We start from the raw sequence: 215,469 nt of genomic DNA on the forward strand, positions 1-215,469 counted from the left end.
TATATATATATATATATATATATATATATATATATATATATATATATATATATATATATATATATATATACATATATATATATATATATATATATATATATATATATATATATATATATATATATATATATATATATATATATATATATATATATATATATATATATTTATATATATATATAAAAAAATATATATATATAAAAAAAAAAATATATATATATATATATATATATATATATATATATATTTTTTTGTTTTTTTTTTTTTTTTTTTTTGTTTCAGGTGGAGGGGAAATTTGCATCCAAACCCCTGAGGTGACCAACCTCAGGGAGTGTGGGGTTGGTTTGAATCAGTGACCGGACCCACTAAAACCCCTCCAGTCTCCAGCCCATAATACTCCCCGGGACCACCGCTAGGTATTGCTTCGGGGAGCGGCTTTTGTGCTCTGTGCACCCTCTTGGTTCTATAGATCTCTTTGCTAACTTAGCTAACTAACCTGGAGACTGGCCGTTAGCTAACACTGGCGTGTCGGTGGTCAACCTGTCGCCTGTTTTGCAATTCTAAAACTATTTGAGAGGCGGCTGTACAAACCGCCCTCCAAATGTTTGGGTCTTTACACATCCTCCGAACTAGGTTGTCCGGAGTGGTGTCTGGCCCGCTCACTACCATCATGTCGCTCCGCGCATGCACAAAACGAGGGCACACGAAGAAGACAAGCTCAGCAGTTTCTTCCGCATCCGCGCACTCGGGACACATGGGGGACCCCGCATGCCCGAATCTGTGTAGATACTGCCTGAAGCAACCATGACCTGACAGAATCTGTGTCAAGTGGAAGTTAACTTCTCCATGGCGCCTCCCGACCCATCCGGATACGTTCGGAATAAGTCGATGCGTCCATCTACCCTTTGCGGAATTGGACCATTCCTGCTGCCATCTGATCATCGAGAATGACCTTCTGGTGCCTCGTATACCCCTTGTGTCACGTTGATCGAAGCATTCTACATCCTCCTTAATGGCTATGCTGATAGGCATCATGCCGGACAGGACGCAGATTGCGTCGTATGACACTGTACGGTACGCGCTCACAACCCTCAGGCACATGAGCCTGTAGGTACTTTCCAGTTTTCGACGATGACTGTTGGTACCTAACGCTTTGGACCACGCTGGCCCACCATACCTAAGTATGGACGAAACCACGCTGGCAAGAAGTTTACGCTTGCTGCCATATACCGCTGAGCTATTGGACATCATTCGAGATAGTCCTGCAGCGGCCGTTGAAGCCCTCTTACAGGCATAGTCGACGTGACTCTTAAATGTGAGCTTATCGTCAACCATAACCCCCAAGAGCTTCAAGGAACGCCTTGAGGTAATGGTGCAGTCACCGACTCTGACCACCGCCTGTTGCTCTAATTTGCGGTTGTTCACAACCGTAACCTCCGTTTTATGGTGCGCTAACTCCAGTTTCCTAGAGTGCATCCAGTCTTCGACCTTGCGTATGCAGTGCGCGGCCGTCAACTCGACCTCTTCGATCGACTCGCCGTAGACCTCTAGCGTGATGTCGTCTGCGAAACCGACGATCACAACCCCTACAGGGAACTTTAGTTTCAACACCCCGTCATACATGACATTCCACAACACCGGGCCCAGGATGGAACCTTGCGGTACCCCTGCGGTGATTGGGACGCACTTCTGACCCTCCTCCGTGTTGTAAACTAGTACCCGATTCTGGAAATAATTTTCCAAAATCTTGTACAACGACACCGGTACGTGGATGCTCCTAAGCGCGAGCGCTATGGAGTCCCAACTGGCGCTATTGAATGCATTCTTCACGTCAAGCGTGACGATTGCGCAATAGCGAATGCCCCAACTCTTACGCTGGAGTGCTACCTCTGCCGTCTTGGTGACAGAGAGAATAGCATCCAGCGTGGATCTACCTTTCCGGAAGCCGAACTGGTTACTTGCCAGACCGTTTACACCCTCTGTGTACTTCACCAGTCTGTTGAGGATAATCCTCTCAAGCACCTTGCCCGTAGTGTCCAGCAGACAGATAGGTCTGTATGCCGATGGGTCCCCTGGCGGTTTCCCAGCCTTCGGCAACAGCACCAATCTCTGTCGCTTCCACCTGTCCGGAAAGAGGCAGTCATCCAGGCACTTCTGCATGACTGCTCGAAATAGATCGGGGGCCACTTTCATGGCCGTCCTGATGGCCAAGTTCGGGATTCCATCCGGTCCCGGTGCCTTGCTCACCTTTAGGGAGTTGGCGATCACGACGAGTTCCTCATTCGTAACCCTTACCTCCTCCACAACCTCTGCACGGCTGCCGTCTCTCACGGATTGGATGCCCGGCAGGTTGGCCGACCATCCCTGGTCTGTGTCAGCAACCGGAGGCCAAGGATTTGGCTCGTGTCTGGGAAAGAGTCCCTCGATGATACGCTCCAGCATCGCTGGTGATCGCTCTGCAGGCGCCAACACGCCTTTGGTCTTCGCCATTACGACTCTGTAGGCGTTGCCCCACGGATTCGTATTGGCACTCGCGCATAGCCTATCGAAGCAGGCCCTTTTGCTCGCCTTTATCGCACTTTTAAGCGCCGATCTTGCAGATCCGAATACTACACGACGCTCTACCCTCTGTGCATCGGTACGTGCACGTTGCAACATCCGTCTTGCACGGAGGCACGCGCTACGGAGGTCCGCTATCGCGTCGGTCCACCAGTATACCGGTGACTTACCATTCCTAGGTTGGCGGGTCCTAGGCATGGTGGCGTCGCACGCCCGCGATAATGTGGCAACTAATTGGTCAGCACTCGGGCGGAGCCAACTGCCCCCCTCGCGCTCTCTTCTCATTGCTTCTGCAAATACCTCGGCATCGAAATGCGATGTCTTCCACCCGCGGACGGTCGGAGTATTGGCTCTACCCGTCGCCTGCCGCCTCACGTTCTGGACTACGCTATAGCAGACCGACTGGTGGTCACTATAGGTGTAGCCATCGTCTACCCTCCAGTTCACGATCAGTCCTGGGCTGGAGAACGTCACGTCGATGATCGACTCCGCACCATTTCTGCTGAAAGTACACTTGGTTCCAACGTTGGCCAGATCTAGGTTGAGCTTTGCCAAAGCTTCCAACAAGATCTGACCCCTCCGGTTCGTGCGGCGGCTTCCCCACTCAACAGCCCAAGCGTTGAAGTCGCCCGCCACTACTAAGGGTGTTAGTCCCGTCAGCTCCATAGATAACAAATCGACCATCTGGGTGAACCTTTCGATAGACCAACGCGGCGGAGCATAACAACTGCAGTAGAACACTCCGTCCACCTTGGCAACCGCGTATCCTTCATTTGAGGTTGACACAACCTCCTGAACCGGGAACTTGCTGGTCGTGCATATGGCCGCCGTACTGGACTTATCTGCAACCCAATTACCGTTTCCGGGAGAGGAATGCAGTAGGGGTCCGATACGATTGCGATGTCCGACCGCGACTCAGACGCTGCTTGGTATAGCAGCTGCTGTGCCGCATAGCAATGGTTCAGGTTCAATTGTGTCACCCTCACGCCCGTGGTTTCGTGGCCGCCTTACCGGCTGGGCACCGTGGGCCTCCCATAAAGTGCTTGGCGTCCCGTTTTCCAGTACATACCAAGCACCTGGGAGGCTCCCCGCAGTCTTTAGCTTTATGGCCAGCACCACCACAACGCCTACATAACTGGCTCCTATCGGGCCCCTTGCAGGTCCAGGACTTGTGTCCTCCCTCGAAACACCTGAAGCAAACGTCCGGTTGCTGGAGTATGCTCAGGGGACATACTGACCAGCCAACCTTAAGTTTGGCTGTCTTCAGGGCCAGAGTTGCATCGGCCGATGCAAGCCGGAAAGTGGCCACCTGGGTCCCCGCTGGACCCTTTCGGAGGCGAATTACCCCAGTGGCTACTTCCACTCCGCACTTCTCCTTGAGGGCCTGTGCAATATCGCACCTCTCGGTGATTTCATCCAGGTTTTTGAGCTGGAGAGTCACCTCTGAGGTGAGTGCCCGAATTTGCACATCTTTCCCGAGGACCTGCTCGGCTACCGTCTTGTAGGCAGCGCCCTTGTTTTTAGCATCCTTACGGAGCTCAAGGATCATCTCGCCGGTGCGAGAACGACGGATGGTCCGCACATCCGCTCCCAGATCCTTGAGCTGGGTTACGCCTCTCATTTTCTTCAAGACTTCGGAGTACTTGGACCCCTCCGTCTTGAGTATGAGGGCGTCGCCCCTGCTTCGCGCCTTCTTTCCCATTTTTGGGCGATTTGTCGCCTTCTCGTCGTTGCGCTTGCTGTCTTTTTGGCGCTTCCTTCCTCCCACGGTAACCCAAGGGTTTCCCGTAGCTGCCACTTCGGCAGACTTTTCGGCGGACTTGGAGGCCGTTGGTGTGCTATCTCGCGGGCTTAGCACAACCAACCGTTTCTTGCTGTTCTCGGGGGCTTCCCCCGGAGACTGCCTTGCTCTTTTTGCGGCTGACCCGGAGGCGCAAACCGCTGCAAACATGCAGGTGTCCGTTTGGACCGACTTCGTCGCCCTTCCGGTCACCTCCGTTGCATTCTTCTCTGCAGCCACCGCTCTTGCCTTGAGCTCGGCGTGCTCCTTCTTCGCAGCATCGACGGAGGACCGAAGCATGTAGAGAGCCTGCTTCAGGTACTTCGTCGTGTTGGTGCGACTTTTCGCAAACTCGATTATGGCATCGAGCTGCTCCGACAGCGCTACTACCTTCGGTAGCGTGTCTCGCTGTCTTCCGACCGCCTTTATCAACAGTGGACCAGCCACTGCGATGTCTTGCGTCGATCCGGTAGGCGTACTGCCTTTGCCGTCTTCGCAGGCGTCCTTTACTGCATCCATCTCCGCCTTTCTTGGCGGAGACCTCTGGGTGCCTCCTCGTGCAAACGGGTTTTTCAACCCATCTGCGCCCAATTGTTGATCTTCATTATGTTCATTATTCATTTTTGTTAAGTGGGTCCCCCTTCCAGCCGCTATCCTTATCCATACTGGAGTGGTCGCCTATCTGGTCCCATGGTAGTCTATGCCGAAGCAGTGAGGCCATGGCTAGGGGCGGCTGCCATAGCGCCTTATGAGCAACTATGACACCCCCGACCGGCGCAAGTCAGGAAAGGACATCTGATCCCACTCCTGCCCGGTTCCCACCGGGCAATGAATTTGGAACGTACTGGAAGGCCTGCCAGGTTTTACGGGACGGAGACCCCTGCACCGGTTGTTGTCTCGCCGTTTCAAGCCGTTGTCACACGACCTTACTAAGAGAGCTCGGCGCAGGTGCCAGCCCAGAATCGTGGTACGAAAACGAAATCCGACTCTTATCATATGGCGTTGCGACCAGTTACCGTAATTGGGAACTTACTGGCATCAATCCCAATGGGCGAATTAGTGCATTTGGGTGGTGGGAGCGGCACTATTCGCTCCGTCAGAGCTGCTTCCGGATAATGTGGCTTTTGTGAGAATTCGGCGGCCCAATGCCTGAGTCTCACCACAACCTAGGCTAGCTCTCGCTGATGGTCCGGGACTGCGTTCTTGCAGTTAGCACTTCCGTGGCCTACGGTAATCGCCAAATACCGACCCGTGGTGGCATACAGCTCTGCCAAATATATATATATATATATATATATATATATATATATATATATATATATATATATATATATATATATATATATATATATATATATATATATATATATATATATATATATATATATATATATATACATATATATATATATATATATATATATATATATATATATATATATATATATATATATATATATATATGTATATATATATATATATATATATATATATATATATATATATATATATATATATATATATATATATATATATATATATATATATATATATATACTATATATATATATATATATATATATATATATATATATATATATATATATATATATATATATATATATATATATATATATATATACATTTACACATTTGCCTAAAAAAACGAAAGCCAATGTACGAGCATATTTTCCTCAACAACAGAAACCGAGAAGAAAAGTATTATAGTCCTTATATTGCCTAGGTGAATGGCCCGAATCGGTCAACCGGTTCCGGAGATAATACACGCCCAAATTCTTCATCATGCCAAAAACTAATATATTTTTTTTACTTTTTAAGCGGTCCGTGACGACCCCAGCTCAAGATATGGCCACCAATGAACTAGGTTTATAATTTCAAATCAGTCGTTATAGGTGTCGCATAATGGGCTTTGGCACAACAACCCCGAGTATTCGGAACACAACCGGAACAGGTCCGCACTTTACATTTTACAATGAGAGGCATGGTAGGATTTTAAGCACTTCTAAGCACTGCTTTGATCATCGTTACCATGTCACTGAAACATATTCCGACCATATATCCGAAACCAGTCAATTAACTCCGGCCATCCTCTTCGTTAATAGAAAATATGAATGAAAACTAGGAGAAAAGCAAAACCGTTCCGAACCGAAATTGAACAGTTTCAAAGTTTAACCGTGCCAAAATTTAACAGGATCTGTATATAAATATACATACCCATACATATTTAAAAGTTTTCTGTTTTGCCACCCGCGATTCATTTTTTGCCGCGAACTAACACTGTTTTTAGTTTAAGCTACAACAAGCACGATAATCAAGAGTCAAATTCATAAACTCATGCTGTCAAAGAGCAAATAAAAATGCAATATTTTTTTTCAGATATGAGATCATTTGAAAAAAATAATAGAATTTTTTTATTACAATTGGTGTTATGAAAAAGCATATTCTCTACTGAGAATAAAAATGAATGATCATACAGATTCAAAATGTACCAAAACTTAAATACGCTCAGTTACAAAACGAAGTAAAGGCCTGAATACACACACGGCGTGACAACGCCTTCCTGACGAAAATTGCCAGTACCTTCTTAAAACCTTTTAATGTGCCTTATAGCATCTGCCACCTTCCACTCGTCTACACTGAAGAAGCAATCACGCCGTCTCGAACTCCGCCGTGTGCTAACCTTCTTGTCGTCATGCCACCTAATTCATGTTTGTTTATGTTTGTTGGAAGAAAAAATAAGGCAACACACTTCTAGAATCACCAGCAGGCGGAAAATGATACAACACGGCGTGCCACCGCCTTCGCCAAAAGAAGGCGACACAAGACCGTGTGGAAGGCACGATGCGTCTACACGGAAGGCAGTCAAGTGCGCAGCCGAAGGCGGCGAACGACTACTTTCTTCACAAGAAGGCAAAGCTAGAAGGTTCTGGTTGAAAGGCGTCCCAACGGAAGGCGCGTTTACGCCTTTTAATTCGTATGGAGAAGGCGTCATTACGCCGTGTGTGTATTCGAGTCTTAATAGTTGTTTATTGACAATGCTTTTAGTCGGCGTACTATGAAGAAGCATATTCTCTACTGAGAATAAAAATGAACGATCATACAGATTCAAAATGTACCAAACTAAAATACGCTCAGTTACAAAACGAAGTAATAGTTGTTTATTGACAATGCTCTTAGTCGGCGTGCAGCCAAACCGAACCAAGCGTCGAAAAACATTAACCGCCGCAATTGCTGTGTAGTCAAGCTGCTACAAAGAATTTTTGTTATAATATCGTTATCAAATGCTCAAACGATTTCGTTACTTCATAATAGATAGATTATTACTTCTCATATCCACTGGGTGTCAATAACTCAATCTGAGAAAACGGTGCTTAGTTCAGTGTGATCGCACGCCGACCATATATCAATATCATACATATCAATTGAAGAAAAATCATTGATTTTATGTTTGCTATCCTCATAACATCATGCTGTCAAAATGAACTTGATATTTCTGCTGGTTCAATCTCAGTACAGCCATACCCGAATGATGGAGAAAGATAGCAAGAAAAAAATGAGAGTGAGAGTTGACGCTACCAGAATCATCGAAACAACGCAAACTCTTTTGTAATGAACCATGCATCGTAGTTGGCTGATTCTGGTGTTGCATCATTTTGGCGTAATGTCAGTAGTATGATATTGACTTTCCGCAGCTCTGGTGCGAATAGAATAGCAATTCGAGCACTATTTATTAGGTAGAAACTGAGAAACTAAGAAAAAACCTAACCTCGAAGTTGTATGGAAAAAGCCACCGTTCAGGTTCACCTTAATAAATCAGTAACCTTAGGGCTGCGAGCTTTCCTACTTACTCTCAACAAATCTAACTGACTATAGAGTTAGCTAATTGTTGTAATTGAACATTGTAAGGATTTTTATCGCAATTTATTCATTATTTGTTTGACGTATTTTTAAATGCTTCCACATTAGTTTGTTAAGTCATAACTAAGTTACAGGGAAAATACTAGGTTTTATTTCACTCGCATTGATGTTTTTAATCGGAATGATGTTTTAACCCTCTAGTGCCCAATGCCGCCATTTGGCGGGCTTCAGTCGAAGTTTCGAAAAGCTTCAATAAATACTTAAAAAGTGTTTATAATAGTTTATAGTGATTTTATCGAAGTCCGTTTAGAAATTAATTTGGGCACTAGAGGGTTAAATCGGATTGATAAGTTGAAGTTGTAAATACATTACGAATTGCTGTAAAAACTGATTTATAACATGTTTATGACTAGCTTTTGTCTTGAGAATGTAAGAGAGACAACAGTGGTAAATATGTGTTTGACAGCAAAACGAATAATGGAGACAAAATTGAAAAATGGCCGCAAAAGTTGTAGTTCAGTTTTAAATCAGTTGTTAATGTGATTTTAAGGTGTGAACTATTTCTTCCTCATCAAATACAGTGCAGATCAAAAATACTGTTATAATATTCGAAATTATTACAAAATATTTAAACACCTAGAGAATGGAAACAGCAAAATCGTTCGATCTGATCAGCCATGATTTGTTTAATTTTTTTTTTGCCCAACTGAAAGGTTTTATTATTATTATTTTGATCATCGTTAATAACCTCAGATCAACGTTTAAAAATTTCTATTTTACTTAAATTTCAAAATATATTACTCAATGTTTGGAGAATTTTTATATTATTTTCTCTACTCAATTATCATGATGGTGACGGCGATTTTTTAATAGATTGTAGTAGCTTTATATAGCCTTGCTTAATTGGTTTCACGATTTCATCTCTAAATTGTGGCAGAATGTAGTCCTCGTTTTGTTCGCCTAAAGAGTAAGAAAGTTCAAACAAATAGTAAACAGTGCCTGACTTCTTAATTCACCTTTTACTTGTATGGGTGATGTTTCAATGTACATTTTTTTTTCAATTTTTTTTGCGATATTTTTTTTCGAAATAAACTAGTGGTTATCTAACGGACAAAATCTTTTGGCAATTGGTGTACCCTTTCAGCGAATGCTAATAATCCACATGGCTGCCTCGTTAGCGCAAGCAGAGTGCTAAAATAATATTCAACACCATTTTTCTGTGCTAAAGGCACGTTTCATAATATAATCCTATCGAAAATATGTACCTAGGGATCATTCCTCTGGAGTCCTGTATTTTTTCCTTTATTTTAATTTTTTTTTTCAAAAAGTTTGATATTGATTACTATCATATTGTGGTATTTTCGAAGCGCGTAAATTTTAACGAAGTACACAGCAAATATTCACGAAAAATCTAAAATCGCACGTGAATTTATTGTATTTATTCACTGTACCAACACCCTATTCTATCAATGAATTGTCTTGATAATTTCTCAAATGAAGAGCCATGATTATTTTCGTGGGTCATCTGTTTTGTATGTACTAAAAACAGTCACCAGCGAGTGAAATTTCAACTCATTTGTGCAATTTATTTGTGACTTATTAATAACAGGCCACCATTTGTTGGCACTGGAAATGTAAGAGTGGTGGTTATAGTCGTTATAAAGTTGTTTTATATAAGTCGTGTGAACAATTCATTTAAAGTTGAATATATGTGTTATATTGGCTCCTCCCCTTGCGCTTTTTGAGTTGATAACAAGTTGTATATCAGTTTATACGTTATTGTACCAGTGACGAGATTTGTTATATTTCAATTACCTAAACTTATTAAAGGCAAACCGTGTTACTTGGGTTATTCATGCTAAACCAAAAAGGACGCTTCAAAATCATTTTTGAAAGTCGATTCTAAATACTTTGAGGCATGTTCCTACAACAACTTATATATTTATTGCACTTTGATTGGATATTCTCGGAGTGCTCCTTGAAAGTAATATGTTTACCATATATTAGCTTTAAGTATTTAGCTTGATCATTAGGGTGGGACAAAAAATAAGTACTAGCTCCAATGCACTTTTCGTGTTCCTTATGGGTCCTGTAACAACTGTGTAACTTTTCAGATCGATCGGTGGAACCCCTGATTTGCGCCCGATTTTTAAAGTTTCCATACGATTTTATATGGGAAAATCCACTTTTTCAAAACTTATCCTCTAGAAATTTACAGTTGGCTCCTGAAAATATACCAATACATGATATTTGTAGGAAATTTTCCTGGGAATAATTCTTCTGAAGACTGTAAGGCGCTACAAAATTTGTAGAAAAAGTGATTCACCTTAAACTGATCGAATGTCTGACGAACGGCTCAACATTGAATTTTTCCAGCAACACTGCTGCAGCATGCTGCTGTTGCAAACTCAATAACGTGATGAGAAACAGTTTCGCGTAGAATTAAGCTTGAAAGCGTGATTTTTTGCTCATAGTATCTTCTGAGAAAATGCTTAGAATATCAATCCCTATATTTTGATAGTATTCGTTGTGTGATTCATACCCCTAAAAGTGAGAAATCAGCTTTCTAAACACCCCTACGTAGTAAAAAACATTTTCGTGTGGGATTAAGCTTGAAGGTATGATATTTTGCTCACGTTATCTTCATTATCGGAGAGCTTGCTTAAAATATTAATTATTAGGTTTTAATGTAGATTGATTACTCCCCCTAAAAGAGGGAAGTAAACTTTCTAAACACCCACCTCGTGTGACAACTTGGGTTCTGGTGCCAATTCAATAGATCATACCCTGGTGTCTTTCAGAAAGGAGTTTGGTAGATACATAGCTACAATTTGCGCAGATACATGGCCAGCAGGTCACTACGAACCAATGAGGTATACACATGTGAGGAAGAAGAAGACATTCGTCTGTTCAGTAAACAGAAGCAAAAAAAAACTTAAGAAGGCAAAACAACTTGAGAATGCTAAAGTCTTAGTAAAGGCTGATAACATTCAGAAAAACTCTACACTTTCTAACTTTGTTACAAAGGCAACGAAACGATTTTTCGAAATCATGAAAATCTCAACGGACTTTCTTAAAGAAAAACCTGAAAAATGGCAATCAAATAAACAATATCTGGAAGCACAAGAACGCGTGAAGGCAATTGCAGTAGTGAATGATTTTGCAGAAAGGGCCGTGAAGCTTGTCAGCGACTACAACAACAAAATAACAAAAGATCCCGATCAACAGAATTATTTGCTACAAGTTGTCGAGTCCCACAGACAACAAAAGCCTCTGAAATATTAAAAGGTGATAACTATTTTTGTTGAATTTTTGTATTTGTTTTAATCAATATAAATTGCAATAATTATCAGTAATAAAAAATTAAGTTGGAGCCAAAGATGTTTCCATTTTCAACAGACAGCGGTTTGCAATCAACACGGGGAGCTAAAGAAAAACTTTGAAAACCTACCCTTTTCCAGTTGTTTTGGATCTTTCAGCGGCCCACCTTGGTGCCCGCTCAACCAACATCCCACCCAAAGATCAATACTCTCTTTTTCTCTTTTTCAATAGACTTCATTTACCGTGGTTCGTAGTGACCTGCTAGCCATGTATCTGCACAAATTGTAGCTATGTATCTACCAAACTCTTTTCTGAAAGACACCAGAGTCACACGACGTGGGTGTTTAGAAAGTTTACTTCCCTCTTTTAGGGGGAGTAATAATGAAGATAACGTGAGCAAAATATCATACCTTTAAGCTTAATCCCACACGAAAATGTTTTTCACTACGTAGGGGTGTTTAGAAAGCTAATTTCTCACTTTTAGGGGTATGAATCACACAACGAATACTATCAAAATATAGGGATTGATATTCTAAGCATTTTCTCAGAAGATACTATGAGCAAAAAATCACGCTTTCAAGCTTAATTCTACGCGAAACTGTTTCTCATATCGTTGTTGAGTTTGCAACAGCAGCATGCTGCAGCAGTGTTGCTGGAAAAATTCAATGTTGAGCTGTTCGTCAGACATTCGATCAGTTTAAGGTAAATAACTTTTTCTACAAATTTTGTAGCGCTTTACAGTCTTCAGAAGAATTATTTCCAAGAAAAATTCCTACAAATATCATGTATTGGTATATTTTCAGGAGCCAACTGTAAATTTCTAGAGGATAAGTTTTGAAAAAGTGGATTTTCCCATATAAAATCGTATGGAAACTTTAAAAATCGGGCGCAAATCAGGGGTTCCACCGATCGATCTGAAAAGTTACACAGTTGTCACAGGACCCATAAGGAACACGAAAAGTGCATTGGAGCGAAAAAATTACACCAACGCTTTTTTCCCATACAACTGTGTCCCAGTCTATTGATCATACTGTTGATGAGTTTGAGTAATGAAACTTTTGGCTTATGAGGAAAAATAATTACTTTTGATTTTTGTTTTGTTTCTGGCACCGTAAACCTAGTGGTGTTGTGCCATGTCAAATAAACGAGTGGTTGAAAAAAAATGAACCCAAGATACTTCCTTGAGGTACACCAGCTCTAGCAGGCAATCTATAGCTACACAAAACGATTGTTGAAAGCTGTGATCTTGCGCGTTTGCGACAGTAGAAGGAAATAGAACGATCGCGCGGTATTTGAAAATAGCCTTTTCTAAAAAAAATTACAGCTTAATTTTGTTTAATTTACATGTTTGCATTTTTTGAGTTTTTGTGATTTGAATGCAAAGAACTGCCAGTTTTATACTCAATAGCTGTCTTAGGTTCAGTGCTGAAAAATTTCAGCGCCTTTGCATGAAAGTGAAAAATAGTCACCATCAACGTCAGTGCTTTTATCTACCATCACAAGGAAATATTTCGCTTTCATGCGATCTTCATTCTCTCTTCCTCCGTTTTTTTCCATATTCCTAAAAAAATAGAAGCCAAGTCATCCCATTTTTTCGAAAGTGAATTTTTTGCATAAGTCGCATCTACTCAAAAAGACTGAGCTTAGAGAATTTAAAATATTTCAAAAAAATCAAACTTAAAAGTAGATTTATACCATGCTCAATTTTTTCGTTCTAAACAGAATGAGAAAGTCAACAACATTGTGCTCTATTAAAAAAAACGAACACACTTGTGCGCGGCCCAACTGCATTCTTACTGTTCGTTGGTCTTAACTGACACCAAATATAAATAAGCTAATTGTGTTAATTAGAATAGAGAATAAACCAGAAATAGTAAAATAAAGACAGATGAAAAATATATGTATGATCGCATCACTTATCAAGATGAATCCTTCCCTACTGACGAGAATCTCCTTCCTGTGACCTCAGTGGAGATGCAGAATGTCACATTTACATCTCGTTCCTTGTTTCTATCTGATTACAAGGGCATGACCGGCGCCATTATCGATCCATAAAAAAGTGTTCAGTACCTAAAACTCATACAATGAGAATGGTCGGTCACTTCCAGCCCTACTCAGTTGATTCATTGTGAAATTTTACTGATTCACGGAGTAGCAACCATTGATATGTGCAGTCAGTAAAGCCAAGCTATGCTTCAACTTCTCCCATAAAATTTTCATTCCGCAGGAGAGTGAATCTATGTTTAACTTCTTTTTGTGAAATTTTAAAAATAACTTTCAAGGCAGGATCACGAGATCTTTGGAGTTGACGCCACCGTATGTTCTTCAAACGTTTAAGAAGTTGAAGTTCATTGTCAATTATTGGAGGGCTAAATTTCCCTCGTGCCTTAGGAGCCGTGTAGCAATTACGTAAGCAAATAGGGGAGAGGGGGTGTGTGTAATTTTCTCACGTTATGTTACAAGGAAAAAATTGAAAAAAATGAAAAAATATGCTCACATAATTATTGAACGGCCGCTTACGAACTGTTAAGTTCCGGGCATTGAGAGTTAAACTGCTCAAATATTCTAATGCTCTGTCAATGTCAGCACTATTTTGTAAAATAATATCATAACACAAGTGTTCCGGTGTTCCGCAGGCCAGAATCCAAGTTGGCGGTACTAGAAGTGAACAGAAGCGATAAAGCTGAGGCAAATACCCATCTTTATGGAGCGGGGGATGTTACCACTGGCAACTCTCCCCATGGTACACCAACCTGAGGGATACTGTGGTAAAATTAACCGTCAAGCTACTTTAGACGTCAGATAATTTAGATAGAATATTAGAAAAATAAGAATTCTTAGAAGAAAAAGGAACTAAGAGATAAAATTCATTTTTTGGTGGTAGGAGCATTTTGCAACGTGTTGGCGAAATTAATTACAAAATTCCATGTATTATACTTAATCTTTGTTCCCTACTAGATAAAGGGTAAAACTTTATAAAATTATAATATCTAGTAATTAAAAAATATACTATACTTACAGAACTTATCTTACACTAGGAGGTAATCGCTGAAATTAACCTAAAGTTAACCTTGTTCGTGGGATATGGAGCTCATGGAGCGCTACGATCCTACTGACACTAACAGTGTCTCCCGAACCAAGACTCGAACCTACGACAACTGCCTTGTTAGGTCAGCATCGTACCTCGAGACTAGCTGGGAGGCTTGATCGTGGATCGGTATCTATCTCAATTAGTCTTGTGATTATTCAACATAGAACTAGTGCAATTTGAAACAGTTTCACAAAATATGAAAAATGTCTAAATCATTCAATGCATCACAGCATGAAGTAAGTACCAAATCAATTGTAGATGGATTCCGAACAGAAGAAAACATTGTAAGACCATTCTGGAAAAAAACTGGATAAAACCCAGCCGAACAAGCTTTGAGCATTATTCCACGATCGATGTTTAACATTAATAAAAAAGATTTATTTATCGTAATTTTTTGTAAATCACCCTTACAATGATTATTCTGCTCACCAAAAAAAGGCACTAAAAAGCTAAATACACTGCGGCTATAAATGAAATGTCAATATCTGTTTCAATTTCAGTTCCCAAATTTTCATTACTTTCACAACTTTCATTCGCTTCAAGAAGGGAAAATACACAATGTTTTATTCGCCGATGGATAATTATTGGATAACCAGCAATATCGAAACTGCCAAACCTATGAACCATATGATTTGAGTTGATAATTTCACTTTAAAAGCGTTCCAGTCACAACTCACAACTGCAATATGAACGCCATTCACTTTTAAACAATTTGAATTTCGCCTTTAAAAAGCGAGCATTCCAGTTTAAGAAATTTACAGCATTATTAAAATCATTGCTTCAATTTCATAACAATTTCAGTTGTAAAATTCATACCTATTTCAACAGCCTCGTACATCGAGATACAGTTAAACAAAGCCAACATTAACTGCAGTATGGATTGTTGTAGGTAGTCCATCTTCTAAGAAGTGGGACTGCCCAAATCACAACTTTTCTGAACCAAACACGAAAAGCTTGTTGCTGTTCGAATTTTAAATACTACCAGGAACGACAACAGCCTGGATAGAATTGATTATCTTGTATTTGTTGTTTTTTGAAATATTACCTGCAAACACCCTAGCTATTCCAAAAGACTGGGGCTGAACAGTACTAAAAGTCTCCAAAGTAAATTTTCTGGTGTATGTTTCAATAATTTTCGCATTCGCCCTATATTTTGTTAACATTTCTTGGTTGAGGGTAGAACTAAGTAATTCTGTTGAACAATCTTTTTTTTATATAGGGGGGGGGGGGGAGTTTGTAATGATTTATTTATGTACTAAAATATCTATTCAGAATTAGTATTGTGTGTTCTGCCACAAATGGTGACATTTGAACACTATTATATATATATATTTGTACGCTTTTTAGTATTATTGAATGTTATTAGCTTTCGCAGTTAAGATAATGTAATTGTAGGAAAATTATTAAACCTACTTGTCAAGAAAAAAAAAGGAATAAAAGGAATAAAACGAAACTTAAAATAAACTTAAAACTATCTTACTGACTATAAAGTGAGCTAATCGTTGCAATTGAGGATTGCAACGATTTTTGTCGGAATTTGTTGATAATTTGGCTTGACATATTTTCTAATGTTTCTACATTAGTGAGCATATGTAGCTCGTTCGTGCTAAACCAGGGAGGACGCTTCAAAATCATTTTCAAAAGTTTATTCTGAATCCTTTGAAGTGTCTTCTTCCTTGTTGCACAACAACTTGTCCAGATGGGAACTGCATATAACATTGCTGGTCTAAATATTTGTTTGTAAATTAACAGTTTATTCTTGAGACAAAGTCTAGAATTCCTGTTGATAAGAGGATATAAACATTTGATATACTTATTGCACTTTGACTGGATAATTTTAAATGTGCTCCTTGAAAGTAAGATTCTTATCATAAATTAGCCCTAAGTATTTAACTTGATCAGACCAATTTAAGACCACACCGTTCATCTTATTAACGTGGTTATGGGTGGGTTTGAGAAATGAAACTCTTGGCTTATGAGGAAAAATAATTAACTGTGTTTTTGAAGCATTAGGGGAAATCTTCCATTTTTGTTAATATGAAGAAAATATATCTAAACTTTTTTGAAGCCGACTGCATATAACACGAAGGCTTTTTCCTTTTGCGGAAATGGTTGTATCGTCACAAAACAGAGATTTCTCACAACCTGGTGGTAAATTAGGAAGATCAGAAGTAAAAATGTTATATAAGATTAGGCCCAAGATACTCCCCTGAGGCACACCAGCTCTAACAGGCAATCTATTAGATTTACCATTTAGATAGTTAACCTGGAGAGTGCGGTCAGTTAAATAACTTTGTATCATTTTTGTGAGGTAAAGCGGAAAACTGAAATTTGACATTTTAGCTATTAAACCTTTATGCCAAACACTGTCGAATGCCTTTTCTATATCTAGAAGAGCAGCTCCAGTCGAATAGCCTTCAGATTTATTAGTTCGAATCATATTTGTTACTCTAAGTAACTGATGAGTAGTGGAATGCCCATGGCGAAAACCAAACTGCTCATTTGCAAAAATTGAGTTCTCATTAATATGTGTTATCATTCTATTAAGAATTATTGTTTCAAAAAGTTTGCTAATAGAGGAAAGTAAACTAATTGGTCGATAACTTGATGCCTCAGCTGGATTCTTTTCAGGTTTTAAAATTGGAGTGACTTTGGCATTTTTCCATTTCGTAGGAAAATGTGCTAGTGCAAAGCATCTGTTAAAAATTTTTACCAAGAAATTTAAAGAGTTTTCGGGAAGTCTTTTGATGAGGATATAGAAAATCCCATCATCTCCTGGTGCTTTCATGTTTTTGAATTTTTTGAGAATGGTTCGCACCTCATTCAAGTTTGTCTCCAATACCTCTTCGGAAAGAAATTCTTGGGAAAGAAATTCTTGGCAAGTTTTTGAGATTTTTGTTCATTCGTTAGAAAAATGCAATCACCATCTTTAAGGACTGGATTGGGCTTCGAGGGTTTCTTAAGAACCTTCGAAAGCTTCCAGAAAGGTTTTGAATAAGGTTTTAGTTGTTCAACTTCTCTCATGAAATTCTCATTTCGCAAGAGAGTGAGTCTATGTTTAATTTCCTTTTGTAATTCTTGAAAAATAATTTTCAAAGCAGGATCACGAGATCTTTAGTATTGACGTCTCCGTATGTTCTTCAAACGTATAAGAAGTTGAAGTTCACTGTCAATAATTGGTGCATTAAATTTCACTCTTGCCTTAGGAACTGATAAATTCCGGGCATTGAGTATTAAGCTGCTAAAATTTTCTAATGCTCTGTCAATGTCAGCACTATTTTGTGAAATAATATCATCATTCAAATTTTCCTCGATCGTGGAACGATATCTATCCCAATTAGTCTTGTGATAATTTAACACAGATCTAGTGGGATTTCAAATAGTTTCATGGGAAATAGAAAATGTTATGGGAAGATGATCAGAATCAAAGTCAGCATGAGTTAATAAATCACTGCATGAATGGCTTTGTTTTGTTAGTACCAAATCAATTGTAGATGGATTCCTAATAGAAGACAAACATGTAGGACCATTTGGAAATAAAACTGAATAAAATCCAGCCGAGCAATCATTAAACAATATTTTTCCATTGGAATTGCTTTGAGCATTATTCCAAGATCGATGTTTCGCATTAAAATCACCGATGATTAAAAATTTAGATTTATTGCTTGTGAGTTTCTCCTGTGAGCAAATCTCCCTTGAAATAATTTTTTCGCTCACCAGTGCATTGAAAAGGCAAATACACTGCGGCTATAAATAAAATGCCAATGCTTGTTTCAATTTCAATTCCCAAACTCTCGATAACTTTGGTTTCAAGATGGGGTAAAACACGATATTCGACGGTGGATAACTATTGCAACTCCACCACCGGCAATCATTGCTGAATTTCAATTTCATAACAATATTAGTTGTAAATTTTATACCTTCTTGAACAGCCTCGTACATCGAGTTACAGTTCAACAAAACGGACATTAGCTGCAGCATGGATTGTTGTAGGTATTCAATCTTTTCGGGAGTTGGATTACCTAAATCAATACTGGCTGACTTTTCAGCACCAAACACGAATGGATTGTTACTGTTTGAATTTGAAATATTATCTGAAAGGACACTGGCATATGAACAGCCTGGTGTTGCCTGAACAGGATTATTTTTCTGAAATTTGTTATCTGAATTTAAATTATTACCTACAGACACACCTGCTAATGAAAGTGCTGGTGATGCCTGAACAGTACTGAAAGTCTTTTGATTACCCACATTGACAACAGGTTGTTTAGAATTCCTACGTTGTCTAGAAGCAATAATTTTTGACCTTACAGGACAATTAAAGAAATTATATTTGTGATTTCCCCCACAATTTACACATTTGAAACTATTAGTGATCTCTTTCACGGGGCAAATATCTTTCGTGTGACTAGTGTCACCACAAATCATACATTTTGCAGCCATATGGCAGTTTCGAGTTCCATGACCATAGGCTTGACAATTCCGACATTGCGTAAGATCATGGATTCCTCCATGTCTCTTGAAATTTTCCCACTTTATTCGCACGTTGAATAAAACACGTGCTTTTTCTAAACATTTTAAATTATGTACTTTGGTACGATCAAAATGTACTAAGTAATTTTCCTGGTGTATTCCAGTTTGAAAAATTTTGGCATTTGCCTTTCGTTTCATCAAAATTACTTGGTTGGGGGCAAAACCAAGTGATTCTGACAAACAATCTTTGATTTCATCAATACTTTGATCATTTGAGAGACCTTTCAACACAGCCTTAAACGGTCTCTCGTTTTTGGCATCAAAAGAGTAAAATTTATACATCTTTTCAGTCAAATACTGTGAAAGATGTTTATGGCCATCAAAAGATTCGGCCAAAATACGAATTTCGCCTTGGCGACCAATTTGAAAATTAACTTTCACATTCGATAGAAATGATGAAAGTTCTGATCGAAATGCTTTAAAGTTTGCTACAAATTCCACAATAGGTGGAATTTTAACCTTCTTCATAACGGCTTCATGCTCAGTATGAGAAGTTTGGAATTCTAGATCCCCAACAGAAGAAAGAATATCATACCTGTTTTGTTTTTTCCGGGCATAACTGGACAACTTCACTACACTTTCACTTCACTATAGAATTTAAGTAGAAATATCTCAAACCAAATTAATTCACTAAACACTCGTTAACTTTAAAAACAAATTTATTACTTTGCCTTTCAACAGGTAGTCTTTTAAAAAGATTGCCTGTTGAAGGCGAAAAACAAAATTTTAGTATCTCTCGGTAGTCTAAGACTTAGCCTCGAGCTGTTGGTAAAATGCGACCGTACTGTAGGACAGTTCAAGTCGATCTGGAGTTAAACAATTTTAATTTCATCAACAACGGTCTGATCATTTGATGGACTTTCCAGAACAACCTTAAACGGCCTCTCGTTTTTTGTATCATTTTATTCAAATAAATAAATTTCGCCTCGGCGGCCATTTAACTTTTACATCTCGCAGAAATGATGAAATGTATGAAGGAGAAAGTTTCGAAATTTACAACGGTTACCACAATGGGTGGAACTTTAGTTTTCTTCATAACGGCGTTAGCCATTAGCTGATCTCGAGGTACGATGCTGGCTAGCAAGTCAGTCGTTGTATAATTGAATCCCGGATCGGGAGAGACTGTTAGTATCAGTAGCGTCAGCCTTCCAATTGCTCTGTATACTAATAGTTCGCTGCAAAGTCTGTGTCCAATAAACAGAGAGATCAAGTCTCGACAGCGAGTGTTAGTACCTAAGCTTTGCTTTGCTTTGCATAATGGCATTATGCTTAGAATAAGAAGCTTCAAACTATTGATTGGCTATGGAATGGAAAATATCATAGGGGAGGGAAGGAGGGATGGCCTCACGTTGTGATAGAAAAAATATTGTCATCATTTTAAGCAGTTTTTCAATTTTCTGTATCGTTTTCGTTTGAATCTCTGTAGAGGCTATGTCACAGTCATCCATCTGATTTGCTTGACAATCATCAACCGTACAATTAAAACTTATAATTGTAGGAAAACGGTAGGACAAAACAAACCCTTGTCTTGTTTTTCCTATACGGTAAATTATGAAAACAGCTCAATTATGAAAACAGCTGCAAAGCAACTAAGTTCGCATGAATGATGAGCATTCGAGTGAAAATATGGTTAAATTTGACCTGATGTAACCCCGCCTCATGTGAAAGGCAGCGCACGATTATTGCATACTTCAGTGTCCAACCGACTGTGTACTTGCTAAAACAGTTGGGGCTGACACTTAAACTGGGGCCCTTTGCGATCGGAGCGATTGGAGCAGATGGCTGCCCAGTCGCATTCCTACGTGTCGTCATAGGTACGACATATCTGCAATCCGTGATTGTGCCTGGCATATTTCCACGAATAACTTACCGGCCACCGTGGATTGTAACTACGTCGTGTACAACGTCAAGCTCATTTTGCCACTGCAATATTGAATGGCTTAATAAACAGGCCACAAACAATAATAGTTGCAGACCGCCTCCGGGTCGAACTAACTGTCGGTGGTGTTCCCTTATGCAGCCGGTAACTGGTTGGAAAATGCATCATTTCAATTGGCCCCGAAGGCAGATTTTTAGTGGTATTAGGGCATAGGTAGCAATTCACTTGCTTTCTACTAGTACTAAGTAGGTTTATTATAGTGACTTTTAGTGCAATCGTCAGATGTTTTTGTAATTCAATATGTTCAATACGATTTAGAGTGTCGATCTTTCCAAGTCACGATTTAAAAATGAAATATGGGTTGTGAACCGTGAAATTCGTATCCGAAATAAATTACATCTTTAAATCTAATTTAGCGAAGTAAATTCGCCACCAAGCCTCGCTGGAGTTTCGCTGGCTCGTGCTGCAGCCCAGCCACGGTCGGTCGCTGGACTGTACAAGGGAAACGGACTCTAGCCAGGTTGGCGTACGCTGACAGGTGACGCCGATTCCAGGGTGTGTTGGCGTATACATCACCTTTGGCTATACGGAAAAACGGCCATTATGAAAAATTGATTGCCATATTCCAGGCAGGCTGAAAAAAGTACCGGATCTAATGGAATTTCGTGTTTTTTTTTTTGGGCTGAGCCAGATGTGCGATCAAGCTTGAAATCCGCTTCGTGAAATGCACGTCAGTCGGCGATGTTTAAACGTTTGACGATGGATGTTTGCCAGAGAACTTCTTTTCATTGCTTTCTAGATGGTTTGTTTTCGGCAACTCTGAAGCCGATAGAAAGGTGCCAAAATATCGAGAAAGTATATAGGTACGGCTGCAAACATCGTTTCGTCTAGAAACGGTGGTCTCAGACGAACCATAACAGTTTCCCTGTATCGCGATGGTGTCTGGGTTGTGAGGCTTGTTCTTGAACAGTGCCAAAATGTAATCGATCTATTTTCAAGAGCTTCATATTTGAACTTTAAACAGAGTTTGGATACGCGCATTGCACGTTGGATCATTTTCTACACATATTTCAACTTTCCATTCCCACCAGGCAACATTGACAGCAAAAAATGGCCTGTGAAAGATAATAGCAAGGGCGAAAGATGCCTTCATAACGCTTGATTCGATCTTTAATTTGTAATAGAGTTGGTTTAAACTGGGTTAATTGTTGAATGTGCTACGAGCCTCCGATGGCATTGTGCTGAAGCCTCACAGTGCCTGGCCTTTGATGCGAAAGCAATTTAAATTACATTTTGATTATTTTCTACCTTTTTTCAGAGTTTGTAGTAGATATCCCACTCGAAAAGGGCCTTTTCGCTTTTCATTCATTTTGTATCCTCGTATGAGTGTGAAGGAGATTATGCAAGTAATAAAGAGCGCCCAGCTGGAATTTTGATTACATTACAAATTGAATTTTGTCAACCGAACATTTTTGACATTGGATTTTTTGTTATTTTTGAAATTTTTGTCACTTTGATATGTTTGACGCAATTCCAATTCAATGTTTTATTTTACATTAACAAACTCCCTTCTTATGTTTCACTCGGTCATTGAAAGCTGCCGTACACTAAAACATGAAATGCTAATAAGACAAATAGAGCTGTTTTTATTACCCATCCTTCCGAGGCATAAAGTGACCCAGCCGGAGGCTGGCAACTCATCATCATTGTCAATTAGACGATCGGACCCAGCGATGGACAACGCAACTACACAGCTGGGGCCTAAATCGCTCCAACAGCCGCGGGTCGGCAAATGAAAGGAAACGAGTCGACCGCACTCTCACTCGCATCGATCATGTTGAGCTAGAAATTTAAAGACACGCTATTTATAATGTGTGTTTTGCACTTTGGTATATAGACAGACATGTAGAAATAAAGCAGCAGCAAAGCTCTTGATGTGATCAACATCAACAAGCAGTGTAACCTAATTTCGAAAATTTGCTGCTAGCAGCGACTGAACTGACTGATCGATGAACGCTGTTCTGTCTTTCTAGTTTAGGAAAAGCTTTAATTTCACTCCGGAGCTAAAATTTTGTTTCTGTGTCTCCCTTGCACTTGCTTGAATTGGAATAGAGCTTGACGTAAAACTGTACCAATCATTCACTACTAAGTGGATTCAGATCAAATTTTATTTATCTTCTTGCTTCTACCGGTAGCCCTGAAAGTGAGAGGAGTTCTCGATCGGTGATCTGCTTTCGGTTGTTTTTTTTTACTATTGTGTTCCTCTTTTTGTCGGTAAACTGGGCCATCGATCGTCACCACGGTGCAACGGGTCAAAACAATCCGTCTGTCGTCGTTTTCGCCAACACGGATTCGACTATCCTACTTACAGTAGGTGTTTATTTTTTAATTATCTTAATTCTTCCAAAATTGCGATAGCGTTTGCTGCATATTCATCAACTGAACAAAAGCTTCCGACAAATGGTGGTAAAATTTACGAGCGGTTGACCAGTTTGGGCATCCGATAGCCGATACGAATTGGTCGTTTTTTTTTTTGAGTACTGACAGTGTGGTTGTCATTAGCGCCGACGCACCATGTCTATGGCTTCAGACGTAGGCGACTTTTGTGACAGGCTAGGCCTGGATAGTTTACAAACAAGTTCATACCTTCGATAGACCCGTCTGAAACTACTTCAGCTCGGCAATTCCGATAATTCCAAAGCATCAATTTTTATATTCAAATAAACTACAAAAGTGTAATAACAAACACGGTATAAGAAACCCACCTCCCAACGCAAAGTTTTTTTCTACTCGGGTCGGCCAACCCACGGGTTCGTCCGACCGGATCATATGTTTAATAGAACAGTGCAGCTTAGGACCACTCCAAAAACGGACTTCCAAGAAGCATATATCTTCTCCGCTTATTAACTGACATATAAACCGTCCAACGCACACTTTCGGTTATGGCGGTCTTAAGTGTAAAGCACTAGTTTTAGCATGTTACGAGACGGCATCAGTTCACAGCAGCCGCATAAAGAAGGGAACGAAGAAAAAAGCGAAGCAAAGATGTGTTAATTTATTAAAATTAAGTGGACTGGGTGCTGTCAAGATTATTGCGCCAGGGGTTTGCTGCTCTCGCGTTATACCTCCGCAAAATAAAAGCCTCTTCGTTAGAGATTCAGATAATTGGACCCCGATTTGGACGGCAGAAAAAGAAAATATACTACCCTGGGCACGGGCACAAAGAGGTAAATGAGGACTGTGGTTAAGTTTAAGGGCTCCACCACAGTCAGAATGATGCAAAGCCCAAGCGACCCACCAAATGAAGGTGCTTGAATAAATCACTTCGCTTTTTCAGATGATAATTTCCACAGCCACCAGGTCATCCGTTGTCAGGTGGAAAATAACCTTTGTGGCCATTACATAGATAGCCGAAGAGGTCGCCAGTTTGCCACCCCCGCCGAGAATGGTACAGCGATTGTTGGAGCCATCAAGCTAACTTTCCGACTGCTATCAGATGCGGTATGGGAAAATGAAAAACTTTTCTGTTTCGATTAAACTTTCTGTTAGTGGACTGCACATGAGGCTGTGTATTTTACAGCACCGATGCTTTATTCCGACCCGGGATAGTTTTCATCTAATGTGAGTGATATCGGTTGTTCTCGGCAGCCAGTGCAATTAATGTAGTAATTTTGCTGGAAAGAACAAAATTATATTTCATACCCGCTATCAAAGGATATCATTATTAGTTTTAGCGAGTAACTTTGGTGTAGTTATAATGGAACTAGAACAGTTTAAAACAGCGATGACTCGTGGTAAAATTCAATTTGTTCAGGTTGACAAATGTGAAACTGGGTGCGCCTGGTGAAACACAATGTTCAATGTATAATTCAAAAAGTCATGCATTTGAACCAAAGAAAAAGATTAAATAATTGTGGAATACAAATTTACCGAAAATGATAATCAAATGATTATCTTAAATGTTATAATCTAAACATTACTCTAACGCAATCAACACATTCATTAATCAATCAAACAAGAAACTGAACTGAAGTTAATAAAATATTGTGGAAATTTGAGAAATTTCAAAACAATTTACATATATATTTTTTAATTTTAAAAGAAAATTTAAACAAAATATGAATCTTGCACAAAGACTCAACTCTTGAAAATTGAACCATTAAATGAAAAAAGAATATCTATATTGGTTGAAAACTCGGAAAGTCTATCAAATTAAAAAGTATATCAATGAGCTTCGAAAAAATAAAAATAAAAAGACATTTTAAAATCTATTGAAAGTACACACAGTGGTCATAAAACTAATAAACGAGCTGGAAAAAATTTAGAAAAATCAACAAGGAAAAAAACAAAGACGAATCAGGGAAAAATATAAACGTAAAAATTTAAAATTTGTACATCAAAGAACAAAAACCCTTAGAAAATAGATCAATCAATCACAATCAAACTAATTACAACAAAAATGTACAAAACAGGGGGAAATTCGAATCGAATCCACTCAAAAAGACTGATGGGTATACAGAATATTTAGAATAGGGATCTAATCCAAATTTAAAGACGACTGTAACATGAAATTTCAAGGCAAATACGGCTTTTTCAGTCTTAGGGATGTATCAAAACGCTACTAGGTTTTATGTCCGACGTTTCGGCCTTTGAACTTGGCCTTCCACAGGGGATATAAAGTTGTACCGTGTATAAAGTATAAAGTTGTACGCTGAACGAAAAACGGTACAACTTTATATCCCCTGAGGAAGGCCAAAGGCCGAAACGTCGGACATAAAATCTAGTAGCGTTTTGATACACCCCTAAGACTGAAAAAGCCGTATTTGCCTTGAAATAGGGATCTTATTTTTGAAAGAGCTGAATAATAAATGGACTAGATGAAAATAACAAAAAAGGTCAATGAATAGCAATAATTGACATGCAAAAAAAATCAGAAGAAGAGGAAAATAACAAAGCTTGAAGAACATATTCGAGGATCTCATTCAAGGAAGATTGGTCTTGTGATCGCCATGGAATGGCTGACGAATAATTAATTTGTATGGCACAATCTCACCCCGGCTTACAGTATACTAGATAAACCGAAAACTTCGAGAGCGTCATAAAAATTGTCCACTTTCAAATATTTGAAACTCAACCTTTCCCTCTCAAACGGATTTCTTTCATTCTTACAGCAGTCGATTGGAAAATTAGATATGCGTCCACTCAAATGCGGAAAGTTTTGATTTTGTAATGCTAACTATTGTACTATTGAAAAACATAGAGCCTTGCTGAATGCATATTTCGACCAAACAGACCTGGAACAAGGTCAAACATGAAGCGAAACTTTTAGTCTCAAGTTAACTCAAATTAAACAACCAATCACTGCCTTACTTCCCCAACACAGACGACCTTAAATTATACTACTGATTTGACTATTTTCTATGCCATTTCCTAATCGACGAAGCTCCTTCTCCACTGATATTTTCCCTCGAAAACCTGGTAAATAAGGTTACATACAAAAAGTTCACTTTCAGTTCTAATCTAAGACGGTACCATACGGATGGTAAAGTATGGTCGCAGTAAAAAAGTGAAGCGCAAAATCTCCCGGCCGGTCAAATTCATCGTCTTCAGGACAAAGGAAATGCGTGAAGCATCCGTCTTCTAGGTTATGAAACACTTAGTAGCTCTTTCAATGCTGTGACATACCAATTGCACTTTTTAGCGCCCCAAAATCATTGAACTGAAGAAGTTGTTATTTTTTCTGCCACCCGCCAAAACGTAGCAAATAATGATAAAAAGAGCTATTTTTGAAATAATCCCGTTTTTAAAATGTGTGAAATTACATGCAGGACTGCATGTCGTTCCATGAAAAGAGAACTATTCTGAGCACGCAGTCGCTAATGCAACCGTTTATCCGTGATGGAATATTTGGTTACTGTAGACCCAAAATATTCCACATCATCCATAACCCAAGTAACACACGTTGGTATAGAATAGTTGACGTTACCTATTCCTTGACATCAATATCACCAGAAAAGCGCAAAACATGAAGGCTAGTAGAACAAGTACTGATAACTGCATGAAAGCAAGCCAACTTGAAATAATTAAGTGGCAAAATACATCTCGAGTACTAATACGGCAATGCGCAAATCTGTTGCTATGACAACTGTTAACCAGCGCATGCGCAAATGTGTTGTGTCTGCGCAGTGCAACGAGATCGACAATTGCTTTTATCAGTGGCAGTTTTAATTCATTATAAAATTATGACAAAAAATAATATTCAACCTTTCAAAAAGAGTTTTTTTTTCCCTTGAATATTGAAATTGTTTTCGTTTAGTTTCAACGTTATCTGGATATAAAATCTAACAAAACTAGAAAACGTTGTTAGATATACAATAACAAAAAACTGAAGTGATATTGGTTACACTGCAAGCGTTTTGTTTATCTTTTGATGGCGCGTTTTGACCCGCTTCGAATAAATATAGAAATCGTTCATATAATTTAAATATTAATTTGATCAAGAAATTTTAAGTTGGGTGTTGAATGCTACGACTATTGTACTAAGGAAAAGCATTTTGCAGGTACGTAGTGTAGTTATTAGACGGTGTAATGTCTTACGCAAAGATCAAGTGATAGTGATTGTCATTCTTGAACTCATATTATTCAAAACATCTCCAAAACCAGAAAAAACGAGCTTGTTTTCGAAATGCGGTTGTATTACTGATGGAAAACAACTTCAAACACAATATAATAACACATGTTTTCAATTGCGCTTGTAGTACACCTATATGACTACTTTCGTTGTGACTTATTTTCTAACATGTTTTGTGTGTTACTTGGGAACTAGCCATCTACCAAGTGGAAGCGCTAATATGAATAGGAACCTAATAATTTTATCCATTTATTCAATAAACATTTTTGGACTTTCGCTTCGAGATGGTAGAGAAAACAAATCGCTACAACTCCGTCTGTTAATTTTTACTTTATAAAACCATCGTAGTTCTACGTCAACCACGAGAAAGTTTGTTGTATACCACCATCCAACTATTTACGATGTAGGGGTGTTTTACCGATGAAGTGGTGCTCTACCGACAATTGTGTTCCAGCGACCTTCATCATTACTTTCGAATGACTTCCAATAGTTTAAAAAGGGAGCGAGTTGGAAAAGTATCATTACTGAAATTTACCACTTATTAATCTCAAACCTACTGCAAGAAAAAAAAAATAGTACAAAACAGGCTGTCGTGATTCTACGTTAATCTTGCGATCGTGACTCATACACTAGCTCTTCAACAATTTCTTTCAGCACTTTACACTCTGAAAAATAGGCACGTAAATCCACCTGAAAAAACACGTAAGCGACTGACCTTAAGAAAATCTGCTATTTTACTTGGCATTAGTAACTTTCACCTAAACTTCACGTACAATTGACTGTCAATACACGTAAATCAGTCAAACTATAACTTAAATAGTTTAAGCGCATTGGTATTTGGGTGTTTTGACTTTGTTAGTACGGCTGTGTTGTGACGTTTATGACAACGGTATTTACGTGAATTTTTAGTATGCAAACAATTCAATACCAGAATAATATTTAGATTAACAAAAGAAACATATAAATCTTTCGAATTTTCAATTGGTGAATTCTTTCCGGAACGATTAATCATTTATTATTATTCGAAAATAAATTATATTTTTTATATGCGCTGTGTATAATATTTACATAAAATTCACGTAGATTCCATCTGAATAACATGTAAAAAGTACGTGAAAATCATGTGGGGCTTATGCGTTCTATTTATGACAACAACAATATCGCACGCTAACCTGGGGGCTAATGCGGTCTCGATCAACTAGATTAGTTGAGAGAATTCGTTATCGATATTGTTTTCGGCACATTTTGCATGTTGTAGGATAAGTACAACGATACACCGTGCCCCACTCCTGAGTCGAGAAAATTTCCAGCTCGAAAAGCTCCTCGACCTGATCGGGAATCGAACCCGATATCACAACCGTGTGGGAGAGCTAGCCGGCCGACATCGCTAACCACAGAACCACAAGGACCACCGGGGTCCTATTTATGGTTTCACCTAAATATCACGTAAAAAGGTACGTGAAAATCAGGTTATTATTACCTGACCAGCACGTAGATGATTGATAGTGAAGTTGACACTAACACACTGACACATGATCGGCTTTCGAGGAATCGGCAAAAGTTACGTGAAAAGAAGATGGATGAGTATCAGCCACTTTTCCCGGTAAATTTCACGTGCATTCAGAGTGTAGATTAGACTCTTCGCTATAGATTACCTATAAAAATCAATTGTTTTCAATCTAACTTTTTATACAGATTTTCTACCATTTTTCAGTGTTCTACAATATTATTTGCTATAATGAATCAAACAATATTATTTGCTATAATGAATCAAACAATCTTCGAAGAAAGTTTATTTTTATCTCACATATTTTTTTGATCATTGACGAGTTTTATTAAAATAGTGCACTAATTTATACTAATTACTTTCTGCTTTAAAAAATGATTTTGAAGCCGTAGTGTTTTCAGCAAAGTTATTTTATTAATTATTCTCCATTTTATAGAAGCTGGGATTTTGTGATTAATCTACCTATAAGTGAGAAACGAATTTAATTTTTTTCATTTTTGCATATAAATATCCACTTTGTTCGGCATAGTTGTAGCACATTTCATAAGAAACAACTTTTCCGAAGACATTATACTTCTATTTGCCAATGTAAATGAACTATTGTGGAGTTTTTCCAAAAATGCTCCTTAAATTTTTTTTTCAGAATGTATAACATTTAATAGCGATTTTTTTTTAATTTTCAATGTTCTACAATTCTGTTTACTATAATAAAACACAAGTTCACCGGAGATTTTTTTTTTAGATGGAGAATAATTTGCTGCACTATGGCACTACGGCTCTAAAATGATATTTTTGGGGTCAAAATAATTTACGTTTTTGAAGCTTTGGAAACAGTGGGCACCGGTTCGTTCATCAACGGGTTGGAAGTTAGGATTCTGGGTTGGAGTCGCCTTCCCGGGCGTCGGTGATTGGCATAACAACAGTGAGGAAACTAGACCGACGAAAAATTAGCATAGTTTTCTACCCCTGGAAGTCACCCTGCTTACGATTCCAATATTTATGCGTTTTTAGCTTTCTCAAACAGGAAGTCGTCATCTGTCCTTCAAAATAGCATTGAATACCAGGTGTCATATCATTCCTGGATATATTACGCCATGAAGAGTTTTGAAATATTTTCATCAGCTTTTCACAACAAACGAAAGATGACGATTTGTCTCGGAAATAACAATATTGGGGAGTAACGAGTGGCAACACTTGGAATTTTTTTTAAGCATTTCCCTTGATTTTCAGATAACGGAAATCTCTATTTTGGATAAAAAATTATGTCATTCATCGATATCCGATCTCTAGACGTCAACCCGTGTCAAGAAATGGCCAGTAATGGGAAATATATGAACGATTACTTAACAGGAAATAGTCACATTGAATTCCAGAATATTGTCGGACATCGATTCCTGATTGCTGGATGATATTCTGTTTCCGAAAATACCAGGATTTTATAACGGTTCTCCTGAAACCGAAAGTAACCATCTATAATTTAAATTTGGAATACAAAAATATCAATATTGCGAGTAGATTTCGAAAAACCGGAAATCGCGTTGATTTTCATGATGTCCAATTTCCGCATGCTAAGCGTCATCCCGGATCCAAAAATGCTACTTCTTTCCACAGGTTATACAGCTTTCGTACAGTCGAATTTCATATCAAATTTCCTGAGGAATCAAAAAAAACAACGTTTAACAACGTAAAAAAATACGTTTCTACCGCGCTGCATGGTTCATCTGTATCTACAAACTTACTGGAGTTTACTTCATTTTATCTTCGCGGCATTGATTGAGTTATGTTATAAACTCGGAACCACAACTTGGATGGTTGAATGGTTAGATTCATATCTAAGTAATCGTAAGATCGCAGTGCAGTTGGGCACATCGCATTTAGTAACAATTCCGGTGTTCCTCAAGGCAGTATACTTGAGCAGTTGCTTTTTTCGTTGTTTATCAGTGATTTTACTAAAGTTTTACCCCCTGACTGGTATATTAGCTGGTATCGCACCTCTTGAACAGCGCCGCAAGGACATCATGGCTAGAACAGCACGCAAAATCCTGACTAGCAGGTATGATTGCCCAGCTATTCAGCTGTATTTCCCTCTCCGCTCATAACGCAATCAGCGACTACTGCAATTGAATATAATAGCTATTGAAGGTACAATTTGATATTTTTCCCTGAAGGGTCCATTAATAATACGCTGACCAGATTTTCTCGGGATAAAAACGGGACAAATGGGTTCAAAAAACGGGACACATGATTTTTGAAAATTTTTACCAACTAAAGCATACAAACAATTATTCATTATTCATTTTGATGAACTTGTCCGATCCTGGAGAGTGTGATTTTTTTGAGTTCCTGAAATTTGTCACATGATGATCAAGATTTTGACTAACAATTATCATGCTCTCAACTTTGAATCGCGACTTTTTCATCAATTCACGATAGGGGATGTCCTTCTAGTGGTGCGGTACTGCCAGGAAGGCACAAAACGTACTCAGTAATATTATAAAATCCTGACTGCTTGGAAACTTATTTTCCATTTAGGAAAATTTCAATGCATAACTTTATTTGAGATTTTTTCAAGGAGTGTCCGAAAACGGTTATATGATTTGAAAAAAAAAACAAATTGGAATAGATTATTTTTGCGTGGAATTGTTGTATAAATAATTGCAAAAAATCAAATAATGTAGAAATCAAAGTTCAAAGTTCTCCAAAATATGAAAACATGACAATGTAATGAAAAACCTGAATAATATATATTCAAAAAATTTAAAAAGTGTAATGCAATTATCAAGTACAACTGACAAAAACAAATTTCTGATCTAGATGAACACAGGCGAATTGCTATGCGTCCAAAATCAAATCAATCCTTTTAGCAAAATCCAATTTTGCATAGAATACAATGTAACAAAAAATCGATGCTCCATTCCGGATGCATTTACCAGATCAAATCATCATACTAGTTGATGTGCATTCCAATCCCCCGGGAGCAAAAGCGACAACCGTCCTTAGCTCATCCGAAAATACATTTCCATAACTGCTCATAGCATCGTGCTCGAACGGACGCGACAAAGGCGCAACCGTTTGCAAATTATAACTACAAAATTTTCCAGCGAATGTAAGCGGTGTAATGATTTGTAATTTTCGCATTACCTGGGTGTTCATTGCATTACGAGATGGGGCACGTTTTGAGAAATGTTGCACAGCTCACACCGAACAGCTGCCACAGCTGCCAGGTTGAGACAAATTGATTTCGACCTGCTGCTGGAAACGACAACGAAGACGGGAAGTAAAAATTAACTCTTCGGAGCTTCTATGGCAGCAACGACGGAAGACACATGTAAGAAGAAGGGCCGGAAAACTCTCTGATGAGGTGGTTTATGTTTCTTTCTTTGTTCGACTTGCTACTGTAGGAAGCGAGTGGTATGTACATATAACTTTCACCTCTTTCTCACTGAAAAACTGAACTCGAGAGACCTCTCCGCTGGCAGATAAATGACGATGGTGAACGTGAAAGGACTATTCATATATAAATTCTTTCAAGCGAAAGAATTGCATGAAATTGAGAGGAAATCAACCAGTAAAAGCACGGTAAATCCTTGTTTCGTCGCAGATGTTCCACAAGGTTTTGGTTCTCTTATGTTGATACATTAGCACGTGAATCGCAACGATGCTTTGAATGAAATCAAAAATATTTTCTTCGTCGCAAACGACAATCAATTTCCCGACGACAAAGGCGACGTTTTATTCTCTGTTAGCAGCTTAACCGAGACTAGGATTTCTAGAACGAAATCAAGTGCAAATGAAATTTTGGCTTATATTCAACTGCCCCCCCATTACTCACACTCGATTAAAGGCGACCATTCATATATCACTGCGAGAGAAAGACTGCTTTCAATGAATCGGTCGTCTTCTTCTGAATGTGGCGACAAAATTGAAAGCGAAACCTTGAATTTCGACAAAGGCAAAATGCCATTCATACTTTAATAGTCTACACAGCGGAAGTTGTTAAGCCAATTTAGCACGGCCTCAAAGTGTAGCTTTGAAGCCGGCTATGCGGTCGCTCATTTGGTTTGCCTCAGCATGTACTGCGGTTAGATAATTAGAACTGATTTCCCTTTCCACTCGCTTGAATGATCAACAACTGCGAGCTGGAAATCATTACACAGAGATATTCGTCGCTAAAACTCTCGAAAAATCGAACATCACTCGAAAACAACGCACACCACAGCCATTAGACAGATCCTCTCGAAAGAATGCTGACGACCGTCGATGATGACGATGACGACAACGCGCTCGTGTGATACTGCCGCGGGAGGCAAACCGCGTCATCCCGGCGCGGTGCGCATAGTTTGTCATTGAAATTGACAGCAAGAATAGGATGAACCGAACCGAGCGTCGCGACGACGACGGTTCGCGGTAGCGCACCGGGAACGGTTTCCGCCCGAATGTGCCGTACGTACCCCTCCGATATGTAAATGCGCTGTTATGCTAACAGTCAGCGTTTCTCTTCGACGGATGTCGGCCCGTGATTGGAGGTGATCTCTGTGTGCCTTTGCAAATGCACCGTGCAGCGGTGCGCTGCTGGTAATCGATCTTCTAGTTACGGACCAAACTAAAAACAGTATTTAACGTGTCATAGTAAAATATTTGTAACGACTCCAGATTACAAAAGTTTACAGATTTTTGGATTCTGATAGTCACAAACTTTAAATTCATGATATTAAAACTTGTTCTGAGCGGGATGAGCCTGTTCAGACCCCACCATTAAAAACGTGGATTAAACTCACCCATTTTTACAGTGAATCAAATTCGAATTTCAATAAGCTCCCTCAACCAGCATCATCGTCACATGCAAGCCAGAGCTCTGTTGGATCTCTGCATCCACAACAGATTTTCGGTTCCCGTCGTAACTGCGCAACCAGACGCCAGAAGTCTGCTGTGCCTAACCCCAAGGAACTAGAGACACCGGGGATTGCTTCATATCAAATAGGTACTGCCTGCGCTGACGGGAGAATTTATTAAGCGCTAACAAAAACAGAAATAGGCATTCAATCTCATTCAAACATATGCGCATAGACGGGAGCTTCGTGGTAATGGAATGACAGAAGTTGCTGTAATGCTATGCGACAAAGAAAGATAGAAGAAAGACAAGTTTTCACGGAACGGTGTAAACACTCGGTTTGAATGTTGTTGTCATCGGAAGTAACATGGTTGTGATAATTGATGCTATTATGCTACTGCAGACTGGTGGGGTAATGTGTCAAATAGTAGCACGTTGCAACTGCTCCGTGCAAAAGAAATAATCAAAGGACTATGCAAAAGTATATTTCCAGCACCAACTCTATGAAAAGCTCGCTTGATGAACGTTAAAGAAATGGCTCTTCAACATCATCTAACTTTGCATTGATACAGTAAACGCTCTATCGATTGACTACTCCTTTCAACATTCATTGATTCGAGTACTACTTAGTTCTGCATGAAGGCAATCACCGGCTCAACTTCGAACGGATGGATCGTCGGCGACGGATGCTGACCATGAAACGGAATTGGTTACGAAAGATTATTGGCTTATTTCGACTACTTGACCGTTCATGAGAGAGGAGGAACTTTTCCTGTTTTGAAGAGAAGTTCTCCGCCGACTGCAGGTTAAATCACGGCGATTCGCAAACAACAAGCTTCATCGACCGAACCGCCTTGACACGTCCTTTCTTTCGATGACATCTTTTGTTACATATGGTTTCGCTAGGGTGAATGCTTTTTTTTTATCTCACCTTTAAGTAGCGTCTTTAAACAAAACAAAAATCTACCCACCCTAGCGCCTCGTTATCCAAGGTCAACACGGTGGTGGCATCTTCGTCAGCAAACCGACAGCTGATGCATACAACAGCGTTGTTGGCGTCATAACAGAACCAAGAAAAATCATCGAACAAACTGCACTATCGTCACACCATCCGGGAAAGCCGAAGATGGAAAGCAAACGTGCGCGTGCTGTTTTGACAATGGGCGGAACGACGCAAACCTCCCAAGACGCGCCCCGTCAGTCGTTTCCCCCCCGGTTTGACTTTGACTGTGATACCGGAAATATGCTTTCAGTGATGAAGTTTAATTTTCGAAAAAGCTTCAAGTCAGACAAACCACAGACGCAGTATAGACCATCGATCAATCCAGCAAACAAATAGAAAACGGCTCCCCCATCAGCAGAAGAACTTCCTCTGCTGACGTCGTTGGTGCTGTTTTGCTCGACGATTCCCTGTGGGTAGGAAGGAGACAGCAACAACAGCGTTCTTTTCGGGGAGCCACTAGACAGTTTAGAAATAGATACGGTTTGTCGTTTCGATCGACGCTGCACGTAAATTAGGAAGGAGGCAAACGAAAGATAGATTAAACTTTTAGAGAGAACAGAAAAAAGACCAAGCTAACGGAAGAAAGAACGATATTTTTACTGGTTCGTGGGTCCACCCAAATCGACAATCTCGACTATTCCGTAGCTTAGGCCAGCTTTGGTTGCAGTATCGACGACGACAAATGGTTAAGGGGGAACCGAAGCATCGAACTCGTAAAGATGAACCCCGTGAATGGCTGCCGGAACGCGCACGAACGAAGGGAACAGAAATCATTTAACGAGCTTGTGACCAAAAGTCGTGGTTTTCATATCGATATTAGAGGAGGAAGAGCCATTGTAAAAACCAAAAACTGTATCAATGCGGGTGTCTTATGGTGGTACTTATAGACAAGGGAAAAGTTTTTTAATATGAATTGAAAATGGTACCGTCAGTCAGAGTGGAAAATGTGCTGATTGAGCATTCAGTGCTCGAAAAAAAAAAATCCGAAAATTTTTGTGTGGACCCCACTGCGACCAGTAGTTGTTTGATCTATTGTGGCATTGTCCGGACGTTTTTGCTGTTTGCACATTTCTGTTTTTTTACCATTTTGCATTGCTACTTATTGAGAAGTAACCTGCTCCGTGTTATAGTGCTTTTTGTCTTCTCCTTCAGACTTAGTAACCTACTACCTTCCTTATCGACCTTATCATATCCTCCTGCAGGCTATCGCTCTAAAAGCATATAACGTACTATAGTCTATGATATTATCGAAGCTTTAGATAAGTGGTTATTAAGTCTGTAGGGAAGTTATAGTACTTTTTTTTCTTCTCATTCAGATTTAGTAACCTACTTTCTTTCTTATTAATTCTATCATATCCTCCTGCAAGCTACCACTCTAACAGCGTAGACGTGCTATAGTTTATGATATTATCGAAGCTTTAGACGAGAGGTTATTAAATCTGGAGAGAAGATTTTGTGTGGAAGAGCCTGAGAATAAACCCATACTTAAAGTCCTTTTTGTGAACGAATGGTTTGGTACTACTAAGATTCGAACCTATCACCATTCGCTTGTCAAAGCGGACTCTGTAACCTTGCGGCTACGAAGCTCGACTTACTGGCTTACTGGGCAAACTTCGCCCCGCCCATTTTTTTTTTATTTTTCCATCTATTTTGACCTCTTGGCATCATTCTGATACCGAAAATTTCGACCCCTTGGCATCATTCTAATTCTGAAAATACATATATTGGGATGAATTCTGCCATTTTGGGCTGTTTTCCAAACACCAGAAGTTGCCATTTTGGACTTAAAATTGGCATCTGGGATAAATTTTTGGTTTTTTATGCATCATCTTACAGTGGTACGAGAGCTCTAATTCGTGATCGTTTCTCATTTGTTCTCCAAATATTGGTTGATACACCATCTCTGGAAGATATTTAGTGTATAAAATATTTCAAAAAATGACAAGTTTTAGTTGGAACTCCGCAAAATATAACTTTTCAATCTTACACTTTAGAGTTATAGATAATGTTAACACCCAAAAATATTCCGAAGACATTTTCCTTCTTTTTCCTCTGGTTTAGGAGCTACGCTACGGGTCGGACCCGATTAGCCGAGTTTTTGATTACCTGGGTTTTCTGACTCGATTTTACGGAGTATTTTTCATGTAGTCAATTTCCGGCATATTTATTTTCATTTCTGTCCCATTCGGCTTGTTAGGGACATGTTCGAGTTAAGTAAAACCAATCAATGTCTACAGGGTGCGGCAGGAAAAACGCGAATATGTTTGAACTTTAATATTGGGTTAATTTGTGTAATTAATGACTTATTTTTGTTAACAGTGTATTTGATTACGTTTACTTTGAAGTACATCGGAATTTTCTCAGTTTTTAATTTGTGATAGTGTATGCCAAAGAAGGCATTACGAGTTTGCTACCCTCCCAGAATCGCCGAAAGAGGTTTCCAGGGTGGTAGGGTGGTAGAACTGTACCAAAAAAGTTCTACAGGGTAATCCTAAGCAGCGGATCAAATTGTTCCGCGCAAAGACTCCTCGCAGCCCGGTAAGATCCATTAAGCAACTTGCCAATGCCAACATTTCTGTTAAATCGGTGCGAAGAATCAGCACCACGTACGGCATCTAATAACCCCTAATCGATTCGTGATAAAGAACATTTTTAAACACGCTATCTCTCATCAAGCCTCCCCAGCTGGTCTCGAGGTACGATGCTGGCCTAAAAGCCAGTCGTCGTAGGTTCAAGTCTTGACTCGGGAGATAATGTTAGTGTCAGTAGTATTGTAGCGCTAGCCCCGCAATTGTCCTGTACACTTAACGGTTGGCTGCGAAGTCTGTGTATAGTAAACAGAAGGTCAAGTTCCGATTCGGAATGTAGCACCAAGGCTTTGCTTTTATCTCTCATCAACAAACTCGATGCACCATCCCAATGCACATTAAAGACAATGCCAGCGAAGTTCGAGAGCACGATTTGCCGATTAATGTAGAATCAAACACGATTCGTAAGTAAATAGCGACATATGGAGAAGTTGTATCTACCACAAGCAAAAGTTCAAGCTTTAATCATCCAATGTGTTCTTTCAATTCGCACAGAATTTGCTCTGACTTCGCACAACCAATGCGTGTTACGCATAACGCAAAAGTTGTACAAGGAATACATTGACAGAGATCAAAATCAGAATATGTATCATATACACAAAAATCGTAATGTCTCGGTTAACTTCGGCTTCGGGCGAACAAGCAGTTTCGAGGTGCTCAAAAAACCGGTGTTTACTTTCGCGAGCCGGTGCGTATCAACGGTTCGTGCATCCCTAAAAATCGTCAGCAACCGAAACAGCCAATAGCGAGCCTTGTTGCCGCGGAAGTTATTGACGCTGGTGCCAGTAACGCAGAACCGAATGCATGTGAATGAAACCAGAGTCATAATTAAATGCAAAATGTTTTGGACTAATCTCATGTTTTTGTTTATTGTTAATGATTGAATGATGTTTTCAAATGACCTGATTCATGAAAGTGAATCGATCAGACAATAATTTCTTCAATGGAGTCAGTACCCAACTTATCAGTATTGATTGCTGGTTGCACTGTTTTACCGATGCCAACCTTCTGAACATCGGCTGATGCTTTATAAGTGTAGTGGTTTGGAGCTGCGCAATACATTTAAATACGCTAGAGCATCAAATGCGTTATGCCCAACGCACATGCGTTGTACTGGTTACAACTTTTATCAGTAAATGCGCTAATTTCGCTCATAAATGATCTGGTTACGCACACTCCAACTTTTGCGTGCAGATCCGACAAGTGGAAGAACTTTTCTGGTGTTTACAGCGGTTTACGCATTTCACGAATGCGCTTACACCAAACAATTTCGAGCTATGTTGGCTTTGTATTAAATGATTTCTCGTAGCCATTTCTGAGTCGGGTTTCCTATGAAAACCAAATAGCGACTTGTCAATATTGCACTAAGAAGGTGCATTTTGGAAAATCCTGCACTGAAGCAGTGAAAGGCAACTTATCACTACTATTAGAGATGGCATTGAACACCACTTCAACCGCCCCCACTCAACTGGCCGGTATCAACAGCGGAGCCAAGATTCCAACCCCGAAATCATCAGCAAAGACACCAACACTAGCGGAGACACGAAAGTAGCAGAAGCAGCAGTTGGAGCGAACCCGTCAGCTGTCCGACAAATTTACTACCATGAACAAGAAAAATATCAGACGAAATAAGACATGAGAACAAGGGCAGAAACCACCGCAGACCGTATCGGAGAGCAGTAAAGATGAAAGCATGAACTCGGATATTTTCCTGAGAGGGTAAGGGCAGAGGCTGCCTCAACCTCGGAAAAATTTTTTACCCGATCTAATAAACAATAACAGTGATAATTATGTATTGTGCATTTAAATAAAAATTATCAAAATGTCGCTGATAAACTGGCAGTCAGGCTCACTTCCGATGTTTATTTTTGGTGTTCTCGCAACACTGCAAGCATCTCAGCCGCCACTGCGCTGTCAGTCCGGTTTATAAAAACAAATACATTGAAATCATTCCGCAGTTCATGTTGTGTGTTGTTCTATGTGTTTGTAAAGTCGGAAGAAAGTTCGTAAGTCGGAAGTCTGACTTCCGAACTTTAATTAAGTGCTGGCGCCACAATATCTAACATCGTAAAGTCGAGTTACATTGTGACGTGTCAAATAAACATAGGACGAAACACCAATTCATTACGGACCAGGTACGCGAGTTTTGAAAAGGATTGCTTTTTTGTTGAAAAAAAAAACTTTAACTTTAAACAGTTGTTCCTTTTCGATAAAAAGGTCATTTTATGATATGAATTCTGTATATAGACTCGCGACTGCTGTTTCAGAAGGGCCTATCCAAAATGGTGACTGGTGGATAAAAATTCCAATTTCAGAAAAACGGCTTGTATGATTGGAATATTGTCTTTAGCAAAGTTGCAGGTAATAAAATTGCGCTTCTAAGAAAATACATACACTGTGATTTTTTTCTAAATTGTCACAAAATACTAAATATCACAAAATGTACCATTTTTGAAGGTTATTTTTACACATTGAAGATGACTGAATATATGTCTATAAGATGACTACTATATGTCAAAATTTGGTGATGGTAAAATGAAAAACAAAAAAAATATTGAGGTCGGTTTAGTTTGGTCGATAAATATCGTTATTCATCTAACGGCTACGTAGTATATACATTCGCTTGCCTTCGTAATGAGTTAACTTCGCGCGCATCGTTGTTCAATTCGTAACTTACCACGGTGACCACACCCTACCTTTCCATCGCAGTCGTGGAGATGCAGAGGTAAACTCGGTCTCCAACAACAACGACTGTAACACCTCCTTCCTTACAATCACCTCCTTTACCCCAACGATCGTATAGGCGTGCCTGGCGCCATTATGGATCTTTATAAAGCGGAAGCTACTGAATTATTGTATATTGAAGATAGTAAACTAATCCCAAGTTGCCATATAAGTGGTTCCCTGTGCAACTTCCCTAGCTCAGATCCATCACAGAGGAGCAACTACGAAATATACGGTTATCAAGCTCAAGCTCATGATCGATCATTTGAATTTTGGCCCTGTTGAAACTCACCGGCGAACCCTGTTATCAGAAGTTTGTTAAAATAAGACGAACACACAAGGTAACCATTTAAACATTAAGTATATCAAGTAAATCCTGATTAAGAGAACCGGAAGCTGAGAGATTGAGTAGAGACAGGTTACGCTATTAAACTTGAACCTGTGGCAGTCCACGGTACTTCGAAATCAATGCTGATTGGTCATTTCCGATTTTGGTGAATCATTATTGAGTTGTTCCTTTTTGATAAAAAGGTTATTTTATGTAATCAGTTCCTCATGTAGACTTGCGACTGCTGTTTCAAAAGGGCCTATCCAATATCCATAAGCCATATCCAATGTGACTGATGAGTAAATTAATTTTTCTTGCGCCGAACGTCTAATAAAGATTAAAAATGTTTCTAGTGTCCAACCGATTTGTTTGATCGGTCTAGTTTCTTCGGAAAAGTTGTAGATAATAATTTCATCCTTCCAAAAAAAATTCACTGTAAAACAAATTTTAAAAATAAATTGTTTTATTAGCATCAAAAATCGAGAGCATTTTGAAGACAACAATATTCAACATTTAAAAGACACAGAAAAAAGATAGATTCTACAAATATCGAGTCAAAAAAAAAAATTGTTCATCCCCACATCACAGTTAGGCAAAAACTGGCAGACAAAACCAGCAGAGAATTAAGAGCCAGTTCGCGAGAGGCGCAACCGCATGTTGTTTTGATGTTCTCCGATTGGGCTGAAATTTTCAGCATTTGTTTGTCTATTCAAGGTAGGAAGTTTTGCAAAATTTCAATTTTTTTCATTGAGGTTAAGTGGGGTAAAACGGCCATTGAAAATGATATGTCCAAAAACGTCCAAATTCTAAAAAGTGCAATATCTCCTGCTAGACTTGATGGATTTTTCCAAAAATTTGTGGTATTATTCTACACTAGAGTACTTCAAAGCGCATGGTAACAATATAGGGTAAAGAGGTAAATTGACGAAAAAAACGCATTTTTCTTTTAAAAATTGTCAATTTTCAGGGTCATCCTACTCTTTTCAACATCGCTAGAAAAAATATCTGAATATGGCGTTTTATAGAGCAACTCAAGAGATTTGATGTCACGTATAAGCCAAGTGTGCCAAATGGGGTAAAACGGCCCTAGGAGGTTTTTTTCAAAAACTGTCAAAATCACTAGAATCACTTTAGTTCCTGCTAGACTTAAAAGATTTAACTTGAAATTTGGGTTATCACTGTACCTCACTGCAATAACACGGGTTAGACTGCAATAACACGGGTTAGACTTGATAAATTTACTGAAATTTCAGTGACAAATAGATTTACATGACGAAAAAAAAATATTTTTCTTGGAAAATACTTGGCAAATTTCAGGGTGCTATTTCCTCAACAAAAAACAGTCCAAAACCCGAAGTTAGCATTTTATAGAACAACTAAAAAGCTTTTATTTGATATCAATTCCAGATGCATCATTTGGAAACTGACTAAAAAGGACTGAACTTTTTCTTGACTTTTTCACTAGGTTTCAAGAAAAGCATCAAACCCTGTAAAAGACAATATCGATGGGACGGTTGCTGAAAGACTGCAATATTTCGAGTTTTGTTAAAGCAAATGAAGTAAGTTATGGTTTGAGTTTCATGTTCATCTTTTTAATTTGATTGTTTTTAAATTTAATTTAAATCTTTTTAATTTGATTATTTTTAATTTAATTGTCATCGGTCTCATTCTTCGCTTTTTCCTGAGTGTTGGCCAAAAAAATCATGTTACTCTGGTTGCTGTTGTATCAACAAAAATGAACGATCATTTTGAAAAATCACGACTTCGAACATTAATGCTTAACAATTTTTACTCATGATGTTCTTCAACGTTCATCAAAGCACCATCTTCCTTCACGCTAAGTTTTGCATACATAACAATTGCAGAGTATCGTGCAAATAACGATTTTATTTGCTCCACGGATAAGTAGGTACTCGGTTGGAATTATTTATTTTCGCGACCATCATGTCGATAATATCTTTTACCTTGTTTGAAGCTTTTCGTGAAGTCAAGGAAAACTTTAGTCCTTTTTAGTCACTTCCCAAAAGATGCATCTGGATATTATGCCAAAAAAAGCTTTGTAGTTGTTTATAAAATGCTAACTTCTGGTTCTGAACCTTTTCTGTGGAGAAAATAGCACCCCGAAAATCACTAAGTATTTCTCAAGAAAAATATTTATTTTCGTTATGTTAATCTATTTGTCATTTTTGTCATCTTGCTTAAGTTCGTATTATTTTAGAGTAATTTTCTAAATTTTCAGTAAATCTATCAAGTCTAACCCGAGTTCTTGCAGTATTGGTGATTTTGACGGCGTTTTCCGAAAAAAAAATCTTCAAGGAACGTTTTACCCCAAATTGCCTATTTTCTGATAGAGTAGGTAGCTCTGGTAAGGTACAGTGATAATCCAAATTTTTAGTAAAATATTTTAAGTCTAGCAGAAACTACAGTGATTTTAGTGATTTTGACGGTTTTTTGAAAAAATACCTTCTAGGGCCGGCTTACCCCATTTGGCACACTTGGCTTATACATGACATTAAAGCTCTTGAGTTGCTCTACAAAACGCTATATTCAGATATTTTTTCTAGCGATGTTGAAAAGAGTAGGATGACCCTGAAAATTGACAATTTTTAAAAGAAAAATGCGTTTTTTCGTCAATTTACCTCTTTACCCTATATTATTACCATGCGTTTTGAAGTACTCTTAGTGTAGAATAATACCACAAATTTTTGGAAAAATCCATCAAGTCTAGCAGGAGTTACTGCACTTTTTAGTATTTGGACGTTTTTGGACATAAAGTTTTCAAGGGCCGTTTTACCCCACTTAACCTCAAAGAAAAAAATTGAAATTTTGCAAAACTTTCTACCTTGAATAGACAAACAAACGCTGAAAATTTCAGCCCAATCGGAAAACATGAAAACAAAGTCCTTCAGAAAGGCGGTTGCGGCTCTCGCGAACTGGCTCTTAATTATTATCATAATCACTCTATGAAATTGATTGAAACGATTGCCCCTTCCAGTATTTCTATCGCCTAAATTTTGTTTAAAAAAACACCTAATTTAACTTTTTCGATGACAACACACGTCACACAAAGAAACCGATCATGCTTTGTCTATCACGTTTCGCTTCGTCGTCGCCTACTAGACAGTATTGGGATATTGGGGTCAAAAACCAAAAGAATCGATTCTTTTCTTTTGAGAATCGAGTGGATTGAACTTTATGTTCTGATTTTTGGGACTCCGGAAGACAATGAATAATGTAATTTTTCGACACTTTAGCATAAATTATGTTTTGTTTGTAACTTTTGAAAGAATCGATTTTTTGTCATATCAATTATTCACTCGTAAGCTGAAGTGATCGAAGCATAAACTGTCATTAAACAACTTTTTTCCATTTTATGGCAATAACTCGGTCTGTGCTTTTATGCAGACTAGTCCTCTATTTTTTGTGTTTTCTTTAGAGTTGTGTGTTTGGATAATATACATTTTTAAGACAAAATTTTTTTTCCAAAAACGAGTTTTGCGAAAATACAGTACTTGCAGAACAAATGCAAGCTGACCTACCATTAATCAATTGCGGCATCCTGTGAGAACAAATTATTTCAATTAATTTCCGATCAATAACGCTAGTTGATACTTTCGAAGATTTTCTCTTCTGCTGGTTTGTACTGGATCGTACAGTCACTTGGGTTATACTGAAATTTAATTACGAAAACACAATGATTATTGGTACTGAGTTCACTGAAATCAATTTAGTATATTGAATATGTTTTCATCTCACGTGGCAGTAAACACTAAAACCCCTACTTATGAAATCAACACAGAACAATTATTTGAAAATCTAACCAAATATGAACACAAAAGCCACACACTGATTCCGTTCAGTGATAAGTAACGGTAAACTTTCGATTCTTCGGAATCAACACAAAAATATACCTTCTGAAGTCGAAGTAGAAAGTCCATCGAGAAGCTAAATTAGTCATTGGAGAAAAGCTCATTTGACTAAGTGGGAGGTAGGCGCATCGATTCGCAGCTGTTGGATCAGCATCATCTCGAATAGCAAGCAAAAACTGTGTGCAAACCGCAAACCGATGTCTGACACATGCTGAAAGGCAAAACTATCGCATTAATAACGTCTTACTTCCGTCATCTTCGACTTTTATAATTTGAAAAAAAAAAGACACCGTTCTAGTTAGGAGGTTAGATACGCTCAGCAGTTACGTTGAATTCTGCCGAATCGCTCTAAAACTACGACCTTGCACTCACCCAAATTGATACAAATCAGTGGAAACCAATTAGCACACCCTGCTATGATCTCATTAGGTTGCCCCAGACCCGCTAACACAGCCCTGACAGCCCCAAATAAACTCGTTAGTCATAACTAATGCCTATATATTTCTCTAAGTAAACAACTTCTCACCGAACGTGGCAGAAACAAGTTTAATTGATTAATTAACACGAGCCGAACCTCATCCAGTACCAGTTATTCTTGCGCTTCGGGATCCGGTTCTGCGGGGCAACGTCAGACTATGCTGCTACTGCTGTTGTTACTGGTGGTGTGTAGTTCGACAGCCGCTGCCTTTTCATTTGCCATCGCGGAACGGTGCTGTTTATAGTTGCTCTATTAGCAGTTCAGTCGACCAATTTTGAGGTTCATGAAGAAGTTTTATGAAACGAAACGAAACTGAAATCGACACACGGATGGCGCGCGGGTGGAATTAACTATTGTTTCATGTTTAATTATAGATGTCCTCCACTGAAGCATGAAATGTTTTAATTAAAAAATTAGTCGCTCCGTTAGTAAGTTATTCGTCTCACCTAATCAATCATGAGATGTTTTTGTAAACAATTTGAGTAATTATTATATAAAAAATCATATCTTCAATCGTTCTGATATATCACCCGACAAAATTCATTCGTAACTGGTTTCGCGACAGCCGGTGTCGTCCCTATTTGTGGGTACATACCACGCTCCGTGAGCCGCAGCAAAAATTTCCCTCGATCTTACCCCCGCCTGTCGGATTATCCGCATTATCCGTTATGAATTCACATCGCGAGAACCGAGATGTTCTTTTCACACCCGCGCGCGATGCTCCCCAAACAAACACGCGCTCTACCGCGGTTGCTACTACCCCGGGAATCATCCTCGAGGCACATAAAAAAAAACATCCGCCAAGCCTCAAACAGAAAAGTTATTGGCGCTCTGATTTCGGTGTTTGGTATTTATTCGCATATTTCTTTCGCGCTTCACTAGTTTTCCGTTTTCTCGCCAGATTGCATACCATCTGTGTGATCACCCAGTTTTTCCCCCTCTTGGTTGAGCTGTGCTGCTCGTGTACTTCTAGACAAAACAACACACGGTTTGGAATGGTACACCCCGGCCGAAACTGTCGTAAAATTGACCGTTCGTTCAATTGGTGCATAGTTGCGCTGCTTATACTCTTTTGTATGCGATTTTGCCTGTTACACGGGAACCTAATATTGTAACATTCTGTTGCACATCAACGAACCCCTCGACTAATGGTTATAGCGTCCGTGTATGATTTTATGGAATAGGAATATTGTGTGGGAGATCAAATATAAGTTATTGATAAATTTGCCATAAGTGTCGGAGTTGACTCTTCTCTTTAAGAAGGAAATTTAAATTGGCTCGGTTCTCCACGTGTAGTGCATTAGTATCATTGAAGGCGCTCTAAAGGCAATAATGTTGACCATCGCTCGCGTGGATGAAAGCCGAAAAGCTTCGAAGACGCTGAGTCCATGCCAAACGCAGGAACAGCTTGCTTTGGTATTAGGAGTTACTTGCCGAGCTTTCTCAAAGGGATTATTTGCTGAATCGTCCAATTGGTTTCGAGATACGATGCTGGTCTAACAAGCCGTCATAGGTTCGATTCTCGACTCGTGAGAGACTGTTAGTGTCAGTAGAATCGTAGCGCTAGCCCCGCGATTGTCCTGTACACTAAAACAGTTGGCTGCAAAGTCTGTGTATAATAAACAGAAAGCACCAAGGTTTTGCTGTATTTGCTTTGGGTTGTTTGTGAATCGAAGCCAAGGAACCTTGAGCGTCTTTTTTCCGCCTTTCAGCAACTACTCCGGCGGTAAAAAGGAAAGGTTTTCTTCTTCGCATCGTGACGGGTGATAACAAATAATATAATGAATCTATATCAAAGTCATGGAGACTACCTAGTCATATACACGCTGCGAAGGTTCTGCTGTGTATTGTATGGGACCAGGTCGGTGTTATTTATTGTTGGCTATTGATAGCGAACAAAACCATCACTGGGGGACGGAATCAGCTTTAATCGATGCGATTAAGCAAAGCATGATACGGCCACAATACGGACAAACACACACAAAGACAACACTCGGCCTTATACTGCCAAAGTTTTTAGAAACGCTCAAACGGGAACCCTAACGCATCATACTCCCCAAATATGACGCCGGCCAATTATTACTTGGTATTCGAGCTCTGCCAGAAAGGGACAAGTTTGTAATTGGCTATAGGTAATACATACCTTAAATGAATCCTTTTTTTGTGCAAAAACAAAAAGAACTTAGTTGCGCACCTAATAAGAAAATCAAAAACATACGAGAACTCCAAAAAAGCATAAATGTGGAAACCGTCGAAGGGTAAAAACGGTAAGAAACACCAAAAATATCCATGTCACTCAAAAAAAAAAGAAATGAAATTTTTATTAACTTTTAGGAGCTCAAAATTTATAACGAGAACAAAAATGCTCGAAAATATTTATGATGAGGATGAATGTGAAAGACAGCTGAAAATATAAAAATATAAAAATTTCCGAAAATTACTGAAAGAGCTAAAACGTGTTCAAAACGATAAAAGTTGTTGAGGGCGCAAAAATGTGTTGCATACATACAGAAAAATATTCAGAAACAAACAACTAGATAATAACTTATCTTGAAAAAAAAAATTTAATTTAAAAAACCCGCAAAATTCTGATATGAAAATGGAACAATATCTAAAAATGACAAAATCTAGTAATAATCGAAACGAATTTTTCCACCTAATTCAAGAGTGCAGTACGCTTCTGTCCATCGTGTATTTAAAAAAAAAGCGAAACTTCCAGTAATTTCAATTATGCAATTTTACGACTATTGCAAAAAACCTCCGGCGATTTACATAAATCGCAAACACAAGAAGCTGAGTAGGAAAAACAAATGCATAAATGAATGAAGCATATTTACGCAGTGTAAACAAATCGTGCGAGCGTTCTTTGCCCAGGGGCGAACCGGCAGAAAATGAGTCTCATTCACTTGTTTACAGCAGTCGTTTTAATTTGTTTGCCTTTGGTGTTGGGTGTTGTACAACAATAAGAAACTCTTTGGCTTTGGCTGAAACTTAGAATTCCATATTTTGTTGACACATAACCGCTACCTTCATTTGCCTCATTGATCACTTTGAATAAGGTTGATACGTTTATTGCGCACAGGTCCTCCAAGTGACTTTTAAATACGATTTTCGACAATTAAAGTCATGTCACAATTGCAGGGTGATAAAATTTTATGCTACAATCGTAAACGTTACCTTTCTTTCTTCTGCTCACTCTACGTCGACGGTAAGGGAACACACCACCTTGTCCCCAGTTCAGCGAATGTGGAAAAAACTCACTCGGATAGAAAGTTGCGCACTGCAAGGGTTTACCGTGTATACAAACAGGAAATTGCGCTAGTCTGCGCACCACACCGCACCTTCGGACCGTCCGATTGCTGAACGGGTTAGTGTGTATCGCTCATTTAATATTCAAAAAACGCAGTCCCATCACACGGCGCTGCTGGAAACGCGACAATATTCACGGTTTTCTCCGTTCCGTTCGAACACTTTGCATTGGCAAGCACGCAGTTTCTAATTTTACACAATTTTTTTTTTCTCTACATGACAGCTTATTACAACACTCTGCTCTAGGCGGACGCGCCTTCTTTGATTCGAGCAAAACTTTTGACAGCCCACGGAAAGCGGCTGTCTGCTCTCTGATGACGGTATCACCAAATGCACGACACTGCTTGAAGTGCAGATTCTTGTCTTCCAAAACGGTGGAATTTGATGTTTCCTCTAGCACTGTAGTAACCCCTACGCGCGCGAGTTCCAATGATCACACTTTATTGGTTCCATCGGGACACATACAATATGTGGCTATATGAAATATACACATATACCTATATGCACAGCGCTCAGCGCAAGAACAAAATAACAAGATCCGCTGCCACCCCCGCGTGTGCTGTACAACTGCTTATACGAACACAAACACACACCCACACATGAACATTCACAAACCCTCCATTCGATTCGCTGTGATTCCCACAGTCAGTCGTCTCTAAAGCCACAGTTCGGTACGATACGAAGAATTAAACAATATAGTCACCGATTCACGACCGCTGTCGCTTTAGCACTGATTATTGACCACGGTACGGCGCGAGTATGAGCTGATGATCTCCAGTCCAGCCCAGCAGCCATCGAAACGAAAAGCGATCGATCCCGCTCAGCTGGAATCCGGCCGCGCGCTCTAAAATAGCAATAATAGTGAGCACAATCCCACACCAGAGAGGAACTTTGATTTGTCGGCACACTCTCACGCAAGAGAGCGTCTCTCTTGCAACATGTTTATGTTTCTCCGATCGGCTTATGTTGGCTGTACGGAACACATCCAGCTTTACAGTTTTCATAACGTTTTCCTGTATCGCGGTGCTACCGAGGGACCATAAATCCCTCTGTCCTCCGTATACGAGGCTTGAAACATGCTGAACGCCATCGCGAGGGATCGGGCGAGATTATTGCCGTAAGTTAATGAACAGCTCTACTTACGACTGTTCATTAACTTACGGCAAGAATCTCGCCCGATCGCTCGCGTTGGCGTTCAGCATGTTTCAGGCCTATGAGTGTGCTCTGAGTCGCGCCGCGCCCTGCGATCTGTGTGCGCGTTCAGAGCAGCCAAGGCCATCATACGACGACGACGACGCGACGGCCAACAGCGTAATAAACATACAATGATGCTGGGTAACTTGTAGGGATCGGTACGGATTATGTCTAGAATTATGGGAAAATGCATTTGAATAAATTTTACAGGCAGTCAGCTGTCAGGCTGGCATTTTCTTTGTTTCTTTTTGAACTCTGTTATTTATGACAGTTATTATAGTTCAAAGGAACAACTTTGTTTCCCTATTCGATTCCATAATTTGTTATTGCTCCATCTTATTATTAGGTGTTTCACAAAAATGACAAATTGGAAGAAGCAGTTTTTGACCCTTCAAGCGGTAGCTCAAGGTTTCTTACTATGCTATTTTAATATATATGGAAACAACAGCCGTGTGCAAGATGCACGTTTGAGAGAAGAGGAAGGTGTTAGTATATTAATTTGCTGTGAGCAATACACAGCATTTTTATATACTAACTTTGTTTTTACAATGCACTGTTCATGAGCTGTGAATTTTTAAAGCAGAAGGGAAATTGGCTAAAAATCATTCGAATTTTTCTGGAAAAATGATTTTCTAGTGGTTACTTTCTAGTTTCTAGTGAATTTCTAAGAGTAAAGTTCAAGTAAACATCCCCAAATTTACTTCCTTCTCACTTCAAACGTATTTCAATAAGGGAAAAAAGTTTAGGATTTCCTAAACTTTTTTTCAATTTCCTAAAAATCAAAATAAATTTCGACGCAGAGTTACATCTTATTTGTAAAGGCAGCATGCAAATAGGTGAATCGAAGACGGAGTGAAACGGCAGAACGAAAAATTTCAAATGCTTATAAATTTGTTTCTACTGAACGGATTTTGGCCACATATATCTCATTGGATTGGAGAACAAATCACTCACTAGTTTATGAAATCATTCTTTGAAACATTTTTCCATAGTAGAATGGTTGAAATTCGAAGCAAATTTATCAACCGCGTGTCTGCAATGCTGCAATCCAAACAAACGCGACGCAAGACGATATAATTTTGTGGAAGCCAACTCTCGGAAGGGGAGGAATCCCACAGACGACAGATGGGACGAGAAAACGAAATATTTTTTTTTTGCCGTTTTATATCAATATCATAGCAATGTTGAAGCAAGTGGTAACATTAACTACTTCAAATAAATTATTTCGGAGCGCTAAGAAGAGCCATTGGTGTGATCACAATAGTGACACCCGGCAAATCTCTTAATTTTCTGGTCATTGCGAATTGCCATTTTTTGTTTATTTCTAGCAGTATGTTTCTATTAATTTAATTGTCAAACGAATTTCCCGAGCTGTGTGGTTGCACCAATCTTGCAGTTTAATCTGTGTTTACATTTCTAAACGATTTGAAATAAGTTCAAGTGTGTTTTCCAAACCTCAATTAATTAAACCAGATAAAAATTTTGCTTTTGGATGTATACTAGGTGCTAGGCTAGGTGCTAGGGCAAAGTGATCGATTTTCCAGAACAAAATTTTTGGTTCCTTCTGAGGCCCCAAACAATCCTAAATTCATCGGAATTCGATTGGTTTTGTCTCCGCTTAACGCATTGCATTTAAAATTTGTATGAGAAAATCTACTTTTTTACATTTTCCTTTCTAGAGAGTTTAGTTATGCATTTATGCATTGCATTTATAGTATTTTAGATGCTTAACAACTTTCCTAAAGACGCTGAAGACCTAGGATGACCCCCCAAAAATTCTATAACTGCTCAAAGTTGAGTCGAATTTAATACTGAAAATCATTGTTTCAGCCAACACTACCAGTATACCAGCGCCAGATGGATTTCTATAGAATGAAAAATGCCAAAAAGTAGGTTTGCCCATACATATTAAAATTGCAATGCTCAAAGCGGAGAGAAAACCAATCGACTTCCGATTAATATAGGATTGTTTGGGGTCTCGAATAGAAGAAAAAAAGCTTGGTTCTGGCTTTGTGCTATCAAGTTTCATTTCGACGTGGGACACGTCTTTGTTTACTATACTGGGCTGCATTCTGTAAAATTGGAAATGAAACGGGCAAATGTTGCGTCAGATTTCAAACGCTAATAACAGCATAACCACATGATGGATAACAATAACCAATATGTTGTTGGATAGATAAAATGTATAACAATTTTGTAATGTGTTAATTATCACTCTAATTTCATTGCTAAGCGGTAAAATTGATAATAATTTCAATAACAAATTTACGCGAATAATGCACCAATTACATGCGAGCATTCCTAGCACAGACGACGTGAATGGACACCATCCGTTCCCTGTATCAATTTCGAAATTAAAATTGACAGAGTCTCCCCGTCCCAATAGGTCAATTTATTTTTGCTTCCATGAGCTTAGACTAATATGATGTCTCGAAGGTAAAAGTTTTCCTAAAAGTTTGAAACAATACCCATCCTTGAACAATCTCTAAACCTGCGTGTTAGGTACTGTAGAACCTAATAAAAACTGATGTCTTGAAAGAAAACATGCCAGTAAAAGCAAAAGTACCAGTGGAGTATAGAACCGCAGGTCTCTCGTCGTCTATGATTGCATTGGTACTCTTCTATTCGTATTGCAGCAGTACTATTCGTATTGCAGTGGTACACTTTTGTTCGTACATTTATATTCGTATGCAATTGAGGAAAAACTAAAATGCTGCTGTTGATGGTGATTGAAAGTTTATTTCATAAATATGATTGCCACGAATTACTCAACAAGAATTGTAAATTTTTGCAACGGATATTTTTTAAATTTTATCTTCGATATTCACTAAATAATCGTGACCGGATAGTATCGAAAGAGTAAATTCCTAGATATATATACATTTATAGAAGAGTAAGAACCTGCGAATGCTTGTGATTTTTTAGTTTATTTAGTAAGATTCGTACAGAATCTCTTTTTATATTTCAAAATTGTTAGATGATATATTATTATTCTAAGCTTTACCATAATAAACCTATATTTCCAGTCTTCGTAATATAGCGAATGTAGTTGCAGGCAAATGAAAAAATTGTCAAGCAAAAAATGAAAATGTAATTGTGGATTTCTACGATTTTTTGCTGGAACTTGTAAGGAATTTTGTTCAAAATATTTTATTATGTTTTCCAATTGATGAACCTTTGTAAGTGCTTCCATATTATTTTGAAAGTAATATCCATACTATAGATTTGATTTAGTTAGAGTTAAACAAGACAAAACCATTCATTATGATAACGTAAGCATTATTGGATTTGGTTTTTGAGGATATAGAGATAATTCTGACTTTGACGCATTATGAGAAATTCTTGGTGCTTCTTCAACAAGCACGATATGCTTGTGCCTTGTTAACTACATATTTTTTTGCACAAAAAAAAATACTAAAGGCATAATATCGCCAAATATAAATGATATTTCTTCGAGTGTTGTTGAATATATTCCAAAAATTGATTTCCATGGGAGGCTGAAAATAAACACATTGATTCTGTCTGCAGACTCTGTATATTTTGTAACAAAAAATCCCCTAATTACAGTGTTTAGTCCCACGTCACCATTTCATACAACCCTAGGGCTGTATACCTTGTAGTATTTTCCATATAACGACGCCCCATTCTGATGTATACATACATATAAGCATGATAGAAAACTGGATAAAAATAGGACTAAATTAACACTTCAATTGATTATAATCATAATTATAATTGATTGGTGGCTCTGCTATGGGTCATTTGCAACGTAGCATTGCGTCTAACGGCAGCACTCTGACAGAGAGTATAAATTTAAAGTCTAAACAAAAAAATTGTTCAATTTCAAATGTTTCAAACTCAGTCAGTTTTCGACGTGAGTAAAACCTTAAAAAGTCTCCTTTTTTCTACTGACTGAAAATTAATTATAATACCGCCTGACATCCTATTCTAACGGACTCACCTTCACTAACCGAAGTTCAGAGATACAGCAACGGGATTTTCCCTAATCCTAAAATAGCAGACAGCCCTTTTGCCTAAAAAATCTCTGCAAACCTAAATTTCCTCAGATATCAATTTCCCTGTTGAAACAAGCAATCAATTCGCAATCTTTGCAAATTTGAAATAAGCACCGCAGGCCACCGTCAACTTCTGCAGGCCGGTCGGATTGTTTTTGTTTTTCTTTTCGTTTTCTTTTTTTTGTGTAGATTCCTACCACTTCAGTGTGCTCCGATACTGTTGTTGACGGACTGCTAAACCAGAAACCACAACTCAAACACATGTAGACTCCGCACCTAACCTGCCGGCCTGCTGCGTGCAAACCGATCTCTTTCTCTCGAGCTAAATTTAGAACTTTTCAGCAAATATTTGCGTGTTTGTCTCTCTCTCTCTCTTTCTCGTTCTCCTCTGGTAAACCAGTGACTTTTTTGGCAAATTCATGTTTCAAAATGCGAAAGGTAGTTTATGCAGTTGTTGATTAAAATGGTACCAACCAATATTAGACTATTTTTTAAATTTGTAAACCAATTTTATTCTATCCTACAAAATAAGTTTTATGACTGTCAGAATGGGTCAAAACTCCGCTTCCCTGTATTCCCGACATTGGTCAACATTACATCCCGTTACCGAGGCACGGCGACAAAATCAGTGAAGCGAAAAACACACTCCGTGTACGAGATTGCCTTTGCGTTCCGGGTGAGCTAAGAAGCTGTACGTTTGTCGCACACCGAAACGTCCATATGGGTAACGCAAGTGAACCCAAAAATGTTTGCACGCTGTTGAATGTTCCATAAATCATGTGTGCTGCATTAAACAGGCGATGAATTCGGCTTGGTTCGAGCCGAAATTACGAAAAAAAGCTACGGGAGATCTCCACACAATGGGGTAAGGCAATCTGGTTACCATACAGAAAATCGTTTAGAAAATTCAGTGTCACCAAAATGTATTGCAAAAAAAAAAAACTTAGAGTATCATTTCACGATTTGCATCATGACTGTCAACTAATAGAGTAATTATTGATGGTTTACCCCATAGTATTCACAGTATGGGAAAATTTTATAAATCGGAGTGCTATATTTATAGTTTTTCTGGAATTATGATTCGCCCAGCACGAGCGGCGCTTTGGAAAAGTACGTTATTAAATGTAATTAAAACGTGTGTCACGAGCAATAACATCTCATTTGAAAATAACATTCTTGTAGGGATTTTTGTTTCAACAAATTGTTGGATTAACGTGAAGTCTCTCTAATTTGTTTGATACTATGTGGTTTTCTCTTGAAAACTGCTTGTCATCAATGCCAACGCAGCTAGAATATGCGTAACAACAACGAACAGCTAATTAAAGCATCTTATCGACGATCTCCAATCGCTTCACACCAGCAATTTAGGAAATTGAAAAACTGGCCTCTTCCATCCTGTTGTAATGATACCGTTAGTTCGGTAAACATCTACCGCACCATCGTTGAAACAATTTGAAAATGAAATTAGTATCCTAGTGTTGTGAACAGCTTTTCGTGGAACCGAAGGATAACCTCGTGTTCGGCGTTCTCCACAGAAAGCCGGCAATTTTCAATAAATCTAATTGAAGGGATTTAGCCCTGTTCCGACCAAGCCCAGCAGAGAAAATTGATAGCCCTCAATCGACATGCTTTCGCTGTCCGGTTTCCTTCAGGCTGTCCTAGTTTCGCTGATTCACCGCCTCCGTGTGATGCAATTCGCAAGAAGTAACTTTTTACTCGAATAGCTGACGCTCAGCAAAAAAAATCACTTTTCGACCAACGTCAGTCGAGTATACCGTATTCCGTAAGTATCGAACGTCAATGACATGCAAATGACACACACCCAGGGAAAGGAAAAGTGGCAAAAATTCGAAAACCAGGCAGCCACTTTTCACCCCGGAAAAACTGGGCCGCATATGTGTTCGGTGTGCTGTAATCGTGTGAAAATCCGATCCAACCTAATGAGCCGAAGGAACCCATCGCTTGCTCATTACATCAGATGCCTCCTATTGCATCCATTAACAAGCGGTACCATCAATCAGGTAGTGAAAGGGGAGGGACCAAAGAAGCGATGCGGGAGCACTATTATCGCATTATGATTATTATCACCGTTTCGCGGTTGAGGTGCGTTGAGGAACGACCTCGGATTGTTGGGTGCGGAATTAGGTTGACACGGTGCAATAGATCGTTATTTACAAACAAGATTATGTTTTGTTTAACCAAATTTACATTTATCAGAAATTAGCGTTATTTTCAGGAAAATTTGCTCAAAGTTTTTCAAATAAAAACTTCTGCATCTGCACGAGTAGCACAGGAAGCAATTGTGCTGATATGATCTGGGTAACCAACAACCATGAGACAAAGCCGAGTAATAAACTATTTTATTGTAATTAAATTGACGTCTCTTAACACCTTGAAATGATGAAACGACCATGAAACGACGAAAGGAACTAAAGTGCTACAGTCAACAACTCAAAACTTCATGCGCATGAACGAGGTAATTTCTTTTTTTTTAAATGAACTACATCTAATTTTTATGAAAGGCTGGGTTCTCGGGAGGAAATGATGAAAAAAAAATTGTGTTCGCGAGGAAATAATTGTTCATTAGACGCGACCGCCAGGTTAACGTAGAATTACGACAGCCTGTCTTATGTCAATGTATTTCTTGCTATGGGTTTCGGAATACACTCGATTAGGGTTAATCAATTCAATGGTGTGAAAAGCTAAATTTCAGTTATAATTCTCCTTAAAATTTATTATTTAATAAATGAATGGTAGCTTATGTTAAAGGTTGCTTCACCTCCTTTTTGAATTTGTGAGAAGGAGCACTCGTAGTACTTGGAATTTGTTTCGATCTGCACAGATTGTGTTGAAAAATGTCTATTTTACTACTATTGATGCCTTTCATGCTTTGAGTGTTTTTACGCTAATATATAAATCGAAAAAGAAGTAGATTTTCAGCGGTTTCTATTGCATGCATCGGTTCAGCCAGATATAAAACAACAAGCTGCGATACGTAAAGTTTTTAAAATATGCTTTCATTAAGTCCTTAGTATGAATAATTAATGATATAACGCTTTTCGTTATTGCTTCTGCATATTTTTTCTTCAAAAGCTAGTTCAAGTCTCAATAGGCTCAACAGCATTTTTCATGGTTTCTTCATAACAGTAACCCACGACGTCACCTACTATGCAACGTTAGACTACAAAGCAATCCGTGAATTATCTTTCCATCTGTCAGCCAACGATTTTCTTTGTTTGTTTTCTTGAGCAGTTTCTCGTGAGTGAATAAAAAAACATTTTAAACGTTCTAATTGTGCTGAAGATGCCTCGAAATTGAAGTTGCAAGAGAGTATGCACAGTACACATCCGAAACTGTGGCGAAAGCTATCGCTGCTATAAGAGGAAAACAGTTTTCGCTTCTCGAGGCAACTCGGTTCTGCAATATACTCTACGGAACATTGTATAACAAATTACACAAGCTACCCGGAGAACCTACAGTCATGACTAGCTCTCAGGAAGCAGAGTTTGGTAAAACCATCAGGATTGCCGGGGTTATCCCCGAACTTGAGCATCAATCCAGAAGCTTGTCAAGGGCTATCTTAATCGCGGCAGACATCGTACTCGGTCATGTTCACTGGATTCGCCAACGGGAATAATTCACCAGCTTACGTAGTTTCTGCTTCGCTTCATCTATATCCGACATAGGCGGTGATCCTAAGAAATGCCGGTATAACCGGACTAAGATAGATATTGAAGATATTGAAAACATGTTTGTTTAGGATGGTTCGATGTTGTCGTCTTCGAAAATTCTTCTCTGTTGCTGTCCCTTACCTTCAAAGATTGGAGAATAGGAAACCCAGAGTCTTTATCGGCGACAATGTGGCCTGTCGTCTATCATATAGGTACAGTGATTAAGACATGCCACCCACCTTTGTCAGCCTTTGGATGTCGGTTACTTACGATCATTAAAAAAGAGCTTGGAAAACCACATTGGAGGCTCGGAAAAAGGACAATAAAAGTTGCGTTCCAAAGCACGTTTTCCTCTATTGCAAAAACGAACCTTGGACAAAATCGAAACAGTGCTAACAACATGAAATCCACATAGGTGAAAAAAAAACATGAAATTCACAAGCCGGCATTCATCCGCTGAATAGATTTTCAGTTCTGACCCGACCCGATCACTAAGAATCTACGATCCTAATAGAAGCAGCAAGCCAGAAGATTGCGATTGAACAAAATTTTTCATCCATGGACGACAATCATGACTTGAAATGATAATGACCCCCAAATTACTTCTCATTTTTATTAAGTCATTTAGGATGTTTTGGTTCGTTTAATTTTGGGAAAACTTCATATTTCACTTTAAATTCATCAAACCAATAAAGTTATCAACTCCGGATTAAAAATTTATGTAAGAATGTTTGAATTATGTAAAAAATGGGAAAATTATAAAATTCTTGACGTAATGAGTGGATCTGCTGAGTGCTCATTTTAAAATTATCAGAACTTGTTTTTTCACTATATTATCAACATATTCAGGAAACGTTCGAAAAAGTGATCAAAATCACCCCGGTTTACGGTATCACTTCTCCACCAAAACAAAACAGTGAGGGTGGAACTCAATCCCGCTCGATGAAAAGGTTATGTCAAATTTCAAATTTTAATTAAAAGTAAAATTCATTCGTACTGCCTCAATTGAAATTTTGTGGTCACCCTTAAAAGAACAGTTGATTTTAGATTTAACAAAGCAGGGAAGTAATCGAACTATGCATTCTTTTCAGTTTTTTCGATAGTAACAGCGTATATGTCCCACAGAACACCTTCCTGGGTAATAGTTACGTTGCATAAAATCTTGTTCAATTTTTCGTCATCTCAAATTGCCAACTGCAGATGACGTGGGATGATTCTTGTTTTAATATTACCTCTAGCAACTCGAACACTTCTGCAGCAAGACACTTCATTGCAGTTACCAGATCGACAGGTTCTCCAGCACTAAGGCACATAATTTCTATTATGAAGCAAAAGATGAACGACAATAATAAACCGGACTTTGTCTTTCCCTTAACTTTTCCTACCTAACTACGACCAGACAATGTAACATGCAAATTCGATTGAACGAAATAACGATGTGCCGTGTAACAAAACTGCTACCGGTATGATGAAAACCCTCGTGTGGTTATTATAAATACCTACAGAGAGGATTAGCGCAACAAGTAGGCGACGCGGTGTAGGTGATAGAATGGGAAAATTCGAAAAAGAGGTCGGATTGCGCCACGCACTGTTTCTAGGCATACAAACGAACGTTGTGCACGATTTACATTGGTTTTTGTCAACTGTGAAAGCGAACATGTGTAGTACCGAAGACAAGCGGTAAAGCAGCCAAGTCCAGATTTCCGTATGTTTGCTGTTCCCAGAAGAGCTAGCCAAGCACAAAAGCGGTTACGGAATACATTAGCTCGAAATAAATGGTTTCATTTCTCCTGTTAAGTACAGATTATGATCGGCCCGTCTCATTCTTGCCATTCTTGAAGTAATGTTGAATTTTCTAGCCATGCAAATTATAAAATGTGTAAGTGCAGTTCCACAGTTATTCCAAGCGAATAAAAAGTGACGCTAAATTCCTTGAAATATAATTATTTCTCACTATGGCAACGGCACCAATTGCACTTCTTAGTGCCCCGAAATCATTTATTTAAGGTTGCAAAACAACGTGGGTCGAACTGAATTCTGCCTTGAGAATGGAAAATGTTTTCAAAACAACTCTTTTGGCGAGTGACAGTTAAATAATAACTACTTCAATTGAATAATTTTGAATTCGACTGAGACTAAGAGTTTCGCCTGATATTTGGCCTTGTTTGCGTTTAACAAGGCTCTACATTTTTCAATAGTACAATAGTTAACGTCACAAAATCACAATATTCCGCATTTTGGTGGAGCCTCAGTTAGTATTCCCATCAATTGCAGTAAGAATGAAGGAAATCCACTGAAAACTGACTGGGTTTTAATTACACTAAATTATAAGCTAACTTTGGGTCTCATTACGTGTTTCAATAAATTTTATTACTTTATATTCAACATTGGCAAAGTTCATCGTGTTACGTAAACAATCTTGCAATTATTTCGTTGAATTTATTCGTTAACAAACACCCATTTGCTGTAGTTAGCTCATACCAAATTTCAGTATGAACAAAGAAAAAAATTCAAGCAATGGTTCAGTGGCGAATCCACTGGCAAAAAAAGATTAAGTTAATATTTGCTCAAACTAGTTTCAATATCTCGAAGAATTAAATTAGAAATAAGTTTAAGAAATAAGGTATTAATGAATGAAAAAAAGTAGGAGGGTGGTATTCAAGACACGACCGCATGACGTTGGACTACGGTATTCTTATTTTCCATTAAAACAAATAATAGAGAGAATTGCAACTCTAGTATTTGCTGCAATTTTATCTAACAGTGCATTTCTGGATGCTGAGACGTTAAAACGTTATGAATAATAATATATACTAAAAGAATGGATATCTTTTATTTAATCGCTGTCATTTCATACATATTCGAATCAACCCTTTGTTTGCTGCACTACCAAGACAATCATTTAATTGAGCGAATTGGTAAAATTTTCCTATCTAAGCAAAAAGCAAACTTTACGAAACTATCTGAAATTGGAGCCCAGAACGATTCAACCGAAAATTTTAAATTTAAAATTGTTTGACATTTAATCGATAAAACTCATGCTAGGTTAGTTCCAGCCCAGCATATAACTTCATGTATTTGAAAAAAAAAAACGTTTGGTTAAATAACTCAATATAGCAAGAGCTCAATCACACGTTTTTCGGTAGTTGTTATCAAGGTTTGGGCGAGTGACAGGAAAATATCTTAACTTCTTCAGTTGTGATGTAGAGCATTTCTAATTGTTTTGTTATTTTTCACGATAGCGACAAGTTTGTTTCTTTCTCTGTGTGCGAGAAACAAAATCAAAACCGCGCACCGAGAAACAAAAACGAAAATTTAATGAATGCTCATTGAGAAAACTTGCAACTCTTTTTACCAATAACTTATGATACTCAAAAGAACCCGTTTTGATCTAAATCAAATTTCTAGTAAATAAGTGTTGATCATTCATAGGTAGTAATTTTTCCTTGATGAATAAAGACTGGCTGAAGAAGTTAAAATCGCTGCTGTAAAATCAAATTCACAACTGTGTTCGTTAAGACGTTTTAATATTTTCAATGACAATAATAATCTTCGATAAACTCCCGCTATAGTTATTCACACACATGCTATAACTATCTAAACACGCGTTAAAACTATTCATACACACGCTGTAGCTATAGCTATCCATACACACGCTATTCCTTTCCATACATCCGATACAACTATCTATACACACGCATAAGCTATCCAACCGTGTGCTATTACTATCCATACATACGCTATAACTAATCATTACACACGCAGCAGCTATCCACACACAAGCTATAACTATCCGTACACACGCTGAAGATATACACGCAAAAGCTATAATATGCTACACATGCTAGTGTCTTACACACGATATAGCTAGCCATACACACGCAACAGCGCCATCCCTATCATCGCAAATGTCATAGCAATACAGATGCACATACGCTATATGTGCACACTGCACACACACTAAATGGCGGTAGTTTTCCTAGTGGCGGTGCTGGCTCGTGCAGTTTCTGGCTGTTTACACCCAACTCAGATCGAAGGAGAACCGAACTGAATGAAGAAATGCAGCTTCCCACTACCTCCACCGCTGCTGCCTGATACCACCGCTCTGGTTCTGCTGCAGCTCAGTTTGGCCGCTGGAATCAGCCGAATCAGCCACCGCTGCTGATTATACAAGACCGGCCTGGTGGCCTTTCACTTGTTAACTGATGACTGCTATGAGACGACACAGGCTATTATATAGCCCAAAGCAAAAATCCATCCGCGAGCTAACAAGAAGCGAGCTTGTGATTGGTTGAATGTGCACGACTTTTAACACAACTTTTAACTAGTTTAGTATCGAAAACATATTTAAATTATTATATGACAATCTTGCGCAATATTTCCCCTATCAATCAAGCCATTGGTGTTTAGAATCTGTTCAGAGGTAATGATAAAAGAAGCATTTTAAAACGGTGTTGAAACACCTGTTGCAGCTACCGAAAGCGAGCTCGTTATTGGTTGAAAGCTGTGAGACTGTTTACAAAGTCAGATCGGTTGTATCCGTTAGTGTCGACTGTGCTTGTGAAGAGAGGTGGTGATTGGTTGCTCGGTATGATTTAGACAATCGATGTGATTTATCAATTTTTCAATAGTGTATCTCGAACAATAGGTTATTTTTGTTACATAAATTCAACCGTAAAAGAATTTCTGATCGGTTGATGCCAAAACCTCGAAATTCTGAAAAGAAATGACTGATGTATAAGCGCTCAAAACCTGACCACTTTTTCCTGGTTTTCCCCGGTTGAATTACTAGATTTTAAAATTCAGGTGCCTAACTTCGATATAGACGTTAGTCCAACGTCAAAACCAAGAACAAATTATCAATGATGAATATCAAACATAGTCAGGATGAATCAGTACGACTGTGAACAAAAATAAGAGGAAACACAGTTTACAGGAAATTAAATCGTTGCCTTCTTTCGTCCCTGAAAGTTTTCCTATACCTTCTGAACATGACAAAAAAGCACTCATGTGTTAATTAAACTTAAAATAATTTTAATATGCGAAAACAATTAAATAATCAAAATAAATTTTCTTCGCCGTACATAAACACTGTTCATTTCCGTCCATTTTATATACCAATTTTTTCATGGCCTGCTTGAACTTTCACGCAACACAGCACCGCCACGAACTTTCTCGATCTGTCTCTCCATAAGATCTCTACCCTGCAATAATAATTTCACCAATCCCACAAACAGATTTTAGAACGGGTCAAACGGGATCGCAAATTTTATCGCTCAGTTTTATGAAGTTGCTAACAGATTTGTTTTCCTATTGAACAGCTCTTGCCGGATTTAGGTTAAAAATAACTTACTTTTTCCTTTAACAGACGACGACTGCTATTGCTGGTCTACCCATGGCTGCCGACACTCTCGCTCGGACTTCTTGTTACATCCAACGTCTGGCTGGAAACATTCTACTCCTGGTTGCGTCCATTTGTCTGGAAATCGTCTCCGGAAATGCGGCACACTTGATTCACTACTGTTCAGCAGGTTTCATTTGCAATAGAACAACAATGTTCGGCGTTTTTCGCACAGGACTGTTTTTTTCTCACGGTCTCAATTACGGAATATCGATTACCCTAGTCGTGCATTTCTATGGCGATTGTTAACCTATTTTCCGCTGGTTTGTACACTTCAGTACTCAACTTCTACAGCATTCACCGTCGTTTTCCTCTACTGTTCGCAAATCAAACCTAAAAACTGCACAAATGGTCAAAAAACTGGAAAAATTTTCCGCCGTAGCCGAGGTCCAGAGAAAAATTGAACCGTCTTCGAAAAATCGCAAGGCGATACACACTTTAAGCTGCGACGACTTCTGCTGCTGCACCTTTGCCTTTTGCACCGCTGGATTGGTTGGAATTGGCTGACGAGCCGAACGGGCCCGACACGAGAGCGTGAAAATGAGCAGAAATTTTCCTGCCCGAGGCATTTTCCCCCTGTGTGTTGTCTGCTGCACGCACACAGGAGGCGCCGGATACCGGACGGGACGGACAGACGACACACAGACAAACGAATGGATAACCCACCCGATGTGACTGCTTGTGTGTGTACGTTCGTAGGAGGTCGGGTTCATCGGGATACGAAACATGGGAGAATGGATCTGCTTCCTGATTGTACGTAATTACGGTAGACGGAATTATCAAAAGAAAAGTTGTCACGATTTTTTCTGATTATCTGTGAAGAACACAATGGTTAATCAAAATTCGAGCAAATAGAAAGGGGTCTTGAAAATACTACAATATTTCCTGAATGCAGTCAAAGTTTGGTACAAAACCATAATTCAATTATGTTTAGATACGAAGACATTTTCTTGAAAAAAAAATGACAAACTCAACGTTTGAAAGGAAACGCAAAGTTTTTAAAGTAAAATCCATAACTTGTGCATCGCCGCAGAGGCATGGATTTTCCTTGCTAAATAACAGAATATGAAAACAACAAACACGTAGCCCACCGCAATTGCTGTATTGGTAAGTTTTCCTCCCACACTGTCGTAACAAGACCGCGGCCGCGGTTCTAGGTAAACTACGGAAGAAAAATGCACACAGAGTGCAACGGGACGTACATAATCCGCCTCCAGAGTCAGGCCTGCTTTCACCCTACTGCGTATGTTAACTTCGCTGACCTAACCACCAAAGGCGGAAATCTCGATATCTCCTGTGGTGTACAAGACTCCGGAAATTTCATCGAGAGAGAGGCCAAAGGACGAGAAAAAATATAGTATTATGAAAGAGAGCATAGCAAAGTGACTCTACCAATACAAAGCCAAACTTGATTTGACTTTTCCTTAGCGAAGGTGCGTCCCGGTGAATTTTTAACACAAGTTGCCCACTGTTGCTGTCAGACGGACGGTCGACGGTAGCCGCTGTGGCAAGTGGCAGTGAATTAGTAGTTTGTAGAATAAGTAGTTTCTTAAATGTCATTCCAGTTACTAACGTTTCAATTTCTCGCAACGAAAAAGTGTGTGATTTAGATTGTAAACAAACAAATCGAAAGCAAAATCAATTGAAGTATTTATCCGGAATTTTAAACCACCACCACCATTTTTACATACCGTGGTGAATATAGGGGAAAACGTCAAAACTCGACTCGTTCATCATATCACGATGAACATAAACAAACAAGGGTTGAAACTACAGTCGGCACTTGTTATAGAAGCATTTTAACCGAAGTTACGATGCCGAGAATTTTGAAATGGGTACCAATCTACGTCCGAAATCACTACCCACCTTTGATTCATTGATACGAGTAAGTAGGAGGTTGGTTTTTCTTCGGAATGCAATGAATTTCCTTACACCCATTGCAGTCGGGTTTGCTGGTGCTTCTTTCGAGCTGCTGTTATCTTCCCTACCGCACGGGAACATTCGTGTTTGACGACAGCGTTGCGATAGTTAAGAACAAGGATGTTCTCAACAGTGACACGCCTCTACGGGAGCTATTCCGGCACGACTTCTGGGGTACCAATCTGACGGATGCAAGCAGCCACAAATCATACCGGCCACTAACCGTGCTAAGCTTCCAGCAGGAGGTGAAACGGTACGGACTGGATGCAACCCACATGAAAACGACCAATTGGTTGCTTCACACGATTATTGGACTGCTGCTGCCGAAGTGCTTCAGGGCTGTTAGTGGAAGCCGGCGAAGTCAACCGTATGGCTTTGAATACTGGGCTGCTGTTCTGTTCGTTGTGCATCCTATTCATACAGAGGCCGTTTCCGGAATAGTCGGACGGGCCGAGCTGTTGGCCTCGTTTTGGTTTATTTTTGGTGTGATAATTTATAGTTGTTTGTTAAAAGGTAAGCGAATAGTAACCTTAACTTAGTTTTATTACAATTGCAATTTAAAGATATTTTAAAATAGTATTTATGATAAATGTGAAGACACTTAACTTACCAACCTCAGCACGTTCTCATTAAACGATTGTTGTAGTCAGAATCGGATAAAATCTGTGTAGTCGCGTATTGTAGTTTGATGGTTGATCTGAAATTATTCGAAAGTATAATCAAATTAGCTTTTTGTTTTAGATGGACACAGTTCGATACGGAGTCAGGTAACCATCATTCTAGCAGTGTTTATCTGCACCATCATATCAATACTTTGTAAAGAGACTGGTATTACTATATTGGTAACTAATGTTGTGATTTATAACTACTGTTCAGAGACTAAAACTGGTCGACTTTTTTTCCAGGCCACCTGCGCTGCACTCGACATTCTAAAACACCTCAATACTCATAGCTCTATAAGATCAATTCTCAAAAACAACTTCCTCATGGCCCGAGTCATAACAATGTTCCTTATGACCTGCGTCCTCATCTACTGCCGGCTGTGGGTTCAGAATTTTACCGGGCCACAGTTTCGAGACAAGGACAACCAGGTTGCGATCAGCCAAGGTCTGACCAAAATCCTATCACAAAACTACCTGTACAGTCTGAATCTATGGCTCCTGATCTGCCCAGATTGGCTGAGCTTCGATTGGGCACTGGATTCTATTCCCTTGGTCAGTTCACTCTTCGACTACAGACTAATGTTTGTGATAATATTTTACACCTTTGTGATAAGTATACTCCTGCGCACGAAAGCTCGAACGCACGTCCTTCGGGGCCTAGCCCTGATGGTCATCCCGTTTCTTCCGGCATGCGGCTTAATCCGTGTTGGATTCGTGATAGCAGAACGCGTTCTGTATATTCCTTCCCTAGGATTTTGCTTCCTGGTAGCATTCGGATTTAAGCACCTCTACAATAAAGCAAAAGTACGTTGGATTCGCAGGCTGATCGGATTAGGATTCGGTTTTCTTTGCCTGCTGTTTGTTCTCAGAACCATACAACGCTCCGCGCACTGGACCACGGAACACCTTCTATTTCGATCGGCACTACGAATAGTTCCAAACAACGCAAAAGTACACTACAACATTGCACGATTAGCGACGGATCACGGAGATCGGGAAACGGCTTTTGCCTTTTACAAACAAGCAATTAAACTATACCCGGAGTACGAAGCAGCGCATATGAATTTGGGAAACTTGTACCGAGATATTCAGGATTATGACCGAGCGCTGGTGCATCTGAAAAAAGCTATTGAATTCCACGAAGACTTCCACACAGCGTGGATGAACCTAGGAATCGTGCATGCAGCAATGAAGAATTACGATGCGGCTTTGGCTTGCTACCAGCGTGCAATGCTCAAGCAGAAGCATTATCCCAACTGCATGTTCAACCTGGGAAATTTGGTGAGATTTTTCATCTTATTTTTAATTTCTCTTGTTCCAATTCTTAATTTCTCCAGTACAACGACATGGGCAAACAAAGACTTGCTTTAGCTACCTGGAATGAAACCGTTCATCAGGACCCACATCACATTAAGGCATGGAACAATATGGTCAATGTGTACGACAATGCCAACATGCAGCAGCAAGTTCTCGCCGTCACCGACCGAGCCCTTAAGCATCTACCGGGAAACCCGACTCTGCTAGCATCAAAAGCAACAGCTCTAGCAAAAATGGGACAATTCCACCAGGCAGAACGAATCTACGCCGATCTCATAGCAGCTAACCCGCAGGTGGAAAAATACCACCAAAATATGGGAGTGCTGTACCACCGATGGGGCAAGCTAGACCAGGCCGAACATCTCTACAGGGAGGCACTCAAACTGAACCCACGTTCCGAGATGGCCAAAACTAACCTCGCCAAACTGCTAGCCACGAGCGCCAAACGACGGGGCAAATTTTAAACTCTTCCAATAAACAGCAACAGTTTTTAATCTTTAAAAGAGTCAGGATTTCTTTGAGTCGTTCTACCCACAATCGATTTCATGTTGGAAAGAAAGTCTTTGCAGACCTCTCTATTCGAATCACCCCTTTTCCACTTACCCGTTCACGATCCGTATGCTGCCGTAGTCCCCATCGACCAGGCCGGCCACCTGGTTGGCCGTCAGTACGGTCACCACGTTCAGCAGGGGATCGTCATCCTCCCCGATGGCATCCGACCCGGCGGCGCCAACATCCTCCTCATCGTCGGCCATTATAGCGCCAATCGAAGCCGTTTCGCTACAGCCTTTGGCGGAAATCATGTAGTCACTTATGTTCACAAGCTGCCCGAACGGACTACCATCCGTACTGTTTGTTGGATCATCCAAACCAAATTCGGCACTTCGGTGTTCTATTCGTTGGTTGCTGTTAGAGTGCTGCTGCTCTGTTTGGTCCAGCTTATTCAACATTCCGTCCTCTACTTTGGAGACGTTTTTCGTAACGTGAGCAGCAGGTTTTCTATTACCTTTGCTTTCCGTTCTCAGACTACTTTTACTAACACTGCTACTGCTGCCAGTCGCAACAGGCCTAACGTGCGTGTTCAAATGCGCCTTCAGATGATGTGATTTAGTGAATCGTTTTCCACAATTTGGACAGCTGTAAATTAACGTTGAAGAGTGGGTATTTACAACGGAGCTAGACCGATTAAGATTGTTCAACTTACGAGTATTTTTTGACGCCGGTGTGGATTAACATGTGACTGTTGAGGACGTGGGAATAGGTGAAACTTTTGTCACAAACATCACAGGTGTATGGTCTGCAAATGAGAAACTCGAAAAAACAAAACTAAAAAAAAATATCTAAGACACCAACCTTTCTCCCGTGTGTGTTCGTTCGTGTTTGATTTTACTGCCAAAATCGGAAAATTGTCGCTCACAGTATTTACACTTGTACGGTTTAGCGCCTGAAGGAAATAGAAAAAACTATTTTTATCAACCATGGTTCCTAACTTACTCCTAGTGCCCCGTACATACCCGTATGTGTCCGCATGTGTCGCCGCAACTCGAACGGCACAACGAAAGCCTTGTCGCAGTCCGTACACTTGTACGGTTTATCCCCCCGGTGTCTTCGCAGATGAGTCTCCAAGGCGTGCTTGTATTTATACGATCGCTGGCACAGCTTACACACATGCCGCTGCTTGGGGGTTTTCAAGTTCCGCTTCACCCGAATAACCGTCTCCAGCGATCCATCGGGACCCGGTTTTGTGATGATATTCTCAATCGTAGGTTTCTCCTCGTTCGGAACGTTTGCCTTCCGGATTGTTTGTATAGTTTTGATCAAATTCGACTGAACTTGCATCGAACCCAACCTGCCTGTAGTTAGAGTTTTAGTTGCTCTCACTTGTGGAAACTTTCTGAAGTATCCCTTGCTGTCTTCTTCGTCACACTAAAATCGCAAAACAAAAATTAGAGCTAAAGTTAACGAACACAATGAAAACTCACTAGAACTTCCCAATCCTCTTCGTCTTGCTCGCGTTTGATGCTCGCCAGCTCGTCCAACAGATCATCTTCCTTATCGACGTCAACCAGTTCCGTTACAAAGAACATATCGACACTGCTGTCGTCAGGTGTTTTTCCACTATCGACAGTGTGAGTATGCTCTTCGACCCCCAGTTCATTAATCAACTCTGACCGCACAACGGTCCCTTCGTCCGTGCCCGGTTGCACTTCGTCAGCGCTTTCCATCCGGAACGATAAAGGCGGCAAAGCATCGTCATACGTTATCAACGAATCCACATCGTCGTCATCCGGCGGCGGCGGCGGTGATTCTGGTTCGTCTGCAGTGGAAGATTCGTCACAATCAACTCTCTCAACCCCAACCGGTATTAATTCCGCTCGGGGGCGTCCATAAATGATTGTCTCCCCATTGTTCTCCCGAAGTATCGCTTGCCCCCGGGACACCAACTTAACGTTCAATCCCGAAGGTGGTTTATAGCTGTACATCACATCCGAACTGATCGGAATCTGTATCTCCGACGAGCAGTTCGAATTCTCGTCCATTTCGATCTCACTTATTTTGTCGTCGACCGTAGCCTCCCGGTACGATTGCAAAATCGCATCGGAACTTTCGCAGTTGATTCGAAACCGATAGGCCACATCCAGCTCTCGAATGCACATGGTGCAGATTATCTCCGGTAGAGAATCATTCTGCCGAATCACGACACTGCTGCACTGCATCACCTTAGCGCAGTAGCTCAGCTTCGATTCCGGGCAAATTTCGAACAGCGATCGGAATTCACCCTCGCGAAGGCAAATCCGGCACGTAAAATTCCATTCTGGATTCAGTGACATTTGAGTAGTGATCGGATAATTCGAGGATTATCTCACCGGTTTTGATAGAGCCTAGAGGCTACATTAAAAATCGTTTAATTTAACTACAGCAGAAAACAGGAGTTTATAAACACTCGAGCGTTGTTTATTTACGTTTCGAAATCCTCTTCAATCTTATTACTGTCATTTGACAACTTAGCGCGGTGGGGTGTAAAGGGTAAAATGGAGAACGAGTTTTCAGGAATGAGCAAAAAATGTAACCGGGACTCTCCCAGAGTAATTCCGGACTACTTCGTGATTAGGGCGAAATTTACAATGACATCAAAACTCAAAAGAGGTAAACAAAGTTTTCACTCACAAATTTAAATCCTAATTAACGATTGAACAATATACAGTCGTCGTTCGATAACTGCAACATGTTTACATTGCAGTTATCGAATGCCGTTCCATAACTGCAAGTGCAACACTTCACACATGCCAAAATTTAGAGGAGTCCGTCACTTCCATTTTTGCTTTCAATGATGTCGAGATGTATTTTTTAATGGAATAGTCGCAAAAAATAGCAGAAAACTAAAAAAGGTAAGGTTTTCGATTAATCAATCTGATATTCATATTTCCGCATCATAATTATTGCATTTTAGTAACTACTTTACATAATCAACATATAGGCGGAGATAAGGTTATTCACTACAATAGACCATTTACGAGACGTTTCTAAACTCAATTCATGAATGGAATTTTAACAGAAAGCTCGGAGCCGCTGACATAACGCAAGTAAAAGCAACATCAATGTCAGCAGGATCGTTAACGCTAGGTCACAAAATATTGTTTGTGATCTACTATGCACTGCCTCGCTGAGTAGTGAAAGCTAGCCAAACAGTGCACAAGGGATATTTTTTTACTTATCATAATTACGGAAAGTGAACCACATAACATGGTGATTTTGCTTCATTGACTAATAGTGGAGATCTATAATCTCTCATCTAGAATGAAGAGACAACAAGTAAACGAAATCGAAAAAAGAAATCGAGAGAAATGAAAGAATCCTTTAGAAATGTTTCTAGAGATTTAACAATTTTCATTTTCGAATGCATTTAGGATCCCCCCGCGAGATCTGTCACTTCAATGTTTAAAAGCGTTGCAGTTAAAAGTCTTGCAGTTATCGAACGGCGACTGCATTATTCATCCAAATATGCTAATAGAAGCAAATTTGCTCTAACTTCGTTCATGTTACACATAAAACTTGAATTTCAGTCGCTTTACATTGTATTTTCGAAAATTTGTTGTTTCGCCCTTTACTATGCGCCTTTTTAAATCTGCTCGACAGTATCGCTTTTTACTTTGCGCCTTATTTTGATCTGCTCAACAGTATCGCCATTAACTATGCGCCTTTTTTTGATTTACTCGACAGTATCGCCCTTTACTATGGGCCTTGTTTTAATCTGCTCGACAGTATCGCCCTTTACCATACGCCGTGTTTACGTTATTGTATCGGAATACACCCTTTGCTTTTAATGTTTATTTTGTTGACAACTTTGATTTCGCCCATTCATCAAGATGAAGTCAAGTTTCGCCTTTCACTAACGTAAACAACAAGAAGGGCGTTTTCCTCAATCTATTTTGTTTCGATATAAAGTAGATTTCGCCCTTAACAAACATCGAACTTTTTAATAGTAAAGAAAAGAGATACAGTATTTTCTCGAAGTTTGAAGGTAGGTAGTAGCTCACTTCATACGTTTCCGGTATAATCTCTATTTATTTACAGTTTGTTAGAATTGCCCTTATCACGAAGTATTCCGGAATTATATATTATCGGAACAATTTATAATTGACAAAAATTAATTATCTCCCAGATGGTCTCGAGGTACGATGCAGGCCTAACAAGCCAATCATCGTAGGTTTGAGTTTCGGCTCGGGAGAGACTGTTAGTGTCAGAAGGATCGTAGCGCTAGCCCCGCAATTGTCCTGTACACTGAACAGTCGGCTGCGAAGTCTGTGTATAAATAAACAGAAGGTAAAGTTTTGAATCGGAATGTAGCACCAAGGCTTTGCTTTTCTAAATTAAAATTTCAATTTACCAAAATTTCTAATTCTAGCAAGAGAAAAATGTTTACAAGTGATTGTTGAAGTGTTCTTAATCTCGTTTGAAAAAAATCAGACGTCTGCATATCAAGTACTTCGACGTTCTTCGTGGCTCTGGCAACTGCAGATATAAAATCGTCGAAGGTGACCACACGTTCATGCCGCATCGACTTTTCCACCGCAGCATGGAAGCTGTCGGGGGCCATTAGCGTGTGTCCTGGCTCAAAAAACTTCAAAACGATTTGTTTTAGAACAGTGTTGGTCTTGTTCAGCAGTAGGACAACATGTTGGAAGAATCCCCAATTTTTGTTTTGGGCTGAACAATTGTCCAGCCACAAAGTTATTTGTTCGAGGTGTCCATAGTGCTGGAAGACTCTGTGGAAGCAACTCAGCACATCGTTACTACTACGCCCAGCGATTTGCTCCGACCACAGGCATGCAACGACAGGGAACGAACGGGTGTACCTTCCAACGGGCGCAAATGTTTCATTGTATGCCAAAATTCTTTGAGAGAAGACAACTGTCTTTAAACCATCCATTCGAGGCAGTTGTATCACCTAAAATTAAAAAATGAAACCTATTAAAAATACAAAAACAAATTCTAAATATATAACAACTACTTTTTGCAGATTCACTGCCATAACAAGCTGATTGGCAACAGCTTTTTCGCCATCTGCGTTGTATTCTGCTCGGGCTTGTTTTGCGTAGTCCAGATGTTTGGCTTGAGTAGTGCATACAGTACATTCAGAATTTCCAACATCATGTCCCGAAATCTTCTGGTGCTCTTCTGAAGCGACACACAACTCGCACTCTTTGTGTCCCAATTTCACAGAAGAAATGTTCATTTTTTTAGGACTGTTTTATACAGAGAATAGGACACTGTGGTATCATGTGTAGCTTGGTAATCATCGTGCATGGCTCTTTGTGTCAAATCTGATGGCAGGTATAAGCGATTGGGCGCATGCTCCCTTCTGTAGTGCGATACCGTTGGGGAGTCTTCACGGGAGTCTTTGCTCCTCAAATACTTTCCACGCTTAGTGCGCCACGGAACACCCTCGTCATTTCCAGTAATACTCCGATATATTATGTTCCTAAAATTAATAGTTATTTATAAAACTAACATTGTTTTTATACCTTGCGAATCTCACCCGCATTGTTTGCTGAAGCCAATCGTATTCAAAAAGAATGTTCGACACACGGTCACTGGAACATCGCTGGCTGTAGGAAGACTGCATATGTATGATCGTTTCTTTCGCAACTCTTTAGCAGAATCTCGGGTTTTGCTCCGGTCTGTCACACTGGCAATACTCACATAATTTTGTATGAAATTGCGCTGACCATCTGCATTCAGGCTCCAGTAGTTGTTGTTGACCTTCTCTCTGTCATCGTGGGACAAATGGTCCGCACACTTTTTGCGGCAACCACAATCTTCCATGATAATGGAATGTGCCACTTTCCGTTTCTTAGCGGAATCCTCTCTCTGCATTTCTTTTTTGGTCTTTTTTCTCGCCTTTTGACCACTTGGAGTTCCGAAAAAGCTTCCGTCAGAATCGTCGCTTCTTTCTGCAGGTTGCTCTGGAAAGCTTCTCTTATCCGGCTCGACACTTTTTCTTGAGCTACAAAATCGCTCACCTGATCCGCCGATGAGATCAAACCCGAAAAATTCATAATCACTGTCATCACTTCCGTATGCTTGCAACATGGCCAATGCATTCATTTTCGGTTCTGAACAAAACTTCCGAAAAACGAAACAAGTCGACCCACACAACACACGATGTAAACAAAACAAACAAACTAAAGCGTCATTTGCACGAGTTAGGTGGTGCGATGCGAAATTCACAGTGGGACTGTTATGCGTGGAATTTGCCAATTCATTTTATAATTCCAGGCATAAACAATTTTTCTGTTAACGACCGTAAATTAAATCCTCAAATGAAGTATTTGATAATTTTCATTGGATATGTTTGTCTTTAACGCAATCTCAATCACAACACTGTTTTTTGATACGCCATTTTGCCTCATATGGCAAATAATGTTCAAATGTTTAATCGCATTTTTCTCAGTTGTCCATTTTGGAACATGGGACAGTTATGCTTGGAACGGCAGTCTACAGGAAACTAAATTTTGAAACATGGTGTATACTGCCTATAATCGCATACCAGTCCCATATGGATTTTCATCGTTTTTGAGTTAAATATCAGATTCCATCTATTTCTTGCTCTACTATCGATTAAGGAAACAAAACAGATGATTTATTTGAAAAAGTCATAAAAAAATGTGAGGTCAAATTGTCCCATCTTAAAAATAATCGCATATCAGTCCCACCAACTGTTTTTCCTGAGTATGGCCATATTTTTTTCTCCAATCCATATAATAAATACTTGGTGCTGTTTTTCAAGCTTTTTACTGTTAAAATATCATCAAATGATTAATAATTGCAAGGTTATTTCAGATAAATTCCACACAAAAGATAATCTTAAGTAGACACTTAAACTGCAACTTTTTCTGAAAGTTCGTTCCCGATAGGTTATTGGTTTCGTCAATCAGAGGAATAATAGCTTTGAGCAATGCTGTTTTCTGCAAGGGGTTTATTCCCTGCGGATGATCTGCTCACTTCAAATAATTATTCAAGTTGAAATTGTCAGAACTCAAAAGTTTTTAGTTGCTTAGCTAAAACCAGCTTGTACCTCTTTTCATCGCCGTCGTTTACCGTCAAATCACTAATGAAATTGGAAACTTCCCTTTCTCAATACCATTTTTACAATATGTTAAATGCACGGGCTAATGCGGAATAATTTTATTCAGTAAGTATTGCGAAACACTAAAGACATAAGAAAGAATATTATTCAGTAGCATATCCAAGACTTCAACCTTTTATTTAGCTTTTTTAACGACGACCCTAAAGTCGGGGTAAGTAATGGGTGAATGTCTCCGCCATTCTCAATGCAGAATATTTAGAAACTGTCTGCGGCCATAAACGTCTGCCCCTAAGACAAGACGTGACAGCTGGCTTCTTATTTTTCTTTTCGTAACGGCCGTCATCCCCGTCGAAATTTTTTTGAACGTTCCATACCGTTGATGCCAGAATGATTATTTTTAACAACTTCTGCAGGTCAATGAAAATAAAACACATTAAAATTGCAATATATAGGCGAATAATACTCAATTCTTATTCATTATTTTATGTTCAATAAAGCATACTTCTATCATCAAATTTTTTCTTCCTAAGTTTCTTGGTACCCAAATTTTTTCTTTCTAAGTTTCTTGGACTTCAACCGAAATAGTAATAAACGATTAATCAATGCATTTTTAAAGTTATAACAGTGAAATACATTACTCGGTAATATCATGTACCTTGCATACTTTTGCATCATTATTTATGAACAATTATAATAGCTAAATTTTGACTCTCCAGCATCACTGCTTTACAGTGAAAAGTAACCTCGTTGTATTTTCTACGTGACGATTGCGTTATCGAATTCAGCCAATCAGCAGCCGGTTCAAATTGGTTGAATGTAACGGTGACCAGCTGTCACGTCTTGTCTTAGGTCTGCCCATATTCAAAATACTTGAGAAAAATATGACTACTCCTACACCGAATGGTTGAAAGCGAGACTGGTATGCGATTATTTTGCTACTCGATGGCCTAAATAATCGCATATTAGTCTCTTCCTTATTTTTCATTGTAATTTTCACGACAAAGACAATTCTTCAATGAATAAGTTATGATTGAGGTCTATTTCATTACATCATGACGGAAAAATTAGAATAACCCACCCCAAACAGGAGAAATACTCAAAACAAGAAAAATATCCTCAAGCGCTGTTTTCTCAACTTGATGATTTTCCAGATGGGACTGATATGCGATTATAGGCAGTATAATTGTTAATTTCAGGCTCGATTAATTCATTATACCATTTCGTTCCTTGACGATTGACGTGACTTAAGCAATAAAAGTCATGTTTTTTTTCAATTTCAATGTAGTTTTGTGAGTACAATTTTTAGTAATCAAAAAACGTTCATTTCTCCTCAAACGTGTCCGTTGGACACCAACAAACATTTTCTTGTAAAAAGCCACATGACTTGAGGTTTCACCGGTAATTTTTACAGGCGCGTTCAATATTTTTTCTTTTTTTATGTGCATTTTTACAGTTTCTTTCAGCGAATTTAACGGGTTACTCGGTTTGAAACATTACCAAAACGCTGTGTGTCGGTGGTTTTGCAAGCTGTTCGGTCATTTTCGGAAATACCAAAGATATCACCGAACGTTTCAGGTGTTAAAATTCCGGTAAAATTCTGCCGAATTCGGTGGTTTTTTAGCGTATCAGCCAGAATAATTAGACTTTCATTATAAAGTATTCAATGAATTAGGTTTGAGACTATTGCCTTCCTTTTTAAAAATACAAAGATTTAGAAAGTGTAGTAGCATTTCTCCTTTTCAACAGTGATTTTTTGCAAATTGATACAAGAATACAGCAATCACAGCAATGCAAAGCAGAAAGCGTAACGTCAAAAGAAACGGTTGTTACTTTTCCCGGGAATGCAACGGCTCAATAAACTGTCAATTGACGGTAACGTGTTTCATGGTGTTTGTGTCAATTGCGTGCTTCGCTTCGCACTTGCTGATGCGATGATGATGGAAGCAGAAAAAAAACGTCAAACAAGCAACTTTCCTCGCCACTACAGTCGTACGCAAGCAAGGCGAGAAGAAAAGAATTCGGTTCGCGTTTTGTGTGTGGCACAGGCCCAGTAGTGACTCTAGATCTATCGCGCACGTCGTAGTCCTCTTGGTGTCGTTGTCTCGCGCGTCCAATTAAACAATAATCATAGGTAAAAATGACGGGGGTCAAAAGTGCATTCGTTGGGTTTATTTCTTCCAAATTTCCCATCGATTACAAGTGCTCCACAGGAGAACATCCGTGACGTTCGATGTATAATGAAGGAAGAGTCAACATTTTGTAAACTAAAACGACTAAAACAGATCGGTATCTGTGTTTTGTACGACTGAAAAGAAAACGGGAGTTTACTCCTCTCGGCGCCCTCCCGTTTCGAACCCACGTCCTGCACTAGTTTTTGATATTCATTCTTATTTTTTCGGATGGGGTGCGGTCCCAAAATAAAGATTTCCCGTTTTTGATACGGAGGTGCTGCAGTCAGCAGCAGCCCTCAACGCGACAACGGGATACGCAGAAAAGAAAGTCGACCACTAGTCCAGGAACAATCGTCCGCGGAGGAATGAAAAAAAAAAACATGCCGAATCTATTTATTCTGGTTGTACTGCACAAAGGCAGGGATATTTTCCTTGTTTTGAGAGTGTTTGATGTGAGCTCAAGTGTTATCAGGGTGAAGAAGATTACAAGAAGTTCCTCCTTCTTCTGGAACCAGCAACGAAAGATTATGAAAGTGAAATAGTCAAAGGAGCAGTGAATTAAAAAATGGTGGACAGTGGTTGACATTTTTGGCTCGTACACTTTTCATCCTGTCGCTTGTATGATATTTCATAAATGTCGGGTGTTTGCCTCATATTTTAAACGCGAAACAAATAAATGTGTTCCCGATGGGTTTCTAGGCCAAGTCATAGTCGAAAATTTTCGAATTTCTAATTCCTTTCTTCCATTAGGATTGGCTTAGATCTGCGTCGGGAACGATGTGTACTTCGTGTGCTGTGTAGTTGCCTCGATCAGCATACAAAAATAGTGATTAGTGTGTTAGGTCAACATTCAGACGCTGGCTGGAGTGATAGAGAAGAAACAGTCAGTCGATTTGAGAAGAAACAGTCGATTGCAGATGCCACAGGAAGGAACAGCAGAGGGAGCGTAAAAAGTATTATTTATTAGAGCATTCATCGTCGTCATCTTCGGTGTAACCGGAGCAGCAGGCGTCGCAACGGTGTGAGACGGGACCGGGAAGTGCCCCCCGTCCCGTGTTGCACGTGTGCAGGCAGGAACTGCGGCAGACAGACCACACCGCACCGAAGAAGCTAAGCTGGAATCGAAAGTAGCCCCGAAAATGTCACGGCTAGCCGATTACTTTGTAATAGTGGGATACGATCACGAAAAAGAGCGTAAGTTTTTTTTTTCTAAAAATCCTGAACACCTCGACAGCGGGCTTCATTCATATTCATGGGTTCAATTATTGCTATTAGCGTTGTTCGAATGAAATGATGGCGTTAATTTGCAGAGAATAGTTTATGGTCCAATTATATCGCAATAAGTGAAACTGTAGAGAATTTCTTCTAGTGAGCAGTTTCAGTCAGAGTCATCTGAAAGTACGATAAATTTCAATCGATCTTCTTGATTTGAATAAAATTTTGTATACGAATTTGGAGCAGAAAATGGAGTTTTTTTTTTGTTTTCTAGGTCAAGATTATGTAAGAAACTAATATAAAAAAATATAATCTCGTTCAAAGGCAGTGTTTTCAGGTCATCCTGGCAGAAATCACAAGAACGAATTTAAATTCTTATCATTTTAATTAGCGATGTTAATCACGCGTTCTAAAATTTGGCGATTTACAATACGTCCGAATTATTCTAACCTGACACCTGCACAATCCATCAAGCATTCCGCTGTTTGTTTGGTGATAATCTCGAACACGCATCTTGTCAGCAAACATATTTGCCGTGTATATCACTGTGCCACGAAATAATTGCATAAACAAAACCAACATTAAATCCGCCAGGTCAACGAAATTACGTATACTACAGAGATGATTCTATCGAATGACTCATGTACGGTTTGATCACTGCTGCTCATATTTTTAAAAGGAATATAAGATGTGGGCACAGCAAAAATTCTTGTAGGAAAGTCGGAATATATATAGTTTGCTTGTCTCGCGCACGACAAGCGAAAGTTACTCAAATTGCCTTTTTCCCAAGCAAACTCTGAAGCTGAGGTACACTAAAGTTTGTTATTTTTTTGTGGGTAGCAACGCAAACACTCCTGTTCTAACTACAAGTTACCTTTGCTTTTAGTCCTCCACTCACCTCCTCTCGCCTGGTATGGAGCCAGTCGTAAGGAAATCAAAGCTAACTGCGTCTTAACGAATATTCGGCACACGTGTTAAATTAGCACATGGCTATAGGTTCTGATGCAGGTGCATCGACAAAAACCGCCAAAAACGTAATAAAGGGCGGAAGGCAATATTAGGATGTAAGAAAGACATAGTATCAAAGATATCAAGCATGTAGATGAAATCTAAAGTTAGCCAAACCACTGTCGGTTAATTATTGCCCTTTGCATGACTATTTTGACTTCTGTGATAATCATTCATTGCCCAATTTCTTATTTCGCTCTATCAAATTGACACCTCAGTAGCGCAGTGGCAGTTTTTTTGGGTTCATTGTTTGTTTTGTTTTCCGTTTGCAACATTAAGTATATATTTTTGGGCAGCTTTAGTTGAAAAGTAGGTTGAATATTAAAACAAAACTAAGTGATTGATTGGGTGATACTGAGTATCGATACTTTCTCAATTGTCTTTGTATCGATACCAGACCTCACGGTTTCAAGTATACTTTATTAATATATATAGGTATCAAGCACTGACCATTGCTGGAGTGATTTTTTATTAACCTACCAAGGTAGTAGTCATGATAGAGATTTTTTTTGTCTATATAATAAAATATTTCTGTCAACCGTTTCGATGACGCTAGTATCGATACCCATCATCCAAACTGCGAAATCGTGTGCGAGATTCGATTGTGATAATCGTGTATTTCGGGGTAGTCTAATTTGGCGTAAAAGTCGCAATATGAACGTTATTTTTTAGTTACATGCCCAATAAGTTCTGTAATGTCATGGCATTACCATCAAAATTGGGTTGTCAAGTTATGGAATAAGGCAGTACCTGTTGTAATTTATTGAGGATAGACTATGAAAAAGTCAATAACATGATGGGGATTATAAACCTTTTGCTCGAAAAAATAAGCAGTTTGGATTTTTTCAAGTGTGAAGTGTAAGTGTATTCATAAAAATTGAAGCAAACCGGATGTAACTCGGCAATGCTATTTTATGCAAAACACCATATCGAGTTTCAAGTTAAGCTTATTGCGCGTGACAAGCCGCACTTGAAATCTATCCAACTGTCTTTCTCAAAGCTCTAACAAAATTTACAAAAATGTTCCCAAGAAGTTTTAAACAAAGATAGAGCAATATGATTTTTTTTTTTTCATATTTTTAAAAATAGGAAAGACATTTAACCTACACAAGGCATACTGCACATATTGTACCCCAAACTAGTTTTTTAAGTATACTTCGATGTTCAAGATGTACGGAGTAAGGGATAATTTATTTGCTGATACGTCAAAATTTTAGCTGTTACAAAAAAAATTAGAGTACAAGATAAACCCATTCCCGACGGGTGACATTCAAACTTTGATTCAAGTTCAATAATTATACTAGAAAATTTTTACGATGAAATTATTCAGTAAGGTTAGAGAACAGATTGATATTCAATATCAAATGGAGTTTGTGTTAATTGTGTATAGAGTTGATAAGTAATAAGAGTTTGAAGTAAATTTCTTGAGGTGAAAACTGATTTCTCTCCGCCGGAATCAGGTTAAGCTATTGGTCATTATTTGTAAACATTATTTACTATTCTGATTTAGGATATTTTTGAATATCGACATGAAATTTTCAAAGTTTTAAAAATTAAACATAGGTTTATCTACTATCCTGCAAATGCGCTACAGTAAGCCAATTTTTTTTTTTTTTATCAAATAATATTTGTTTGTTTATGTAGAAAATGACGAAAACAAAGAAGTAGACAAAGGTGATGGTAATGGGATGAGGATTGTTATGTTGTTACGCAACACTAGAAAAGGTTTCTGTGATGTAACGCAGATGACAGATGTTTCATGCGCGTCATTTATCATGTGTGAAGTTATATCGGGGTATTAGAGAGGGTTTTGAACTACCCATCAATGACAGTACTTCGTTATTCCAAGCTTTGCTATTGCTAATAACAAATTGCAGAGACAAACTTTTGCAAGTGTGAATATTTTTTTGAGCGATCCAGTATTTTCTCATGAGCAATGTTTTTTTTTTCAATCACATTCATTTTTAGTTATTTTGTAAGTTTAATTTGAATATAACATATGTAACATCAAACAATTGAGAAAATCAACTATTATTCAAGTTATGAAATAAGAAAAAAAATCGTTAGAAAACAGTTTTTCGAAAATAATCAAGAAAAAGAGAAAAAGTCTTTAGATATTGGAGAAAACAGCTGTTACTCGTTTTCGAGTAAGCAACTAAGCACGCGTTTTCATGATCTACTGACCGAAGGATTTATCGCAATTTAGGTAATTAATTGAGTTTCAAACCAGCGCTGGCCATCTGTATCGAATTGTCGATAGTATCATAGTTACATCTTGATCTTCAACTCAATATTTCAAAAAAATGATTTATCATGTTAGATTAAACACCAACTTTTAATAGTCCAAAATGCATTTGAAGGTGGCTAGCCACTACGGGCCAACTAGTTTGGTAATAAAAGCACAGTGATCTTGGAAGTTTAAAAAACGTTTGCTTCAATTAAAGTTCTTAGAACGTGGCAGAGATGTAACTTGATATTCGGGGAACTTTTCCACGTGACGTAGCGACAAAATGCCTTTTTACTTTAAATTTGGTTGAATCTGGTATCGTAATATTTTTTTCTTTTTTTTTAACTTAAAACTACTTAAAAACGACTTGATCTGTGTTGTACAAATTGCTATGGATGAACGTTGAGTTTATTTTCCAAACAAAACAATATACCTAGTAGGCAGTGAGATTATCAAATATCATTCGACACATGTTCTGTCGATCAGAGAAAAATGCGGTTTTGCGCTATTTATCATGATAACCGGGATTTATATAACATAGGTAGGCAATGGAAATTGTTTATACCTCAACGCTCTGATGAATTTCAAATATTTGTGGTTTTAGCGAATCGTCAATTCAGTGACGCAGCATTCTTGAGCGGCTTTTTTACCGCTACAGGTTTATTTTGAGCCACAGATTGTTTTTGTAATTGTGTTGGCACTCTACCAAGTTTAGATTATTTTTGGTTTGGAAATTTATTTTACGAATAACACTGATCATCAGCTCCCTTCCTATTGAATTTATGAAATGCGCTGCTAATATCGTTTATACTGGTTTATATTGGGTTCCGCAGCTATTTTTTTATGTAGAATTACATCTTACAGCAACTATAAGGGTGCAAATTGTAAGTAAGTAAATTGTTAGTACAAGCTACGACCAAAAGGTTTTGTAATCTAGATTTTGATTCGAATATTTGCCAAGTAGAAGCGTTTATATGAATAGAAACCCAATACCTAACAATTCCATGCATTTATTTGAAAAACATTTTTGTAACTTTCGTTTCGAGATTGCAGAGAAAATAAATCGCCACAATTCCGTCTGCCAATTTTTCTGATAAAGTATAAAACTCTCGTAGTCCTACGTCAACCACACGGTCGTGTTTATGGATACTACCCTCCTACTATTTACGTGGTAGAGATGCTTTATTTTTTGACGGTGAGGCGGAGCTGCTCTAACTGTGTTCCAGCAACCTGCAACCATTTTTCGAATGACTTCAAACCAATTAAACAACTCTCCTCCTCAAGGTTATCAATAATTTTGAAAGAGAGAGCTTAAAGAAAACTGTACTGAAGTTTTACGTGGGGGATGCGTTCCAAATTTGTATGGGATTGCGGTAATAAATAGACTTTATTGAGTTTAAAATATAACAAAGAAAACCGTCCTACAATGTTTGAACCTTGTTTCAGGATGGCGAAAATCTAAAAAATCAGGGAATGTCAAATCCGGAACCGCTACCGTTTGGTTTCATATCTGATCGAATACTTTTTCCACCGAGATTTTGAAGTTGCATTCATATACGTCAACGGTTCTCAACCTGGGGTACGCGTACCCCCGGGGGTACTCGAAAGCTTTCAGGGGGTACGCGAAAGAAAAATCAGTAATGGCGGACAAAGCAATTTTTCTTTGTAATACTTCATTTGTTGTTCAATCATGCTTTTAAAACATGACTGTAGAAATCAAACAAACTATAGTTCAATATGAAACCTGAAATAGAAAACCACAACATGACCTACCACTACCCTCTCGCACTCTGCGAAAACATTCCAAGCCAGGGGGTTCAATCGATATGAGAAATTTCGCCAAGGGGTACGCGGACAAAAAAGGTTGAGAGCCGCTGATATACGTTACACGTTTTTGTGCCGAGTACTGGAAAATATCAGGGAAATTAATGTTATATTTGGTCGGCATGACGTCAAATCGAACCAAGCGTCAAAAACATTATTTCGAGTGATCGACGTTTAAAGTTTAACCACTCCGTAAGTTTACTGCAAGCTGCTACGCACAATTTTCGTTATAATATCATTATGAACTGTTCAAATGATTTCGTTTTATCACGAAGGATAGATTATTAGTTTTCACATCCACTGGTGGTTATAATTCACTTTTTCAAGAAATGAAGAAATGGTCTGGTCGCATGACGACCAATTGAGAGAATAGAGGTCGGACTCGATTATAGTCTCCGACTATATATAATTGAATTTTATATAAAATCGAATCAGAGAGAAAAAATGGCTATTTATTTATTTTATAAAGATGTTGTTTGCTGTTTCGAATAAAAGAAGTATTTTATTTCATCCCCCTTAAAGTCAGAAAACATATTTCTTGCAAAAAGATATATCTTGTAGTTATTCCTGATGTAATTGCAGTCAAATGTGAAGAAAAATTTTGATCAGTGTTTATTGATTTGTTAACACGTTTGTATTTAATTTCTCAAATTTTCTCGTCTCGTCGGATGTGGTCATTTGTCATATACCGCAAAAGAACAGTCGGACAAATAAAAAAACCAAATATAAAAAGACGCACAAAGACAGGTTTGACTGTAGTTCTAATCAATTGAAAAATAACTTTTAGGCTTCTGTACATCATCTCGATTCGGGAAATACTCTTGTTGGGCGGTATTCGTTAAATTCCAGCTGTTTTCCAGGAATCCGCAATCGTCATTTTGAATTTTGAAATAACATGTGGAGTCAATTTCTGGCGTCTCTATCCTAATTCCGGAAAGAATGATATCGGGTGGTACTGGGCCATTCTCAGCTATTTTTCAAAAACCGGAAGTTTCTATCTTTGATTCAAAAATAGCGCCTGTAATCGATATTTGCCTGCTGTACATCATCCCGATCATTCTGAAATTGGTTAAAATATCTTTTATAGACCCCCTCTACTTCAAACTATGGTGGGTTGTCAAGCCTTCATAGAAACAATTTTTGCCCTCAAAAATTTCCGCATATCAAATTTGGTTCCATTTGTTTCATTAGTTCCCGAATTTCGCAGGAATTAGTGTTTGATTTGTATAGGAGCCCTCCATTCCAGAAAAGGAAAAAATATCGAACCTCCATGAGAATAATCATTGCTCCCAAAACCTTTACAAAAACTACCCAAAACTACACCAAAAGTAATTTTTGCTCCCAAAAAGATCCCCACGCCAAATTCGATTTCATTTGTTTGATTAGATCTCGAGTTATGTAGAAATTTATGTTTCATTTGTATGAGAGCCCTTCCTTTCAGGGAAGAGAAGGGAGTCGAACCACCAGTTAATTACCGTCAAAAACATCCGCATGCTAAATTTGGTTTCATTTGCTCAATTGGTTCTTGAGTTGTGCAGAAATTTATTTTTCATTTGTATGGGACCCCTCCCTTCCAGAGGAGGAAGGGGTCTCAAACCATCATAGGAATCTTTCCCGGTCCCAAAAAACCGCCACATATAAATTTTCACGTCGCAACTCGACCTAAAAAAATAGATTTTTGAGCCATAGTGCCTTCAGGAAAGTTGTTCCAATAATTATTCTCCATTTTATAGAAGTTTCATTTTTGTGAATAATAATGATGTTTGATGATTTTGGGCGATTTCAATTTGCCCGGCATTATTTGGCGAGAAAGAGGTAATGGCTTCATGTACGTCGATCCCGGCTCGTCTACGTTGTCACCAACCTCCAGCGAACTGCTAGATTGCTACAGCACTGCCCCTCCCAACAGTGCAATAAAATAACCAATGAAAACGGACGTTTTTTGGATCTCTGTTTCGCTACTGTACGCTGCCAAGCCCCAGAAGTGACGCTGGCTCCTTGTCCACTCGTTAAACACGTTCATCACCCGGCCCTGCTTATGGCAGTCCATCAGAGAGTCTCTCACAACATGATTTCGGCACCGACAACCGTTTACTACGATTTTGTCCGCGCCGACTTTGATAATATTAACGTATTACTAGCTGGAATCGATTGGGGTGCTGTTTTGGACACGAACGACGTAGATACTGCCGCCTCAACTCTCTCCCACATTTTGAATTACGCCATAATTCGACACGTCCCAAAAAGGACCATCTCCGTCCAACAGAAATTGCCCTGGTTGAACCCCACATTACGACGCCTTAAATCGGAGAGAAAAGCAGCCCTGAGAAGGTTCTCTAGATACAGAACACTACCTGTACGGAACCACTACTTATCGATTAATACCCGCTACAAACAATTAAGTCGCTACTGTTTTCGAAGCTTCCTTCGTAATGTCGAGCTTAGGCTCAAACGTAACCCCAAATCGTTTTGGAAATATGTTAGCGAACAGCGTAAAGATGATGCCTTCCTTCGAGTATGCACTTAAACGGTGTCACTGCGAACTCTGTCGAGCAAATCTGCCATTTGTTTTCGCGAAAACTTTCCAGAGTATTTGTGAACGAACGGTTAACGACGGATGAAATTAGGACCTGTACAGAACGTGTCCCCTTTCTTGGCCGTGCACTGACTAACCTCTCCATTGACGATAGCGCGGTAACATTTGCCGCCTCGAAACTCAAGTGTTCCATGTCTGCTGGACAAGACGGCATTCCATCCGTTTTCCTTAAAAAATGCATTGGTAGTCTGACTTCCCCGATGAGTCGTCTATTCGCTCAATCAATTCGCACTGGCGTCTTTCCCTCGGTCTGGAAATCGGCGTACATGTTTCCAGTGCACAAGAAAGGCCATAAAAGTAACATCGACAACTACCGTGGAATCTCCGCTCTTTGCTCCATATCGAAACTCTTCGAGCTCGTTGTGTTTGAACCTACTTTCTCGTTCTTCAAGCAGTACATCGTCGACGAACCACACCGGTTCATGCCTAAGCGATCAACGGCCACAAATCTCCTGACGCTCACATCCTACGTAATGGACAGCTTTGACGACCGGTCTCAGACGGACGTCATTTACACGGACCTATCTGCCGCTTTCGATAAACTGAACTACCGAATTGCCGTGGCTCAACTCGCAAAGCTTGGCATCGGAGGCCCACTGCTTCACTGGTTTCAGTCGTATTTGTCTGACCGGCGCTTAGTTGTGAACATTATTGGAGTTTTCTCGACATCTTTTTCCGCTCACTCAGGCATTCCGCAAGGCAGTCATCTCGGGCCTTTGATATTCCTGATTTACTTAAACGACGTCAATTTTCGACTTCAAGGCCCTCGGCTGTCATTCGCTGACGACCTTAAACTGTTTGCCAAGGTAAAAACTCCGTCAGATGCCGCAGCGCTCCAGAACCAGTTAAGGGTTTTTGCAGAATGGTGCGCGGACAACCGCATGCAATTGAACGCTGACAAATGCGAGATAATAACATTCTCCAGAAAGCGTAGTCCAATGAATTTCAACTACAATTTGTCAAATACACCTCTGCGACGCACAAACTGTGTGAAGGATTTGGGAGTATTGCTTGACTCAAAGCTAAGCTTCAAACAACATATGACATTCATCATTGACAAGGCTAGCAGGAACTTGGGATTTATCATGCGTATCGCCAAAAACTTCAACGACATCTATTGCCTGAAGGCACTGTATTGCGCTTTGGTGCGCTCCAACTTGGAATACTGCGCTTCTGTGTGGAATCCCTACTACCTGAATGGAGCAAACAGAATCGAGTCAGTGCAACGAAGATTTGTTCGCTTTGCTCTCAGAAGACTTCCGTGGAACGACCCTTTTCGATTACCTAGCTACGAACAGCGATGCAGACTCATCGACTTGGATACACTGCAAATCCGTCGGGACATATCCAGGGCAATATTTGTCGCGGACGTGCTTACCTCACGAATAGTGCGAAATAGCCTCTTCCTTCACGTTCAGAATAGGCGAAGGAACTACAGCAGCTTCAGCACGATAACCGGTCTCCAGCGCCATTTCAATCGTTTCGCTACAAGCTTCTATTCCGACACCAGCCGCGAGATGCTGAAGACCCGCTTTCTGACTTTAGCACGTGATTTTTAGCATAGTACAATCATTTGGGCCACAAGGCCTGTTGATGTAATTTTTACAAATAAACAAATTAATTCACTTAACAGTGAGAAGCGAATTTTACTTTTTTCATTTTTGTATATAAAAATTCATTTTGTTCGGCGAAGTTGTTGCACATTTCATGAGAAACAACTTTGTCAAAGGCACCATACTTCTATCTGCCTTTTTAAATGGACTTTTGCGGAGTTATCTACAGATTGCCACTAAAAATCATTTTTTTCAATACAGGTCGGACTCGATTATCCGGAGTTTCGAAAAACATTTCGCTCCGGATAATCGAGCCATTTTTTTCAAGTTTTTAATATCTCTCATCTAAAACAGTGAGTTTTCTATTATAATATATTGTACACAATATATGTGCCGACGAAAAAAATTGTCTTTAGACTGTTGGCGGCGTTTGTTACTCATATATACGTAATAATAAATTATGTCATACACTGGGGTCGCTTTTCACGTGGTTGGTTATACCGCATTTTAAAGATTAGATTAGATATATTCATACTAAACTTTTTTGATACCGCGTACAAACCATCTTCCGAATCGAGTAAAAATAATCCGCGTTATTGTAGAAATATCCCGTTCAAAAAAACGCACGATAACCACCCGCGTAAAAAGCGACCCTAGTGTATTGATTATCTCGAAGATTAAGAAAACGGAATAAAACCATAAATTCAATAAACAAAGTCAATCATAATGAGATGAATGGACCATTAGAAAGACAGTTTTTGCTTCGAAAGAGATTAGACGAAATATTTTCTAGAAAAAATGGAATAAAAAATGATATTATTTGTGTATTTATCTGTTTTTATCTTAAATATTAAGAAGAATTGAGGTGTTACATATACAGACCCTGTTCGATTTTTACAACACTTATGATTTGTTTGAGTGACCCATAATGACCTAGACGCTTCATATGGTTACTAATAGGCTACTTTGCGGATTTCAAGTCGTTAGTGTTTGCGCTTGATAAGTTTTGGTTCAATAATCTGAGAGTATCCGGAACACAACCGGAACAGACCTGCTTGTGGTTCTAAGTACTGCATTGATTATGGCCATTATATTACAGGATTATCCGGTCGACCAATAGTGGTTGTCCTTATCGGCAACAAAAATCCATAATACAGTCAGGTTTTTTTTTAAGGTGGGAGATAAGTACCTCGTAAAAAAACCGCGTTAATTCAAAAATCCGCGTAAAAAAACGCGTTACTTCAAAAATCCGCATAAAAAAAACACGTTTTTTTTTTAATCCGCGTGAAGTAGTCCAGCAAGAAGGACTTTAGAAAAAAATAGTAGGAGGGTGGTATCTGGGATACGACCGCATAGTTGACGTAGGACTACAATAGTTTAAAATTTCCCTTTGAGGCTCTGTTTGATTTGAGCTCGTTTTACTTTTGTCACGGTTCGATTTTGGCACAGATGTGCAAAAAAACGAGCGATTATGTCTAAACACATTTCTTAGTCTTCTTGTTTATTTCAACCAATTTAAGCTCAACATCCTCCAAAAGAAATGTATTTTGGTTCTTTATGTTGCCGAAGCGAATGACCGAAATCGGTAAAACGGTTCCTGGAACATGACCGGAACTTGTACCGGTGATATGTATAATGATCATGATCTAAGCTGTACTAAGCCTCTAATTACTCGGGTAGTAATATCAAGTATCTAGGTCATCAGCCTCAATTCATCAAGCGACACCTCAAACGACTTGGAACTAAAACTAGTTCATTGGTGAAAATATCTATGAAAAAACGTCATGAAAACCGTTCATTTTTGGCAAATTCTGCCATGTCGTGTTTGGCAAAATCGAACGGGGTCTGTATTTTGATTATTTATTTGCAGCACTCTATTCTAGAAGAAAAAATATTCTCTTCAGCATTGATGAATACCTTTCATTCTAATACAGTCAATTTTCTTCAATACGCGAAAGGGCAAGCTTCTGCACAGACCTAAATTGAGTACGATTTAGTAGAAATTAAACAATATTTATTTGTCTTGTGAAGGATGGCTCACTCTCCGATCACCAAGCGGCAAAGATAATATAAAATTTTCCTGCAGTTACAAGTTCGTGGAAAAAATAACGATAAAAAACAAAAATGTATATTCACAGAAAATTCAAAATGGACATGAGAAAAACAGAGTGTAGAGTTCAAAAATAAACAACACATTTTATCTGTTATTTATATAATAGAGGCAGATAGCAGGGTATATAATTTATATACCCTGCTATCTGCCTCTACCGACACGTACAGAATTTCGTTGTTCCCGGTAGCGCAGTGTATTTTGCGGCACCCGAATAATCATATTGAATTCTGATATTTGCTACTACATATACGAAACAAGAAGAAGAAGAAGACAATTCAAACGGCAATTCGATTGTGTTCCAGATTGCAAAACGATACCTACGCGTTAACCCAACACGCCCCACTATGCGTCGACAACGGCAATGTAGTCTTCACTTGGCTTGGTTGCACACAATTGAATATCGAATTCTACTGCACTGATAGACGACGAGTGACCAGTATTCATACATTGCTCGGTGCAGTACTGTTGCTTGTGCCAGCATGTTTTCCATCAAGACATCAGTTTTGATAACATTCTAAGAGCAGAACGTAAAACTGTCTGATAGTGGAGGTGGTTACGAACTTTCCGAAAAAGCTTCACCTTCAAGACATCAATATAGTCTAGGCTCATAGAAGCAAACGTTAGTTGACCTATTGGGACGGGGAGATTCTGTCAAATTTTTTTTGCCACTGCTATACAGGATATCACAGCAGACAATTGGTGTCTATTCATGAAGTCTGTGCCAGGGGTGCCCGCATGTGATTGGTACATTGTTCGTGAAAATTCGACCATGAAACTTTTATTCAATTCTCACTGTTAAACAATGAAATGATAATGATAACTGAGAAATCACAAAATTGTCCATAATTTTATCAATCCAACCACATATTGATTATTGTAATCCATCATGTGGTTACATCAGCATTACCGTTTGAAATCTTTCATTCCAACGTTACACCTTGGTTTTAGTTTCCGCAGAATGTATCTCGATATAGTGCGGTTAGACGTAGTCCTACGTCAAAAACCCTAGACGCTCTAGAACCAGTATCCAAAATCGTCCTCTTTGACGGTCATTCCGGATCTTTCGGTGGGCGGAGAGTATTTTTTGGACTAAGTCTTTTACTAGATAACCACTTAAACGTTTCTGATTCCAAACCCACGTCAATTCAGAAATTCGTGAAAATTTTTCTGAATTAGCGCAGTATCGCGTAAAAAAACCGGTTTTTTTACGCGATATCGCGCTAATTCAAAAAAATTTTAACGAATTTATGAATTAACGTGGGTTTGGAATCAGAAACGTTAAAGTGTTTATCTAGTAAAAGACTTAGTCCAAAAAATATTCTCCGCCCACCGAAAGATCCGGACTGACCGTCAAAGAGGACAATTTTGACTACTGGTTCTAGAGCGTCTCGGGTATCCGCGTATAAAAAACCGCGTAAAAAAACCTGACTGTACCTTGCTTTTGGAGATTGTTGAGTAAGAATTGGTTGAAGGAACGACGAGAAAACTGGCAAAAATTAACCGCCTACATTGAACGAGGCTTGTAACGTTACAATTTCGAACAACCGTGAACCTCCCGATGACCCGGAAGCCAAAAGTACGTTATAGAAATACAGAAAGAAAAATATTCCGGATAATCGAACCATTTTCTCCGGATAATCGAGTCCGACCTGTATAACATTTAGAGTGAGAGAGAGAGACACACACGAACGCATACAAAGTTTCTAGTTTTAATAATTGGAAAAGAGTAATTTTTTTTTTGCCATGGTAAAATCACTGTACAGTGGGTAAGAAATTGTGAAGCAACTCTGTCCACATCACCCCAAACACTGTCCATATTACCCCAATAGCTGTCCCAAACGATTTTTTTATGTCCGAAAATCATTATTTTTAATTTCGTTATATTTTTGTTCTTTCGACCTCAATACAGTTTTTAAGGGGCCCAAATTACCCTATAATAGCTACAAGCACCACAAACAGCCAACGCCAATAGCGACCAGCAGCGTCAACAACAACAACTTTGTGAACAATAAAGTGCGAATTGTTGTACATATACTAGTAATTATGACCACGACAATTACATTTCCAACTGCTATAAGTCCACCATCATTTTCTCTCATAAAAGCACTAAGGATAGGAATTTTGATTCAATACTGCTATGCATAATTGAGTACTTGAAATGTTGTTTATTTAATGCAAGTACAGTTAATTTTGGCTGTCCAGTTGCTATAAGACCATTCAATAATTCAGTCAAAATTATTGACTAGAAGCAACCAAATCATCCGAATACCGAAATTAGTAATCAGTTACCTTACCACCGCGGGTAATAACCTGAAAAATGCGATTTGGCATACTGTTAACCAAATTTTGAAGCACAGATTTCTCGATATTTTCCTGCGCCTTTAGAATTGCTGCTTTTAGCTCATCTACAGAAGAATACTGCTTACCCTCAGCGTAAATCCTGCGAACCAGGATTCCCCAGATATTTTCGACAGGGTTTAAATCTGGAGAGCGAGCGGGCCAGTCTAACAAATCAATTTTCTGATCCTAGAACCACTGCTTGGTTTCTTTGCTGGTGTGAAAAGCAGCGTTATCCTGTTGAAATGTAAACTTTTTGCGACGGTTTTTGCGTGAAAATGGTAGCAGGGAGCCTTCTAGATCCTGGATGTAGTCCCTGCTATTCATTTTACAGGATGTAAAAGCAATTTTGAGCTTTCTGGTTGCGCAAAACCCTAACCAAACCATACAGGAACCTCCACCAAAGTTACGAGTAGAAAAATGTTGCTCTTCCTTCCTCAAATAACGCCAGTATTTATTGAATCCATCCGGACCACCTAAGTTGAACTTTTTTTTCATCACTAAAAATAACCTAGATGAGTCAAAAGTACTAATAAATATTTTTTTTATTGAAGAATTTGGACAGCGACCATTTTCACTATATCTCCTACTCCTTATTTAGTTTCACCTAGGTGACCGTCTGAAACATGAGATAAAATCAACTTATATAAACATCATTGCATTCGACCTTAACTTACCTCACACCACCAATTTTGCAGAACAAATTTACCAGCACACCTCAGTACCGCCTGCTTGGTCTATAAAAAAAAACACAAGTTCTATGATACTATAGTTGATGCGGGTGTTTGGTTGTCTCAGTTCATGCTATATAAGTGTCGTTTGTACTTGGTTTCTCGATAGCAAGTAGTATCGATATCGAATTCGAATTGATATTTAATAATATTCAAATAAATATGGAAAGTTATGTTCTGTGAAAGAAACATTATTTCAAATAACGATGTTTGTGTTTTTCTAAGTGCTTTGCGCGGTCAAACAATTTGACCTTGTGGTCATCTTATCCGATCTTGTAAGCAAAAATGTTTTCGAAAATATAAGGAATTTCAAACTTTTAAAAAAAAATATAAGGAATTTCAAACTGTTAAAAAATGCTAGTTGTAAAAAAGTGAGCAGTTGTAGAGTGGTTCCGTTTTTTATGAAAATGTGTTAAATCTTTGTCTTTTCGAAGTCATTTTCGCGAGCGTGTGTGTAAAAATGTATACAACAATGGGTTTTTTACTCTAATGGTGTTTACATCAGAATGGAGAGTGAAAACGAAAATTTAATTGCGCTAGTTTTTGCAAGAAAACCGTTATGGGACAAAACTCTCAAGCAGTTCAGGAATCGCATAATGGTGGAGAAACTTTGGAGGCAAGTGGCCAATGAACTAGGAGGTGATCTAACAAGTAAGTTGAAAAACAAAATATACAGAGTGTTTGATACATCAATTTATTCTCTGGTTTTAGCGGATGCAGTTCGTAAAAAGTGGAAATCGCTTCGCGACACATTCGCAAAAGAGCTCAAAAAGGTTCGGATAGGAAGATCGGGCGATCCGGGGCCATCTAACTATGAAGTGTATTCGTCTTGGCCTTATTTCCAAACAATGCTATTTATCAAAGATCAGGTGAAGCCTCGTAAAGCAGGTGGAAACCTGATGGTCAACGATACTGATATTATGGAGTTTGCTGAAGATTCTCAGCCTGTTGGCTGTTGGCCCTGAGTCGAATGAGGAAGTTCTCGTCGAGGATATCAATATGAGCAACATGGAAGTTCCCGACATGTCGTCAAAACAGAAAAACCAGAAAAAAGGAGTACAACAACAGCTGATAGACATCGAGGCGCAGAAGCTAAAGCTACTAGAAAAAAAAATCACCAAAAATCACCATTGCTGTGACGATGAAGATGAAGCATTTTTTAAAAGTCTCCTACCTCATGTTCGAAAATTGAGAGCGGAAGAAAAATTCGACCTTCGCATGGATTTAGAGAAGGTGGTCCAAGACCATGTCTATAAGAGAAACAGATTTCTGAATGATACTAATATCATTGATTTGAACCATCATTCTACGCCTACACGTCCTGCAGAAGATTCTTTTCTCGAGGTACCAGGAACACTTCAGCCATGTAATATCAGCTATCAACATTCCGACGAACCAAACGTTTTTACTGTGCAATATAACAATGATGAGGAGAGTAGCATTTCAAAGCGACAATATTATTCCGTGATAACATCTCCCACCTCTAGTGTTCGATAAATTCAAGTACTTTCTAATTTTAATAACGTTTTATTTAAAGTAATCATCAACGCAAAACTAAATAAATCCTGTTTTCTAAAATTAATTTAGTTTATTTTTGTTCACAAACCCATCAAAATAGTTTCGCACGAAACGTCCAGTTTTAGTACAAATTTTATTGGATCCGCAACCTTGATTTTTTTTACCCTGCACTCTATTTATGTCAACATTTTCGTCCAGAATGGAATCAAGTCCTTCATGATCTAATATGACGTTATGTAGTACACATATAGCTTTCACGATCTCATCCGCGAATTCTATTCCCACCTCAATTGGTTTCCAAAGGAGTCTCCACTTTGCAGTCATAATGCCGAATGCACATTCCACACACTTTCTGGCCCTGGACAACCGTGAATTGAAGTACTCCTTTTCCGAACCGAGTAGTGAACGGGGATATGGGCGGAGCAAGTTTCTAATTAAAGGATATGCTTCATCTCCGACGAAAACGTGCGGCATATCCAAGCTGAACTCTTCATCTGGTAATGGGGTGTCCGGAGGGATGTTTAATTGGCCATTTTCCAGTAGTTTGTACAAATCGGAACTACTAAAAGTTCCTCCTTCACTCTGTTTTCCATATCCTCCCACTTCTATCACCAAAAATTTTGCATTGGCATCTGCTACTGCTTGTAGAACTATTGAATGGAAACCTTTGTAGTTATAGCATAACGATCCAGTTCCTTTTGGGCATTTTATTCGTATGTGTTTCCCATCAATAGCTCCAATCAGAGCTGCGGAAAGTCAATATCATACTACTGACATTACGCCAAATTGATGCAACACCAGAATCAGCCAACTACGATGCATGGTTCATTACAAAAGAGTTTGCGATGTTACAATGATTCTCTTAGCGTCAACTCTCACTCTCATTTTTTTCTTGCTATCTTTCTCGATCATTCATGTATGATTGTACTGAGATTGAACCAGCAGAAATATCAAGTTCATTTTGACAGCATGATGTTATGAGGATAGCAAACATAAAATCAATGATTTTTCTTCAATTGATATGTATGATATTAATATATGGTCGGCATGCGATCAGACCGAACTAAGCGCCGTTTTCTCAGATTGAGTTATTGACACCCAGTGGATATGAGAAGTAATAATCTATCTATTATGAAGTAACGAAATCGTTTGAGCATTTGATAACGATATTATAACAAAAATTCTTTGTAACAGCTTGTACACAGCAATTGCGGCGGTAAATGTTTTTCGACGCTTGGTTCGGTTTGGCTGCACACCGACTAAAAGCACTGTCAATAAACAACAATTACTTCGTTTTGTAACTGAGCGTATTTTAGTTTGGTACATTTTGAATCTGTATGATCATTCATTTTTATTCTCAGTAGAAAATATGCTTCTTCATAACACCAATTGTAATAAAAAGAATTCTATTAATATCTTTCAAATGATCTCATATCTGAAAAATAAAATAAAATAAAAATGCAATTTATTTGTTTTTTGACAGCATGAGTTTATTAATTTGATTCTTGAATATTGTGCTTGTTGTAGGTTAAACTAAAGACAGTGTTAGTTCGCGGCAAAAAATGAATCGCGGGTGGCAAAACAGAAAACTTTTAAATATGTATGGGTATGTATATTTATATACAGATCCTGTTAAATGTTGGCACGGTTCAACTTTGAAACTGTTCAATTTTGGTTCGGAACGGTTTTGCTTTTCTCCTAGTTTTCATTCATATTTTCTTTTAACGAAGAGGATGGCCGGAGTTAATCGACTGGTTTCGGATATATGACCGGAATATGTTTCAGTAACATGGTAACGATGATCAAAGCAGTGCTTAGAAGTGCTTAAAATCCTACCATGCCTCTCATTGAAAAATGTAAAAATGCGGACCTGTTCCGGTTGTGTTCCGAATACTCGGAGTTGTTGTGCCAGCCCATCAAGCGACACCTATAACCACTGGTTTGAAATTATAAACCTAGTTCATTGGTTGCCATATCTTGAGTTGGGATCGTCACAGACCGCGAAGCAGATCAATATAAAAAAATCCTGATAGCAACAAACTTCAAGCTAGCACTGACAAAATCACGCTACTGAAACGATTTTTGATATTCCAAAAATCACCTCGATTTGCATTGCACTGATATTTCCGAGTGAACTCTGTATATTCACGACGATTGACAATGAGAAGCCGAAAATGGCAACAAAAGAGACAAGATATTGAATCACTTGTCGGAACCTCACGCTTACTGTGATGGTTGCTGGCTATTTATGAGAGAAAGAAACGAGTGCGATGATATTTTCTCTCTCGTCATAGTCAGCATGTTGCTTGGATTAATCGCAGCTCTGGCTCCAATACAATTTGGAAAATTCCATTTTAGCCAGTATTCTTCGGCTACAGCTCTATACATTTGTTCCGTTGGTGCAGGCATATAAATAGGCTGTAGAATTTCCCACAAAGCATTACACGTTTCTAGCACTATTTGTGCTACCGTAGAGCGGCCCATACGGAAAGAAAAGCTGAGTGTTGTGAACGATGAGCCCGTTGCAAGATACCTGTGAAAAAGATCGCTCAGGTAAATATTGTACAGGTCAGAAAAGATTGTCAAATTTTCGGTACAGCATGCAAATCGTACTAACAGTATATCATGGTGACTCCAAAAACATTCATTTTTGCTACACCATGATTCCGAAATATTTGTATAAAACCAATTTAATATGAATCAAAAATTAATGTTTTCAAATATGTGTAGGTAATTATGAATTTTGTAGTCTATCGTGGAACGTATGTAAGTGAAAATGTCGAGTTTCTCGATCACTTTAATGTTGAACTCAAATAAATAAATGCCTGGTTCAATTTACAATAAAATTTAAATATTCAATCATATATTACCTTAGAGAAATTACTAATCGTTCACAAGGAAAAATTGGTTCACTATTGCAATTTGTCCAGTTTTTTGTTAGTCTATTCTGCACCAAATTTAATACCGTATCGAAAGTTTCCATGGTCATCCTAGTGTATGAACGAAACTTGTCCGGATATTTTCGGAGCTCTTCATAAATTCGGTGGTGTTCTCCATCATTCCTTCTGTTTCGGTTTATTGGGTGTACCGAAAAATTTTTTGTTTGCCAAAAACGAAATTTATCGTGCTTGAAGAAGCAAAAAATTCTTCATCGGACGAATCCATATTTACTTCATACGAAACCGCTACTAAATATCAACGATAATGACAGCACAACAAATCTGCGAACGCGCGTAACGACGCTCCAGTATGTCATAGGAAGCTTTACCCAACGCTTCTATTTATTTCGCTTCTTATACACTCGACGCTTCGCTTAATTTGACGCTCCAGTATGTCAGTAGCCTAACACTCTGCAGTATGATTCGAAAGCAGGGCTTTTCTTTGTAGCGCGGGACTAGTAAAATAGCACCTGGTCTTAAAGAAACTGGACGGAATGTATACCATCGTTGTCCGAGTCATTTGAAAAAAAAACATGTTTAAAGATGGCTCGACTCAGTTTTTTGGAAATTTTTACTTAATCACAAATTACCACAAATTGGATTTCGAACTCACGAATTTATCACTAAATATTGGCGATGAAAGAATTACAAAAAATATTTTGTCAGGCCTCTTGATATATGCGTTCGGACCGGCTTAAAATAGTTGCTCTAGAAAGATTATAGCTTTTCAACCATTCCTGTGAATTTTTCAGCCCCTAGTGTATGCAAAAGTGCGTCAGAGTATCGAATAGTAATTGCTTGCCGGGTGCGTCGCTTTAACGTTATGTTCACGTGTAAACTTATTCAAGTCTCCGAAAAAGTTATCTGTTCTAGGGGTACCAAAATTCACAGGAATGGTTAAAAAGCTATGATCTTTCTTTTTTTTTTCAGTTTGAACTTTAGGGCCACCTGTATTTACCAGTGTAATCTAACAACTAACTTGATTGTTCACAACTCTATTGTCAATTTCACGTTGCTTCAAAAACCTCAAAAATAGAGCTTTTTTCTAGATTTTCATGCCAACCCGCAAATGATTGATTTGCCTATGAATATGTAGCACATTGGAAAAAAGTTGTTCAATTATGATACCTGATACCACATATACCAGAGTTTTCCTGCCTTTCAAGCACCGTTACGTAGATACAGAAGCAATAAAAGGCATGGACGAACAATACTTTAGTATCATGCATATCGAACAGTATAGGCAGTGATGTGTTAATTGATATTAAATAATGGATTTCTTCAGATCTTAGCGGCGGAAATTTTACGTGTGAATTTGGATAAATGACCGAAGATAAAATCGGAAAACCACTGTATATTTAAACTCAATATTGTTTGATATAAACATTCATGTGAAACGAATAACTCTTACTGTTTTTATTTTTAATATTTTGATTTTCACTCGGAGAAGTTCGGTTTTCAAATCTATCATCTTGTTTACCTTTCATTGTTACAACATTGCATCGATTTCTTTGTTGTTGTCCAACTTTCTGGCAAAATTGGCTATCCCAATTGTTCATTGAAGCATCCAAGCTCGTAAGTCGGTAAACGGTCATGCCACGAAAACTGGGCAATTCACGCAGGTGTCATAAAGTGCATGACCCAATCAGGCAGGCGAAAGCCTAGGGCCCTAGGGCTGAGGGGCACCGGGTCAATTAACGTTGACCATCGTGCGAGTGTGTGTAAGGCTTTAGGAACTGTTCAAGTCAGAATAGTGCATGTTATTAATTCTCCCCTTGAATCATGTTTCGCGGAATGAAAACCAGAAATGAAGGATGAACGTAATGAAAAGCATACCCGAACGACATAAGTAGGTATCGAATGGTTCGAACATAGTGCCTACATAGTACGCAGAACAACAGACGCGGGTTGTGGTGGTGGTGGTGATGGACAAATCGGACTCTGTTTGCTATTGATTACCGCAATTTCACAGGGGGGTGGGGGTTGACGTAAGCTATCGTGGAGTTCGTGGAATGTCTTGACGCTCACAAGGAAGTTCATTGATGGTGAAATTGTGAACCTGTGAAATGTTATACACGGAAATACTATTGTCACAAAAGATCAAAAAATTGGTCGCAGTGATAAAATACCCAACACGGAAAAAAAATACTGTTGGAACAAGTTCGCACTTGAGCGACATCGGTACACACAGCGGAGAGGTTGTTGTGAGAGCATCGTTGAGGTTCAGTTGCTGTATTGATTACCCGCTTCTCGAACTCGAACTCTCCGGGTGAAGCTCCGTTTTGAGGGCTGACGCGAACGACGCTGCTGTGGCGGCGGCCAGCCGTTTGCCGGAATGGCAAATATGTGTATCAATTCCCCGTGTGGTTTGATTTGGCGCAACATCATCGGTGCCGACCATTCCGCAAAGCGGAGGTTAGTGGCAGAGGAAAAATAGATGGACCATCATGACTGGCATCCTCCACATAGCAGCGAAAGTGAAATAAACATTTCGCGCCGCGCGTAAACCACAATCAAAGCCGAAAATTGTGGGTCGAGGGGAGGGACGGTGGACACGGATGAAAAGTGTGCGCTAAAACAGATTCGATGGCTCCAGCGGTTCGCATGTTTTAACGGTTAGACGGCACGGTTTGCGATGGTCTATTAGTAGTGGCCGGTTGGCGGGGGTGAAAAATGTGAAGGTAATAAATTTCTAAGCGAAAAGCAGTAGTAATCCGTGAAACATTTGATTTTTATGTAATTTTCCTCGCCATTCGCTTTCAATTAAACCGGGGATGACGAAAGGAAAAACGCCGCATGCGGCCGTTCGATGCCGCTGCGGACGGCCACGAAGCCGAGCATCATCAACGCGTGCCGGTTTCGTCTCGCGATTTTCCTACCCATTTTTTTAATGGTTGGCCTTAAATCAACCGGTCGGAAGATTTACCGCATTCAGTGTGACACTGAAGACGAGACGACCAATGGCGGAACCAGGGAAAGCGTATCGACGGTTGACTGCTGTGTTCTGTCAAGGTCGATTTTTCTGCTCGGGAAATTCCCTAACATGTGAGTCATATGTAGACTAGCTCCATAATTCTTAGTCAAATTTACTCAACTTATATTTCAAAAATCTTGTGTCACCTTAATTTACCGTTTCGTTTTCTGCCAGAGATTTGGAGGTAGCAGCTTGGATTACGATCGGTTATACAACTATTTCAATCTTCGCAGTGCTGATACGGTTGCTCTTTTTTCGGTTTCCTCAACGTAAACAATTATACTATAGTGGCTGACGGCCTCCACAATTCTTTGCTTATACAATCGAACCTGCTACTTGGTGGTATCGATTTATTTTGTAAACATTTTACCCAAACCAAACGGTATATTGGTATATTTTATTATTGTACCAAATGGTATAATGGATTTTAAAGTTTATCGACCTATGAGCGAAATAAAATTGAAACGAATTCAGGGTCTTCAATATTCCGGAGAAAACCTAAAAAAAAACAGAAGAGGTGTATAGATACGAGGCCACGTTCGTGAGGTTGATGTAGAACTACATGTAGCTGTGCTACTACATCACTCGCATTGTTGCATTCGAGAATGATAGCCATTGATGAGTTCAAAGCAAACATCTCTTTTTACGTAAGACTCTGTTTTACTTACTAGGGTGGCATACTGTGGAAATTAGAACGTGCCCTCTAAGTGGTTTTCAAACGCCAAAGTTATTGGTTGCCCCTAACTTTTGGTATAACATTTGTCATATCTTTACAATAGCAAATTTATGAAAAACAATCATCGTTTAATCAAAAATCAATCACTCTTGATTCAGTTTCACATTCAACCAATATTGGTATGTGTAGATCGTACGTGCCGTGTACTGTTTTGAATGCATGCCTAGTTACTCGAACTCTTAATCAATAGGCGAAGTTTCCTCAAACTTTTGGTAAAGTAATTAGCAATCTTAAATTTGCAACGAAAAAAATAATTAAAAATCAATAGAAAAAAGTTGAGTTTCTGTTTATTGCGCTGTTGCGTGTTGCGTATTGCAGCTGTGCGGTTAGGAGACAACCAATTTCTGTTCGTGCTGACTGGTGACGGACATGGGGAGTTCGAAATGTTGCTATAAAGTCGAATTTTCTGTCTCTGTTAGGGTCTTCCAACATTTTGAATAAATTTTCTGAAACGACACCCCTGGAATAATTTGATTATATTAGTTTACTCGGTAACAAAAGAGTTACAGAGGTTGTGTATGAGACACGACCAGAAGATTAGCATATCAGTTGGGGTTATCGATTCGAATGGCTTAAGCGGTAAATTTCAGTTATAGTTCTCTGTCAGGTCTCTTTTTTCCATTTAGATTGGTATCTCTAAGGAAGAGCGTTGTTTAGTTGGTTTGATGTAAGGTAGTGCGAAAATTAGTGAAATTTCGAGTTTCTCGAAATTTGATAAAATTCATCGAAATTGTGCACACATTTTTTTTAATGAATAGTAACAACATAAGTTGTTTTTATTTGGAACATTTGAAAATTTGAAGTTTACGACATTTTTCTTAATTTCCGATAATTTCGTACAACTAAAAAAATAGGTTTCATACACTCTAGTAATTTTATGAAGAATTTCGAGAAAAACTTCGTTCAGTTTCGGAAACATCGAAATTCCGCATAGCCTTAGTTTTAAGTCGTTCGAATGATCGCAAGTGATGAGCACGAAACAAACTTCTTCTTTTCAATGGTTCTGCGAATGAGGCTAACACTACAATAGATTATCTTGTTTGTTTATGTTAAAAGATGTTATCCAACACTAATAAGAAAAACTCTTTAAAAATAATGTCGCGGCCTTGAAAAGATACGTCTCTCAGGAAGTTCATCTACATACTCGGGTATGATGATGACCTTTTTGTGAGACGACGGGGGTGAAATCTTGCAAAAATCTGTCTCATTTTCAAATATCTGGCAGATTCTGAGGTTAATCTGTCTGTCTGGCGCGCAAACAAAAATCTGGCATAATCCAGATTTATCTGGCATACTGTAAACCAGGGGCGACTCGTCCATTGGTGCAACCTGTGCAATGCACCTGGGGACGTCAGGCAAAAAATGAATCAAATCCAAATTCATGCTCTTATTTTCTTATTTTTTAGTTTTATTTTTAAATAGTAACAAAGGGAATTACTTGCTTTTATTCGCGGATAAAATTGTAGTTACTTCCCCAAACTCAGATTTTCAGAGTTTCTAGTTGAACAGGTAGGTTCAACAGCCACGAGTCGCCCCTGCTGGCAATGTTGGCTACAATAGTGGTAGGGCCAGCTAATGCAGCGGCACTTTCTTTAGTGAAATGCTGCCTTTGTGCGGTAGTGGGCAGCATCAGTAGTAGATACATCAGCCTCCAATAAAAAGTTGACTCATTTTGACAAGACACCAACGTTTTGGAAAGCTGACAAAATAGATGAGCCGGCAAGTTTTCAGTGTTAAAACAGCTTTTCACAGCTCACATCTTTTACAATAAATACCTTATTCGCGCTGTCAGTGTTGACATAACATTTACAGCTATACTATTGAAAATAGTCAATCCTTGTTGAAACGCAAATTTCAAAAGATCTGATTGATCATTATATGATTGCTTTTCCAAGCACGGTCGACAGAATTAGAGACCTAGTAATTCGGAATGTACTATTTTGGCCTATATAAGAGCCTCTTTTAGCCGAAACTGCTCATATTAGTTCTAGACAGTGACTGCAACAGTCCTTACTTAGCTGTAGCAGCAACAGAGGTATCAGCAGCGATATTGGTAGGGCCAGCTAGTGCAACGGCATGGTTAATGCAGCCTTTGTGCAGTAGTAAGCTGCATCAGTAGAAGGTCTTCCTAGTCGGCACTTCCTCTAATGAAAAGTTGCGTATTAGAACAACACACATACATTTTGGAATGCTGGCATTCAAAATATATGGGCCGTCAAATTTTCAGTGTAAAAACAGCTTTCAACTGTGTTATCAGAAAAATGCCTTATATCTCCTGTGTCGGGATAGCACACAGATGCGATCAACATTATATCCGATATGGAATTAAACAACAATCGTCCTTATAAGGACAACAAACAAATTATTGAAGATTTAATATTTTCTCGTTTTGGTCTAGAATAAAAAGTAAAATGTTATTTTATTCTGGCTGCACTCTTACTGTTGAAACTTGTTTGCGTTGTATAGTGTTTGTTCCATTCCTGTTCAGTGATGTATGTTCAAATTCAAATTCGGTAGAGCACTTTAACTCCTCTTTCGCACTAAATTTTAAACATATTCAATACAAGTAATGTAACAAACAACCTTGGGAAGTTCTACGTCAACCTTGCGGTCGTGGCTAAGCATACAACCCTTGTGATTCTCCGAGTTTTTTCAATGTTTTATTTATTAATTCCTCCTCATTTTCACGTCAAAATTTTTGGAGGAGATCTTATGCTTCACGGTAGCCCAGAAATCTTCGGTGGGACGCAGCTGGGGGACGTTGGGCAGGTTCGCCGACTTGGGTACCACACCGATATTCAGCCACCCCATCTCCTCCAACGATCTCCACGAGTAATGGGCCGACGCCAAACTCAGCAAAAACACCGTGTCTTCGCCCTTATTTCATTTCTTGATTAAGGACGCAACTTCCGGCAGGCACTTGGTAGCTCATTTCAAGATGGCTTGACAAAGTTTTTTTTTTAATTCTAGCACCAATATTTAGTGGTTAATTCGTGGTTTCGAAATCCAATTTGTGGTAATTTGTGGTTGAGTAATTTCTGAGAAATTTTCAAAAAACTGAGTCAAGCCATCTCTGAAAATGATTTCGCTTCATATGAATCGGACAACGATGATATATACATCAATCGAAAGCTCTTAATTTGTGGTTCACGAAAATGTAGTTTTTGTAGGCATAGTTCATATTAAAATAATTAAAAAAACTATTATTTAAACTTTTGAACATTGTTTACCTCTTGTTGTCAACACCGACCGTACGCGGCGTTGGATGAGCATAGTACAGGCACCTGCCGATGTTGGTGCTAGTGGGTCATCTAGAACATATCGACAGTCGTTCATATACACTAAGGTCGTTTTTACGCGGGGGATGCGTTCCAAATTTGTATGGGCCCGCGTAAAAAACGACTTTTTTGAGTTGCAAATATAACAAAGAAAACCGTCCTAAAACGTTAAAACCTCGTTTGAATATGATAGTGGCCAATCTAGAGACCAAAATTCAATATTTGAAATTTTGAGTATTTACACCAAAAATTGTGATTTTTTTTACAAACTGATATATGATCACTCGTGGCCTAAAACGGAAAACGTGATTGAAATGAGGTCGATATCTTGTACTGTTTTTGAGTAATGGAGGAAAGCAACCCGCGTAAAAAAAACGCGTAAAAAGCGACCTTACTGTATACGACATACAGTTGTCGCTGCCGTTGAAAGCTTTTTCGTTTTATATATCAGGGGGTAGTTGTAGTAGCATATTCCTGAGACGAGAAAATATCGAATTTTAATTCTAGTCAGGACTCACAGCTTTGGGCATTTACCATGCGTTTTAACCGTTCTCCACAGTTCTAAGGCCAATTCCCAACCTTCAGGCATCATTCCGGTTTCTGAAATACCCAATAGTCAAATACAGTTGCGTAGTTGGTTACCAAAATATTATTATATTTATCGAAACAAAAAACTGTTCTTTATTATTATCAGGCTGTAATTTATTCCAAGAGTTAAAATGTATGTGCTAATAGATTTTAACATATAATAGATTTTGTATGAGAAAGACCAGATCACACCCCTAGGTGTATTAATTTAGGTTTTTTTTTAAACAATCGGTAAACGGCAAAACTACATTTCCGGAAATGATTCGACCGAAGATCGAGAAAATTACGCTCGCATGTCTACGTAAAACTTCACTTATTTTGAGGAAATTTACGTAAAACACACGGAGGCTTGTCAACTACAAATATCTGCTAATTGATCAACATTTGCATTTCGCAGCAAATCTGCACATATAGTATCCCTGCTGTTTACATACTGTTTCACCACCTAAATACTCAGAGGAAGAGATTCGCGGTGAAAAAAAATCGCCAATTCGGCAACTGGGTTTCATATGTCAGAGGTGCCAGATCTCTTCTCAAAGCGCAATGTTGACTAACATTCGACTTGTATAATCGGTGGTGACGGTGAAAGTCCTTAAGAATTGTGAAGTGCTTCGCAAAAAGGTTAAGGGGATATATTTCATGTTTATGTTTAATGTTATACACCTTCACTTATTTTGTTACCTATACACAAGGTTTGTTGAAATCCGGGTAAAAATCACTCACAGCATTCTTAATTCATTCATTGGCAATAGGACAAAAAATCGTATAGAAATAAACACGTTCTTTTTTGTACCTGATTGCAATACCTCTCAATGTGGTGTTACCTTTCTTGTTCGTTTGGCTCCAATTTTGACGGTTCGTTTGGCTCACCGCATATCTCTCCCTCTGAGTATCTCTAGTTTGACCATACTCATCGCTACACGAAAGCTTTCTGAGAAAAAATCATCTTGATGGTCTACCAGCGCCGCGTACGGTCGGTGTTAACAAGAGGTATACAATGTTCAAAAATTTAAATAATAGTTTTTTAATTATTTTATTATGAAGTATGCCTACAAAAACTACATTTTCGTGAACCACAAATTAAGAGCTTTCGATTGATGTATATATCATCGTTGTCCGATTCATTTGAAGCGAAATCATTTTCAGAGATGGCTTGACTCAGTTTTCTGAAAATTTCTCAGAAACTACTCAACCACAAATTACCACAAATTGGATTTCGAAACCACAAATTAACCACTAAATATTGGTGCTAAAAGATGTAAAAAAATATACTTTGTCAAGCCATCTTGAAATGAGCCACTTCGTACTATAAATTTTCTCGTTCTCGGCTAGTCCGGAGTAAAAGAGGAGCGGCTTTGACATCCCGTTCTCGCTGACTGTCAGCCACGGCAGTACCTTCTTTGGAAACTTTGTGTAGAAATGAGCTTCACCTCGGAGCAAATTCCTTCACATCCTTCGTGGGGGAAGTGAAATACGAAGCTTCCTGCCATCCAGGGTGAGATAGGCCTCGTCGTCCACCGCACATCGTTATTCGCAAGTAAAAGCGACTTGACCAACTTATTCAACCGCTACCGCTGCGTCATTGCATGCAGCTCTCAATACCACTGGACGGGATTGTCGCTTCCTGACATGTATGTTCATGTTCGTCAGGTACTTTTTCACTGGTTGGCCGCTTGCACCGACTTCCCGGCCAAGCGCAGACAACGATGTTGCCTCTTATCCCTTGGTCTTCCTATTCAGCATCCTTTGGAGCTGCTTGTCGCTTAGAGTCGTCGGACGTCCGGAACCGGGCTTTCTTTCGATGTTTTGATTGTTGTTCCACAGGTGGGGTACTGTTCACGGGTAGAGTTCTACTGACAATTTTTTTCTGCCGACTCATGGATTACTATGATTTATGCTGTATTGCTAGAAAAATTCAATGGTGAGCCATTCTTTAGATCTTCAATCAGCTTGAGAGAAATCTTTTTCTGCAAGCATCGTAGCGCCTTTTCCACAAAAACAATTTCACGGGGCGGAAAATTTAAAAGAAGTTTAGATAAGATATGTACACGCAAAAGTTGAAGTCTTGTACAATCATTGTGTCTTCCCGATTCGCACAAATGTTGCACAGAAATCGCACAATAAATGTGTGGTAGCATATGTCTCGTCCTCAAGCAGAAAGGAGGAGAATGGTTTTGCTTCTCGCTCGCTTTGCAATGCTGCTTGATACCAGTTGAAACTGTTTAGGTGTAGTAGTTTGGAGCTGCCAAATACATTGGAGAAACGCTAGAGCATTAATTGCGTTATGCCCAACACGCAATCATTGTACTGGTTCCGAATTACATCAACAATTGCGCTAAAAACGCACAATTTTGTACTGGTTTCGCACCATCCAACTTTTGCGTGTAGAGTTTAAGATACTTTCTTATATTTTTTTCTGCGAGTTGTCGGGCTTCAACATATTGCTAATTGGATCTCGGCTCGGCTCGCGAGCGAGAGTTTGAGATACTTTCTTATATTATATTTATACTGTAAACAATGAATATTCAAAATTGTTCGTTACGAGGGATTTGTTATTGTAATTTCATCCCGAAAGAGACGCATCCAAAATTTCAATATAAAAATGCAAGTATTCATTAAAAAGTACACTTATAATAATAATCATTACTATTAAACGACTTAGTTTGCAGAAGTGAGAACATATTCTTTGTTCAAAAGTAGAACACGATTCAACACAATGATTAAACGATTAATCGGCGTCAATTAGAGCGGCATCCGTGGTTTGTCATCAGCGTTTAGTGCATTCTTTGTGACTTTAGCACAATCACTACTATTCATTAATGTCACACACACGAGATCTGCTTAGGTATCGAAATTAAAACGCAGATTTCTTGGAGTGAGATTTGTTTGGATTGTTCCTCTTGATGGAGGTGTTACAGGAAAACTAATTTATAGACGATTTGTCCATCGAGTAAAACGATTTTTTTTATTCATTTTTTTCAGGAACCGGCACACGTAATGGCAAAATCATACAACGCTTCCCAGAGAAAGACTGGCCCGATACGCCATTTATCGCTGGCATTGAATGGGTAATTTTGTTCAAATATTAGCCTGAAAACAAATTCCCTCATATTCGCTCTTTGCTTTCTAGTTTTGTCAACCCCAAGGCTGGTCACTATCAACGGTTCGCCAAGAGCCACAGTTCTTCGTATCCGTGCTTACGGATATCGATGCAAACCGGCACTACTGCGCCTGCCTCTGCTTCAACGAGACAATCGCGATCACCCCCAGTAAGCCGATCGACGAAGAGGAAGAGGACGACAGTCTGTCCGCCACTAGCAGAGCTTTGCTGGCCGCTAGCAGCGGCCCTCCCTCGATCACCCATCACAGTATAATGTACGCCCCGAAGTGTTTGGTGATCGTATCACGGCTGGATTACATCGAAACCTTCCGGAACTGCCTCGGCACGATCTACACCGTGTACCTCGAGAGTCTCAAATTTCACCTGCATCATCTCATCGGAAGCATACTGGGATGCATTCAGGTGCCACCGCCCGGGGGACCGCAGGTCCGTTTTTCAATCGGTGCCGGTGACAAACAAGTCTTGCAGCCACCGCTTTCCCACACACTACCAGTGACAGGATCCTGTGTTAGTTTGCTGTTCCAGCAGCTGGGTACGAAAAATGTGATGCTCCTGTTTTGCGCGGTTATGACCGAGCATAAAATACTCTTCCACTCGACTAGTTACTCACGGCTGACGGACAGCTGCCGAGCACTGACTGCATTGATGTATCCATTCCGCTACAGTCACGTTTACATTCCGATTCTGCCGGCCTCGCTGGTGGAAGTCCTTTCCACACCGACACCGTTTATCATGGGTATTCACAGTGCGATGCAGTCAGATGTGACGGAAGTACTCGATGTGATAGTGGCCGATTTGGATGGAGGATCGATTCATATACCGGAATCGTTAGTGCCACCTGTGGCAAAACTGCCACGGGCTTTGTGGGAAGCAACGGAAAACGCATTGCAGCTAGTTCTTCATCCCGAGCTGGCACTGGCGGATCTGGCCTTTCCACCAAATAACAATAATAATAACAACAACGGCGCAGGATACGGGTTTCGAACGGAGCACAAGACGGATGCCATGCTGGACAAGGAGATACGAGCAGTCTTCATGCGGTTATTTGCCCAACTGTTGCAAGGCTACCGATCCTGTTTGACACTGATCAGAATCAATCCGAAACCGATAATTCAATTTCATCGGGCAGGGTTTCTGGGAGCACGTGACTTGGTGGACTGCAATTTCCTGTCGCGAGTGTTGGACAGTATGTTCTTCACCGGATTTGTCACGGAACGAGGGCCTCCATGGCGGCCTTGCGATGCATGGGATGAGCTCTACAGTTCAATGAATGATTTGCTCAAACAGGAGGCGCACGATCCTAGCCTAGTGCTGGTGCACATCCAGGAGCTGGCGAAGCAGTTGTACAATAACGAAAATCCAAATCCCCAACCGTATCAGCAAAAGATCTTACGACCACCGGAGGGAGCATTCGAAAGAATTCATCAACCGCCAATGCCATTGATTGACGCTCAGGAGGTTCAGAATGTGATAAACAACGGGCTGGCGGCGAACGATTTGCAAGCTAGATTGCAAACTATTCGACCTACGCCAAGGATTGTTCCGATGGGACCCTATCTGAAGGCAGCCCCCGAGTTGCGGCCGATCGTAAACAACAGTGCAAGAAAGCTAGAAGTTCTGAAAACCTGCATTAGCTGTATTTTCGATAATAAAATTACGGAAGCTAGAAAGAGTTTTCCCGCGGTTCTTCGAATATTGAAGCAACGGGATGCCAGATCAACCCTGTGCCGCGAGTTAGCTAAGATTTCACACGGAAACAAACAGTTGGATCATCAGCAGTTTGACCTTGTAGTGAAGCTAATGAATCGCGCCTTGCAGGATGATTCATCTAAGGATGAATATGGGGTGGCCGCCGCTTTATTGCCCCTTTCAACAACTTTCTGCCGAAAGTTGTGCACAGGAGTGATTCAATTTGCCTACACCTGTATTCAGGATCATCCAGTTTGGAAAAATCAGCAATTCTGGGAGGACGCCTTCTACCATGATGTGCAAAATTTTATCAAAGAGCTTTACCTACCACGACATAGTATAGTGGAAAAATCGGCCTACAGCAGCTGGTCTACGGTGGATAATGGGTTAACGCATTCAACGTCACGCGATAAAATGGACCGAGCTACGCTGCTTTCCAGGGTACAGGAACCTTCAGCACTGGAAATCGCAGCCGATCAGATGCGTATTTGGCCGTCGGTTGATGCCGAGAAACAATTGGAACTAATCAGTTCCGAGGAGAAAACCCTGTACAGTCAGGCTATTCATTACGCTAATCGGATGGTATTTCTGCTGATCCCTCAGGATGTAAACACTGGCGGTAGAGTTCAAAAGATGGATTCCCACGCAGATGATGATGCGAGTGTTTCGAATAGCGTCATCGAGTCGCACAGCCACAGCGATCACAGTGACGAAGGCTTTGAGGATAACGATCCCGGTGAGGTAGGCTCCCAGGTGGCCAAGATGGTGTGTAAATTTATCGATCGGGTGTGCAATGAGGGGAACGTTACCGCGGAACATTTGCGAAATCTGCACCAGATGGTGCCCGGTGTAATACAGATGCATATCGAAACGCTGGAGTCGGTCAATCGGGAAGCCAAACGAATTCCTCCCATTCAGAAGCCTAAGCTGCAGTATCCATCCTTGCTGCTGGGTGAGGAAATCATTGGAGAGCCCATGCGAGTGTATCTGCTAGCGGACGGCCGAGAGGAGAAGGAAGTGGGAAATTCTAACCTACTGCCAGCAGAAGGAGCCCTATTTCTAACAAACTACCGTATCGTGTTCAAGGGATGGCCTTGCGATCCGTACTGCTGTGAGCAGAGTATCGTCAGAGCTTTCCCAATCTCATCGCTAACCAAAGAGAAACGTCTTACAGTGATCTATTTGCAGCACTTGGAGCAAGTGTTGCAGGAAGGAATGCAATTACGATCCTGCACGTTCCAACTGATCAAGGTCGCGTTCGACGAGGAAGTGATGCAGGAAGCGATTGAAGCATTCCGAAAGACTGTACATAAAGTGCGCCATCCAGAGGATGAATTTTCGCATTTTGCGTTTGCCACAACGCACGGCATTGCGAATTCGACTCCACTACATAAGGTAAAGGAAAAGAATGCCACTCTTAAAGATTTCGCTAAAAAGACACTGCTTCGAACGGCAAAGAAAGCAGGATTCAAGCAGAAGGGGGCTACGAAGCGGAAGTACATCCTTCCGGGGGCTGATTTTGAAGAGACCTATGGAAGCAGCGCAACGGGAATCAACGAGAATCCAGAGGACGAGGACGGCTCCGATGAGGGAGCAGACACCATGCCACGCGTAACGGTTAAAGATGTGGAACGGCTGAAAGAACGAAGCTACGTAAAAGATTGGCTCCGAGTAGGACTGGGTGATGTACAAACTGGATACCGAATAAGCTCGCTTAATTGCAATTATAGTCTGTGTAGAACCTATCCCGCAATGCTGGTATGTCCCAAAGATGTTAGCGACGATGCCCTTCGGAACCTTTCTCGATGCTACAAACATCATCGGATACCGACAGCCACCTGGAGACACAAAAATGGAGCAACATTGCTACGAGGTGCGGTTCCGTTGGCCAAGGGTGTTATGGGAATGCTCAAGGGACACCCCGGATCTTCCAATACCTCAGCAGACTCGGCCAGCTTTCAAGAGCAAGATCGTTATTTTGTATCGGTAATTAAAACCACACCTCATACTCGAACAATCCGACACAATTGGGGTATGTCCGATTCAAACAGCTCGCTTGATTCCCTAACGCAAGCGGCAAATCTTATGACCCGCTCCGATATGTCAACCCTAACACCGGACGTTGGCCGTAAAAGCAACAAAAGCAATGGGCTGTATTCGATAAACAATTCATCGTTTTCCAGCTTCGGAGCAATCCGACCAAACACCAAAACCAACAAATGGGGCTCTCTAAAACCCAACAGTGGTCAGGCATCGCGTGACATTCGAGATCACTGGGACCAACAGTCTGCACAGAACTACACTTTCCAACGTGTGCCATTATACTTCCTCGGTGAAAAGTCGCAGTCCAAGTCAGCCAAGCTGTCCGAGATGTGGGCCGAGTTCATACCCGTAGATTATACTGACGTGCGGCACTCGCGAAACGCTTTCAAAAAACTTATGCGAGCCTGTTTACCATCCTGCGTTAGTACCGAGCCCGATCAGACTTTCTCACGGCTGCTGGAGCAATCGGAATGGCTCCAGCAGATACGTGGTCTCCTGCAACTGTCAGGTGCCGTAGTAGATCTGATGGATCTCCAGGAATCCAGTGTCACCCTAGCGCTTGAAGATGGTTGGGATGTGACGGCGCAGATTTCCAGCTTGGCTCAACTTTGTTTAGATCCGTACTATCGTACCATTGAGGGTTTCCGCGTGTTGATCGAGAAAGAATGGCTTGCGTTCGGCCATCGTTTCGGTCATCGAAGCAATCTCAAACCGAACAGCAGCTCTGGCTCTCCGTTTGCGCCGACGTTTCTGCAATTTTTGGATGCAGTTCACCAGGTCCAATCCCAGTTTCCGCTCGCCTTTGAGTTCAATGAATTTTACCTACGATTCCTAGCCTATCACCATGTGAGCTGTCGTTTCCGAACGTTTTTGTTCGATTGTGAACTAGACCGGGTCGAAGCTGGCATTACCGCAATAGACGACAAACGCGGATCTCTTAACTCTCACCACAAACATGTGGTGGAAACGTTGACCGTTTCGGATGATGACAATATCTACCCGGGAGGGGTTGGTGGTGGAGTTGGTCGCGGCAATCATGCATCCAACACGCAAAAGTTTGGTCTCTCACTGTTCGATTATATCGAGCGACAGCATGCCAAGAATCCAATCTTTTACAACTTCATGTACACCCCGGATCCGGACCGAACAGTACTTCGACCGCAGAGTTCCATCTCGGTACTGGAGGTGTGGTCCTACTATCTAGACGAAGAGCTAGCTCAAGGTCCACCGTACGATCCGGAGCTGGTCTGCAGTGACAATCTAGAGGAGGATAGCGATTATGTCGGTAGTGGAAGTCTAGTCAATCGGCAGCCCCGTCGGAAGGTGGTATCCGTCGGCTACGACAGTCTGAACAAATACGACGCGGATGTTTTCTCGCGCCTGCTGGAGGAGTTGAAGAATGCCGAAGCCGAACGGGGCCTGTTACCGCAAAAGTGGCGCCAAGTGTGGGACAAACTAGAACTTCCCCACTCGGACTCGCTGACCAGGCATGCTTCGTTCAGTAGCGCCCTGGTTAGGTGTCACGGTCGGCTGTTGCATAAGAGGTCACATTTTACATTGATTCATTTATCGGGTTTAGTCAACTAAGATTATGTTTTATTTTAGATCAACTTTGGAAATTATCATGCGCGGTCGCCAAGTCGGTTATCATCAGGAGAACTTCCTGCATCCACATCGATTCGAGAAGCATGCCTACTCGGCTCCGATCAACTGTAACCACTGCGGCAACGTTCTTTGGGGACCTTTGCTTAACGGATTACGGTAAGCTTTCGCTTTGCGGATGCCCTAGGCTTACAGTTTAATAATTCTTTCTATATGACAACTACTAGGTGTGTCGACTGTGGTAACACCTACCACGAAAAGTGCGCCGAATCAGTACCGAAAAACTGCACCAAGTACAAGGCAGTCGAGGGCAACCCGCCAACGTTAGCCCGCAATCAGAGCGACAACTGTAGTGTCTCATCCAGTGTAAATACGACCAACCCCACCAACCAGCACTATTACGACCAGTACAGCAGCAATGTACCGGACGATAGAACTCATGAAGGGTAAATAGTTTTTGCGATTGCTGTATGGCTACTATTATCCCTACTATTATTTTCTCTCGTCAGATATTTGTACAAACGAGGTGCGATACTGAAGAACTGGAAACAGCGGTGGTTCGTGCTGGATTCTCACAAGCATCAGCTGCGATATTACGATGCTATGGAGGATTGTAACTGTAAAGGGTTTATAGGTGGGTAATTCGTTATTTTGTAGCCTGCTCGTAATCAAAGCATTTTTTTTCCCTATCTCATGGTAGATCTGGCTGAAGTGCAGTCCGTAGCACAGGCACCTATGCAGGCGGCACCGGTACCCTCTAAGAAGATTGACGAGAAGGCATTCTTTGATGTGAGTATAAAATGAAATTTATGAAATTTTTATTTACAATGGTCTAGCCTACGGGAAAAAATATGCTGTCTGGCGGTCATTTCGTGGTGTGAAAGGTTAATTTTTCGGATAAAAGTCTTGAGGTACGCAAAATTTGAGGTGACAAAATTGCAAAATTTCGCGCCAAAATTGAAGTGATGACCTTTTTACGGAACAGAGAAAATAAAATCTGGATAAAATCTGGATCATCCATGAAAAATCTGGATAATTGGACATCAAAGATGTCTACCTGGATACATGTTCAAAAATCTGGATAATCCAGCTAAATCTGGATACCTGGCTGCTTATGAAAATATACTCGCGACCAGAGATGCCAGATGTTTTTGAAAAATGTCTGCAACTGCTCGAAAAACCGGAAAAATCTGCTTGAAATCTGAAAAAAAATCTATTCTTGATTCGAAAAAATTTCGCTCGCGCTAGTAAAAGTCTGTAAAAATCTGCACACATTTTGAGAAAAACTGCGCAAATATAAGGAGACTCTGACAAAAATCTGCAACTATGGAAAATCTGTGAATATCTGCAAATCAATAAAAATCTGCACACGAACTCTAAAAATCTGCGTTTTGCAGACAAATCTACACATCTGGTATCCCTGCTCGCGACAGACGCGTTAATTTGCTATCACTGTTTTTCAAATTCAGTAATACGTAAGTAAACGTTTACTGCTTCTGGTGTTTTTTTTTTTTTTGAAAGTTTTTTTTTCTAATTCTAAAAAAGTAACGTTCCTGAACCAGGGGTGTCATTGCGCATTTCGTTTCGAGCAACTCGAACAAAACTAAATAGCGAATTTCTCTATTCCACCAGCTCACCTCGTTTTGACCTGGAAGCGCACTAACTGCTGTCAAAACCCTTCTTTATTCGCTCGATATTGACCCAGTTTTGACTACACTGTAAATAAAAATCACGTCGAAGTAAAGTGATTTGCTGTTGAATTCGCACTACTTGCCTAACATTTCAGAGTTGAATGGAAATCTTTCGAAATATATTAATGCAAAGAACGATGAAATCAACAGCAAATCACTTTATTTTCTGTTGTTATGTTCATCTTTGTTGATATGCTTATGTTTGAGATACGGGATGTCGGTCAATCGGATAGTTATATAAATTCACAATAAATTCAAGAGACTTCTTTTTATTTTAGATTTTTCAGTTTTTATTTTATTTTAGATTTTTATAATAATAAGATAATCCCTGTCACTGTATGGATGCAATCGCTTTCAGGATCTGTTAAAGAGTCGTTTTATTGTTATTTTATTTCCAAAGATTCAATAAAACTTACGCTCAAATAAATTTTTGATCTCTGGCTAAATATGCTGCTTGCGCTGTTCGCCATTGTCACTATTTTTGTTTCGCCTCATGGTTTTGACGTTTGTCAATTGGCATTGCAGCTGTAATTCAATTGATTTAAACAGTGGGGATAATACAAGAGATATTCATTATAATACGATGGTGATTTCCATTAACCAGTTTTCAACGCAAGATCATTTCATTGGAAAGTGGTAATCATCGAGAAATCAACACTAAATCACTTCAACTTGCAGTTCGATGTGACAAATTGAGTCGAGTGCAAAAACACTTAAAGTAATCGTGACATTTTTTCTAAGTGTAGAGATCCTCAGAGGGAGAGATAAGCGATGAAAATACTACAAGGTATACAGCCCTAGGGTTGTATGAAATGATGACGTGGGACTAAACACTGTAATTAGGGGATTTTTTGTTACAAAATATACAGAGTCTGCAGACAGAATCAATGTGTTTATTTTCAGCCTCCCCTGGAAATCAATTTTTGGAATATAATCAACACTCGAAGAAATATCATTTATATTTGGCGATATTATGCCTTTAGTATTTTTTTTTGTGCAAAAAAATATGTATTTAACAAGGCACAAGCATATCGTGCTTGTTGAAGAAGCACCAAGAATTTCTCATAATGCGTCAAAGTCAGAATTATCTCTATATCCTCAAAAACCAAATCCAATAATGCTTACGTTATCATAATGAATGGTTTTGTCTTATTTAACTCTAACTAAATCAAATCTACAGTATGGATATTACTTTCAAAATAATATGGAAGCCCTTACAAAGGTTCATCAATTGGAAAACATAAGAAAATATTTTGAACAAAATTCCTAACAAGTTCCAGCAAAAAATCGTAGAAATCCACAATTACATTTTTATTTTTTGCTTGACAATTTTTTCATTTGCCTGCAACTACATTCGCTGTATTACGAAGACAGGAAATATACGTTTATTATGGTAAAGCTTAGAATAATAATATATCATCTAACAATTTTGAAATATAAAAAGAGATTCTGTACGAATCTTACTAAATAAACTAAAAAAATCACAAGCATTCGCAGGTTCTTACTCTTCTATAAATGTATATATTTAGGAATTTACTCTTTCGATACTATCCGGTCACGATTATTTAGTGAATATCGAAGATAAAATTTAAAAAATATCCGTTGCAAAAATTAACAATTCTTGTTGAGTAATCCATGGCAATCATATTTATGAAATAAACTTTCAATCACCATCAACAGCAGTACTGCTGCAGTACGAATAGAAGAGTACCAATGCAATTATAGACGACGAGAGACCTGCGGTTCTTTTCTCCACTGGTACTGTTGCTTTTACTGGCATGTTTTCTTTCAAGACATCAGTTTTTATTAGGTTCTACAGTACCTAACACGCAGGTTTAGAGATTGTTCAAGGATGGATATTGTTTCAAACTTTTAGGAAAACATTTACCTTCGAGACATCATATTAGTCTAAGCTCATGGAAGCAAAAATAAATTGACCTATTGGGACGGGGAGACTCTGTCAATTTTTATTTTGAAATTGATACAGGGAATATCACAGGGAACGGATGGTGTCCATTCACGTCGTCTGTGCTAGGAATGCTCGCATGTAATTGGTTCATTATTCGCGTAAATTTGTTATTGAAATTATTATCAATTTTACCGCTTAGCAATGAAATTAGAGTGATAATTAACACATTACAAAATTGTTATACATTTTATCTATCCAACAACATATTGGTTATTGTTATCCATCATGTGGTTATGCTGTTATTAGCGTTTGAAAGCTGACGCAACATTTGCCCGTTTCACTTCCAATTTTACAGAATGCATCCCAGTATAGTAAACAAAGACGTGTCCCACGTCAAAAAACCGCTGATTTGGCAACTAGGTTTCACATATCAGAGGTGCCAGATCTCTTCTCAAAGCGCAATGTTGACTAACTTTTTAATTCGTCTCGAATAGCTGATGGTGACGGTGGAAGTCCTGGGGAATAATAAAGTGCATCACAAAAACCGTGAAGGTGTTAAATTTTATGTTTATGTTTAATTTTATATACTTTCATCATTATTCTGTAGACCATACAAAGGGTTTGTGAACCACCAGTTAAAAATCACTGTGATGAAGCAACTTTGGAGCATTCTCAATTCATGTTTCAGCAATAGAACATCAAAAACGTGTAAATATAAATATATTGTTTATAGAACCTTGTTGCAATACCTTTCAATGTGTTTAAAATTCTTTGGCTCGAATTTTGACATGTTCGTTTGGCTCACAACACTCTCTTCGCATATCTCTCCTTCTGAGTATTGCTAGTTTTGACCAGGGCTTTGAAAAATCCTTTTCTATAAAGACGCTTGAACGTTTTCTCGGTCAGTTACAAGCTTTCCTTTTTGTGCGATCCTTCGCTCAATTTCAACTTGTACCTACTTGTACTTCTGTCGGCAGTCACGTACCATTTTTCGTTTGCGTTCATGATCGACCGAAAAAACAGTCAATCAGTTTGAAGCATTCTTACATTTGAGGCTCATGTGCTGGTGGTATACTGTTGCACCTACAGTGCCAATTTTAACTAACCGGGACCTCATTCGTAATGAATTAACCAACGCTTACCTCAATCATCTGCGTCGAATATCGCTTAGCAATAGAGTTTGTGAGTGATATTCAATATAGTCATCGTTCAAGCCACGTGGTAATGGCTTTATGAGTAAGATAGTTTTTCTCACAACATCGGCGGGGAAGAAGATAGGGTAGAACAGGGCTAGTTGGTTACGGGGTTAGTTGGTCAATGAGGATTACATCAAACCAACGCATCGAAAAAACTGTGTTTTATTTTCACATATCATTTATATAAAAAAATTGTGTTATATGGGTGATATAATCAGATAAGCAAAGAAACTAAATGACAAAACAAAGTGCAGCTGTGCAAATTGTGATTTAAAAAAATGTTTATCGTTGTCCGTCGGTTTTTAAATAAAGAATAATAAACACCCGTTTCAAATGACAATTCGCTCATTAACAGATTTTGAGCAGGTTTGAGCAAGAACTAAATTAAAAATACGAAGGACAACGATAAAAATTTCTCAAAAACCACGTTTTGCTCAGAAAATTACTTTCTTTCAGCAGATCTATAACAATCAGAAAACCATAAAAACTTCAAAATTGCGGAATTTGGTTCGAGTTCAATTTACCACGTTTTTTTTTTTTTTTTTTTTTTTTTTTTTAAGGGGGGATTTGTTAGTAGCTTAAGTATTTATGATAAATATTAGTAAATAATGAGTATGTGTGTCCAATCACAAATGGTGACTTCTCAACACTGTTAGAAATTTGTAATTTTAATTGTTAGGATTTGTTTGCTTTCGCAATTAGGACTTATCATTCGTAGGGATTTAAACCTACTTGTCAGAAAAGGAGAAGTAAACTTACAACTAACTTAATTGCTAACTTATTGGCTATAAAGAGAGCTTATCGTAGCAATTGAGGATTGCAACGATTTTTGTCGAAAATTGTTAATAATTTTATTTGACATAGCTTCTAATGGTTCAACACCAGTAAGTCTATGTAATTCGAGTGTACCAAACCAAGGAGGACGCTTCAAAATCATTTTCAGAATTTTATTCTGAATCCTTTGAAGCGTTTTCTTCCTTGTTGAACAGCAACTTGACCAGATCGGTACAGCATAAAGCATTGCTGGTCTAAAAATTTGTTTGTAAATCAAAAGTTTGTTCTTTAAACAAAGTTTAGAATTCCTGTTAATGAGAGGATATAAACATCTCGTATATTTGATGCACTTGGCTTGTATACTCTCAATGTGCTCTTTGAAAATAAGTTTTTTATCATAAATTAGTCCCAAGTACTTAACCTTGTCGGACCAACTTAAAATAACCCCATTCATCTTGACAACGTGATTATTGTTTGGCTTGAGGAAAGAAGCCCTAGGCTTATGCGGAAAAATTATCATTTGAGTTTTAGAAGCATTGGGAGAGATTTTCCACTTTTTCAAGTAGGAAGAAAAAATATCTAAACTTTTCTGCAATCGACTGCATATGACACGAAGACTTTTTCCTTTTACGGAAATGCTTGTGTCATCGCAGAACAATGACTTTGTGCATCCTGGAGGCAAATCAGGAAGATCTGAAGTGAATATGTTGTACAGGACTGGACCCAAGACTGAACCTTGAGGCACACCTGCTCTGACAGGAAATCTATCAGATTTTGAATTCTGATAGACAACCTGCAGAGTTCGATCAGTAAGATAATTTTTTAAAATTTTGATTAGGAAAATTGGAAAATTAAAAGTTTGCAATTTCGCAATCAAACCTTTATGCCAAACACTGTCGAATGCTTTTTCTATGTCTAAAAGAGCAGCTCCAGTGGAATAACCTTCAGATTTGTTAGCTCGTATCATATTAGTAACTCTGAGCAATTGATGAGTTGTGGAATGCCCATGGCGAAATCCAAACTGTTCATTTGCAAAAATTGAATTTTCGTTGATGTGTGACATCATTCTGTTAAGAATAATTCTCTCAAACAGTTTACTTATTGAAGAAAGCAAACTGATTGGTCGATAACTTGAAACTTCAGCTGGGTTCTTATCCGGTTTTAAAATGGGAGTAATTTTTGCATTTTTCCATAATTTGGGAAAATATGCAATTTTGAAGCAGCAATTGAAAATTTTTACTAAAAATTCCATTGTGCTCTCAGGGAGATGTTTGATTAGTATATTAAAGATTCCATCGTCACCAGGTGCTTTCATATTTTTGAAATTTTTAATAATTGATTTAATCTCATTCAAGTTAGTTTCAATTATTTCTGCAGGTAAAAAATTCTGGGAAGAAATTAAATCAAATTGACGTGTGACTTCATTTTCAATTGGACTCACAAAATTCAAATTTGAGTTATGAACACTCTCAAACTGCTGAGCAAGTCTTTGAGCCTTTTGTTCATTGGATACAAGAAAACGTTCACCATCTTTTAAAACTGGAATAGGCTTTGAAGGTTTCTTAAGAATCTTCGACAGCTTCCAAAATGGTTTTGAATATGGTTTCAATTTTTCAACTTTAGTCTCAAAATTTTGATTTCTCAGAAGGGTAAATCTATGTTTAATCTCTTTCTGTAAATCTTTATAAATAGTTTTAAAAGCTGGGTCACGAGAACGTTGATATTGACGTCTGCGGAAATTTTTCAAACGAATTAGAAGTTGAAGATTTTCGTCAATTATTGGTGAATCAAATTTCACTTGAGCCTTTGGAACAGAATAATTCCTGGCATCAACAATTGCACATTTTAATGCTTCCAAAGCGGAATCAATATTCACTTCGTTTTGCAAATCAAGCTCATTATTGAAATTTCTCTCAATATGAGTTTTGTATCTTTCCCAATTAGCCTTGTTATAATTAAAAACAGAGCTCATAGGGTTTAAAACTGATTCATGTGATAAGGAAAAAGTTATTGGAAGATGGTCAGAATCAAAGTCAGCATGTGTGATCAAATCACTACATACATGACTTTGATCTGTAAGCACCAAATCAATTGTTGAAGGGTTTCTTACAGAAGAAAAGCATGTAGGACTATTCGGAGACAAAATAGAATAGTATCCTGAAGAACAATCGTTGAATAAAATTTTGCCATTGGAATTACTTTGAGAATTATTCCATGAACGATGTTTAGCGTTAAAATCGCCGATTATGAAAAATTTCGAACGATTTCTGGTGAGTTTTTGTAAATCACCTTTAAAATAATTTTTGAGCTCGCGTGTGCATTGAAATGGTAAATATGCTGCGGCAATAAATAAATTCCCAAGTTCAGTTTGAACTTCAATTCCCAAAGTTTCAATAACTTTCGTCTCAAGATGGGGAAGAGCACGATGTTTGATTCGGCGATGAATAACAATTGCAACTCCACCGCCGGAACCCTGAATCCTATCATATCTATGAACCACGTAATTGGGATCATATTTTAATTTTATGTTAGGTTTCAAAAATGTTTCAGTAATAATTGCAATATGCACATTATTTACTGTTAAAAAGTTAAAAAGCTCATTCTCATTGGCCTTCAATGAGCGAGCATTCCAATTTAATATTTTAATTGTTTTATTTAAAATCATTGCTAAATTTTAAATTAGAAACAATTTTAATAGTAAAATTTGTGCCTATTTGAATGGCTTCAAACATTGATTTTGCCTGCAACATGGCGTTCATAAGATCGAACATTGCCTGTTGCAAAAAAGAAAGTTTACCTGCCGTAATAGGCCCCAGGCAGTTGACATTAGAAAAAATATTTTCGGCAGCAATATTAGCTGGAGTGATAGGTGTACAATTATTTTCTAGCCTGTTTTGCTTACCCATATTAACGGTCATTTTCGAACTACCAACACTAGGCGGTATAATGTTCGAACTACCTGTAACCTGTGCATAAGTTAAACGGGTATGCAAAGGAGTAGGTAAACTATGCGTCACTGGTACGCTTGGAGAATTTTGTTTTGAAGTTGGTTTTAATTGAGAAATTGAATTTTGTTTACCTTGCCTTGCCTTAACAATTGCTAAACGGACTGGGCATTGATAAAAATTTGACATATGGTTGCCGTTACAATTCGCACAGCGAAAATTTTTACTCTCTTTCACAGGACATGTGTCCTTTTTGTGAGAAGAGTCTCCACAATTAAGACATTTTTGGTCCATGTTACAGAATTTGGAACCATGGCCATAACGTTGGCAAGTACGGCATTGGGTGATATGCTTTTCACCTCCGCCATACTTCCTATAAATTTCCCACTTTACACGCACATTATACAAAGCATGTGCTTTTTCAAAAAATTTTAAGTTGTTAACCTCATTGCGGTTAAAATGAATTAAATAATTAACAAGGGAAATTCCAGTTCTCTGACTGTTTTCGCCTCGTGATTTTTGTTTCATTAGAATTACTTGGGTAGGGGCTATGCCAAGTAATTCTGTTAAAGTAAGTTTGATCTCATCAACGGTTTGATCGTTGGTGAGACCTTTCAAGACAACCTTGAACGGCTTGGCGTTCTTGGTGTCATATGTAAAAAATTTGTACATCTTGTCAGTTAAATACTGAACAAGACGATCACGACCCTTTACTGAGTCGGCTAATAAGCGGCATTCACCTCTACGGCCAATTTGATAGGTAACTTTAACGTCAGAAACAAACGTTGAAAGTTCCTTTTTGAATATATTAAATTCAGAAGAAATAGTTACCACAATAGGTGGAACTTTCTCCTTTTTTAAAGATTTTATATTTTGTATAGTTTCGTTATTAATAACTTCCATTTCACCAGCTTCTTGCTCAGGCAAAATATCAAAAGGATTGTCACTACAGACACTCGATGTGTCAGAAAGAGATGCCTCTCTTTTCCTCCCCGCAGCGATGCGAGGTTTCTTTTTTCGTCCAGCCATTTCAGGTGATACGAAAAAAGTTAAAATAAATGTTAAATTCAAAAGTAGGTAGTCTTGAGAAAGACTGATGGGAAATAACTTTCAGGTAATCTTTAAAAGACACACTGACAAAACACAAACTTTGAAGCTATAGGCAGTCAAAGACCAGTCCACAAGCAACCGAAAAAACGTCTGATCTGTAGGACAGTTCAAGACGCACTGGTCCTCAATTTACCACGTGTTTCCTTTGATCAAGTGTCCATTTAAACCATGAATGTAATTTCAACGTATACACCTAAGTCGCTTTTTACGCGGGGGATACGTGCCGCGTAAAAAGAAACCGCGTAAATTCCTGAATCTACGTGAAAAAACGCGTAAATTCCGGATTCCGAAAAGAAAAAAAAAGGAATCCGCGTAAGAAAAAAACACCGCGTAAATTCTGGAATCTGCGTAAAAAACCGCGTAATTTCCGGAATCCGCGTAAAAATGACCACATAAAAAAACCTGCGTAAAAAACTGTAAAAAAAAAGGCGACCTTAGTGAACTTTTCGTCAAGCAAGGGAGAGTAACACTTTTTCAGCTTTTGCGAACGTCTAAGCGAAAAACTGAAAACGATTTGACTTCCGCATAAATACTACAGACTGCCGTTAATGCATTGGTGGAGGAAAACTGAATTGTCCTTTCGAAATAAAAGTTGTCACTTCACCCCACTCGCTGATCAACTTCTACCCTACCTGAGGAGCTAATTGGCCAATCTGTCAACCGCTCAAAAAAGATAAAAAAGATTAACGCGTGTTACGGAATTTACGCAGATTTCAGAACTTACGCTGTTTTTTATGCAAATTTCAGAATTTACGCGTTTTTAACGCGGATTTCGGAATTTACACGTTTTTTTTACCCCAATTTACGATTTCAGAATTTTCACGGTTTTTTTACCCGAATTTCGGTAATAATCCACGGGGTTTTTTACTTGGATTTCGGAATTTACGCGGTTTTCGGAAATTTCTCGTTTTTTACGCGAATTTCGGAAATCACCAGTTTATTTACTCAGACTTCGGAATTCACTTGAAGTTTTACGCAGATCTTACAATTAACGCCATTTTTTACCCGGATTTTGGAACTTACATGTTTTTCACGCGGATTTTCTCCGCGCTACGTGTCTCCTCGTAAAAAAAAAACTTTAGTGTATCCGCAAAATTGCGAGCTGTAGTTCATATTTTCGCATAATACAGCCATACCTCGGTAGAAGGCAACCTCGATTCAACGTAACTCGGTATAACGTAACTTTTACCTCGATATAACGTAACTTTTTAAGATGTATTGATATTGAATATAAATGATATAGCAACTGTTTTTGGAGTACAAATTGCTTCGAAAATATGTAGTAAGTTTTGAAACCAATGAAACCAATGCGAAAGTCCCAAATGGGCATAAGAAAGGTTTTGAAATACTAATGGGTGATGGGATTAGGTTTCCACGCATCCTTCAGTAGCAATTCACAGTCTTGCATCAACTATTTTTCTTTGTTTGTTGAAATTTTCTCTAAAGAAAAGCATAAGGAAGGTTTCAAATTACTGGTAGGTGATGGGAAATAGGTTTCCGCGCATTTTTGCATTTCAACAGTCTTGCATCAATTAAAAAACTTTTCTTTTGCTTGTTGAAAAATTGTCCTCAATGGGCTTAAGAATGGTTTAAAATTACTGATAGGTGATGGAAAATAGGTTTTCGCGCATCTTTGAGTAATCATTAACATTCTTGCATGAATTTAAAAAAAAATTACTTCGATATAACGTAGCGGTAATGAAAATAAAGTTGCCTCTTATCGAGGTACGAGTGATGCCACATTCTCGTCTGTATTTCGGAGCTCAAAAAATCTTGGCACCTTGGTTAAATTTTAAAAAATCTGTATGAAAATCTGCATATGTACTGGACATATCCTTCTCGAAAAAAAAAACGCATTATAGCTTGTTTAACATTTATCCCGTGTCTCATTCATGCACACGTTTAAGCGTAGCTTATGAATATAGTAAAACCTCCAACACTTTGAACCGCATTTGAGTTAACTTTTGTTTTTCAACTATATCAAGAAGTTTAATTTACGACCCCATGAAAACCAAAAAAATCTGTATAAATCTGTATGATTTCCAGAAAATCTGCAATCTGTATGTGCAGATATCTGTATGAAAAATACGCAAAAAATCTGTATAAACGCAGATAAATCTGTATATGTGGCATCACTGGGTATGACTGTATTACCGGTATAAAGTAATGGAACACTTTTACCAAAAATGACCAACTTTTCCCGCTCTACCCTAAGTACCGATTTATGCATTAGTCATATGTTACACAAATTTCAAAGTTCTATTCCAATCCAATCCGACATACAAAAACAAATACGAAAACAAACGCAAAACGAAACAGTAAGAATGATACCAACCGCCCTCATTCACTTCGTGTCTTGCACGTACACATAATCGGAGAGTGAACGTAATTAACGAGCGCTGCCATAGCGAATGACCGCCACCTAGAAACTAAAAAAACGATCAACTTTACTTTGACTGTTTTTTCTCTGGGCGATCGCTTGACTATAACGAGCAGTCAAGTTGACTGCGGAAGGCGTTCGCATTCGTGTTTTAACAGTCAACTTGCGATCCTTTGAAAAGCACTGGTTTTGACCTGGAAGCGCCTGCAAAACAGACAGGTTCGCACTGTGATTTTTGTCAGTTTTGCGAGTGGGTTCACCAATACTATTACATCGTATCTGTCAAAACGGTCAAAACACGCGCGTGATGCTGAAAACAAAAGAAAAATGTGTTGTCGTCTGTGCAGTGAAATCATGGAACGCAGAGAAGAAATAATTGCTGCAGCAAAGGTATTGGCGGGATGCAGCAGAGATGGCGGAATGGAAAAAAGTATTTTGACAGCATAAGGCAGTCCACGGGTGGCTTAACAATGCTTGGACGTTTATTATTGTTGTTGTTTTTCAAGCTGCAAAACCAAAACACGATCAAAACAGAAATCTTTTAATGTCGGCAATAATATCAAAAATGATTTGTTATTGTTGTATTTAGGATTGGCATCCGCAATACAAAAGCTACCGATCGGATAACATTTGTTTTTCACGCGACCGATCGAATATACGTAAAGCTGTCATAAGTTGTCAAAGTTGAAAATAGACTGAAATCAGCTGATCGCAACTGTCTTGTGGATTGCCTTATTTATGTTTACATTGCACATGGTCTCACGCACACCAACGCAAGGCTTTAGATCGTAGATCGAGATCGTTTTTTTATTCCACCCGAAAGTTGGCACTAACCCCGTGGAATAAATAAATTCGCTATAAATGATCGTTGGGGGGCGTTATGTTTCGTTTTTCGTATTTTTTTCGACTTTGCGGGTTAGATGAGCCACAGGACAAATGACAATGACAGCTCCTTTTGAGCTTAGAGCATAACTGGCAGTATGTGACCTACTCGAAAATAGCGAAAATCGTTCGAATCGAGATGCGCAATGCCACCCCAGGTCTAAAAAGATACATGACCTACAAAGTTAAATATCGCTGTAAAGAGCGATGAAAAGGTATCACGGATAATTTTAGTAGGAAAATTAAACACACAATAGAAAAATGGAATGACTGAAGTAACTGGCAAATGTACTCGCTATATAGAAACAAATTTCGAAATCTTTATTTAACCCTCTCTCTACCAAGTTTTGATACGAAGTCTTTCGAAATATTTACCAATACTACTCAGAATGCATAAATATATTCTTGAACAATATACTGATTGTTCAAGAACATATTTATGCGTTTTGAGTCGGATTGGCAAATATTTCTAAAGGCCAAACCTGTGGTGCTCTAGAGTACCATGGTGATGAAGAGAGGGTTAAGAGATAAAGTTGTCTGGTGATCTACTTGAGAACAAAAATCTTTCAAGAAAATTTCGCGGAGCGAAGCCGAAGTTAGCGAACAGTTACTGATCAATAAGAAATCGTAAAGTAAAATATGCCCAAAAATCGTGTCTGAAAGTTAGAAAAGGTAACGAAAAGAAGGATCCTGTGTTCTTCTGAAGGCTAAAGACAGAAAATTATCTCAAATCAAGCTCAGAATAGCGAAAATATTCTGAAGGCCAATAAATAAAATTAAACCTTGCTACTCATAATGACTGACAATGGTTTAAAAAACGAAAACGGAAATCATCACAGCTTGAGCTCAGGAAAGAGTTTGCATCACGCATTCTATCGCAGTAAGCATGGAGATTCGAGCCGTAACTCAATGTCTGGTCTATCGTGTTTTAGTTATTTGGTTTTCATTCTCAACGGTCGTATTGCAGTGAATTAGTTAAAACGGGAAATATTTAGATTTATTTCAATTTCTGCTTTATTTGTTACGTCAAGATATGACTAGCAGAGATTTTGAACGCAGCGGCAGGAAGCGGTCCTTGCATGATATTGCATCATTTTTCGTTTCATTAATGTATCGTTTTTCGTTTGATTAACCCTTTATAAGGCCGTGAAAACTACACAAGGAATCTACATAAACTTCAATAAAACGTATTCCTTACAGAAGAAACAACACAAATGTACCTTTGTTAAAAAATTAACTATTGAATCAATTGAAAAAATTGGTGGCAATATAATTGCCACTGCCCGTTAACCCCAAAAACATTGGTGGCATAAAGTTGCCACTGCCCGTTAACGCCACGATGTTGGTGGCAATATAGTTGCCACTGCCCGTTAACCGCACAAACGTTGGTGGCAATATAGTTGCCACTGTCCGTTAACCCCAAAAACGATGGAAGCATTTTTTTTGCATCTGCATTGTAAGCTTGATTTTTTGTAATTATAAAAAATGAAAAATCATAGTAAATCGAATGTAACAGTAGGACTTCATTTATTTTGCATGGAAAAGATCGAAGTAAACGGTTTTTTGAGTGGTATCCAGAAAAAAAATTTAGGAAAATTTTGAATTTGTCGTCCAATACACCATGTATTTTAACGAAAAAAATCACAAGAAGGTTGTATGCAAAGCCACGACCGCAAGGTTGAAGTAGAATACTTTTACAAGAAAGATAACCCGGCTGCTTGCGTGTCAGTCATTTTTTCTAGTAAATAAGCGTTGACCGTTCATTGGCAGTATTGTTATTTCTTTTTGTCTGATATTTTGAATGAAGTTCATTGAATATTTTGAAATTTTGTGCAAATGAGACGTTGAAGTGCTGCCGAATTGTAATATGCACATTTAATACGACATCATTAAACGGGAACGGAACAAAGGCGACGGTTATGGAGAACGCGGATGCCGGCGCGATGCGATTCGCCTTACCGTGGTGAAATGTACAGCTCTTTTTAAGGCGAAGTAGAGCTATACATTTCAACAGATTTCGTCTTGCCGAATCGCATCGCGCCGTTATTTGCGTTCTGCATGACCGTAGCCAAACACTAAGCGACGCAAACACGTAATAATAGTCAGAGTATGCATGTAGATGAAGATAATTAACTTTGGATTATAGCGCAAAACGAGAAAATATTAACTCTTCAAATAATCATTTGTGTTCTTCAAATTTCAGTTGTTCAATTTAATATCCGATGAAATGTTTGTTTATTATCTGATGAAGCTCTTATATAGGCCAAATGATGCATTCCCAATTTACTAGGTCCATAACTCTGCCGACCGTGCTTAAGGCTTAAGCTTAAGAGTTTTCAATAGTACAATAGTTCGAATGATAAAATTGCAATTTCATGCATTTGGTAGGAATCTATGAAGATTTTCTAATTTTGCTGCAAAAACGAAGGAAATCCATCGAAAACTAACCGATTTATTAGCATTTGAAATTTTTCTTACTTTTTTCAGTTTTAGATTTTCATTTCACATCCCTATGTAGCCGAACTTCCTGAGAGAAGTATTTTAATTCAAAATTAAATCTTCATTAATTCATTTGTTGTCCTTATAAGGAAAATTGTTCAATTTATCATAGGATGTAGTGTTTATCTTACATCTCTGTGTTACCTTGATAGTGAGGACTAAGGCGCACGGTCAACACAATGAGAAAGGTGTTTTCACATTGAAAACTAGACACGGCTTTACTGGAGGAAGTGTTGGCAAATGCATCTACCGCTAATACCACTGCTATCATACGAAAGCGCGTCGTTTCATGTGGGGAATATCAACAACGAAAAATGACGCGCGTCTAAGCATAACCCAAACTGTTTCGCCGTGCTGCTCCCATTTACCTTTACATCGGCCTCAGGGAAGTACCGGCTGCATCTGCATCTACCGCTGAGGCTGTCACTATACTGCTATTGGTACCAAAAGCTATTAACTCTTCAAATAAGTGTTTTATTTGTTCTCAAAAGAACAATTGTTCAATTCAAAATCGGATTTACGCAAACGCAGCTCTGTAATATTACCGACAGTAATATTCTTCAGAACAAAATGATACAACTTTCCCATTAGGCCTCTGCCATAATAGACGCGAAAAGCGACGCGAACCGATTCGCTCGGCTGTAGGTTAATGTACAGCCATCAGTAGAGCTGTGCATTAACCTACGGCCGAGCGTATCGGTTCGCGTTACTTTTCGCGTCTACTATGGCAGAGGCCTTAGAGAAAGTTGCTGGCTGATGAATTCACTTCATGCAAGCCTGCTGCTGGTGCTTCCCGCTACCACGCTGAAACAGCATTTTAGTGAAGGGAGTGTCGTTGCATCAGCTGACTCTGCTACTATCGATGCTGATATACCCGCTGCAACAGCTACGCTATACATAGCCATGCCACAGTTGTGGCCGCTATACGCTGGCCCAACTGCTGAGCAACTGCAACGCTATCCGCAGCCATGCCACAGTTGTGGCCGCTATCCGCTATCGATGGTACCCACCGCTCGCTCCCGCTGCTGCTAAGGGAGGACTGCTGTCGTCGCTGTTCAGAACTATTATGAGCGGCTTTGACTAAAACAGGCTTTTATATAGGGATGAAAATAGGAATGAATTATTTTACGTACGTGGTGGAATGACATAACTTGAAAAATATGTGTGACTTCATTCCGGCTCAGAGCGATCATTTGATAAGCTCCACCTCTTTTTTCAGTTTCTAAAGTTTTTCCTCAGTTTCGTAGCACGGATGCACAAAAATGATTTCTTGTCGAGCCGGACCGATAGCACTCTCAGCGAAGCAACAAAATAACATGTTTTGTGTCGTGTTGTGCAGCTTGATTGAAGAAAATGTTCCCGTCCCCGTGTCGCATGTAAGCAGATTATTGCGTTCAGTAGACAGTAGATAGTGTATCCAGCGAATAAACACCGATGGTGCTCTCACACACGCAACGGTTTTAACCCGTATCTTATTGCGGTTTGTAACATCAAGCGATTTCGTTTGCTCGCTGTTGCGTGTTGCATCATGTTGCAACTTGGCAGCTGGGAGACGACGAAATTCTGTTTATGCTGATTGATTGAATCGACTTCATATTAGCTCCGCATAGTCGAACTAACTGCTTTTGTGAATGCGTACTAACAGGGCAGTTAATTATTCAATGTCGGTTATGCTGATCGCAGCCTATGCGCTGCCCCTACAGTGGGGGGTTTAGTAAATAAAGTGAAAGTAAAAATTAGACAACTACAACAGAATTTGATTGCATCCCGCACAGAATGTCTGCTTTTGTTGATGCCAGAAAATTATAACCCTTCAATTATTTTTTATTTGACTTGAAAAAAGCATGTTGCGGTTCAAAATCGGTTGCTAATAACAACCTTTGAGCTGCCCTAACATTGGGGGAATTAAGATACACGGACAACATGCACTGTGGAAGCTATTTCACATTCAGTAAATTAGACGGGTGCGACAAATTTGAATTGCTAGGAGGCAACACAGAATGCTTGCTTGCGTTGACAAAAATTATTAACTTTCAATGACTTGTTTATTTGCCTTAAAAAAGGCATTTTGATTTCCGAAATTGGATTTCCTGATGGCAATCATCATGCTGCCCCAACACGGGGGGAATAATGGCTGTCTGGCGACACACGCTGAGAAAAACCGCGCTGCTTCTGAGACGTGGTGACCAACCACAGGGCTAGTGCTGCTGCTAAGGAAGGACGACTGCTGTTGTCGCTGCCTAGAACTATTATGAGCGGCTCCGGCTGAAACAGGCTCTTATATAGGCCAAATAGCATGTTTTCAATTGCAAGGTATATGATCCTGTCGACCGTGCTGGGGAAGCAGGCATATAACGACCAATCAGAGGTCGAATTTTTCGTTTTGACAATGCTTGACTATTTTCAATAGTACAATAGTGTGAATAATAAAATTACAATTATCTTATTTTGGGAAGAATCTTAGAAGATTTTTCAATCTATTGCTGCAGAAACGAAGGAAATCCATCGAATACTAACCGATTTATTAGCATTTGAAATTGGACATATTTTTAACTTTTTTCGGTTTTAGATTTTCATTTCACATCCCTATGTAGCCGAACTTCCTGAGAGAAGTATTCTACTTCAAAACTGCATAGTCTAACACAGTAGATCCTGAATAGAAAGTTCCTGGTGAAAAACTTACCAATTTGTTGGATTTTCACCAAAATAAAAATGAATTTCCTGAAGACGGTCTGAAATAGCGGTTTGTTCACATAAAAATGATCCCAAAATCAATATTGTACACTTCTAGCAGTTCTAGAAAAAACTGAACTGTTCTAAGACACCTGTAGAAGTCTTTGGTTAAGTCAAATTTAAAAACAATATTCTGAGTGCAGCGAAACAAATAAATTTTGTTGGTGGCAATATAGTTGCCACTGCCTTATAAAGGGTTAATGTCGAACAAAGCAGTGACTGCATTGAGACACGATACGCCAACAATCGAGCTCAAAGTAACGGAAAAACGCTTCTAAAAAGCCAACACCAGATCCATAACTTAATCAGAAGAAACCTGCATGCTAATTTTTATAACCTCAGTCTTTTCAACCGCCGTTTCAACGAATGATCGACAGTCTAATCGCGAACATTTCTGGAGTTCGTCCGTTTATCGACAACATTATGAAATGTAAATTTTTCGAAACCGAAGTTCGGTATCTAGGTTATATCATCGACCGAAACTGCATTCAATCTGATCCGGAGAAGGTGGAAACCATCACAAACATTACTGCACCGATGAACGTGTCCGGAGTATGATCATTGCTTGGCGCCAGGACCACCCAGAAATGGTACGCATGAAGACAAATGCTCGTAATTACGTGTTCTAGCAAGTAATGGATGGCGAAATCGTGACTTTGTTCGACATTGCAATTATGGTGATAAATTTTCCATGGAAGGTTATCATATTAGCTTACTTCAAAGATGACTAGAACAAGAACCTGACTTCCAGTTTTTTAATACATTTTGCCCACGACACCTTTACAACGGTTAGTGCTGCTATCTGATGACTTAAATGCGCATCAAACTGGTTATTAGCAAAATCGATTTATCGTGCATTAACCGCCAGATGAAAATGAAAACTAGATGGCAGCACCGTATAAGGATATTGAAAATTAGATGTCGGGACCATACAAGGATGTTGAAAAAAAAATGCTTCACCTTTCGCCACCTTGCCGTTATCATCAAAATGCTAGTATACAAATTAGTTCGACTTTCGCTCAGGTGCAGCGGCATACTGCAATAGTCTTCTAGTCATCTTTGCTTACTTACAATAAAATTCTACGCCCTTGCGAGCGGCCTTTCTTGTTTTCTTAATCAATTCCACCTCAGTTTCTACGACAAAGTTGACAAAGTAAGCTTCAGGTTTGCCCAGAAATTCTCGATGGGACGCAACTGGGGGACGTTGGGCGGGTTCACCGACTTGGGTATCACATCAATATTCAGCCACTCCATTTCCTCCAACGATCGCTTCGAATAGTGGGAGTAGATCCGGCCTGAACTGAACACTGCGTCCTCGCCCTTATGGTTTTTGATGAACAATGCAACTTCTGGCAGGTACTTTGTACTAAAAATTTCCCCGTTCACGGCCAGTCTGGAACGGAAAAAGCGGCTTTGACATCCCCTTTTCACTGTCCGCCACTGTAGCACCTTCTTGGGGAGCTTGGTGTGTGAAATGAACTTCACATCGGAGCTCACTTTCCTCATGAGGAAGTAAAATACGAAGAGCCCTGCCAGTCGTTGCCGTCCAAAGTAAGATAGGTCTCGTCGCCCATCACCACCGCTACGTCGCGATTTGCCGGGAAAATCGAATTGACCGTTATCGCTGCGCCATTGCTTGCAACTCCGAGCGAACGGGACTACTGCTTCCTAACATGTATGTCCATGTTTCCGACCAAGCGATGCAGCCACTTTTTCCTTGATCTTCCCCTTCAGCATCCTTTAGAGCTTCTTGTCGCTAAGGGTCGTCGGCCGTTCGGAACCGGGCTTTCTTTCGATGTTCTGATTGTTGTCCAATAGTTCCAAGATGCTACAGGTGCCGGAACGTGCGTATCCGGCCTCTACAAAGTGCCGCACGATGCAGTTCGACGCGGTGGGTTACCGTTCTTGGAACAGAGTAGCTCCACTGTTTTCGCTAATACTGTTAGAGTTGGACTGATTAAGATTTTAATTTTTTCTGCTGACTCAAGGGTTACTATGATTGTTGCATTGGTAGTTTCGTCAATGCGTGTGAAGGTAAACCCATAAGTTCTTTAGTAAAAATCCTCGAGTTTTCTTAAACCTTTTGGAAATATCAAGGAAAGACTTTACCAGCTTTTTAGAAGACTACTTACTCTCGATAAAATCTTGATCAACATGGACTACAGGAACGTAGACCACACAGAGCGTTCTATTGACAACTCGAAGAAGGGCTTACCACCATTCTAATAGAATCGCTTAGCTGATGAATTATCTGTTTTTTTTTCTGCGTTGAATTTGTTAAGATTTCCAACCATCTTTTAATTTTTTGGAAATGTTTGTAGAGTAACTTTATGATTCACAGTTTTTCACAATTTCATATGTATCAAACCTAAATTTCAGCTGAAGACGAGTCGACGCACGTACAACTTCTACGCGGCGGATGCATCCAGCGCCCAGGGTTGGATCGAGAAGATACAGGCCTGCCTGCAGTAGGGTCCACAGTCTCACTGTCTCGAAAATACAAACAACACATTCACATTCAGCATCAGCAAGATAACTTTGAATTTCCCAACGGATTTCGATCGACACATACTCATCGATAGTACATGTACGTCTAGGTAGGTACGCAGTAGTAGTTAAATATGCATTCAACCAGCAGCAGCAAAAGCAGTAGATAATCGACTTTCAATTGCTTTGCTTAAGGGGGGACCCTACTCTAGAAGGTCGAAAAATCATGAATTTTCATATTTTTTTTTTGGCTGTCTAGAGTAAAGTGAAGTGTTTGGATATTTTGGCTATTGATTAAGGTATATTTGAAGATGTATTTTCCATGTCGTGAATGTAAATATAGTGAGTATTACACTGTTGGCAGCTGGGAACGTGGATGCTCTCTCTAAATCAGTACCTAACTGGTGGTAAATTTTTCTCAGCTTCTAGTAAACCGGTTGGGCTGAAATTTTTTTTCAGTATATAGAAACATATTATCTATCTTGTTACGTAGCCGTTTTTGAAAATTCCTAAAATTGCCAAAATGGCGGCCATTTTAGTAAAAAAATTGTTTTTTTTTCATGAAAAATCACTATTTAAAAAATCATAAAACATTGAAAAACTCAGATATCAAAAAACGGCTACGTAATAAGTTAGATAATCCATTTTACATGTTAAAAAAAAATCAGCAAAATCGGTTCAGTAGATGCTGAGAAAAACTTACCACCAGTTGAAAAAACATGGTTCCGAGAAAAACACTGCCAATAGCGTAATACTCACTATATTTGCACCCACGGTACATAAAATACATCTTCAAATATACCTTAATCCATAGCCAAAATGCCCAAACACCTCACCTTTCTCTAAACATCCGAAAAAAATATCACGAAAATTCATTATTTTTCAACTTTCCAGAGTAGGGTCCCCCCTTAATTCGGAGAAATGCGCGTGCAATTGGATTAGGAGTGGAGATGAAATTTCATATCAGTGCATGAACGCCGTGCACGCGGAAAGACGGGCTTTAGTTGTTATAGCAAGTAGGATAACGCAAACTCGAATGGAAAAACCACGATCAGCAAACGATGGTTAGAAAATCAAAACGAAAAATGCAAGTATTCATCCGTGCACACGTGTCATTCTATTGTTTCGCATTTTTCTTGTGTATATTCTTCGGTACAATGCTGGTAGGTATCAAACATGTAAACATATACATATAAGGACGATGAAAAAAATGTGTCATAAGAAAAAAACAGAGATAATGTTACTAGATTCATTCATGCGGTTTCCCTTTATTTTCCGCGGGAAATCATCTACACCAAAAGATTGTTGTTTTCATCTTCATTATCGTGCATTTATTTCTAATCGAGCGATTGCAGAGCATTCTTTCAAAAAGAAAACTGCTGCCACCGTTCATATATCATACTATATATCATCAAAGCTGCAACTTGTATTATATGAATATTTTACTCTCTATTCGTTTCTAAGTGTTGAATCGTTTCAAGTTCGGTTAGACGTTAGGGTTAACAGAAACAGCTCAAATATATTAAAACACCTGAACGTGAGGCACCCTCTCGGCATTGCAAGAATTTCAACCATCGCGTTTAAATAGAATAACCAAACTTCATACTGCTAACTAGGTGCCTGAAGTTTCGATTTCCTCCGTTCGGCTTCCAACCGGAAAACCTCCATGTGATATGCTGCTTTATATTGTTTAGCTTTTACTTTATGCTAGTTTAAAAAGAAAACCGTACGATATAATGAAAATAGCTGGTCGCAGTGCCGTGTTAGTTTGCTTCTTATCTCTTTTTTGTTCAACCATACGTTGAAGACACCAGTTGAGAACCACTCACCTCCAGCTTATCAGTGAAGCAAGGGACCATTCCTGTGTAAGCACACTAACTGTTTCGTTTCCAGTAACTGTCTTCCCAGCGTTTTACTCAATTTTCTTCCAGTGTGTACTGTTATAGTATTTCAGTAGATTTCACTCAACGTCTCTGTGAGTAGAGCTCTGAGATATACCCGCGTTGAACTCAACTGTACTGTAACATAAAACTAGCGTCGAGCGAAAGCAAACAACCTCCAAAACTGGTAGGGTCGTAGAAAAAAATCAACCGATACTTCGGAAACGTAGCAAAAAATAAAAAACTAAACACTATTCGATATTATCAGTGGATATTATCTCAGCATCCTGTACAAATTTTCAAACCACTAGATCTTAATAGGTATGTCATTATAATCCAGCGATTAAGAGGTAAAACGCATGGAACAAACGTGAATGAAAAGCATAAGTGTCTATAGGTCAATACTATTACTATTGTGACTATTATATATGAAATTCTATATACAGCAAAGGTGGTGCGTGATCCTTTTTTATGCCGAAACAATCAACCGAACGATATATAATCCTTGGAACCTGTCCGAAAACCGCCTTTTCTCGGTGACAACTTCAGGTATCGTTTGCAAAAAGCCATCACTTCAGCATGAGTTTGAGATCACTTTGCTTTTCTAAGAGGTACCTGACCAAAGTCAAAAGTTCTCCAGAACCTTTTCAAACAACGTCATATAACGACTGGTTTTTGTTAGACCAACATCTCACCCCAAAACCAAGCGTAAGGTAGAAAAATTGGCATGATCTAATTTTAAGCTCTTAAATCCTATGCTACAAGGACTAGTCTTATTAAACTGGCAAAAAATAAAACACATATTGTTGATTCAAAGTGTGATGCATTACTTTATTTAAGGGAAATCAAAAGGAATCCCTTTACCAATCGATAAGATATTCTGACGATAGAGATTGTGGAAATGTTCAACAAACGTTTTAACCCTCTCGAGCTTTCCCCTCCTTATTTCAGCAATTTCAGCAGAGCTCTCTTGGCTCTCAGCCTCAGCTCCATCGTTTGCCCCGGTACCAACTTGCCAGCGGCAACGTTGATAGTAGAACACGGCCCCAAATAGGTGCCATATATTGAAATCGGGCCATAAAGTTTTGGTAAAGTAAATTACTGTCGAGCTGGTTTGCCAGAGGAGAAAATCACTTAATCGTACTTCCCCGGAGGTTCGTACCAGCAGATCCGGCTTAGAGCACTCACTGCTGTACATGCACTGCCCGAGCAGCTGTTCGTCGATATCATCCTCCTGTAGTCTACCTTCGGAAACTCCTTCCGCAACTGCTCTAATGGAATGTGTCATCTCGTCCCGCGAGGTGTAAGCGAAGGCAACATTCAAAAATGCCTTGCTGTTATTTTCGGTTTCCAAAATCGCCGATCGTATGCTTTCCTGTATACTAAAAGGTAATAAACCTATATTACCAATCACTCGAATACGAATGCCACGCTCCCGCAGCTTATCAGTCTCCTGGCGCAGGCGATCGAACTTTTCTTTTGCTAGATTCAGTAGACCATCCACTTCATCCTGACTACGTTTGAAGTTCTCTATACTAAAAGCATACACTGTGACCTCTTGGATGCCAATATCAAGACACCACTGTAGCGTTTCTGATAGCTTATCAAAACCCTTCGAATGACCCTCGGTCTTTTCGATGTTCTCCTTCCGGGCGAAGCGTCTGTTCCCGTCCATAATGAAGGCGACGTGTCGCGGAATAGGGCCCGCTTTCAGAACCTTGATAATGGCTCGCTGATACCAGGGCAAATGGCTCTCTCGAACCCATGCCGTAGTGGTAACCTTTGGAATCGGGTACAAAATGAATTGAGTGAATTAGGACGTTTTTTTTTTTTTTCAAATAACATACTTACATTTGTATTTAAAGGCTTATTCATTCCGGTTAGAGCGAAAAATTCGAGAAAATAAAAATTTAAACCGAGCACGGGTTGAGAAAGCTCTGACTGAGCTGGATCGTGTCGATTTGGAAGTCGCTTGTCTGTTTTCGATTTAACTCACATGACAGTTTGTTGTTCTTATCAACTGCTCGATAATCATGACAATGCCAGTATATCGGTAAAGCAGATTCCAGTGCCACTAGGGATGGCTTTTGCGTTTTGTTGATTCGAGCATGATAACCAAGTTCTTGATAGTTTTTCCAACATTTTAACAGCATGTTAACGTTCGTATTCGGCTGGTTCTGATAAGATAAGAAACAAATTGTTTGTTTTAGTAGAGTATCTAATTTTCAAATTTACTAAATCCCGAACTAGCTGACACATATTTGAACGACACCTGTGTGAATGTATGTTGTTACACGAAATCGCTTAACTTTCATACCAAACAGAGGTTTCAATTGAATTTACGAAACTAACTTTGTTTCGTTTTAAGTCCCTGAAACTCTTTTCAATTTCTTCTTGCACTTGTCTTTTGAAACTGAAAAAGAGGTTCAATTTCGGTTCGTAAAACACGATTGTCCATGTATTTGATACAATCATCATCTTTCATTTCGTTCAGTCCTCGTTTATCAGTAAATTGAACTAAAGTGTTGAAATAAAAATCACAGGAAGGTTGTATGCAAAGCCACGACCGCAAGGTTGAAGTAGAATACTTTTACAAGAAAGATAACCCGGCTGCTTGCGTGTCAGTCATTTTTTCTAGTAAATAAACGTTGACCGTTCATTGGCAGTATTGTAATATCTTTTTGTTTGAATTTTGAATATTTTTAAATTTTGTGCAAATGAGAAGTTGAAGTGCTGCCGAATTGTAATATGCACATTTAATACGACATCGTTAAACGGGAACGGAACAAAGGCTACGGTTATGCAGAACGCGAATGCCGGCGCGATGCGATTCGCCTTACCGCGGTGAAATGTACAGCTCTTCTTGAGGCGAAGTAGAGCTATACATTTCAACACATTTTGTCTTGCCGAATCGCATCGCGCCGTTATTTGCGTTCTGCATGACCATAGCCAAACACTAAGCGACGCAAACACATAATAATAGTCAGAGTATGCATGTAGATGAAGATAACTAACGTTGGATTATAGCGCAAAACGAGAAAATATTAACTCTTCAAATAACAATTTGTGTTCTTCAAATTTCAGTTGTTCCATTTAATATCCGATGAAATGTCTATTCATTATCTGATGAAGCTCTTATATAGGCCAAATGATGCATTCCCAATTTACTAGGTCCGTAACTCTGCCGACCGTGCTTGAAAAAGCGCGGTATAACGACCAATCAGAGGTCGAATTTTGTGCTTTGACAAGGCTTAAGAATTTTCAATAGTACAATAGTTCGAATGATAAAATTGCAATTTCATGCATTTGGTAGGAATCTTAGAAGATTTTCTAATCGATTGCTGCAAAAACGAAGGAAATCCATCGAAAACTAACCGATTTATTAGCATTTGAAATTGGACATATTTCTCACTTTTTTCAGTTTTTAATTTTCATTTCACATCCCTATGTAGCCGAACTTTCTGAGAGAAGTATTCTACTTCAAAATCGAGTAAAATAAATCATGTTAGTCGAACTCATACTGTTTCCGCCTTGCTACGCACGGCCACAATCGGCGTTTATTTATCTAGCTCGACTCAGCCCAACTGCTCGAACGCGTTGGACGTATGACGACGAGACGAACGAACACATACACACTCGCACTATTTCTTTATTTCATTTCGAATGAAAACCATCGTCGGTGCGGTTGTCTAGTCGCGTGTGCTCCGCAAAAATTCACCTTTTTCGTTGTGAAATTCGGTTAAAGGTGTAGCAAACATGGGTGCAAACGTGACATGAAGATTACTGTATACGGAAGAGAAAGTTTATTCTGTGAATTGCTGTGAAAACAAAGCTGAACTTTAACGTTTTTTTCTTGGTAGCACAAAACTGTGCTGAAAACAGTGAAGATTTCTGTTGTGAAGTTCGTCTGCTGGAGCTCACGGAGGAAAACGCGCTAGTGTGAGTGCGCGAGGTGCCGCTTTACGTCTTTCGTCAGTATTCCGATTCGCATACAAACGTACGACGTGTTTAACGTATAAACTGGTTGCTCGTCCGTCGGGTGCGGAGGGTTTTTAATCGTTCATCGCTCGCTCATACGAGCAGCAGAAGTTGAGTAATGGCGGATGTGTTTAGTGGTTAGTGCTGAAAAATGACATTTTTGGAAGGATTTCGCTAGTGAAACAAGTTTGTGTTGCTACAGAATGGATGAACAAAGTGCACAGAACAGGAATATACTTATTCCAGGTGAGTACAGGTTCTTTACGGGGGTGAAATTTGACTTCGAAATCAGACATTTCCATCGTCGATTTGCCTATCTACAGTAAAATTGGTCGTTCTCGGGTCGGGTTTCTTGTACAAAGAGCTGTTGTGAATGCGTCAGCGCTGCCAGATTGAAGAATGTATGACTCAAAACTGCTTCGTGTTGAGCAACAGTCCGAATTGGTTGGCTCAATATATTTTTACTATGTGGTAAAGCAAAATTCACTATGTGATAATTCTGATTTATTTTTTCTAATGTTATTTCAAATTGATTTAAACATGTTAAGATGATATGAACTGTGAGAGACAGTTCGAATTGGTTGGCTCAATATATTGTTACTATGTGGAAAAGCAAAATTCACTATGTAATAATTCTGATTTATTTCTTCTAATGTTATTTCAAATTGATTCGAACATGATAAGATGAGAGCGAGTGAGGAAAATAGTTATGAATCTTGTCGCAAAACACTTCTGTTTGTGTTAATCATAATTAGTCGGAGAATTGTTATTACTCACGATAACGCTAAAATTCTCAAATTTTTTTAACCAAAAACCTAAAACGGTTTTATAAAATGGATGGATAAAAAAAACCATAAATTAATTAGTTAAATTTAGTTATTTTGGGGATTGTCTTAGAATATCAGAAAATCTAATCTTAATAACTCACTACCCTGAGTTACACTTAACTTACTTTCTTAAATTACGGTTATTTTATTTTGGTGAAACTTTTCTCAGGTGATGTTTATTCAGCATTAAATACTATCTTCCAACTAAGCTTTTGTTATATAATGATATTTAAGTTTGTTTTTGTTTAGTAGTTAAATTGCACGTCTGTTCATGTATTAATGTCATACTTGATAGCATGCACGTTCTTTGATTGATTGATTTGTAAAATCGAGATCCAATAAAACAAAACATGAATACAAACTGTACGGATTGGCTGCTGACAACATTAATTGAGCGTGCTTAACCCAGCACAATTGTTGTCTGGTTAGGCCATATTTACATACAAACTTAACAAAACTGATCTATACAGTTCATTTCTAGGCTTGAAGGTTGTAGCGCGCGTGCAGCCCAGAACATCTAAGGGCAGGCTTGAAGGTTTTAGAACTACATTTTCCAAATGAAAATGTAAGCTGCATTTTTTTCAATGTGATTTTTATTCTCGCCTGTGGGTATCCTAAAAGATTAATTGAAACTAAAGATAATAAAGTTTGATTTATCCATCGTTTAACGTGAATTGCTCATTCCGCTAACAAAGGTATTTAGATGACTCCGGTAATAGAAAGTAACCTTCCATTGGAAAATAAACTGTTTCAAAATTTAGGGATCATTTGTTTTTGTATATGACTGGCTGAAAAGGAAGATTTGTTCCCACTGACTTCAAAACCGCTAACCGAGGATGAAAAACATCACTCTTCCATTAATTTACTTATATCAACAATTATGCAACTGTTTAGGTACAGCTACGAAAAAGATATTTGCAACAAATTGAATGCAAAAAACTAGCCTTCTCAAAAACGCCATGGATTTATCTTTAATTTTCTCCAAATTATATACAGTCCATTTTTGGCTTCTGTGCATCATTTCAATCATTTGAAGCTGTTCACGGCAAATTTTGGGTATGAATGTGTGTTTCTTTTTTGTAGGATGCGGTGATAAACCATCTCAAATCCTCGCATTCCAAATTTGGTTCCATTTCCCTGATTGGTTTTAAAGCGATGTAGAAACTTAAAAACGTGTTTGATCAATATAGGAGCCCTTCTTTACTGAGAAGGGAGGGATACCAACTACCATAAAACATGCATTATCCTATTCCTTGATTGGTTCTCGAATTATATAGAAATTCGTGTTTTATTTGTATGGATGCCCTCCCCTTCCAGAGGAAGGAGAGGACTTGGACTTTCATATAAATGTTCTCGCTCGAAAAAACCTCTTCATGTTAAATTTGGTCGTTTGCTTGATTAGCTCTCGAGTTATGCAGAAACTTTTGTATGTATTTGTATGTTACCCCTCCCTTTTATAGAAGGAAGGGGTGTCGTTCCATTATAGAAATAAGTCTTACTTTCAAAAAAATCTTGCAAAGGTTGGTTCCATTTGCTTGATTAATTTTCGAGATATTCAGATATTTTGTTTCATTTGTTTGTCTCTGGAAGGGAGGGGTGTCGATCAACCATAGAAATATATTTTTTGCTTCCAAAAACCTCTACAAGCCAATTTTGGTTCCATTTGCTTGATTAGTTCTTGAGTTATGCGGAAATTTCTGTTTCATTTGTATGGGAGTCCTCCCTTCCCGAGGAGGGAGGGGTCTCGAATCGGCATAATACCATTTCCCGGCCCCAAAAACTCCTACGTACAAATTTTCGAGCCGTTTCGCTGATTCGTTTTTTGAGTTAAATCGTGACTTTTGGACTCCAACTTATTTTACTATATAAATTAGGTCGAAGAGATGATGCACAATTTATAGATTGATTTCATGATGATTTTGGGCTATTTGTAAAATTTTTCAAGTCCCAAGGGATTCATCAATCCCCTTATAACAAATACAGATGTTTTTGATGAATGAGGGAATCCATCTTGTTTTTACGTAGAAACTGAACCGCATTTTTCTTCGGCTTGACTTGGCGAGGCGATAAGTCTTGTCGTACCAGTGATTCCATGATGCCCTGGAAGCTATTTTAAAGTCATACATTATTTGAGGCCTCCTGTACTCTACGAAGAATGTCAAATTGATCTCAATCGGTCCATTGTGTATTTCTTGGCTAATTTTTTAAGAGTATCCGCCAATGCGAATTTCGTGTACTTCAAGGTTGACATGCTTTTGGAGAAACTGCGACGCCCCGGTCTTGTATAGATTTCCCGTTTATTTGAAGGCCAACACCCCGTAGAACGTCGCTCCTTAATTCTTGCTTCTTTCTTTCGAAAAAAATCACAGGAGGGTTGTGTGCAAAGCCACGACCGCAAGGATGAAGTAGAATACTTTATTTAACCCCTAACCGTATTGCGGCTTGTAACATCAAGCGATTTCGTTTGCTCGCTGCTGCGTGTTGCATCATGTTGCAACTTAGCAGCTGGGAGACGACGAAATTTTGTTCATGCTGATTGATTGAATCGACTTCACATTAGCTCTGCATAGTCGAACTAACTGCTTTTGTGAGGGTGTTCTAATAGGGCAGTTTGTTATTCAAAATCGCTTATGCTGATCACAGCCTTTGAGCTGCCCTTACAGTGGGGGGTTACCTCAATAAAGTTGAAATTATACAACTGCAACAGAATTTGATTGCATCCCGCACGGAATGTCTGCTTGTGTTGATACCAGAAAATTATTAACCTTCAATTACTTGTTTATTTGTCTTCAAAAAGGCATTTTGCGGTTCAAAATCGGTTGCTGATCGCAGCCTTTGAGCTGCCCTAACAATGGGGGAATTAAGATACACGGACAACATGCACTGTGGAAGCTATTTCACATTCAGTGAATTAGACGGGCGCGACAGATTTAAATTGCTAGGATCCAACACAGAACGCTTGCTTGTGTTGTCGTAAATTCAATTCAATGCAATCTTCATGCTGCCCCAACACAGGGGGAATAATGGCAGTCTGGCGACACACGCTGAGAAAAACCGCGCTGCTCCTGAGACGTGGTGACCAACCACAGAGCTAGTGCTGCTGCTAAGAAGGGACGGCTGCTGTTGTCGCTGTCTAGAACTATTATGAGCGGCTTCGGCTGAAACTGAGGCTCTTATATAGGCCAAATAGCATGTTTTCAGTTGCAAGGTATATGATTCTGTCGACCGTGCTTGGGAAGCAATCATATAACTACCAATCAGAGGTCGAATTTTTCGTTTTAACAAGGCTTGACTATTTTCAATAGTACAATAGTGTGAATAATAGAATTACAATTATCTTATTTTGGGATGAATCTTAGAAGATTTTCCAATCTATTGCTGCAAGAACGAAGAAAATCCATCGAATACTAACCGATTTATTAGCATTTGAAATTGGACATATTTTTCACTTTCTTCGGTTTTAGATTTTCATTTCACATCCCTATGTAGCCGAACTTCCTGAAAGAAGTATTCTACTTCAAAAGAAGGTGTACATATGTATGTGAAAATGTTTGCTATCTGCTTCAATATGTACCTAATTTTTACATCGCTAGATTTTGATGATCCCAAATCTATGTCATGAGAACATAGTGATGTTTTCCGATTTTTGCACAATTTCGGTTATTAGAATAGTGAAAATTTTAAACTGTATCCATTAATTTGCTGCATCTTTACTGTGATTTTTTTATCTGGCAGCACTGCTATCATTCGGGACCGATTGGTTGCTTCAACTTCGGGTTCTCTCGATGGTGTGCGGTTTTGATCGGATGTACGTATGTGTGGGTGCGACTCGGTTGTTTGTGGGTTATTTTTCTTTTGCGGTTCCTTCCGTCCGTGCTGCGCTGCAACCTAGCTCTGGGCCGAGGCTGAACACAGCACAGCGTCAACGATGAAAAATAACGAGAGTGCAAATGGCTCAAAAACTGATGTTTATTTCTTGCCCATTTCAGAATTATATTTCTTGATTTGCAAGTTTTTGGACGATGGGCCCTTGCGGGAAACGGCCAAGGTAGGTAGAAAAAAGTCCTACGGGATACGAGCGAGGCCATGGCAGCATCAGCTGAGTAATTTTTATTCCGTTTGTTCCAGGTATTGGCCCGTGAATTGGAGCATTTAAATGTAAGTTGATTGTATACAAACTGCACACTTCACCCGCGCGCGTCTGTTTGGCTGGCTGGCTGCCTCGGTTCAAAATATTTTGCTTAGAGGATCGCACGTGCTTGCCTTGCCCGAGCTGTCAAATCACTCGCGTAGAGTGTCGGAGGTAACTTGGACCGTTGATGACACGACGTTGGACTTTGCCGAGGAGGGAAAAAAAGATGAGGAAGAAAATTACACCGAAACGTCATCATACCGGTAGTCGGTGTAGAGGAGTACTATGTGTAACCTTGACCTTGTCCTAGTCAGCCAACCAGACGTGCCTCCAAACAAAAGCAAGCACCGTTCTGTCTGGGACGATAGTTCATTGACTTTCACGATTTTTGTTTTGATCTTGTTTTTCTCCTATTTCTCGGTGGCGATGATGATGGCCGTATTGTAGATTTTACCGCGGCGCCTGGATTGGACCGGACAGGAGCATCACCAATCGTTGGAGGAGTTGGTAAGTAAGGTTTTAGTTTTTTTTTATGAAAATGTTCAGAATTTGATTTTAATCTAAGCATTTACGCCCGCTTTGGTGAGTCATAGCGAAACCACTTTCGCTTTCCCGTTTTCGGCCACATTCGCACACAGACACAGGCCGCGAGCGCTTGAGCGTGTGTACGGGTCGGTCGCTCGGCTCTGTGCTTTGCTGCTGCCGTGGCGCTTTGTCTTTGTTCGTTGATGCTGAAGGGCGTCCGGGCAATACGATTCGAATTCCGGGCCGGATTTAAATCCGACCGGGTCCGAAGTGGATTCCGGGGACTTTATTTATACGGTGAGAACATCGATATTAGGTTTTAACAACTCTTTTCGCATATAAATGTCTTAAATTAATAAAAGTTACGAAATGCTTATTTTGAACATCCAGAACCAGGAACTAACCCGGAACATACGGTAAAACTTGTTTTTCAATATTATGTAACGATTGCGTAAAATTTAACATAACACAATCGTAATAGTCGAATATAAATGCAACCCAGTCTAAGTAATCCCAAAATGTCCATTTTGTGGCCAAAACATCCACCGCGGCCCGGAATTTTCGATTTTCCTCCTGCGAACACACACGCGCCGCTATTGCGGTATTGATTTTTCGAGCAGCAGTGCCTGCCGCCATCTTGAATCGCTCAGCAAAGCCAAAGTGGGGCTGCTTGGGAACTATAAAAGCGACCAAAAGTTTTGTTTGTCGAAGACCTGGACCACGGTCCGATGTTACCGAGCGGAGATCCGCTGTATCTACTGTTCCTTTTATTGCATTGATGAGCGATTTTTGTTTTTCCTTGTGTACTGAAACAGCTGTGTAAGGTGCTATTTGCGGTGGCTTTGCTCTGTAGCCGCGATAGTGAAGCGATTATTTTTCGGAGGATGAACTTTTTTTAAATGTATATCTGTTTTTTTGATTTTATAGTAAACTTTTATAATAGTTGGGAATCAGAGTATGTATCGATAATACAGTTCTCAAATGATTTTATTATATTAAATCATAGTAGGCCTTTCTGAATAGCGTGATTATCTTGACGCTCTCTGTGAGGCCGTATTTCTAAACGTTCATGAATTAATGGTATAACTTGGAACAGATTTCTGTTACTTACTTTGATGGTACGACGCCATTTTACCAGAAACGTATTTTTCTGCCCTCGCTCCTTGTGCTGTATTTTTCATCGTCGTCATTCACTACGACAGGCGCTGCTGAAGCACAACGACGGGGTTTTCACACCAGCAAAGCAGCCTCTTGTTGCCTGTGTGTAGAGAGGGCGATCGATGAATGATAGTGGAACGCTCCCCGCTCGCTCTTTGGTTACCTAAGCTGGTAGGAGATGTTCGTTGGCCTGACTGAAGTCAGCCACTTGAGCATTGCTGCTGCATTGTACGCGTGATGCGGATAAATTGAATCCTTCGGAAAGGACCTCAATTTGAAGGTCAATTTTGATGGTTTGTTTACTAACAGGTGGCAAACAGTTTCGCTAATACGTCATTAAATTTTCAACCAAATCGAAGCACATTTTTGGTCCCCGTGACAAAAATACAATTTTTCACTTTTCCACTTGTGGTTCATGTATGGAATGTGAAAAGCCAAAAATTTTGAAAAAATCTCAAATTTGTCAAGATTCCCCTAGGCGAATGGTATTTCATCATCGCAGTAGACGGGTGAGCTGAGCGTCGCCATATTTGAATTTACGTTTGCTTTGCTAGCTAACCCCGACGACGGGTCCGTTGCCTGCTCTGCTCGTAAAAAGCAAGCAGCCGTACGTACCACATACATAAAAAGCAAGCAGAATCGCGATAACCGTCGTCAGCGCTCTATTTGCTGTGGTATTTTGCGAGAGAGACCAAGAGTGTGCGTAACTGTGCTCTCCCCAGTATGAGTGTTGGTACAGTGTTGATCAAAATAATGTAGAGTGCTCGATGGGAAAATTTGTTATTTACACTGCATTAAAGCAGGGTAATTTCTAGTCAATTTTTGTTCTATAATAAAATAATATAAAACGTTTGATTTTAGAAACGTAAAATGGATTTTGTTTCCCTTGGAATGAACTTTTCGTTTATCAAACTTCAGCGTATTTTCAAACTTTGTTCAAATCAAAAATCAATACCGCACTCTGTCCTTGCCCTAAATATACAATCACATTATCCTAGAAATATTAAAAGATTTTTGAGGTGCACTGTAATGAAACGATTGCGATAGTTTCCGCTTACACTCAAATCGAAAAATGATTTTTTTTTGTAGCTTTGCATAAGAATCTAAGTCCAATCGAATTGAAAACATAAAACATGAAAAAAAAATCAAAACGTCTCGAATATACGAGACCGTCCACATTCGTGATTTTAGACCCCGTGGACAAAATCCCTTCCTCCCTTTCTTGCCTACGTAAACATTTTCTTGTGGTTTATTTAGTGTCAGCAAAAATGTCAGCAAAACAACAACAATACACTGGGGTCTTTTTTTACGCGGTTGGTTGTACCGCGTTGAAAAAATGCGCGTATAAAAAAAACCGCGTTATTTTAAAAAATCGCCTAGAAAAACTTCATTCAATAATAAGATCCGATTAAAAATAATGGCACGTAAATATAAACTTGAAAAATAATATAAAAATGAAGAACATGACAATAACTTTTTTATGATAATTTTGCCACATGTTTAAGCTTTCGTTCCTTTATCGGAAGCTAATCGCAACGACTCTGACTCGTATCGTTATACAGTTATTAATGTAGTTTTGTTCCTTCTTCCCGAATCAACGGAAATTGCCTATTTTTTGATAATAACAGCAAATATATTAAAAATATGCATTATTTAGATTAATAAAACAAAATACCTTATTGTCATGAACCATACGATTGATTTTTACTTTTTTGGATTTACTTATACTAAACATATTTAATACCGCGTAAAAATAATCTTCCAAATCGCGTAAAAATAACCCGTATGATTTAAAAAAACCGCGTAAAAATAATCCGCGTTATTGTAAAAAATCGCGTATAAAAAACCGCATAAAAATAACCCGCGTAAAAAAAGACCCCAGTGTACATGCAGATTAAGCCCAAAACAATATAGACTAGAAAAGCTCAGGAAAGGGTAATGTAGAAATTGATTCCAAATTTTGCTGTACACTAAAGTCGCTTTTTACGCGGGGGATACGTGCCGCGTAAATTCCGAAATCCGCGTAAAAAACCGCGTAAATTCCGGAATCCGCGTAAAAAAGCCGCGTAAAAAGAAACCCGCGTAAAAAAAAACTGCGTTAAAAGCTTCCTTAGTGTAAATGATCCCGAAGTTAGAAGAGACTTCGAACAAAAATGTTTTCGAACGTTGCAGGAAATTTCGAGCGTCAGGAAAAGGCCGAAAGCTACAATGAAAGCTTTATCTCAAAACGCCAGAATTTTCATACATAAAACGAAACAATATCGCATGCTTTGCCTTGGGGCTAATAGCGGTCTCGATCAACTAGATTAGTTGAGAGAATTCGTTATCGATATTTTTTGTCTGCAGCGTTTACGAAAAATATAAGTGCATGATTTCAAGTTTTACGTTCAAAAGAACAGGCAATTCCAATTTACTGAAAGCGCTCCTAAAAGCTAGAAAACCCGAAAGCTAAAAAATGAAAAATGCAACCTGAAGTAACGGGGAACTCTTTAAAAGCTTACGCAAGCAAAAAAAAAACAGCGAAAAGGCCACAATAATAAGTTTCAAATTGGAAAAGAAAACGATTCGATGCAGCAGAAAAACTTTTAAACCAAAAAACAAAACATCTAAAAAATTGATCAAACGCAACGATAAACCGAAAAAATACCAAAATCAAGGAAAAAACTAAATTCAATTTAATTTAGAATGCCGATGTAACTTAAAAGGCCCGAAAATACTTAGAAAGTTTTGAAAGAATAAAATAAGGATTAATTCCGAATTCACCTCAGAATAATTGTGAAATTTCTCTGAAGCTAGGAATCGTTTTAATAAGACCGAAGAAAATGAAATAAAATATGATCAATTCCGAATTGACTAGGAATGCTTGAAAACGATTCTCCAGAAAAAAATATTATGTACTCGGCTACCCGGGTACCTTTTCAGACTTTATTGCTTTTAAAAAACAAGGATACCTCAACTGAGCCAACTGTAACTTTTGGAGTGTTAACTATTGGAAATAATCCATTTTCCAACATCAAACTGTGTATAGTTACCGGAGGGGTCGAAGAGGGAGGGGGGGGGGTTTCGATTTTTTGACGTAGAACTACGTTTTTCTTTAGCCTACCACATAGGGATGTAAATTGGAAAACTATTAACGAAAAAGGGACGAAATATGTCCCTTTTTAAATGCTTATAAATCGGTTTGTTTTCAACCGATTTCCTTCATTTTTGCAGCAATTGTTTGGAAAATTATTCACGCATCCACCCAAATGTAGAAAATTGTTGATTGATTATGCAAACTATTGTACTATTGATAATTGTCAAACCTTGTTCAAACAAAAATTACGTCCTCTGATTGGTCGTTATATGATTGCTTCTCAAGCACGATCGACGGAATCACATACCTTGCAATTGAAAACATGCTATTTGGCCTATATAAGAGCCTGTTTCTGCCGAAGCCGCTCATAATAGTTCTAGACAGCGACAACAGCAGTCATCCTCCCGCAGCAGCAGCACTAGCCCTCTGGTTGGTCACCACGTCTCAGGAGCAGCGCGGTTCTTCTCAGCGTGCCTCGCCAGACTGCCATTATTCCCCCGTGTTAGGGCAGCATAAAGATCGTCATCACCAAATCCCATTTGAACAGCAAAATGCCTTTTTTCAAGGCAAATAAACAAGTCATTGAAAGTTGATAATTTTTTGACAACGCAAGCAAGCATTCTGTGTGTATTCTAGCAGTTACATCTGTCGCGGCCGTCTAATTTACAGAAGGTAAAATAGCTTCCACAGTGCATGTTATCCGTGTATCTTAACTCCCCCACTGTTGGGGCAGCACAAAGGTTGCGATCAGCAACCGATTTTGAACAGCAAAATGCCTTTTTTCAAGGCAAATAAACAAGTAATTGAAGGGTGAAAATATCCTAGCATCAACAAAAGCAAACATTCTTCGTGGGATCCTAGCAATCAAATTCTGTTGTAGTTTATTTAGTTAATACCCCCACTGTTGGGACAGCACAAAGGCTGCGATCAACATAACCGATTTTGAATAACAAACTGCCCTGTTAGAACTCATTCACAAAGGCAGTTAATTCGAATATGCAGAGCTAATATGAAGTCGATTCAATCAATCAGCATTAACAGAATTTCGTCGTCTCCCAGCTGCCAAGTTGCAACATGATGCAACACGCAACAACGAGCAAACGAAATCGCTTGATGTTACAAACCACAACAAGATACGGGTTAGAACCGTTGCGTGTGTGAGAGCACCATCGGTGTTTATTCGCTGGAAACAAATATCGAATGCGAATTGTGGAATAATTCGTCTAAAGAATATTAGAGAATTAGACAACTGAACAGAAAGGCGTGGCCTATTACGTAGCACCCTTCGGCTATAAAAGAGTGTTTCTGGGAAAACTAGCTACATTCATTAGTCGGAAGGCGAGCTGGATGGACCACAACGTTGACAGCAGTAGAAGCAGATACAGCACTCAGAAGTAACAGCGGGTTGCGCCTGTGGCTGCCTTCAAATTAAATAAACCACTTGCGCTGTGGTTGGTCATCACGTCTCAGTAGCAGCGCGGTTCTTCTCAGCGTGCCTCGCCAGACTGCCATAATTCCCCCACTGTTGGGGCAGCATAAAGATCGTCATCACCAAATCCAATTTTGAACAGCAAAATGCCTTTTTTCAAGGCAAATAAACAAGTCATTGAAAGGTAATAATTTTTGACAACGTAAGCAAGCATTCTGTGCGGATTCTAGCAGTTACATCTGTCGCTGCCGTCTAATTTACAGAAGGTGAATTCCACAGTGCATTATGTCCGTGTATCTTAACTCCCCCACTGTTGGGGCAGCACAAAGGTTGCGATCAGCAACCGATTTTGAACAACAAAATGCCTTTTTGGCGTAGAACTATGTTTTACTTTAGCATACAAATGCTTATAGGTCGGTTGGTTTTCAACCGATTTTCTTCATTCTTGCAGCAATCGATTGGAAAATTATACACGCATCTGCCCAAATGCAGGAATCTACGAACTATTGCACTATTGAAAATTGTCAAGCCTTGTTGAAATAAAATTGATAAAGGTCCATATTGGCAACTGCGACTCAATCCTCTTGCTGATATGGTAAAACGTGTAGAAAATACAATAAAAGAATGCAAACCCGTTTTGGGTAATGCGTTACAAAATCTTCGTGTTTCAAATCCAGTTCTTCCAAGAATAAAGGGTTTCCCCAAAATTCACAAACCTGGAAATGAAATGAGAGAAATTATCTCAGCGGTAGGGGCTCCCACAGAAAAATTGGCTAAATGGCTGGTAAAAGAATTTCAAGCCATGCCCCATAAATTTCCAAGTCGATCAGTAAAGAGCACCGGAGATTTCGTTGAAAATTTAAAATCCTCGGGTAACATCCAATCTGATGAGATAATGGTTTCATTTGACGTTACGGCCTTATTTCCTAGCGTTCCTGTAAATGAAACCTTAAACCTTTTAGAGGACTGGCTTCTTTCCCAATATTTTGATAATACTTGGAAAAAGAAAGTTGACAGTTTGTTGAAACTTTCACGCCTTTGCATGAAAGAAAACTACTTCACATTTCGTGGTAAATTTTACAAACAGACTAAAGGGGCACCAATGGGGAATCCTCTTTCTCCCTTTCTATGTGAGCTCTTCATGGCAAATATATAAAGTACATTAGAGAAGAGGAACATCTTACCGATTCGATGGTGGAGGTATGTGGATGATATTTTTTGTATTTTGAAAAGGGCGGATCTTGAAACTTTTTTCATATCCCTTAATAATACCCATAAAAATATAAACTTCACAATTGAAAAAGAACTTAACAACAGACTCCCTTTCTTGGACGTCGTTGTAGTCAGAAAGTCTACGGACTTGGAATTTGAAATTTATCGGAAACCCACGAATACAAAACGGGTAATACCTAACACTTCAAACCATCCCTTCCAGCATAAAATGGCATCCTTCCATCATATGATCCATCGCATGGAAACTTTACCTCTAAGTGAAGTAGCCAAGCAAAAGGAACTGGGATATATTTTCGAAATTGCTAAACTTAATGGCTACAATGAAAGTATCATTCAAGCCATTGTTGATAAAAAGAATCGTGCTCAAATTCGGAAATCTTTTACAACACTCACCCCAATAACAGAAGATCTGAAAAGGGTAGCCGTTGAATATGACATTAACTTGACACGCCCACTTCGTTCAAAATTTAGAAAATTTGGGATGGATATTGTCTACACTAGTAGAAATACCCAACTCAAAACAAAATTAGGGTCTACCAAAGACCCTATTGATACCCTGAACAAAGCTGGAATTTATAAAATTGCATGCAGTCACTGTGACATGGTTTACATTGGACAAACTAAACGTAACCTAGGGATACGATTCAAAGAACATTTCGCAGAAGTGTCCAAAGCAAGTAAAGTTTCAACAAATGCCCCACCACACCATTCCAAATCAAAAGTGGCTGAACATATTTTTAACGAGAAACATCCACTAACTTCGGATAACATTCACCTCCTCCGCCCCGTTAATAATTTATGGAAATTAGACGTAGCTGAAAGTTTAGAAATTTATAAACAACACTCATGCACGCTTCTCAATAAAGACGCAGGTAATCACCCCTCATGGCTATTCAATCTGCTTCCCAAAAAACCCCAGACATGGTACGGTAAACAATCGACCGCATAATTCCCTACCTAACTCCAATTAAGGGTGCTAAATTTTCAATTTTACCTACTACAAATAAAAAAACACGATTTACGCTTTGCTCTTTACCAGTCCACATAAGCACTGAGGAAGACTGTACGTCACAGTCGAAATATATATTTGCGGACTGAATTTCAATATTTATTTCCAAAAAATTTAGTAGAGTATAACGGAAACCGATAACTATTTCTTTGATTGATCTCAATCACTCTGCTAAGACGCTCGTTATAGATTTTCTAGATTTATAAGTACTTGGCAGGGAATATTGATGTACATATTGCTAGGGGTTCTATCCAATCGTGTTGGTGGCCATATAGGGTCCCACGGGAATCTGCTCCGGTTCAACTATTTTGGGGACAACTCATTAGTTGAACTCGAAATGAATGTTAATCAATTTCTGAAGTGATTGCATGAATTTTGATATACATATTCCTTAGGATTTAATAAAACATGCTTGTGGCCATATAGTGCTCCACGGGAACCTGCTCCAGAGTGGCCATTTCAAAGACAACTAGGCAGATGGACTCAGAGAATATAAAAGACAACTCCTGGAGTGATTTCATGAATTTCGATATGGTTTTATTGCCAATTGTTAGAACTTGCCTTGGATCTTGAAGTTGGCCCCGGAGATCCGGATTCACAGAAAGCATATGGGAACGAATGGCTCTTTAGGTCACATACTGAAAATAGACAAAGTTTCCAATCTTTTGACGGGTCAAGATCGAAACTCAATCCAAATTTAGCTCACAGCTTATTTGAAAGTGCCTCAAGAGTTACAACAAATTTTATGACAAATGATTTCAAATTATCCTAAAAAAACTAAAAGTACTAACCAAAGAAAACAAAAACATGAAATATATCCTATTTTACTTGAATTTCTTGAAAGGTTCTCAACATGTCTGAAGAACCTTTTAAAAGCGAAGAGGTTACAAATAAAATTATTCTAAATTTACTCAAAATAGCACTACCTAAAACAATAGCTGACAACGGCTATAAAACCAAAATATCAGGATTAAAGTAATCAATTAAAAATGATAAGATTTGTTCTCCGATATATTTGACCTTCTAAATGAACCTTTAATCTAATTGCAAGCAATAGAAAAAATGCAACCTAGATTATTTTAAAATAATTTTGTCATAATTTTTTGGGTATTTTAGTTGAACGAAAATTCACCTACAAATCCTATCGCAAAAGATTAATTCTATGTTAAATATTGTTGGAAATTATCCGTTGAAGCGGCTTTTCCGTTGAAGCGGTTGCATGGATATAAGAGACTAAGCTTTAAAGAAAAGGTTGATTTTTTTGATGTTTATGGAAATTGAATAATGGTTCCAACCCATTATATGCGCCGAAAACAAGTATGTATACAAATTTCGCGTATCGCGGGTGTTTTATTTTGAACGCCACTGTATGCATTTACATCGACCAGGAAAGACTTTACGGCGAAGCTAACAACATGTAGCAACACACGGAGAGCTGAAAACTTTTCCACTCTGCCGTCTCCGGGACACACGCGATGCGGTGTATCATCAAAGAAAGTCACGACGGGGCTCAGCACAGTTCATGCATATTTCGAAATGATGAGAGGTCAATTTATTACAGGTGCCTACGACTCATTTTCGAACTCTTAGAGAGAAGCCTAATTTGATATGTTTGAAACAATATTGATAAGGTCCGTCAAATGAGCTATTTTTACAATATCAGATCATTGAGTTGTTTGCTAGTGAAGCCGAGATTTTCATTTTTAATTAGATGGATTCTATCTTATCTCATAAAAAACGCAACAAGCGATTTTCAAATTCGATTACTTGTCCACCTCTGAGGTTCTTTCTATTAATCACCTCTTTCTATTTCCACACTATTTTTGCAGAAGAGAAAATATCCCCACGTAGGCCCGCAACATCTACTGGAACTATGCTCCCGCATTGGACCAATCCTGGACAAGGAGCTGGCGCCGGCCGTCCCAGGTGTCCTATCGCTGCTGGGTGCCGGACGTCAAAGTGTACTCCGGACAAAGGAAAGCGTAACCCGTCCGCTCCAGCTGGTGGATTACTGCACGCGGCTCCACCATATGCCACTGGCGGATGCGATCCACCGGAACAATACCCACAACATCGTGAAGGTATTGTATGGGCGACAAAGCGCTGGGCCCATAGTACGCAGCTTGGCCATACCTACCTCATTCTACTCGAAGCAGACTTTGCAGCGGCAGACGCTGGGTCATCTGTCGGCCGTGTATTGTGTGCTGTTCGATCGAACCGGCAAGTACATCATCACGGGAGCCGATGATCTGCTGGTGAAACTGTGGAGTGCAATCGATGGCAGACTGCTGGCAACGTTCCGGGGAGCGTCTGCCGAAATTACTGACATTGCAATCAATTTAGATAACACGATGCTGGCAGCGGGATCACTGGATCGAATACTGCGTGTGTGGGATCTGCAACATGGTGGTCCGATTGCGGTTTTATCTGGACACACGGGAATGATTACGTCGGTAAACTTCTGCCCTTCACCCAAAGCGGATTTGCGCTACTTGGTGACTACCAGTACGGATGGATCTGTAGCATTTTGGGAGTACAGCACCCGCAGCGGAAAAGCTTCGTTCAATGCTAAACCCGTTATGTATCATGAAAAATTACGACCAGGCCAGGCGCAGATGATCTGCGCCTCATTCTCTCCCGGAGGTATCTTTCTAGCAGCTGGATCGGCAGATCATCACGTTCGGGTGTATTTGATGGGAGAGGATGGACCCAAGCGCATTCTTGAAACCGAATCCCACTCGGATACGGTTGATTCAATACAGTGGGCCCACAATGGGTTGAAGTTTATTTCCGGCAGTAAGGACGGAACGGCATTGATCTGGCACTTCGAGACACAACAATGGAAATCGACACGGTTGGTAATGACGGAGCGACTGCCGAGCTGTCCGGCGCCTTCGCCGGAGGAAAACGGCAAACCAAAAGTTACAATGGTTTCGTGGGATAATACGGACGATTGGGTGATTACGGCGGTGAATGATTTCACCATCAAGATTTGGAATGCTCGTTCGGGCAAATTGCACAAAGTGCTTCGTGGGCATACGAATGAAATTTACGTTCTGGAATCACACCAGAAAGATTCAGGCGTACTGCTGTCGGCTGGTCACGATGGACAGCTCTTCATATGGGACATTGTTCAAGGCGTATCGCTTGCTAATTTCCTTAATCACATCGAGGGTCAAGGTGATGGGGGAATTTTCGATGCCAAGTGGTCACCGGATGGAAACATGATCGCTGCCACTGACTCGCATGGTCACATTCTGATGTTCGGCTATGGTTCTGGACACGAGCGTTTAAAGCAACTACCCAAGGAGCTATTTTTCCACACCGATTATCGGCCATTGATTCGCGATGTGTCCCACCACGTGATGGACGAACAAACTCAAACTATGCCCCATCTGATGCCGCCTCCGTTTTTGGTTGATATCGATGGTAATCCCTATCCACCGGCAATGCAGCGGTTAGTTCCGGGACGAGAAAACTGCCCTACAGATCAGTTAATTCCAAACATCGGGGTTGGAGCCGAACCGGAAGTAGCTCAAGAAGGCGCCTATTCAAACATTGATCGAATGATTGAAGCGTTGGCCAATCGACAAGCACCAGCCGATGATGCTAATCAAGCTCCAGACTCGAACAATGATCGGGACAATCGTAATCGCAACGGACTGCAAGAAGGTCAATTCAATGATCCTAACCGGCCGATCGGTCTTTCACAGCAAGGTTTCCAGCGCTTCAGCGCAGGCAATTGGCATCGAGAAGGGGGTTACAAGTTCCATCGACGTCAATACGTGCGTCCCATGAATCATTCCAATCTGCAATATCTCAAGCAGAAGATTTATGCTGCTGGACTTCAGGAACACGAACAGTACCGTCGAGAGATGAGACGCCGCCCGCTGATGATTAATACCTCGAACAATAGCAGTACAAGTGGAACCCAATCCAGTAGACGACCCGGGGGTCGTAATAATCCAAGCCAACAAGCATCCCGATCTGCTCATCCGAACGGAGAAGCTAATGGAAGAGCTCAATCAGCGTATCGAACACGGGCAGTTCGTGAGAATATATCCGAGCCAGAAGCACCCGAGCAACCGGAATCTTCCTCGTCCGAATCGAGCAACAGTGACGATTCAACTGCCATTGAGGAAGAACTGGATCTGTCCGCATCGTCCAGCTCAGATTCGGAAAGCTCTGACTATTCCGACTGGGTATCACACGAACCGGGACGTAACCTGGAACCACCGAAGCGTTCGAAGAGAAAGCACGTACAACGTAGAGCGTATTCGCCGCCTGAGGTCGAACAACCTGGACCCAGTACGAGCACTACCAGAAGACCCAAAATTCGCAAAATCCCAATCACACGGGATGGAGAAATCCCGGAACAGTTCCGTCCACCGGAATGGTTAAGCGAGGTGATTCCTCGCAAAGCACCCTACTATCCTCAGATGGGTGATGAGGTTGTCTATCTCCGGCAGGGTCATGCTCGCTACTTGGAAGCCGTTCGTACGAAAAATGTGTTCAATCTTGGAAACAAATGTGAACCTTGGGGGTCCATCGAATTACGAGATCACGAGTTCTGTAAGGTGATCGGAATCAAGTACGAAATACGCCCACCGCGATTATGCTGTCTGAAGTTGGCCATCATAAGCGAAGATTCCGTGCCGACTGGCCGATCGTTCGTAATTAAGTACCACGACATGCCGGACGTGTTGGATTTTCTGGTTCTTAAGCAAACCTTCGATACGTCTGTTCGTCGAAACTGGGGCCCAGGCGATCGGTTCCGCTGTATGATCGAGGACGTTTGGTGGCTTGGTCAAATCGAATCTCACAATCAACTGTCAGCGGAGTTTCCCGATTCGTTGTTCATGTGTTTCCGCGTTCGGTGGGATAATGGCGAGTATGAATTTATGAGTCCGTGGGATTTGGAACCGGTGGATGAGAACAGGCTACCGGCCGAGGTTGGAGGAGCGGTTCCGGTGCTACCGGAAGAGCTGAGAGCAACGTTGTATCAACCTAAGGCTGAGGAATGGCCACGTGGTGATCGGGATGCGTCTTGCCGCCGGATCATTGCTGGAATGGAACAGGTAAATGTGGTTTATTTAGGTGGATGCGCTTGTTTCTAATGTGAATTTGAACCGCGATAGGTCATGGGGCTGGCTATCGCGGATCTGTTTCTAGCACCGGTGGATCTCAACATTTACCCAGAGTACGCTTTCGTTGTGGAATATCCAATCGATCTGAACACGATCAAAGCAAGGTTCGAGAATCATTTCTACCGGCGCATAACCTCGGCACAATTTGATGTCCGTTACCTGGCTACCAACGCGGAGAAGTTCAACGAAAGTCACAGCAACATTGTGAAGCACGCTCGTATTATCACCGATTTGTGCTTGAGAATATTGGGGTAAGTTTGGTGTTTTCTATTGTAGTTTCGAATTTGTTTTAAATAAATGTTCTTATTCTAAACAGTGACTTAAACAACGTGGACGTCCCAGCGGTGTATCATCAGCTTGTCGATACGTACATTTCGTCCGACTCGGATAGTGATTCAGGAAACCAACCGGGACCTTCCACTAGTAACAGCACCACTCGGCGACCTCCAGCCGGGTCCAGAAGGTAACGACAGCAGCAGCTTTGAGGTGGAATTTACAATAATTGAATCATCTGCTCTTATAGATCTCGCCGGCTAGTTCCTGAAGGCGATTGGCGTGTTGATTGTCGGGAATTGTTGGAGATGATTTGGCAGTGCGATGATTCGGAACCCTTCCGTGAGCCGGTCGATACAATACAACATCCCGGTAAGTTTGTGCTAGCTTTGGAAACTCAACTATAGAACAGATTAATAATATCTTATTATTATCGTATCCAGACTATTTGCAAATCGTTGACACTCCAATGGATCTGCGCACGATTAAGGAAGATTTGCTGGGTGGAAACTACGAGTCGCCGTTGGATTTCTGCAAGGACATGAAACTGATATTCCAGAACTCACGCAATTATAACACCAACAAGCGTTCAAGGGTAAGCTTCATGTTTTTAAAATATGTACAGATATTCCCGCTTCCCATTACTTCTGTTAGCATATACCGGTGATATGAATTACCTAATGATGTTTTGTGAGAAATGTGGTCCTTGCTGTCAGAAGGCGTTCACGAGAATTTGCACACACGCAGCTGTGCTCTAATGACTCATATTTCATTTGTTGTTTTTTTCTCTACTTTTCTCATTCCACTCATGCACACCCACTAACGAAATGCAAAAAAAAACTCCTAAACATCTTTTTCCACGAACGAGCAATTCATATAAAAATTTATTAAAATTGCTAATTTTCAACCAATTATCTTGTGTGTATGTAGGAAAGTATTGCGGTAAGAAACCCCCTTTTAGTACGTTTTGTTTTTATTTTGCCTGAGAATTGGACGGGCACCAATGTTCGGTTCCTTGTCTTGAATGGGATCGTTACATGGGGGCTAGAATAAGAGCAAGGGAATCAGTCAGTGCCCGTCTCGGTGTATGAGTTTTTTTCGTTCAGTTGAATGCATGGAATTTGTATGTCTTCTCTGTGGAAAGTAAAGATTTCCTCCTCATTGGTAATTTTTCAAACTCATCATTTCCAGTAGTGTGTAATGTTTTATTTCATTTTAATAAATTTTTATTGAATTGTCAGTAACATTTCGGGATAAAACAAATTAGTTACTGCCAGCAATATGTTACCCACTTTTGACTGTCATTTTCAAGAAATTTCCAATATTCATCCTGTGCTGTCTTTTGCTTTCTAGATTTATTCGATGACCCTGAGGCTAAGTACATTATTCGAGGCTCACATCAAACCTATAATCTACAACTGGAAGTCCGCTCGAAGGCGCGGTAAAGCGAATGCAGCCAAGCGAAAGAGTGGTGGAGCGGGTAGTGGCGCTGGACCAAGTGGATCAGGAGCGACAAAGAATCGCCGAGCGGATGACCGAGGTAGTCGCGGTGGAACCAGCGGTGCTTCATCCAATCGTCGTTCCAATCAAAGTCACAATACCACAGGTTCCGATGATGACAACGATGGAGACAACAACGGCGGTGAAGGACCGAGGAAAAGGCCGACACGAAATGGTACTGCTACTGCAGCGTTATCTTCTGTCACTAGACGAGGCCAAGCGAGCAATTCGAACGGGGTGTCGTCCAGTAGCAATAATACCGCTCACGTCAATGCGCCTCAACCGGGACCGAGTAGAAGCCGAGCAGCAGTTGGGACATCGGCAGGATCTACTACTACTAGTCGGGTGACAAGAAGATCTCAGGAAACAGAAGGAGAAGGCCGTGCTGTTAGCACTGAGGAAACGGAGAGCTCCAGTGAGTCCAGTGATAGTGACAGTGATGACAGCACTGGAGTACCGGTGTCTTATCGAAGGAACTACGATTCTGGTGATATCTATGATCCGTACAAAAGAAGAAGAAAGGCAAAACCTAAGAAGGACAAAAGAAATCCTAGCAAAAGTGTAGTTAGTTCATCAACAACTAAAAAGAAGCAACCAACAGCCAGTATGCCCCGTTCGGAGAGCTCAATTACGAACAGGAATCAATCAGCATTGCGATCGAGAAATGCTAACTCAAACTCCCCCGGAGTAACCGGATCCAGACTACTGGAGCGAGTAGTCGATATGCGAGAAGAACGTGAAGAGCGTAGGCCGCCGCCAGAAAGTGATAAACCAAAGAATACCACCAGTAGTACTGCCAGCAGTAGCAAACGAACGTTGCGAAGCGCTCGAAACAATACCGCAAGCGAAAGTGAGGATGAGGATGACGCCGGAGAAGGACCTAGCAATGGGCGAAGGCCTATAAAAAGGCCACAGCGTTACGAATCGGATCACAGCTATCACATGGAACGACCAAAAGCTGCCCGGATAGTTTCCGACTCGGATCGCGAAGAAGATTTCCCGCGATCCACGCGTGGCAGCACTCGGCGGGCTCAAGCCGAGTGGGGCAGAAGTGAAGACAGTTTAGATGTCCACGAGAACGACGATGAACAACCGTCAAACTCGCAGCAACCCACTAGTAGGAAACGACCGCGCACTCGGATATCGGATCCAGAACAGAGCCAGGAAGAGGTAACTAACATTAGCAAACGTGTTCCACCGCAGCGAACATCCAATCGGACCAACCGGAATTGGCTAGCCAGTGAAAGTGATAACGATCCGCACGGTCAGTTGCAATCTCCCGAGCAACCAAGCACAAGTTCTGCTGGTCCTTCACGCTTACGCTCTAATCGCTCAAACGGTGGTTCTCCTGCCAAGTCTCGAAAGCCTGAAAGCCGAACAGCCACGAATCGCCGAACGCGAAATGTTTCACTCAGTGAACCCTCCGTAACGCCTCCTCCGCATACAGTTGATCACAACTATGGTGAACCATCGTCTCGGAGGACACGCAATCGGCATCAACTATCTCGGCACCAGCGAAACGCAGACGAATTAGATCAAACACCCGATGATCATACGGAAGAAGCCAGCGATGACGATGTTCCGTTAAGGCCTCGATCGGGCCAAATAAGTTCTCGGTTGCGCAGTAAAACCAATTCGCCGGAAAAACGGAAAAAGCCCAAAGCGGCTAGTTCCGATGAAGAACAGCAGGAGGATTCCGATGAGGAATTCGTTGGAGAAGCGGAATCGGATGAAGAGGAGGATGCGTCTGCGGCCAGCACAGATGACGACTCGGACGACAACACACCATTGCATATAGTTTCATCGCAACAGTCCCGAGGAAGCCGATCGCAAACGGCAAGTAGAAGAAACCAGGCAAAACTGGCCCAGCTTAGCAAGAACGTTAGTAGTCGAACGCGGAATAGAGAGCATTTTTCGTCAGAGGATGAATATGGGGTAAGTTTCCTCTTTGTTAATAAGTATGAGTTCAATTTATGTTAACGTTTGGTTTTTTAATTCTACGCTTAGGGTCCTGGTCCATCGACTTTGCGAAGCAGTAGGAATGTGAAGCGACCCCGTTACAACGAAGAAAGTGAAGAAGACGATCCGGTCACCCGACAGCGCCCTAGACGGTACGCAATGTTTGGCAGTCAACCAACGGCGGCCAGCAGCAGCAGCAGTCATGCTAACCATGGACCGTCATCCTCGTCCCACCGGTCCAACGGGGATGGGGTGGCTGCAGCCGCCAGTAGTGGTGACGCTAGCGATGGCCATAGTGACGAGAACGAAGCTCTTACCAGTGTCAGCAGTCGCGGTCGGGTGCGTCGGATCAATCCGAAGGCACGGAAAATTTTCCGAGAATAGTATCCCCGGCGGTTTCGCCCATGTGTACAGTATATTAGCAGTCCCTGTAAAATAAGCCCTGTTTCCTAGTTGTTTAAGCTAGAATTGCGTTGTTAGATGTTAACTCGTATGTTACTACAAAAAACGAACTTCGTCTCAACAGTGTGCTTCGATACTGCCACTTTTTTCACAATTTTTGTTTATTATTATTTCTTTGAAAAAAATTGAAAACAAATCATGTGCATTTGCACTTCTGAATTATAATAGTCATCAATGCCGGGAACTGCATTCAAAGAGAAAGCATACGATTTTCGATCGTCGTTCTTTGCCTATTAGAGGAGAATCTTTCGACAGCGGTCTAGTCTTCGTGAAACACAAAAAAACTGAGGACTTTAGTTATAGAAAAAGACTGATCGAATTTTTTCGGCACGCATTTGGTATTTTGAACAACTTTCCTACCACTCGACAAATAAGAAATGCAATCCGAGAACCGACTGGGCAGTCGATCTAGTAGCAGACGGCACGCGTTACTGAAATAACTTTTTTTTTTTACTTTTGCAATCGCGCTAGGTTTGCATATGCGGAATACAAAAACAAAAACAAAAACACACACACATCGTGATTCATTACTACCAGAGAGATAAGGCGAAACAAACAGATTTAGAAATCGCTACCGTTTAAGTTAGAGTGTAAGCACAGCGGAGAAAAGTTAGATAATAACCATCAGAAATGATCTAAACTGGTTGCGCGTTTTTTAATTTAATATTTTTTCTAGAACATGCCGATTTAATCCTATTTTCTTTTACAGATAATGGTAGATTAATAACCAGACGCAATGAATCATTGATGCGGCAAAAAATCGTCTTTCTCTCTCCCCGACGGGGAATTGAACCCCGGTCTCCCGCGTGACAGGCGGGGATACTGACCACTATACTATCGAGGAAATGATTGGTTGTTCAGAGTAGAAAATTGAAGATGATGTGCGTGAAGTGGGGATGGTTCTGTGATGAGCGAGTGAATGAATAGATGCTCAATTAAAAGCTAAAAATGGTTAGTACGTTAAATGAGCTTGATGACTATTTACATGACCATTTGTGTGATTTATGAAAATGTTTTCTGTTGGTTCTTGAAAGCTCTCTTTCGGCAGTTTCTAGTCATTTATTGTAAGCTGCTGTTTACTAAGGAGGAAAAATCACAAGAAGGTTGTATGCAAAGCCACGACCGCAAGGTTGAAGTAGAATACTTTTACAAGAAAGATAACCTGGCTGCTTGCGTGTCAGTCATTTTTTCTAGTAAACGTTGACCGTTCATTGGCAGTATTGTAATTTCTTTTTGTCTGATATTTTGAATGAAGTTCATTGAAAATTTTTAAATTTTGTGCAAATGAGAAGTTGAAGTGGTGCCGAATTGTAATATGCACATTTAATACGACATCATTAAACGGGAACGGAACAAAGGCTACGGTTATGTAGAACGCGAATGCCGGCGCGATGCGATTCGCCTTACCGTGGTGAAATGTACAGCTCTTTTTAAGGCGAAGTAGAGCTATACATTTCAACAGATTTCGTCTTGCCGAATCGCATCGCACCGTTATTTGCGTTCTGCATGACCGTAGCCAAACACTAAGCGACGCAAACACGTAATAATAATCAGAGTATGCATGTAGATGAAGATAATTAACTTTGGATTATAGCGCAAAACGAGAAAATAATAACTCTTCAAATAATCATTTGTGTTCTTCAAATTTCAGTTGTTCAATTTAATATCTAATGAAATGTTTGTTTATTATCTGATGAAGATCTTATATAGGCCAAATGATGCATTCCTAATTTACTAGGTCCATAACTCTGCCGACCGTGCTTGGGAAAGCGCGGTATAACGACCAATCAGAGGTCGAATTTTGTGTTTTGACAAGGCTCAAGAGTTTTCAATAGTACAATAGTTCGAATGATAAAATTGCAATTTCATGCATTTGGTAGGAATCTTAGAAGATTTTCTAATCGATTGCTGCAAAAACGAATGAAATCCATCGAAAACTAACCGATTTATTAGCATTTGAAATTTTTCTCACTTTTTTCAGTTTTAGATTTTCATTTCACATCCCTATTTAGCCGGACTTCCTGAGAGAAGTAATCTAATTCAAAATTAAATCTTCATTAATTCATTTGTTGTCCTTATAAGGACAATTGTTCAATTTATCATAGGATGTAGTGTTTATCTTACATCTCTGTGTTACCTTGATAGTGAGGACTAAGGCGCACGGTCAACACAATGAGAAAGGTGTTTTCACATTGAAAACTAGACACGGCTTTACTGGAGGAAGTGTTGGCAAATGCATCTACCGCTAATACCACCGCTATCATACGAAAGCGCGTCGTTTCATGTGGGGAATATCAAGAACGAAAAATGACGCGCGTCTAAGCATAACCCGAACTGTTTCGCCGTGCTGCTCCCATTTACCTTTACATCGGCCGCTTTTCGCGTCTACTATGGCAGAGGCCTTAGAGGAAGTTGCTGGCTGATGTATTCACTTCATGCAAGCCTGCTGCTGATGCTTCCCGCTACTACACTGAAACAGCATTTAAGTGAAGGGAGTGTCGTTGCATCAGCTGACCCTGCTACTATCGATGCTGATATACCCGCTGCAACAGCTACGCTATACGCTGGCCCAACTGCTGAGCACCTGCAACGCTATCCGTAGCCATGCCACAGTTGTGGCCGCCATTGGTATCCGCTGTACCTGCATCTGCTGGCCCTGCTGCTATCGATGGTGAGATCCACTGAAACTGCTACACTTATTCGCAGCCATGCCACAGTTGTGGCCGCTATCCGCTATCGATGGTACCCACTGCTCGCTCCCGCTGCTGCTTAGGGAGGACTGCTATCGTCGCTGTTCAGAACTACTATGAGCGGCTTCGACTAAAACAGGCTCTTATATAGGGATGAAAATAGGAATGAATTATTTTACGTACGTGGTGGAATGATATAACTTGAAAAATATGTGTGACTTCATTCTGGCTCAGAGCGATCAGTTGATAAGCTCCACCTCTTTTTTCAGTTTCTAAAGTTTTTCCTCAGTTTCGTGGCACGGATGCACAAAAATGATTTCTTGTGAACATTCTGTCGAGCCGGACCGATAGCACTCTCATTGAAGCAACAAATTAACATGTTTTGTGTCGTGTTGCGCAGCTTGGTTGAAGAAAATGTTCCCGTTCCCGTGTCGCTTGTAAGCAGATTATTGCGTTCAGTAGACAGTAGATAGTGTATCCAGCGAATAAACACCGATGGTGCTCTCACACACGCAACGGTTTTAACCCGTATCTTATTGCGGTTTGTAACATCAAGCGATTTCGTTTGCTCGCTGTTGCGTGTTGCATCATGTTGCAACTTGGCAGCTGGGAGACGACGAAATTCTGTTTATGCTGATTGATTGAATCGACTTCATATTAGCTCTGCATAGTCGAACTAACTGCTTTTGTGAATGCGTACTAACAGGGCAGTTTATTATTCAATGTTGGTTATGCTGATCGCAGCCTTTGCGCTGCCCCTACAGTGGAGGTTTACTAAATAAAGTGAAAATTAGACAACTACAACAGAATTTGATTGCATCCCGCACAGAATGTCTGCTTGTGTTGATGCCAGAAAATTATTAACCTTCAATTATTTTTTTATTTGCCTTGAAAAAAGCATGTTGCGGTTCAAAATCGGTTGCTAATTACAACCTTTGAGCTGCCCTAACATTGGGGGAATTAAGATACACGGACAACATGCTCTGTGGAAGCTATTTCACATTCAGTAAATTAGACGGGTGCGACAAATTTAAATTGCTAGGATGCAACACAGAATACTTGCTTGCGTTGACAAAAATTGTTAACTTTCAATGACTTGTTTATTTGCCTTCAAAAAGGCATTTTGATTTCCAAAATTAGATTTTCTGATGGCAATCCTCATGCTGCCCCAACACGGGGGGAATAATGGCTGTCTGGCGACACACGCTGAGAAAAACCGCGCTGCTCCTGAGACGTGGTGACCAACCACAGGGCTAGTGCTGCTGCTAAGGAAGGACGACTGCTGTTGTCGCTGTCTAGAACTATTATGAGCGGCTCCGTTGTTGTTGTTTAAGTTTATCTGTATTTTTATGCTTTTGTAGGGTATAATACATGTTTTTGAAAGTATAAGTGATTCACATTACTGTTTTCATCTTTGATGTGCGAGTTTTGATTTTTGTTTTACTAAGCTTTCTAATTGTAGAGATTTTGAATTTTGGATTGTCCACTTTGGTGGCGCTTGTTTGAAAGAAAACTACTTAAAACTACTATTTACAGCTTAAAATTACTATTTACAGCTTAGAACTAACTTAACCTACTATGTACAAACCGCTTATTAAAGCGTATTCTGAATGCTGACATTTATGTACAAATTTGGTTTTGGTTTCTGTTATTCTGGCATCTACTTTTGGAGTAACTGCTTCTTGGTGGAGATCTGTGATCCTGGTGTCATAGGGACAATCGAGGATCATCCGTAAGATTCGGTTTTGCGCAATCTGTATTTTGTTCCTGTGAGTTTGTGCACATGACTCCCACACCGGAGCTGCGTAAAAGACCGCGGGGGCAATTATTTGTTTGTAGACTGCCAGTTTGTTTGTTCTTGAGAGGCGAGATCTGCGACAAATTAGCGGGTATAGTGACCGAACCAAAGCTGAGCACTTAACCAGTGTCCTCTCCACATGCGATCGGAAAAGAAGTTTCTCGTCGAATAGCAGTCCAAGATAGGTAACTTCGGAAGACCACTCAACCCCTGTACCGTTCATAACCACAACGCATGATGGAGGGGGCTTCAGTTTGGGGGATTGTCGATGAAGGAACATTATTGTCTGGGTTTTGGAAGCGTTGATCTTGATTTTCCAGGTGTTAGCATACTCGACAAAGGCGTCTAAGCATCGCTGAAGTTTGTTGGTGATCTCACGAGGCATTCTTCCCTTGACGGCAATTGCAGTGTCATCTGCGAACAGAAAGAGCACGCAGCCATCTCCCAGGGAAGGAATGTCGGAGGTGTAAATGTTGTATAGCAAAGGGCCCAGCAGACTGCCCTGCGGGACCCCTGCTGGGATGGAAAAAGTATTTGATAAACAACCATTCAGCGATACCCTGAACGACCTCTGCCGAAGGTAGCTGCAGATGATTTTCGTCAAATATGATGGAAAGTTGAAGGCACAGAGCTTGTATACCAGACCGTCATGCCAGACATTGTCAAACGCCTTTTCGACGTCCAACAATGCCATGGCTGTGGACTTGGATACAGCCCTGTCCCTTCTGATGTTGTTCATCACCCGCACCAGCTGGTGCGTGGTGGAGTGACCCTTCCTAAACCCAAACTGTTCCGGGAGTAAGATGTTGTTTTCCTCAGCCACCTTCATCATGCGGTTGAGGATCAGTTTTTCAAACAGTTTGCCCAGCGATGAGAGTAGGCTGATCGGACGGTAGCTTGATGCTAACGTCGGATCTTTCCCGGGTTTGCGGATCGGTATGATCTTGGCTATCTTCCAAATGCTTGGATAGTAGTGCAATTCCAAGCATCTGTTGAAGATAGAGCTCAACAACAGGTGAACCCTGTTGCTGAGCTTTTTTAAGACCATATTGAAGACCCCGTCAAACCCAGGAGCCTTCATGTTCTTAGTACTCATCAGCGCTGAGCAAACCTGTTCTGCTGTGATTTTATGTTCTTGAGGAACGGTACAGGGGAAGTTTTCGAGGTCGCGGACGCACTGCTCGACCTGGTCTTCCATTGGACTAGCCATGGTCGAGCCAAGCAAATGCGATGAGGCAATGTGATTGCCTACCGCATTTGCTCTCTCGACCGGTGCAACAAGAAGCCTCTCTCCGACCCTGAGGGGAGGAACTGGTTTGGGGTGCGATTTCAGCACTTTGGCTACTTTCCAGAATGGCCTGGAGCGGTCGTCCAAACTTTGGACTAAGCGTCCGAAATTTTCATTCCGGAGTGAGACCATCCTGGAAGCAATTTGCCTATTCAGATCGGTCACCTCGAGCCTAATGTCCAGATCCCTGGTCCTCTGGAACTGGCGTCTACGCACATTCCGCAATCTAATTAGCAGCCGGGTATGGGAATCAATAGCAAGGAACTTACCCCTCACAGGAACACGTCGCACACACGCCTCGTCGGCCACGTTTATGGCTCGTTGGAGACCCTCCAACGCCTGGTCGATGTTTTCCACGCTGTCGAGCGGCGGCGCCTCGTCGATGTTGTTGTCCACCATTCGAGCAAAGCGCTCCCAGTCGACATGATGGTAGTCTTTCCGCAGACAGCTGACAGGAGCAACACCGATCCCCACCTCAGCAACGACAGGTTGGTGGTCTGAGCTCAGATCGTTGAGGGCCACTGGTTTGGAGAGCTCGATGTTGGCCAGGAAGAAGTCCAGGGTTGAAGGGTTCCCCGCTGGGGAGATGAAAGTCGGCTCATCCGGAAACTGCACCGTATAAAACCCATGCTGCGAGTGTTCGAAGAGTTGACGACCGTTCAGATTCTGCCGATAATTTCGCCAAGCCTCGTGCCGAGCATTTAGGTCTCCCCCAACGACGAAGCGGGAGTTGGTCCTGGTGATGGTTGCCAGGTCGTTCTTGAACTGCATTGCTGTACCGTTGCTGATACTACACTGGCGAGGACAGTAGACGACGATGAACCGGATGAACCCGGTAGCTGATTTGACCTCCACACTAAGGGCTTCGATGATGGCGGTGTGGATGTGCGGCAAGATGTTGTATTTCATCCCTTTTCTAACGATGATCGCTATACCACCCCCCCTGGAGTTGGTGCGATCGAGACGGATGATGTTGTGATCCGGCAGCCAAAAACTGTCGCCGGACTTTAGGTGGGTCTCTGTGAGGAGACCCACGTCGATGTTGTACTTGTGGAGAAAGTCAGCAAGCTCAATGTTTTTTGCTCTAATAGAGCAAGCGTTCCAGGTGACGATGGAGATGGGCTTAGGATCCATATTGGATAATAAATTTACCGAGCACATGGATTTGCTCGGGCTTGTTGCGACACGCACGAAGGGCATTGGTCATGCTGCTAAAAATTTCTAGCAGCTCATCCGCAGAGTACTTCTCGGACTCAGCGCTCGGTGGTGTTGTTGTGGGTGGACGCCAGTAGCCAGGGGGGGAGGCGACCGTTGACCGGCTGACCCGCCGGATGGTAAGTGTGGAAGGTCAAGTTGCGTACGCGTACTTGGGTGCCCTGCTTGCTGGGATGAACGCAGAGGAGGAAAATCTTCCGCCCTGAAGACCGGTGGTTTGTCTTTCTTCCTGCTCGGCTGGTTGGTTGACGACGCCTGCTTGCGGATATGTTTGAAGCTCTCCCTTTTCGGGCACTGTCGATCAGAGCTCTGGTGATCACCGCCACAGTTAGCACACTTAAACTGTACCGCACCGGCACCGTCCACAGGGCAATCCGATGTAGAGTGGTCCTTGGCGCAAATGTTGCAACGCGGTTTGATGTTGCAGTTCCGGGTACCGTGACCGAAGTTGAGGCACCTCTGACACTGCGTAACGTCTCGGCGGCCTCCTCGATAGGGCTCCCAACGGATGATAATGGAGAACAAAGAGCGGATGGCTCGCAAAGCGCTCAGTGTAACTGTCCCTTTTGGGAAATGAACCAGAAAGAGGCAGTCCGGGTATTTCCTTTCATTTTCATTTCTGCGTTTGATCGGATAGACAGCAATTGGGGCCAATTTGTACCGATCCTTGATTTCGGCACCGATCAGCTTGGGGTCGAAACCTGGCAAGCCTCTGATGACCACCTTGAAAGGCTTTTCCCCAGGAATGTCGTGGGTGAAGAACTCAGATTTAGAATTTTTCAAAAACTTCGTGGCCTTCTCAAAATCCACCTTCGTGTGGAGCATAACCTTCGTACCGATGCCGCATAACTTATATTCAGCTGCTACGCCCAGCGATGCAAAGTCGCTAATGAGCTTGTTGAGAGGAACGTTTTTCACTACCAGCGGGGGAAGCTTCACTTTCACCGTATTGGGGCTGGCAGAATCCGGAACATCAGTCGGCCCGCCAAAATCTCCAACGTCGCTAGCGTTTGTCACCGTGTCGCAGTCAGCCACACTTTTCGAAGTGCAACTGCTTCCGCCTGGTTTCTTCTTTTTACTGCCTACTTCAGCAGCAGAGTTTTGTTTCGCAGGGCTCGAGCCTGCTCTTCTCTTTTTCTTTGACATCACACAGCGATGCAAGCGACGAACTGTCGCACAAAACGGAATAAAATTTTTAACTAACCCGGCTTTTCAGAAATAGAACTGTACTTCTCAACAGTCTGAGAGCGAATGGATATGAGCGGCTCCGGCTGAAACAGGCTCTTATATAGGCCAAATAGCATGTTTTCAATTGCAAGGTATATGATTCTGTCGACCGTGCTTGGGAAGCAAGCATATAACGACCAATCAGAGGTCGAATTTTTCGTTTTGACAAGGCTTGACTATTTTCAATAGTACAATAGTGTGAATAATAAAATTACAATTATCTTATTTTGGGAAAAATCTTAGAAGATTTTCCAATCTATTGCTGCAAGAACGAAGGAAATCCATCGAATACTAACCGATTTATTAGCATTTGAAATTGGACATATTTTTCACTTTTTTCGGTTTTAGATTTTCAGTTCACATCCCTATGTAGCCGAACTTCCTGAGAGAAGTATTCTACTTCAAAAAATGCTTCAAAGGACTCAGAATAAAGTTCTGCAGATAATTTTGAAGTTCCATCTCGTATCGTAATCGTTTTATTGAGTATTTAACTGAAAAGATGTACAATTTGTTTTTTTTTTTTTAATTTTGGAAGGTCTCACTAACGATCAAACCGTTGATGAGTTTAAAATAACTTTGACAGAATCACTGGGCATAGTCCCTTTCCAAATAGTTCTTATGAAGAGGAAATGATGATGCGACACCATTTTTACTGCAATGAAGTTAAAAGCTCAAACTTTTTTGAAAAAGCACATGCTATCTACAATAAAAGCATATTACTCAATACCGTATTTGCCAATGATATGTCAAAAGGTCCAAATTCTGTTACATGGGCCCAAAATGTTTAATTTTTGGAAGTTCTTTTCACAAAAGAGACATACAAGTGAAAGAGAATAGAACATTCTTTTAGAAATCAAAATATTGAGACTATAAAAATGAAAAATAGAAACCATACTCAAACTTTTTTTTCGGAAGCTGACGAAGATTTTTAAGGAATCAAAATAAAACCTTTCAAAGTTTCGGATTGATAGATGAAATAGTTCTTGAATGTACATTGCAAATCATATGGATACACATTTAAATTTTTTGCCCAAGTATGTATCAGGAATATCTATCAACTTTGGCCATTTTAAATGATTGCGATAGGCAATACATAAATTAAATTAATACAGTTTTATTTCACGCTTCAGAATTTCATGTTTTGTTGCATGGCACTCACAACGCCTAGAAACGTTTCCATTCTGCCTTCGTATTTGTATAAAATACGGCTGACGACTTCATGTGTATTCAATTCTCACAGTTCAATAGGCGAATTGATTTGTCACATCGAAAAATTAACATTACACATAGTTGTCACCGGCACCGGCAGTAGCGATGAGGATCGTTTTCCATAACGTTTCTCTGATTTTATGCTGGAGATCGCGCTGTCATTTACATACATGCTAAAGTGTACGCCATGCAATCTACCGCCCGAGAAGCGCGGAGAGAGTCGCATCCTCGACCCTGTTCTCCCGCTCTCGTGTTTCCTTGACGACCGTGCTGCAATGAAATCGCGCGCATTATTCTTTTGCGATAAGCGGCAGGAAATTCGACTCTCAAATTTTTCTCGTTCGCTTTCCAGCCTTCCTATATGTCGAGGGGTGGTAATAAATTGCGATCGCTCGCGGACGATCACTTCAGTTATCGTTTGGCGGTCCGGTCGGTACGGTTCTTGCTCTCCCGAGATAAAGAAAGTAAATAGTGAAGTGAATTATAGTGCTCTAGAAGGACTCTAGCTCTGGGCTAGAGAAAAGTGTAACAAACAGTTAATCAGTTTGGATAATGTTCCCGTGATTTTTTTTCTTCATAAACGAATAGTGTTAGTTGTTCAAAAATGAAATCAAAAGTTTTGATTCTGATCTGCTCATGTTAGTATCCCTTGCTTTGAAATAATTTGTAATGAAAAAATGAATGAATGTGTCATTGAACAAAAATCTGCCCAAAAACGGAAGCATCATTGCAAGAAAACGACACTCAGCTGGCCCTCTTATCAGTGCAGTGATTTTCTTTCCCACAGTGCTTCTCTCGTTCGGCGCAAGTTCCGAAAAGATTGCAAGAACAAAAACAAAAGTGCTGGCCGACTTTCAGCATTATTTGCTATCAGTGAAATTATTATGACGGTGCCTGTAATGCTTTCTTCATACGATCGAAGCACAGCAGGCTAAGCTCACGAGACGCATCGCGGAGTGGCACGGCTACTGCGTCACTGATAAGCAATAGGGAGTTCTTGACTTCGAGTGACTCAAGTGGCGCCAATTCTGCTGCCGCGAGTCGAGTGTATAAACAAATGCTTGCCAGGCCTACTGTTTTATGTTGTTTATGACATTAGGGCAGTGTAGAATCTAAGTTCATGGCTTCTGGTAAATCAGTGTTTTTTCTTTCTCTCTCTGTTTTGTTCTGTTTTAATCGCAGTTCTTGCCATCGGTCAGGACGGCCATGCGTTCGATATATTTCCATTAGACAATGAGATTGTGTATCGGCTGGAAACGGATGTAACGTTGGTGCCGGATTTTCAGGCCCAGTCTAACTACGTTTGGACCCTCGTAGGACAGCTGCGGGTGCAGCGCTATGACCCGAACAACCTCGCCGTAAAGGTAAGTTTGTATTGGCAAGGTTTGCAATATCTACTACTCTTCTAGAGATTTAAATGTGAAATTTATTTAATTTCAAGTTACAAATACTGAAAAAGTGGTTTTTGTGGCTTTTGATGTTGAGCTATATCAGTTAGATAGCTGCGGTCAATCGTTGCGATTTTCTCACAATATGTAAAAAAGTGTGCCAAAAAAGATAACAAGTTTTCTCGACTAATAGCTCGAAATAATTGAACCAGTCGGCGGTAGCAGACCCGAGTATCATTATCGTATTGTATTATTATCGTGGTGGTACAGATGATTCGATGGATCGCTTCAATTACTTTTCGTGGTGCATTGAGTTACTTGAACCCCATGTATTCACGCTAATGAGTATTTTTCTAAACCGATGGACTTAATAGATCAAATCTATGTTATTTAATCCATAATTTCAGAATTAGATTCTGAATTCTTCGCAGGGAGTGTGTTTATACAAAAAACTTTGTGATGTCCCTTGGGTTCAACTCACCTTGCTCTTGTACCTTTTTTCGATGGCTTTGCGACGAATTCTAACCAATGATAAGTCAACTCCAAGCGGTTCGAATAGTTTTAGAAGTGTCATTTTTCATTATTTATTATTCATATTTTTATTAGATTAATACTAACCTTTAGGGCGCTGTTATAGAAGGCAAGTAGACTCAATTTTTAGACCAATGGCACCACCTATAAGGCCACTGACAGGCTAGTTATCAAGTTTCAAACGGTATTACCGGAAGGCTTTTGGTTGGCCGGAGTATGCGGAGCACATCCGGGACAGGTTCCGCATGTGCTCTATGGGGCGACTCGTCCATAGGCAATGCACATGGGAACGTCAGGCAAAAAATGAATCTAAAATCCAAGTTCATGCTCTTATTTTCTTATTTTTGCCTTTCTCCTAGAAAGGTATACTGCCGCTTCAAGCATAACTGTCCCATATTCTGTGCAAACCTTATGGACGCTGGGACAGTTATGCTTGGAGCGGCAGTATAGCAATCACTTGCAAAACCGAAAGTATACAAGTGCTCCAAAGGGCCGAATGGCATATATCACTCGACTCAGCTCGACGAGCTGAGCATTTTCTGTATGTGTGTGTGTGTATGTGCAGATTTTTATTCTCACTCACTTTTCTCAGAGATGGCTGGACCGATTTTCATGAAATTAATTGCAAATGAAAGGTCTCGTTGTCCCATAAGACCCTATCAAATTTCATTGTAATCGGATTTTTAGTTTAGAGGTTATGTATCAAAAAGTAAAAATCATGAAACATCATTATCTCGAAAACTACACAACCGATTTGAACAAAATTGGTTTCAAATGAACGGGCTACCTGGAATACCCTTAACTTTTGAATTTCATAAAGATTGAACTTGTAGTTCAAAAGTTATGACGAGAAACGTGTTTTGAAGACTACTTAATCTCACTCATGTTTCTCAGAGATGGCTGAACCGATTTTCATAAAATCAGTGTCAAATGGAAGGTCTAGTTGCCCCATAAGACCCTATTAATTTGTTTTGCAATCGGATTATTACTTTGCCTGTTATGTTTAAAAATGTGAAATCCAGCTATGCAAAGGAACATATTCCGAAACTACTTGGACTCACTCACTTATCTCAGAGATGGCCGACCCGATGTCCACAAAATTAGTGTCAACTAATGAGTCTAGCCGCCTCATAACACCCTACTGAATTTTACTGTAATCGGACTGTAACTTCGTCTGTAAAGTACCAAAATGTGAAAATCACGGAACTTCACTATCTCAGAAACTACACAACCGATTTGATCAATATTATTATCAAATGGCAGTTTGGCAGCCCTATACGTTCCCATTTCATTTGATTATAATTGAACTTAAGCAGCCGTTATGTTTTAAATTGTTAGTAAAACAACGAAAGTCTATAATTTCGAAGATTACATGACTTATTTGAACATAACTAGTGTCATACGAACGAGTCATCTCTCCAACTTACGAATAACAAACTTCATAACAATTTGATATGTGGCTCAAAAGTTATGGAAAGAACAGAAATTCAAAGGCTTTTGAAGTAGAATACTTCTCTCAGGAAGTTCGGCTATATAGGGATGTGAAATGAAAATCTAAAACCGAAAAAAGTAAAAAATATGTCCAATTTCAAATGCTAATAAATCGGTTAATATTCAATGGATTTCCTTGGTTCTTGTAGCAATAGATTGGAAAATCTTCTAAGATTCTTGCCAAAAGAAAATAATTGTTATTTTATTATTCACACTATTGTACTATTGAAAATAGTCAAGCCTTGTCAGAACGAAAAATTCGACCTCTGATTGGTCGTTATATGATTGCTTCCCAAGCACGGCCGACAGAATCATATACCTTGCAATTGAATACATGCTATTTGGCCTATATAAGAGCCTGTTTTAGCCGAAGCCGATCATAATAGTTCTATACAGCGACAACAGCAGTCGTCCTTCCTTAGTAGTAGCACTAGCCCTGTGGTTGGTCACCACGTCTCAGGAGCAGCGCGGTTCTTCTCAGCGTGTGGCGCCAGACTGCCATTATTCCCCCCGTGTTGGGGCAGCATGAAGATTGCCATCAGGAAATCCAATTTTGAACATCAAAATGCCTTTTTCAAGGCAAATAAACAAGTCATTGAAAGTTAATAATTTTTGACAACGCAAGCAAGCATTCTGTGTTGGATCCTAGCAATTTAAATCTGTCGCACCCGTCTAATTAACTGAATGTGAAATAGCTTCCACAGTGCATGTTGTCCGTGTATCTCAATTCCTCCACTGTTAGGGTAGCTCAAAGGTTGCGATCAGCAACCGATTTTGAACCGTTGCGTGTGTGAGAGCACCATCGGTGTTTATTCGCTGGATACAAAAATCCTATGCGAATTGTGGAATAATTCGTCTGAAGAACATTAGAGAATTGAAAAACTGAACTGAAAGGCGTGGCCTATTTCGTAGCACCCTTCGACTATAAAAGAGTGTTTCTGGGAAATCTAGTTACATTCATTAGTCGGAAGGTGAGATGGATGGACCGTCCACAACGTTGACAGCAGTAGCAGCAGATATCAGCACTCAGCAGTAACAGAGTATAGCAGCGGGTTGCGCCTGTGGCTGCCTTCAAATTAAACAAATCACTTGCCCTGTGGTTGGTCACCACGTCTCAGGCCTCTGCCAGGCTGAACGCCAACGCGAGCGATCGGGCGAGATTTTTGCCGTACATTAGCCGGCACTCCCTCTAATGGAAAATTTGGATCATTTTGTTCAGAAGAATATTACTGTCGGTAATATTACAGAGATGCGATTGCATTATATCCGATATGTAATTGAACAATTGTTCTTTTGAGAACAAATAAAACACTAAGTTTGAAAAGTTAATAGCTTTGGGTACCAGTAGCAGTATGGTAACAGCCTCAGCGGTAGGTGCAGCCGGTATTTTCCTGAGGCCGATATTATAAGGAGTAAATGGAAGCGGCACGGCGAAACAGTTCGGGTGTGCTTGGACGCGCGTCATTTTTCGTTGTTGATATTATTCCCCACATGAAACGACGCGCTTTCGTACGATAGCGGCGGTATTAGCGGTAGATGCATTTGCCAACACTTACACCAGTAAAGCCGTGTCTAATTTTCAATGTGAAAACACTTTTCTATTGTGTTGGCCGTGCGCATTAGGCCTCTGCCAGGCTAAACGCGAAAAGTGGCGCGAACCGATTCTCCCGGCCGTAGGTCAATGTACAGCTGTAAGTAGAGCTGTGTAAAAGTATTCTACTTCAACCTTGCGGTCGTGGCTTTGCACACAACCCTCCTGTGATTTTTAAAACTATACCTGCTTTGTGGTCTCAACATAATTTTTAATGTTGTTTTGTACTATTTGAACATTCCAAATTCATTGATTCCTTGCGATGTGTTTAAAGTCTGCAAATGCACGACGAATCGGCCATAGGATATGATCAAAGTCGAAAGACAAATCGTTTGAAATGATTGGTTTTATCGAAGTGACAACATCCTCGACTTTTGGCTTCTGTACATCGCCCTAATTCTGTATATATGCATATTGGGTGGTATTCGGTCATTTTCAGCAAATTTTCTGGCATCAATCTTACACCGGAAATACCCATATTGGGAGGTATTTAGTTATTTTCAATGTTTGGTTTCTATGCATCATCTCGATTACGGAAATATCCATGTTGAGTATTGTTTGGTCATTTTCGACTGTTTCCTATAAGTTGCCATTAGTTGCCAATTGTTAGCTCATTGCATCATTCTGGTTCCAGATATACTCATATTGGATGGTATTTGGTTATTTTAGGCTGTTTTTTACAAACCGGAAGTCGCCATCTTGGATTTCAAAATGGTATATAAGATAATTTCTGGCCTCTCTCATATTGGGTGTAATTCGATCATTTTCCGCTGTTTCCCAGGAACCGGAAGTCGCCAACCTAGAATCCAAAATGGGGTCAGCTGCTGTGTATCATTCTAGATCCGGAAATACTCATGTTGGACGGAAATCGGCCATTTTTGGCTGTTTTCCAGAAACCACAAGTTGCCATCCTACAATTCATAATGGTGTCTGAAGTCGATTTGTGGCTCCAGTGCATCATTACGATTCCGAAAATACCCATGTTGGGTGGTATTTGGTCGTTTGCCGCTGTTTTTTCGAAACCGGAAGTCGCCATCTTAGAATTCAAAATGGTATCTGTGGTCGAATTCAGCTCCTGTGTATCATTCTTTATCCGGATATTATTATATTGGTGCTTATCACGGGAGTCACTTCACGGTGAAATCAGAGTGAAGTGAATGAAGTCCTATTACGGGACTCACGTAAGTGAGAAAAACGTCGCAAGGTGACATCTGCCGTAAAATCTGGGTTATTATGAGTGTCATATGAGTGAAGTGGAAACGGAAAAAGCGACGTTTCGCGTGGAATTATTTCACGACCATTTTGAACGGTGAAATGATTCCACGAAGCTGCCATAAGTCTTAAAGTTGATTGATTTGTGATCTAATGATAAATATTGGATTTATTCTTCAGTAACGAAGCGAATCAGAGTTTGATCCGTGCCTTGAAGTGGTCAACTTTTCATTTTTTTGCCCGATGAAAAAAAATGCAAACTAGTTCAGGAAATTTTCGATACCGAAAAAAACATTTTTTTGATGCCGAATGTCTTAGAAATGCAGAATACGTCAAGATCTGGTGTTATCCAAAAAAAACGGGAAAAAACGACTTCCTGGGACTTAGACATTTTTGAGCTGGAAAACAATCTCATTTCACTTGTCCTATTCTCAATTTCACTTCACTGTCAATCTCACTCCACGGAGGTGATTTTTGTCACTGGTGGAATTGGGAATAGGTCTAAAAAAGTGAAGTGAGCGTGAGAGTGAAATATATTTCACCGTGAAGTGACTCCCGTAATAAGCACCATTGGGTGTAAATCGTCCATTTTTGGCTGTTTTCCAGAAACCGGAAGTTGCCATCTTACAATCCAAAATGTTGCCTGAGGTCGATTATGGAACATATTTGTTACCACTAAAAACATTCATCTGCCAAATATGGTTCCATTTAGTTGATTAGTTCGCGAGATGTGCAGAAATTTGTGCAGAAACATGTGCTTCCATGAGAGAGAGGGGCGTCGAACCATTATGGACATATTTATTACCCTTTAAAACAACCACATGCCAAATTCGGTTTCATTTGCTTGGTTTGTTGTTGAGTTGTGCAGAAATGTATGTTTCATTTGTATTGGACCCCTCCTTTCCAGAAGAGGGAGGGGTCTCAAACTATCATAGGAACCATTACAATATCAATATTTTAGAACCTAAAGAGTGAATATACATTTATTGGATTGAAGCGTTCATGAAAATCTATTTTTACAAATAAAAGTTTGAATGAGAAAGGCTGGGTCTGATTAATTTAGGTTTTAGTTTTATTTTTAAACAAAGGGAATTACTTGCTTTTATTCACGGATAAAATTGTAATTACTTCCCCAAACTCTGATTTTAAGAATTTTCTAGTTGAACAGGTAGGTTCAACAGCCACGAGTCGCCCCTATGGCTCTATGGCAACCTAGACACTTTATATGACCACTGAAGTAATTAGAAACCTGGTACGGTTCTGACACCACAGAAGTTAGTTCTAAGCACACGTCGTTCGAAAACTACCAGTGTTTGTATGTCTTCCCCAAGTATTGTCCATGTTTAGTGCCTGTAGAGGACTACCAGTCTAACAAGCGTCTTGTACATGGATCACTTGGTACGGAAACGAAGTTCACTCTGCTGCAGGTGTTGTCTGACGTCACCAATGATCCGAGGTACACAAACTTATCTCCGTCGATTACTGCAATAGGCAATAAGTCTATGCGAGCCCTATCGTGTTTGGTTCCCCCTGCTAGTAACGTACTCATCTTCAATCCAACATGTTCTTCTTCACGTTTCAGCTTCGTGTACTGTAGCTCAACTGCCTGGGATGTCTTTCCGACAAGGTCAACGTCATCAGCGGAGCAGATGAGCTGGCTTGATTTATTGAAGATCGTGCCTCGCATGTAAAAGCCGCATGTTTCATAACACATTTGAGAGCAATATCGAACAGGAGGCAGGAAAGATCGTCCCTGTGTCGATGTTCTTCCGTGTTTCACACTGGTTTGATTAGACACTAGAAATTCATTGAGGCCTTAATCAGCCTTGTTAGTTTCTCAGGAAAATCATTTTCGTCCATAATTTTCCATAGGCCTGCACGATCGATAGTAGCATTGGGCGATACGACGGAGAGTATCGATACTTCAGTATCAATACCCGAAGAACCAAAAGTATCGAGATACTCAAAATATCGGTCAAAAAGTATCGATACCAGAAGTATCGATACTATAGCTGAGATCATTTTTTGAATTTTCGATAAATACATTTACTCAGGGTGGCCACTTTACCGGAAAAGCCGGGAAAATCATCCTCCTTCATGTCTGCCGCTTTATTTGTTCAACAGTTTCTGAGGAAATGTCAACATGAGACCCTGTTTTTTATGTTTACCTAACTGGCATGATTCTGCCGGATAGGGGAAAGCTGGTTGTTGGTTTCAGTTAAAGTCGACAGCGGCTTAGCAGCAAGATCTGCGTCAAATAAAATCAGGCTTGATCAGGTGGATAAATTTACTGTTCCGTAACATATATTGTCAGATTTTAAAGAAGTCAAACAGTTATCAGCGTCGCGGGAGGCGTATTGAAACTTCTTGTGAATAGTGTTCGACATCGCATCGGGGAGAATCCGGTCAAAAGTCAAATAGGACCGGAAACTTCAAGTCTCGATTTTATTTCGAACCGGACCGGAACGGAGCTACCCGGTTTGTACTTCCCGATTTTTGGTATGATTTTAACCACAAGCAGCAAAAAAAATTTTTACATTCTGTGTTGGACCTTTTGACTACTTGATTTTGTTGGGGAAAGACGCCACCTTGAAGAGCTATTTGTTAAAGATTTCTCAGATTTTTTCTATATCAAAAACAAACAGTAGCTAAATTATTATTTTTTCAAATTGTTTATTCAGAGTGTCAGTTGAATTTATTTTACGGACCATGAGAAAATTTCTTATACATTACATTGACCTCAGCTCGAAAATTTTAAAGTCCCAGGATCGAAGTTTTTCGAAAAAAAAATTGTTTCGAAATAACAGATCTCAACGTTTCATGCATTTTGCATAATGCATCTAGACAGTTTCACGTGCATTTTTTTCATTGGTCACTCTGAGGCTCTTCTTCCCAAAGTCCGCTTGAAGTTTTGCCTGAGGACATTTTTCTAGAAGACAAAAAATCACAGGAGGGTTGTGTGCAAAGCCACGACCGCAAGGTTGAAGTAGAATACTTTTACACAGCTCTACTTACAGCTGTACATTGACCTACGGCCGGGAGAATCGGTTCGCGCCACTTTTCGCGTTTAGCCTGGCAGAGGCCTAATGCGCACGGCCAACACAATAGAAAAGTGTTTTCACATTGAAAATTAGACACGGCTTTACTGGTATAAGTGTTGGCAAATGCATCTACCGCTAATACCGCCGCTATCGTACGAAAGCGCGTCGTTTCATGTGGGGAATAATATCAACAACGAAAAATGACGCGCATCCAAGCACACCCGAACTGTTTCGCCGTGCCGCTTCCATTTACTCCTTATAATATCGGCCTCAGGGAAATACCGGCTGCACCTACCGCTGAGGCTGTTACCATACTGCTACTGGTACCCAAAGCTATTAACTTTTCAAACTTAGTGTTTTATTTGTTCTCAAAAGAACAATTGTTCAATTACATATCGGATATAATGCAATCGCATCTCTGTAATATTACCGACAGTAATATTCTTCTGAACAAAATGATCCAAATTTTCCATTAGAGGGAGTGCCGGCTAATGTACGGCAAAAATCTCGCCCGATCGCTCGCGTTGGCGTTCAGCCTGGCAGAGGCCTGAGACGTGGTGACCAACCACAGGGCAAGTGATTTGTTTAATTTGAAGGCAGCCACAGGCGCAACCCGCTGCTATACTCTGTTACTGCTGAGTGCTGATATCTGCTGCTACTGCTGTCAACGTTGTGGACGGTCCATCCAACTCACCTTCCGACTAATGAATGTAACTAGATTTCCCAGAAACACTCTTTTATAGTCGAAGGGTGCTACGAAATAGGCCACGCCTTTCAGTTCAGTTTTTCAATTCTCCAATGTTCTTCAGACGAATTATTCCACAATTCGCATAGGATTTTTGTATCCAGCGAATAAACACCGATGGTGCTCTCACACACGCAACGGTTCAAAATCGGTTGCTGATCGCAACCTTTGAGCTACCCTAACAGTGGAGGAATTGAGATACACGGACAACATGCACTGTGGAAGCTATTTCACATTCAGTTAATTAGACGGGTGCGACAGATTTAAATTGCTAGGATCCAACACAGAATGCTTGCTTGCGTTGTCAAAAATTATTAACTTTCAATGACTTGTTTATTTGCCTTGAAAAAGGCATTTTGATGTTCAAAATTGGATTTCCTGATGGCAATCTTCATGCTGCCCCAACACGGGGGGAATAATGGCAGTCTGGCGCCACACGCTGAGAAGAACCGCGCTGCTCCTGAGACGTGGTGACCAACCACAGGGCTAGTGCTACTACTAAGGAAGGACGACTGCTGTTGTCGCTGTATAGAACTATTATGATCGGCTTCGGCTAAAACAGGCTCTTATATAGGCCAAATAGCATGTATTCAATTGCAAGGTATATGATTCTGTCGACCGTGCTTGGGAAGCAATCATATAACGACCAGAGGTCGAATTTTTCGTTTTGACAAGGCTTGACTATTTTCAATAGTACAATAGTGTGAATAATAAAATAACAATTATCTTCTTTTGGCAAGAATCTTAGAAGATTTTCCAATCTATTGCTACAAGAACCAAGGAAATCCATTGAATATTAACCGATTTATTAGCATTTGAAATTGGACATATTTTTCACTTTTTTCGGTTTTAGATTTTCATTTCACATCCCTATATAGCCGAACTTCCTGAGAGAAGTATTCTACTTCAAAACTCTATGCCCCAACTCTTGAATTTATCCCACGCATTTCATTGGCATCCTGATACAGAAGCACTGCAAGCTCGAGAGAAGGTTGACAGAGAAAGATGCGGAAGGAAGCAAAAAAGCGCGAGAAGGCAAAGATTGTCAACGATTTGGAGATAAAGAGGGCGAAAATTGAGCAGCAGATCACCATGAAGGTACTTGCTAAAGTCGACAAACAGCTAAACACGATGAAGGAGGAATGTTTTTCATAGTTTTGTAACACTATTTTTGCAAGGCACAAATAAGCATGTGAAAATTGATTTTTTTCTCATATGTTTTAAAATAAAACACCGAGAAATTTCACTAAATATCATCGGGAAAACCGGGAAAAAACGGGAAATTGGCCTCCCTGAATTTACTGAAAACCAGTATTCGATTCAGTGATTCGCGAAAATATAGCAAAACTATTTGCTGAACAGAAAACAGTAAATGAATGGTTGCTGGAATCCAGCAAAAGAATTGATATGTCAAAAAATTACGTCAAGCTGTCATTAGTAAAACGCGCCAAATCGCTGTGCAGCTGGTACGGGATCATCGCTAAGCTCCTGATAGCGAATATGGGACCATAGCTAAGTCATTGTTGGGCTAGATGAACCTAAAAGTTGAAATGATAATCATACATCTCTAGTTCAACAGTAATTTGCCTATGATCCGATGTGTGGATGGAATCTGGTGCCTGACGGAAACATGGTTCCCTTGAACTAACTGGTTAACCAGCAAATTGATTTATGCTTTGCTGAATGAACAGCAAATTGTCATAGCTGACAACCAGCAAGTTGTATTTTGTTTTACTGAACATGCAGCAAACGACCTGTCACTTTAATGCAATTGAGCATTACTGAATAATTAGCAAATTTCATTTTGCTGAACAGATTGCTGGAAGCACAGCACACCAAAAATCAGCAAAATTTTGGTGGTTTCCAGCAATGAAAATTTGATGTGCCGACTTTTTGTTGTTTTTCTGGTATCTATTCGCATTCTCTAGAGCAGCATGAATCAAATGACTTCACAAACAAATACATACAGGTAATGCAGAAATTCTGAGCTTTGACAAACAAATGAATTAAACAACTTATATCTTCAAGATTTGTATTCACTGGCCCAATGGGCTGTGAAGCTCCCGTCTTATTTGTATAAATTATTGACACACTTCCATATTAATTGATGAGGAAGTTGATGACATAAAAAAGTTAGATATGTCAGCGAAAATGAGATAGTGAAGTCTACCGCTGAATTTTTCTAACTAATAAATATTGCAATTTTTTTTTTCACTTGTACTCTAACTTGTGTCGACGGAAAGCATGAGTTAGTTCCCGCTTGCAAATATTCGATCTGAACAGTGTAACCAGAAAACTTATATTTGTTTTTAAAATACAGTCAAATTTCGCTCGTTGGGCTATGTTTAGTTGGGCTACGTTTTAGTTGGGCTCCCGCTCGTTGGGTTATAGCCCAACTGAATCGAAGCCAAACATCATTTCTGATAACGTTGAATTTCGTTTGAGGGGTTTGTGGATGCATTTTAACGCAGAAAGTAGAATTAATTGAAATAAAAACAAATAAAGCTGAGTATAAATGTAAACAAACAATATTTTAATCAATTGTCAGAGAAACAATATAAGTTTTGTGCCTTAATAATGCAACGTAGAGCTATGCCTATTTTTGAAAGTATTTGAGAACACGTTATTATTGAGCACTCCTTTTTGGCTTTCAATGTGTGGCTTAAGTAAAACAAATTTCGAATTCGGCCCTATGCTGCGTTTGGCTCAGATTTTGACAGTTCGTTTGGCTCACAACATTCTCTCTATCTATTTCTCCATCTAAAGCCTGTAGTACACTCTTTGTCTAATGGTCAAATTTTTGACCTTCTGACATAATGGTCAAATTTATTTGACATCATGGTTGTTGTTTGCCTCATGTTAAAATTGGAGAGTGACAAATAATTATCTTCGACCAAATTTTTATCTGTCAAAAAGTGCCAAATATTTGACGCTTGGTCAAAGAGCGTAATACAGGCTTAAGTTTTGCTAGTGCAAATAGACTTGTGCGATACTTATACTGACAGTGGCAGCTTTTCAGTGGTTCCAGCTAGTATCAACTAGCTGGCATCTCCATCCGATTTGCTTTGCTTTATCGCAGCCAACATCGCAGCGGTTCTACGATGTGTGGGCTCCACTGACGCTGACAGACAGCATAACATAGCGTATCAAAAGTGGCGGTGATCTCGTGTACACATTGAGATGTTAGCCCTTGTAACATGTCAGCTAGCTGGTCCGTATGCATAAAAGAATATCGATACAAATATCGCGGTTTTCAGTATCGATACGGTCGAGTCTCGGACGCTTGTGTATCGATCCAAAAAATCGGAATATCGTCTCAAAAGTATCGATATTTCCGATACCGATACAATATCGCCCATTGCTAATCGATAGTCGATAACAAGCGGCCTTGAAATCGACTTGATATTAGCGATACTTTTGGAGGAGCTGTCGCTACGTGAAGATTTGGTCCGTAGTCGATCGCCTTAGCTTAGCTTCTTGGTAGTAGCGAAAGACGGCGACAGATGATCTCGCAGAGCATTTTGTAAGCTGCGTTGAGAATCGTGATCGCTCAGTAATTCTCACTTTCAAACTTGTCGCCTTTCTTGTATATTTTTTTGTATGCTTAATAGGCATTGGGACTAAGAGAGCCCCGATTGCTGTACGCGAGGTACCCGTAGTCATTGATGGAGCAGGGTTGGTTGGTAGTAATGCTGTGCCCCAGTTTGGTAACGCATACTGCCGCGCATAGCAAGTCAGTCCCATTTGCATTTTCAGTAAAATTGTGTTATTACGCGTAAATGGTAGCTAACAATGCATAGTTTCGTAACAATAGATGAGCTCAACAACTTTGTTCGGAAAAACTGCTGGAAAACATCCAAACATATTGTCCCATCTCGTAAGAAGCAATGTTATAAAATCATATAAAAACGCGTTTTTCTCGGCTTGCTGAAAATGCAGGTGATGATGATGATGATGGTCCCGCCACATACCCCTACAAAGGTTTGAGCTGGACGATTTATCTATAGATAATTAATGTAATCACAATTTCAATCAGTTATACAAAAACAAACGAACTGATTCCATTTCCAGATATAAACTTCTTCAAAAACTGTTTACTTGATTCACATCGGTAAAGACGTGAATTGCTGTAGAGCTACACAAAGCTAGCACAGGGTTTTCATGACCTTCATTCAGAATAACCACAACTACTTCATGTATATTCTCTAAACATTCAAATAACAATTAAGTTTAAATTGTAAAAGAATCTATTTATATCTGACTTCCGCGCGCGAGGCTCAAACTTATGCAGACACTTTCTATTATTTTTTAAGCTACAACAACATAAAGGAAAAAAAAAAATCCATCATCACCACCGCGACGAACACAGTAGTTTTGTCATTATATGTTAAAAAAAAGATCCAATATAAAATATAAATAAAATTTTACAACACAATCATATCCGTTCGTATAAAACTTCGTCAGTTACAGGCTTCAATTAAACAATCAATAAATAAATAGGTTTCAAAAATAAAAATTTCATCCAAAATAAATCCGTTGTTTAAACTTCGTCATATAAACTCTCGTCATTGTTAAAAGCTTTTTAATTTCGTTCTGTACAACAGAAACTTTCACGTGTGAAATACATTGTCTCTTGAACTCCGCAAGTGTTGGTGCACGTTTAACATGTCTTGGCATCGAATTGAAAAAAATTATACCTTTATAAAATAATGAATTCTGTGAAGCTCTGGTTAAAAAGAAAGGTGTTCTTATTTCATCCGCGTTTCTAGTGTTATATCTATGAAAATCACTTCCTCTTCAATTCGATCACACAAATATTGAGGTAGCAAACCTTTAATTATTTTAAAAATGAACACCATAGACAAATAAACAATTCGTTGCTTCACGGATAACCATTGCAAAGCGTCCAACATAAAAGCAGAGGAAGTTAATCTATCACAATTTAAAATCAAACGCATAACTTTATTCTGCAAACGCTGTAACCTCAATAATTGTGTGTTATTGGCCAAATACAAAAAGGTAGGGCAAAAATCCAAATGGGGCGAGATGATTGACTTGTATAGCTGTATTTTACTACTAATTGTTAATTCGTTTTCCAAACGGCATAATATTCCATACTTCTTGGCAATTTTCTTGATAACATTGTCAATGTGAGCGTTGAACTTTAGGTTGTCATCAATAATCACGCCAAGATATTTAATCTCCCGAACGCGACCAATTGTCTCATCATCTATTATAACAGAGACATCGTCATTTACCACGGTGCGCGAGAAAATCATAAATTTAGTTTTATCAATATTCAATTTTCAATTGCTTATACTTCAGCCATCTGCTTAGAGAACGTAAATTTTCATTCAAGTGTGAAACAGCTTCTTCTAAATTTTTAGCTGCAATGAACAACACGGTGTCATCGGCAAAAAGATTTATGTCACAGAAACGTAAAACTCGCCGCATGTCATTTATATACATCTACTATATAAAAATGGAATTCCGTAACGCTTGATCTTATTGATATTATTCCCTTCGTCTCTGAGGTGAACAGTAACTACGTAAAAACATGCACAATTATGACTTTTTGTGCTGAATTTGCCTCTAAATCAAAATTTAAAGCGATGACATATGATTCTTTTTTTTATTAATATGTTTGTCATTGTCTAGAAACGATATTTGAAGAAAAATTTTTTGTATCTGATCACTAAAACTTGAGATATTATTCACAAAACTACGTAAAACATGCAAAATTATGACATCTTATGCTTATTTCGTCTCTAAATCAAAATTCAAAGCGGTTACATGTGATTATTTTTTCATTGAAATGTTATTTGATTTTCAGGAAAAACATTTCAGGAAAAATAATAGGTATCGAAATACTAAAATTTGAGATATTATCCTCAAACTCCGTAAAACATGCATAATTATGACTTTTTATACTCAAATCGTCTCTAAATCGAAATCAAAATTCAATCATATGCCATGATTCTTTTTTCATCAAAGTTTTCGTTAATGTTCAGGAAAGCCATTTGAGGAAAAATAACAGGTATCTGATAACTAAAACTCAAGTTATTATTCACAAAACTACGTGAAACATGCAAACTCATGATTTTTAATCTTGAACTTGCCTTTAAATCAAAATTTAAAGCTATGATCTGTGATTTTTTTACAATGAAATGTTTGTTAAGGTTAGGGAAGTTATTTGAGGAAATCACATGAAAAATTGAGAACCATGATTTTTTTAATTTGTTTCAATCAGATTTCTAAGCGATATCATTTGATTTTTTTTAAATAATAAATCGTTGTCCCTACAACATTTGCAAATATTTTCCTGCGAAAAAAAAAACTCATTTTTTGATTCAGTGCGAGTCGAGCATAACAATTTTACATTTCTGATATTTTCGTAGTTTTGTGAATAGTAACACATTACGGGATTCGACTTACTTTTTCACTTTTATTTTACTTTTATTCAAACTACACGGAGAAAAAAAATTGGTAAAAACAACCAAATTTCATGTTAACTCAAACAGATTCTTAGTTTCAAACAGCGACAAACAAACTTTTGGGTAACATCACCATAGCGGTTGTTTGAAATAAATAAATTATTCGTTTTATCATAAACTAGCAAGTGCAGATTGTTTCAACAAACAAAATACATGGTTGATCCAAACAAAAAAAAGTTTATATTTTTGACCACCGTTAACTACAAATAAAAACTATGGTAGTTTTAACCAAAGCGTTTTTTTAAGAAAACAAAATTTGGTTGGAAATAATCAATTTTGTTGTTTATAATTGACATTTTTTTGTTATAATAACCAAAATTTTTGATTATTTTGAACAAAGTTTTGCTTATTTTTATTTCTCAACATTTTTCATATTAAAAATTTTCATCGTGCAATTTTCAAAATATTTATTCATATCCTAATCATTACATCTTCCATATCTATATTGACATTGTAATAATTGCACATACGTGAATATTCCGTAATGTTTGATCTGTTGTGCAAAACGTTTATGTTTGCTACATTAGATTTATGCTTCTCTATATTATAAATACTGTATTCGTTGACTGTAATAAAATTTTAGTAAGTTTTTGTAGGAACAATGCTTTTACAAACTTTTACCCACGAACTTCTGAACAACTTCCGTTGATACTTTGGACGACTGTAGCAATTGTATAATTTCATTGTCAGCCCAGTGAACGAATCGCGAATCGGCATTCAAATATTCTATGTCAAGATTCTGATTGTTACTGATATCATCATGTTTTGGAACATCCGATGGAAACAATTCTGACATTGTGCAAGACTGCGTAACTGCAGAACAGTAGATGTTTTGAGAAAAAGAAACAAGCTCGCAAAGAAAAAAAAACTTACCCCACTGATGATGTCGATATCTGGTTTTATCCGTGTAGTTAAACGGTACGCACTAGAGTTACCAATAACACCAGCAAAATTACGTCGTATTGAGCCCGGGCAGGATTTTTTTACACTCACCACAAGTCGCTGTGAAAAGACAGGAAAAACCGGAAAAACACGTTGAGTTATGACAGATAGAGATGGACGATACTAAGATCGTAAATTTTGGTATCGATTTTTTTTTCAAGATATCGAGTATTTTAGTATCGGTAACTTACAAAGCCAAGTGAAAACAAACAACAATGACGGTTTATTTTAATCTGAAAAAAGATATTATTTACAACAGATTGAAAAACACCGTTTTATTGTTGAATCAAAATTAATTTCAATTCAAAATAAACAAATTCTTAGGTAATAACAATAAACATTCAATGTCGATTCAACAAAAACTGTGCACTTAATTTGAAACGGCTGATTAGATTAGTTTCAAACTAGAATAATAATTTGTAATCATACAATCCTAATTTGAAGCAACAATATTTTTTCGTTTATACATCAACCAAAAATATGTTGAAAACAAACCAGTTAGTTTTTCCTCCGTGTATATCTTGGGAGATTGATTTGAAGAAAGACTACATTTCATTGGTTTGAACATCGATTAAGGGGCGACTTCAGCATTAAAACTCATGCTTTTTTAATTTCTACGTAGTTTTGTGAATTAAAGCATAATTGTTAGTTATCAGAAAACCTTCACTTCTTCTCAGACGCGTTCCTTGGACACTAACAACCCTTTTTCAATTTGAAAAAAAAAAACACATGTCATCTCTTTAGATTTCATCGTAGAGGAAAACTGAGTATGGCTGGTCATGCTCATGCTCAATTCTTCTTACGTTAATTTCTTTCTTTAAAAAGAGACATGAAAAAAGGTTTACTGTAAACGATTGTGGAATGGCCCGGTTTCAGGAAAATAGTCTAAAGTGATATTTGACCAACAATTTCAATACTTCCGAAAGTGGAACTCCATACGTCATTTCGAAATTCTAAATGGTGACTTCAAGTTTACGTTCTGTGCGTTCTTAGAATATTGATGTACAGTCCCTCTACAATTATGGGTCAGTTAACGTGTTACCTAAATGTTGAAAATTGAATATAAAATCGGAAAAGTTATCAACCATGAATGTTTTACTTTCCATTTCTGTATTCTGATGTATACTTTCGATCGACAATTTGTTTCACTGCAGCTGATGCGTTTAAATCGGTTAAGAAGAAAAATAGTACTTGCTTAGCAAAAGACACAATTATGGGTCACTTTTGGCATTCAAGATCATTTAGTTTATAAAATCATCAAAATCCATCACAATAGTTATTTTATTATTGTAAAAGCTTCATTATAAGTTATTCTATTTGGTCGTGATGTATTCTCATGCAAAAGTAATAAAAATAACCAAAACATGGACTGACCCACAATTGTGCACCGCAAAACGTATCATTACTATAATTATGGGTGATTCACTTATTGCAACGAGCAGAATTATTATTTTTAGTAACATTTTAATTTCAATCGTATGAATAGGGTTACAATCGAGTTATAAAAATACCACTGCCAATGAAAATTGTTCGGTTTCATGAGAATGGACGTATTTGTGTAAAAATGACCCATAATTGTAGCTGACCCATAATTGTGGAGGCACTGTAAACGATGCGAAATATTTTTGAAGTGAGTTGTGCTAATGCATCAATGAAATATAAAAATTGATTCTCAATTTTGAAACCTTTGATCCCGAGCATCGCCGGGAACGTTCAACTAGTAATAAATAAAAGGGGCCCTAATACACTTCCCTGTGGAACTCCAAGATCATTCTCCACGGGACCAGATACAGAATCATTAAAAACAGTCCGTTGAGTTCTGTCAGACAAATAGCTTTCAAACCATCTGAATGCAGTACTCGAAATTCCAAAGCGCTTGATTGTGTTCAACAATAAGGGCCTAGAAATTGTTTCAAAAGCGCGTTTCAGATCCAAAAATACAGCAACTATTGTGTCTCTATTTTCTAAGTTATCTTTCCATTTTGCAAGAACTAAATTCAACGCGGTTTCACACGAATGGCCTTCCCGGTAGCCAGATTGTTCCGGAATTAATAACGAGTTACTATTTAAATATTCTAACAGCTGACCTTTAACAACAAGTTCCAATATCTTTTCTAACGTGTGTAACATATTGATGGGACGAAACTCTTCGGCTTTAATCGATCCAGCAACCTTTTGAATCGGAACAACCAACGATTCTTTCCACACTTTAGGCACGTGCCCAGTTAGCAATGATTCATTAATAAGGTTCAGCAGAGTGTGACCAATAACATTAAAGCAATCTTGAATAACCCTAGCATTTACATTGTCTACGCCAGCCGTTTTACCTAATGAAAAACAAATATTTTTAAGGTCATCCATTGTGATTGGGTGAAAACCATCAAATCTACTATTAACGTTAGTCGGCTGTTTTATTTCATCCGGTTCATCGACCAGTTCAATTGATTGATTGATCAATGAAACACTATTGATGAAATAATCATTAAACTTACTAGCAATTATTTGTTCTGTTTGTTCTAATGTGCCATCAAAAGTTATGGACCGCGGTTTACAATTACTAGGTTTTAATAAAGATTTCAAAATTATCCATAACTCTTTGCTGTTGTTTTGATGCTGAGTAATCTTTCTCTGGATATATTCACAACGCGTCTTTTTTAACGCTTGTGAATATTTATTACGCGCGATTGTGTACTCATTCCAATGACTCTGACTATTTGATCTACAAAACTGTTTTGTACAATTTATCCCTCTTGCGCTTAAGACGCAAAAGATCCAAATTGTACCAGCTGTTCGCGTTCTTTAAGGTTACAAATTTATGTTCAACTAATTGATTCGTACACGTTTTCAAAATACAAGTAAGAACAGCTGCAGAATCATCTAAATTACCGGACGCGATTGGAAAATCCAAGCTTCTTTCAACAAGATTCGAAACAGCCTGTTTCGAATATTTTCTCCAACAATTCAATTTTTTAAAATCATTTTTCTCACTCAAGTTGTCTAATACAGTGATCACTAATGTCTCATGATCGGTTATTTTCATATCAGAATCCGTTACTGAACAAATGGAATCCAAATTGGAATAAACATGATCAATCAAAGTTCTACTTCGCTGGGAAATACGTGTAAATTCATTAACGCTTTGTTTTAAATTGAAAGATTCTACTAAACGCTTCAAATGTTTCGAATTTGTATTATCTCGCCAGTTGATATTAAAATCGCCAGTCAATATATTCAGTTTACTATAATCGAGAAATTCATCAAGCCAATTTTCCAATATTTCAAGGAAACGGTGATCACTAGCATTGGGACAATGATACAAAACACCAAAATTACCCACCTTCATACCACGTACTACTGTTATGCCCAAGAACCAATTGCCATCCTTCGCTTCGTTTCGGCAAAGCTCGAATTGAACTGATTCTCTGACATAAATAGCAACACCGCCAGTTTGTCTAGAATGTGATAAACAAGCAGCCACATTATATCCAGGAATACTATATTGATCATATGCTTCAATATCGACAATATGAGTCTCTGATAAGAACACTAAAAATGGACGTTTATCTTCAACAATCTGACGTAATGCAACGTAGTTTGTTGTCAACCCCGCAATATTCAAATACAAAAATTCGAACTTATTCACATTCTTCTTGGAACTTGTTTGCTATTTATTGAAACACAAGCTGCTTTTCTTTTGATTGAATAATCTTTTATATATCAAGCATTCTGAACTAAATGCGGCATGGTTGACGTCCAAATTCATGTTACGCTCTTTATTCGTCTTTAAACAATTAACGCATTTCAAAACAGTAGACGTGCATTCAGATGTTTTGTGTTTTAGGCTACACCTGGAACACGTATCACAATTTTTGCAATCCATGCTCTTGTGCCCAAATTCTCCACATTTGAAGCATCTCAAAACATTTACCGCGGGAAATACTAAGCACCGATCAAATTCTACATTTACTTGCTAAGCAGATAACAAGCTGTTATACGTTTCCAAATCAACCTCTATTACCGCGCTATACTTGTTATACCGAAAGCGTGGATTTTCATACGAGTTTATTACTTTTACATCATTAATTTTGATACCTTCATTTTGACTCTTTAAAAAGTCAATGAAAACATCAGGAGAAAGATTCTCGCTCATGCCCACTATTTTCAATCTCGGCACCGACGTGGGAACAACAGCACTGTAGTTTTCACCCAGATTGCTTTCAATGCCATTTTTTAACTTATCAATATTTTCGCCAACAGCGCATTCAACAATAATGGAACCATCTTTACCGTTCCTAAAATTACTCACTTTGTGTGTTTTTGGATCTAATTTTGTTTTCAAAAATTTCCGAGTTTCCTCGCAAGCTTGTTTGGACTCTTTCGGTTTGATCACAATGACCGGACGAGTCTTATGTTTAACGGGCTTAAAACCATCATTAATATTATTATTATTACTAATACTCGTTTTAATACTTTTACGGCGACCCTCCACGACTTGCGCAAAAATCACGCCGTCATCAAAAACATCATCACTATTATCGTCATCAATTCTACGCTTCTTGCCGATTTGGTCCGATTCAGAAGGAACCGTCCCATTCCGCGCGCGGGCATCATTAATTGCAGCTTTATTTTGACGCGTATTTAATTCCAAAACCGAATTGTTCAATTTATCAAATTTCTCACAAAATAATTTTTCAAGAGATTCATTTACATTTAATCTCAACTGTTCCATACCGAAATTCAACGCGCTGTTTATCTGGGCCGATATTTGATCCCGCATTTCAATGACCGAATCAGAGAGAGGAGATAATTTCTTCATCTCTTCTTCAATACGCTTGATGTCCGGTATCAGATGTTGCCCACCACAACACTGGTTTGATAAACATTCGTCACACTTAAAGCAAAGATTATCATTATCTGTAACTATCTTTGCCGTTGCCTTGGTGAGTCCAGTACACTTGTAGTGAAACAAACGTGCACAGTTGAAGCCCACACATTTCAACGGCAAATCCGATAGGACAATTGCCGTACCACAGCCAGAGCAAATCATCGCACACAACACACGTTAACACGGGACGCTATACCAATAGACATGCAGAGAATCAAGAGACAGAGGCAAAAAAAATGATCGCCACCACCGCTGCTTTGAAAGCGTTGGGGGGGATTTTATTTTAACAAACTTTAACGCGAACTTGCTGCTTAAAGCAACTGTTCTTGTACTTAGCCTTTTGTAGATTCACTACCGACACACGTTAGAATATATCTACCGTGAATCACTTCACTATTTCACACGTAAATTAACAATTATATATCACCACAAAATAACATCAACTACTCTGTTCGCCATCAAAAGAGATCTTGAGGTGGGACTGACATGCTATGCGCGGCAGCATAGTCAAAGAGGCAAACGACCTTTTTGGAATTGGAATTTCATACCTGACATGGAGTTCAAAGGTAACGTCCGAAAAAACAATATCTAGCAAACGCAAGGGCTTTACACTAACTAAGCAGGCGAGGTGACGTTTCTAGTGCAATGTCTCAGAAGTGGCAGCTATCGTATGAGACAATACCGATGTTCTTTAAATGGTAAAGAGCAAGGTAGTGTCCGGTAATAACACTTGGGTAGAGACGTAGTTCACCGCGATAGACCGAGAAGTCTCTTGGTTATAGCAGGGTTTGGAGAGAAAAACTGTTTAGCTTGTCTGCAGCCCTGTGTGTTATTTCATCAGCTAGCTATTTCTAGTGTTTCCCATGTTTTAGGTTCGCACTTGATAACAGATTTGGAAGCACTCAGAAATGGCCCAGGGCCAGATAAATGCTGTGCTGATCCTTGTCTTCCGAGGTAGGCAGTATTTCCATTACCCTCGATACCACAGTGTCCAGGTACCCAGTACAATAGAACTTGGTTCTGTTGGGGTAGCTCGCGTAGTGCTGAGCTGCACTCCTGAACTAATTTGGACGCCCATTTTGAGGACTTTAGTGCCAGAAGATGCCGATTTCGCATACCTGTAGTTACGTTTAAGACATATCTTGGCGCACATGAATAAAGCGTACACTTCAGCTTGAGCAACGGTGGGCCGGTGGTCACTTCATTTAGATTTCCCACCACACAAGAGCGGCGTAAGTAATTTTTGGCCGTGCAACGGTTATGTAGGACTCGAGAACCAAATGTGATTTCAATCCCCAGGTTTTGCCAAATAGTGTGCTGCAAGCTCAAATTGCCGCTACAGCTTTTTTGGCTGCGTCAATTCTGGCCGTTCAATTCAGCTTACTGTTCAGAATAATACCTAGGTATTTAAGTGGAGGAGGAGAAGACAGAGTGTTTCCTCCGTTTTGGCGAAGGGTACAATAACTTTTAGCGTGATTCATGTTCAGCTCTATAATATCGTGAACCGTAGCTGAACTAAGCGGGAACCGGGGACTTTCGGAACGGGAAACTAAGATGAACTGCATATGTTAACTGTTAAAAATCTTCTGACGCTGAGACCAGCTCAGCCGTATTTATTGAATGCCATCTCGAATGTATTAGTAACGATAGTATATAGAGTGTGAGAAGTGAGTCTCTCTGAGAGAGTGAGAAGTAATGATTTTCGGGCCTCGCCTCAGCTAAGCCATTTCGTATTCACGACAATTCTTCCCTTTTTAGAAAACGTTTATAATTCAAGCAAACTAATATTTTTCTATACATTTGAAAACGAAATCGATATTTTTTTAAAACTATTGCTAATAAGATATTTTGAAAATCTTAACTTTAACAGGACTATAAAAACTTGATTGCGTTCCATGACGCTGTAAAACTTCTTAAAAGAAACCAAATGAAAGCTTTTTTTTTTTTTTTCAAATCGAGCAGGATAAATCCCACAGATATGCGTTCTTTGACGCCAAAATCATTTAAATGCACGAGCTCATCCTTTGATGAAATAATCGCTACTTAAACTGTTTGAAGCACATTTTTCTTCCTTTTAATCTTTCCGATCGCCTCTGCTCCTGCATCACTTCTGTACCATCCGACCGCTTTCTCTTTGCCGCTTTCGTAGTCGGCTCGTCAGGAAATCCCAGAAACTCCTCCTCGGCATCAGAATGACTTCTTTTGACGTTTCTCCTACTCGGTGCCGCTATGTTCTGACGCACGTTAATCATCTTGGGCGGCCTCAATTGCGCGCGGTGCGCACGCACCAACACGCTTCCAACACTGATCTGAAAGATTGTAGGGAAACTCGTTTTAGAAATTTAGCCTTTACCCATCTGGAAGGATCTTGGGATTGTTGTTCTTATACCAAATGGTATCTCCTAAAATCAGACCTGAGATTGGATCTTTAGAAACTGGTTCGTTGTTACTAGTAATATCACAGTTTCTACTATTTGTTTTAACATCATCAATAGAATCGTCAAGTTTCTTTGGTATATAGCATCTCTTAGGGTTAATTAAATCTAATAAAATCTTTGGTGTAAATGAGGATATCTTTTCTGAGGGAAAAAAGCCATCTTTTGGCAGGCAAGAATTTCTATAATTTATCAGAAACAAATTGATTTGATCTTCTATATCCAAACTCCTTACCTCTTCATCAAAAAGAATTTTTTTTAATACGTCTTTTACAATTCTGACTGACCTTTCTGCCTGTCCATTACTGGACGGGTTATAAGGAGGGCTTTTCATTACAGTTATTCCTTGCTTCTTCAAAAATGAAATGAATTCAGAAGAATTGAAGGGTGGACCCCCGTCTGTCACTACTACATCTGGAAGACCAAATCTAGCAAAAACCGCGATGAATTTCCTTATGACCTTGGCAGCATTAGTACCATATTCCAAGTTCACCTTAATATTGGCTTTTTGTAATCGGTCTAAAACTGCGTAAAGTTTTTTACAACAATTTTCCAAATTTTCTCTTGTTATTAAAACGTCATCTAAATACACAGACACACAGGTAAGCCCTACCAGTACCTGCTCCATCACTTGCTGGAATATTGCTGCGCTCGAAGACGCTCCCTGAGGCAAACGGTTATAAGTATAAAGTCCTTTAATAGTGTTAATTGTCATAAACTTTTTTGATTTGTCCGACAAAGCTAATTGAGTATAAGCACCTTCTAGGTCGAGTGAACAAAAAATCTTGCAACCTGCCAACTTAGCAAACAAATCCTGTGGAACCGGAAGAGGGTATGTGTTTGGAATGATAAGCTTATTTATTGATACCTTGCAATCAATAACTAAACGTATCTCCTGGTTCTTTTTCATCACTACAATTACCGGTGAAGCCCATTCACTTGTTTTTATTGGCGTTATGACTTCCTCTTTTTCCAGCATCTCTAAATGTTTTATAACCTTTTCCTGTAATCTGTATGGAACATCATAAGCTCTTTTAAAAACTGGCGAATCCTCTTTCAGTACCAAGTCAGCCTCAAAACCAGAAATTGGAGAAGAAAAATCTTTATGAAAAACTTTGGAAAATTGTGATTTAATATGAGTTATTATTTGCTCTGTGCTATTATCAGAAATACTTTTGATTTTAAAAGTATTTTTAAGGCTTGTCTCCAGTCAATAAAAAATTCATCCAACCAATTTCGTCCTAGCAGAGGTAGAAAGTCATTTTCACCGTCAAGAACAATTAATTCCAAAACTTTCTTCAATCCATTTAAAACCACCTCGACTACAACCCTGCCATAAACTGACAACCTTTCACCATTCACAACTACCAGCTTTTTTGTACACACCTGAATCGGCGCATCGAAAAATTTGTTATATAATTGCTTACCAATGTGAGAAACAGAAGAACCACTGTCCGCCTCCATCTTAAATAAATTGTGAGGCTCATTAAAATTATTTTTTTTATTATTAATAGACATGCAAACAAATTCACCTGAATCATCCGATGAATCATCCAGGCTCGTAGGCTTCAGCCTATTAAAAGCAATTCTATATTGTTCGTTCCGCTAGAACTTGATCGGGGCTCGTCTGCAAACCTAACCGTAGGTCTCCTCTGACTGTTAATGTATTTGAAGCACTTTTTTAAAACATGGCCCGTTTTACCGCAGAAATAGCAAACCATATTTCTTTTAAACCCAAATCTTTGACGCGAATTACTCCGGCTTCTATCTCTGCTTCCACTCAGGCTTCTCTTCTTATCATATCCCCAACCAGATCTACTCCTACTTCTGCTTCTGCTTCTAGATTGCCTATTATTGTGAAAACTATCTCTTCTTCCTAGCCTTGTTTTCACCGAAGCCACTAGATCTTGCTTCCCACCTAACATCCTGGCTCGCGACCCTGCCAGTTCCCAGTTAACCAACATTCTTTCAGCCGAAGCTTAGGTTAAATTCTCTTCTCCTAACATTTTCTGTTGCAAGTTTTTGTCATACACTCCCATTAAAAGCCTATCCCTTATTGCCGTCTCTTTGAATTCTCCGAATTCGCAAAATTCCGCCTGTAATTTAATTGCTAATACGAAATTAAAATCTCTGAATTAAATCAGACTCTTTTTTATTGAACCGTTCCTTCAACTTTCTTATAATTTCTGAATACTGTAAGGATGACAAGTCTCGCGCCGGGTACAGCAGCTTTAATTCCTCAAAAACTGCTGGACCACTAAGCGTGATAAACAGGGCTTTTTGGGAATATTCAGGTACATTATTGTACTGAAAAATAAACCCGAGACGCTCTATGTAATTCGAGAAAGAAGCTCCTGGAACATAAGGTTCAATTGAATCTACGATACTAGACGCCATATCGGTAAATCAGTGCTAAGAAAATAAAATCCAGTCAAGAAAAATGTACTAAAGGAAAAGAAAAAATAATCACTCACCAAAACCACTGTTTTCTTACCACAGGGAAAACTTTGCTCACTTACAAAAATGGAATTTTAACGTTGTTTCTTTGTAACATAAATAAAAAAAAATTATATCACTATAAATATTTTTTTTTTAATTTTAAAATTTTTTCAATGTATTAGCACAACCTTTTAAAATTTTATTTAAATTTATTAATCACTATAATTTTTGCCTTTCTTTTCTCCCCCACAAAAGTTTCAGAATTTACTTTGTCTCATTTAATAAATTTTTGTTTTATTCACAAAAGCGCAAAACTTCCTTTTGTTTCATTTAATAGGCACTTCTCTTGCACCACTATAGCTTTAAAATTTCATTTGATTTATGCGATAGTTTCTTTGTTCTTCACTACAATTGCGCTCACAATCCTTTTGTTTCATAAAATAAAAGCTCTTTTGTTTCACCTAATTGCTCCTTTGTTTCATCTCATAAGGCTCTTTGTTTCACTTAATTGCTCTTTTGTTTCTTCTCACAAAGCTCTTTTGTTTCACTTAATTGCTCTTTTGTTTCTTCTCATAAAATTCTTTTGTTCCACTTAATTGCTCTTTAACTTTACACCAAAGACTTTCTTCTCTATTGCATAAAATCTTGCCTTTGCTTTAATCAGCTTAATTTTCTCTTCTAATGCTTTTTTTTTATTAAACTTAGTTCCCCTTCTTAGATGCCAGACCAAATTACTTTTTTATATAAAATCGATTTTACCGCCTTTTTTGCAACCTTAAGCACCGTTGCACTTCTAAGGTTAGCAAAAAAAAAACCACTACTACACACAATGCTTGCACTTACGTGGCTTTTCCACCGTTATTCCCAATGGCGTCCGCTGCGTCGTCAATTTTTTCCGCGCCCAGTATCTGCAACCAAAAGCAACAAAATCGAACCTTTGTTCGTACTTTTCCACTTCTCAACACTCGCGAAACCGATAAAAACCACTTTTAATTTAGAACTAATCGCGTCACGAACCGAACATTACCTTCGTCGCCAATTATAATATCGTGAACCGTAGCTGAACTAAGCGGGAACCGGGGACTTTCGGAACGGGAAACTAAGATGAACTGCATATGTTAACTGTTAAAAATCTTCTGACGCTGAGACCAGCTCAGCCGTATTTATTGAATGCCATCTCGAATGTATTAGTAACGATAGTATATAGAGTGTGAGAAGTGAGTCTCTCTGAGAGAGTGAGAAGTAATGATTTTCGGGCCTCGCCTCAGCTAAGCCATTTCGTATTCACGACAAGCTCCTCCTAAGAGCACCAGCACAGGGTAATATCTAGTGCTGCCTGAAGGCGTTTCGACATTGTTGCACATTTTCCGCGAATTATGAGGAGTACGTCATTGGCATATCCAAAAGTCTCATAGTCAAGTTGGGTTAGCTTGCTTTATAGTGCGACGGAAGCAGGAGAGGACTCTCTTGTGGACAGCCTTTTGTCGCTGAGACGGTGAATGTAGCATCTCCTCAGATCATTGTAATGTTAACAACTCTCCTCTTCTGGAGAGCTGTATTGATCGAAGCATAGGATGTATTGTCAAAAGCGCCTTCAATATCAAGAAAAGCGCATAGTGCCGTCTTTTGATACTTCAGCGACTTTTCGGTAAGAGTTACTTTGCCTTGAAAAGCAGTTTCCGTTGATTTACCAGGTTGGTTAGAATGCCGATCTTAGTGTAGTGGCGAGTCTCTGAGGAACTCATTGCGGATATAGCTGTCTGCAATTTTTTCCATCAAGTTCAGGTGTGTAGATGTGAGGCTTATGGGCCTGAAGGTCTTAGGTAGTATTTTGTCTTTTCTTCCTACCTTCGGTATGAAAATCACCTTGACTTTCCGCCAACTAACTGGAATATAGCCCAGAGGAAAGCTAACGCGGAAAAAAGTATCATTCCGGGCATTATGATCCCATCTGAGTTTTGTTTAAAGATGGGTAGAATGCTATCTGGCCTTGGAGACTTCATAGGTTTAAAGGAGCTTTATGCCCAATTGATTGAAGCTTCCGTGAACAAGTTTCAAGAGAACAGAATTGAGTCGTTGGGCGCTTTTCGTCTTGGTCTCGGACTCTGTTGCTCCGATGTTGATTGTTCGGTTCAAACCGTCAACACTTTCATTTGATTTCGCTTCCTTAGCGTGCGTCACAGCAGGCTTTCGCTCGTGAATGTAGAACAACCGTCGCCTCTTATACAAAAAAAAAACAGGGGTGGCATTGCGCATTTCGTTTCGAGTGATTTTTGTTCGTTTCGACCACATTTTACATTGCCGATTTCGATTCGAGCTCGAAACGACTAGATGGCGTATTATTGCAGTTGATCTTCGAGCAAAACTGGCATTACGTAATAGTTTGATCGAGCATTTTTTAGCTCGAAAGTGATAAAAAATGGTCGATAAGTTGAAGACGTTCGTTTGTACTTAAGTTTGTTGACTAAAACATCAATAATTTCACTAAACATCTGTGGAGCGGAAAAACATTAATTCCACTAGCGAGTAGATTCAAAGTAGGGGCTAACTTTAACGGAGCAGGAATTGTACTAGTGCAGTTTGTAGGGAAATATTGTACTTAAAATAGGTTTGAGTGCTCCCCGCCTTATTCTGAAATGTTGACGAAACCATGAAAAAGAAATTTCTTTTGCATCAGAAAATAACTAACTTTGCTTCATTTAATGTAAGCCTAATTCTCATATCTTATTGTTTACGTCATCACTAGAAGATCGTAGAAAAACATTCAAAGATTAATATTTTGTTTCAAGGACAAATCTTATTAGAAACGTGAAAAATGCCAATCTCTGGGGGCAAGACACTATTGATATATGGCGGAATTTTTCCAATACTAGATATTTCAAAGTATTTATCGTTGCATTATTAGGCGTCGGTGTGATGTCAATGTGTCGGATAAATAATAAATATCAAAATTCATCAACCGATATCGTATAATACTACCGAAATATTTGTCCAGCCCCTAGACAAATCTGACATTTATTTTCGAGCCAATGTTTGCTCGAAATAAACTGCAATAAAATTGGGTGTCGAAAATAATACGCAATACCAACTCCATCTCGAAACGAGTTTGATTTCTCTCGGTTCGAGTTATTCGAAGCGAAATGCGCAATGTCACCCCAGGATGAACGGCGACGCTTATTGAGTGTTCATTCCACCAAGGCACGTTGCGACACAAAAATTTCTCCTTTGGGGGACAGCTGGCCATGTAGACGTCAGTGATTCTGCAATCAAGATCCCGTGCAACAATATCCAGATCGTCGAGTATGTCTATATCGATTGAGTAGGAAGACCGAAAATTTGTTTTACTTTCTCGGCAGTGTTTGACCTCGTCTCTTATGGCGTTAGCAGAACTGGGACCTCGTTGGAAGGAAGATATTCAAAACGGTACTCATCCTTGTTCTTGGTATCCGAGCTGCCCCAAATCGTGTGCTGAGGATTCGCATCGCATCCGATGGTGACCGAATATTGACTGCTCTGCGAAACAAATCGAAGTCCTCCTGCTCCTGAATCGTCTTTACTTTCGCTCGATATTGAAAATAATTATCAGTTTGCTTTCGAATATTGTTCAATCTTTTCTCTTCATTTTAATAATTTTTTTAAGAATTCGTATCATCGAATGTTTTTCTCCTATTATAACAAAAATAAAATATATGACAAAAAAAAATCAAATTCCCCCTTTTTTCCTTTTTCCCGTACTTTTCTCCATATGACACCAAAAAAAAATCCAAACTAAATAAATCACCGCGTTTTTACTTTTCTTTGCAATTTTTCTAACTTCCCAGGAAATCTTTTCTTTGAATCCCGGGAAGCTGAAAACCGTCCGGAAATGGACGCTCTAGTTCTGCACACTTAACAAAAAAAAAACCGAATTAGGTAAAATTTTACCGGAATTTCAACAGCTTCAGAGTTTTTTTGGTAACCTTTCAAACCGAGCAGCCTGTAAAATTTACCGAAAGAAGCTGTAAAAACGTACACGAAAAAAGAAAAAAATACCGGTTGCGGAAAAAGCAGGGTATGAATGAACCTGAGGGTACCGCCTGAAATCAAAGCAAATTAATTAGATTAGGGGGAATAATGAGCACCCTAACTCGGTTGCTGATTTAAGCATGGAAAACGACAAAAATATTAAGCTGTCTTCAGTGCAAAACTTGAATTAACTATCTATAATTAAAGGTACACTATTCACAAATTGAAAAGTTTACCGTATAATGGTGAAAAACACAAATTAGATTCATGCATCAAAAACTAGCAATCAGTCGATGTGTGGGGCACAATGAGCACCCACGGGGTGTAATAAGCACTCTTATAGAACATATCTTGAAACTGTGTAGAAGTACAGCGAATGGGCCAACGTTTGTCGCGCGATGCCGTGATACTTGGCGGCTTGTTTCGTGAATGTCCCGTCGCGCCTTATGGTGGCCAACTTTACCTGCCGTCCCTTTTTCTGACCGATTCGGTCTCAAAGATTTTCTAATATATGTTCGCACCATCACTGTAAACAAACACTGACTATGGAAACAGACAAACTCACAAGTCTACTGAGATGAATTTCAGGTAAGTTTATGTGACAAGGTGTGCTCATTCCACGGTTTCGGTGCCAATCTTTGCGTTGGAATTGCCCAGGTGGATTTGGATGTCACTTTTTGCTGTTTCCTCAACGCGGCTGTGCAACCGACTTTGAAAACACTCTTACTCCTGTAAATCGGCAACGTTTGTCAGTGCTTATCCGGCTACGATTATTTGTTCGTTCATCGATTCACACCTCATAGAGCCGAGTGGACCTTCGGGCTTAGCAGAAACTCAGTTCCTCATTTCCGAATCGAGTTTTCGCCTCGTATACCAGAGTACAGCAGGACTTCCCGGATGGCATCTTGTGTTCTCCAGTGTTCGGTCAACGGATTTTGCTCAGTCCCAGAATCCCTAGCTTGAGACGGTCAACCTCGCTAGCTAGTTAAGCCAGCTTGTCTTGTTAGACGAGGAGCAGTACATTCAAAAAGCCGGTCCGTGATCTATTTATTCGGATTCGATAATAATCTTTTTTGAAGTAGAATACTTCTATCGGGAAGTTCGGCTACATAGGGATGTAAAATGAAAATCTAAAACCTAAGAAAGTGAAAAATATGTCCAATTTCAAATGCTAATAAATCGGTTAGTATTCGATGGATTTCCTTCGTTCTTGCAGCAATAGATTGGAAAATCTTCTAAGATTCTTCCCAAATGCAGATAATTGTAATTTTATTATTCAAACTATTGTACTATTGAAAATAGTCAAGCCTTGTCAAAACGAAAAATTCGACCTCTGATTGGTCGTTGTATGATTGCTTCCCAAGCACAGTCGACAGAATCATAGACATTGCCAATTGAAATGTGCAATTTGGCCTATATAAGAGCCTGTTTCACTCGAAGCCGCTCATTATAATTCTAGACTGCAACAGGAGCAGTCCTCCCTTAGCAGCAGCAGTGGATACAGCAGCAGTAGCAGTGCACCGGATAACGGCCACAGCTGTGGTATGGCAACGGATAGCGGAGCGCCTCTCAGCATCGATAGCAGGACCCAGGTGATGCAGGGCAGCGGATACCAATGGCAACGGAAGCGTCCACTACTGTGGCAACGGGGGTAGCGCAGCGATTGACGTTGGTCTAAGCATCTATATAAGCAGGGCCAGCTGATGCAGTGTGACATTTTAGTGAAATGCTGTCTCTGAGCGATAGCAAGCACACTAGCAAATGCATCCAACGAAAAGAACGTTCTGGAAAGCTTTTCAGTGTTTATTTTCCCCCAAGGAATACTTTATTTGCACTGCCAGTGATAACGCCAAGCTGTTATCGGCATCTTATCAGACATTGAATTGAAAAACAAATTGTCCTTTTCAGGATGAAATAAAAACCTAATTGAAGAGTTAATATTTTCTCTTAAATCAATTTACAATTTCAAGAAATTTGGAACAGATATATATTTGGCTTCATCTCCGTGTCTCAGAACGTACTGAATTATCTTTTCCTTCAGTCATGAGCACAACATCCGAAAAGCTTTCATTTTCAGCATAAAAATTAATTTTTCGCATAGTCAAAATTCAAAAATTATCAAGTCCAAATCATGACAAGCAACTATATTATTGAGAATGGTCAATCCTTGTTGAAGCGCGAAGTTTGACTGATCTGGTTAGTCGTTAATATGATTGCTTCCCAAGCACGGTCGACAGAATCATATACCTTGCCATTTTAAATTCGCTATTTGTCTGTATAAGAGTAAGGATGGGAATTATCGGCTGAAATGGCTATCGATAGTTATCGATGATTTCCTACTACTATCGATAGGTTTTTCATTCCTATATAAGAGCCTGTTTCAGTCGAAGCCGCTCATAATTGTTCTAGACAGCGACAACAGCAGTCTTCCCTTAGCAGCAGTAGTAGCAGTGCAGTGGATACCAGGCGGATAGCGACCACAGCTGTGGCATGGCAATGGATAGTGCACTAGTTGCAGCGGATCTCAGCATCAATAGCAGCTGGGCCAGCTGATGCAGAAACGGCGGATACCAATAGCAGCGTATAGCGGCCGAAACATTGGCATGACTACGGATAGCGTAGCAGTTGCAGCGGGCTTAGCATCGATATCAGCTGATGCAGTGAGGCACTTTAGTGAAATGCAGTCTCTGTGCGATAGCGGGCACTAGTAAATGCATTCAATGAAAAGTTGACTCATTTTGACAACACATGAGCCGTCTAGTTTTGAGTGTAAAATCAGCTTTTCACTGTTTATTTTATCACAAGGAATACTTTATTCTCACTGTCAGTGATAACGCCAAGATGTGATCGGTATCTTATCCGATATTTAATTAAACAACAAATTAAAAAATGACAGACACGCAAGCAGCCGGTTTTTCTTTCTTGTAAAAGTATTCTACTTCATCTTTGCGGTCGTGGCTTTGCACACAACCCTCCTGTGATTTTTTTTCATTAAAGGCATATCATATTTTCAGTTCGCTTATTTTTCGCTTTCCCAGCTACACGCACAGAATTAATTGCATTTATTGCAGCCCTACATTATCAGACCAATTGAAGAATGCACCGTTCATCTTAACAACGTGAGTTTGAGGAATGAATCTCTTGGTATATGAGGAGAAAAATTAATTGTGTTTGTAAAGCATTAGGAGAAATCTTACTTTTCTGCAAGTATGATGAAAATATATCTAGATTTCTTTGCAACCGACTGGGAAATCAGGGAGATGAGAAGTAAATATATTATATAAGATACTCCCTTGAGGTATACCAGCTCTAACACGCAATCTATCATATTCACCATTTGAATAGTTTACCTGAAGAGTGCGGTCAGTCAAGCAACTTTGTACCATTTTTGTGATGTGAAGACGAAAACGGAAATTGAACATTTAAGCTATCGAAACCTTTTTGCCAAACACTGTCGAATGCTTTTTCTATGTCTAGAAGGGCAGCACCGGTGAAATAGCCTTCAAATTTATTAGTTCGAATCATATTAGTTACTCTTATGTCGAATTCGTTTTTACGGCAGGACTATCCCGTCCCGGCTACGCTTTGCAGCTTAAAAAAAAAACACTTTCCGAGCAGTTGCAATGGTGTGCGTATAATACCAGAGGTAGCTGTCCCTTTTGTTTTGGTCATTATCGCCATTGTCTTTTATCGCGTTTGTGCTGCTGTACGAAAAATTTGCCAATTTACTGAAAAATGACAATATAACAAAATAAAATAAATAAAATTCAACCTGATGTTAGACACGCGAAGAACGATAATCAAAGCAAACCGATTTTGACACATTTTTTTTTTGATTTTGACACATACGTGTGAATGTGTTGGTGTCTTCAAAACTGCACTATGTTTCTTGCGCGGACTGTCCGGGACAGAAAAAGGGTAGTCCGGGATAGTCCGGAAAATGTAAAAAAAAACAGATAGGACAAAGTGTAGTCCGCGGGGTAGCTATACCGCAAAAACGAAAACGACATTAGTAACTAAATTTCAAACAAATTCAAACATTTTATTCTTTGACGAAAAGTTACTAGGTCTTAGTTTGCAGTTTCAAAAATTACTAATCTCTCTTTACCCGCACAAATACAACCTTTTCTCACACAGATCGACTTGAACAGCTTCCCAAACCAGAACAACGTGAGCGCCCTACTCGAACCGTTCCGGGTGGCCATCGCGAACGACAGCTCCGTGTTGAGTGTCCTGTTCAAAGCGGATGAACCGATCTGGTCGGCCAACATCAAGCGAGCGGTTGCATCGCTTCTGCAGGCGCACGGTGACAGTGCCGGGGCTTACGTGGTAGACGAACAGGGAATCTTCGGTACCTGTCCAACCGAGTACTTCGCGGTGAACAAGTCCAACCTGTTTGAAATTTCCAAAACCTACGATATGGGGCGGTGTGATCCTTACCCAGGGGCAATCTATCTGACCAGAAGCAACATTCCGTTGAACATTTGTCTGGCGAATAAGCAAAATCAGGCGATGACCTCCCGAATCGCGAACTACAAGCTGAGGAAAGTGGAACCATTTCGATACATGTTGCTGGAGATGGACGGCACTATGAGGACTAATGTGCGCACATTCGAATCGTACTATCCGCAGTTTTTGTACACCAAGGTGCAGATCAAGTATGAACGTCACACGGCGATAGTGAATCCGTTAAATGTAGTTCAGGGCATGTCGTTGCTGTTCAGTTCGGTTCTGTTTGTCAGTCCAGAGGCAGAAGCAACCGGTGGGCGTAGCCCCCGATCGCAGGACAACTTGGTCAAGAAAACGGCCTCTCTGCTCAGTACCCTGGCTGACAATCTGGAATCAATTGATACTAAGCTGAAGGAACCGTACGATGAGACCGTGTCTGAGATCATCCGTCTTATGGGGACGATGGATTTGGCGACGTTGAAACTTCTGTTCGAAGAAATCGACCTAGGAACGTCGTACCGGCAGGAAACTGCGAGAAACATTTTGCTGGAAATTATCCCCCGCACCGGAACGTCGCCCACAATCCTGCTGACACGGGATCTAATCATCAACCAACAAGTGAATCCAACAACCGCTGTGCAGTTATTGATTTCGTTGCCTTTCTACATGGCCGAACCGTCGTACGAATTGGTCAAGGAGTGCGAAGTGTTTCTCAGCTTCGGTGCGGACCGGCCGGACATAAAACATGCGGCCGTGCTGAGCTACGCGACCATGATCTACAACACCTTTGTGGCGGGTAAAATGACCGCGGATTTGTTCGAGAAGTACGTCAAGATTTACTTCGATATGTTTTTGAGTAAGTTGGAATCAGTTTTATGTTGAGAATGATTACATTTTTTTGTCTTATTTATATAACAGACAGTTTCGAGTACGAGCAGCAGATGCTCTACTTAGAAGCCCTCGGTAATCTGCAGCTGGAGAACGTGGCCGAGTATCTGGATCCGATCATCAAGGCGGACTACGCACAGAACACCGACATCCGTTTTCTGGCGATGTGGGCTACGATGCCGACGGCTCACCTGAGACCGAATCAAGTATACGAAACTTACTGGCCAATTTTCCACTCGAAAACAAGCCCGCTGCAGCTCCGGGTGGCGGCCTTCACGATGCTGCTAGTGTCAAACCCAACGCCGGGTCGGCTGTTGGGGCTGTACAGCGTTATAAAAACGGAGAATGATCCGCACATGATCAACTTCTACCGGACGACGGTACTCAGCATTTCCGAGACCACCTATCCGTGTTATCAGCATTTGTAAGCTTCTTATTCGAACTTCCAAAATTTTCGCTTTCAATCATATGATTTATTTAGGAAGCAACTGCTAGCCTACATGACACGACAACTACCGAAGGCTCCCTCGTCTAAGTACTGGGTTACCGGAAACTATCTGTTCGACTACAGAGACCGCAAGTTCCACATCGGTTCGATGCTGCAGGCAATGCTAATAGGAAGCCATAAAACCGATCTCCCCATGGTCGTCTACGCGAAGTTTGATACGGAAGCACTGGGTCGTTTCACCGGTCAGCTAGGGGTAAGGAAAATGAAACAATTATTCGTATCTAACGAAAACTCCTTGATTTTTTTTTTCGAATAGCTCTACATCAAAGCCCGCGGTCTCACCGACGCTGTCCTGCAGCGTCTCTGGAAGCTCAACTCCAGCTACCTGAAACTGGAACGGTTAACGAATATCCTCAAATCCATGAAGCTGCCCGCCATAAGTCCAACGCCGTTGCACTTCGAATTTATCGTGCAGTTCGAGGGCAAAGCCGTGCTGTCCTATCATCTGAATCAAACCACCTTCCATAATCTGACGGATGGCGATCGTAAGTGGAAAAACAATTATAGGTGTCCTCCACTATTTTCTATTATTCTTTCCCACAGTAATCAACCGAATCAACTTCCTACTGCGCGATAGTCACGTCAACATGCAAATCGTCCGGCGTCCGTTTATGATCAAGTACGCCCTGCCGACGTTGATCGGCACCCCGGCGGACATCCTGATCGAGAACACCATGCTGGCAACGATCCGCGGAAACACGACCCAACAGATGATGATGGACAAGGTGGCCCGCAGCAATCAGGTCGATATACGCTACTCTTCCTATGCGGTGGTTAAGATTCGTAGTTACAATCCGATTGAGGATATCGAGTATTCCACCATTCGAGAGCAGGGCTTTTTGGTTTACATTCCGATCAACAACGAGATCGTGTGGGACATTGCGAGTAAATCGATTAGTTATGCTTTCTATCGACCCGACGGCCTTACCAGTGGAATTTCGTTGAAAAGTAGAACCCGAAATACGCCTTCCGATTCGATGTTCCTGCGAGAAAAGTTGGAACCGAAGGAAGAGGAGATTGCTTCTTTCGATTATGTGTTTGAAGATTTGGGTGTTCAGTTTATGGCGCGGGCACATGAAGATTACACCAAAGACAACGTGATGTTTATGTTAGAAACGGACGTTTTGGACAATGCGAAAGTTCTCACCAAAGCGCCCTTTTCATTGGTTAATCATCTATTGCGATTGATTAATCTTATTCAGCTCAACACAATTCATATCGGTAGAGATAAACATTTAACGCTGCTGATTTCGAACAAACAAAAGACTCGCCTTCAGGGGACGCTCAAATGGGATGTGGAGAACTATTCCCGACAGACTGACGTACAGATGAACGAGGTATACCGTATCAATTTGATTCTGGCCCACACCATTCCAAAACCGGAAGGCAGTCGCGATGAGGTTAAAGTACTGCATAAATGGGAACTCACATCGCAGTTCACCGACTACAAGAGCAACAACGGGGCCAAATTTTTCTTTTCCGTTACCCGCCAGGAATCGACCAGAGACAGCTGGAAGGTGAGTTTTTTTCCTCTTTATTTCAATTCAATTAAACCCAATTACAATCAATTTTCAATGTCTCGTTTATTGTGTGGAGGCACTGAGGGCGACAATAAATTGCTACATAGCAAAGGCGAATATAAACAAATCTACATTTGATTTTGATTCCTACTGATGGGAGAAGAAAAAACGATTGCTGACGCGTTTAAGCCGATTGCCTCAGGTTAATATTGTCTGTTTGCGATAGAGTGTTGCCGATCGGTTGATGGCGTCACTCACTACTCTTCACCGGCAGATGGTTCATCCGCAACTGATCCTTTCACAGATTCCTTTGCTGATCCTCCCTCTCCTGGTTCGGTTGTCTTCTCCAGTTCTATCAATTCGCGGATGCCGTCATACATCTCCTTGACGGCTTCGAACTCTGTCAGTCCCAGTCGTCGTTTGTTAGAGATGTCGAATACCCCTTCTTCCGATTCGGTGTGTTCGCCACGAGTACCACGCACCTGCAGATTATACTTGGCTGCCGTCTCCTCCAGCACACCACGGTTCGAACCCAAGTTGGGAAGTTTAATGTGCACCGAAGCACGTATAGTCGTACCCAGATTCGAAGGACAAAACGTCAGATAGCCAAGCCGGTCAGCCCGAGAAAATGCAATGTCCTTACCCAAGATTTCTACTGCGTTGATCAACCGCTGATAGATGGCCCCTGCAGCAGTTGATTATTTTTATTTAGGATAAAAACTTTGATAGTTCGAAGATGACTCACCTAAATCCCCACCGGCGTCCATCGATATAATTCGCAGGTGATCCTCCTCGTTCACCCAAACCACAAAAGTTTTCATCTCGTTGATGAAAATCGCCCTTCCGATGGGCCAAAAGCGGCACGCGTTGGCCGACTGCAGGAATCTATCACCTTCCTTGAACAGGTAATGATCGTCTATTAACTGCTGCTGCAGCTCCTTGGTCATGCTCTCTAGCGGGTGGAATGCTCCCTTCAAATCATCCGCTTCGATACCTTCTAGCACCGATTTGACGCGCCCCATAATCTCTTCGTACTGTGCCATTTTAAGGCATGGATTAAACGGAAAACCCTCGATGGAACGACCGCAACGAACTCGCGTCGAAATGATGTAATCACCATCGGGATCCAAGTCCTCGAAGGTGGTCGCATCGCCCCAATCGCTGGCCGGGTGCTGAGCTTCGGCTGTGAAACCGCCATGATATTCCTCTATGACCGGATTGAACAGGGCCCCGAACAGTTCGTAACATTCGGCATCCGCTGCGTACACGCCAACACCCGAGTCGTGATTGTCTAACCCAGACTGAATGCAGTCTAGCAGAGTAGATTTAAGCGTAGTTTTCTTGGTTTTCAGTTCTTCTAAAATTTCCTCGGTGAGGTGTTTTTTCAGCAGAGACTGGCAAGCTTCGTCTTCCCCTAGCTCCTTGAATCCATTCGTTAGGAGCAAGTCGATTTCGCTGGGTGTTCGACGGATTTCGCCCTTCATTGAGGTAATTTCCCTCTCTAGACAGCATATTTTTTGCTTGGCATTTTCCAAATCTTGAGCCATTTCCGATACTTGCTCATCAGTGGGGCATGCTTCGCACATGATTTGCCGAATAAACTTGCAGGCATCTTCCGGTTTTTGCTCTTCCTGGTAGAGTTTTATCAGTGCCTTCGAGAGGCAATCGATGGCTCCGGCCGATTCCAGATACTTCCGAAAGGCTTCACGTTTTTGATCCAACTGTTTTTTTTTATGGGAAAATCGATAACCTTTTTCTTTATTTTCAACGTTAATAGCAGAGGTTTACTTACCGTTGTCATTTTCAAAAAATACTCTTCAATTTGTTCGCCAATTAACGGAACACGAAAATTTTCCACAACCGCTAGTGCCAAAGTTTGAGGGAAAAATTTTCACCTTCGACGGAATGTCCAAACAAAAGCCTGCTGTGCCCGCTGCCGGGGTCGAATGTCGAAAGTCAAAGCGGAAAACTTCGTTCGCTACCATAGCAACGGAATCAACAGCAAACCATCCCTCGCAACGCCATGAGGTACGCTAAGGACCTATTTACGTATGTAAACAGTGCAAGGACATTCCGGCACGCAATCAGGCACGGTGGTGGAGAATAAATTTGAATGTTTATTATCGTCTGTTTTAAATAAAGTGAAAGTCAACTAATATTATAAATAAAGCCAAGAGGGAGCTGATAAATTGAAAACTTTATGCAGCATCTTTAGAGAAATAGCTCAAAATCAGAATTAAAAACTTATTGAAAATTTAATAATTTATTGTAGAAATGAAACAAAAAGACTATTTGCACTTAAGGGCCATCAATTATAATTTTATAAAGTAAACAAAAGTTACCATAGCATATCATCTTCCTTGCAGCTCTGCCTTTTCGCTGACTACGAGCCGCTAGTGTTTCTCAAGCGACCCTTCAGCCTGACCGGACACATAGCCTTCAACGATACGCGAGTCCCGAAACGCTGCCCTGAGGTACCGCGAATCACGTTCAACGTTTCCTACCATCTGCCCAAGTATGTGCACGATTTCTACAACATTCTGGACACCGGCGATTCCAACTGTCCGAAGGAGATCCTTCGACTGTCTCCACCGCCCTTCTCTGGCAACTGCAGTGCTGAAACGTTCGCTCCACTAACTACGGTTTCCGGATTGGATGCTAGCTTTAAATTCGAAAAGGTATATAACATTCATTCTTACATTCCAGTCGTATTTTATGAATGATATCGTTCAAGCTTCCCAACTGGATTGTGGAGTTACTCCATCGGCTGGACCATTTGGCCTCGGCAGTAGTGCCTCGACGGGTTCAAACGTTGAACATCACCGATCACTTGGACGTGAATATCAAAACAACGCGATGGAGCAGTGACACGGACATCACCATCAACGGTGGAACCATTTGGATCCCAACGCGATACTATTACAACGAGAAGTTAAACCATCCAAAGAAAAATAGCATGGATTATGGTCTTACCAGTAAGCCTCAAGACTTAAATTAGTTTTAAAACCCTGAATTTTACCATATTCTGTTTTTTTTAGGTATATGCAGTTTGGTCAATCACAAGCTAACCACTTTCCACGATCACATCATCCAGCTGTCGCCGGAAGTTAAACAGGAGAATCGTTTGAATGACTCCTTCCTGCTGGCGGCCGATTGTTCCGATATTCCCAAAATCGCCGTGTTTATGCTGGACAATGGTAAGGGTATCCAGATCTACACCGGGGGTAACTATGTCGTGTACGAGACGACCAGCCAGCAGGAATCGGATCCGATTCTAAACGTCAACGATGAGTCGTTGATTAATTTGCGAAACGTCGTGTACCAGTTTCCGGTCGATGAGGAGATCTATGACTTTAGAGTTTACCTGAACGACGAAGATGTGCTGATTGTGGAGAACGAACTGAACGGTGCCGTGGTGCAGTACGATCGGAAGTCGATCGTGAGCATTTTGTTGCCCACGGTACACAAGGGCCGAATGTGTGGACTGTGCAGCAGCCGAGCGGGGTCCTGAAGTGATGGCTGGCTGAATCAATTGATATATGTATTTGAATCGTATTCCGGTTTAAGCTTTTTCGTGCGTTGAAGTGAATAAAACTGACTACTTTTTACTATGTTAGGAAACATATTATAAATGCTTGGTTAATTTCGTTGTCCCTTTCCATATTTACGTCATTATTGCTTCGTCAAATTTCATCCATACACAGTCGAAACTACAAATTTTGAGTTATCTTGATGATGATGATGGTCCCGCCTCTTACCCCTACAAAGATTTGAGGTAGACGATTTATCTATTAGATAATTAGTTATTACTTCAATTAAACCAGAAAGCAAAAAAAAAAAAACGGACTGGTTTTGTCAATACAGATATAAAATCCTCCATAATATTCCAATGCTTAAACGGCAGTATTACTGAATAAAAAAAATTTAAACACAAATTTCTAAGCCGTTCTACGACCAAGATTACCAAGTTCTAATTATTTTACTTCTTTCAATCAATTGAACATTATTCACATCTGAATTAAGCCAACACCCAATCTAGCCCACAGCTAAATTGCTACAGTCCCAACAAGACCATTCCCGCCGAACTCAGCAAGCAAAGCACAGGTAAACCGTGAACTTAACATGAGACTCATGAGGATGTCCCCACCTAGGTAAGTTTAGAAAATTTCCAACCCGAAAAAGTCCTAGAACAGCTAGAAATTTCAACGTCCAAAGACAATAAAAAGTGTCATAATTTTCCCGAGTATTCCGACGTATGTCCAGAACTACTTAAAATTTTATTGTGAGCAAGATGAGCAAGCAAGAGCAAGATTGACCGCCCGCGGTTGCTACTCCGTTATTGCCAGATCAGCTGTAATTACACAAAGAACCAACAGATGATGTTTGGGACCAACATGCATCCTCAATGTGTAAAAACAGGTGACCTAAATCTTTATATTAGGCAATACCAGCGCCGGCCGCATCCGAATGCAGGTCAAAGAAGGAGTTTGTATAGGAATATGTTGACGTGCTACTTGCTTTATTGGAAGCCGAGAACACCTCTGCACTTCCACGAGAAGTCACTGGGATGTTGGATAAAGGGGAAGGTAAACAGCAGGGTTCGTTTTGGTAAACGATGCGCTAATGTCGGGTTCTTCAAAACAAGTGCCGCGTCTACAAGTTTATTACATCCGTCACGATATTCATAATGTGATTCGAACTTATTTAGTTTGACAATGTAACACCGCAACAATAAAACGTACGCGAGGATACAGGATTTTTGACTAAACCGAGACAACTTGAAAATAACCGTATATCTCCTCGTAAGGTGATGCTCTTTATTCCTAAAATTATTGCGCGTTGTTGATCCATCTGAAGATAATACGACCTCATGGAAGGTACCGACGCGGGGGTTGAAATGATATTTATCGACTCAACGAAATCTACTTCGATTTCCGATGTAATAATTTAGATGCAACGCGCGAGCAGTCTCCGACTTAACGTTGATGAAGATAAGAAAGATATGATGAAATATCTGGGTTCACTTCGCGAAATCACCACACGCCGGAAGTCCATATATCAGCAAAACTCGCCCGGGCTGAATACGCGTTTACACCGAAGCGTTACGAACAACCGCTTAAATCCCCCCGGCCGACACATACGCGCAGGAACGCGGCGTTTACGTCGATTATCTCTTAACAATGTACGCCTAATACGCCTAATAAATATGAAAATTGGCAATGTTCCATGCATCCAAAGCCTCAACAATTTAATAAAAGCAAATAAACATGTAAGCCTGAATACATTTTTAAATTTATTGACAAAGTTCCGAACTAGTCATAAATATAACAAATTATGTAAAACAACTGGTCAAAAGCTAGAACAATCAAAAAATTAAAGCATATGATTCCTGAGAAACACATACTCCAAACTCCACAAACCACACTAACACTTTGTGGACAAAAATAAAACTTGTTACTGAAACCCTGCGAAAAAAATACCGCGCACACAATTTCAACGATGAATTCAAAATCTCTCTGTATCTGTTTTCTCACATAAAGTAAAACTAGAAACAAGCATCAAAATATCACTTTACAATACAGACAAGACAAAACGTATACTTAGCTTTCATCTCTTCATTTTCCAGTTGTTTTCATCGTTTTTGGACTTTTCTTTGAATGGAAGTACAGTGACAACATGCATGTTTGCCTTCACACATTCGTTTAATCCATACAACATTTTATTCGTTGAAAAGAGATAGCACATAAACACTGTAAACGGGGCGATGCATGGTTTTGATCTTATTGGCAAATTTTCACTTCAAGTTTAATTAGATACAAGCCAAATATAATTTGCACTATGCCAATGAATAAATCCCTAATGAGCATTCAATCACTATAAAACACTCTCCTTATTGTATGTAATAACACCACACACTCCACACTTTCAAACCGTCGCCA

The 215,469-nt window shown here is 39.7% G+C and overlaps 8 protein-coding genes and 1 non-coding gene across 27 annotated transcripts in view; 4 read left to right on the forward strand and 5 right to left on the reverse strand.

The window, feature by feature from the left end:
• LOC129732054 (uncharacterized) overlaps nucleotides 1-63,093 on the reverse strand; it is a 126,733-nt gene extending 63,640 nt beyond the window's left edge. For 6 of the 19 annotated variants that reach the window (XM_055692528.1, XM_055692527.1, XM_055692525.1 and 3 more), the window contains exon 1: nucleotides 62,545-63,091. The gene's annotated coding sequence lies outside the window, so the exon portion shown is untranslated. Of the gene's footprint in view, nucleotides 1-48,178; nucleotides 48,754-48,925; nucleotides 49,054-62,544 lie in introns of those variants that run through there. The other 13 variants (XR_008729152.1, XR_008729153.1, XR_008729154.1 and 10 more) reach the window with 8 other exon arrangements.
• A 623-nt stretch (nucleotides 63,094-63,716) lies between these two features.
• LOC129732057 (protein O-mannosyl-transferase TMTC4) lies at nucleotides 63,717-66,994 on the forward strand. Its single transcript, XM_055692537.1, has 5 exons — nucleotides 63,717-64,477; nucleotides 64,536-65,025; nucleotides 65,254-65,354; nucleotides 65,418-66,455; nucleotides 66,512-66,994. Exons 1-5 carry the CDS (start codon nucleotides 64,424-64,426, stop codon nucleotides 66,953-66,955), a joined length of 2,127 nt encoding a protein of 708 aa, XP_055548512.1. The 5' UTR covers nucleotides 63,717-64,423; the 3' UTR covers nucleotides 66,956-66,994.
• Nucleotides 65,079-69,477, reverse strand: LOC129732058 (zinc finger protein with KRAB and SCAN domains 3-like). Its single transcript, XM_055692538.1, has 6 exons — nucleotides 68,474-69,477; nucleotides 68,006-68,417; nucleotides 67,845-67,935; nucleotides 67,696-67,788; nucleotides 67,095-67,628; nucleotides 65,079-65,209 (listed from the first exon to the last, which is right to left on the reverse strand). Exons 1-6 carry the CDS (start codon nucleotides 69,320-69,322, stop codon nucleotides 65,128-65,130), a joined length of 2,061 nt encoding a protein of 686 aa, XP_055548513.1. The 5' UTR covers nucleotides 69,323-69,477; the 3' UTR covers nucleotides 65,079-65,127.
• Nucleotides 69,478-76,045: 6,568 nt separating this feature from the next.
• On the forward strand, nucleotides 76,046-135,281 carry LOC129726779 (myotubularin-related protein 13). The gene is made up of 9 exons (XM_055683860.1): nucleotides 76,046-76,213; nucleotides 77,004-77,447; nucleotides 106,873-106,958; nucleotides 107,021-112,287; nucleotides 112,349-112,504; nucleotides 112,573-112,791; nucleotides 112,855-112,979; nucleotides 113,046-113,134; nucleotides 132,844-135,281. Exons 2-9 carry the CDS (start codon nucleotides 77,393-77,395, stop codon nucleotides 132,934-132,936), a joined length of 6,090 nt encoding a protein of 2,029 aa, XP_055539835.1. The 5' UTR covers nucleotides 76,046-76,213; nucleotides 77,004-77,392; the 3' UTR covers nucleotides 132,937-135,281.
• A 353-nt stretch (nucleotides 135,282-135,634) lies between these two features.
• LOC129726780 (dehydrodolichyl diphosphate synthase complex subunit Dhdds) lies at nucleotides 135,635-136,895 on the reverse strand. The gene is made up of 2 exons (XM_055683862.1): nucleotides 136,683-136,895; nucleotides 135,635-136,611 (listed from the first exon to the last, which is right to left on the reverse strand). The coding sequence occupies exons 1-2, from the start codon at nucleotides 136,704-136,706 to the stop codon at nucleotides 135,667-135,669; spliced, it is 969 nt and encodes a 322-aa protein (XP_055539837.1). The 5' UTR covers nucleotides 136,707-136,895; the 3' UTR covers nucleotides 135,635-135,666.
• A 1,608-nt stretch (nucleotides 136,896-138,503) lies between these two features.
• Nucleotides 138,504-162,179, forward strand: LOC129729577 (PH-interacting protein). The gene is made up of 11 exons (XM_055688249.1): nucleotides 138,504-139,055; nucleotides 143,626-143,684; nucleotides 143,765-143,794; nucleotides 144,216-144,275; nucleotides 154,028-157,276; nucleotides 157,337-157,596; nucleotides 157,662-157,808; nucleotides 157,869-157,990; nucleotides 158,062-158,213; nucleotides 158,972-161,053; nucleotides 161,126-162,179. The coding sequence occupies exons 1-11, from the start codon at nucleotides 139,013-139,015 to the stop codon at nucleotides 161,459-161,461; spliced, it is 6,540 nt and encodes a 2,179-aa protein (XP_055544224.1). The 5' UTR covers nucleotides 138,504-139,012; the 3' UTR covers nucleotides 161,462-162,179.
• A 132-nt stretch (nucleotides 162,180-162,311) lies between these two features.
• Nucleotides 162,312-162,383, reverse strand: Trnad-guc (transfer RNA aspartic acid (anticodon GUC)). The gene has a single exon. It is a non-coding gene; the product is annotated as a tRNA-Asp (tRNA).
• An 8,985-nt stretch (nucleotides 162,384-171,368) lies between these two features.
• Nucleotides 171,369-213,162, forward strand: LOC129729579 (vitellogenin-4). Its single transcript, XM_055688250.1, has 10 exons — nucleotides 171,369-171,604; nucleotides 172,149-172,330; nucleotides 206,303-207,470; nucleotides 207,533-207,926; nucleotides 207,984-208,203; nucleotides 208,267-208,495; nucleotides 208,554-209,527; nucleotides 211,897-212,208; nucleotides 212,265-212,505; nucleotides 212,569-213,162. The coding sequence occupies exons 1-10, from the start codon at nucleotides 171,571-171,573 to the stop codon at nucleotides 213,039-213,041; spliced, it is 4,227 nt and encodes a 1,408-aa protein (XP_055544225.1). The 5' UTR covers nucleotides 171,369-171,570; the 3' UTR covers nucleotides 213,042-213,162.
• Nucleotides 209,575-211,473, reverse strand: LOC129729580 (arginine kinase 1-like). The gene is made up of 3 exons (XM_055688251.1): nucleotides 211,323-211,473; nucleotides 210,276-211,251; nucleotides 209,575-210,215 (listed from the first exon to the last, which is right to left on the reverse strand). Exons 1-3 carry the CDS (start codon nucleotides 211,329-211,331, stop codon nucleotides 209,788-209,790), a joined length of 1,413 nt encoding a protein of 470 aa, XP_055544226.1. The 5' UTR covers nucleotides 211,332-211,473; the 3' UTR covers nucleotides 209,575-209,787.
• Nucleotides 213,163-215,469: the final 2,307 nt, after the last annotated feature.

Source organism: Wyeomyia smithii, chromosome 3 (assembly GCF_029784165.1).
Source record: "Wyeomyia smithii strain HCP4-BCI-WySm-NY-G18 chromosome 3, ASM2978416v1, whole genome shotgun sequence".
Lineage (NCBI taxonomy): Eukaryota > Metazoa > Arthropoda > Insecta > Diptera > Culicidae > Wyeomyia > Wyeomyia smithii.

Excerpts from the sequence above, each read along its gene's own strand:
- LOC129732057 (XM_055692537.1), top strand. The coding sequence starts at position 64,424 with ATGGGTACCAATCTACGTCCGAAATCACTACCCACCTTTGATTCATTG. Across the intron at positions 65,026-65,253 it reads TTATAGTTGTTTGTTAAAAG|ATGGACACAGTTCGATACGG; the intron begins GTAAGCGAATAG and ends TTTTTGTTTTAG. Across the intron at positions 66,456-66,511 it reads TGTTCAACCTGGGAAATTTG|TACAACGACATGGGCAAACA; the intron begins GTGAGATTTTTC and ends TAATTTCTCCAG.
- LOC129732058 (XM_055692538.1), bottom strand. The coding sequence starts at position 69,322 with ATGTCACTGAATCCAGAATGGAATTTTACGTGCCGGATTTGCCTTCGC. Across the intron at positions 68,418-68,473 it reads AAGAGGATTGGGAAGTTCTA|TGTGACGAAGAAGACAGCAA; the intron begins GTGAGTTTTCAT and ends TTGCGATTTTAG. Across the intron at positions 65,210-67,094 it reads AGCATACGGATCGTGAACGG|ATCAACCATCAAACTACAAT; the intron begins GTAAGTGGAAAA and ends GAATAATTTCAG.
- LOC129726779 (XM_055683860.1), top strand. The coding sequence starts at position 77,393 with ATGTCACGGCTAGCCGATTACTTTGTAATAGTGGGATACGATCACGAA. Across the intron at positions 77,448-106,872 it reads ATACGATCACGAAAAAGAGC|GAACCGGCACACGTAATGGC; the intron begins GTAAGTTTTTTT and ends CATTTTTTTCAG. Across the intron at positions 106,959-107,020 it reads TTATCGCTGGCATTGAATGG|TTTTGTCAACCCCAAGGCTG; the intron begins GTAATTTTGTTC and ends TTTGCTTTCTAG.
- LOC129726780 (XM_055683862.1), bottom strand. The coding sequence starts at position 136,706 with ATGAATAAGCCTTTAAATACAAAT. Across the intron at positions 136,612-136,682 it reads ATAAGCCTTTAAATACAAAT|GTTACCACTACGGCATGGGT; the intron begins GTAAGTATGTTA and ends CCGATTCCAAAG.
- LOC129729577 (XM_055688249.1), top strand. The coding sequence starts at position 139,013 with ATGGATGAACAAAGTGCACAGAACAGGAATATACTTATTCCAG. Across the intron at positions 157,809-157,868 it reads CCTCCAGCCGGGTCCAGAAG|ATCTCGCCGGCTAGTTCCTG; the intron begins GTAACGACAGCA and ends CTGCTCTTATAG. Across the intron at positions 161,054-161,125 it reads CGTCAGAGGATGAATATGGG|GGTCCTGGTCCATCGACTTT; the intron begins GTAAGTTTCCTC and ends TTCTACGCTTAG.
- LOC129729579 (XM_055688250.1), top strand. The coding sequence starts at position 171,571 with ATGAAATCAAAAGTTTTGATTCTGATCTGCTCAT. Across the intron at positions 207,927-207,983 it reads TATCCGTGTTATCAGCATTT|GAAGCAACTGCTAGCCTACA; the intron begins GTAAGCTTCTTA and ends TGATTTATTTAG. Across the intron at positions 209,528-211,896 it reads CGACCAGAGACAGCTGGAAG|CTCTGCCTTTTCGCTGACTA; the intron begins GTGAGTTTTTTT and ends TCTTCCTTGCAG.
- LOC129729580 (XM_055688251.1), bottom strand. Across the intron at positions 210,216-210,275 it reads GGACGCCGGTGGGGATTTAG|GGGCCATCTATCAGCGGTTG; the intron begins GTGAGTCATCTT and ends CAACTGCTGCAG.